Source organism: Accipiter gentilis, chromosome 33 (genome assembly GCF_929443795.1).
Source record: "Accipiter gentilis chromosome 33, bAccGen1.1, whole genome shotgun sequence".
Classification (NCBI taxonomy): domain Eukaryota; kingdom Metazoa; phylum Chordata; class Aves; order Accipitriformes; family Accipitridae; genus Astur; species Astur gentilis.
The window spans coordinates 17,598,870-17,834,519 of record NC_064912.1 but is presented as its reverse complement, the minus strand read 5'-3'; the positions used below and the strand labels follow the sequence as shown (position 1 = coordinate 17,834,519).

At 54.9% G+C, this 235,650-nt stretch overlaps 17 protein-coding genes across 28 annotated transcripts; 6 read left to right on the top strand and 11 right to left on the bottom strand.

The window, feature by feature from the left end:
* The first annotated feature begins 1,568 nt into the window (after positions 1-1,568).
* LOC126034120 (GRB2-related adapter protein-like) lies at positions 1,569-8,571 on the top strand. The gene is made up of 5 exons (XM_049791418.1): positions 1,569-2,426; positions 3,588-3,685; positions 4,927-5,049; positions 6,343-6,511; positions 7,818-8,571. The coding sequence occupies exons 1-5, from the start codon at positions 2,052-2,054 to the stop codon at positions 8,001-8,003; spliced, it is 951 nt and encodes a 316-aa protein (XP_049647375.1). The 5' UTR covers positions 1,569-2,051; the 3' UTR covers positions 8,004-8,571.
* A 442-nt stretch (positions 8,572-9,013) lies between these two features.
* On the bottom strand, positions 9,014-50,317 carry SLC5A10 (solute carrier family 5 member 10). Of its 4 annotated transcripts, XM_049791414.1 has the most exons (16): positions 50,204-50,314; positions 49,431-49,502; positions 48,467-48,571; positions 47,768-47,827; positions 47,464-47,568; positions 41,135-41,240; positions 39,406-39,486; positions 35,473-35,678; positions 33,011-33,146; positions 19,752-19,765; positions 13,230-13,371; positions 12,666-12,816; positions 10,203-10,371; positions 9,620-9,835; positions 9,361-9,442; positions 9,014-9,099 (listed from the first exon to the last, which is right to left on the bottom strand). In XM_049791414.1, exons 1-16 carry the CDS (start codon positions 50,312-50,314, stop codon positions 9,014-9,016), a joined length of 1,842 nt encoding a protein of 613 aa, XP_049647371.1. The 4 variants fall into 4 exon arrangements, with proteins under 4 accessions (XP_049647371.1, XP_049647372.1, XP_049647374.1 ...); XM_049791415.1 differs by lacking the exon at positions 19,752-19,765 and having other exon boundaries at positions 13,230-13,337; positions 50,204-50,317; XM_049791417.1 differs by lacking the exons at positions 13,230-13,371; positions 19,752-19,765.
* On the top strand, positions 17,628-35,446 carry FAM83G (family with sequence similarity 83 member G). The gene is made up of 5 exons (XM_049791413.1): positions 17,628-18,247; positions 24,997-25,164; positions 28,886-29,010; positions 29,831-31,277; positions 34,948-35,446. Exons 1-5 carry the CDS (start codon positions 17,753-17,755, stop codon positions 35,365-35,367), a joined length of 2,655 nt encoding a protein of 884 aa, XP_049647370.1. The 5' UTR covers positions 17,628-17,752; the 3' UTR covers positions 35,368-35,446.
* A 2,689-nt stretch (positions 50,318-53,006) lies between the features above and the next one.
* On the bottom strand, positions 53,007-74,619 carry PRPSAP2 (phosphoribosyl pyrophosphate synthetase associated protein 2). Of its 5 annotated transcripts, XM_049791003.1 has the most exons (14): positions 73,451-74,619; positions 72,284-72,399; positions 70,251-70,301; positions 66,483-66,602; positions 65,734-65,884; positions 64,517-64,569; positions 64,326-64,392; positions 63,146-63,318; positions 62,058-62,173; positions 58,466-58,521; positions 55,938-56,086; positions 55,098-55,168; positions 54,220-54,366; positions 53,007-53,708 (listed from the first exon to the last, which is right to left on the bottom strand). In XM_049791003.1, exons 5-14 carry the CDS (start codon positions 65,850-65,852, stop codon positions 53,550-53,552), a joined length of 1,110 nt encoding a protein of 369 aa, XP_049646960.1. In that variant the 5' UTR covers positions 65,853-65,884; positions 66,483-66,602; positions 70,251-70,301; positions 72,284-72,399; positions 73,451-74,619; the 3' UTR covers positions 53,007-53,549. The 5 variants fall into 5 exon arrangements, with proteins under 5 accessions (XP_049646960.1, XP_049646958.1, XP_049646959.1 ...); XM_049791001.1 differs by lacking the exon at positions 72,284-72,399; XM_049791002.1 differs by lacking the exons at positions 70,251-70,301; positions 72,284-72,399; positions 73,451-74,619 and adding an exon at positions 69,074-69,205.
* Positions 74,620-77,376: 2,757 nt separating this feature from the next.
* LOC126033917 (chemerin-like receptor 1) lies at positions 77,377-80,061 on the bottom strand. The gene is made up of 2 exons (XM_049790997.1): positions 79,820-80,061; positions 77,377-79,231 (listed from the first exon to the last, which is right to left on the bottom strand). Exon 2 carries the CDS (start codon positions 79,211-79,213, stop codon positions 78,128-78,130), a length of 1,086 nt encoding a protein of 361 aa, XP_049646954.1. The 5' UTR covers positions 79,214-79,231; positions 79,820-80,061; the 3' UTR covers positions 77,377-78,127.
* A 546-nt stretch (positions 80,062-80,607) lies between these two features.
* On the top strand, positions 80,608-87,594 carry SHMT1 (serine hydroxymethyltransferase 1; the record flags this gene model as incomplete). Its single annotated transcript, XM_049791688.1, is given in 12 exon segments — positions 80,608-80,962; positions 82,371-82,495; positions 83,050-83,195; positions 83,508-83,623; positions 83,713-83,873; positions 84,041-84,122; positions 84,382-84,594; positions 84,868-84,984; positions 85,338-85,460; positions 85,753-85,869; positions 86,054-86,164; positions 86,645-87,594. Coding segments are annotated over 12 exon segments (1,836 nt in total), but the record flags the coding sequence as incomplete, so codon positions are not given.
* On the bottom strand, positions 87,442-97,358 carry SMCR8 (SMCR8-C9orf72 complex subunit). Its single transcript, XM_049790996.1, has 2 exons — positions 94,757-97,358; positions 87,442-92,506 (listed from the first exon to the last, which is right to left on the bottom strand). Exons 1-2 carry the CDS (start codon positions 97,108-97,110, stop codon positions 92,053-92,055), a joined length of 2,808 nt encoding a protein of 935 aa, XP_049646953.1. The 5' UTR covers positions 97,111-97,358; the 3' UTR covers positions 87,442-92,052.
* A 271-nt stretch (positions 97,359-97,629) lies between these two features.
* On the top strand, positions 97,630-109,124 carry TOP3A (DNA topoisomerase III alpha). Its single transcript, XM_049791223.1, has 20 exons — positions 97,630-97,679; positions 97,938-98,173; positions 99,352-99,411; positions 99,829-99,902; positions 100,520-100,595; positions 101,109-101,217; positions 101,531-101,674; positions 102,221-102,391; positions 102,620-102,720; positions 102,857-102,931; positions 103,049-103,131; positions 103,251-103,458; positions 103,631-103,816; positions 104,249-104,378; positions 104,816-104,929; positions 105,010-105,175; positions 105,598-105,741; positions 106,028-106,150; positions 106,412-107,142; positions 108,206-109,124. Exons 2-20 carry the CDS (start codon positions 98,006-98,008, stop codon positions 108,382-108,384), a joined length of 3,042 nt encoding a protein of 1,013 aa, XP_049647180.1. The 5' UTR covers positions 97,630-97,679; positions 97,938-98,005; the 3' UTR covers positions 108,385-109,124.
* A 904-nt stretch (positions 109,125-110,028) lies between these two features.
* On the bottom strand, positions 110,029-114,946 carry MIEF2 (mitochondrial elongation factor 2). Its single transcript, XM_049791224.1, has 3 exons — positions 114,434-114,946; positions 113,725-113,902; positions 110,029-112,855 (listed from the first exon to the last, which is right to left on the bottom strand). Exons 1-3 carry the CDS (start codon positions 114,578-114,580, stop codon positions 111,801-111,803), a joined length of 1,380 nt encoding a protein of 459 aa, XP_049647181.1. The 5' UTR covers positions 114,581-114,946; the 3' UTR covers positions 110,029-111,800.
* A 305-nt stretch (positions 114,947-115,251) lies between these two features.
* FLII (FLII actin remodeling protein) lies at positions 115,252-126,101 on the top strand. The gene is made up of 30 exons (XM_049791326.1): positions 115,252-115,398; positions 116,618-116,728; positions 117,903-117,974; positions 118,149-118,229; positions 118,712-118,797; positions 118,944-119,105; positions 119,211-119,314; positions 119,408-119,583; positions 119,670-119,827; positions 119,966-120,050; positions 120,350-120,497; positions 120,643-120,776; positions 120,892-121,104; positions 121,186-121,365; positions 121,439-121,521; positions 121,603-121,677; positions 121,927-122,010; positions 122,077-122,248; positions 122,332-122,436; positions 122,657-122,848; positions 122,997-123,185; positions 123,287-123,426; positions 123,543-123,768; positions 123,974-124,128; positions 124,257-124,317; positions 124,407-124,535; positions 124,640-124,746; positions 125,016-125,121; positions 125,233-125,298; positions 125,487-126,101. The coding sequence occupies exons 1-30, from the start codon at positions 115,336-115,338 to the stop codon at positions 125,619-125,621; spliced, it is 3,798 nt and encodes a 1,265-aa protein (XP_049647283.1). The 5' UTR covers positions 115,252-115,335; the 3' UTR covers positions 125,622-126,101.
* Positions 126,102-126,375: 274 nt separating this feature from the next.
* On the bottom strand, positions 126,376-139,602 carry LLGL1 (LLGL scribble cell polarity complex component 1). 3 transcript variants are annotated; one of them, XM_049791338.1, is made up of 23 exons: positions 139,281-139,602; positions 136,287-136,384; positions 133,870-133,951; positions 133,649-133,779; positions 133,059-133,217; positions 132,807-132,969; positions 132,567-132,702; positions 132,425-132,479; positions 132,119-132,276; positions 131,811-132,028; positions 131,614-131,681; positions 131,135-131,288; positions 130,614-130,718; positions 130,127-130,419; positions 129,875-130,028; positions 129,642-129,795; positions 129,248-129,531; positions 128,697-128,961; positions 128,465-128,579; positions 128,255-128,349; positions 128,005-128,128; positions 127,802-127,881; positions 126,376-127,540 (listed from the first exon to the last, which is right to left on the bottom strand). In XM_049791338.1, the coding sequence occupies exons 1-22, from the start codon at positions 139,359-139,361 to the stop codon at positions 127,803-127,805; spliced, it is 3,171 nt and encodes a 1,056-aa protein (XP_049647295.1). In that variant the 5' UTR covers positions 139,362-139,602; the 3' UTR covers positions 126,376-127,540; position 127,802. The 3 variants fall into 3 exon arrangements, with proteins under 3 accessions (XP_049647295.1, XP_049647296.1, XP_049647297.1); XM_049791339.1 differs by having other exon boundaries at positions 133,664-133,779; XM_049791340.1 differs by lacking the exons at positions 136,287-136,384; positions 139,281-139,602 and adding an exon at positions 134,371-134,389 and having other exon boundaries at positions 126,377-127,540.
* Positions 139,603-140,988: 1,386 nt separating this feature from the next.
* ALKBH5 (alkB homolog 5, RNA demethylase) lies at positions 140,989-160,122 on the bottom strand. Of its 3 annotated transcripts, none has more exons than XM_049791077.1 (5): positions 160,086-160,122; positions 158,686-159,522; positions 151,960-152,040; positions 147,422-147,577; positions 140,989-145,689 (listed from the first exon to the last, which is right to left on the bottom strand). In XM_049791077.1, the coding sequence occupies exons 2-5, from the start codon at positions 159,408-159,410 to the stop codon at positions 145,506-145,508; spliced, it is 1,146 nt and encodes a 381-aa protein (XP_049647034.1). In that variant the 5' UTR covers positions 159,411-159,522; positions 160,086-160,122; the 3' UTR covers positions 140,989-145,505. The 3 variants fall into 3 exon arrangements, with proteins under 3 accessions (XP_049647034.1, XP_049647033.1, XP_049647035.1); XM_049791076.1 differs by lacking the exon at positions 160,086-160,122 and adding an exon at positions 159,796-159,986; XM_049791078.1 differs by lacking the exon at positions 160,086-160,122 and adding an exon at positions 159,796-159,986 and having other exon boundaries at positions 158,686-159,519.
* An 802-nt stretch (positions 160,123-160,924) lies between these two features.
* Positions 160,925-184,308, bottom strand: MYO15A (myosin XVA). The gene is made up of 65 exons (XM_049790998.1): positions 183,610-184,308; positions 181,120-183,447; positions 180,062-180,144; positions 179,840-179,903; positions 179,623-179,732; positions 179,318-179,392; positions 178,990-179,080; positions 178,861-178,866; positions 178,417-178,520; positions 177,778-177,841; positions 177,573-177,686; positions 177,207-177,368; positions 176,993-177,106; positions 176,828-176,886; positions 176,429-176,552; positions 176,245-176,340; positions 176,023-176,154; positions 175,450-175,575; positions 175,231-175,308; positions 174,702-174,856; positions 174,520-174,565; positions 174,266-174,390; positions 173,898-174,015; positions 173,631-173,806; positions 173,476-173,560; positions 173,133-173,186; positions 172,865-172,946; positions 172,645-172,775; positions 171,785-171,880; positions 171,460-171,695; positions 171,025-171,203; positions 170,829-170,901; positions 170,447-170,639; positions 170,205-170,319; positions 169,993-170,081; positions 169,771-169,897; positions 169,557-169,618; positions 169,363-169,426; positions 169,109-169,247; positions 168,844-168,934; positions 168,663-168,759; positions 168,293-168,414; positions 168,090-168,149; positions 167,774-167,849; positions 167,254-167,369; positions 167,050-167,168; positions 166,825-166,966; positions 166,438-166,549; positions 166,210-166,284; positions 165,590-165,795; positions 165,385-165,518; positions 165,246-165,300; positions 165,018-165,090; positions 164,714-164,787; positions 164,529-164,611; positions 164,193-164,323; positions 163,956-164,050; positions 163,454-163,531; positions 163,090-163,186; positions 162,844-163,004; positions 162,595-162,728; positions 162,359-162,492; positions 161,572-161,705; positions 161,207-161,347; positions 160,925-161,055 (listed from the first exon to the last, which is right to left on the bottom strand). The coding sequence occupies exons 1-65, from the start codon at positions 184,291-184,293 to the stop codon at positions 160,954-160,956; spliced, it is 9,801 nt and encodes a 3,266-aa protein (XP_049646955.1). The 5' UTR covers positions 184,294-184,308; the 3' UTR covers positions 160,925-160,953.
* A 6,245-nt stretch (positions 184,309-190,553) lies between these two features.
* Positions 190,554-200,179, bottom strand: DRG2 (developmentally regulated GTP binding protein 2). The gene is made up of 13 exons (XM_049791170.1): positions 199,894-200,179; positions 198,566-198,726; positions 198,037-198,126; positions 196,817-196,877; positions 195,778-195,868; positions 195,298-195,370; positions 195,043-195,133; positions 194,750-194,847; positions 194,058-194,134; positions 193,517-193,605; positions 192,516-192,574; positions 192,040-192,093; positions 190,554-191,955 (listed from the first exon to the last, which is right to left on the bottom strand). The coding sequence occupies exons 1-13, from the start codon at positions 199,955-199,957 to the stop codon at positions 191,869-191,871; spliced, it is 1,095 nt and encodes a 364-aa protein (XP_049647127.1). The 5' UTR covers positions 199,958-200,179; the 3' UTR covers positions 190,554-191,868.
* Positions 200,180-201,999: 1,820 nt separating this feature from the next.
* Positions 202,000-210,616, bottom strand: GID4 (GID complex subunit 4 homolog). The gene is made up of 6 exons (XM_049791171.1): positions 210,309-210,616; positions 207,681-207,740; positions 206,586-206,693; positions 205,739-205,840; positions 204,532-204,662; positions 202,000-203,291 (listed from the first exon to the last, which is right to left on the bottom strand). The coding sequence occupies exons 1-6, from the start codon at positions 210,519-210,521 to the stop codon at positions 203,228-203,230; spliced, it is 678 nt and encodes a 225-aa protein (XP_049647128.1). The 5' UTR covers positions 210,522-210,616; the 3' UTR covers positions 202,000-203,227.
* A 190-nt stretch (positions 210,617-210,806) lies between these two features.
* Positions 210,807-218,354, top strand: ATPAF2 (ATP synthase mitochondrial F1 complex assembly factor 2). Its single transcript, XM_049791648.1, has 8 exons — positions 210,807-211,064; positions 212,762-212,806; positions 213,131-213,276; positions 214,097-214,194; positions 215,175-215,255; positions 215,389-215,501; positions 216,988-217,103; positions 217,735-218,354. The coding sequence occupies exons 1-8, from the start codon at positions 210,935-210,937 to the stop codon at positions 217,870-217,872; spliced, it is 867 nt and encodes a 288-aa protein (XP_049647605.1). The 5' UTR covers positions 210,807-210,934; the 3' UTR covers positions 217,873-218,354.
* A 1,026-nt stretch (positions 218,355-219,380) lies between these two features.
* DRC3 (dynein regulatory complex subunit 3) lies at positions 219,381-234,056 on the bottom strand. The gene is made up of 12 exons (XM_049791057.1): positions 233,887-234,056; positions 232,381-232,497; positions 230,688-230,854; positions 229,958-230,104; positions 228,652-228,771; positions 227,616-227,741; positions 226,168-226,329; positions 223,640-223,771; positions 222,281-222,351; positions 221,363-221,486; positions 219,753-219,884; positions 219,381-219,587 (listed from the first exon to the last, which is right to left on the bottom strand). The coding sequence occupies exons 1-12, from the start codon at positions 234,041-234,043 to the stop codon at positions 219,474-219,476; spliced, it is 1,569 nt and encodes a 522-aa protein (XP_049647014.1). The 5' UTR covers positions 234,044-234,056; the 3' UTR covers positions 219,381-219,473.
* Positions 234,057-235,650: the final 1,594 nt, after the last annotated feature.

Genomic DNA, 235,650 nt, shown 5'->3' with positions numbered 1-235,650 from the left:
TCTGCAGTGACCACGGGTGTGCAGCCAGGGACAGCGAGCCACGAGCGGGCCGTGAGCGAGCCATGAGCAAGCCTTGAGCGAACCACAAGCAAGCAGAAGGGACCCAGCCCCTGGGCAGGGACTGTGGCCAGGGCAGCAGAAAGGGAGCAAGGCAAAGGGGAGACGAGGAGAGGGACGTGGTACAGGAGGTGGCTGGGCACCAAATGCCAAAGGAACTGCTGTCTTGGTTAGAGCATGACTGCAGGGGCATGTGGCACTGTCCCCAGTGTCCCCAGTGTCCCTCTGGATACTGCTGCCATCTGCTGGCAGGACCCAATCCTGCTCCGGTCCTGAGTTTGGCCGCTGTGCCAAGGCCTGGGGACCCCACTGTGATCCCACTGTCCTGTGCCCCGCTCCCAGGCACACAGGGCAGTGTGGCACCATGCATGGCTCTGGGCTGGACACCCCACGGTGCCCCTTAAGCCTCCCTGCTGCGAGCCCAAGGAAGCCGGGCTCCAAAACTGCTCACCGTATCCGTACGAGATATGGCAGGTTGTAACCCCGTGCTAACCTGCTCCCTGGGCTGCAGATTTCTCCCACACTGACACTCTCCCGGGACTCAGACACCTCCGTGCCCGGCTTACCCACCACCACTGCCTTACAATATGCATAGGCATACAATATGCCCTTTGCAAGCAAGCCCTCTGCACATGGGCTTAGCATCACCCGATTTGTGCTGGTGGACACAGGGACAGGATCGGGCCCTTGGCCGGCAGCCGGGTGTTAGAGCAGCAGCTCTGCTGTGGCTTGTTTCTCCAGGAAGATTCCAGCTCTGCTTCTCTCCAGGGCTGCCGAGCGGCAGAGGAAGCTTGCACCGAGATAGCCATCTTCCCGCTCCAGTCCTGTCCCCTGGGTCTTGCCGGGCTGCGGAGATCCGCCGAGTCCTGTCCTCCTCATGACAGGCGTGCACATACCAAGCCTCTTCCCACGGCCCCCCCCTGCCCTCCCTGGTCTTCCCAGTGTCTCTGCTTCCCCTGGGACCAGCAGGTCCCAGTGCTGTGCTGGGGATAACCATTGGGGACTGGGGCCTCCAACCAGGTGCAGGGACAACCAGGGCCACCCTACACATCTCTCTCCACTTCCCATGGGGACCGAGATCCTGAAAACGGCCTCGGTGGGGTGTTACATGGCATTTGCTTTTCAGATGCACTTGGGAAGCGGCATTAAGGTTTGGAGGAGGTGAATTGCTGAGCCCATGTCCCTGCAGAGGCCCTGCAAGCACCACGTCTCATCCCTTCCCCGGGCAGATGGCAGCGACGTCCTGCTCCTCACTGGAATATGCCCAAGTCCATGGGCAGGGATTGAGCCGCAGCTGTCCCCGGTTTAATTCTTCACAGCAAAGCAAAACCAGCGTCCGGCAGATTTTCTGTGTGCTTCATGCCCTGGCCCACGCACAGGACGGAAAGCTGCACGGCATCGGGGACCTTCCCATTGGGAACGATGCCCTGCATGCAAGCCCTGCAGACTCAGTGCCAGCCGCCCACAAGTCGCAGGAAGTTGTTTTAGTCTAAAAGGGATTTTTTTTTTTTTCCCTAACCCTGCAAAAACGAGCTGGAAAATATCAACCCCCAAAGGGCCACAACCCAGAAAGCCAGTAACAACTGTGCTGAAACCCCGCTGTTCAGAGCTGGGACCTGGCGCGTTGTTTTCGGTCTGATTCCCAAAGAAACCAGGTGTGTGCCTCCATCCTGCCTCCCTGCATCTCTTCCCATCCTCCTCTCCGTGATTATTTTTTTGTTGCCAAAATAACCATTCCCACCAAGCCACCTTTCAAAGGCCATACCGGCAGCTCAGCCCTTACAAGCCATCAGAGACTTCCCCATTAACACTACTGGCCTGCTAAACCATGCTCTCCAGGCATCCTTCACCCACATTCTCAACCTGTGCATCCAGCCCATCGCCATCCTGTTTCCTTCCAAAACCCCACGTCCGCCTGACACCGCTGCCCATAGCCCACCACCGAGGTGATACCGAATCGTGCCCCCAACCGACATGCCCAGGTCCTTTTGCAGATGGAGCCCCTGGCATCCAAGCCGGCAGGCACAGCTCCCCCCTTTCTCCCAGCACATCTGGGCAGCTGTGCCTGCCGGCAGCCTCCCGCGTGGTGCTCACCGTTTCGCTTCAGCAGCGCGCTGACATCAGTGCGGCTTCCTGCCCGCCGGCACTGCCACGCCGCACGCTCGCCCCGTACCCCCACAAACCCCACGCCGTGGGGCGGCGAGCCCCGGGCAGCCCTGTGCTCCTGGCACAGTGACACCCCCCCACCCCACCCCGGGATCCCTCACCACCACCCGGTGACGGCCAGCGCCATGGAGTCGGTGGCTTTGTACAACTTCCAGGCGACGGAGAAGGACGAGCTGCCTTTTCAGAAAGGGGATACCCTGAAGGTACGGGGAGCGGGGAGGTCACCTGCCATGGTGTGGGGGGGGTTGGATGAAGCTGCTCTGGGGGACAGAGTGGGCACACGGCATGGGGTAACACCAGTGCTTTCATTGCACCTGGCTTTGTTGCCTCTTTGGGGCTTTCTGTGGGGTATGAGGAGCCATCCTTGAGGTTTTCGGAGTGCAGAGCAGCATCCCCAGCAGCAGTGGGTCCCGCTTGTCTGTGCCACCAGCCCCATCTCCAGAAAGGTCCCAGCTGGGATGAGGCACGTGGCCTCCCTGGCCATCGGTGCCACCAGCAGCAGAGGGCATGTGCCCAAATCCCTCCCCGCCAGGTGCTGACATCAGGACAAGTTCTCGGATGCCACCCTGGCATCCCAAAAAGCTTCGGGGGGGGGGGGGTGGGGGTTCAAAACATCCCCAGGGGACTGTGTCCCTGCAATGGGGGTGAGGGCACCAGCACCCTACCCCGCTGCCTGGCCACTCGCGCATCTCTTCAGGGCTGATGCTGAGATGCTGCCAGCATCTCCCGGACCCCCGGCACCCAGGAGCCCCCCCACGGTTACAGCCAGCCCTGGGGAGGGCAAGGGCATGGCCTGGCTGTAACCCCGGGCCCCAAACCTGCCGTCCCTGTCCCTGCCTCCCCGGCGTGTTTTCCCCGCGGCCCCGGCGCCATGCCCCGGGGTTTCGGATCCTGTTTGCACAGCTGTGCCGGCCCCCAGGTCCCTGCGTGGGAGGCTGGAAAATGGTGTCGCGCGGAAGCGGGTGTCAGCACCCCTGCTCGAACCGGAGCGTTTCCTCCCACGGAGCACCTGGCTGCCACCACCCCAGGGGGGACGTGGGGGTCTGGCTGCCACCCCAGCTCCTCCAGGGATGGATTTTAACCTCATCTGTGGCCGGGGTTTTGGGGCAATGTCGGACAACCCCCAGCTGCCAGCGCCCATGGTGAGCCAGACTGATCATAAGCTGAGGAGGGATGGGGGGAGCATCCAGCTCTGTACGGGTGCCCCCAAACACCCCAAACCATGTCACCTTTGTCAAACTCCCCTTTTCCCCAAGTTTCAGTGGGGGACGTGGGGTCTGGGGCAGCAGTGGGGGTCCCACTCAGCCCCTCTCCCTGTGGGACGGTGGCCGGGCTAATGCCTCCCTGCTCCTCTCCCACCTTAGATCCTCAACATGGAAGATGACCAGAACTGGTACAAGGCTGAGCTGTACGGCTGCGAGGGCTTCGTCCCCAAAAACTACATCAAGGTCAAGCCGCATCCGTAAGTACCATCCCACCGTTTGGGGAAGGGAGGCTCGAAGCCCCGCTCTGGTAGCACCCACCAGCACCAGGACATCCTCTCCCACCACCAAGGCAGCGATCCCAACAGTGCATCCCAATGCCCAAAGGTTTGCCACAAGCCGGGGTAGTCCCACACATGGGGAAACTGAGTCACAGAGCTATAGGGCAGTGATGGGGTCTGCCTGCCGAGTCAGTCTGCCATTGCCACCACAGCCAGAGGGGACAGGAGGCAGCAGCATGCCCACGTACCCCTGACACACAGAAATTCAACCCTTGCACCAGGCAGCCCGCTAAATAAATGATAATTGGGGAACAACAAAGCGTTATGGGATTATGACTGCATTAGACATAATCCTATTACCGTGTTATTAAAGCCCAGCATAATCCATCCCTGTTTTAACCTGTGTTTTATGTATCATTATCCCCCTAGTAAATCACATTTAAATGCCATAGCAAAACTTGCTCGGGGCTGTGGCTGGGGAGCAGGAACGCGTGGGCTCGGGGCAGCCCAGGGCAGATCCCGTTGCCTCTCCAGCTTCGGTTAACAAGCCGGGATGGGTGAGACACAGCCTCTTCTGTGCAGCACCTGGAGGGCTGGCACTGGGAGATGCTCTGTGCTAAAGTCCGTGGCTGATCGTTCACAAGGCAATTTTAACAGGTAGCAGAGGGTCTCCATGTCCTGGGGCTCCCAAATACATGGATGCAGCCTTGGCAGGGATGGGAGCCAGGGACTTTGCTCCTCCACCTCGTTTTGGTAGCTGCCGGCGATGCAGGCAGGAAGGGTTTCATCCTAGCATGGAGGGTTTTCTGCTCTGCAAACCCCCCCGTAGCACCTGGCAGGACTGTTCCCATGAGGGGCCGTGGGACACAAGAGGGAGTGGGAGAACAGGCAGCAAAATGGGGGACGAGGCACGTGATGTGGCAAGCCAGGCGACAGGATGCGGTCGCGGCTGTCGGCGATGCTGCACTAACCCTGCATGGACGAGGCAGCGTACAGGAACACGTCTGCACCCACAGCACCCTGCAGTCCCCCCCGCCATGCAAGTGCTGTGATAAACTGGGGTTGGGGAGGAGAAAATGCTGTGGGGAGGCCCCAGCCCTGTGGGGAGCCCAACGGGGACCCCGCTCCCGCCAGCACCAGGGCTTTTGGTGCCTCCATCCTGCGGGGTGTCCCCGGGTGTCGAGGGGTGCCCATGAGACTGAGCCCACTGCCCCTGGCAGGTGGTACGCGGGCAGGATCTCCCGGCACCTGGCAGAGGAGCAGCTCCTCAAGCGCAAGCACCTGGGAGCCTTCCTGATCCGCGACAGCGAAAGCACCCCGGGGGAGTTCTCCATCTCCGTCAAGTAAGTAGCCATGCGATGCAGATGGACGTGTGGCAGGATGGGCAGGGGTCCCCCACAGCCCCCGCTTTGGGGACCGAGGGCATCAGGCCACCCTCGTGCATGTCCCTGCCACGGTTCTGGGGAAGGGGTGAGCACCCTGCCCTGCCCAGGACACCTCGAAGGGGCTGGGGGCTGCGGAGTTGTAGCCCTGCTGCATCCATGCCTGCATCGCTGCCTTGCCTGGTGTCCCTCGCTGGGGTGCCCTTAAATACAGCCATGTGGGTAACATCGGGGCTGGGGCCAAACTGCCAGCACATCCCAGGGGACGTGACCTGGAGGAACAAGTTGCCCAGAGCATCCCCAGGGACAAAAGTATGCAGCATCCCAATGCCGCAAGCCGATGATTTTGGCATCGGCAGCCAGGGCTGTACGAAGGCACCGTGCCAATGGGCAGAGCCTTCCCCCGAGCCTCTCACCCCATCGCTGCCCCTTTCCAGCCCAGGGCCAGGGTAGCAGGAGCCAGCCCCAGGCCAGCCAGGCACTTTCTCACGCTGCTAATCTCTAATTAAGTGTTTAAGGAGGTTCTTGCCCATAATGAAAGGGAGCCGTGTTCTGCCATGCGTCACCAGCGTGGCCGGGTCCCTGCCCCTGCCCGGGGCTCTGGCAGCGGTGGGACCCTGCAGCGGCCCCGTGCCAACCCTGCGGTGTGGGCACCCCAACCTGCCACCCCCAGGTACACACCGAGGGGGTGCCAGCATGCGGGGCCGGTGAAGGAAAACCCATCCTGCCCCATCCTCCTGCTGCTCAGGGGTCCCCAGGGGCACAGGGAATTTGGGAGCCCGAGCCCAGCCTTTGCAGTCTCCTCCCGGTATGCGCTGAGCTGAGACCTCCAGCTCTCACTACGCTTTCCTCAAATGTGGCCCCTGTTTGCTCCCTGGACAAAGCCCCCTGCCCTACACGTGGCCGACACGCTGCCAGCCCTGAGCCCACGGGCATCCCGCTGTGCCAGGGCTGGGCATCGAGCTTCAGCTGTGCATGTGATGAGCTGTGGCAGGTCTCAGCTGCTGGTCCCTGTTGCCACCATGCTGGGGACCCTCTCCCGCTGCCTCGCCAGCAGGGCCAGGAGTGATGTCAGTGCCACCGTCACCCCCCAGACATGGCAGGATGGGTGTAGCGGGACCCGTGGGCACATCTGCACCCCACACAGCCAGACCACCCTAGCCAGCAGCCCCTGGGCTTTGCCTGCGATGCCTGAAGGGGGTCTGGGTGCTGCCAGCGTCCCAAGCCTCGGTAACGTCCGTCCTCTTTCCTCAGCTATGGGCAGCACGTCCAGCACTTCAAGGTGCTCAGGGAGAGGAACGGCAAATATTTCCTCTGGGAGGAAAAGTTCAACTCCCTCAACGAGCTGGTGGATTTCTACAGGACGACCACCATCGCCAAAAAGCAGCAGATCTTCCTCCGGGATGAGGACCAGACCCAGGAGGTACCGTCAGGGGATGGGACCATGGGGACGCGCAGAGCTGGAGCGTGGGGTGATGGCATGGCCGGCCGCGGGGCTGGGCTGGGAATCCATATCCAATCCCCTTTGGGATTCCCCCATCGCTTCCCTGGTACCAGGGCTGCCACCACCCCGCTATGGGTCCATGGGGAAACCGAGACACGGAACGGGCCCGTGGGTCTCGCTTTGCCCCGGACTGTGCTCGCAGGGAGGCGTCACGGGGCCGCATTTCCCAGGGGATGGGGATTTCCTCCTGCCTGAACTTTTCCTGCTCCTCCCTGCCGGCCACAGGACGCTGGCAATGGCTAAGAAACAGCAGAGAGGGACAAAATGGAGGAAAGCAAACAGCCCAGCTCTGAGTAGAGACCAGTCCCAGACCCACCCTGGGCGCAGGCTCCTCCACCGCCTTCAGGCAAAGCATCCTGGGGGTCCAGTCCCAAACTCCTGCGTGAGCCCCCTCGAGGCTCAGCTCCCCCCGAGGCTGCAGTGTGACCGCAGAGGGGGACAGGGACCTCCTGGGTGTCCAGCTAGCACTTGGCCCTGTGCTCAGGCTCGACTCGAGGCGATGTCGAGCCGGAGAGGATGCAACAGCCCAAGACAGGCAGCACTGCGGGGAAACTGGCAGGGTGGAGAAAAGCCACCAGCGCAGCTCAGCAGGACACGGCAGCTCGTCCTTGGGGCCGGTGGTGTTGCCCGAGGCAGGTGGTAGAGCCCAACCAGCTCGGGATGGGGCGCAACCAGCTTCAAGCGAGCTCCAGCAAAGCTGAGCCCCAGGGCAGCGGTTGTGGAGGTGGCAAAACTGGGTCCTGGGAGCTGGGCTGGGGGCAGCTCTGGCACCCAGAGGGACTGGGGAAGGAGAGGGGTGCCAGCTGCCTCCGAGGGGTAGGGGTCCCCTGGGCACTCAGCTCTCCCAGGCATCAGGAACAGGATGCCCTATGCCCTGGGGTGCTCCCCTTCACCCCAGGCTCTCTCCTCCACTCTAGGGTGCTTCCCTGCACCCCAGGCTCTCCTGTGCTCCCCAGGCTCTGCCATGCATCCAGGGCTGTCCCCAGCACTCCGGCTCTTCGCATGGCAGGTTTTCCTTAGCTCCCGTCTGTGGTCCTCAAAGCAGTTACCCCGGGTACCCCCACACCCTCTATGCTCTGGTCGCCCCAGGTTGGTCCTTGCCATGCGGTGGCACGGCATCCCCATCACGCTGGGGACTCAGGCAGTGCAGCCCGGTACAGAGGGGCTGGCTGGCAGAGATGGGCACCTCTCCCCCCACCAACCCCTGCCCTCGACTTTCCTCCAGGTGAGAAGACCCAAATTCGTGCAAGCCCAGTTCGACTTCTCGGCCCACGATGGCTCCCAGCTGCCCTTCCTCCGTGGGGACATCATCGAGGTCCTGGACTGCCCAGACCCCAACTGGTGGCAGGGGAAGATCTACGGGCGCGTCGGCCTCTTTCCCCGCAACTACGTCCACCCCATCCGCAAGTGAGCTGCCGCTGGCGCTGCGGGCGAGCGGGGAGGACCGCGGCCCCCGCTGCCCCCCACTCACCGGAGCTGCTTTGTGCCTGCACACAGACTGCATGTCCCTTCATCCCCACGGATGGTGCCCGTCCCCACGCCAGGATGCCAACGCACGCGGTCCTGCTGGCGTGTCGGCTGTGCTGGAGGTAGAGGCCAAGCTGGTGATGATCCCCATCCAGGGGCTGCCCGGCTCTGCCACCCGAAAATGTCAACCACGGCTGTCCCTGCTCCCCTGGTCCAGGAGACCTCCACCACCCCCAGCCCAGGCATCACCTCTCACTGCGGGCTGGCAGCAGTTCTCCCCGGGGAGGGAGCACAGAGCATTGAACCAGGGCCATAAAAACTTTTCCAGAGCCACAGCCCGGCAGGGTGGCAGCAACGGAGAGGAAAAGCACGTGTGCCCAAAACCTTCGCTCCTCTTCAGACCCTGTAAGCAAAGACCCTGCTCCAAGGAGGGCTGCAGCCGGCCAGGATATGGCCGGGCTTGGTAACTCCACAGAGGGATGCCAGGGCTCAGGGCGCAGGGGAAGGCTGGTCTGGGGGGATTCAGTCCTGCGGGTGCTGTTCATAGCTGCAAATTGTGGCTTTTTTTTAATATTATTCTTTATTTAGAGCTAATAAAATGTGTTTGGGTGACACCCTTGAGTGTGGCTGCTCCTTTTCTACTACCACCACGGTGGTCCCGTGGCCGCATGCCTGCTGTTTCACTGTGGTTTTGCTTCCCTTGCAGCCCCCATTTGCCCACGCCGATACCTCTCCTCAGACCCCTCCTGGGGACTCGCTGCCCCCAGAAATGCCCCCCACCCCTCACAGACCCCTGGGATGCACTCAGGTTCCACGATGCTGAGAACACCCAGCTCACTCCACCAGTGGATTTAAACATCCCATGTCCCAAACATGACAAATAAAAACTATCACCCAAATCCCCATTTTTCCCTCCCTCCCAGCACCCTTCTCTCCCCAGGGACCGGCAAGCCGCTAGGCAAAATAGGCATAGCAGAAAATGTTGACGCACATCAGGACAACGGCATTGATGCCACAGATGCGGGCCCAGAAGGGGGGCTCTGTGGTGTCCTTGAGGGCCACGGCCTGGGGTCCCTTGGCCTTTGATGGCTGATGTCTGCTCAGGGTGGCTGAGCAGGAACCTGGTGCAGAACGACGGTGGGTATTGGGAACAGAGAGCCATGGGGACCAGCCACCTTGTGGCAGGTGGCACAGCCCCGCGGAAACTGAGGCACGGAGCATCCATGCCGTCCTGCTGCCCGTTACAGGTGGGGGGCACTGAATATGCCTCCCCTGCCAGACACCCCTGAAGACACACTCACCATCAGGGGGTCCCTGGGATGTGCCGTCCACGGAGGGCTGGGGGGGCTCCTGCGAGATGGTCCACCAGGTGAGATCCTTTAGCTAGAAACCGGGGCGAGACTTGCTGAGAAAACACCCCCAGGACAGACCCCACTATGGGGACTCCCCCGGCCGAGCTCGGGGTGCACCTGGGTGACACCGACGTCTCCGGCCGAGGAGGTCGGGTGGGTGGACGCAGCCGTGGGGACCAGGGTGAGGGGTGCCGGGTGCCCTGCTCACCCAGGCTGAAGGCAGCGGGGGGGTCAGCAGGCTGCCCCCCACCACGACGGCGCCCGTGATGGCGCACAGCAGCACGGCGAAGTGCAGGTAGTGGATGTCAGCGAGCAGCCAGGGCCGCCGGTCGGGGACCCCGCAGCGGGGCACGGGGTATGCCAGCTCCAGCCCCATCCTGGCCAGTCCCAGCACCAGCCCTGCCATCAGGCCCCAGAAAGCTCCCTGCAAAGCAAAGGTCCGGGGAGGGTGGCCGGAGTGGGGACCGTCACCCCACTGTGGGGACAAACCCCCCACCGTGTCCCAAACCTGCACCCCCTCCGCAGGGGATGTCCCCTGCCAGCCCCACTGGCTGTGCCACGCTTGGTGGCCATGCATGGCAGCACCTGCCTCCTCCTCCTCCTCCTCCTCATCTTTGCACCAGCCACCCACCAGCTCCCTGGGGAAACACCAGCCAGGCTCGGTTCCTCTCCCCATCAGCATCATCTCCCCTTTTCATCCCTCCAACCCCCCGAGCCCCCGCTGGGTCCGTGGGAGCGGGGTGGGCAGGGAGGCGTTGGCACCAGTCCCCAGGGCCACCCCACGTGTGTACCTGCTCGTTAGCTCGGGGCCAGAAGACGGCCAGGACGAAGACGGCGGTGACGGGAGGAGCCAGGTAGCTGGTGACAGCCTGGATGTAGACGTAGAGCTGGCCACCGCTGGAGCTCTGCAGGATGGGGATCCAGACCACGCTGAGGGCCACCAGCACCACCGTGACCACCCTGCGAGCGGCAGCCATGCGGTGCGGGGTGATGTTTCTGTCCTACCCGCAACTCCTTGCACCCACATGGCATCACCGTGGCGGTGGGGGGGTCCCCGGGATCAGGGGTTGGGTCCCAGTGCCGGCACGGAAATGCTGGCGGGGGGATGCAGGCAGGTCAGCGGGAGGATGCTCGCTGCCGGGTGACATCCCCAGGGCCACGGAGGATGCTAATTATTCCAGTGCTAATTATGCCATCCCAGGCAGACGAGCACTCCTCAGGTCCCTGCCCAGCCCCAGGGGCTGCTAAGTTGGACCCCCTCCATGGGAAAACACCGGGCAATGGGCGCTTTTCTATGAAAAGCCCCCAAGCCACAGAGGCTAGTTGCTTCTGCCAGATTTGGGTGATGCTCTCAGCACCCCCACATCTGGCCAAAGCACCCAGCTGAGAAGCGAGGATGTGGGCTGAGCTGCCCAGTGCTCAGCTCCCCCCACCCAGGCTGTGACGGAGGGATGCGTTTGTCCCCCAGTACCACCCTGTCCCCATCCTCACCCAAAGCCCAGCCGCACCCCACAGCTTCACCCTCCTCCAAAGCAAAAGGCGCTGGCCAGACCCCAGCTTTTTGGGCCCAGGCTGAGCAGGCAGGCTGAGCAGGATGCATCCTGAAAGCCACTGTATTTATAGCTCAGGACAGCTTGTTTACAGCTTCGTAGAATTACCTACATCTCCATCTGCTCATCTCGAAAAGCAGAAGTAGGAAAAAATAAAATAAATTAAAAAAAAAGCGATGAAAGCATCTTTAGACGGAGCCCCCACTGCCTGCCTGGTGCTTTGGAAAGAGGAAGCAGCCTGAGCATAAAATACACACCCTGACCCAAGGGGTAGGAGAAAACCCCCTGTGTTTGGTACATCGTTAAGCCGCAGAGGATGCTAAAAGTTCATAGGAAAAATGCAGGAAAATCTGAGCATGGTGGTGAGCTGGGGGTGCCAGCCGGCTGTGCCCCCCCTGCCTGCGGTCTGAGGTGGGGATCTGGGCAGGGATGGAGGGCAGAGCCTGGCAGAGCTTGCCGTGGGGGCCTTGGGGGGGGATTTGGGAAGGATTGGGTGTTCTCGCCACTGTGCCATCGCCTTGGTACAGAGCACGCATTGAACACCAGTGGGGATTTCCAGCCAGGTGGCATGGCCGTGGCGGGACCTCAAACCCCCAGATCCAGAAACCACGAGCTCTCTCCGGTCCCACGAGCAAATCCCTTCCCTCTCCGTGCTGAGACAGATGGGGCATCCCCACCCTGACCGGTCCCGGGGGCAACTGGGACCCCCCAGACAGCTACTCAAAACTAACCCCAAACCACCTGTCCCCGTGCTGGCAGGTAGGAAAACCTCAAACTTACAGCTTAAACAGGTTTTTTTTTTTTCCTCTCCAAAACATCTATTGTTTGCTATATTCCTGCGGGGCCATACTGTGGCGGGTGATTTGCAGCGCCCTGGCTTGCACAAATCGCCCAGGATCAACTGCAGCAGTGACTCCAGCCCGGGGCGGGCAAAGCCCTTCGCAAACACTCATTAATCGTCCTCGGGAAAGCTCTCCGGCGTTACTACACCCCTCGTCACCGGCACCGAAGCCAGTGTCAGGGAGGGGCGAGGCAGGCCCTGACACAAGCACCCCAGTTCCCATAGGGGAATGGTGCGGGACCGCGGTTCCCCAGGATCGCTGCCCATCCCCTTTCCCACCCTCAGGAGATGGAGGATGCCGAGAAACGGCTGCTTCCAGAGCCGCTGGACCAGCCGACCTTCCCCGCAGCCCCAACGCAGCCCAGCCAAAACCCTGACCCAGATTCCCTCCTTGTTATTGTCTGCCTTGCGCCGAAGACACTCCCCGTGCACCCCGGCACCCCGGCACCGCGCCGGGGCATTCCCCAGCGTTGACTTTGCCGCCCCGAGCTCGGCACTGCGGGCAGGTTCCCGGGCTCCCTGTCGGCACCCGCTGTCCCCCCGGGAACAGCCGGGACATGTTCGGGCAGCCGCTGCCCTTTGCCACCCGGCGAAGGTCCACCATGTTCTTTGCTTCCCCTGGGGGGAACCGGCTGGAGGCTGCGAGGGCACAGCCCTGCTCCTCCAAACACCCCGAAAGCCCCGGCTGCTTTTCCAGCGCTTTCATACATAAAATAATCCAAGGACTTGTTTTCCTTTCATAAGCCAGGCTGAGCGCAGGCATTTTGCAGGCTCCCGGGCACCAAAGGCAGATCAAAGAGGGCCGGACCGGCCCCACCAGTCTCCCCGAAACCCACGGTCTCCCCGAAACCCCTGGTACCTACCTGCCCACCAAGAGCAGCTCTCGCTCGCCAGCCCCCGGCCTCAGCTTCCTCCAGATGTCCATGGTGAAGAGGGTGCTGCTGCTGTTGAATATGGAGGTCAGGGATGACATGAGCGCGGCCATCATCACCGCGATCATCAGACCCCGCAGCCCTGGGGAAGAGAGGGACCGTCAGGGAGTGGCTGAACCGGAGGCGATGGGATGGGGTGGGGTGGGATGGGACGGGACAGCCTCAATGCTTCGCCCAGGGGTAATGCCTCCCCCTCCGCAGGCACACGCTGGGATATCCCCTGGGGCAAGGATGGGGTTTGGGGACACCCGGCTGCACCCCGGGATGCTGGGACCCTGCTGCCCCAGGGTCACCCACATCCCCCGGCCTCGCTTCCAGCGTCACCCTTGGAGGGGCTGCAGGGGCTGTCCTATGCACAAACCCACCCAGACCATCCATGGGTTCCCCCCCGCCCCGACATCCAAGCCGTGACGGGCTGCACGGACAGCCCCGGGGTGCAGCAAAGCCCGGTGGAGATGGAGGCAACCCCCCCCTCCCACCCACCCACCCACCTACCACTGGGCATCAGCTCGACCACCAGCTTGGGGTAGGCGATGTTGGAGCAGCCCACGGCAGCCCCACACACACGGGCGCACTCCTCGGGGTCCACGCAGGCCACGGTGTCTGGGGAACAGAGGCAGGTGATGTGCCGGGACCCCTCATAGAGTGGGGGCCAACCCAGCACCCCCTCCCTCCCCTGGCACCCCCTTCCACCCGGGCAGATATTGACCCTTCGCTACGGCCAGACTGTGGCAGGGGACCGGGTGGAGAAGAAGGGAGCACATCCCACCTGGAGATCCACATCTGCCTCCCCCCCAACCTCATTCCCCCTCAGCACCCTCAACACAGGCAGGATCCAGCCCGACAGCATCATCCTCACCTCCCACTGCATCGCATCCAGCCCAGCTCCGGTTGGATCTACCCCTACCGAGCCCTCCCCACATTAAAGCCAGCAAGAGCAGCTCCGGGGGGGGAACCTTCAGAGCCAGGATGGGTCCCGCCGGGACCCAGGGCTATAGCCTGAGGTCCAGAGCCCCACGGGCAGGCGCTGCCCGTCCCTGCACACGGGGCCAGGCGGGTTCATGCACCGTTGCGGCAATTACCTCCGCCTGGGCAGCACCCAGCAGGTCTCTGGGACGCGCGTGGCAGGTCGCCAGGACTGTCAACGCCCAATTACTTCTATGTCTCAACGAGCGCTGAACCCTTTTTTTTTATTGTTATGCTCATAAAATATTGAAATGGATGGAAATTAATGTCAGGCATAAATATGGATGGGCTGCCTGGCTCTCCAGTTTGCATCCTCCCACCGAGGAGCGTGGGGAGTAGCATGGGTGATTCCTGCACACAACTGGGAGCATCGTCCCGGTCGGTGACCTCCGCCAAAACGGGGTGCAGTCCTCACCGCCCCCCCCCCAGCAGCAGCGGCTAGGGAAGGCAAACATCAGCTGGTAACACCTCAGGGCTTTCAGTAGAGGAGCGTGGGGTGCGACGGGCTGCAATGGGGGCGCAACACAGGCAGCAGACCACAGGCAACGCTCGGCACATCCCAAGGACGCTAAAAAAGCCCAGCCAGGTCCGCCTTTCCCCAGGGTTAGAGTCAGCACTAGGGCTCTGGTGACTCCTCCAGCAGCTGTGAGTAAAGCTGCCATCACCGCTCTGTGCCTCAGTTTCCCCCTCTCTAAAACACCACGTTGTGCACGGCTCCATGCAAATGGCTGGCGGCTGGCGGGTGGAAGATGTTCCAGAGGGCAAAGCAGTGTCTGGGTGTCATAGCCCAGCCGAAACGCCTGCCCCAGGGCTCAGCTCTGCCACCGAACCCCTCGGTGGGACCCGGGAGCGTGCGGGAAGCGGGAGCCAAGCCCGGCGGGACGGCCGGAGCCCCTGAGCCGGGAGCAGAGCTCAGCGTTGTACCCCGCTGCCTCGCTTTGTCATTAGGCCCTCTGCTAGAGATGGGAAATTAATTAGGAGCTTGTAATTAATGCTTCCATCTGCAGCTGGGAGGAGCCGGTGCCGGCTGCAGGAGCGGGGCCATGTCTGCGCCGGGTCCTGCCTGTCCGGCTGGGTCAGCCCGGGGCGGCCGAGCAGGGACACCTGCGACAGAAGGGACCGACCTCCTCGGCCACGGCGACCCACGGCAGACAGGCAGGGGATTACAAAAGAGCTGCCGGTTCTTTCCCTGCACCGGCGCTGCATGCAATTTGGGTGCTGAATTCACCGCGTGGGGTGAAGAGACCTGGGTCACCCATTCCCAGGGGAGTGGGGATGGGGGACCCAGGTGTCTTGGCCCCACGCGAGAGTCGGGCGATGCTCCAGGCATGGGGCTTTGTGGTCCCAATTCCACGCCCACCAGCGCAGCTGTAGGAGCCAGCACATCGCACGACGGATGGGATGCCGCATTTACGCCACCGTGTAATAAATCATAAGTACACACACCTCACTAAAGAGACCATAAATCTTGCACAACAAAAACAGAGCCAGGGCAGCTGGCGGCGGCTGAGGTGGGTACAACCGCAGCACGCTCCAGCCACGCCATGCACACCCACGCTTGATGCACCGGCCCTGATCCAGAGCATCTCCCAAGCTACCAGGGCTGGGCCACCCAAATGGGGGCCAATGACTGCGGACGAGGTCCCAGAGCTCCCCTGTGGGTGCTGGCTGGGTGCTCGGCTCTGTCACGTTTGCTGTCCCAGGTGCAATTCCATTAGCAAAGGGGCCACCACCGCTTGCTCAGCAGGGCTGGGATTTCACCTAAAATATCTAGTTTTGCCTCCAGCACCCTCAGTCTCCACTGCACCCCTTAGTTGCCTGTGCCATGGCATGAAGGTGACGTCCCACCACTGGGAAATCCCCACGAGGTTGGCACAGCCTTTCCATAAAGTCATCAGCTCCATCTGAAACCCCTCCTGAGCTGATATTCAGTGGGAGCCAAACACTTCGAAGGTTCCTCCCCGTGTTCTGATCCCAACACACGGCAGTGACATCCCCGCATCCCTGTGTCCCCCCGCTGCCACCTCCTGCCCAGGACAGACCAGGGCTGGGCACAACCTGGCACACGATTTCATACTGGGAGGCGGGCAGGAGGGTTGATTTTGCCAGCCTTTACCGTGCGCTTGCATAAACCCTTTTACTCCAATGCAAGGGGAGAAAAGCCACCGGTTCCCCTAAGTAGCCCATTACTGCAACTTAAAGCTGAGCGGGTGTCAGCTCAGCCTGCCACAGCCTGGCTTTGAGAAAGCTCCGCTGCAGTTTCTCCCCTTTCTGCACATTTCTGCCTCGTCTTTCCTTCCAAATCCTCCCTGGGTTTGGCGCTTCGCAACACCACGAGCCCTGGCCGGGGGACGGGGCAGCCGGGACACGGCATGGCCACCACCGTGTTTGCAGAAAGAAGCGCTTTGATGGCCGAGCACCCGGGCAGACGGGTGGCTTCGCCTCGGGAGCCTGACTCAAGCGGGGCTCTCATTTACACGGCTGCAAATCCAGATGAGCTGCACCAACGTGAGGGAGCGAGACACAGCCCCTGGCACTTTCCTTTTTTGCATCGGTGCAAGAATCTGACCCCGATTCTTGAAATTCGTCTTTATCTGAATTTCCAAGCAAAAAGCTCCAAGTTTCTGGCTTGTGAGCACCATCTGATGAATCCAGGGTAGGTTTTTTGCCCATCTGCCATAGCAAGTTCTAGTGCCATGACCATGTCTATTCTGCAAACCTCACGCCAAAGCAGAGAAGAGTTGAATAGAATGGAATGGAATAGAACAGAGTAGAATAGAATAGAATATTTCAGTTTGAAGGGACTTACAATGATCATCTAGTCCAACTGCCTGACCAGTTCAGGCATATTATTAAGGGCATTGTCCAAATGCCTCTTAAACAGGCTTGGAGCATCGAGCACGTCTCTAGGAAGCCTGTTCCAGTGTTTGACCACCCTCGCAGTAAAGAAATGCTTCCTAAAGTCCAGTCTAAACCTCCCCTGGTGGAGCTTTGGAACTTTATGGCAGCTCCGACCCAGCGCTGCTCCCCGGACCCACCTGGGCTTTGAGCTCCCACACCAGCACAGAGATCCTTGCGGTCGGCACAGGAGGAGTTAACCGTGAAGCAGAGCTGCTTTCCTGGAAAATATTGGCTTACCAGCTGGCACACTGGGAGAGGGGGAGATTTCAGGGGAGAACCGGTTTAGTTTTGGTTTTGTTGGTTTTTTTAAGACAAACACCCAAACCCCTCCCCGGCCGCCCACCCACCTCCTGCACCCACATGGTCCCGGGGGACTCTCAGTCCAGGACGGAGGTGTGAGGACGGCATCAGCCGAAAGAGTTAATGTGCGGGCAGGGCCGGGAATGTGTGAAGGCAGCATGTGACTGCAGGTGGGGCAGGGCGGAGTGATGAATCACTCTTTTGCTTTTCCTCTTTTCACTTCTTGCTGTTACCTGTCTGGCCCCAGCACTGTGCGCTGGCAGGAGCCCGAAATAATCGATCTGCCAGCCAGGGCGATGCACAAGAGGCTGACGGAGACGTTCGCTGCCGTGAAACCCACCGGCTGACCCAGTTCTCCAGGAGCGATAACGACGGACGGCATCTGGGCTGAGAAATCCTGCTTTTCTCCGTCCTTTATTAAGCCGATTTTTTGTTCATTTGTTTTCCACTTCTTATTTTATCCGGTATTATCGTTGTCGTGAAAGAGCGGAGGATGAGAACAGCGTGGAGCCGGAGGTAGAGGACCTTCCCGGTGGTGCACAGCCCCGTCGCACAGCCCCGGCCGTGGGAAGCTCCAGGTTTTCCTCGCCTGGAGCCCTCTCGCTGCACGGAGCCAGGAGCAAGCGAGAAACTCAATCCTCTTCCCCGGTGCAGAAGAGCTCCAGCGTGGCAGGAGCCGGCGGAGAAGGGAGCGGCAAGTTTCCCCATCTGTGCATTGAGCCGGGAAGGACGAAGCAAAGTGAATTGTGTAAAGACTGGGGAATAATTAATTCCTTATTTATTGTTGATATCTGGTGCTCACTGGGGGTACAGAGCTCCCTTCGGAGAGCGTACCGGCGCGTGTGGTCACCATGGCTTTCTCCCAGGTGCAGTGCCTGGACGACAGCCATGTAAACTGGAGGTCCAGCGAGTCCAAGCCCGAGTTCTTCTACAGCGAGGAGCAACGCCTGGCCCTGGAGGCACTGGCCTCCCGTGGTCCCGACGCCTTCTATGAAGTCCTGAAGAAGGAGAACATCAGGGACTTCCTCTCCGAGCTGGAGCTAAAGAAGATCCTGGACACGCTGGAGACGTACGACCCCGGCTCCGAGTACATCCCGCGCCACGGCAGCAGCACGGGGGAGAGCGAAGGCGATCGCAACAGCCAAGGGGACGAGCAAGACGTGGCTCCCTCCCTGGAGTACTGGCCCCAGAGGTCGGACCGCTCCATCCCCCAGCTGGACCTCGGCTGGCCCGAGACCATCGCCTACCGCGGGGTCACGCGTGCCACCGTCTACATGCAGCCACCCATCGAAGGGCAAGCGCACATCAAGGAGGTGGTGCGGAAGATGATCTGCCAGGCTCAGAAGGTGAGGTGCGCCGCGGGGACGGGGCAGGATTTGCCCCAGGCTGTTCCGCCGAGGACAGATCCGAAAGTCCTGCTCAGCCAGGCAATTCCTGTCCCGCGGGGAGGTCTGCCCAAGCAAAGGCATCGGGGTCAAGTGTTTGGGGTTTTTCCACGTTCAGTCAGTGTAATCAATATTTGGGGATCAGATTTCGCTGATCAGAAGATGCTCTTAGCCTGGTCCAGCACTCCTTGGGAGCAATGCGACCCTTCCCATCATCCGTCCGACAGCATCATTAATCCCAGGGTCCCTACAGGGCTGCAGGAAAAACCACCAGGGAGAAAAATGGGTTGAGCTGCTTCCCAGCTGCGAGCCTATGGTCCCAGGCACCCGCGATCATTATTCCCAGAGCCCTGTGTGACTGCATGTGGCAACACGCAGGAACCAGAGGAGCCAAACTCAGCCCTGCGGCAAAGCAGCCAAAGCCGCCAGTCTGGCACTGACGTATATGAGGGTCAAGTTTGGCCCGAGATTGCTGCGGTGCTCCCAGCTGGCCTTATCCTGGCTTTAAGAGGAAAACAATGAGCTGGTGTGCAGGACAAGGCTGGGGAGATGCCGAGGGGATTTGGGTTGAAGCTTGTCCTCCCTGTGGCATCAAACCAAGGAGCAGAGAGTTGGGGTGCATGAGCGATGGAGTCAGGATGGTGTCACGGGCAGGAGGACCAGGGAAGGAGGGAGGCGATGGCATGTGTTGAAGGCCAGCGGTGGTGGGCAGAGGTTGCTGGTATTTCCCAGTGACCAAGTCCCCGCTGGGAAGTGCGGAAGAGGCCAGTACCTGCTAGTTTTGCAACGCTTTGAAGCCATTTGAGCTCTGTGCATCTGCTCCCTTGAGAAATCCAGCTCCGAGGGAGGAACATCCCGACCCTGGGGATGCTCCAGCAGGAAAATGGGGAGACCCTGCCAGGGTGGCTATGGAGCAGGGGGAGACAGGCTAGGATGTGTCGGGTCCACCCGGCTCCAGAGACCCCCGTGTTGAGGCCAGGGACAGCGCTGGGGTTCGCAGATCCTGGCAGGAGAGAGGGAAGCCTGGTGGCACGCAGCCGTCAGAGCTTCTCCAGGACCAGAGGGCCGGGGGTCTGAGCACGAAGAGCCCCAGCTCAGGCAGGAAAACTGATCTCCCGCTGCGTCCGAGGCAGCCGGTTCACAGGGACAGCTGATGCAGGGGATCAGGGATGCTCCGCTGTGGACAGGAGCCATCTCTGGCCATTGTCACCTTGGGGTGCTGGGACGGGACTTGCCCCAGCAGCAAAAGTCGAGGTGACCTGTCCTTACCTGTGACATTTTCCCCACCGAAGGACTTTGCAGTGAGGGCAAAGGGAAGGAAGGGTTGAAGTCCCATGGGATGGAGGATGGGAGAACTCCCCCGCTACGAGTAATGCCTCATCTTCGGGTCTTTCCAGCTGTGTCTGACCCGGGCTTGCAGCTCCTGCCTGGCTTAGCTTACTCACCGCTTCCCGCCTGCCCCCACATAAACGGCATCTCCTGAGTCATCCTACCACCCTCCTCTGGCTCAGCAGAGCCAGGCGGTTGAGTCAGGCAGCTGCCAGGCCCTCCTGCCTGCACCATCCCCACCTCTCCTTGGAGCCTCTCCAAGCCGCAGGGACGCGGCCACGGTCGACGCTGCCGTGCTTGTCACCGGTACCTTGATGCCCCCCCATGAGCGGGGCTGGGCTCTGCCTCTTTGTCCAGGTGGTCCCCACCGGTGGGCTGAGATGTGGTGACACCACTGGTGACATGCAGGAGCCTGCTCGGAGCTTATGGCACCCCAGGAAACGTAGAGATGGGTGCGTGTTTCAAACCTGCAGTCTGCAGGGTCTGGGGGTGGCAGGAGTTACGGGGTCTGACAAGTGGGGTTCTTCCAGAGGTCTCCCCCCCTGTATACGAGAACTGCAGTTACTGCAGCTGTACCCAGATGACCGCTGGCGTGGGTGCTCCTAAGCGTGGGGACGCTGGGCTTAGACCACCCTCCTCTGCACCCGGAGATTTCAGCCAAGGCTTAAGGTCTTCACAGCAGCTCAGAGGTGAAAGGGTTCGGCTGAGAAAGCCGAGAGCGGACAGAGGGATGGTCCGGCTGCCACCCCATCAGATGTCACGCAGGCTGGCCACGTGCCCTGTCCTTCCTGCGGTGTCCCTTGGGCCACCCTGTGGAGATCCCTGCCAAATTGTCCCAGCCCACCGGGCAGCGGCAGCGCTCTTCATCCGCCTGTGAAGGAGCACAGGTTTGGAAGAGCTTCAGTACTGCATCCCAGAAGATGACCCTTGCTCCCGCCACTGTCAGAGACACTCGGTCCGAAACGCTCTCAGATGCCGAACACCAAACACCTCCACGCAGGTCGCTGTCTCGTGGCCAGAAGACCAAAGTTCACCCGACAGACAGCCTGGCTGAGGAAAGTTCAGAGCCCACGTGAGCGTTGCTGACACCGAGTAGGCTCACGGCGGCTTAGAGCTGAGGCGAGGAAGCCAAGAGCTGAGATGTGAGGCCCCTTTGATGGTGCAGATGAACCTATTTGCTTGCAGGAACGAGGCCAAACGCTGCTGAGTTCAGAGCCTCTGCTTTGCTCTGCAGAGAGGCAAATGCAGGCGAGCCGGAGCAGGGGATGCAAATGATCCCCTCCTCTTTCTGGGAATAAATAGGAGAGAAGAGAGGAAGGATCCTGTTGCCACGTCCCTGCTCTCCCAGCAAATCCCCATCTTTGTGGCAACAAATGGAGGCGGTCAGGGACATGGTGCACCACTGGACTTCACCCTGGAGACCTTCACCAGGTCCAGCTGTGGCACGGCCATCTCTCCCTCGATGTGGATCCCCACGGGCTGCAAAGCTCACGGGATGGGTACGGAGGAAGATCTCCCTCCTCTCTTCTTCCCTAGATTTTAGCTCTATCTGACCAGAAACTACAGCGGGCTGAAAACAGTGGCCTTGGCCAAAAGCCACCGGAGACAGCAGTAAGTCTGAGCTCCTCTCTGCACTTGAGGTTCCAGGTTGGGGTTGTGGTGATATAATTACCCTGAGCAACTTCCAGCAAAGGTTGGGAGGCCCTATTAATTACTGTTTACAAAACCTTCTGCCATTCCTGGATGAAAGGGTCGACAGGGGAGAGCAATTATTAATGTTACTTGTCCCACCTCTCCCTCATCCCAACACGCTTCCTCTAATTGTGCCTTGGTGCCTGCCTAATTTATTAAATGCCCACGTGGTATGCCCCAAAAGTCATTATCTGATGATTCAGAGTGAGCTAATAAAGAGCTGTAATTTCCTCTATAAAACATGATCCTGCAGTTTGTGCGCTCATCAAAGCTGTTCAGAAGAATTCCAACACCATTTGCCCAGTGTCCAAGGGGATGCCGTGCTCACCGCTCCTCGGGGTGTTGGGACCCAGCACCTGTACATCTGCTGCATCCAACGGATCTTGGCAGCTCCTGGGACACTGGGAAGAAAACCGTCACCCGCTTGGGCGCTGGGAGCATCTGGCTGTAGATTTGGGGCTGCTCTTCTCCGCACCCTCCAGATGAATGGCAAAGGGGTGGCAAAGCTTCCTGGGATGACGCAGCAGCAAAGGGGCTTTGGGAAGAAGTGCAGCTCTCCTGCTGCCAGGGACCTTCCCAGCACGGAGCACGCAGGGCACTGAGCGCTGCCCTGGTAGAGGTGATGGGGACAAGGGTGCCAAGCTCGCTCCCCGTGGCAGGATGGCACGGTTTACTCCAGACACTCCCATTCCTTGGGCTGGGAAGCAAATACCGCACAGGATTTCACTTCTCTGGAGCAGACAGACCTCCATTCTTTGCAGATTAAACCCTGTACCTGGGTTTGGCATAGATCTAACCGGTCCCAGCCGAGGTTTGACTGTGGGCAGCCCAGCAGCAGACTTTGTCCCTGCGGTCCCTGGACAGTCACCACATTGGGAGCACTGCCAGCACCATTCTCACTCTCCTGGCCCATTTTGTGCCAGGGCAGCATGTTGGTACGCTGGCATGAGATACCGGTGACAAACCGAGGCCAAGCCTGTCCTGCAGGCAAGACGCGGCAGGGAGGGAAGCAGAAGCGCTGAGCAGCGACAGGATGCACCAGCCAAGCAGGAGGAATCGGGTTGAAAATGTGGGCAAGTGGGTGAGACCTGGGCTGCCTCACTACTACCTGAGCCAGCCACCCTGGGCGACTGCCTGCAGCGCACTGCCTGCTCGCCATCCCCACGCAAGCGGTGCTTGGGATGGGGGACATCACCGTGCCCTGCCCGCGTCTCTGCAAAGCACCTTCCCATCTTCAGAGTCATAGCAGCGAGCCAAGCCCTTGGGAATGCCAGGACCGCAGTGGGAAAATACCCCTTTCCTCCAAAAATGAAGGCCAATACTATTCTCATCCCCAGTTTATAAGCCCTCAACTTCCCCCGGAGAAAATGCAGCGCACAGGCAAAGTGACATGACCACGGCTGCAGGGAGCATCGGTGTCAGAGATGGGAGAAAAGCGTCTGCCACCAAACCCACCTCCTCGACCCGGGGAGACGCCATCCCAGCTCCGGTGCCCCTCACCCAGGACTCGCAGCAGACAGCACAGCTCCTCCCCGATTACTTGCTGTAAATGGAAAAGCCAAGCCCTAAGCTTTAAGAGTAGCTTTGAACCTGTTCCACTTTACATCATTGGCAAGACAAGCGCAGCCCTCACTGGGCAACCTATGCAAAGCGGTCACCTGGCTTTCTGCCTCAGTTTCCCCACCAGGACAAGGAGGACATGCAAAACACACGAGCGGATGCACAAGGGAGTGAGGAGTTATCCTTTCATGGCAAAACCTGTTGAGAGGCTGCGGGGTGAGGATAAAAGGGAATTCAGTTAAAATCGAGTGGCAGAGCTGTAAAGTCGCCTCTCGCTCGGCTTACTGGCACCTCCCGAAATGCTTGTGTGTGGCTGGGCTTAGGGAGGACGGGCCAGCATCAGAGACTGTGCGGGCTGGGGCTCCCCACGCAGCTTCGCTCCTCACCCCATCGCCTGCAGAAAAGGAAGGGAAGAGCCAGCAGTGTCATAATGCACGATCCTCTTCCTAATTAGACCTCTCCACCTCCTGTGACACAAAACTAATTAAAAGGCAGCTTGGTACTTTGAGAGCCCCGGACTGGACGTGCCTGAGTGTGCAAGCTCCCAGCACCACCCTGATCCCTTCCCTCCCGAGGGAGGAGGATCCCAGGGTCTCCCTGTGTCACCCCACAGCACATTCCCATGCTGGTGTCCCCCCCAGCTCGGCCACACGCCGTGTCCAGCGGAGCCCTTCTGGAAGGGTGCAGGGCTGAGAGCACCCATCTCCCCCTGACCCAGGGCACCTTCCAGGAACGGCCCCAGAGATGGGGGCACCGACGGATTTGCAAGCACGGGATGATGACAATACCGGTGCCCAGATGACAAGCCGCTTTCCTGCAAGGCTGTTGCCACCCTGTGCGGGATGAGGGGAGGCAGACACGGCTGTGGGACTGCCCTGCCCGTTTGCTACCTCAGGGATTGCATCAAGAGGCTCAGCTGGGCTGTAGGAACCGCTGCTGTATCATCGGCGATGCAATCTCCAGGAAAGCAAAATCCACAGGCACGGAGTGAACTTTGGCGCTTAGGCAGCCATCCTAGCAAAAATCCCAGCGCGGCTGGATGCGGCTCAGATACGTATTCCTATCACACGTGGGACTTGCCCCAGCAGCAAACACTCTGGGTAAAAAAGGCAGCTCTAGTTTGCAAAGAACGGTGACGTTGCCATGTGCCAAACCTTACTGTCACCAAACCTTACTGCCACTGCACAGAGTGCTGGCACCATTGTCCCGGCTCCGCTCTGCTTTCGTACAGCCTGGGAGAAAGGAGAGATGCTGCGCAGCAGGAGCAACACCCCGAGCACCCAGCAGGCTCCCAGCCACGCAAGGGCTGGGCAGCGAGACCAAAAGGGACGTCAGCAGCCCTGATAACAGAACAACCGCCTGCCCCTGGTGCTCTGCTCTGGCCTCACAGTAGAGAGCTAACCTTGAACCCAACCCCATCGCTGCCAGCAGCAGCCTGGGCTTGGAACGGCAGCCGGTTGCAGGCATTGGGATCTGCAAACTCCTGCCTGCTTTAAAGCAACCTCATCAGCTTGCACCCAGGCCTGTTTTTTAAAAGGTATTAAAAGTTATTTCAGCCCCTGAATACACCTCAGGAGTATCCAGATACTTTCTACCAAGCTTAGAGTCACTTTTAGCTATTTTTCATATGGTTTCTGTCAGCACAGGCATGCGTGAAAACCCCAGAGACGGCAACCACCCCATGCAACGTGCCCTCGGACAGAGAGACACGTTATTGCTTCGCAGGTTTCTGGTGCTCCCCGCAATGGGGCCACAGGCAATGCCGATAGCAAAGGAACACCAAACTCCTCAACCCGAAACTGGACTCTGAAACTTGTGGAGCTTGTGAAAGGCAATAAAGTTAGATACACCCTCAAAAATCAATTTTTCACAAGTGTATTATGCTACAGGCCACCACCAGAAACCAAACCTCCCATAGTGACCACAGAGGAATGGGACTGGGGACTTCTCCTTTCCACCCTCAGGCTGGCTGGAGCCAAAGGGGGGAGCCTGGGCTCCCCCCACACCAAATCTCAACCTCCTAGAGATAGAGCACGTTGCTTTGGCTCTCACAAAACAATCGCCAGCTATATCTTCGGGCTGTCACACAGCCATGCTACCCAGACTCATCTCTCTTCTCCCCTCTCCAGGTCATCGCAGTGGTCATGGACATGTTCACCGATGTAGACATCTTCAAGGACCTCCTGGATGCGGGCTTCAAGAGGAAAGTGGGAGTCTACATCATTTTGGATGAGACCAACGTGAAGCACTTTCTTCAGATGTGCGAGCGAGCGCAGATGCACGCCGGACACTTGAAGGTAAGGATGGCCCGAAAAGGCTGGGGCTGGGTAACCTCCTCCGATGCAGGGAGATAATCAGAGTTATCAGCCCTGCTCCCTCCTGTCTTGGGGGGGATCATAACCCCCAAACTTTGGGCTGTGCTAGCTGAGTTTAGTCCATGTGTCCTGTAGCCAAATCTGAAGGTGATGCCCAAATCCAGGAGCAGCAGGATGGAGGGGAATGGATGAGAGATGGGGATGTGGATTTCCACCCAGCAAAGCTGGATGCAGAAAGCCCGGGGGGCTGCTGGTACCCAGCCGGAGCTGGCTTTGGGGCAGTGGGGTGTTTGGGGAGCTGCAGCCCCACAGGGGTGGGCACGACTCGAGCAGGGCACCGCAAAGCCCAGGGCAAACTGACGTGCTCAGTTCGTCCAGGTGAACAAGCCGGCAAAAGAGAAGGCGCGAGAGGCAGATGCTCTGCCGGGGCCGGATCCGCGCTGTCACCAGCCCCATGCCTGCTCCTGCCCCAGGGGCAGGACCGGCAGGAGCAGCCGCCGGCCGGTTCTCTTTGCTTTCGGGCTTTCCCTCAAGTCAAAGGCTGGAATTAAAAAACTCGATTTTCCCCTTTTCTGGAGCCTCCGCCCGAGCACGGAGCCGGGAGCGAAGCAGGGAGGCACCCACGCTGCCCGCGGCGGCCCTGGCAGCTGCCAAGGATGCCCTCACCGCTCTCACCCGCACCGGGCAGCACACCAGCGGCACCGATTTGCCCGCACACGCCGTGTTCAGCCGGCCCCGGAGGTGCTGGCGGCTGCACATGACATCGCTCCTATGCACGAATCCTGTTTGAAAAAAAAGGGAAGATAAAGCAGCACGGGCGATGCCTGGCAACACGGGGATTCGGTCCCCAGCCCAAAGTGCCCCAAACCCTTTACACATCCCTGTGCATGCAGGGGGTACAGAGAAAATCACCTGGCACAGTGTTTGTGCAAAAAGCAGAGGAAGACGAAGGGGCAGAGGAGAGGGCAGGGAGTTGTAGCAGCCTCAGCAGCAGCAGGAGCGAGGACCCTCGCTCCAGCCACAGGACAGAGTCCCGGGCTCTTGGCTGGGCCCAACGTTTCCCATCGCCAACATCAGATGCAAACGCGCCGGAGCAGCCCAGCGGTTTCACTTCGGGGCTTGCAGACACCCCTCTCCTGGCTGTTCTTCACCCGCCGGCTGCAAGCGGCTCGGCCTCGCCTGTTGCTTGGCAGAAAAGCGATTTTTCTGCGCCTGACGTCACCCGGCCCCGCGCGCTGGCTGCCAAATGGCTGGCGGGAAGGCCCATGCCTGGGCAAGCTCGCCAAATTTGCTTACGGTGAGGGCGAACCCCCTCCCCAGCTGAGCAGGATCACGTAGGAGCCACGACACCTTCATGCCAGGCTGGAGCGGGGACCGGGATACGGGGAGTGGGGGGAACTCGGGGACCCCCAGCCCGGGAAGCCAAAAGCACTAGCCGGCCGAGCCTCACGCCTCCCCCAGCCGCCGAGCCCGCCGGCCCTGCTTAATTGCTGCTCACAACAATTAAAGCAGACTCAGCTGAGCTTTACCCGCATCCAAACTCCCTGGAGAGTCTGGTATCCTGCAGATTGCTGCTGCTCCGAGACCAGAAAAGCCAGAGCTGACGCACGCTGGTGTTTTAATGCATTAGCAGCCCGGTGGCAGGACTGGAAAAGCAGGAGAACATCTGCAGAGCTCGGCAAATGTCTAGAAGTTGGGATTTGCCACATATTACAGCCAATTTGCTGGCATGGGATGCAGCAGGGCAGGAGGCTGTGAGGAAACTAGGGCAGTGTCTGGGAGCTGCTTCGTAAGCCAGGAGATGCTAACAAAACATACGTCGTTATCTGGGTGCCTTCTGCGCTTCACAATTAGCAAGCTGGCTTGGGCAAGGCGGTCGCTTCGTTGAGCAACGGCGAGTGCTTGGGGAGTGATTCACCCCGTCCCGGGCTCGGCAGCCGGCCATCGCGCTGGGCGCTCGCTCGCTGCGCGCTCGTCTTGGGAGAGATTAAATAAACAGATCTTACTTAACAGCAGCGATACGCCGGGAGCGAGGAGGAAGGGAAAGGTAAACTGGCACCTTGCTTCTGGGGAGCTTTGTTCCCCTGGGTGTTACCTGAGAAAAACCCACGGCTGCTTTGTGCCTTTGTGCAAAAGTTTGGCTCTGAGCGGGAGAGATTGATGCCCTGGGAGAGCTGCGAGCCCGGGATGCCCAGGCTGGTGATGGGCAGAGGGCTCAGCCTTGGGTGCAAGTGTTACCCAGCAGCCAGCTACTGTGCAATCCAGGCACTACTGCTCTCTCAGCAGCCCCATGTGTAGGGATAACATAGGACAAGGATGGGAATTGCCACCCCAACCTGCTTGCCAGCCAGCCCCCAGCACCCCCAGTGCTGCCCGCTGCCGGACACTGGAGTGCTCAGCATTGGTTTCACCCCAGCCACACCAGAGAAAAAGGTGAACGCTAGAAAAAAAAAAATCAAATGCATCAAAAAAACCCCCCCAAACTTCTCCACTCAGTGTATAAAACTTCCCTGGACACCCAGTCAGGAAAGTCTTTACTTTCACATCATGCTAAAACCAGAGTTGAATCACTGCCCCTCCTGCCAGGTACACGGGAGCAGACCAGGGGTACCCAAGCTCAGCTTGCACCCAGGCTTAGGGCTGTGCCAGGTCATGGTCTACAGGGAGAGAGCAGAGCCCAGGGAAGCAGATGAGGAAGGCTGGAGGTGGGGAAGACAAAGACTTTTGGTGCTTTTTTAAAAAAAAATGAAAAAAATCAATCAAACAAAAAAAAAAAACCACACCACAAAAAACAACCATGGAGGGCATGACCTAGTGACGACACAGTGCCTTTAGCAATGGCATTACCAACATCCCAGCAGGAACAAGAATGCAGGTGCTTTCATAAGAAAATATTTTCTCCCCACCCAAGGGAGACCATTTACAGCAAAAGATGCTATCTGCTCAGCTGCAAAAATATGCTGGTGCTCTCCACAGAGATGCACGGAGACACGAACCAGACTGAAGTGAAAAACCATTTTCTCAGAGCCAGGGTTGCCCCTCTGTGCCCAGGCTCCCTGCGGGGAGGACACCCCGCTCCCCAGCCACCTCCACAAGGACCTGTGTGTCCTTTTTGGCCCACGTCTCCAAGTTTCGTTTCCTGGGGGTGAAAAGATGTTGCCCCACCGTCTTTTCTTTTCCTCACCCACCCCTAAAAACAGGGCTAGATGCTCAGATTTAGGAGCATAGCAAGAGGGAGCCTGGTGGAGGACAAGCCCACTGCCATCGGGTCCGCGTGCGGTGTTCTAGGGTCACCACCTCTCCCTAAAACCCCTCACACATCTCCCACCGCGGTGGAGGTGAAAAATCACCTCTCCCCTGGTGGCATTTGCATAGATCGCAGGAGATGGAAAGCATTTGGCAGCACTGTCCCACGCTGCTCACCCACAGACACAGGCAGCATTGAGTTCAAGAGGTAGAAAACACTGTCCAACACACGGGCAAAGCAGGAAATTCTTGAGTCTGTTGTTTGCTGCGTGGCCTCGGGCAAGTTATTTTATCTTCCCATCGCTGTGGTCACCTCTAAGCTGGCCATGAAGAGTGTTTCCCAGTCCTCAGAGGGGCCGTGGAGCATCCACGGGGGCATCGATGGAGGGGTGAACGATGCTCTGAAGACCAGCCCTTTGTTTCTGCTCCCGCTCATGCCTCTGCTTTTGCTTTGCAGAACCTGCGAGTCCGGAGCACGGGGGGGACAGAGTTTTTCACGCGCTCGGCCACCAAGTTCAAAGGGGCTTTGGCCCAGAAGTTCATGTTTGTGGATGGGGACCGGGCCATGTGTGGATCCTACAGGTAATGAGCAGCGTCTCCTCTTGCCCACTCCATGGAGGTGTTGGTCAAAGGACCGATGTGGACCCACGTGGTCCAAGTCCTGGTCCCTGGCCCAGCATGGCCCCAGGACCCCGTCCCAGACTTGCTCCCCTCCTCCTAAACTGGGAGGTGAATTTGCAAGGCCAGCCTGAGATTTGGAGCGGGACCCAAGGGGTCCTCACCACCCCACAGCCAGGTCTAGGACACCCCTCCTTCCCGGAGGTGGTGGGACACAAGTGCTTCTGCCAATGGATGTGACGAGCACAAGGAAGGACAAAAGCACCAAACCGCAGCCAGCCCTAGCTCTCACGTTGACCTCAGCTTTTCCAGTTAAACATTTCCTACCCAAAGTATTTTCCAATTTGTCCAAGTGAAAACTTAGTTTGGTACAGATAGATCAGTCTCAGTAAGCTTTTCAGCTCTAAAAGACAAGTTTCATAAGCATGGAACTGAAACCTTTCCTACTTTCTGGCCACAACAAAAACCACATTCATTTATGAGTCGCTTTTCTTAACTAACCCAAACTGAGAAAGGCAAAGTAGCCAACACTGAAGGGAAAAAACTAACTGGCCCACAGCAAATGTCTTTTATTTTTACTTCAAGTTCCAGTGTGCTCAAGACTTCAATCCTTCATTCTAATTTGGGATGAGAGCTATTTCTTCCATCTCATTATTATTAATGTTTACAGTGAGATCATGTCCCTGCTAGCACCATCAATCCCCCAGGGAAAGCCAAGGGTTTGGGAGAGGCGTGTTACTTACCAGCGAGTGCTCAGAGAGTTTCCAATGTGTTTCTGTTCCAGCTTCACCTGGTCTGCTGCGAGGACAGACCGAAACGTCATCACGGTCCTCTCGGGCCAAGTGGTGGAGGCGTTCGACAAGCAGTTCCAGGAGCTCTACCTCATGTCCAAGGGCGTGAGCCTCAAGTCCATCTCCATGGGTGAAGAGCCTGAACCCGAGCCCGTAACACTGCCCTCCGTCGTGCCGGTGACCCCCGCCAACGCCGTGGTGAAGAAGCTGATAAACCCTAAATACGCCCTGGTGAAGGCCAAGAGCGCTGACCAGATCAGCAAGACTTCATCCGAGAACCAGGACAAAAACCAGAAGACAGACAACAAAGGCAAAGCCCTGCCCGAGGGCCAGGCAGGTGACAGGCACGGCGATGTGGCGGACCTCTCCCTGCTCATCCACCCCGGCCTCCTGAATCTGGAGAAAGCCAACATGTTTGACTATCTGCCCACTTGGGTCGAGCCTGACCCCGAGCCTGGGAGCGAAGTCTTGGGCTACATCAACATTATTGACCCCAAGATAAAGAACGTGAAGCTCTCGCAGATGAACCGCATCAAAGTCTGCGACGTCTCCCAGGCCAGCGCCCAGCACCGGCAGATGCTGAAGAACAGGGAGATGGAGGCTAAGAAAAATTCAGACAGAGAGCCACTTCTGGTGTCCCCTTGCCAAAGACAGACTCCACAGACCCCCATGGAAGCTCCTGCAGCCCCTGCTACCAGCCCCATAGAAGGCACCAGCTGGACAACGAAGCAAGCAGGAACGTTTATTGCTTCACCGTTGGGCCACCGCTTGAAGCCACCGGAGGAGACACTGGAGGACATCAAGCCCCCAGTTCCAAAGCCAAGGACCATCCCTGTTGGCGTCCTCATGACCAAAGTCATTACGTCCTGCGACAGTGGCACTGCCCCGGAGGGTGACACACAGCCACTGCTGGCCGACCACGTGGGTGTAAAGCAGGAACCAGAGGAGAGACCCAACAGAGCTTCAATGGAGACCTGCCATCTCCAGCCAGACCGGCTAGTGGCAGGACCACAGGAGGACAAAGGGCCTCCCTGCGCCCACAATGGGCTGGGAGAAGAGGAGGAGGAGGAGGAAGAGGAGTACATCACTCTCAGTGACCAGGAGAGCTACTCCAGCAGCTCTGCTGACCACAGCTACCGCCGCTCCAACGCCTCCTCCATCTCAGACGAGTACTTGGAGGTGAGGGATCGCTACGGGCCACTCCGGCGAACCAACTCGGACGTCACCCACAACGGGGAGATCCTTCCCATGCAGAGGAAGCTCAGTGACCCTCACATCAGCCGGGGGACCTTCCTCAGCCCCCTGGGGAGCCTCCCATCCCTCAAGCATGTCCGTGTGGAGGACATGATGAAGAGAAGGAGCAATGCCGTGGAGATTAGATGCGTGCTGCCCCGCACCATCCTGGATGGCAACAGCTCCTACCCCAGCAGCGCCACGCAGGTAGGACTTTTTGCTATAACCTTCCCTATTTTTCTCCACCCTACAAAGGTTGCAAACCTGGAGGTGACCCAGCCAGCTCAGCCAAGGCGTGGTGTCATCCCTAGCTTTGGTGTCGCGTCCTAGATGCTGAGATCAGACTTCCCATAGGGAAGAATAACGCCCTACACGCGGCGATGGTAGGAGTCACCCAAGAGGTGCTCTTGGTCAGGAAGGTGGTGGCCATGCCACAGCTCTTGGTGTCTGAGAGTGCAATGGGAACGGCTCGTAAAGGGGAGGTTTTCAGGAATTAAAGGTTATCCCATGGCATCAGGCTGTGGGACAGAGCCCAGCAGCTCCAGGCACAGCCGTACGGAGCTGTACGGGCTCCATCTCACAGCCCATCAGCAGTGGCATCGTGCCCAGCCAGGGGCAGACTGTGCGTGCAGGCGTGTCCTTCTCAGGCTTGTTTTCTAGCTCCTTGCAAAGGTGATTAGCATCAAAGTAAAAGCATTCGGACACATAATTAGGCAGAGCAAGACAGCAGAGAAACAGGGACAGCAACCTCTGTGGGCGAGCATTGCAGTCAGCAGCTTCGTGGCTGATCCACGAGTGATGCCAGACCTTGTCACCGCACCAGGACGCATGACAGCACCCTGCTGCAAGACCACAGGGTGCACACCAGCATCCCCGCTGCTGGAGCACGGGGTGCACGCCAGCATCCCCCCCACGGCAGGAGCATCACCCCATCCGGGCAGGGGGATCCCAGGGTCAATCTCCTATTTCCAGCCGGGCGCTGCAGCCTCTTCCACCACTACCAAACGTTTTGGTTCCTCAAGGCTCCCAACCCCCTGTTTTTGAGGCATTCAAACCCCCAGGGCTAAATCAGCAGCTAAAATCACTGAAGCCACCTGAGGTTATCCCAGCCGAGCATCTAATCTGTATGTACAGGGAATTAAATTTACTAGCCCAGAGTCCACTTGCTTCTCCCTTCCCAGCCAGTGGCACAGAGCTCAGAGCAGGGTTTTAATCCTCGCACATCAACTATCCCCTTGCACCCTGCAGAGCCAAGCAGGGCAAGGAGCACCAAGCCCTTTGATGCTCTGTGACCCAGGTCCCGGGTGCCACCTTGCTCAGAGTGGCCGGGTACGTTGGTGTTCCTGCAATAACTTGTTCCGGCCCTTTGATGAAAGGCAGATAATTAACACACCATCAAGGTTAGGAAAGCCAGCGCTTAGCTGATGGAAATGTGCAGAGAATAATTTCTCCCGTGCGTAAAAATAATAAACCAAAGCAGTCCTCAATTAACTCCCCAGAAACCTCAAATCCAACAAGAATTGCCATCAACACCCACCAAATATTTTTTATTCTGGGTCCACATTTCTTATGTGCTGGCCCATAGCCGAGTGTAGCCCAGAACGCAGGCAGAGGCTCACTCGGGGCAAACATCATGTTTTCCATCACACTGAGAACACAGCGGCCGAGTTATCCCTGGAGCATTGCCTTGCCTAAATTCATGCAACCCTGTTCACACCCGGCTGCACGGTTAATAGAGTACGGTAGCGTTGGCTGATGCACGCCAGGTACAAGGAGAGCACTGGGCACACTCAGGTCCATTCCTGTCCCTCTCACTCCTGCAGAGCCCCCAGGTCTGTGCAGAGCAGAGGTTTCCAGACAAGCCCCTCTCCCATTCATCGCTTAGTGACAGGCAAAATACCCACCCTGCCAGCTCTGCACCCGCATGGCGAGGCCCTTACCTGGGTACAGGACCCTGCTGATCATCCCCGGCATGATGATAACGAATAAGGGTAGCATCTTCAGGTAGCTGGCCAAGATGGAGCCGGCCTTGGCGTGACTCAGGCTCTTAGCAGAGAGCGACCGCTGGACGATGACCTGTGGGAGAGCCGGGCAGGACGGCTGAGCAGCCACCAATGCCTCCTATTCCACATCAGCCTCCTCCTTGCCAAACTGCATCCCAAGCATCTCCAAACGCTGGAGCCACTGGGCATTGGGCCCAAACGCAGCTCCCAAACGCAGCGAAGACGTGTACCCAACCCACGGGCTGGGTTTCTCTCCAGACCAGCAACGGGTCGGTGTTACGCCATAGCACCACAAAAGCCCAGTGCGACCACAGCAGCACATCCTCCTGCCAGTATTAACCATTCCCCACCACCATCCTCTTCCCTCTCGCTCCTTCTTTTCCACCTCCTCCCCAAAAAGTGCCCACAATGAAATGGACGCTGAGTCCAGCCTCTTCCTACCACAACTCCACCACCCACACTGCTCAAGCCATCACACCTCAAAACTCTGGCCAAGCCGTGTCCATCCACGATACAGCCAGCCCTTGGGCTTTGAGGCAAGCTCTCTTAAACAGCCAACTCCATGGGAAATGCTGACTTTAAAAGAGCTCAGACTCTCCCAAAAGGCTTACGGAGAAGTGCCCGGTACCCACCAGGATTTGGCCACTCCTGAGCAAGCACTGGCTCATGTTACTGGTCCCAGTTCCTGGGGTGGGATGCTCGGGGAAGCCGTGGTTTAACTTCTGCCCGAGAGCCAGAGCATGTCAGGACCCTCAGGACCCACCACCCAGCTCAGGCACCATGTGCACCACATCAGGCACGTGATGACCTTGCAGGGAGAGGAGCTAAATCACCCTTAGTCCTTCTCACCCAAAGACATCTCAGACCCTAGCACTGATTTTAAGCAACCTAGTTAAATCAATCTATCATTACCTAAGCTAAACTGCTTTAACGCAGCCCTCCTGGTCAAAGCGGGAGGTGTCTACTCAAGGACCAGAGAGACCATCGGGACATTGGGACTAAATGACTGAACACCGAGCTGATGCCAACAGCCTGGTGGAGATGGCGGTGCTGGCGGCACGGCGGGGGTCACGGCAGAGGCAGGGCAGTTCGGTACAGCCAGCTCTGCAGCCTCCCAGCCCCGGCTCGTCCTGCCATCAGCACCTGCGCTCCCTAGATCCAATCTCACCCGGGTAACGTCTGCACAGGGTGCAATCACACCTCCAGATTGCTGCGCAGACACGCCCGGAGAGGAAGATAAATATCTGGTGACCACAGCCATGCATTAAGGCCTTACTCAGTCCAGAATTAAGATTAATGGTGCTCAGACCAGATCCAAACGTGTCTCTCAACCCAGCTAATCAGAGCCACCCCCGCAGTGGTGTTGCAGCTCACTGCTGTCTCCTGATCCCACCTCCTCTCCCAACCCTCCATCCTTTCATCTAATCTCGGTAGCCACCTAATCCCACAGGTTGGGTCTGGATGACTGAATGCTCTCTGGGCCTGAAACGAGAGCTTAGATGATTAAGATGGGTGTTCAGGCTGCTGCTGGAGAGAAGGTGTTGAGATGCCGCTGGCGTCCTTGGTCCCGGATCTCCAGGCAGCGGTGATTTGGCTCAGGACAGCCTCCGGGCTGCTGAGCTGCTGCGATGTGCAGGACAGTGTGTTGCCAGAGCAAGAAATCAGAGGAGCAGCAATAGTTAAGACTTGAGGCAGTTTTGAGCTGCCACCGGTCTCAGAAGGATTTGGGCAAGGGAGTACACCAAGTGGCAGAGGGATTTGTCCGTGAGGACCAAGTCCATGGCACAAGCATGGGAAGGTGTGTCCTTGCAGGGGAACAACATCATCCTTAAAACAGCAGCAGCTCATCTCTTTCTCTGCTTTTTAACAAACAGGGGACTCACATCTACCGCTACCGACCCAGGAACCCCACAGGCAGAGAACAAGACAAGGAGGTCTCCTGCTCCCCGACACAAGAGAAACCCTCTGGGGCCACCAAATTCAGAGGGGATGGAGCCGAACCCAAAAAGACCATTGCAGGCAGCCAGCCCTACTGGCAGAGCAAAGCCTTCGGCCCCAGCAAGCCCACGCAGCCTGGCCACCTCTCACCAAGCAACACCAGAGCATCAAGCAAACGCTTAACCTCCTTGCCAGAAAGCCAGAAGACAACCGAGGAGATGAGGACACCCCTTGGCATCCCGCTCTCCAAACTGTCCCAGTCCAAGCACCTCAAGAACAGGGTTACGGGAGCCCCGGGTGCTTCTATTGACTCCAAAAAGAAGCCCCCCGAGACCACCAGCCAGAAGGACCACTAGGTGCTGATGCAGGTGGACTTCCAGGGCGAGAGCAGTAGTAGAGCGTGCCTGGACTTCAGGCAACGCCGTGTTACATGGGGCAGGGGGATTCTTGTTTACATTTACCTGGTCGGTGCACCAGTACCACGTGGCCATGATAGACAGCCCGAAAGTCATCCCGGTCCAGGGCAGATCTCCAGAGACTGGGTCTCGGAAGAGGTGCATTGCATCGGCTCTGGGCAGGTGGCAGGTAGTGTTGGGAACAATCCTGGATGGCACGGCTTTTAAATAGGCCTCTTCCAGGTTGGGGTAACCTCCGATCTCATTAAAAGCTGGAAAGCATCATTGGAGGAGGCTGGTTAGTCGAGCAAAACCCAGTGGCCCATGAGATCAGCTGGCAAAACGCTCGCCAACTCATTAACTCAGAAGCGCTGCCCAGAGAGGAAGGGCTCGTTTGTGATCGATCGTGTTTTCTTCTAGTTATTTAAGAGACTTCTATCAGCATTTTGCACAGCAGGTCCCATTACAGTCCGCCCTCCCTTCGGAAGGTGACCTGTGTCCTGGGACAAAGGCTCCTCAAGGGACCCATCTCTTTTGACCTTGTACTGTAAAAGCAACCTGTTTATTAAAGCTCGCCAGTCCCAGAGCAGGGGAAACTCACCTAGGACTATTAAAATGAAAGATTAGGTAGCCTTTGACTTGATATACTACAGTTCAAGGTGCCTTGGCATGAGTGTCCAGCCAAAAGTTTTCTACCCCTCTGAGCATTTCCCTTGTAGCCCCCATGCGGCTCCCACCCCCAAACCTCCAGCAACCAGTAAAAAACAAAAACCCCAAACAAACAAAAACCCCAAACAAACAAAAACCCCAAACAAACAAAACCCCAAACAAACAAAAACCCAAACAAACAAACAAAAAAGACCTTCACTGCATTTTTCCTAGGAAATGGGATCCAAGGTCTGGGTCTTAGCCTGAGCCCTGCTGAGGAGCAGATGCCATGAACAAGCCCTAGCAAGCGAGCCTCCGAACCCTTGGCAGCTGCCTCGGTGCTCGTCCTGCCCGTACCGCAGCCGCCAGCCCCCAGCAGCAGCTTCCAACCAGCCCGGGGCTCTGCCCTGGCCCCCCACTGCTTCCCTGCTCCTGGGGGGGCACAGGCTGAACGCTCCTTGCAGCTCCCCTCGTACCTCCAGCAAGAAAATTTTGGAGCCAGAGGCATTGTTTTTCAGAGGAGGGAGGGATGGGAGGCACCCGCCCCGCTCCCCCCATGAGCCGCGGCCACCCACGCAGCGGCCGTGGAGGAGATAAGCAGGGAGGTGCGTTGGCACCTCCATACCCACGGCAGCTGCTGATGCTCGGGAGAAGAGAGGAGGCTCCAGGACCTCTGTGGGTCTCATGGAGGGGAGACTCAACGCGAGAATTCCAAGCATCCCTGGGTGGCTTTCCCCCAGTGTGGTCTAGCATCCTGCATCCCTTCTGCCCCCGTCCATGAGCTGCGGTCCGGACCCTCAGCTTGGCCCCCTCCATCACAGCAGCGTGGGGTGAGAACGTGCTCCTGAGAAGCTGCCATCCTGCAGGACAGTGTCCACTAGTGCTGCTGTCTTTAGACCAAGAGCAAAACCCTCAGGCGTTGGGTGCTGGATCCTGGGATTGCCATCAAGTGCCAGCTTAAGCAAATCCCAATTTCCAAAACACCCATCCTGCTCTGTTCCCTCCTGCCCGAGGACAGCCCTCTCCCTGCACCCCTGCCATTTCCATCACCGACCTGCAGCCCTGTCCTCATCCCAGGGCATCCCCCTGACCTGAGGCTTTTGGGGAGTTTGCAAAGGGGCATCATCCACCTTGCCCCCCCTGCCATTTGCAAACCGGCCCCCGTATTTCACGGAGAGTCAGCATTTGTAAGCTTCTCCTGCCCTTGTGCAAGCAGCCCTGGCCCCCCTCCAGCGCTTGGTTTATCCAGGCACCGGCTACTCCCAAGCTTTTCATGGGTGTTGGGCACCAACAAAGGCTCTCCAGAGGCCGAGGGCGAGTGCTGAAAGCAGAGATTCGCGCCCGGGGGTGTGGGCCTGCTCCCTTCCCAAAGGTGTTCACTGGCAAGTCACGACACCTACGCCTGCTGAGACAGAAGAGCGGAGCAAAAACCTCAGGGCAGCCGGAGCTCAACCTGCAGATGCCAGGCTGCAGCCTGTGGGCTCCGGCAGGATTAACGTCCCTGCGGTGAATGCCAAGTAGGGTGCAGGATGGCAAAGTCTTTGTTATCCACGATGCCGGAGACTAGCAGAGCCCCCACCGGCACCACCACTCACTGAAACAGCCACCGAGCTCTCTGTAAAGCGAAGTGATTTGTCTACAACCCCTCGGTCTTGCACCCACTTGTTACGTGACTCTGCCCAGCATCACACCCAAGAAGATTTGCACAACCCTCCTGCTCTCCCTCGGGAGATGCAACCTTGGAGCCAAGCAATATGTTTTTTCGTCCCTTCGGCAGCAGCAGGGGAGACAATGGTCCAGGTAGAGCGGACCCGGAGTGATCACAGCTTAGCAGACGAGCATTAGCATCACTGCTGCAGCTGTCATGGTCTGAAGATACCAACAAGGTCAAACATGGAGAGTATCCTTTATTAGATGAGCTTGACAAGAGCTGGAGAAAACCCAGCACACTCGAGGCATACCAGCCTCCAGGTCCTGAGGTCTCCCAAGACCTGAGAAAAAAAGAATTGTGTGACCAGCAGCTTGTCTTTTGGCTCCCCTGGATCAGTCCCTCTCCCAAGCACCCTCACCTCCCTGCACACACCATGCCACGCTTGCAGGTTGGCAAAGCCAAAAAAAGCTGGGCTCTGCAGTCTCCGGAGGGGATTTTCCAGACCTTGCCTACCTGCCCTCCTACTCTGGCTCTGAGTTGCTGCACCCAGCCAAGCTTACCAGACACAAGCCTCAGAGAGCCCCATGGCCAACTACAGCTTCAGACAACGATCAGCAACGTCCAAGCACCTCGTCTAACGCAAAGGCTGCGGCCACCGCTCAGATCTGCTTGGAAAGGCAACGTGCTCCTCTGCCCGGCGCAGCTCCTTGCTTCTGCTGGGTTAGTTAGTATTATTGTCACTTCTCCAGGAAGTATCTGTCCTTTCATTTGGTTTTTGTAAATATATCTTGCTGCGTACAGGGCTGGCCCAGGAGCAAGCTCTGCTTTTGCACAGGGGAGCAGCCGCGGGACCGGGCTGCCTGCAGGTTTGGAGCTGCTCCCACCTCCACAGCAGAGCTCCTGTGCGACACTGGGTCAAAGCCTTTCCTACCTGCCCACCTAAGCAGACTTCTCCAGGAGATGGTGGAAATCACCTCAGGAGTGCCTCTGGAAATCGTCCTCTGTAGTTAAACGCCTGCCTTTGAAGCTGGGACCTGACTTTTTGCCTCCTATTCCTCAGGGCCAAGAGCCCCGATGGCAGAACAAGGCTGATGAAAGCTCCCAGCCTTGCAAGGGTACTCTGCGGTTAAATGTACGGAGACACAACAGCGCTGAGTGTTCAGAAAGGACTGGTGATAAACCCTGCTCACTCCAACCAGGAGGAAGGCACGGCACCATGCTCTGCATCCCCAGGCAAACCCCTGCAGCGGTGCATCGTACCGGCACCACCTTCTGCCACGCACGTCCCCTTCTTCTGTCTGAAGACCCCACCGCAATGCATCTGCAAGTTTCCCGGAGCAAAACTGGAAACGCTGCTTTGCCGTCAAATGCTTGATCAGTCTCTCGGAGTTACATGGACTAGAGGCAAACATGCAGAGCAGCGATGACCACGGGAGGGTCACCAGTGCTGGGGACAGCCCCACGTGGGAGACCAGGGGGATGCTTCATGGCATCTTCACCCAGAGGAAAGGCATGTAGGGGAAGCAGAGGGGACACAGGGGGACCGCAGACTTTCTTTAGGCGATTGCTATGGGCCAAAGTCCTGCTGGGCGTCTTGGCCACCGAATTGCTCAGACTGTCTTCTTATTTATTTCCAAGACCGCCCGAGTGGGGAGAGAAGGTCCCCCTGAAAGGAGGATCTGTGCTATCCCAGCTCTTACCTTTCACCGCCAGCACGATGGCTCCGAGGACCATGATGAGCGTCTGCAGCGCATCGGTGTAGATGACGGCCGCCAACCCCCCTGCACGAGAGCGATGCACAGCGTCGGGAGCGCTGCCAGCTTCGGGCTCAGCTCGGTCACGGAGTCCCAATAAAGCTGCCCGCGCTCGCGGGGACGTGCCTGTCACCTGCCTTGTCCTGCCGACGCTGCCGTGATGGGGGGCTGCAAGTGGGAGCGTAAAGGGGGAACAGCTCCTCGGTGGGTCTGGCGTTGAGGGGCGAGAGCACCCCACGCGGATGGGGTGGGGGGGAGCAGCCGATAGCCGCGGGGGGCTGCAATCTCACCTGGGGCATGGAAGGGGAGCCGAGGGATGGCAGGAAGGAAGGGATGCAGCCCCACATCCCCATGGAGTTGGGAGGATGCCGGCCAGCCCCAGCCCTGGCTCTTCAGATGCTCTAGCAAGCTGATGGCATTCAGGATGTTGATCTCATCATTCATCCCACCTCTCCCTAACATCATACCGGCTCTCCCCTTCGTACATCCCTCAGCTCTCCTCCCAGCCCTACGGTTTTATTTTTCCAGCACCTGATGCTTAGCAGGGTCCCCCTTGGCCATCCAGCCAGCGGCATTTCTCCCTTTCTATCCCAAGCTCTCCCTCCGGACCTGTTGCAAACCCAGGACCTGCTTACCTAGCCAGAAAACAATTACTCAGCACACACACAAAAGTATTAAAAAGTAGCGGAGCTAGAGAAAATGGGTTGAAAATTGAACCAATTTCAAACCCAGTCACCTAGTCACATCCTGGGAATTCAGGGCTGCACCCTCCCCAGCCATGACTGGGATTCGGAGAGATGTTCTCAGGATCAGGGTGATGCAATGATCACACCCTCTGCCTGAGCTCACGCTGAAATGCCTTACTTCACAACAAGCCTTGTGGGCAGGAAAAAAACTGAGATGGGATTTGCTTGAAACCAAAGCCTTGCAAAATCCACCATGTTTCGGATATACTTAAACTGTTTCCCGTTTTGATGGCTGGGATGAGATAGTGAGGGAGAATTTACTGCCGGGCGTCTCCACTGGCACTACCAGGGAAGGGAACATCCCAGCCAAAATAATAACCGAAAGGGCTGGCAGGGATACGCGGTCCTGAGGTCTGAGAGAGGGACTGCAAGCCAGGAACCCACAATTTCCAACTCCAGCTCCAAACCCTCATCTCCTCTGGGTCACAGAAGAACCGTATGGGTTGACCGTCCACAAAAATAGCTGGTCCCACAACAGGGCAGCACGGGCAAGAAATATTCCTGAAAGCTTTGCAGAGGGCGGGCAGCAAGTTGCATTGCAGGCTGGGCAAGTGGGAAGGAAATTAGTTGGGTAAAAGACTCTCAGATTGTAGATTCCATAGTAATAGTCCTGTAATAGGAGAAGCCCTGATTATTGCTGTTACAAATAGGTACACACACAAGAAATCATTTAACTACACGATGGAGGAGGAGTTATTACAAATGAAAAGCCGAAATGACAAAGGAGGGGTCATGCATTGAGTCATTGCCTGAGCTGATGCTCAGATAGTGGCTGGATAGGGCAGGAAATACGAACCCCATTAGTATAAATCCCCAAAGACCTTCCAGGAACAAAAACAAAAACAAAAAAAAGAATAAAAGCAGGAGTGTCAGTGGTGTGGTTCAACCAAAGAAGAAAGATTGAGGCCAGCAGATGCTGAGCAACCTACCCGCAATGGTGTAGAGCCCCGTGACCACCAGCATCAGGACGGTGGAGAGGTAAAGGTCCCAGCCCAGGCAGACTTGCACGAAGAGGGCCCCCGAGTACAGGTCCGTCTGTGCGTGGAAGAAGAAACACAGGGGCTGGGACGGGTGACGTTCACTTGGCTAGACGGCACCCGAGGGCTGTTCCAAGAGCAGCACGGCAGGGAAACGGTCAACACTGCGGGTACAGCAAGGACATTGTACTGCACGTGCCAGGAGGACACATCCTGAAGCCAGTGCTGAAGCCCGGGGTCCCACGTGGGTGGCCGTGTCACCTCTGCAAGATGGGTGTCACAGGCCACCTTCCCCCAAAAAGCGGAGCAAACAGCTCCAGCAGTCATTTGCAACTGGGCTCAGCTGGATGCAGACACTGGGATGTAAGGGTCAGAAATGGGATGCCTTGGGGCATCAGTGCTGCTGCAGCCTTTGAGAGCAAAGCGGGCAGTTAGAGATACTCAGCCCGTTACAGGATCACACCCTGACCTGAGCTACCTCCTCGCTGCCCCAAGTACCTCCAGTTCCTTCCACCGCTGGCAGTGCCCTGCTCTCCAGGTGGCATCTCACCGTGCTTTCTGCAGAGCCCTGGAGACGGGGCACCTGGTACCAACCGAGGGGCTGTGCTCCCCCAGAACACCAGCACCCTTGGGTGCTCCCTGGAGGCAGCCCAAGCCACCCCCCCCCCCCCCAGCCCAGCACACCCGTGCTGTTTCTGCACCCCAACAGCCCCTGCGGGGCCGATGCACGGGGGCGGCTGTAGCTGGTATTTCACGTTCTGCTTGGCAGGATTCGCCCTCCTGGCACCCGTGCTGCTGACAAGGAGGCTGCCAAGGACCAGCTCCCCCCTCCCCAGCTGCAGCAAAACGGTCCGGGCCGTCAGACCGGTCAGGAGGGCGGCAGCAAGCCTGAAAATGCTGCTGGGGGCAAGAGGGGATCTCCTCCCAGGTGCAGGGAATTTTGAAGGTGCTTGCTGGTACCTGCAATGCCTTTAGTGATGGATGGGGCAGCTCTGCGCCACGTCGCTTGAGCCATTTAGCGGTGCTCAGGTGGGTGCTAGTGGGGCAGAGCAAGGTGCTGCCCTGCTCCCTGGGGGCTGCAGGAGCATTTCAACCTTTGCAGCCACTCCACAGTGAGGAACACACGTGGGCAAGCCCCAGGATTGCCATTCTTGAGCCTTGCCCCAGCAACAAACCACCTCTTGCTGAGCATCTCTGGGGAAAAATATCTCCTCCTGGTTTTGCACAGATGGGGAAACCAAGGCACGGGCAAGTGGCAGAAGTTGCTTTTGGCCCTGACGGAGAAGCAGCAGCCCAGGGGTCCTGTACCCCAGCACAGACCAGCACAAATGAATGCTCCAACACATTCCCTGACCTTTGCGGCCCCCCGGCAAAGCCCCTGGAAGAGGTTTGGGGTTTCTGCTTGGCCACAGAAAGACAGACCGACTCCACATCCAACACGCTGCCTCCACCAGCCCCAGCATCTCCCGCACCCACGTCACGTCCCACAGGGATGCCAGGAGTGTGCCTCTGCCCGGAGGAGCGTGCGCAGGCCTGCAGCTCACTCAGCTGCCAAACTCCCTCGAGATGATTGACATCCCAAAAGTGACCACTGTTTCCCACCTGTGGGAGAACTGGACCCACACAAGGAGGTCTGGTCACGGTCTCGTGGGAATGAGATGTACAGCAGAGACTCAGAGGGAGCTGGGGGACCTCCTCCAACACAAGCACTGATGCCATGGGAGCAAAGGACCAGGCGCAGCAGGCAGTGCCCGTGCTACCACCACGTCTCCACCCACAGCTGAGATCCAGCCATCCCCAGTGCTCAGCTGGGGTATCTTCACAAAGACCTTGTTTGGAGAAGGAAACGAGGCCAGAAGAGGCAGGAAAGGGCAAGAGGAGCCGACTCCACGCCCTCGCCCGGAGCCATGACGGCTTCCCACAGCCAAGACATCAGCTCTGATTTGACATCTTTCTTCACACACCTCCCAGAAACCATCCCCCAAACAGCAGGGCTTTCTTGCCCGGTCATGCGGCAGCAGTAGCTTGAGATTAGTAACGTGGAGGACCGGTGCCATTTCCCATATCGCACCTCCTTCCCCTGACTCTGCCCTCCCTCCTCCCAGCGCTGCTCCAGCAAGCTCGCAACGCAGGAGCTGAGGACCGTCATCAGGTGATGGAGAGCAGGATCACGCAATGGGAGAACCAAGGTTTGTGCCACTTAGCAGGGCTCCGTCAGCCAGAAAACCCAGTAGGTGAGCACACACCCAGCTTCAGCACAACATGAAAGCCCGTTCCCTGGCAGATGAGCCCACACCGTTAGGCATAATGTGGATTAAATCACAAATCAAACCGACCAGAAGAGCACTCACACCATGATCTTGAGGATCCTAATTCAGGGACTGTTCCACAACATCTGGACCAGGCTTTAGACCACAGTCATGTCCGGCATTCCCAAGGGAGGTACCATGTGTCCTCAGCTGCACTTGGGCTTGGTCATGTCTCTGGGACAGCCCTTGCCAGCACCGAGAGGTAATTCAGCCCTGGAATGTCCAGCTGAAGAGGAACCAACTCGTGGGCAACCATGGCAAAACCTCTGCCAGTGGCTCCTCTGATGGCCTTCCACCACAAATGCAATCCAAGCACAGCTTGATACCACAGAGACCACCGAGCAGCCCTACAAGAGGACAAGTAAGCCGTTCCTGCAGTGCAAGCTTCAGCTGCAAGGCAGAAAAGCCCCAACCAAGAGCTCTCAGCCGTCTCCTCCCAACGCAACCTGAAGTGGGAACGCAAAATATTTTGAGCCGCCCTAGCACAGTGCCAGCCAAGCATTCCTGACATTTTCCGGAGCTCCTAGTGTCCCTTGGAGGGATCCATCACTTGTCATCTCAGCACCAGCCAGAAAGTCATGCCCCACTGTGACTGCCTCCTTCTCCAGCAACCCTTCCCCAGAGCCCAGCCGTGAAGACTCAGCCCTGGACAAGATATTTCATAACTGCTTCTCCTGACTTTCTCAATGCTTAATCATTTTTGCAGTCGTCTGCAAATGAGTCTAAGCCTTTGCTATGAGGAAGCAGAGGTATCTCCACCTCCCTTCCTGGTAATTCTGCTAGGGTGGGAAAAAATAAAAGTGCATGTGACTGAGTCGTTAATAAGACATCCCAAATACAAAAACAAGCTAATTAAAACCAGGCATGACCTATTCATAAAATAAGTCCTTTCAACTGTAAAAGGAGAGGAGAAGCCTTTGAAGTCAGGTCTCATAATCCAGTGAGAACCCTGCCTCCACCGGTGACCTCACTTGGAAACTCGTTCTTACCCAACATCGTTACTGCCTTCCCAATGAAAGCTGGCTTTAGAAACAGCTTGGATTTAACAATTGGTGAAGCCGAAGTCGCAGTAGAACAAGTTACCCAGGGTACAGAGGAGTCTCCAGGGGCTCTTTACCAAGGCTAGGATGCCTGCGCAACTCCTCACGTGTTCCTAGTCGGGGGGACACAATCTCTCAGCAGGACTCTGGGCTTCCCCGCTGCACCCAGCCATGAAACACAGAAGGCTGGGGTCCACCAAAGGGTAAATTCCAGGAGAGGAGAGACTGACATCCCTTCTGCCCCAAAAGAAGAGCCAAGGAAGGAGCGTGGGCACCATGTCTCAGCTCGGGAGAACGTGGAGCGGAGATCCATCCATAAACGCAACGTCTGCAGGGAGAGGAGGCAGGAAAAGCCCAGCTAGTCCCAGGCTTCGAGGCAGCCCCCAGTAAGGACCAAAGGAAACCCCCGTCGAGAGACAGCACTGCCTAATTTCTCCGAGTTTCGCCCTCTGGTCCCACGGTCCCCGCTGCAGCCACCACCGGGGACGGGACACTGGGCCAGTTTGCCAAAGCCCCGTGTGTCTGCAGACATTCATCCCAACCCACTGCTGGAAACAACCATTGTTTGTGAGATTTACCATGAATGGAGCCAGATGCCAAGATAATCCCCTTATTAGGCTGATTCCTTCTCTGTTGCATCCTGCGTGACTCAGAGATCAGAGAAAATTCAGCAGACCAAAGCAACTATAGCACTGGCTGAGAAAAGGCACAGGAAGAGACATTTGGGAGCGTCTACCAGGCTCCAAACACAAGGCTGGGCTGAGAAGGGCCAAGAGAACCGCAGAAGTTCCCATCGGTGGAGGCACTGAGCAGAGGTCATCTACAGGTTCATCTGGTGTTAGGCAAGGGGTGACACCACAACGGTCTCCCAAGCTAAGAATGAACTTGTAGGACATCCATCCCTTCTGGGCAAAGCCATGGAGACACTGGAAACCAAAGGGACCGAGCACATGCCCATGGCATGGTAGGGAACCGTTTTGTAAGAGAAGAGGGGGCATCTGTGATAGTCTGGAAAGAGACTCAAAGGCAACCAGCCCTCAAACTACTGGTAATTTCTTTCTTCAAATTCAGACCAGCAAGAACCACCAGAAATCCTATCCCAGCTTCCAACCTTTCCTTTTAAATGCCAGCAGGGATTCACACAGATCCCAGGGACCAACACCACAGACACAGATACTCCAGCATCTCCCTCAAGCTCCTGCTGGGTCTTCGTCAGGAGCAGGGGAGAGATGTCTCCTGAGCAGCACACAGGAGGGGAGTAAGTAACAAGAATTTACTGGACATTAGGAAAATCGGGGAATAATCAAAGCGTCACTCCCCGAACCTGCAAACTGAACTGGTGCTCCTGGAGCCACCAGGCTGATTTCAGGAGAAATGCCATATAACTTTGAACTCCATAAATGATAACGGTATAAAGAATATCAGTTTTATGGGAAGAATGCCCTCCAGCATGACAGGACATGGTTTTGTGGGGGGAGATACAGGTGGCAGCTGCACCAACGGAATCACCATCATCACCTCTGCCACGCTGAAAGCCCTTCATCGGCAGGAACACGGGCAGGGCTGCCATCTCCCCTGCAACCTGCCTTTTAAATCCAAAGCGTAGTGCCTTGCCCAAGGTCAAAGAGCAGCTCACGGGAAGGAGACGGGAGTCTCCTGAACCTGAGGACGTCACATCACGCAGCACGGGGGGCTGTCCGACACGGGTTCAGCCTCTCCCTTTGCATTACGCGCTGATGGATGTGCATGGCCAGCACCGTTTGCAGTCTGCTCCATCCTCTGCATCCCTCGGAGGGGAACGCAGAGGATCCCCCTCACACAGCTCAGCCCAGGGCCTGGGGCTGCAAAGCCACCAGGGAGAAGGCAGAAATGCCGCCCAGGGAGCGATGGCTGCATCCAGCCAAGCTGGTGTTTGCGAAGCACGGAGCTGGGCGAACGCAGCGGCAGGCGCTGAGCGCCTCGCCGTGGGGAAACACGCTCCGGCACCGGCCTTCCTGCCCTGCAGACAGCTGCTTCTGCAGCCAGCCACATGCAAAAACATATTTCTTGCAGCCAGTCACCTGCAAAAGCATATTTCTTTTAGGCAGTGAAACGCAGAAGCCCTAGCAGACCCCGGGTCAGATCCGCCCGCTCCGACAGAGGCGGTGGTGCAGGATTGCTCCCTCCGGCAGGTTTTCTCCTCCAGATCGTTTCTGAGCTGTTTGCTCTTGATCTCTGTCTCGCTGTCTCCAGCCCCCCCAGGGCTGTCTGTGCCCGGCTCTCTCCTGCTTGCCCTAGGCCTGGTGTCACAGGCTTTTTAGCTGTTTTACCTCAGATAAACTCTTCTCACGGTTACCAAGAGGGCAGCAGGAACAGAGGCTGCACACAGGGAACCGTGAATAAGGCCAAAATGTGGGGGAAACATCCCTGTGGCAGAGTCCCTGAAAATCAGGCACTTTCTCTGTACAGGCTTGGGCATCTTATAGCTGCAGCAAGGCTTCCTTTCCTCAGAAAACCTGCACGCCTTAAAGCAACGAATGCATTCCCACTGCTGTCCCCAGCTCTGCCGGGTCCCTCGGGGACGCCAGAAAGCATCACTGCTGGAGCATGGAGAAAAACCCAGATGACACAACCCAGCCTCCAAGCACGTTTCGCCCACAACCTCTGCTACGAGGCGAGTGCACCATGAGTTTGGGAGTCCTGACACACAGCCACGTATCTGTCAGGGCCACCCAGACATGAGCATCGCTGCTGGATCTACCTACAAACGCACGAGGTGTCGCAGACAGCATCTGCCCACGAATTCCCACTTCTTGTCCTGCTCCCTCTTGGAGCATCCTGCAGCAGCTGCTCTCCCCCGCCTTGGCTACACAAGGTTTGAGCCCCAAAATAGCATTTTGCTTGCTGGAAATCAGTCGTGGGTTTGTCACAGAGTTGAGCGGGAGCTACTCACAGAGATTTTGGTGAAGATGGAGAGCAGGAGCGACAGGCCGGAGAGGTACATCCTGATCCTCTCCCCTCCAAACCTTCGCTGGAGATACTCCGGCATCGTGACAATCTGCCAGGGGGAAAAGAGAGTGATCATTGCCCTGTCCAGGCCCCCTCCTCTGGGGATGGTCCCAGGGAAGGCAAGGGGACAGCTGCATTCCCAGAACAGGGCTTAGGAGTCTCAAAGGACAGTGGTGACAGCCCTCGGGGAGCAGGGGACCTGGCCGGGGCCGTGTTCCCCCCGGCAGGCTCAGGGCAGCTGTACGTACCCCAGATGAGATGTAAACCGGCACGAACACCCAGGCTAGCGCCAGAAGAGCATAAGTCGCCTGTTGGGAAGGAGGAACACGGCACAGCCAGAAAAAACACTGATCCTGCTGCAGCTCAACGTTGACTGCAGTGCTAGACCCTGTCCACCACTCCTGAGCCAGCCCTGGCTCACCCTCAAGTGCACGTTTACATCCCTAAATGCTTTCACATGGCAGGCAGGGGGGGACGAGGTCATGGTGGAGAACCCCCCCCCCGGCACCCCCGTCTGCAGAAGCCCGCTCCCCTCAGCCCTTCAGCTCCTGACCAGATGTTTCCCACTAATTCCTCGAGCACCAAGCAAGCCCAATGCCATATTTTTGCTGCAGAACCCAAGGACTTTGGATACAACGTGCAGGGAAGCAGGGAATGGGTGACCTATTCAGCCATCTCCCTGTCGGGGTCATGGAGGGGCTGGACTGGGAAGCTCTGCTCTGAAATGTCCTTTTCCCTGAGCATGTGGACCCGAGTTGACTCCAAACTCACTGTACGTGCACTAGACATGAGCTGGAGAAGCTGAGTTAGCAGGGTTGTATTAATTACCCCCTGCACAACTCCTCCCAAGCCTTTCGAGACATTATGCGAAGCTGCTGTGAAATGGGCCATCTGCTGCGATGCGGCTCGAGAAACTCATTTTCTTAATAACGCGACACGTTTCTTACATTCCACTCGAAGCCAGTGACAGCGATTCCCCCGGCAGCACCGGTCCCGGCCAGCCCGATGAAGAGCCCCGAGCCTTCGCTGCTGGCGAAGAGAGAGGCACCGATCTGCAGAGGAGCAGGGGAGGTTCTGTGGGTGCTCACAGGCGGGGTGCCCGGCCGCCGGCTCCCCACGGCTTGGCACGGCGGTCCCGCCAGCTGGACCAGCTTTGGTGCTTCCCCAGCAGCGCAGCCCCGAGGGGATAACTCGATAAGAGGAGGCGGCAAAAATAATGTCTGAACGGGAGCAGCAGAGCGCAGACCTCCCCCATCGCTTCTAAAAGCAAAGTGTGGCCAAAGATACACCGTGTGTGATGAGGAACGTCTATGTATTTGCAAAAAAAACCCTTAACAGACTCCAGTCCAGGTAGGCGTGAGCCCCAGCAACAAGTGCGCGAGCACGTTCAGCTCATCTGGGCATCCCCGGTGGGTTTTGGATGGACTTTCTTGTCTTCAGGAGGATGAGGAGGAGCCACACGTTGCTGCATTTGCCACGGTGGCCACGCACCCTGCCCGGAGGTGGCCCTGCGCAAGCAGCCAGTGCCAGACATGGGAAAGACCTACAACCAGTTTGTCAAGATCATACTGAAATAAGAGGAGGGAGAAAAGAAACTTGGAACACCCACGTCTTGTTGGAGCCACCAGGAGCACACAGGGCTGGTGGAGATCGATGTTTGACTCCAACGACCCCTGCCGAAGTTCAGAGCAGCCTACGAGGAGACCCAACAAGCTGGGTGGGCTCCAGCACCCTTCACGCAATGAGAAGGGAAACGCAGCTCAAAAGACACGAATCCTGGCAGAAGGAGGTATACAGGGTGGCGGAAAGTGTGGGGCAGGCAGTGGAGAAAGCAGGGGCGCAGAAGAGGGAATTTGGTGGGATGTCCCTGCTGCCCAGGGTGTCACAAGAGGGACAGAGATGTCTACTTACTGGCCACCATGCCATGTCTCTGCCAGCAAGGAAATAGCCACTGACGGTGTTCCTGTTCACCCTGCAGGAAGACTGGGAGGAGAAAAGATCAGCACAGAGCACCCTTTCCCTACAAACCCAGACAAGGCACCAAGAAAGCAAGAAACCAAGTCTCCCAGACAAGAAGCCAAGAGACGGGAGACTCGGGATAATTAATGGGAGCTCTGCACCTCAAGCTTAATTACACGAAACGGTGGCTGCACCCCGAGTACCTGGAGCCATGAATAGCAAAGGAGGCACCCCGAGAGGGGGAAGCACGGAGGATGCGCCCATCCTACCGCCATTCCGAGCAGACAGGTTGGCTAATAGGGCCCAGCTTTGGCTACGATTTTTCTGCAAGGCAGAATAAATGGCTTTGGAGAACCTTTGTCTGAAACTGCGGGTAGCCGAGGGCTTTTTCTGTTAAGCAGGGCATTTGTCTCAACACCCTTTAATAGACAAGCGGCAGATCTGCTTACGCCCAGCAGACCGGAGGCTGGGCGAGAGGTTTGTGCCGTGGTTAATTCCACCTTGTTCTCAGGCTATAGGAGTCTTTCTGTAGGGAGTAAAAAGGTTGGAGGGTTTGTACAACAGAACAGAGCAAATACAGGACAACACACAAAATACATAACAAGTGCAAACTACAACAAGAAAATAATAGAGATTTTCAAAAGCTTGCATGCAGAAAAGCCAGCCCTGAAAAAAAACCAAACTTACTCAGAAAGCAGAAAGGGAACAAGAGAAAATATTCTTACCCATATTCCCACTGCAACGTTTAAGGAAAAATAAACCACTACGACAACAAGGTCAGCAATGCTGAACTGCTGCAAGGGGGTAAAGGATCCAGCAGTGGAATTGCCCTCCATCATTCTTCTGCCTCCTTCCTCATCCTCAGCCTCACACAATCACTGAATCAGTAACTCGTTAGCAGCTTGAGGGCATTTATCATTAAACAAGCCAGCAGTAAGAGCTTCACTTCCAAAGGCGCTTGGGTGGGCAGCCTGGCTGTCCGCTGCCTCCCTCCCCTTTCAGTTTCCCATCGCCCTTCCAGCTGGCACCCAAGGGACCCCCAGTCCAGGCAAGCACCTCTTGATTTCAGCGTCTCACAAACGAGCAGCCACTTAATCCCCATTTCCTTGGGGTTTTCTGCTTCTTCTGCACTGATCTCGAAGAAACTGCAGGCTCCAGTCCAAGCTGCCCCTGCAATTAATGCATTTCTGCAGTGCAGACTCTCAGGATAAGGGCTCCCAGCAGCCTCTTGCAGAGGTGCCTTAAATCTAGATATTGCTGGACGAGAAACGGCAAAGGCTTTTGTCTTCTATGAACTGTAAACTGAACCCCAATATTTTTCTTGCAGATAGTAAGTCTGGAAAGAATTTGCATGATCTTCTGCCTAGTTAACTACTGTAGAAATTGCTGAATAAAGGCAGGGTTTTTAAGGTGTTTTTTACATTTGAAGGATCCCAGAGAAATACCACTAAGAATAGCTGGCATTTGTGGTGATCCGATATTTTTGCTTCTGGGAAAAGCACACAGAGATTAGGCAGCTCTGCAGTTATGTGCTGTAATGAAAGGGGTATGAAAAATATCCGAGGGAAGACGCGTGCACTTTGCTCACTTTCAACCACTCCAATGCTATGAAAAGCCAAAGGACCGGCAATCCAGTCTCACGATCGCAACTTGCTCCCAAATTCTTGAGTCCTAATCAATACAATACTTGCACTGCACAGAACTAGGCTAAGTTGGGGGTTTTCTACGTGCTAAAAGCAATGATCAAACACAGGAGTGACATGAACATCCAAGGTGAAGCCTCAGCACGCCAGCGAGGGCCGACCAGCAGAAACATTCACAGAAGAGATGAAGCCTTTCCTCCAAAGGCCAACATGAAACAAGCAGCAGGAAACAACCTTTGAATTTTAATATTTCTGCACATTTAGTAATCACGCCGTTTGCTGCGCTGGATGCTTGGCTGGCTCATTTCCAAATGGCAGCACGCTTTCCAACCATATATCACAAGGTCCCTGCAACTAATACACCCATCACTGAGACGGGTCAGCGTATTTCTCCTCTCTGAAACAGCCGCTGCGGCACCCAGGAGCAAGTCTGCACACTTGCGAGAGGAACTGAAGTTCCCCCTCACTGCTCAACTGGAATTTAACCTGCATTAACACATTCAAAGTACATGCAAGTGTTAATACAGCCTGGTGTACCTATTAACATCGCTGAAGTGTTTAATAACCTACTGTCATTGAAGTACAACCAGGTACAGCCTTGCATTTGCTCATTTCATAAAGAACATACCTCTCTGGACAGGACCACAAAAATCAAACAGAACAATCTTATGAAAAATAAGCTCACAGAATGAAGAACAGCATTATCTGAACAGAAACATGAAGTTGCTTAAAATAAAATCACCATCTCACTTGCTGAATGTACCAACAAGACCAAGTACTGTAAATCTTTTTGCAATATCTAGGTCTTCTAGTCACAGGCCTCCATTGTACCCAGTGCTGTAGCAACACAGACAAGGGAAGGAAAAAAAAAACCAACTGTTTTTATCCTTAAAAGCCAATGAACCTTCCAAAGCCCTTGGAAGTTTGTCTCAAGCAGAGAGAAATGGTGTCAACAAAGGTTAATTTCACTTCTGGTTTTGAACATGCCTAAAGTTTTATACTCATTTGTAGGACATTCTGATGGTGAGAGATTACACCAAACAACCCCTAAATGCTGATTAATTCCACCACCATTTTGTCTGCAACAGGTCAGGAACTTCCAAGTCTCTGAGACTGGAAGCTCAGCATGGCAGCTAGCTGGCCATTCCACCCACATGTACCCAAGTACAGCTGGGAAAACAAACCTGAACAAGTTAGGCTCTGCACTACGGCCATATTTTTTAGTACATCCATGCATTCCGGCCAGGATAGAAACCTCTGAAAAAAACAGTTTGCTGTTTAGTCTAGAAAAGAGGCGGCTGAGGGGAGACCTTATCACTCTCTACAACTACCTGAAAGAGGGTTGTAGTGAGGTGGGTGTTGGTCTCTTCTGTCAGGTGGCTGGAGATAGGACAAGAGGAAATGGCCTCAAGTTGCGGCAAGGGAGATTTAGGTTAGATATTAGGAAAAATATTTTACTGAGAGGGTTGTCAAACATTGGAATGGGCTGCCCAGGGAAGTGGTTGAATCACCATCCCTGGAGATATTAAAAAAGCGAGTGGACAGGGTACTTCAGGACATGGTTTAGTGGGCATGGTTAATGGTTGGACTCGATGATCTTGAAGGTCTTTTCCAACCTAAATGATTCTATAAGACAGGTTGAAAAATGACAACAAGTATCAGCATTAGGGAAAAGCAGCCTCTCCTCCTCGTTTGCAGGTGTTTGGCTACAACAAGCAAAACGCACATTACTCCCCTTACTGCCAAGAAGCCTGAATCCTGTTCATATTGCAAAGTAACACGTTGGCATAAAGAATCAATTCACTTCTTGATTTCTTTCACTAACATAATACCTACAAATCATTTTTAAGTGGACACACTTTAGAAGACAAGTTACTAGTACATGAACATTTTTAGAAAGCTCACACAAAACAAGTCTTTATTCTTTGTTGCAGAAAATAAATACAGGTGCATATTTCATATGCTTTTCTATAAAAGCACTCCTACAAAATCACTTAACTGCATACAACAGTACAACCTTTTTGGCTTTTAAAATGCAAATATTATACAGTCACTTCATTTTATTATCTTTTAAAGCACTTGTAGCAAGCAGCTTTGGAAAAGGAATGCTTAATTTAGAAGCCAAATTCTTGCCTCAAGTGTTTTCTGGGGTTTTTTCCATCATGTATATAGTGCAACTAACCTAAAAGCAACTAGAACAGGTTTTTTTAAAATGTTTATTTCCCACCCACCCCCAAAAAAACCAACCCTGCAAAGGAAAAGAAAAGAAAAAAAAAAAAAGCTCTTAAAAACTGTTCTACCTTGATACTTAAACCAAGAGAAAACAAAAAGTGGCTCAATAGAAATATTAAGGTAAGCATGATGCTTCACAGCTCATTATCTGTTCGCTTCCAGTTTGGCCCAGGGTGTTTCTTTAAAATAAGAAGCATTAATCATCCAGTCCTATATTTCTGAAAAGGTATGACATTGACTCCCCATTATGGATCCTGCGAATGGCTTCTGAGAGGATCATGCTGATATCCACAGTCTTGATTTTAGGGCACTGGAGTTTTTGTATTTCATGTGGAATTGTGTTTGTAACAACCACCTATAGAAAGAAAAAAATCATCAGAAAGACTTTAACTCCATTACATTTTCCACCTCCCATATTAGAACTGCGAAAGGGAATGTCCACCCACCAGACCCTTGCTGATGAAAACAAGATTTTTCATTATTATCAGGGTCAAAATCTTAGGAAGAGCCATGCATTGCTACAGGATTGCATGTATCCATGGATACTAAAGGGACTGTCCTTCCTTCCTTTCATTCTGCCATGCAGGTCTAAAGTAAGGTACGAAAATATCCCCCGCACTGAAGGGAAAAGTCTGCTAATACTGCCAGTCCATCATCTCACTACTTCCCTAGTTTCCCACTGCTATAGTTTAAGGAGGCTTAGATGCTAATATTCTAGCACACAACTCCATGGTAAGAAACCCTGAACCCAGAAACCTCCCAACTAAATTCTTAATGCCAGTATATTTTAAGAATCAAATCAGAAGAAAATTGCTTGCTTAAAAAACCCAAAATCATTTGATCAGAAATTCAGAATCCATGCTTACTTCATCGATTGCAGATTCCTCTATCAGCCTGGGAGCGTCTGAAGATAACAGGCCATGTGTGGCCATTACAAAGATCTTGTAAGCCCCCCTTTCCTTTAGGGTCTCGGCTGCAGCAAGAAAGCTGTCAACATCATCTATGATGTCATCCTGTCAAAATAAGATCGAGTCAGTGAAGATTCACCATGTCCTCAGACAGATCAACACAGCACACTCAGATTGACATTACATCTTCTTCAAGTGTAACAGTTTACGGCCAACACAAAATGGCCATTTTTATTGATGCTGTTCTTTAGACACCTGAGCTAGATGGTGAGGGCCAAAGAACAGAAAAGCAGAGTGTCCAAAACTACTGCAACATCAAGGGGCAGAGGGATTGCTCCATGAGGGGAAGAGAGAAAAGCCCAGACAACTGACATTCATTCAAAAACCAAACTAACAGGAAATTGGCTTTTCCCATGACAAGCCCAGAGATTACATTCTGCTTCAGAGACGGCATAAGACGTCTGCTTCATAAGACGGCATCATCTCTACTTCACTGGCATTTCTAAACTCACAGAACAGAAACATGGTGATTTTCCCCTAATCTGATGTATAAGCACCACCTGAAACTCCTCACCTTCAGGCAAGCACTTGAACAGAAATTTATCTGGCCTGTCCATAGAAACAAGGTCCAAATGCTGCTTTTCAGCATGGATCTCTTCATAGTTCACATGGTCACCTTCAGTAAGTGTGCAAAATACTGCCTCATGGTATAAGTGAAGTATCAGAAGTCCACCATCAACCAAAGTTTAGTTGCTGATACAGCAGAATATCTACTTGATTTCTGCAACTTTAACATGTTTAATATAATTTATCAGAAGTGATGGCATCCTACTTACCACGATAATAGCTATTCTTCCTCCTACGTCTCCAACAACTGTGATGGGTGGTTTTTCCTTGGGAATCAGCACTAATTAATGGCAATTTTTTTTAGATGGGTAGAAAGGAGAAAGAAAGAGAAAAGCTTATACAATTTACTTCAAGTGTGGAAATGTCTGCTTTGCATGGGTCACCACTGTTATAGAGAGAAAGGCAGCAACAACTATTTCAACCATCACACCATTACTGGGGAAAAAACAGCAGGATTTTAATACATAGATGATTTTTTTAAGCTTAGCCAAAGCATTAACTACATTCATTTACACCCAAATTCTTAACCGATTCAATTAATTCTTAATTTTAGTACAGAGAATAGAGTGGCTTGCAGACACAACCAGTTCAATCACCCTAACTGAGATCCAAGGTAGGTTTAAGCAATGAAGTCTTGCTCGCGCAGCTATAGATCACATCCACATTCAGCAAGGTTACTTGTCAAGGCCCGTGACATTACACAGCTATGCACAAAACCAGTGTCAGCTCAGCTTATTAGCTCTGTGTCCCAGAAAAACTCCAACATGAAAAATAAATGGCAAAAAAGCCAGGCCTCTGCCAGCGGCTCTTCTGACTACCCGTAATGACACAGCCCTTCCCCTACACAGGGCACAGACCTCACATACAGCCTCGCACTAAAACCATGGAGAAAGAGCATCAAAAAGGAATCTTTTTTTCTCCCTACTAAGAAAGAAGTAATCTTCTTTCCCCCTAAAGAACCACTCCTCTTTGATGGTCCATCACTGCCAGCCCCATTCCCCAAACCCACAAAAAACGATGTGAACACTTTTACACACAAACTTACTTACTGGGTATCTCCAAACTGGGATGAATAGCAGCTACATTTTTGGCTGTAGGTGGTGAGTGTCGACCATCCACCATATCAGACTCAGCATCTTGAGCTTCCCCATGAATCACAGCAATTCCCAACCGTAAGCGCTCAGCAAATGACTGTGCCCTGCAGGGAAAGGGTTAAAAAAACCAGAAATACATTAAATTTAAAATTATTTACATACATACAATCCTAATCTATTTCCATTTTATTTCTAACGTTTCAGAGGAAAAATGGAATGATCTTAAAATTTTAGGAAAACACATAGAAGAAAGCCCTTGCCCCTTAGTATCTTGTTTTCACCAGGCTTGTGAGAGTCAGAATAACCTTGCAAGTACCGATACTGGCCTTGAAGCAACAGGATAAATGCTGCAAGTCACATAATTCTGATTACTCCCTTCTGTTTTGCCCAACAGTCAAAAAAAACATTTCCTTGCCTTCAGCGTTCTTGAGATCCCATGCTTTAGCAGGTCTCATCTAACCAACCAAGAATAGCCTAGATGTCTGGATTGTCTACATTTAATAGGCAATAAATATTCACATGAAAACAGAAAACAAGTGTTCACCTATTTATTTTTAGCAAGATTTGCACTAAAGATAATAATCCTGACCTTCTAACACATAATCCTACAGAAAAGAGAATCCAGATGATCATTTTGCCTGACAAACCACACCTCGAAAGTTAAACAGCCCAGATTTTTACAAGCTTACAAAAAGCTCCTTCACCATGCAGTATTTTTTCAACTAAAATTAGAAATTTATGTAAAGAAGTATAAGGTTAGCTGGGGGAGTGGGGAAAGCAGAGAGTCAGGAAAATAGGAATTTCACAGACAGTGCTTGTATCCCAGATACTGGAAGCAGCAAGTGAAAATTAGCAGATTCATCCTACATCACCTTGCATACCCAAGAGTTTGGTATCTAGCCTAAACCCATGATCTAGTATCCTTCTGGTGAAAGCGAGCCTGGCAAGTTGAGAGTGAGTCACTTTGTTGTAACATTAGCATCTAAGACCCGTGGCCTGAATCATCTCCCTTACGCTTAAGCCTTGTTTCACTATCCAAACAACTCAAAGTCCAGAGAATAATTTGCCCATCGTGATGCTCAGTTAATTAAAAACAAAGAATCTTCTGCCCTGTGGTTATCATACAGTGAGGATATTTTTTCAAGTGGTTAACTACAGATAAATTATGATTTCAAACATATTTATCTTAAGAGTTATGACTTAGAAGGCGTAATCCTATCAACAAAATCATAGTAATTACTCTAAAATGCAACATTAAACTGAATAAAGTTCAAAGTAACAGTAAAAGGAGTTATTCATTTTCCAGTGAGCTCAGAAACCACAGAAACATTCTCAACTTCATCCAGTGAAGGTTCTCTTTCACAGTATGCATTCATCTGAAAAGTGTTTTCCTTGATTAGGCTGACACATTCAATCACCCTTTTCCAAATACACTGTACCTCCCCAAATACTGCTCTTAAATGCTCACATGTACATATGAAGAAGCTAAACAATACAGCTCCGGGGTCCTCTCCTACACAGATCGGTTACCTGTGCAACTTATCTGTCTGATCAGTTAAAGGTATGTGTAGACTACTTGCTGGCATGCACAATTACTTGACGAGCATGAAAACAAATGCCTGCCTACACCCAAGAGGGAATACTGACACCAAGTAAAAGAAACAAAGACAAGCAAATGTAAAATAACTGGCCAAAACTGAAGAAATCACATAAAAATTACTCCTAGAAAACAAAGATGATGAAAGATGAAAGTTGTTCCCCTCACTACACTTCTACAAACTAAAGTATTTCTGATTTGCTGTATAAAATAACAAAAACCTTTCCTCCAAAGAGTATCATGACTCCTTGGCATGAAAGGCTAGAAAACTTTTCAACAAACTATTGGCTTGTCACCACAGCAAATACAGTATCTCTTAAACCATTGTCCAACTCTTACACCACCTGCTGAGAGCAGTGTAATTCCAAAGAGTTTAGGAACAGTCAACCAAAAATCTTCATGGGTTAAGAACAGTTGTTCAGCCAACAAGGACTTCACAATCAAAATCATCTCAAATATCAAATCGTGTTTCACCATACTAGATAGTAAGTCATCTGTGTTTAGGATCTGATCAACCATGTTCTAAGTTATGACCATGTTAAGCAATTACTCTGGATTAATAGCGTTATACTTCCAGCAATTTTAATTAATTTACAGCAGGAAATTTATAATGAAAATGCACACAAATATAATACAATTAAATACCTTCTTTATCCTAAGCACTGTACTGACCTACCTCATCCTTTTGTTTGTTTGGTTTTTACTCTCCTTAGATTTATTATGATTATAGCAATGATGTAAAAACTACACATCTGACAAAGTAGAATTGGGAGATATTTGAAGGCTGCATCTTCTAATTATTGGATATCTGTCCTTCACTTGATCCTAAGAACAAAATCACAATAGAGATTTCCTGCTCTAACACAAGAGAGCAGATCTTACCCACCTCTTTGCAGATGCAGGTGATTTGGCCACAATTACAGCATTCCTGTAGTCTGGTATCTGTAGTAAATAACAGATAGCAATGTCTACTTCATATCTTCAGACAAATTTTAACTCAGTAAGAATCAGAGAACTTGATTTTGCCAGAAGAATTTTAAGCATCGAACATTTTACCTAACATAAGAAAGCAACCTCAAGAATCCATGGTACATGATCAAAGTTCACAGCTCAGTAAAAACAGGTATTTAGAAAATTCAGATATTAACTTAAAACTGTACCTTTCATAAACACCATGTTACATTACAGATTACACAAAAGTAACTGCTTTAGAAGAACACCAGGGCTACATGGACAAGTGTTAAAAAGAAACAGGAAACCATGAAAATTGAAGTTTCCTGTTCAACTTAATTTGTCTTGTGCATGCACACAGCAGCCTTTAATCACTTGAAAACATAGCATTTTATCTAATTCCTATTGTTTTTCAGTGTACACCAAAAAAAGTAACACCTCTCTGTCTCTCCATCACATCATACTGACTCTTTATATGGATGATCAAAAGGGATAAACATTCCGCATTCACTGCACTGATCCTGGAGTCACAGTCTAATATTGCTGCAAACTGTCTTCTACGCAGATCAGCACTAGAGGATGCAAATGCCAACAGCAGCAAAGTGTATGTCCAAGAAGTCTGGGCTTCATTTCAAGGTCTGATGGGTACTTCAGTCAGTCTTCACAAGCACAGTCTACTCCAAAGTTTGCTGCCACTGCCCTGCCCCACTCTCATACTGGCCTTTCACTCCCGACTCCTCCTCTTCATTTAGCCAGCATTTTAGTCCACATCTCTCCAAAGTTTCTTATCCTTGTCTCCATTTTCCCTACAAACAGCAACTCCACATTAGACTTGTCTTTCCCTGTCCAGAACTTCTTAAGCATTCCACCATTCGCACTCCCAGCCCTCCTTTCCGACAGCAATCTATACTCCCTCTAATATCTGATCTTACCCCCTTCCTTGCAAACTCAGCATTTTCCTTCACTGTGCTGCCCTGGGACGATCTGTCTGCCACAGAGAGCAGCATACAGAGAACCTGTCCTTCCATCAGTTGCTGTAACAATAGTCCACAGCCACTCTCAGCTGCAACAGCTAGCAAAGTCGTACAGAGCAGATTCAATCCTCGAATCCCAGTGTTCAGGGACAGAAGACACTTTACTAAATACATGTAAATTGCTCTGTTACAGTTGTAATTTCACAAATTCGGAGGGGATGATACTCTGACATCCAGTTCATTGCCTTGCTGCCAGATGTCAAATACCAGTTCCAGAGCATGGAAATACTGGGGTTTTTTTCCAAACACAAGGAAGGTAAGTTCTTCTATAATCTTATCCTCAAACATACAAACCACACTGGCTGAATATTTCCAAAAGCACTCTAGCTGGGAAAGGCATGGGAAAGAAAAAATTAAGTTCTGAATTTGGGCATGGGCCTAACCAACTGAAAACAAGAGCTTTCCTGAGGACTTGTCAGGCAACATTAATAATCCACAATGCTACTAACTCCACCTATAATACTGGGAATTCAGCATGTTCTGTCCTTTATAAACACTTAGTTATACAACAGGCTACACAGATTAACATGATGGAAAGTATGGACAAGGCAGGGCCTGCCACTTGACATAATAAAGGCTTTGATCTTGTTCAGACATCACTGCCTCATTTTTCCCCTGCCAAATTATCAAATTTGTTCTCAGCTCTTTAAAAATGAAGTCAGAAAGCCAGAAATGTTATCCAAAACATAGTAAGTCATCAACAACTCCTCGTAACAAAGAGCTACGTCACTCTAACATGCACGCATAGGAAAGAGAAGACACTGAGTATTGAACATTTGCTAAGCATACAAAGGAAAATCACCAAATTATTTCTATACCACATTAATTTCACTGATTGGACTGTCTTCATCCCAGAACACCAAGTAATTCTCTCCACACCTATGCATAAATTCCCAACAGGGAACAACTACAAGCCCTCATCCTCTTAACTTTCAGTTAAATGCTTTTTAAGTGACCTCCGTTCTTATCAAGATTGGCTCTATTTCATGCTACTCCATACACGCCATCACAACTCCCATTTGAAACATTTTTCATGCTTTGGCATTCACAATGCAGGATATCTGGCAAGCTGCTGCCACCATGAACTTGAGATGAATACTAAATTCTTCCTGAGCAGCGCTGGATGAAACTTTTAAGAAAAGATACTATAAATGACCTGGCTGGTGAAGGTACTTGCCAATATAGATCCCATGTGATCAGACATATTCAGTCAACTCCAGTTTTAGCAAGTCATCTTATGGACAAGCAGAGGAATGAAGAAATGAAAAACTGAAATTATCTTTTAAAACCTCTCTACACATACTTCAGCAGATCTCAACAAACATTTGTTAGACTGCACAGCAGTGCCAGACTCAAAGCTGCAACAATTCTCTGTAAACCGTCAAGAGTTCATGTACCAAAATGTGCTTCAAGACTAAACCAGGAACATGATGTTATCAACCATAATCCATACATTCAAGCAACATATAAAGGCATAACTTGTCTTGTGCCTGCATATTTGGTTTTCCACTTTTTTTTTAACTTAGGAAGTGCTTACAATGTGCAATGCTTCTTCCCTGGTATACAAGATGAAGGACCGTGGCAAAGCCAGAGCCTGGAATTTTGTTCTAACATCCTCTTTGACTCTAGTACCAAATCAACTGATCACGACAGATTCAAATGGTAACTGATTCCCCAAACAGATTTTAACACTGTCATAACAAAATCATGTCAGTTTGGGTTTTCTTTTGTTGTTGTTTGTTTTTTTTTAAATTGAGGCATTCATATCTCTATAAAAAGAAATAGCTTGGATTTAAAAGTAAGAGTGAGCTAAACCTTTTCTCTCACCAGGAAGAAAGCATTTGCTTTATTCCAAATTATAATTAGTCAGAGGCATACTATGCATCTTATACCTACAATTATCTTTTGTACAATTTGTACGTATGAATCTACCAGGAGCACTTCTCAAAGCACTTATAAGATGGAGAAATGGACGCAAAGAACATCAGAAGTTAAGCCCCTCAAGTCAAGGCATGCTGAACAAACAGCAGGTGAAGATTTCCACACAAGAAGTCATCTGTTCTTACTTTCAGAGTAGAATCAATAGGCTCTCTCACTTAACCTCCAAAGTGTTTTCATAACGCGATATAAATTACACCTACACAAGCAGTCCATCCTATAAATGTCAAGGAAACTAGAAATAGGAAAGGAAGAGTGGATATCAAGCACAAAAAGATCCTCTTTTTTTTAAATACTAGTTAGTGGAATATATCTAAGACAGAACAGTATCTCTGCATGGATAAAAAACCACCAGCTCTTCATGAAAGCAAAACTTAAGCCTGTGGGGAAGAAAAGAACCAACTGCCTCAACACCGTTCCTTGCCCCAGCATGACCTTTCCCCCTTTAAAATTCTGTTTGAAGATTTAGTCTTTTCAGAGGAATTTGCTTCAGAAGCCTTGAGACACGACAAAAAATAATTTAAAAAAGCAATGGTAATGGCAGGCATTCCTCACCTCTTCTTGGATGTACTGTAGTAAAAATGGAGACGCTCTCAAGTTATCAACTGGAATATTGAAGAAGCCCTGTATTTCCTTCTGATGTAAATCCATGGTAATAAGATGAGTTAGTCCTTTTAAAAAATAAATAAATAAATAAAAAGACATACAGAGAAGCACATCAAGAAAAGTATGAGAGAACAACAGACACACTCTTTATTTCTCTAGTAAGTTTCACTGAAGTTTGTCCAGAAAACAATCTCTAAGCTGCATTAGAACAAGAATACTATACTCAGTGAAAGTACATAGCATATTAACTATGTCCCTCTTAAGTACACCAGCATTATCATGTTTTGAGATTTCCACAGTGTCCTTTTAAAAGAACCTCAGAACACTCTACATAATTGACTCAGTAGTGCCACACTGAGGCAGGTAAGATTTTTCTCAACAGATGACAAAATGGAAGCACTAATAAGACAAATTGTCCTATGCCCCATAGCAAGACCCCAGCACAGCTAATGTTAGAGTACTGAACTCCTGAAAAATGGGCCCAAATTCTAATCATCAAAACATTTATCTCAAAATAAGAAACCAGATCACACTGTGTTCATTGTAACTGCCCATTTTTCCCAGGGACAGGAGCAAAACAAAAGGAGCAGAAAAGGCTCTTATTTAAGGCTGTGAAAATGAATAATCTCATTATCCCACATCATCTCAAATGTAAAGGACAGACACAAAGTGTATTCATCCAACAGGTAAAAAACAGGCTAGAAATGACAAAGCACAACTGTTCAAGAGTGTTAGAAAGGCAAAGAACAGTATTATGAGAGATATATCATGGCCCAAAGCAGCAGAGTCCAGCAGACTCATTTTGCCAGCTCAATAGGACACAATGTAAAATGGCTGTTACAGGCTTGGGTTTTTTATGAACTCATCATTTGGAAACATTTCTAACTACATTCTCCCTCCTACATGGGTTTTAAATTCACCAAAAAAAAAGGCAGTTATTTTTAAAGAGTCCCAACTTGTGCACAGACCTCTAAACCTGAAACCTGACAGCAGAAGCCCCCATTGCCCTGATTATTTCATACAACCTGAATTCTTACCAGCTTTGCACATCATTGAAGCCAGTAGTTTAGAGACAATGGAGCCCCTTTTCCTCATCTTGCACTGTTTGCTGTACGGGAAGTAAGGAATCACTCCAATAATGCTTTTGGCACAGGAGGTTTTACAAGCATACACCATGATCAGGAGTTCCATGATCGTAGTATTCACATCCCTGGAACGAGAAGCATCTAGTTCTGTATCTCATGCATAAAAATCCCATATTCAACACAATATTTATACCCACTCCAGGGATTTCACTCCAATGCAGTAGAAAGTATGGTGACTGAGCAATCTTCACTAAGAATCCAGCTGTGCACCTCAGAACGGCAAGTGCCCTGGACCCAACATTTTGATTCTTCACTAGAATTACACTTCATTTTTTTATTCACTTGGCTATTTTGGGCAATTCAGAAGTTTTTGTTATACCATTTTCAGGCTTTTAGTAATACAGCATGTTGCTGTACCAAAGCAGTCCATAATTTATCTCCAACATCTCCTATTCTGCACAAACCAAAATATATGTATATTTTTTGATATAGATAAGCTTTTTTTTAAAAAGAAGTTTCAGGCTTTACGACATATTCCTCTATGCTAAATATTTAACAATTACCATCTATTTTCTCCCCTAAATGAAAACATTGAGAGGCTATCTTTTTAGATGAGAAATGGTCATCAACTAAGAGACCTACTATTTCTGTTGTCATTAAAAAAAAAGGTCTCAGCGTTTGTAAAGTTCTTTTCACATTAAAAAAAAAAGAAGTTGTTTTCTGAATCACGGGACACATTGCCTAGGAAATGTTCCTCCTACATTTAGAACTTTGTAATGGTGCTGCAGACAGGGTAGCTGAAAAGGGAAGAATTTAAAGATAATGACATAAGCAAAAGAACGCACTTAGCAAAAGAATGCAGAGACCCAGGGAAAAGTTTCATTGACATATTCACTGAAAATTAAAATAACAAGAGGTTAGCTTATACTGAAGTCTTCTTTATGCACATATCAAGAAAACCCCCAAACAGTAACAACAAAAAAAAAACCACAAAGAGAAGCCTCTATCTAGTTAATCTAAGCTTATTATAGTGTATCATACACATAAAATGCAAAAAAAAATTAAAACAGAAGCATTCCTATGGACAATTCATGTCAAAACGCTAGCACAGTGTCTTTAAACAGTTACTCACTTTGAAACTGTTTGGATGATAAATACATCCTTTCCTCTCACAGACTCCTGAATCTGCACTCTTGTTTCTGCCAAGAAGAGAAATATGTAATATTTGCAATAGCAAAACTCAGCAGAGTCTACGAAAAGGGTAGCCAATATATGCACATCATAGTTAGGTTAAGTTTCCAGTTTTGCCAGTTAAATGCTCACCTCTGTTTGGCTCTTGATAAACCTGAACCTTCCCCATCTCAACGCCTAAGCGCCTGCAGGAGCAGAAAAAAGAGAAGGAGTCGTCAATATGGGGAAAAGAAGGGCAAAACAAATGCAAAACCATACAATGCAATAGTTACTGAAAAGGCTATATTTCACAGGAGAAAACCAAGAAAAGAAAATCCCAAACCATAAAACCAGTAATTATAGTGGAAATCTCTTAAGGAAGCATCTACAATTTCCAGAAGCTGCACTGCAGGCTAAGCTAAACTAATTTTCAAGTCAAGCTCAGACAAACAAGCAGTGGAAAGAAAATAATGCTTGATTACTAAATCACGTAACAATTTCTCATTTTTCATATATATTTCTATATACATTCTATTTATGTTGCCATATATATATATGTATATACACACAGCAACATACATATACACAATGCTTAAAAGATGACTTTAAAATCATTCTCTATGGAAAAAATGTCAATGTAGAGTAAATAGGAAATACTAGTGAGCACTACTCGATGAATAATGGAAGACTAATGTCTGCTATATTTAATCTACTTCAGTATTACCAGACCCTCATCACTAGAAAAAGGAGACAACCAAGTATGCTACGTGCTTATGGCCGAGTCCTTGCCATGCATAACTTGAGTTCCTTTGCACTCTCCTTTCTCCTCCTATCTGTACCTAACTTTGGGTACGTAAGCCTCAGGAAGAAATCCATCATGTGCAATACTCCTGGTAATGTTGTGTATCCCAGTACCATTATAGTAGCATGGTAAAAATTTACTTAAGTCATAAAAGTTCTGCTGAAGCCATTTGTGCATTTAAAGCTAAAGAAACGTTGCCATCTAAAATATACAGCGAGTGGGACAGATGCAGCTTTGCTGTCTAAGAAAACTCCACTACAAGGAGAGTAAGAAAATTATAGAAACTTCTGCTATGATTATTTAACACTATCCAAACATTAATTTTCCCGTGTGTTCTCTGTAATCTACTGCAGCCAATCACAACCTGCCACTGAAAAATTTAAACACAAGTTATTTTGTTATTGATCTGTTGAAATACACTGTGTAATACAGTGCACTAGATGTTCTTGCAAACCGTGGCAGTTTTCCAACATAACTTTCCCTAAACAGAGAAATCAGTCTTTACTAAAATAAGTCCCATCATAATAACACCAAGATCCTAAGCTGCCCTGAAGGAAATTTTACTTACTCAGCAATCCTCTTCGACAGTTCCATGCATGATGAATTGGAATTAGCTGAAAACAGCACCAGTCCACCCTTGGTTATATTCATGATGGCCCCAATTTCAGTTGATGGCACACAAAACATCAAACCTAAGTTGTTTTTCCACTTCTAAAAGACTGCAAGAGATCAAAGGTCTGTTAAGGCCACAACATTAAAAACAAAAAAGAAACAAATTTTTTCTGTTTAGAAAGTGAGAGTTTCCCATAAGCCTGTATTTTCTAGCATTCTTAGTTTGTTATCACCACTTCAACAGTACCAGGAATATACCCTTACAGAATGTTGTGACCCACAAGCCATAACATTTACTGACCTAGCTCAGCATACCTAACTAGAAGGCACAAAGAAGGGGAGTTCAGTCTGCCTTGCCTTCCTTCTCCTGCCCCCAAGCTTTACGTACCCTCCAGCAGAATGCTTCCTTGGAGGCCTCCAAAGATACTCCCAGACAACTTCCTAACTTCAACAGGTTTTTTCTTGGGTTGTTTTTTTTCTTTTTTTAAATGTTTTCCTCAGGCTATCATCTAGTAACACAGATTTCTCTTTTCTATCAGCTTGTCGTGAGCAACGTTTATTGATTTTTTCAAGATCACAAAGCCAGTGGGAGGTAGAACTGAGCTAAGCAGAGCTCTTGGGTTCTGGCTCTGCTAAATTAGCTAGAAGAGTCTATTTCCATAGGTGCATATCTTTCCATCACTTGGCAAAAAATCATAAACTTACAAATAAGGATGAAAGGTAAGGAAGAGCTCAATAAAGCTGGTAGCTGTAAATAATGACCTCTTGCACAATGCATCCAATTGGTGAAGCAGTTGTTACCATTCTTTGATACTAATATTTCTCCTGTGAAAACAGGAGAAAAATATCAAGAGGAAATCAATACAATTTTTTTTTTCCAAACAAAGGCACAAACCACTAATCCCAAAGAGGATTTGATGGGATTCCATCTCGACACTTTTTATTCTTCTTTGTAACATGACATTTTCATGACTTCTTCTACTATAACATTTTGTTCAAATAAAAGAAAATAAATCACACTGACCAGCAGCCACTGATAGACCAAAGCAGCATTCAACTCAAAAAGTCCTAGGCTACTGTACTTCACTTCTGCTGTATAAATAGTCCAATCCTTCATCATCCATTTCAGCATTATGTAGGGGACTAAAAATATCAAATACAAGTGGCATAATTCAAAACAAAACAAAAGTAAATAGAAGTTAGGATAAATTAATAACTTCTTTCCTGGCAAACATCTCCCTGCTGAGAAACATAATTATCTAAGAGCCACACATAAGCTGTTCCAAAAAGCTGATGGTGTATCAACTATTAAGTACTCCAAAACAGCACCTAGAGGAAAAAGAACAGTTTTCATCTTACAGGAACAGCTGGCTAACTCTATAAAGAAACTCATTCAGCCCACCTTTACAACTAGACATACTCCTGCTCAGTTTGACCTCATCACAGAAACTGTACCTGATTTATTCTCAGTTAAAAGCCAAAGTCAAGTCAGGAACTTCCTAACAACAAATTTTTTCATGAAGCATCTATGCTACGCCCAATTGCTGTGAATGAAAACCTGCCTGTCATCAAACCTTTCAAACTGTGCAGAAAGAGAGCACAAACAGCGACAACTTCAGCAACAGAATTTGAACACCTAGATGTTCTGACTCCACTAGAACCTGGTGCTCCCCCATATACCAGCAAAGCAAGACCCCACCCCTTTCAGCCTTTGCTTTCAGACGAGAAGGTAAAAAAAAAAAAAATCATCATAGAAGGCAGTATGGTTACAGACATGCAGTCTCAAGCTCAACTATATCCCTATAACCCTCCCCAACTAAGTACCCAACAATTTAAGGGGAAACCTATTTCTTAGCTAGTGTTTCTTCCTTTGTTCTGCTGTACACTTAATCTCTGTAACTCCCAGCTGTCAACTAAGGGCCATCATCCATCAAATATTCATAATGGTGTTAAAGATACATCTTAAATCCAACAAAGTGAGCATGTACTAGAAATGCTTTTAGGTCTCAAACATCACCTGAAAGCACCCTGCTTGTGTGATTAGATGGGAACAACATAGAGACAACTTTCAATGCTACTAAATACATTCACATGGTTTTTTGAAGACACAGTTTTTTCCAATTGTGTTACCTTCTTTGATCCATGGATTAGGGAAATGAGGAGTTAAGAGATCTGCTGAAAGACAAGAGTTGTTGGTTCCCAATTATTGTTCAGGGTGCATTTTACACCACAGTGAAATATTGACATATTCACAAGCAACACTGAACATATCTCTTCACATAACAACAGGTCAAGGACTTTCTTGGGGATGTACTTCAACAGCAACAAGTGGCCTACAGTGTGCATGTGGGGGGGAGGAAGTTGCATTTGTAGAGTAATATTGATGTATCGACCTTGAAACAGGTGTTGGGATGACAGAAAGCTCACAAAACTTTATTAGGTGTGTAAAGACGTGACTGCACAAGGATACATGGGACTATAACTCTCTGGCTTGAGGTGGACAAATCTTCCAAGCCTGCATTAAATTTGGGAGAACACACGCACCACAGAGTAGGCTGCAGCCCACAAACTCCTACCCTTTCTTTTGGGCTGCACACAATTACACAGAGACGCCATGATGAACACAACAATTACTGGACTGGGTACACATGACACCCTACTCCGACTGGCTTTACACCTCCAAGAACTGAGCATGTCCACACAGAAAGCAAGAGAGGCAGGAATAACTGTATGGAATAACCGTGGTGGTAAAGAATTGATCCTCACAGGCTGCAGGGCAACTGAACCCTCTCACCCATCTCCCCATGGGGAATTTCCCCAGCCCAGAAGAGCCCTCCACACTAACCTATCCCCCTGGGCTAGACAGCAGAGGGTAGACCCTTCCACCCCACACCTCCCTACAAGTCCTTCAGCTGCTCCAGGTGGGTTACACACGCCCTGGGAGGGGAAGCCCGCCCAGGCACCCCAGGGTACCTGAGGATCCCTTCCCTCCTCCCAGGGGAGAGGCCTGGGCACGCCGCCGCCCCCAGCGTGGGAGCGAGCACACCGCTCCCCTTCACCTGTGGAGCTGGCGGACAGCGAGGAGCTCCCGGCAGCCCAGGAAAGGGGCCGCCCAGGAGAGCCCCCCCCCCTCCCACAGGGCCCCTGAGGGGAGGGCGACGAAGCCCCTTCCTCAGGCGGCGGAACCCCGTGTGGGGAAGGGGAGAGAGCGCTGGGGAAGGGGGGATGTCCTGCCCTCACACAGCCGGCTGAAGTGGGCTGAGCGGGCGGGCGTGCCCCTTTCCTGAAGGCCTTACCTGCCGGCTCCGGCCCCCCGGCCCCGGGAGAAGGCAGCCCGGCCGGAGGGGAGGGGGAGAGGCAGAGGCAGCGGCGGAGCTCAGCCCCTCCGGTTGTCCGCTTGCAAGATGGCGGCGCCGCGCGAGGGAGGGAGGCGGGGGGGGGGGGGGTAGGGCGCGCGAGGGGCGGGCACGAGGCGACGCCCTCCCCGCCCCCCCCCCGGAGCCTTCCCGCCACGGCCGCGCGGCTGAGGGGAGTCGCCGCCGGCGCCATCTTACCCCCTCAGCCTCGCGATGAGGAATGGGATGCTGTAGGGAGCCCAGTACCAAGGCCGGATTTCAGCTCTCCCTCCCCCCCCCAATAAAGAAAGAGTACGATGGGTGGGTAACATTCCCCCCCAGGGTGGTGAGAGCCCCGATGAAAAGTCCATACAACATAAAACAGCAGATCTCCGCAAGGTGCCGGGTTTCAGAGCTCCCATGCCTGCATCCCTGTCAGAGGGATGGCCGACCGCCATGCTGCTCTGGGTACCACCACCACAGCTGTGGGTCCTTGCCATCGCCGCTGGGCACTGTGGTACTGGCTGGCCTTTGCTATCAGACCCAGCGGTGTTTCTAGAGGAGGAATGTTTTCTGGAAAATAGATTTAAGAAACAAATCAGTGGTCTCTCAGTTCCCTTATACTGTCTAGAGCATACACAATTTGTCCAGAGTCTCTAACAGTGTGCTCCTTGCAACATACGTAGGTTAAACTGGGTGAAGATGCATTTGATATCAGCAACAAGACGCTGATTTTAGTCACCCTGTTTAAAAGCCCAGCTTTATTGCTAGACAGCACCCATGACAGAAGTTCTGTCCATTCACTGCTTTGACTAAGTTACAGTCAGCCTGCAGAGACACAGGAGGATAAAGCTCTTGCCAGGGCTTCCCTCTCTAAATAAAAAAAAAAAAAAGCACCATGTTTTCCCACTAGCTGGGTAGCTAAAAGCTGTTTTAAATTACTCTTTTCAGTATGCCCAAGATGAATAGCATTTTATGGATCAGAATTTTACTATTTAGTGTAAAGGTACAAATCAGATCCTTTCTGCTGCAGCTTTTCCTCACAAAAGGCAATTAAACTTAATTATTCCTGGACTGCAGGATGCATTAGAGCAAGGCCTTGAGCACCCCAGCAAATAACCGCTGGTACTGGCCTTACCATGAAAGAGGAAGAAAAGCCACAGCTGCCAGGACTGCTCACCAAATGTGCCTGTAAAAGGACAACATGTAGATTTATATTTTCAAACTGCAGTTTCTGCCATTACAAGATGCATTTTCCATTTTAAATATTCACGGGCCAGTGTTTCCCTGTATTTCACAACATTTGCTTATTGCTTCACACATTCCAAGGCTTCATCAATTGTCTGCTTTTTTGCTTTTTCAACAGACTCGGAGCTAGGGAAGGAGAGCAATTTAACCTGGAGCCACCGAGCAGCTGCCAGATGTAGAGCACTCCACTTGCAGCACTCGCACAAAGCGAAGGCATCTGTTTGAAATATGTGAGCAGAGAGGCCATAAGCCTCTTTGAACCCTTAGAGATGCAGCAGTGATCCTCTGCCTTTCCTAGAATCTCTTCTTAAGAATTACACTTAAGTGTAAGACAATAGACCTCTCCTAACATCTTGCCACCCCCACTGTTCTCAGTCTGTATTTTTCTGCCTACAGGCTGGTGCTTCCACAGTTGATTCAGGGTCGTTGACCCTGGTAGGGTCTTTTTTTGTTTTGTTTTGGAGCTTTTAGGACAAAGGGGAAGGGGGTTTTGAGCATTTTGTTAGCCTTTTCACAGAGCAGCAGAGATTTCTCTCTTAGCATCACTCTTCATCACAGGACTTCACCACATGCTGGCATGGCAGAGCAGTTTAAGGCAGGACAGCTAGAAACAACACATGGTGAAGCACTGACCCATAATGCAATTAGCAGCCTTCCCCAGAAGCATTTTTCAATACCCTAGGGCACCCAGAATTTGCTGACTATTTGATTTATGCTGCCCCAAATTCCTGACATTGCTTAAGCAAACCACAGGACCAGGAACTAAAATATTCTGTCTTCTGATCCTTTTTATAAGGCTGCTGCCTTTGTTTTCTCAGAGCAAATCAATTTCTTTCCCACCTCTGTTTTTCTTGTCAAAGGAATGTGAATTTAAATCTCAGCTCCCAAGGGAGAGGGATTTGTTAATTTTACAATATGTTATCCCAATGCTAGGACTTTAACAAATAGTTGCTCCAAGATGAGCACCTGGATTTTATTTCATTTATAATGATTCAATTAGCAGTCATCTAAGGAATTCTGAAAATCTCCTGGGTGTGAATATACTGGCTCACAGAGATTTGTTCTTCTTAATCCAGATGGAACTCTGGCAAGCAGAGATGTGCAAAAAAACCCCACACCTAGTCCAGCCAGGGTGAAGGGCACTGCTCATCCAGTGCTTGGCTGGACAACAGCCTGCATCCATCACCTGAGAGAAGACAAATGCTACTGTCATCCAATCTCCTGAGCTCCATCCATCACTGCTCAGCCAGGTTGGCTTTTTTGTTTTGTTTTAGGGTTTTTGTTTGTTTGTTTTTTAAAAAAAGGTAGATGTTAAAACTCACCTACCAAACCACCTGAAAATTATCAGACATGGTAAACCAAAGAAACCTTTTGATTTGATTCTAATGGAGCCCTGTGAATAGGTTTGGTCTCCCCTAACAAGAGAGAGAGAGATCCTACAAGGCATCCTGAAAACATCCTTTACCCTACTCAGCCCCTCTGAGCCTGCTGGGAGGTTCTGTAGCACACAAGCACTTCCACACTCAAGGCCACCACCTCCCTCCTCCCCTGCCTTCAGCTTTACTGCCTTGGGAGAGACTGTGTCTGATTTCCAGAAGATGCTGGCTTGGATATTACCCAGCTAGGGAGGCAGAACTCAAAGCAGCTATAAATGTATTTCTGAATCAAGGGAGGGAGGAGTAATTTTATAATTTCTTGGGAGTGATATGGAAAATAGCATTCCCCACATCTGGGAACCCAAAGTGCCTTAAAAAAGGCCCCAGAACAGAAAATACATCGATGTGAAAGGCTAGGTGGGTAGATAGCACTCTCTTATTGTTTTATCAAATATTAGTGCCTGGCTATCTGCAGGAAATAGGCACCGACTTATTGTATTACAGTCCTGTTCCTCCTGAGTCACAAAGCTTTGACTGAAAGACTCACCAAGTTCAGTTTGTTTTCCTGTTTCTAACAGTGCTCTCAGTTCCGTGTCAGTCTGCAATGACTAACAGATCTGCTGCATCAGCTTCAGCACAGGCACAGGGTTATCTCCAACCAGCCTTCAAACAAAGAGGCGAGAGGCTTGTTGGAATACCCAGCGTTTAACAGGTCACTGCACAGACAAATGTCTCAAGCTGGATGAGAGGGTGAGGGTTGGAACAAACACTGCCCTGAAACAAGAACCGGCAGTAGCGCCTTTTGCTTTGTTCGCAGATTCTCTTTGCTTTGCGGTGTTTGTGTGCAGTTCTGACCTGCAAAGTCTGCATAACATCCAGTTAACATCTATCACCTTCTGTTTACAGATGTGGTTTGCCCTTTGATTTGCCTTTAGACAAAAGCAGTTGAACTGGACAGTGAAATCATGTCATTTTAGGGACCATGAACAGCTACAAAGTTAGTGCCAAACACTAGTTAGTGCCCTGTTCCTCTCTGTCGTACCTACTGGGTCCTAGTGTGACTTGCCATTTACGGAACTAAGCTACAGCTCCTCTACAGAGAGTGCACGTGCATCGTGCCCTGTACAGGCATTTAGTGAACATATAGGAAGGGCTTGAGTTAGTCACTGGTCACTACAGAGCAAGCTTGCAAATTAAAGCAGAATTCAGTACAGGAGAAAAGATCCTGTGCCTTGCATACGCAGCTGCACAGAGATATGCTGGGGGGGTATAAAGAAAGATTTGGTACCAACCCTGCCCCGTATAGCTAAGCACAAGCTGGGAAAAGTGCAAGGAAGGAGCAAAGTGCAACCAGCAAAGAGCACCCTGTTCCCTTCCCAGTTTGGTGCTGGGCCTGACCCTGGATCGGCAATAGCAGGTTAACTCCCATGCTGGGTGGGACCCTCACCCAGCTGCTACACCAAGAAAGGCTGAGGAGACCTGGGTAGTAAAGCTTGGCCTGCACCACTTACTAACACTATGACCAGTTTCTCTCCTTCACAGAGAAGCTTTTACCAATACCAGTCCTGTAACTTGCCATATTGTTTCCTGCCTGACTTCAGCAAGCTCTGGAAGAGGTTCTGCTGTCAGACCTCCGTGCATGTCTTTTGCTTTACCTTATCTAACAAATTGATTCCCCAAGCTTAAGAGTGGGACGCTTAAAAATTTTACTCACCAGGAAAGTTTCACCAGAGGAAAGGCATAGGGACTTCTAGGTTTCACAGAGGCTTTTATTACCTCCTTAAGTTCTCCTTAATGAGAACTTCCTCACCTGCTGCAGTCTCCCTCTCATTCATTTGCACCCACCATCATGCTGATGGTACTTTCAAGGCTGTCTTAGCTCCCACCCCTTCCTCCCTCTTTCCTCTTAACTATTCTGAGCCCAGTTTCTATTTCCATGCTCTCATCCAGGTCCCAAGGAGAAAATACCTTCTCCTCTTGAGCTACTGCTTGCCACATCCTCCTTGGCTGGTTTCCTCCCTTATATGTCTGCATCTTCTCCCAGCTCCAGAGTCACCTGCTGTACTCCTCCAAAGCAAGGCAGCGAGAGCTCTTGTTGAGATCCCTGACTTACGTGCTTGCTAAAACAGTGTACAACTGCCAGGCATAGCAATCATCCACAGCTGTTGAGGATCTACTCTGTGCTGCAATGCACCCCAGGCTTTAACTCCTTGAGATTCTTGATGCATCCTCATCGAATATCCTGTCTTCATTACAGAATCAGCTGTGTCACAAGACCCAGTTACACCATGGTTGTCCCTCAGCATGCGTAAACCACCACAGTTATTTTCTCTTGCACTAAAGATATAAGAACATCTTACCATCCTGCTAGACCCTAGTCTGACCAAAACTGTAACACTGATGCAGTACCACTTAGGCCTGTGATTGAATCAAGATAGGACACAAGCAGGCTGTAATTTGGATTCTGTCAGTTCTCTTTTCAGCATACAGAGGTCTGTCATCCCTCACCCAATAAGGCCTGATGACATAATTCTTCCCATCTACACCAGCTAGTGAAGTATCACCGTCCCTTGCTACCTTCCTTGGAGGGCAGCTCTGGACCACAGCTTCCGCCAGTGCAGTTTCTGCACTCAGAAGGCACAGCCTGTGACAAATCCTCTAGCCAAAAATCACCTGCCAAGTCTTTCTGAGCTCTTCACCAAGATGTTTTGGTGATTCTGTATTTACCTTGCCCAACACCAAATTATTAGTGACCTCATCAGACTGCTCACCCTGGTCTGCTAATTCATACCAAACTCTCTGACTATCAAAATTTGCTTATTCTCTCAGCTAAGGCTCCCCCATGCACAGCCTGAACCCCGCATGCCCCAATGGCTCACTCTGCCCGTCCCAGCCCACTGTTTGTATGAGTGGGGCTGTTGGATCGGCCCCTCCGTGGGACCAATGAAAGCCTCACACCAGCAGGGCAGCGGGTTCAGCATCTTTCTCAATGACTGCAAATACTGGGGGGTTCAGGCTGTTCCACCCATCCGATCGCATCTGAAAGAGCCTTGAGAGCAAAGCTGCGTCAGAGGGGGGCACAGCTGCCAAAAGAGTCATTCAACTTCTTTGGATTGTTTACACGTCTTTGGAAAGAAATTTCCCCCTTTTTTTTTTTCATTCAAGCTTTTCTAGATAAGCACATGACAAACAAGTATCAGAGAGAATGAACAGTCTGATTTCCAGTTAGGAATGAGGGACTATCACAATTATCACTGCGATGATGAGATAGTCTGAACATGAGGGAACTCGATACAATGGGAGATTTATCTTGGAACCAGTCCCTTGACAGCCTGACCCCATACTGGTGTCAGCATGGTTTCTTATTGCACAAAGGCTAGAGATCAAACCTGGGATGACAGACCCATCTCTATCTCAAGTGCATCCTGTAACACAGCAATGGCCATTACCATCGATCAAACATTCGCTTCTCTCTTATTTCTCCCAGCAATATTTTGGCAAGTGTTCTCAGGAATGGCTGTCTGAAAGCTTTCTCAGTCCGTTCCCCATCATGCAGGGAGATGTTCAGCTTTGTAAAGACACACTATTTTGCTTAAGCATAATAATGTGCCACTTAAGAGTGGAGGTAACTTCTGGGAGGGATATTGCAAGAGGGAGAGAGAGCAGCTTGGTCTCAGCTCTGGGTTCGGACGGGGTTAGCCAGTGAAACAGAGCTGCTGTGTGAGAGGAATGCTAGGCTAGGCTGGGATGCCAGGAAGGAGATGGTGCTCTGTAGGTTAGTTACCTACCGGTATTCCAGTGGTAATTCCTTAGATCACCCAGACAGTCTGCTTCATTTAAATCATGTTGTCCCATGGGAACCCTGTACCCACCTTGAATGTCCAAATGACCCAGAAAATTGCTTTCTTTCCTACCACAAACCAGGTAAATACTTCAAGTCTGGAGCTTCAAGGGTGCGGGGATGAGGAGAGAGGCATGACAGGAATCTGAGGCCTTGGTCCAACACTCTCAGAGACTCTTGTCACAGGGAATTACATGGGCTCTGCAAACAGATAAGGAAAACCAGAAACAGCAAATGCTGGTCTGCACAACCTTGACACTGCAATCGATGCTGTAGTTTATCACCAGGAGCAAGTAAATAGCCCCCGAGTTGCATGCTGCATAGCAAACATTACAGTTTTATCTGGATGACAGGCAGCAATTTGTGGCAAAGGGTAAATCTCTGTTCACTCATGCTTGACATATGGATGGTCCTGTTACATTCCCTGTTCTCAGCAGGTTTATGCATGATTTTAAGGTTAAGTACATGCATGCCTGTAGGATCACAACCTTCATATATTGTTGCCTGGCCCAGCAGACCCATAATTAATCCCTAACATGTTCAAGTGACAGCTCTCACTTGGTAACGTCATCCATGCAGAATAGTGAGGTACACGTAAATTCGTTAGTTCAGGCTGGGAGTCAGAGACTTTCCAGCCATCAGAGCAGTGACGCTCCAAGGCAGGCTTCTGGCAGGATGAAGGGGACAAATGGTAGCTTGGGCCATTTTACAGGCAGATTGGGCAGGCCAGGAGAGGGAGGTGTGATACAGTCACCTAATCGTTCAGCTGCCTAGGATGGGCTGGGAATGACAGCACCTCAACGTTACCGTTCCCTTTTACGTGACCAACATTTTCTACTATGAAGATTAAAGCAGTTTAGAGGCTGATCAAGCCTAGGAAGAAAATGCCCACCATCTTCATCCTGAGCAGTTTGCAAATGTGAAACTGGAGTAGACCCAGCTCAGCCACACTTGGTCTTATTTCTTCTCCAAACCACTGGTTCTCAAATGTGCCAAAAGGTCTGAAACCCAACGATAAGCCAGAGCTGCAGGCTGGCATTCAGATCCACATGGACAGAGTGCCCCAGGCAAGTCCTCACACCCAAGTTGAGTCCTGTCTGCTTCAGTCGTGAGAGTTGCTGCTAATGCCAGTGGTTTCCGAATTCTGAGTATTTAATCTTTTTATCTAGTTGTTCTGTTACCAAAGAAGAGCATGCTCGGTCAGGTTGCATCAACAAGTGTTTTATCACACAGGCAACACAACAGGCTGGGTATGTTTTACATAAGTTTAATGGGGTTTAATATTCATTCACCAACAGTATAAAATGTCAGATCTTCACTGTTTAAGGGCCAGAAACATGTCAAATGCACACACACACAGACAAGCATTGCTCAGCAATAGTTATGCTGTACATCAAACCTGAGGAACTGGAGCACAACCAATAATTTGTCCTGCCACACATCTGGGGAGAGAAAAGATGAGTGTCTTACTAGCTATTCCAGACCCTAGAAAAATACTTATAGCCATTTCATTTAACCCTTTTTCTTTAAAAGCTGCATGTGTAGGAGTGCCTCTGGATGGATCCCAATGCACGTTCAAGCTGCTTTTTTTTTTTTTAAATTATTTTGTCCTTAAGCTTTAGCAGCGCATGCACCAGACTGGAATGATACATGGGAAAGGATTTTTGTATTTTGTTAACTAATTTAATTACAAGGGACTTATGGAATAGCTCTCCCCTCCCTCTTCTTCTCCTCTGGACAGCCAAAATGCTGACACAGCCGTACACCTCAGCACAGCCATACACCTCCAGCGCAGCCGTACACCTCCGGCACAGCTGTACTCTGCCAGTGCAGCTGCACCTGATTTTGCTCTGTGGTGGAACCCCAGCAAAGCTGAGCTGCCAGGAAAGTCTGGTAAGGGCAGGGAAGAAAATCTCCCCTTGGGTCGCCACGTGTAAATGCACTGCAGGCAGGTGAACCCAACAGAGATGCAAACAGGATTTGTCCCCACATGCCTCCCCGGACGCGTACAAGGTGACCCTGGGCTGGGCGGCGTGGAGAGCACCTGAGAGCTCCCTCCTTGAGAGCTCCAGGAGGAAAGGAAAGTAAAGGGAGCTCTGCCAGCAGAGTCACAAAACCAGCGAATTTTATAAAGGGTCCCCTGTTAAAAACTGGAAGCTGTAAGAGATCAGCAGTGATGAGGCAACCAAGCCTGACAACTGGCAGCCACTACCCAGGCTGTGATTGCCCCCTCAGCGTGGCCAGCCAGGGAGATATTTTGCCGGGTATGATGAACCAGAGGGGGATGGAAGAGATAGAGGGACACAAGGCAGCCAAGGAAGTGACTCAAGGAGCAAAATGTACTTTGACTTTCCCACCCTGTTGCAGCCCCAGATGGTTGTTTAATTTCTGTAATATATTAAGTCATATTAGGTTTGAGATACCTCCAAAACGTGAAATCACACTTCGTTAGCATGCACAGCCCTTCGCAGCCCCCAGTCCTATGACTATAGCTCTGAAATGAAGGGAAATCACAGAGAAAAGAACTGCCCCCTCCACACCAGTGCCTGCTCAGACCCTCGGGACCTCCGCTTCCGAAGCAGACCTGGACTTCCGCCGGCTGGTCAGACTGCCCAGGACTGACTCCTCGCTGAAGGCCCCTTCGAAGGTTGACAGGATGGACTGGCGAAACTTCTCCTTGAAATCCGGCCCCACAAATACGTACAGGATGGGGTTGATGCAGCTGTTGAAGAAAGCAAGGCTGGAAACCAAGGGGATCCCTATGTAAAGGGCCATTTTCATCTCGTGACTGGAAGAGTTTTTGGATATTTCCAGCAAGGAGAAGACATGATAGGGGAAATAACAGAGAAAAAACGAGACTGTGACAGCAATGATAATTCTGTATGGCTTCGCAGAGTTGGCTAACTGCCGCCTTTTCAGCTTGACAGCAACGATGCTGTAGCAGATGAGAATCACTGTGAAAGGGATGAGGAACCCACATAAGAATCGCGTTACGATCATCGCTTTATGCCGCATCCTCCACAGCTTCCGCGTTGCCTCGGACGTGTAGTCATCGGAAAGTGCAAAATTATTATAGCAGCTGGTGATGTTCCTGGAACTGACCACTGTGTCCCGAAAGACGAGGTACGGGGAGCTAAGAAGGAGAGCCAGGATCCACGTCCCCAGTGCAATCCTGGCTGCCAGCTCCGGACTCCTGCGGTTGTGAGACCAGACAGGAAAGGCCACAGAAATGCAGCGGTCCATGCTGATGACCGTCAGGAGGAAGACGCTGGCGAACATGTTGAGGAACGCGATGGTACTGTTCAGCTTGCACAGGAGCTTCCCAAACGGCCAGTGAAAGCCCAGGGCAGTGTAGGCGATGCTGAGGGGCAGGAAAAAGGTGAAGATGAAGTCAGCAATGGCCAGGTTGAGGAACCAGACAGAGTTCACCGTCTTCTTCATCTTGAAGCCTGCAATCCAGATGACGAGGCCGTTCCCTGTCACCCCCAGCAAACAGGCGATGCTGTACACCACCATGGAGAGGATGTGCATGCTCTTCTGCAGGCCGGAGTAGTAGTCATGGGCAGTGGCGTTCTCAGACTGCACTGTAGGGGAACTGGCAGAGAAGGGTGAAGGGGAAGAAGAGATGCTCTCCATCACCGGCAAGCCGGAGTCCTGAAATTGTAACAGCACACAGTGCTATTATCTGCAGCTCCTACGGCTCAGGGGAGGAGAACATCTTTGCTAGTGACTGTACACAAAATGTATATGCAAAGCCAGATTATATAACTTAATATATAATTAATATAAAGTCCTTCTCGATAGCATCTGCATCTGCACATCACAGAAACTACCGCAACCAGAGAAACTGACCCAGGTTTTGCTGCTGGCGTTGGCGCTGCTGGAATACCACCTCCATAAACAGCCTACAACAGCAACCGAACACGGGCCAGCGACAGAACCGTGGAAACCCAAATCCCTCAGCTGTGATGGGTCCTCTTTGGATGACCAATGACAAATTAAGATAGCAAAAACCATCTAGACTGATAAAGATTAGGTTAAAATACTGTTCCTTCAACAAATACCTTCCAGGGCGGTGCACTCCAGTAGGCAGAACAGTACCCGAGGTGTATTCTGGTGTAACCGTCAGCCCTTCACCCACAAACCTTCCTCCTGGCGAGCCCACCGTTCTCCTCACCCTTTGGCACCCTGCCTCGGCCCACCACCTCGCTGGGTCCAGGTCCGGGTCCTGGCAGGACTCACCGTGGCACCGCACTCCTTGGCCACCCTGCCCACGGCAGCTGGTCTTACCTCCTGGCTGACTCCCCTTCTCTCTGCTTCTCTCTGGAGTGACTCACGGTGCCTCGTCCCGTTTTGCCATGGCTTGGGATCACGAGGAATTTAGTCGGATCGCTTATTCCCTAATCTTGTTCCTCAATTTGTGGTACGTTGATTTAACTCCTGAAGCCCTGGTGGCCACAGGCTCCCTCGGGCCGTTTGGCCAACCCCATCGGCAAAGCACCAGGAAAACACAGCCCCTCTCCTGCCTGTGACACTCACACCCCCCATCCCAGGCACTGTCCTTCCTCCCGAGTGCCCACACATCCCACCAGGCACCAGGGCTGCCCTGCGACCGTGAAGGGGGGAAGAGGGGGACCCACGGAGCAGGCTTTGCACCCCACAGCAGCACCATACCTGTGCTGCCAACCCATGCAGCAGCCTGGCAGGCCTGCTCGCCTTGAGACGTGGTTTCGGCCCGCACCCCGACCTTGGGGGTGGCTGGAAGCGCTCCCTGCCCGGTGTGGGGTGGGGGGTGTCCCGTCCTCCAGCTCATGGGGGGAACCGAGAGGTACCCCCGGATTGCTGGGAACACCCCTGGCAGGGCTGGGGGAGAGGGTCATCCCGCCGCCCCGGGGCATAGGGCAGGCGGGGCCGGACCTGCCGGGTGACTGCAGGGGGGGGGTGACGGCAGAGGGGGGGTGACGGCAGAGGGGGAATGACGGCAGAGGGGGGGTGACGGCAGAGGGGGAATGACGGCAGAGGGGGAATGACGGCAGAGTGGTGACGGCAGAAGAGCTCCCGCCTGCCCGGGCCAAGGACACCCGCGCCCCCACCGCCACGTGCTGGCTGTACCGCCAGACCCGCCTCGGAGGGGACCAATAGGACGCGGGGAGGAGGAAGAGCTCGGCTCTGATTGGCCCATACAGTTCTGGAGCTTTTTTCCCCGCCATCGGCCTACCGGTGGGAAACGAGGCGCTGATTGGCCGAGGCGTGGAGAGGCGTGCCTGAGTGGTCTAGGCTAGGCGCGCGGGTTCCCGCGCGGTGGCGGAGCGGGACCGGGACCGGGATCGGGATCGGGACCGGGATCGGGATCGGGATCGGGCTTCGGTGCGGCGCTGCGGGCGGGTAGGGACCGGGACCAGGACCAGGACCGGGCGTGCGGGGCAGGGAGGGCAGGGCAGGAGCAGGGCAGACCGCTGCGGGGTGAGATCCGGGCAGGCAGCGCCGTCCCCCCCACCGCCGGTGTCTAGGGCAGGGGGATCGCGTCACCAGGAGCCTGTCAAGGATGTGGGAGACCGGGATACGGGGGCGGGCGGAGGGGGGTGTGCAGGGCCAGGCGGGGATGGAGCCTCAGGGTCGGGGTTTGCCCCTGCAGCAGATGAACTGCTACGAGGGTGGAAATGGAGGTCTCATCCTGGGTGGGGAACAGGGAGCTTTGTCCCCCCAGAGCCTTCTGCAGGTTTGCTAAAACTGCTGGGTGCAAGTACTGCCACGACCTGCCCTGGGGACACACACTGGACCCAGCTGTCCCCTTCAAAGCCAGAGCGCTACACCCTGCCCTTTCCCTTGCAGCCCTTTTCCTATCCCAATCCAGCTTTTCTGACAGTGAGGATTCCCTCCCTACCAGGCTCCTGGCTAGGGAGGAGGCCCACACTGAATGGACTTCAGCAGCTTGGCACAAGCAAACTAAGCAATTGCTTAATAACCTGCTCACGGCCCTTTGCTGGCCTTGCAAGGTTAATGGGTAAAAAGATGCATTGTTTTCAGCCGAGGCAGAAGCTGGACTGTCATGCCTGCCCCGGAGCTTGTGCTCTGCATTATAATGTTAGCAGCCGTGGAACCCAGTGGGGCTGGAGGGCTGCTGCCAGGGCTGGGCATCCCACATGCCATGGAGTCAAGCTGAGGCAGAGCTGCTGCCTCTCAGGTCCCAGCTCCACAAGCCATGCTTGCTTCAGTTAGCATTTGGGGCAGGACTCCAACCTGCTGGGGGTTTGCCCTCACAGCTATGCACAAGGGAAAGCAGCCAAGAGGTTTAAGCATGCTGGGGAATGCAACGCACATTAAAATCGAGGTCTGTGCGTATGAGCATTTCACTGCCCTTGAAATTAAACAGCAGTTTTAATAAGACACCCTTCTGTCCATGAGGGCATTTGCTAGCATTTCCTAGAAGTCCTGAGGATCACGGATATACAGGAGCGAGAGGGAAAGGCATTGCTTGTGTTGCTGATAAGGTTTGGTCCACATGCAGGTTCATCATATCTCCAGGTGTCTGACAAGGCACTGCAGAGCTGGGTGGGGGGACCCCCAGGCAGGGCGGTGATGGCAGAGTATCAGAAATTATCAAAGCACTGTAATGAATGAACTGATCTTAAATCAGTGGGGAAACCTGACAGTTGTCTGTGTTTTCCTTAGCCAGTGGGCTGCAGCCCATGGCTGGTCCTTCTGTATTTCTGGTGGGATGGGAGCAGGCAGGACACAGTGCCAAAGTACCCAGCCCCGCTGCCATCTCACAAACTCACCTCTCTGCTGGCAGGTGACCTTGGACTGAGCAGGAGGATGGCAAACTCAACGCAGGGAGACAGGGGCCTCCCCAGCACGGAGCTCTGGGCCTCCCATAACAGGATGGTAATGGAGCCACTCGACACCAATGACCCGGAGGTGAGAGCCCCTTCCTGGCCCCAACCCAGCAGCCGCTTTGTTCATCTCCCGGACAGCCATGGGGATGCTGACCTCCTCAAGCCCATCTGGCGGGGAGACAATCCAAGGCTGAGATAGTGGGACCCATCCATCCTCTGTGCCCGCTCTGCCTGCAGTGAGAGGAGAGGGAGGGCATCCTCCAAGCATCTACAGATAACATGGCCGTAACTTCACATCTATTGCTCATACCCCTCTGCTCGAAGCTCTAATGTCCACACCAGAGCAGCTGGCCCACCAGGCCATGTGGCAGTTGCCCTTGACTCAATAGCCTAAATGACAGCTGAATTATCTGGCAGCTTCCTGACAAGTAGAAACCCAAAACATGGCCTGTGACCAGACACATGAACTGTTTGGGATCAGCTGAACCAAGAAGGGATCTTATCTCCCTTCTCCAGCACCTTTCCAGGCTCCTCTCCATTGTCCTGTCCCCTCCAAGGGTGCATCCCCTATGGTGAAGCCTCCACGTCCCCACGCAGAGCTGGCATGGGTGAAGCTGTTTCTCTCCCCTCCCAAAGGTGCACAGCATCATCAAGAAGGAGAAGCAGCGGCAAAGGCTGGGGCTGGAGTTAATTGCATCGGAGAACTTTGCAAGCCGAGCGGTCCTGGAGGCCCTGGGATCCTGCCTGAACAACAAATACTCTGAGGGTTACCCAGGACAGAGGTAGGGGCTCGGGCTCTGTCCCGCCCAACCCAAAACCTCACAGGGAGGGAGAGGAACCACGCTGCCAGACCTCACCTCTGGGAAAGAAGCAATGTCCTTGTGCTGGCAGCCAAGCTCCTCCAGGGCAGAATCTGACCCTCTCGGCTTCTGTCCATCGCCATGGATGGGACAATCTCAGCAGTGTCACAACTGCTGCAGCTGCTGTCCCAGTGGCTGCCGAAAATTCGGCATCACCCTGATTTCTCCCCAGCTTGGTCACAGGTTCTAAGTAATGAGTTTGGTTTTAACCCCTGCCCCGTCCTTTACCGGCAGGTACTATGGTGGGACAGAGTTTGTAGACGAGCTGGAAAGGCTGTGCCAGAAGCGAGCCCTGCAGGCGTACCAGCTCGACCCCCAGAAGTGGGGTGTCAATGTCCAGCCCTACTCAGGTAACGGGGTGCTCAGGAGAGCCAGGCCGGCTGCACCAGCCTCCACGTGTCCCAGCACCCGTAACAGGCCCCGTGTGCTCTTGCTGCAGGGTCACCTGCAAACTTTGCGGTGTACACGGCCCTGGTGGAGCCCCACGGCAGGATCATGGGGCTGGACCTGCCTGACGGGGGCCACCTCACCCATGGGTTCATGACGGACAAGAAGAAGATCTCTGCCACCTCTGTCTTCTTCGAGTCCATGCCCTACAAGGTAAAGAAAGAGAGCTGCTCCAGCTGGAGCCAGGATGCGGTTGTCATAAGTGTTAGTGCCTCTTAACAGTATGGGCATCAGGCTCCCAGCACCCCCTCCTGCAGGATGACCCTGCAGCTGATCTTCACCCACACCAAGGTGGCTGAACCCTCCTCTTCCTCTCCCAGGTCAACCCCAAGACTGGTTACATCGACTACGACCGACTGGAGGAGAATGCCCGCCTCTTCCACCCCAAGCTGATCGTAGCAGGTAAGGATCAAACTCTTACCGACCTCCCTGGTGACACACCCTGGGTGGAGGTAGCTCCCCGAAGCGAGTAGTGCCCTGGTAGGCCTGCGGGCATCCACAGATGCTGCAATGCCAGGAGGAGACCTCAAATACATCCACACTGGCAAAAGCTTGTGTGCTGTCCCCAGCTGGGCTGTCCCCATCGTAGGGCTGGACCTCGGTCTGTCCCAAGGTCCTTGCACATCTGCTCCTGTCCCCAACACGTCCTATCTCCCTGCAGGTGTCAGCTGCTACTCGCGTAACCTGGACTATGCCCGCATGCGAAAGATTGCTGATGCCAACGGTGCTTATCTCATGGCCGACATGGCCCACATCAGCGGGCTGGTGGCTGCCGGCGTGGTGCCCTCCCCCTTCGACCACTGTGATGTCGTCTCCACCACCACCCACAAGACCTTGCGGGGCTGCAGGGCCGGCATGATCTTCTACCGCAAAGGTGCCTGACCTGGCTGGGGAGCCAGGAGAAATGCTCCCCCAGGCCAGGGGGCTGCAAGTTAAAGTTCCTTCCTGCTCTAGCTGGGAAGGAGGGAGGGCAGGAAGGTCCGGGGACTCCCGGGAGCGTCTGGGGAGTTTCCCAGGGCCAACTGCGGCCCAGATTTGAAAAAGAACAACAACCATCCCTGCTCTGAGTGGCCACGGGGTGAAAGCAGCTCATGGGAGAAGGGTGGCCATGGTGCCTTGTGAGTAACCCTGCCCTCCCCTCCCACAGGCACCCGCAGCGTGGACCCCAAGACGGGCAAGGAAACACTCTACAACCTGGAGAGCCTCATCAACCAGGCAGTCTTCCCTGGGCTGCAGGGAGGCCCGCACAACCACGCCATTGCAGGTACGCACCCAGGCTGGCCACCAGCTCCAGGAAGGCAAAGGGAGCCAGCAGAGATGTCCTGGCTGGGCTCTGATCCCCAGCAGCAGGGTGGGGGGCTCCAGGCAAGGGGCTCGCAGCCTGGAGATACTGCAGCAAGGAGCAGCTCGCTTAATCCAGCATTGCCCAAGAAGCAACCAGGCTTTTCCCATCCTGCCTTTTGGCTCATAGCGATGCCGCCAGCCTGGCTACGGGAAGGGACTGTCTGTCAGTTTGCTCAGCTCCCAGGGTGACTTCTGCCGGCGGTGCCATGCATCCCCGCCAGCTCTCCCAGTGGGAGCCCCCAAAAACTCACCATGGTCTGCCTTCCTCCGCAGGGATCGCCGTGGCGCTGCGACAGGCCGCGACGCCCGAGTTCAAGGCCTACCAGCAGCAGGTGGTCGCGAACTGCAAGGCGCTCTCAGCAGCGCTGATGGAGCTGGGCTACGACATCGTCACAGGTGAGGACAGGTCTCGGCCATGGGATGGGGCTGACCCCTCTCCATAGCCCGGGGCCCAAGCCAGGCCACGAGGGCGGCGCAGATGTGATGGGCAGGGCTCTGCCGTCACAATTCCTCAGGACATCAGCAAAACTATTTTGAAGCAGCACCCCCCCTCCCAAGGGCAGGTCCCCTTCTGCCCCCAAAACCAGGGACAGGCCCCACTGCAGTCCAAAACCTTTTTTTGCTGAAGTATCACGAGAGCGGTGTTTACCCTGATCCCATGTCCCCCAACAAATCCCTCTCTTTGCAGGGGGCTCTGACAACCACTTGATTCTCCTGGACCTGCGCAGCAAAGGCACGGACGGCGGCCGGGCCGAGCGGGTGCTGGAGATCTGCTCCATCGCCTGCAACAAGAACACGTGCCCCGGTGAGGGATCCCACAAGCTCTGCCATGTCCTGCCCCACATGCTGCGGATCTCCCATAGCCTGTGCAGAGCTTCCTGCAGGGTTCCCAGCTCCCGGCCCACCCCAGGCACTGGGAACCAAGCCAAGTTGCCATGCACAGCAGTTTCGGTACCCGATTTGGTCATGCGTGACTTGTTCTGGTGCAGGTGATGTCAGCGCCCTGCGTCCCAGCGGCCTGCGGTTCGGCACGCCGGCTCTCACCTCCCGTGGCTTCCGGCAGGACGATTTCCGCATGGTGGCTCAGTACATCCACAGAGGTGAGGCTGGGGCGGGCATGTGCGGGGCCGAGTCTCAGCTCCGGCAGCAGCCCGGGGCCAGGGCAGCTCCTCCAGGGCAGGAGGCACAAGCCAGGCAGCTTTCCCAGCAGCTGGCGAGGGAGCGCACACGCAAGCGAGGAGTAACTCTCCCACTTGCACATCTGGATGTGGGAGAGGACATCTGGCCACAGCTGGGACCGGCCGAACCCTCCCCACTGCACTAGCAGCGGGCTGAAAGCCTGCGCTTTTCCCAGTCCAGTTCCAGTTGTTGTCAGGGATCTTACACTGGTTTCCTGGGTCAGCAAGTCCCTCCCACGTCTTGGGGAGCAGCCCCAGCGCTGCTGTGGGGTGGTGCAGGGCTAAGCCAGCAGCCCAGCCTCACAGGCTCCCTGCAGCAGGGCTGGGAGAGCCGTGGGGTGCGGGCGCAGGCTGAGGTGTTGCAGCTGTGAGGACTGACTGAGGCATCTGCCATCCTGGCAGGGATCGAGCTGACACTGCGTGTGCAGAAAGACATGAACCCAAAAGCCACGCTGAAGGAATTCAAGGAGAAACTAGAGGAGGAGAAATACCGGAGGGAGCTGAAAGCACTGAAGGAAGAGGTGGAGGCCTTTGCAGCGGCCTTCCCACTCCCGGGGCTGCCCGTCCTGTAAGGGAAGCACCCGTGCCCACTCCCGGAGCTGCGGAGGTACCCGGGATCGTGGCACGCTCGCACCCCTAGCCCAAGACCAACGCCCCAGTACCTTCTCCCAGCACCTCCCTGCTGGCACTGGCTGCAGTGCAGCATCAGTTTCTCGTTCAGCTTTTGCTCACCTCTCCCCTCCCGTTTGGGGCACAGGACCCCCCTGAGCACAGCCCCCCCTGTGGGGAAACCAGCCCTTTCACCGAGCACCAGGTAACAACCCTCAGCCTCGTTCGATCCCGCTCTCGCTGGCTGTGGGAGCAGCAGACGAGGTTTAGGCAGGCCTGCCCGCGTTCACCTGGATACCCCTGCCCACAGCATCGGGAGGGACGTGGAGAGGGGTCCACCTCAGCAGGAGCCACCCCCTGCCGCAGCCAGGCACGCTGTGCTTGGCTGCACAAGAGGCTTCACAGCACTAAAAGCCTCCCTGGTTTCAGCCTTGAGGATTTCCCTTTGTGTGCACAAGCCCCGCTTTGCGTGCCTTCTAGCCTCCGCAGGCTTTGACAAGGCCAAGTCTTGTCCTCAACAGCCCTCCCGGGATCACCGTCCCATCCTAGCCAGCGTCTCTGGTATTTTCTCAGACCTCTGAGCACAAAGCTTAGGTAGAACCATTTTTTAATAAGCACGGTAAAATTAAGAATTTAACCACAATGTATGACAAGAATTATAAGCTTTAAAAAATACAACCAATTTTTTTTTTTTGTATTTCAAAAATATCTGAACCCAAATAAATAATTTTTTTTTTTTTAAAAGTACATTTCTCAGACTAGTCATTTGGTGTTAACATCTGTTAAACTCTTGTGCAGTAACACTTACAGCACGACACTAAGACATGCTTCTTGGATTTCTCCCGGTCACACTCGCTCTAACTACCGATGCAAGCATTCGGCACGCACAGGCACACACACGTAACTCAACATGCAGTAATAGGATACAGTGCTTTAAAATAAGATGAGAATTCATCACAGCCTCCTCACAGCCCTCAGAGGCAGCTCTTAGCCCAGCCCCATCCCCGTGCCGGCAGCAAGGCAGCCAGCGGGACCGGGTACCCTGTGTTTCTGCCTTCCAGTTAAAATGCGTCTCAGGGACCAGCGTGTGGTGGGTTTGTGACCCCTCCAATATCGGGGTACAGTCTGTTGCTCTGACATTGTGCTAGTGGAGCACCGTGCGGAGCAGGCACTCTGCTTCAGCCTTGGCAGCTCGCTAAGTTTCCCATCGCACCTTATTACAGGAGCCTTTTCAAAGCGCTGCGACAAGCCCCAGGTCCTGCCCAGCTCCCCGAGACGCTGAATCCACAGTGTGGGCTGTCACCCACCACCAGACTGGGGGCTCAGGCTCCCCCCCCCCCCCCCTCAATAAAAAGTTCTCACCCCTCAAGTCCCTCTCCCACCCCTTACAAAATGGTGAATATTGCTAGAGTATAGGCAGTACTTCCCTAGTCAAGGCAAGACAGCTTTGGAGCTGCTTAGAAGTGATTGCTACTGGATGAAAGTAAATCCGAGCACTATTTTCTGAGAAATGAAACCTGTGTAGGGTTAATATCGCCTACTCCTATGGCTGACCCTCCTCGGGGTGGGATCTGAAAGCAGCGGGCTAGTGTAGAGTAGAGCAGGGGCTGGCAGGCAGAGTCTCTCAAGGCAGGGAAGCGGAGTAAGAAAAGGGAGCTTTGTCCTCCCAGCCAGGCAGCAGACGGCCAGGGGAGGCTTTTGCTCTGATGAATTCTCCGTCAGGCTTTAAAGCCTCCTCTCCCTGACAGCCAGCAGAGAGAGGAGGGAGCCAGAGCTGGCCGTGCGGGAGGTGGGGGCATGCTGGCAGCACTCACGGAAGCAGGCGACGGCCATGCACGGCACCGCTGGTTCTGGCGGCTGGGGGTTTGGTGCGGGAGGGCTGGTGAGTATTGCACTGCGGCTGCGAGGAACCTGCCCTGCTCGTGGTGGAAGGATGGCTGGACGGCAGCACGCGGCACTCGGGCGGTGTGGTGTAAGCCGACAAACACACATGCCAAGATTCATTGCGGGAGCTGTTAGTGCGAAGATCGTAACTTGTTATAAGTCTGCTAATATCAGAAACCAGTGAGGTAACACAGTGAAGATGAGGAAAAAGTCTTAAAGTGCCGATATAGGGATCTTTACTGTACAGGAGTAGAAGGTCAGACAGAGAAATTACCGAGCAAAGAGGAATTCAGCTCCTGAACCACCAGCTGCACTCAGACTCCCCCCGTTTCTGCCACCATTGTGGGCACCACAAGCAGCGAGGGCAGGCTGGGCTCCAGCTGCACCGAGGTGCCAGAGCCCAAGGTAATTCCCTCTTTCCTGGAGTCCAAGCTCAGAGGTTACCCCGCTGCAAGCCAGCTTTAGGAGGACAAGCACTCCAAGGTGTGTTTCCCAACAGCTCCTACTTAAAGAGCTGTTATGGATAGCACAGAGCTCCCGTTTTGAAATGGGAGACATCCCAGCAAAGCCCCCAGGACATCGTCCCAAATCAGAGCTGCTTTGTGGCGGAGAGATGAAGCAGGTCAGACAGGTGGTAGTGCAAGTATTGCTCAACACAGCCTTGAATATCAGATACTACAGGTTTGATAGAAGGAGCAAGGAGAAGCGAGTTATTTATCAATTTATGAGTGCAGCTGAACACAGGTCGAGACCACTGTGACTAAGAGATCAGCCAACACTAATCATCGATCCCGCTCCGCTGCTCTGCGCTGTCAGCCTGGAGGAAGACGTGAGTGAGTCAGCAGGAAAAAAGTTTGTCCCTCCCTCCTCAAACCCGAACAGCATCAGGTCATTTTCCAACAGGAAACAAGCTCCCATGCTGAGCGCTTCTCCAGAGCTGCGGGTCAGGCAGGACACAGGGAGCTTTTCATCTGCCCATCACCTGCATTACTCACTGAGATGCCTTTTCCCTCAGGGAATCTCTCCTCAGCTTTAGTGTGGAAGCCGTTCGGGTGCACTCCAATCGACAAGGGGACACCTGAAGTCACTTCAGAAAGCAGGCATTTTCCATGGACATGGAAGTCTTTCACCAGCAGACCCAGTTCACGTGCGACAGGAGGGCACAGTTAGGAAAGGAAAAGGCCTTTAAATATGCTTTAAAGGCGTGCAGCCCCACACACAGGCATACTGCTCAACTTCAGCGAATGTGACGCCACACTGCTTCCCAAATGCAACCTAAAAACACCATCACAAGCAACCCCTGACCTTGGAAATCCCTCTGGAGACTTACCACAAGCTCAGCTTGCCTGGCTGAGCTGTCCTCACTGTAAGCCACCAGAAACAACACTAACATTTAAAATAGCCTTCCTGCCCGGCTGGTTTATATCTCCCACACTACCCCAGAGAGACCTTTCCAGAGGAGAGAAAGAGGCGGCAGCAGTACCGAAGCGCAGGTGCTGGTGCCAGACAACAGCGTCCCCAAGGAGCCTCCTTGCCTTCAGGACACAGGTTTCAGAGCAGTGCGGTTCTCGCAGCAAGTTTCAGTGGGGTCTAAGCCACGCTGACGAACCCCAGACCATACACAGAAACTTCCCCAGGCACAAAAGGAACATCACATTCATCTCCAGCACTGCCTCACATCATCACAATAAACAGAGGTTTAAAAAACAAAACAAAACCCAAACCAAACAACACATCAGCTCATTTTGTACAATCTCAGCTGTTCTCACCCCACAATCAGAAGAATGCTAAAAAGAAATAAAACCAAGGATATTTCCTAACAAGGCTTTTCTTGCTTAGAAGTACCATGGGGGCTGCTACCACCACATGGCGCTGGGCAGAGCAGACCACAGCCCAGGACCGGTGGCCAAGGAGCAGCATCTCCTATGGGACTCCAGAGGGAAGTGCTGTGCTCGGGCACAAAGCTTTCCACACTGTCAGGAACAATCTGGGAGTGTCACCACGCCAGTGGCACAACCTTTACGGCACAGGCAGCGGTGTAGAAGCTTTGAAAGGCAAGTCCCCAGCATCCAGGCTCAGAGAGCAGCAGTTCTGCCCCGTCCAGAGCTACCCAGAAGCGCCCTGGGAGAGGTAGTCGAGACACAACAAAGGCTCAGCCAGAAGCAGCATGCAGTGACGCTGACCCTGCTTTACCATAAAGGACAAAAGTCAGCTCCCCAACAAAAAAAAAAACAAAACCAAACAAACCCAAGACTTTTATGGATACAACGTCGAATCCAGTACATTCATCCCCAATCTCTCCTGAGCACTAGTATCTCACCAGCCAGGCAGCCTGCTCTAACAGCCTGCTGTCTCACAGCGTAGCTTCAGCTGAATTGCACTGTTCGTTTCCCCATCACAAAAAGCACCTAAAAATGAGCCCCCACCCCTCAGTTCCCCTCTCTCCTTAGAAGGCCACCCTCGATGTCACACGCTTTGAGGATTCCCGGTGTCCCTCCCACCCTTCTCGGAGGTCGCCCAGCAAACAGGACGTGACAAATTAAAAAGGCACAGTGCTCTACATTCACAGCAGTGGGCGCCTTGGTGCTCGGTAGCGTTAAGGAGTCCTTCCACATTCCAGATTTTAACAAAGCTGAGGGAAACTGGCAAACTCTTTCTGGAGAGAAGCACATGTGCCTCCACTGCGCTCCCATCCACCCAGGGACAACATGACCTGGGAAGCGCCAGGAAACTCAGAAAAATGCAGGAAGGGACACACCATCCGCTACCGCTGCACACAGATGGATAACTGTGAACTGCCACCCTGCCACAGAGCTTCTGAGCTACACTCACGTGAGACACCGGTGGATTAAAAAACTTCACATGGCCTTTACATCTCCCCTCTGGTCTCTGCCCTGGCTCCACAGAAGGGACCAACAGCATTTGGGGCTCCGGCAGAAGTGTACGGAGCACTGCATTGTTTTGGGGGCTGCACTCTAGTAAGTATTGATCCCCAAGAGAGCCCACCTCTCTCTCCCTGCCATAATCCCCCGGGATGCTGCCATGATACGCTTTAAAAGTTAATAGTGCCCCTTCTAACATTTAAAAACAGAGTGCCCGGTGTTTTATGTGATGGAACATCTACGTTCTTGGCTACAGGGAACCACACAGAAACCCGGTCCCTTGGACACCGATTTCTGTGGAGCAGAGACGCTTGCAAATGCATCGTCTTCTTCGCCCCTTCCCGACGTTATGAGAGCTACTGCAGACAGCGTCAATGTCAAGCACGGATGAGCTTTGTCAGACTCTGAGTACGCAGGCAGACAGCCCGCGCAAGGCTAGATTTTGTACAAAAAGCTGGGAACATAGTCAAATCTGAGCAGAGGGTTCACCCCCTGGCCGGGTTCCTGAATGTACTGCAGCTTCAGCAGCTCAGCTAAATACTGTACAATTTTGATATCTTCATTGGCAAGGCCGAGTTGAAGCTTCAGGAAGTTCATCCTGCGATTCACGACGGATTCCTCCGGTTCCCTTTCACTGATGGGAAGGTGCAAATGGTGGCAGAAGGTGAAGAGGAAGGCTTTTGAACACAGCTGGGTGAGGATACTTTGGACGTGCATATAGTAGGTGCTTCCTCGCTTGATCTGCGTGCGGTGGTCTGCCAGCCGGGACACCAAGGTGCCTTTGTAAAGCGGGCAGCGGAGAGTCTTACTGTCGGCGTCCAGAATGCTGACATACCGGCTGTATCGGCTCAGGGCATGCAGCACGTTCACCCCAGCAGGCGACACCATCCTGAAACAGCAAGGAGAGAGGTCACGGCTGGAGGGGACCAGACAGTTAAGCTGCAGACTCTGTCCATGCCCCTGTATCGCACATACTTTCCCTGTAGTTCACGAGCTGGTACAAGAGCCTCTGTGGGCAAATGAAGTCTGGCACAGAAGAGAATGGCCAAATAGTCTCTCCAGCCTGCCAGATCCCAAAGAAACCTCAATCTCCTGGATCCCCACATGCACTGATCCACACTGTGTGTGTGCTACTTCATATATCACCGTGCTCCAGGGCAGCTTTCTCCCTTGGCGATACAGCGAGGGAGTGATAAGACATCTCTGGTGAACAGAAACAAATCTTGCAGCAGCTGGTAGCTTCTGGATGTGACAACAAGGACCCAGAAACCCAGATCAGACCCCCTTGCCAAGAGCTCCACCTTCCCCCCATACGGCTGTTTTGGGAAGGAGCTGCTCTGAGGTGGTTAAAGCCCTGAGTGGAGCAAAACCTTTTGCCCTTCCTTTAAAAAAGGAACCATCCTTAAACCAGAATATTCCCTGGCTGAGCCTGGGCATTTTTCACTCAGGTGCAAACCCACAGCATGTTCACAACATAACAATTATCCAACAAGCCTAAATTAATGTTATTTAAATGCAAATTACAAGCCTACGCAAACTCTACCTTCTGCTCCTCAATTCTGCGTGGTTAAAGTCGCTCAGTTGAGATACAGCTCCCAGCCTCAAACCAGGAGCCCCAGCTGCTGGGGAAAGGGCTGCCCCTGTGCCCAGGCAGCATCTGGCCTTAGGAGACGCAGCACCCTTACCAGAATAATTGATTTAGCCTCTAAATTCCTTCCCAAAGCCCTTGCACAAATAGTTTGCTGAAAGCACCCACATTAAACTCAACACTTAATTAACATTCCACGGAGCAGAGTTTAAATGACTGACACATGTTACAAGCAGTTCTTAAAAAAAAAAAAAAAATAAAGACACTTTTGTTTATAAAAATTGCATCTAACCACAAACGGTGAGTAACAAGTAAACACTCAGGGCTTTTAAAAACCTCACCGACAGACAGGGAAGTTTGGGAGCAGCCGTGGGCAGAGCTGTCATCCTGCCTCGCAAGCACAGAAATGAGGGTAACTCACAGCTTAGGATAATTTCATCACCCACAACCCTCAGCGATGCAATACTCAGCAGTCCAAAAAGCAAATTTCTGTATTTTGATTTTTTATGCTGCTCAGAAACACTCTTTCAGGAGCTATTCCAGCCCTGCTCTGAGCAATGGGCTGCCACTCCGACTCACGTTTTCAACGTTGGTGACAGCAATGGCCATTCCCTGTCATACCTACACCCAAAGTGCCAGAACTCCTCCTGGTAAACACAAAGAAAATCCTTTTCATAACAGCAACAAAGGCAGGGCCGAAATCTTGAGAGCTGAGCAATCGCTATTTACTAATGTAAACTATGAAGCCACACTTCAGAATTGAGGGTTGGGGAAGGGGTGCTTGCTTTCACGATGGTCCTCACCCTGAGCAGGAGCTTCCTTAGCAGCTGAACTGCAATCCCAACACCACAGCCCACTGAGCACCGTGGACCTTTTTTCCTTGACTAAGGCTTATTATAAATAAGTCTCTGTTCATCTGCACCCTCTCGAGGAGAGCCCAGCAGCTCCACATCTCTGGCTTTTCCACAACTCCCAGTCGGCACACCCTCGCCAACACAGCCCCAGGTGCTGGCACTCCAATTTCTGACCTACCGACCTCATCAACAGTGGCATCATCTCTTCATTAGGGTCCACAAGGAAAAAACCTCCCCATGTCAAAGCATCCATTTCAAAAACAAAATTCTGGCTAGAAACATCAGAAGAGTTTTGGCAGAGGACACGGGAAAGCAGAGCATACAAGGGGACCCCAGAAGCACTCTGTTATCAGACCAACCAGGAAACCAGCAGGACTCGTGTCTTTGCTTTGTGCTTTGCCAGGCGAAGACCTAAACCAGAGGGAAACCTCCTGGCCAAATAACTAGCATGAACAAGGCAGCAAGTGTCCAACAGATGTTTTAAATATTTAACTCCCAAGTGAGGCTGGATATAAAGAAACAGACAAATCTATCCCCCCTTCCACAGATACATCCCCTAAGCAGAAATTCATGGCAGCTGCGTAGGTAATCAGAGACCTCCCCCTGCACACCCATTCCCCTCTGAAATTCTCACTTAGGAGAAGTAGTATTTATCATATACCTCAACACTGATAAAACAAACAGACCCTCGATTTACCTCTGGAGCCCAATCAGCTTCCACTTCTGGAAATCCACAACGTGCAAAGGGGAGGTGACCCAGTGCTTCACGGGCTTGGCATAAACGCCGCAGTTTGGCACGAAGATGGAGAGCGCCGTCACAAGCTTCTTGACTATCGCTTCCTCTTCCCCCAGCACGATCAGGGTTCTCCCGCTAAGCAGGGAGTAGATGGCAGGGTGAGCGAAGGGGTACTGCCTGATGAACCGCAGTGCATTCTGGCCGGCCTTTTTTTTGTGCCTTTCACTCGCCTGACAAGCAGGGTGAGCGGGAGAAGGGGTCCTGTCAGAGCATGTGGAGGCAGCACTGCTGATATAGCTCATGGAGTCCGAGCACTCGTCCAGGCTGCTTTTACTGACCTCCCTGTTGCCCGTCAGGTAGCGTGAGTCGAGCTCGTAGGGAAGGAGCCCCCCTGAGATGCCGTCATGGGAGGGGAAGCCCCCAAAGCTCCCGTGCAGCCCCTGCTCGGCCTGCCGGTATGGCTGTGGGGGGATCCTGACCACCCCGTCCTCATCACAGGGCTTCTGTCCCAGGTCAGGCAGAGGCTCGAGGAAGTTGGGACTCTCCTTCCCGATACAACAGGCAGAATCAACCTGCACTAAGTTTTCCTGTTTTGAAATGTCTTCCCGCTCGTCAGCATTGTCCAGGTTTAGTTTGGGGATGAAACGAAGGCCTCCCTCTTCATCGTCCACGTAAGGTTCCTCGTTAATGGCACTTGGGTAGCTCGCTTTGAAATCTTCCGGGATGAGCGACTCAGAGGGACATGTGCTAAGAACCTCGATGCTGTCCTCGCTGACAGTCCGCCGGCTGCCCACCTTGCTCCTGCCCACCTGGGGACTGGGGCTGACAGGCAAGCTGGCCTGGCTCTCCGATTTTGTCAAGCCGGATGCAGACTTCTCCGTTCCAAGAACCTCGATGCTCTCACCGCTACTGATGCTGCCTTTAATATCTGCATCGAGATAGTCCAGGTTCTCCTGGTGTTCAAACGTGACGGAGTCAGTCATTTTGGGTTCTTGGGAGTCCTCGATTTCCTGCTCCATCTTGATGGGCACGCACTCCACACTGGACTTGTAGGATCCCAGGCTGATGACCACTTTAGGAGCAGGGGACTCTTCCAAACACTTTCTGTCAACAGCATCTTGACTGAGCCCCTGGCAGCCTCTGTACTGTTTTTCAGGTGGTTTTTCATCCAGAAAAGTTACATCCTCAAAGAGGAAGTTAGTTACGCTTTGTTGCTTTAAGAGTGCCCTGCTGATCTGGTCTGTCAGGAGGTAGCACACGTCACCTCTGAAAGTCCTCTCGATCTGGTGCAACTGGTCAAGAGTTTGGGTGAAAAAATAAATATCACAGAGTTCCTCCAGCGTCTTCAGCTTCTTGTCAAAGCATTTGGCAGACTTTGCTTTGATGAGCTTGGGGGTATAGGAGGGCACGTGGGCATAAAGGTGCGTTTCGCCAGGCTCGGCAAGGTCGGAGGTAGTCAGGTCCTGATCGCAGCCTGCGTTGGCCTGGTCCAGCGCACACTCCGGCTCGTAGGGGTGGAAGTCGGACTCCTTCAGCTTCCTGTAGGGATACGACCTGATTTGTTTCAGCAGATCTTGGTGCTCGATGATAGACTTTTCCACACTGGCCAGCTCGTTGGCCTTCTCGATGGCTTGGGTCGTGTAATACCCTTTGTCGTTGGCTTTCTTCTGTATCTCGGTTTCGTTGTGCAGGACAGTCCTGGTGTAGTCGAGATCTTTCAGTTTCTTTTCCAGTTCATTAGCAAAAGCTTTCCTGTTCCCCGTCTTTAAGCATTCGGAGGCTTTGGAGAACTCCGCAGAGAGTTCCTGAAACTGCTGCATGATTTTGTGCTCGTCAGCAGAAATATAGGCCATGCAGAAGGGTCTCACGAAACCCCTGGCTTCGAGGTCGTAGAGAGTCAAGTGGTGCACGTACGCAAAGGCCCCTTCCTTCGAGTCCCCCAGCACCACTTTGGAATCCTCCACAAAGTTCAGCTTCGGGTAGGCAGAGCCGGGAGGGTGCCCCACGAAAGAAGCTTGGTAATCCACAGACATGATCCGAAGGGAAAAATAATTGAGATCGAAAGTGCCCGACACTTTGGCGTCATCGGGGATGGTCAGGAGGGGCTGGGGCCCCACTTGCTCCGAGAACTCGGAGATGAGGATGAAGTCCCGGGTGAACTTGGAGCCGGCGACCTTGGCCCAGGGGTTGGCGCCGTGGCTGGCGAAGGGGAAGAGCGGCACCGAGTACTCCTCGGGCAGGGGCGGCTCGCTGCACAGCTCATCCTCCAGCTCCTCTTCTCTGGTGAAGGCCACCACGTCAGGGGCGCTGATCATATTTCCCGCAGGAGGGGACCGACATGGAGCAGCGAGGGCCCCCCCCGGTCGTCTCCCTCCCCCGCCACCGCCGGGCCCTGCGGGAGGCCCCGCCGCAGCCTCCTTCTCCCACCGCCGCCGCCGCTGCCTCACGCCTCCGCCATGGCCGGGAACCGCCGGTCCCGCTGCCTCACCGGGCCCCGCTCAGCCTCCGCTCTCCCTCACGGGCGCCGCAGCCCCGCAGCCATCTTGGAGTCACATGACGCCGCGACCTCTCACCCCCCTCCACACACACCCACACCCGGAAGCGAAGCCACCGCCCCTCCCTCCCGCTCTACGGTTGTCGGGATATTTTTTTTTTAAACCGACCGTCCCTTAGCGTTACTTAACCCGGGATGGACCCGGCCGCCGGAGGAAACGGCGAACCGAGGCGGGACGAAAAAACGACGGGGTTGAGGTGCGCCGCGGGGCATCTTGGGAGTTGTAGTTCTCTCCCGCCGCCGTTGCGGCGCTTTACGGCAAGGCGTAACGGAGAAGGAAAAGCGCGCCGCGTCCCGCCGCTTTTTTTGCGACAGAGTGAGGGCGGTGAGGTGAGGAGAGCTCGGCCGGGGGGAAACCGGGGAAGGGAGAGGAGAGGAGAGGAGGGGAGGGGAGGGGAGGGGGCTGCCCCGGGGGAGGGAGAGCCCGGCCGGGGTCGGGGGGTGGGAGGGGAGCCGTGGAGGGGGTCTGCCCTGCCCTGGTGGACGGGGACCATCCCCGGCCTGAGGGAAGGCCTTGGGAGGGCTGAGGGGGCCGGGGGGGGGGGCCCCGCCTGGGGGTATTCAGCGATCGTTCTCCATCCTCGGCAGGATCCGGCCCCAGGACAAGGCCGCAGCAGCATGCCTTGGCTCCGCCGGAGCTGTCGCCGTCTCCTGTGATGAATTTTCAAGCGAGGATCAGGATGCTGCCGCAGCCCTGGCGTTTCTTCTCTCGGGCTGCAGAGGATCCGGCACTGCAGAGGATCCGGAAGGTTCTGTGTGTGGCTGAGAAGAACGATGCTGCCCGGGGAATTGCAGATCTGCTCTCCAACAGCAGAATGCGACGGGTAGGAATACACCGCATCTCCTTACCGCTTGCTGAGAGGCATACAGGTGGTCTGGCTTAGCTGGCTGGAGAGGGTCAGCTCAGCAGGACCAGCGTGCAGCACAGTCCTGGTCTCGGGTGTCATCTGTGTCTTGTGTGTTAGCCCCAGCGTGCTTGGCAGAGCTTGGCACAGGCAGTTCACATCAGCATGTGCGGCATCTTGCACTGTTTTTGCCTCTGGCCGCGCGAGGTTACAAGAACAGCTTTCTTTTGTGGACAAACACCGCTTGGCCAAATGTATTTGGGACTCTCGGACCCCTTTTCCTTGTGACATAAGTCCTGTTAGAATTCAGATCCCCAGCTGCGCTCCCTCTGCCCAGACTGCCTTCTCTGGGCAGTGAGCTCCGCGGTGAGGGCTCCCTGTGTTGTTCCTAAGCATACGCGAAAGGCTTCAGGAACTGAAACCATCTGTTGGCGTGTATTTCCCAGTGAAAAAGCACCACTTCTGCAGCATCAGCAACTGTTGGGTTTACCGAAGTTCACATAATAAAGCAAAGATGGTCTGTCATTTGGAGAAGAGCGAGTTCAAAGATCTCTCCTCTCTGCTGCTTTGTTTTGTGACCTTTAACAGTTTGCATAATTACTTGGTATTTCCAAGGTAAGGAACTAGAAGGTGCTTCTAGACCAGAATTATATTTGGATGAAAGGTGTGACAGAACCTGAGCGCTGACAGTCCCAGTCAAGGAAGGTATTGTCCTGCTTCTGTAGAAAAAGCAGCAAATACCCAATCTAGAAACTTCCACAAGTCTCAGTTAGGCAGAAGGTGGTCTTGGGGACCTGGAGCTGGCACACTAATTGTCATTTGGAGCAGGACAGTTGAATGTCAGGAATATAACTGGCCAGCCCCATTAAACAAATTTGTTCTTCACTGTTGTCACTATCCATGGGGAGATAACCCTGGCATCCCCTTCAGACATGGTTTAAAATATTCTTACAGCAGAAAGCACCATTTCAGTGTCTCCATAAATGATACAGGCAATTTCCACTCACGCTGCTGCAATTCCCGTTAGCTACAGTACCTGCTTTTCACTTGCTCCGTGCTTCTCTGTGCTCAGCCATAACAGCATGTATGAAGTGAGGTGGAACGCGTTTGGTTTCTGTTAGAAGCCAGAAACTCAGCAACTTTCCTTTTCCTTCTAGCGAGAAGGATTTTCCAAGTTCAACAAGATCTACGAATATGACTACCAGATGTTTGGCCAGGTAGAGTTTTCTTTCATTCTACTGCTAGATTAGAGAAGTGCAAAATGCTAATCATTAAAAGACATTTGTCAGAAGTTACGAAACACATACCTAGTGACGGGGAGGTTTTGTCCAAAGATGAAGAAAAGTCAGATGTTCTTTTCTTGGCTCAACCCCTGACCTGTTCTGTTGCTTTAAGTCTTTCAACTTTCTGGGTTTATATCAGCCAAAAATATGTTGCTATTTAGCATTGGGAACTTCCTACAGAAACTGAGGATAAGGCCATAGATTTAGCTGTCAGTAGAGAGAAGAACTTTTTATGTTAGCAGGAGGGAGGTGTCACTGACCGTGTAAATTGAAAACTGCATGAAGATCTTGGGGCTGTGGGTAGTTTTTAGGAAACGATGGGCACTAATTACCTTGCTCTGTCTCTTGCAGAACGTTACTATGGTGATGACATCTGTGTCGGGACACTTACTGGCTCATGATTTTAAGCTGCCGTTTCGCAAATGGTTAGTGCTTAGTACCCCCTCACAGGAAGAGGAGCTGTCATCTTCTGTTTTCAACCCTGAGCTGAGCAGGGCACTGCTAGTTTGAAGACTAGGGAGCAGGGAGGGACACTGACACCGTGTGCTTCAAGGAGCCACACAGAGCAGAGTGACAAGTACCAAATTTTATGTAGAGTAGCTAAAATATTGTTTCAAATTACTCTCCTCAGGGCACTGAAAAACCTCAAAGTCATAATACTGGTTAAAATACATTAAGGAAGACCCAAGGAATTAAACTGATTCCACCACTTGATTGATGTTTTTGTGTTCTTTCTTCAACTAGGAGTTGTCCTGGGAAGCAAGGCGCTTTCTCTAGCTTCCCTCCCCTTTGTTCTCTGTGCTTGAAATAAGTTGCTTGTTTAGAGCTGCCTTCCAGATTCGCTGTTTTCTCTGGTTGCTTTTTGGTTCTATTGCTTTTAAGTGTAACTCAGCATTTCATGGGACCTCCCAAGTTGTTTAAGACAAGGCCCAGAACTAATTCCAGTACTTGAAGAGCACTCCCTCACAATACAGCACCAGTTAGTATCTCACAACGTATGTTTTAGTTTTTGTTACACACACTCTTATCCTCTGTTTACCAGGCATAGCTGCAACCCTCTAGCTCTTTTTGATGCTGAAATTGAGAAGTATTGCCCTGAAAATTACGTTGATATCAAGGTATGTTGTTTTTAAGGGTTTCCCTGTAACTCTGAGTTCAGAGGTTATTCTACAAACACTGTCTCAGACAGAAGGACTGTACCTTTGTCCTTAGCGTCTAAGTTCTAGAGTTTAGCAAATTCCTCCTGTGTTTCCTGAGACTATATATGTTGTTCATTTGTGACTTTCAAAGTCTCCTGCTCATGTACAATTAGTGCAGTAAAGGAACAACTACTTTGCTAAAAGTAGAAATGTTTTTTCCAACAAGGTGGAATTGGTAATTGCATCTCAATTTCACCAAAAAATGGCATTTTCAGAAAAAAAATCTGATCCAAGAGTTAGATGTAGATAAATTACTCAATTCTTTTGAAAGCTGCCTAATCTCATGAGACACACAATTACAGAATGTTATTGCAACAATCTATCTCTATGGATACACGTTGCATTTCATGTTCAGTTAGTGAGTCATTCTAAAATTAAATGACAAAGCAAATGGCTTGGTATGTCTCACTCGGTGTTGTTTTCTCATCTCAGAGAACCCTTGAACGAGAAGTCCAGCAGTGCCAAGCTCTGGTGATCTGGACTGACTGCGATCGAGAAGGAGAGAACATTGGCTTTGAGATAATTCACGTTTGCAAAGCTGGTGCGTAGAGCATCTTCTGCATCAATCTGAGTTCCATTAAAGTGCCGATTTAACAGGTATTGCTGCTCACAGATCTTGCAACAGGCGTATTCTCAATCTTACTGTGTCCAGGTTAAATACGTTGGCTGTAGTTCTGATAAATATGTGGCTCTGATAGACCAGAAATATATTCAGCTATTGGAAAGCTATAGATAAGGTTGACACCATACTCTTTCGAAGATAGTTTTTCATTAGTTGCTCCTTTCCGTTCATGTTTGACTTGCTCTTTGATTATTTTTAAAATTTTTTTCCTTTTTTTTTTTCTGTCTGACAGTAAAGCCAAACCTCCAGGTTTTCCGAGCCCGTTTTTCAGAGATTACACTTCATGCTGTCAGAACAGCTTGTGAGAACCTCACCCAGCCAGATCAAAAAACAAGCGATGCTGTTGACGTCAGGCAGGAGCTGGACCTCAGGATAGGTATGGAAAGACATGCTGGAGATAAGAGCAGGCTGCCAGGCCTGAGCTGCTGCATGCACCTCCTCTAAAGGGAAGTGAACAAGAGTGTGGTAGGTAGGCAGGGGGCAGCTTTGTTATCAGTGTATAGCTTATTATCTATAAATACTTGAACTCCCTTAGACTGGTGAACAAACAAGATAGCCATCCATCAGGCTCTTCCTCACTTCTCGTCTAACCACATTGAATGCGCATTGTTAAAGCCCAGCAAGGGGTGTTTAGAAATCATCTGTTACTCTATCCTCAACACAAGACAGAAATGCCACCTATAGTGTCGTAAATCTGCTTTTTAGATCAGATGCAACTAAATCACATCTCATGTTTTACTGGAAACGTGCTCTTTGAAGCAAATGTTAGGTTTATAGCTCATGCAGCGCTGACAGGCTTCTGCAACTTGGTGTGTTAGAGTAAAATTAATACTCAGAGTATTAAAAAGGACCATCTGAATTGTTGTGATTCTCCTCCAATGTTGTCTTACTCAGTTCTGGTGTCTGGTTTTTTTTTTTTCAGGTGCTGCCTTCACCAGATTTCAGACACTGAGGCTCCGGAAGATCTTCCCTGATATTTTAGCAGATCAGCTGATCAGCTATGGTAGCTGCCAGTTCCCAACACTGGGGTTTGTAGTGGAACGCTTTAAAGCCATCCAGGCCTTTGTTCCTGAAGCCTTCTATAAAATAAAAGGTATGCTTGGGAAAAGCGAGTCCTGGACTCCATCTTAAAGGGCTTGACGTGTTTAGAAAGGAAAAACCATCAGAGCAACAAACAAACAATGCTGCAGAGGTGATTTCCTCTTCCTTTGCCATGACCACTAAGCAGAACTGAAAGGTTTCCCAATAGTGTGGCCTCACTGCCTCTGCTGTATTTCCATTGTATTACTCCTATATCACTCAGATCTGTTGTTCAACACAGTGACACATGATCATGAAGATGGCAGTGTGGTCTTCAACTGGAAGAGGAACCGGCTCTTTAATCACACAGCATGCCTGGTCCTTTACCACATGTGTATGGAGGTAGGAAAGCTTGTAAATAGTTGTATAATCCAGTATCAGCCAAATATTTCCTGCACTCGTCTTGCTCAAGACATTTAAAGAACAGTTTATGTCAACTCTTAAAGGAGAGTTTGCGTTTTGCTTACTCTGTCTTTAGGATCCGGCAGCAACTGTTGTCGAGGTTGTGAGCAAGCCGAAGAGCAAATGGAGGCCCCTGCCCCTGGACACTGTGGTATGTCTGAACTATGCTGAAAGGACTTATCTGAAAGAAGCTTTGAACAGATATTTTACTCACTGCTATGAATTATGCACAAATACTTCTTTTTTTTTCTGGCTCCTCCCAACGCAGGAACTTGAGAAGTTGGCTTCCCGCAAACTGAAAATAAACGCAAAGGAGACCATGAGAATAGCAGAAAAACTGTATACTCAAGGGTAAGAAAGCAAGATATGACTTGGTACACTTAACTCTTTCAAAAGTAAATGGCCTTTAGTCCAAAATGGGAAGCATCTTGCAGCACCTCTTAAAGTGCTCTTCTGTCTTTCTTCTTAAGGTTCATTAGCTACCCCCGAACTGAGACCAACATTTTCCCCAAGGAGCTGAACCTCTCTGCCTTAGTACAACAGCAAACACAGGACCCAAACTGGGGAGCATTTGCACAGAGGATTTTGGATCAGGGTGGGCCAACCCCTCGGAGTGGAACCAAATCAGATCAGGCTCACCCTCCCATTCACCCCACAAAATACACTGCTAACCTGCAGGTGAGTTTAACAAAGGCAGATTATTGGATGGTTTGTATTGCTTGATAAATAAAGATAAAATTCTTAATAATATGGTCATTAGCACAGTATTGTCACCTGAGATGTCACTAATATTTCTTGACACCTCATTTACACAGGAGGACACTGACTCTTTTTTTCTGTTTGATATTAGGGCAATGAGCAGAGACTATATGAATTTATCGTGCGCCATTTTTTGGCTTGCTGCTCTCAAGATGCCAAGGGACAGGAAACAATTGTGGAGATCGATATTGCTAATGAGCGATTCATTGCTCAGGGACTAATGATCCTGGCCCGAAATTATCTGGAAGTCTATCCTTATGAGAAGTGGAGTGATAAGGTAATACCCTTGAATAACATACGTGGGAGAGGCTAAAGTACCTGGAGCTTAAAATAGCACTTCACTGCCAACTTCAGACCCCTCTACAGAATTTGATAATTTCTGGCCCACTGGCTGTTTCACTCAGAGCCATCTCTGCTGAAAACCTCTGCAGCTTTATTGTGCCAGCTTTGGATAAATTCTTCCCCTTCTGACCCACAGCAGAGACCATACAGGGCAGTAGTGTTGACTTTACTCACCAAGAGGAGCTGCAGTTGCTGTTCCGTGGTGTCTCTGGCAGCTCATTACTGGCTAATCCTGAGGACCCTGAGGCTGGATCTTCTCCAGAACAGGGTGCTGCTCTATTACTGCACTGGCTTGCTGTTAGTGTGACATTTTGTCTTCATCGAAGGGACCAGAAGGCAGTTTCAAAGAGATTCTCCTTCCCTTCAGGTTATCCCACTGTATCAGAAAGGGTCTCGCTTTCAGCCCACTACAGTGGAGATGGTGGATGGGGAAACCAGCCCTCCATTGCTCCTCACAGAAGCGGATCTCATTGCTCTCATGGAGAAACATGGCATTGGTCAGTATTGGCAGCGTGGCCTCTCGCTCTTGGGAGAGCTTTGTTCATAAGCTTCTTCTCAACTTCTCTAACATGAGTTCTGTCCCATTCTCAGAGTAGGAAATTCTCTAAATGTCACTCTAGATAAGAAACCACTTAAATGTATAGAACAAAGGGATAGTGGAGACCTGTGGGCAAAGTCCAAAGATCCTGAGGAGTCTACGGAGTGCCTCCAATATCTAGGGAGATACGCAGTTTAGGGTCCAGGGTGTGCCTGCCAGCACTTGTTGGCCTCAGCGTCAGTGGGACATGAGGGCAACCTGGGACGTGTGGGACATGAGGAGCTGCCTCTGACCACAAGTTGTCTCCTTGTCCCTTTAGCACCTTGCACTCTGCACTAGGCACAGGGGAAATCACTTCTTGGCACCCAGTTCAACTGACAACCTGTCTCCTTTCAGGGACTGATGCCACTCACGCTGAGCACATTGAGACAATCAAGACACGGATGTACGTGGGCCTTACAGCAGATCAGCGGTTCCTCCCAGGCCACCTGGGCATGGGGCTGGTTGAAGGTAAGGGCAGTGCCTGTTAGGAAGATGGCAGGTTCCTTACTTGCTCCTTCCTTTCACTTACCATGTGGTATATTCCTTAGGCTATGATTCCATGGGCTATGAGATGTCCAAGCCTGACCTTCGAGCTGAGCTGGAGGCTGATCTGAAACTGATCTGTGAGGGGAAGAAAGACAAATCTGCAGTGTTGCAGCAGCAGGTCCAAAAGTACAAGCAAGTCTTCATCGAAGCTGTGGCCAGAGCCAATAAGTGAGTCCTGTCTTTGCCCTCTTCTGTTTGCTTTGTTGTTCTGGGAGGTGCTGGCTTCTTACCTGGGGCACAGCCTGGAGTGGGATCCTGTTAAACTGTTTCCCTGGAGCACTGCCCAGTGTGTGTAGGCATTTGCATGGGAAGGGATGACTTGCAGCCTGGCACACCATCATGAGTTAGTGCCAACTAACTGCTCATCTTAGTTTAAACCCTTAAGATTAAATTCAGAGCTGGCTGAAGGAGATGGCAATGTGCACTGACCTCTTTTGTGTTGTACCCACACCTAGCCTGTTCCAGAGTGGTGGTGCTCCACATAATCGTGGAGAAGCTCAGAGGGGCTGCATGGAGGGCGGCAGGTGCTAATTCACTGCAGTGCTCTTTGCAGAGGAGACACACAGGATGCTCTGCTTGTTTCTTTATAGATTGGATGAGGCCCTGGCTCATTATTTTGGAGAAGCCACAGAAGTTGCAGAGCAAGAGGAGGTCTACCCAGCAATGCCCGTTTCCGTTCGGAAGTGTCCACACTGCAACAATGACATGGTCTTGAAGACCAAGAAGAATGGCGGGTTGGTGATCTTCCCTGTTGTACAAAGTAGCCTTCTGTGTTGGTTTGTGTTTTTTCTAGACGCTGTTTGTTTACCTCCACTCTACAGCAAGCATGAGAACTTGGGCTGCAGCTAGCTAACTCCACCAGCTACGTAAGCTGTGTGGACTCAGCTGAACCTCTCTCAAGGACATATTTGCCCTTAAAAATTGTTTTGACAATTTCTGACGGCTGAGAAGATGGGAGAACAGATCACTGACTGTCTTGACTTTGCCTTTTCCTCATCTGGTGCCTTTGTCCCACGGCAGGTTCTATCTCAGCTGCATGGGCTATCCAGCTTGTAAAACTGCAGTCTGGTTTCCTGATTTCGTGCTGGACGTGACCAGGGACGAGAGCGTCTGTGCTGTGTGTAAACCACATCCAGTTCACAGGTAGGTCGTACCAGTTATCCCTTGGGGAAACGCAACCCCTCAGACATTATGTGTTAACCATCAGGGCCAGAGACTTCCACGGGCTAGGCTGGGCAACCATTTCCCATTCCAGTCTTGGAAAGCTGGAGCAGCACCCTCGTGGCTTGGACATAGAAAGAAGAGGGGTTGGGGAAACTGGTGTAAGCATAGCAGAATTAAAAAAAAAAAAGAAAAAATCCAGTCCAAATTGAGGGGAGACTTTCATTCTTCCTTTCCTTTTAGACTGAAGTTTAAATTCAAGAGAGGCAGCGTTCCACCCGTGATGCCCCTGGAGTTTGTTGGTTGCATTGGAGGCTGTGATGACATGCTAAAAGAGCTCTTGGACCTGAAGTATTTACACAGGTCATCCCAGCCCGCATCGTCAGCCAGCCAGCAAGCTAATCACTCACAGGTCAACAACTCCTTTAACAGAGCTAGTGGTGAAAACAGACATGTGAGGGGGACCACAAACCTGGCATCGGGACATCTACTCTCCTTGAGCTCAGCGAGAACAGCCAGGCCTGCTCCTTCAGCTGCTCCAGATGACAGGAACAATGCAGTGGTGTGCAACTGCGGGAACGAAGCCCTGCTGCTAACTGTGCGCAAAGAAGGGCCCAATCGAGGCAGGCAGTTTTACAAATGCAGCACCGGTACCTGCAATTTTTTTCTCTGGGCCGATCAGCCCTCAGAGGACAGAAGCAACACAGCTCCGCGAGGCTCTGCTCTGCCCCAGCCCTTTGCAGGAAGGGACCCAGCAGGATTTCAGTGCCCAGGAGGAGGGAGAGGTCCAGAGCTCTTTGGAAACAACAGCTCCAATTCAGGAGGCAGCACAGTCTGCAAGTGTGACCAGCCAGCCGTCACACGTACTGTACAAAAGGACGGGCCCAACAAAGGGCGGCAGTTCCACACCTGCTCTAAACCCCGAGAGCAGCAGTGTGGCTTCTTCCAGTGGGCAGATGAAAACATGGCACCAGGTAAGGCTGGGCTTGGGGCAAGACGCAAGGGTTAGAGGCTGTTGAAGCTAAACTGAACGCACTTCTCACACGTGCGTAACGCTAACACAGCATGACAGCTCTTGTAGCAACTCATACATTTAACAGAGTTCAGGCTTGTCTTTAGAACATCTGTCAGCAGCATTATAGCACTTCAAATGTTGCTTGTAACAGCTGAGTCTGGCTTACCTTTCCAAGTTCTAGCAGGATATGTCGTAGCACACATCTGCTGCCCTCCGAGCAGGATGCTTTGCTTCTACGTGCAGTAAGCTTGAGCATCTCTCTGTCCGTGACTCATTAGATAAAGCCCAGCACTCTTTCCAACAGTCTGTTTGGGAATTTGTCTTCCCAAATTACAGTGCTCAGCTTTGTGAGAGCTGTTACTGACTTGGTATAGAGTTGAAGTGATGGCACCGCTTTTGGAGATCTTAAACCCCATTCTGTCATACCAGGGAAACTGTGCTACTCCCTCTGCCCTAGTTTAGAAATGCAGTGAAAGACCAAGTCTTTCTGAAGCTTTGATCAGAGCTGAGAAACTGAGTGTGGCTGCTGTGGAAAGATGCTGAAAACAAGTACCCATAAAAAAAACCACAAAAAACAAAACACAGAATAAGGATGCAAAAGAAAGAGCACTGAGACAAAGGGACAGCAAGCAAAGTATAGAGGTGGAGATGTGGTCTGAGAGAGATCTTCAACACTGGCCTCCTCTTTAGACATTTGGGCCTAAAGGGGTAGAATCAAGTTTTCAAAACTACTTGAAAAGCAAGTTTTCCTCTGGCATGTTTTGTTGTTTCCACTTCAGCTGTAGACCAGAGCAGGCAACCAGGCAGAGCAGTTTCCCCTGTTCTGTTCCCACATTTCTCTAATGCTGCAAGACAAATAGATAACATTTAACTGTTTAGACAAATCTGAACCAAGTGTAGATTCAGGAATAATCTGAGTGGCTGGAGTAGTGAAATCCTTGACATGCCATTTTCAACTTGTCTTCTGTTCTTCACCTACTTAGATTTTCAAAGGTACTTAAATGCAAGTTGTTTCTCTCTAGGGCCTTCTGGAGATGTCTCTTTGAACCACTTTGGCAGCAGTGAATACTCAAGAGGGTTGGGAAGTAAAGCCAAGAGACCAAGCAGTCTCTCCTCGGGAGCAACTGCCAAGAAACCACGGACCTGTAGCATTTGCCATCAGCCTGGCCACACTAGGAAAACCTGCCCTCAAAACCACTGAGCCCAGATGGACATCTCTTGAGAGCCTGAAAGGTCCAGGGTTGTGAGCTGCTACAGGAGCAACTACGGCTGAAAGGAACTGGAATCTAGAAACAAGTCTGTTAAGTGCTTTCTGGAAGGGCTGGTTGCAGGCTGCTCCTGCCAAGGGATACCATCCTCATGCACGCGTTACATACCTGGGCAGCAAGGGCTCAACCAGCTTTGAAAGGTGACCTCTCTACTGGTGTCAGCCTTTGTTTTCAGCTGCTCTTCTGCTGAGCAGATTAGGATAGTCTAAACATTTCAAGGAAGCATTGGGAAACAGAATCTGCAGAGAAAGTGGCACTGGTTCTAGTCCACCTGTAGTTTCTGTCATGGCGGTGGTTGTATGCAGCCTTTCTACCCAGGAGCGAGCTGGACTGTAGCCACTAAAACGGACACCAGGGCTGCTTAGCTCTTCTGAGTCCCTGGCTTTCCACAGTGTGGAATTAAATTAAATTCCCTTCTAAGTTGTTACCTGAACAACATTCCCCCTCTCTTTTTTTTTTTTGTCACAGCACCACACCCCTTACCTTGGTTGTCCCTGCCAATGAAGGAGGGCCAGGTGCAGAGAAGCTGGATCTAGTGCTTGCCCTGAAAGGGAAGCTCAGCTGCAGTGCTCAGGAAAAGCCTTCATTTTAGATGGTTCCTGAATTTGAAACTGAGTTCTTCCTCAAACCTTGAGATGTGCCTCTGTGATCCTGCTAGCTAATGGAAGTTATTATTGTCAAACTAACAAGTTTCCTATTAAAAGATTATTTAATTTTTAAATTTGATAGTGACATCTTAATTCTGCCTTATTATTTCTTCCTACATAGTCCAGCTGTTACCGTAAAAGCATCCACCCAAATCTTGCTCTTTCCACTTACTCATCGGAACAATAGAGAAGCTTTCTTGGCAGAAACTCCCCACAGTTATTTAGAAGTGAGCTGCAGAGGGGCAGGGCAAGTGGTTTTATCTCACCAGCTGTAGTATTGCTGCCCAGGGACAGACAGACAGCTGGCTGAACTGAAGGGAGGTTCTGCTTTCCTGCACTTAGTTAAATCAAACTCCCTGGGAAGCCGGACTACCTCCTCCCTCTCTGTTGGGGCTTCCTCTATACATCAAAGAAAACAGAGCCACAAGATTCCTGTGTCCTCTTCTGCTAGAGGACAGCATTCAGTTTTTCCCCAGGGCCTCCGACGCTGCTCAGGACCCTACTCCTGGACGCAGAGCAGTTCCGCAAGGTCAGTACTGAGGTGACATGCAGCACACGGAGCAGCCAGCGTGGGCAGGAGGCTGAAGCGCTTTCTGTAGAGGGTAGCTCGAAGCAGAGGAGACCACAGCAGCACAGGTTCACTTTAAGGTCTGCATGAGAGAGGAGAGAGCCTTTAACTCTGCAGCAGTCCATCACTGTTGGGCCTAAATCTATGGACTAAGGGCAGGAGAACTCGGGTTGCATTTCCCTGTACCCCTCGCTCCCACAATTAACAGCCGTGGCCTAAAAATACAGACCTGCCGGCTAAAATAACAGGATTACGAGGCTTTGCAATGCAATCACTGAGCCGGTGAAAGCCCAGCAGAAGCCCAGCTTCTGAATGGCAACAGCAGCAGAAAGCATTTGTGTAGCACACAGGCAAAAGGTTAAGCGTTGCCAGTGGCATCGGCCATTACCAGCTTTCCTAGTCTGACCCTGGTCAGAGTTCAGGCAGCTGAGCAGTTAGAGCCACTGGGTAAATGGCACGAGCTCAGTGTCCGGATGGCTCCTGTACTGCAGCCAGGTGCTCTGCAGGCATAGAGCTTTGGAAAAGGAGAAAGGCCTTGCAGGGTGGGGTCTGACCACCACCAAGTTCTCCACACAGGAAAGGATGCCCTGGGTGGTGCTGGGTGGTTCTCAGGCATGCCACCACAGCTGGAAGATAGCTTCAGCCCTTATCACGGGAAAGGAGACAAAACAGAGCTGACACAAGAGAACCAGTACACACAGGGAAGGTTTATTCTCATTGCTAACACCTGGGAAGTGGTTTAGAGGAATAAACTGAGTAATCTTCAGAGTGGGAGGAAAAGCAGGTTTTTTTCTTCCCATAAACAAGATGATCACTGTAAAGAAAACTAAACCACAACAGCTGCTCACATTGAAGTCCACAGGATTTCTCCATCTCCACCAGTGTGCAAAACCAGCTCTTCCCATTAAATGTAAAAATATATTATTTGCCCTGGGACTACATCCAGAAACAAAGCCTACTAGCAGCCACTCAAAGGGAAAAAAACAAAACAAAATACCCAAACAAAACATACCTTCTTAATAAAAAGCATAAACCACTTCAGTTCTTGCAAGCACTTTGCTCAGAGCATCATTCCTGTCCTGCCCCATACCATGGGGCTCCAGGGGAACAAGACCTCAAGACAGCAGCAGTACATATGTGAAAAGGTCACTGGACAAACTGGAAGGCAACGCTGTGGTTCATCACAGAGCAGCGAGTACCCGCAGACGGAGGCTGGCAGCAACCCACCCGCCATGGAGGGGACACACAGCCCTGCTGCAGCCTCCGCCAAGGGACCGATACCAGGAACCTCTCAGGAGTCAGCAGCTCTCTTCCTGCCACTGCCTTTTTTGGGACATCTTCCAGCAAAACGCCGCATGGGACAAGGGCCACAAAGCCCCCGCGCCGTGCTGGAAGCACACCGCTTCCTCGGGGCAGAGCCAACACTGGCAGAATGAAGAGGTAGGGCTGAGCTCGCCCCTTTTGGCAACTGAAAGGGTTTCCAAAGAATAAACCTGCAGCCCCTTTTGCTATGGCTGTATCTTCAAGCCCCCAGACAACCACCCAGGTCATCACTGGGACCTTATTTCAGATTGGCAATATCCTACAGACGGATGAAGCTCCCACCATGTCCCAAAAAGCCAGCTTGAGGGCATGACACAGTAAGATCAAGTTGGCTGCTGGTGAAAGGACCCACCCAGCACCCAGGACGCAGCACCTGCAGGGTCTGCGGGACACAGCAGCAGCAAGGAACTGCTGCCTTCCAGCTCCAGCTGGTCTCAGAGCATGAGGGGAGCCTGACAGTTGTGACAGCAGGCTGGGACAGGCAGAGGACACTGGGAACCAGAGACCAAATGTGCTTCACATCAGCTCCCAACACCCAGGGGACGGGACTCACCTGTAGGTACTTGAGGTGTGGGCTGCACTTGCCCCGGGTTCGGCAGAGCCTCCCAGCCAAAGGCTCCTTATGCCAACACCCACCTCTGCTCAGGCACGTTTTATTCAGACAGGAAATACTTGGGTTTTTTTTTTTTCTCATAAAGTGCAAGAACTTCGCCTCTTACTGACTAGTCAACTAGAAGCATCCCAACCTTCACAGCAGGGAGCAGCAGACGGGCGAGGAACACCCTAAGTTCGGGAGCTGCCGACACACCAGTCATTTCTCCTTCAGCAGGAGCTCCGGCTCAGATACCGCCCTGTAGAGCATGAAGCCCATTTCATCAATTTCCTCTTCCAACAGCTCGCAAAAGAGGTTGATTTTGTGGTTGAAATAGGAAGGCAGGACCCCTTTTTCCAGGTAGCCTACCAGCTCCTCAAGCACCTGCTGGAACCTGTCAGCAAGGCTTTCTTCTGCCCAGTCCGAACTGGTGGCACTGAGATGAAGGATGACGTGGGTCAAGGGGCTGCCGCTCAGTTTGTGCAGGGCGGGATGGCTCTTGCAGATGCCGTTCAGGATGCGGAGGCAGCGCTGCCGAGCCCCGGTGTCACCGGCATCCAGCTCCTTCAGCTTTGAAACCTCTGCCCTGTAAAAGCTCTCAAGCCAGAGGTTTTCCACCAGTCCTTCAGGAGGAGCAGCCAGAAGAACCTTGTCCTCCATTTCCACCACTGGGAAGAGGGTGATGCTCAGCTCAACCTGGTCGTGTTTGACTTCCAGTTTCAGCTCCTGGGAAGCCACGACCGGGTGGATGACACTCCCCAGCAGGCTGCCTATGGCAGGCCAGTTGATGGAGGCAACCAGCATCTTGTGAAGGGTCTCATTGAGCGCGTTGGAGGAGAGGTACCGGCCCACGATGAACCTGTCCCAGGGGCTACGCCCACGAGGGAAATACTCCAGATCAGTCCTCTTGATCATCCAGTACTGGGGGTTCCTCACCACGGTGTCCTCTCCTGGGATGAGGCTCCAGAGCGTGGCGTCAAGGACCACTGGCAGCATGAGGTGGACGTGGTCGGCTGCCAGAGCTCCGAGGCCATCGAGCAGGGGACCGCTGAGGAAGAGGCTGCCGAAGGGCAGCTCCGGGCACTTGATTTGCAGGAAGTTCTGCAGTTGGACGCAGATGCTCCTGGCCAGCTGCGGGGCGAGGGATGCTTGCGCCTCGGGCACGGCCAGCCGGCTGCTGTAGTGGGAGAGGAGCTTTTCCTGCAGCGTGAGGCAACGTGGAGGGCTGAACTCAACCTGAGGAGTCTCCGGAGGGGCAGAGCAGGCCCTGGGCTCTGTGAGAAGGAGATGGGGCAGAGGGAAGGGAAAAGTCACAGCTCTGAGTAGATCATCTACAACCAACAGCAGCAGCTTCTCCCGCCGCAGCCGAGGGAGAGGCGCAAGCCGGGTGCCCAGCTCTCAGCCCACCTCTCTGGACACAAGGCTGACCTTGCCAAGAGGGCCACCACCAAGTCCTCTGATGTTAACAGCGCTCCACAGCCAAGGCAGAGCCCAAACTAACCTCAAAACCCCACTGCGCCCAGCCTCACCTCCCCCAGCTAGGGATGGGTAAACCAGGCTAAGCACCAGCAGCCGGGCAAGGGACTCACTACCAGGGTCCCTACGAGTCTCAGCCCCACTGAGACTGCTCAGGCAGATCCAGCCTGCTCCAACATCTGTCTGATCACTCAAGTCCTGCAAACAATCCTGCTCCGGGTCTGGTATCTCAGGACCTGTCCTGCACCGAGCTGGGCTGCTTTCCCACTTGGAAAAACGCTGTCTTTGTAGGCAGCCGAACAAGGCAGCCTGTGTCTGCGGCAGTTCCCGAGCGCACCTTCCTCTAGGCAGAGCTGACCCAGAAAACGAGCACAGCAAGACATCGCTCCAGAGGAAACAAAGCCCCGACAACCTCCACCACGCCGCGGTGGCCAAGACGCCCAGGACGTTATCGGAGGTGCTGTTACTGCAGGCATTGCCTAAAAAGGGACCGTGGCTTGGGAGCCTCCCAGGAGGGCAGGCTCAATCGGGTCGGCTTTCCAGTCACCGAGCTAAAAATAACGCAATGCTTCCAGGCTGTGGGGAGCAGTGGCACAGATGGCCCCGGAGCACATCAAGGTGATCTTCCCAACCGCGGCGGGAGCCGGCACGCAACCACGAGCCTCACCTGGCGCCGGCGGCCGAGCTGGAGAGAGCAGAGGCTCACTGAGGTCTTCCCTTCTCTGCTTCTTGGGGAGTTTTGGCGTTGCCTTGATCAAGGCCAAGTCCTGCCAGCTCTCCTCCAGGGTCTTCTGCTCAGCTTTGGGATCGCCTTCGTCGCGAGGGCTGGTGGCTCGGTCTATCAGCTGGAGGGAAGAAAAAGCCACGTAGATGAGTTATTATCTTGGTACCATTTCCCCACGGTCACGCCCTGAGCTAAAGGGGGCAACAGCCCCTCTGGTGCACGTGTGGGGAGACACAGCCCCGCGCAGGGCTTCCGCTAGCAAAAATAGACAGTTTAGGGGGGCCAAAAAGGTGCACATTTTCTTCCTGCAGATTTTAAGTAGAAAACAGTCAGGTGTCCAAAGGTGAATTTATCCCAAAGTGCCTTTCTGGATGGGATACTGTATCCCCAATGAGTGCTGTTCCAGACAAACAGGGCGTGGGACTGTGTGTGCCCCCGCAGGGTGGAAGTGGGCAGCTCCACACCCACGGCACTGCCACTGTCACCGGCAGCATTTCTACCGGACTCAAGGGACCGGCTCCGCAGCTCGGGAACAGCCAGCGAGGTCTGTGGCACATCTTCTCCCATCGCTGGGGACCAAAACGGTTTTCCTCAACGGTCCGTCCGGTCGTTCCCATCCTCCGAACCCTGACGGTGGTCGCGCCAGCCTTACCCGCTTAACGGCCAACGTGGCGATGGCGAGCACGGCCGCGCCGCTGACGCCCAGCACCAGCCTGGCGTTGGCCAACAGCAGGTCGAGGACGCTGCCCAGCCCGCCGTCCTCCTGCCGCTTGCCCCGCTGGCTAGTGAATTCGGCCATGGTCGCCCTGCGGAGGGGGAGAGGAGCAGCGGGCTGTCACCTTGGACGGAGGACCTGCCTCCCCAGGGGGATGCAGAGCCCCCAAGGTGGGAGATTTTTTTTTTTTTTTTCGATTTTTAAAGAACGGGGCTTTTCTGCGGTGCCCGCCCCACCGCCACCGGGATACCTGGGTACGGCAGAAGAGCAAGGGTCACCCCAAAGAAATATCACCCGCTTCTCGCCCGGCCCCTGCCGCAACCGGGAACGGGCGAGCGCTGGGGGCGGAGGGGTGGGGTAGTACCGCGACCCGTGCCCGCAGGGAGGGAACGGGATGGAGACACCCCCCCACCCGGCTCCGCGCTACCGAGGGGAAGCGGCCGAGGCCGCGGGCACAGCCCGGGGCCGCCTCCGAGCCCCGACCTGCTCAAGGGCAGGACAGGACCGGACCAGACCGGACCGGACCCCCCCCCCTCCTCCTCCGCCGCCGCCGCCGCCCCCCGCCCGCACTCACTCACTCACCCCCCCACCGGTGCCCGCACGTGCCGGCGCGCCCCGCAGCCCCCGGCGCTGCTTCAGCCAATAGGGGCGCGGCGCGGCGCGACCCCGCCCACCCACGCTCGGAAGCAGAACCCCGACTTTAAACCCCTCCCTCCGTTGAACGTCAGCGCCGGGGAGGAGCTGGGTGGGGAAGGGGGTGTGGCCTGAGCAGGGCAGGGCAGGGCGGGGCGGGGTGTGAGGCCGCTGGGTCCTCCCGCCCTTCCTCCGCCAGCGCAGCCATGGCGGCTACCGGGGTCCTGCCCTTCGTCCGCGGCGTCGACCTCAGCGGCAACGACTTCAAGGTGACTGGGGGGGGGAAAGGGAGGGCACCGGGAGCTGGGGAGGAACGACACAGCCCAGCCTCAGGCCCCGAGCCCGGGCCCGGACCCCGCAGGGCCCTGTCGGGCCTGGCCCGGCCCCGCAGGCTCAGCTCGGCCCCCCCCGGTCCCGGTCCCGGTCCCGGTCCCCTGGGGCTGGGTGATGTCGTCCCGCTCCTGGCCCCACACCGGGGGTCCTCGTCTAGGGGCAGACCTGGCCCCTGACCCCGTAGGCACTCTAGGGCCTGGCGATCCCTGACCCCCCAGCCCCTACAGCTGGGCAACCTCTGCCCCCCCCCAGCCCCTGGGGCCCCAGAGAGACAAGTGATGTTGCCCCCCCAGCTCCCAATCCCATAGGACTGGGCGATCCTAGCCCCCCGGTTCCCAATCCTGTAGGACTAGGAGATCCCATTCCCCCAGCTCCCAATGCCATAGGACTGGGAGATCCCAGCCCCCCAGTTCTCAATCCCATAGGACTGGGCGATCCCAGCTCCCAATCCCATAGGACTGGGCGATCCTAGCCCCCCGGTTCCCAATCCTGTAGGACTGGGAGATCCCAGCCCCCAGCTCCCAGTCCTGTAAGACTGGGCGATCCCAGCCCCCCAGCTCCCAATCCCGTAGGACTGGGCAGTCCCAGCCCCCCAGCTCCCAGTCCCGCAGGACTGGGCGATCCCAGCCCCCCAGCTCCCAGTCCCGTAAGACTGGGCGATCCCAGCCCCCCCAGCTCCCAATGCCATAGGACTGGGCGATCCCAGCCCCCCAGCTCCCAATCCCGTAAGACTGGGCGATCCCAGCCCCCCAGCTCCCAGTCCCGTAAGACTGGGCGATCCCAGCCCCCCCAGCTCCCAATGCCATAGGACTGGGAGATCCCAGCCCCCCAGCTCCCAGTCCCGTAAGACTGGGTGATCCCAGCCCCCCAGCTCCCAATCCCATAGGACTGGGCAATCCCAGCCCCAAAGTTCCCAATCCCATAGGACTGAGCAATCCCAGCCCCCCAGCTCCAAGTCCCGCAGAACCGGGCGATCCCAGCCCCCCAGCTCCCAGTCCCGCAGAACCGGGCGATCCCAGCCCCCCAGCTCCCGATCCCATAGGACTGGGTGATCCCAGGCCTCTCCCCGACCTCACAGGGCTGGTCAGACTGAGGTCCCCAGATCCTCACCCCATGGGGCAGGTGGTTTTCTCACCATCCTCCTCTTCCTCTCAGGGCGGCTACTTCCCAGAGCATGTAAAGGCGATGACCAGCCTGCGCTGGCTGAAGCTGAACCGCACGGGGCTCTGCTACCTGCCCGAGGAGCTCGCTGCCCTCCAGAAGCTGGTAAACCGCACATTTTGGGCAGGGGATGAGGCTCGACGGCTCCCACTGGGGCCGCAGGGTCAGACAGGGCCCTGCGTGGTGGTGCTGAGAGCCTGGTGCCTGCCAGCCTCATGGCTCATCAGCAGATGCTCTGGTGTCTAATAATAGGGCTGAGCTACAACGTGTGGTTGAAATTGGATGCAGGAGCTGTTAGGAGTGGGGTTGAGACAGACTAGTACTCGGTTTCACCTTGTTTTCCTAGAAAACCAGACTAAAAACCTCACTTAGATCCTCTGCCCTTTAATAGAAGGGAAGGGTGAAGGTTTAGTGTGGGGAGCATTAAGGTTTGGAGGCTTTTTTTTCCCTCTTCCTTTGCTAAAAGATATAAAGAGCAGTAGCTGGCAGCTGCCTGGCTTTTTTTTTTGGGCAGCTTGAGTTTTGTGCACCACCAGGCCTTTGGCAGAATCCGTGGCTAAGCTTTGCTTTGGCGGTGTCCTGCAGCACGTTATGGACATCGTTACATCGGTGTCAGTCAAACACAACACTTTAAACGCTGCCAAAAGTCCTCGTCACCGTGCCGGGTGTGCCCTGCTCAGCGGCAGCAAGTGGGGAGGCCCTCCGTGCTGCTCAGAGCTGCGCTCCCGCCAGTCCTGACAGATGCTCGGGGGCCATGGCTAGACTTAAAACCTGGCATCTTGCCCACAGTCTGCCAATTCCTCATTTTCCCAAGCAAGTAACAGCTGGGCAGGTGATGCCCAGAGGAAAACAAAATTTCCCCTGGGCCCTCCTCCAGCCTTGCCAGTCCCCACATGTCTGCCCATTTCCAGATCACCCAGCGAGAAGCGTTTCCAAGAACTGGGGTCTGTTTGCTCGGGGACTCTGTGGGACTGCCCCAAGCCAGCTGGGTAGCAGCCCAGAGCACCCCGAACCCTGCAGCAGGGCTGGGATGTCTCAGCCAGATCTGTCCCAAGGAATGAGGGGTCCAGAGGCAGCATGGGCCTGCTGGGGCCAGCCAACCAGTTTGAGACTGGGAGCATCCCAGCAGCCTCATGTGGGTTGGAGCTGAGCTCACCCCATGCCTCTGCGAGCCCCCAGCTCTCCTGGGATTGAGGAGCTCCCCCATCGATGCAGGGGCCCAACGGCTGCCCCGGCTTCTCTCTCTGCTCACTGGGGCTTGTCTGCATTTTCCCTGCAGGAACACCTCTCCGTGAGTCACAACAACCTCACCACACTCCACGGTGAGCTCTCTGGCCTGCCCTGCCTCCGAGTAAGTGTCCCCCCATCATGCATCCCACCTGCATCAGAGCTGGTGTCCTCAGGCACCTCTTGGCCAGCCTCTGGCTCTGGGGGCACACGAGGATCATCCCTGGCCACCCTGGGGGGCTCAGCAGGCGTAGAGCCGGTGGGTGGCTGCAGTCGTGCCTCTCTCTCCCCTTTCAAGGCTATCGTGGCTCGTGCAAATAGCCTGAAGAACTCGGGAGTCCCTGATGATATCTTCCAGTTGGATGACCTCTCGGTGCTGGTAGGTGCAGAGTTTCCTCGGCTAATGTGAGAGCCAGCTCCCAGGTCCTGCTCCTGCACCTTGGTGGCTCCTAGTGCTCCTTGGGGAGCATGGTGGGGCTGAGGAGCATCCAGGGAAAAGGTGCAGGGAATAAATCAGGGCTCAGTGCTGCCTGGCTCCCTTTGACTTTCAGGTGCCCAGGCCATTACTAGCTTCCCTGCGGCAAGAGCTCCTGTGCCCTTTCAGCACCAGTCCTGACCCTGTGCCTGAGCGCCGGGGAAGCTGTGTGCGGACAGGATAACCCTATGGCAATGCCTCCTTTAAAGGCTGATGCCGTGGCTGGGTTCCTCGTGTGCTTGTCCAGCTTCTGCTGCCGGGCACTGATCCGCAGGACTGTAGGCAGGCCATGCCCCTGAAGATGCTCCTCAGTCCTCAGGTTTGGGTGGTGGTTGCTGGATGCGGGGTAGAGGATGATGCCTGCTTTGTTCTCCCATTTGCCCCAGGACCTGAGCTACAACCAGCTCACGGAGTGTCCCCGGGAACTGGAGAATGCCAAGAACATGCTGGTCCTCAACCTCGGCCACAACAGGTGGGTCCAAGCCATCTCCCTCTAGCCATGGCCACCTCCATCCGTCACCCCCTTTCTCTCTGGGTCCTGCTCTGTGCCCCTCTTCGAGGGAGACCCAGGGCTGGTGCAGGTCCCAGGCAGCCCTGAAGATCCCCGTATCCCCGCAGCATCGAGACCATCCCCAACCAGCTCTTCATCAACCTGACGGACTTGCTCTACCTCGACCTGAGCAACAACAAGCTGGAGAGCCTCCCACCACAGATGAGACGCCTGGTCCACCTCCAAACTCTTATCCTCAACAACAACCCCCTCCTTCATGCACAGCTCCGGTAAGGTGCCATTTTCCAGGCTGGATCCCACAATGCCGGGGCTAGGCCGGGTGCTTGCTCCGGCCCTAACTCTCTCTCTGCCCTGTGGTTCTCCGTGGTCCGCAGGCAGCTCCCAGCGATGACGGCCCTGCAGACCCTCCACCTCAGGAACACCCAGCGCACACAGAACAATCTGCCCACCAGCCTCGAGGGCCTGGTGAACCTGGCAGGTAGGGCTGGGGAGCCAAGCCCCACAGTGCACAGGGCTCTCTCGGCCCTGGCGTGGGTTTGGCCGGCGGCTTCACCCCGTTATCTTCCCACAGACGTGGACCTGTCCTGCAATGACCTCAGTCGTGTCCCCGAGTGCCTCTACACCTTGGGCAGCCTGCGGCGTCTCAACCTCAGCAGCAACCAGATTACAGAGCTGTCCCTCTGCATCGACCAGTGGACCCAGCTGGAGACCCTCAACCTGTCCCGCAACCAGCTCACCTCCTTGCCTGTATGTCCCTGCCTGTACATGGCGTCCCTGTCCGTGCCTCCGTGCCACTGGGTTCTCCCTTACTCTGCCATGTCCTCCTTCCCCAGTCAGCCATCTGCAAGCTGACCAAGCTGAAGAAGATGTACCTGAACTCCAACAAGCTTGACTTTGATGGGATCCCCTCAGGCATCGGCAAGCTCGCTAACCTTGAGGAGTTCATGGCGGCCAACAACAACCTGGAGCTCATCCCCGAGAGCCTTTGCAGGTTGAGGACAGCCCCTAGCCGGATCTGCTCTGTCCCCAAGAGAGGACACAGAGGCTGTGTGGTGATATGGGGTCTCTGAGTGTCCCTGAAGGAGATGCCCCTGGCCTGGCCCTTTACCAGCATCTCTGTGTCCCACAGGTGCTCCAAGCTGAGGAAACTGGTGCTGAACAAGAACCGCCTGGTGACACTGCCAGAGGCCATACACTTCCTGACGGACATGGAGGTGAGAGCCCCACGCCCCCTCTGCCTCAGGGGGGGTCCACCACAGCCCCAGCGTGTCCCTGGGATCTCAGGGCTGTAGGTGGGATGGAGTGAGGTGAGGACAGGGTGTCTTGGGGCCAATACATCCACTCTGGCACGTGGTTCAGCCCAGGCAGGTGGTGGATTCAGGGCTCCCTCCACGTCCCCTCACCTCACCAAAGCCCAGGGTGCTCCAGAGGTCTCCCATTCCAGCCCACATCCTCAGCGTCCCCATGAGACCATGCTTCAGAGCAGTGAGGTCTTCCATCCCCTCCTTGGCAGATCCTGGATGTGCGCGAGAACCCCAACCTGGTGATGCCCCCGAAGCCGGTGGATCGGACATCGGAGTGGTACAACATTGACTTCTCCCTGCAGAACCAGCTCCGTCTGGCCGGAGCTTCCCCGGCCACTGTCGCAGCTGCCGCAGCAGGTAAGCATGCAGGGACGTGGGGGATGATAGCCTCTGCCTTGGGCAGCACCCTGGGAGAAGCTGGAAAATGAACCGTGCCCCACAGCATGCTCCACGCAAGGCATGGGTGTCCCGGCTGCCTCTCACCTTGTCCCCGTGTCCCCAGGGAGCGGCACCAAGGACCCGCTCGCCCGCAAGATGCGGCTCCGGCGGCGCAAGGACTCTGCCCAGGATGACCAGGCCAAGCAGGTGCTGAAGGGCATGTCGGACGTGGCCCAGGAGAAGAACAAGAAGATAGAGGTAGGGTCTGTGGTGGGAGAGGGGCCCCAAGCAGCACCGCATGCCCCTGGCCCAACCCAGGTGCCGGCAGGAACCCAGTTGTCACCAGCTTGGTGACGTGTCCCCGTCCCCACAGGAGAGTGGGGAGGCGAAAGCACCGGACCTGAAGACACGCCGCTGGGACCAGGGTCTGGAGAAGCCGCAGCTGGACTACTCGGAGTTCTTCAGCGAGGACGTGGGGCAGCTGCCCGGCCTCTGCGTCTGGCAGATTGAGAACTTCGTGCCTACGCTGGTGGACGAGGCTTTCCATGGCAAGTTCTACGAGGCCGACTGCTACATCGTGCTCAAGGTACCCGGGGAGGACCAAGGGTCGCCCATGTCCCCAACTTGGGGCCGCGGCCATCCCATCTCACAGCCCATCCCTCCTCAGACCTTCCTGGATGAGAACGGCTCCCTGAACTGGGAGATCTACTACTGGATCGGGCAGGAGGCCACGCTGGACAAGAAGGCCTGCTCCGCCATCCACGCCGTCAACCTCCGCAACTACCTGGGAGCCGAGTGCCGCAGCATCCGTGAGGAGATGGGGGACGAGAGCGATGAGTTCCTCCAGGTGAGGCTGACTCCCAGCCCCCCCATAGCCCCCAGCCTTGCCTCTCCCACCCTCACCCCCTCCCTGCCCCCAGGTCTTTGACAACGACATCTCCTACATCGAGGGTGGCACGGCCAGCGGCTTCTTCACCGTTGAGGACACACAATATGTCACCAGGTACCGCTGGGGCCAGGGGCTGGGGGGGGATGCGTGGGGCAGGTCGTGCCCCATGTCCCACCGTGGTTGTCTCTCCCGCAGGCTGTACCGTGTCTATGGGAAGAAGAACGTCAAGCTGGAGCCGGTAGCACTGAAAGGGACATCGCTGGATCCCCGGTGAGGAGGGGGGACACAGGGTCCCTGCGGAGGGACAGAGTGCTGGCAAGGTCCACCCAAGGCATCATAGCTGCAGCTCTGGGGTGAAAATCAGCCGTGTCAGCACCTTTCTACAAGGATGTGGGTCCAAACCCCACTTGGCAGCCCCAGCAGCTGCAGTGTCCTGCTCCACAAGGGCCCCTGGGGTGGGGAGGACACTCGGTGCACCCCGCTTTCTCCTGACTGTCCTCTCGCCTCTGTATCCACCAGCTTTGTTTTCCTCCTGGACCACGGCCTCAACCTCTTCGTGTGGCGTGGGAGCCAGGCCACGCTGAGCAGCACTACCAAGGCCAGGTAGGGCTGGTTGGGGGGCTGGGGGTGCAGGGAGCCCACCTCCCATCTCACCCACTCCCGCCACAGGCTCTTCGCCGAGAAGATCAACAAGAACGAGAGGAAGGGCAAAGCAGAGATCACGCTCCTCACCCAGGGCCAGGAGACACCTGACTTCTGGGAGGTTCTTGGGGGTCAGCCCGAGGAGATCCGGCCCTGCGTCCCCGATGACTTCCAGCCCCACAAGCCCAAGCTGTACAAGGTGGGGAGCCATCGTCCGCAGGGCTGTCAGCGCTGCTGGGGACCTGCAGCCCCCCCTCACCCATGTCTCCATCCCCTCCGCAGGTCGGCCTGGGGCTGGGGTACCTGGAGCTGCCCCAGATCAACTACAAGCTCTCGGTGGAACACAAGAAGAGGCTGAAGGCTGATCTGATGCCAGAGATGCGCCTGGTTAGTAGGATGGGGCGGGAGGTTCTCCCAGTCTGACCAGTGAGACTGGTTTCATGCCCCTTCTGCCTCCAGCTGTGCCCTGGGAGAGGCACGTTCGGCCCACGGGGCCCGGGTGGAGGATGCTCTGCTCTTTCTGGCTGTCTTTTGGGAGCCGGCAGGGCGTTTTCCAGCCAGGAAAGCCCGCTGGTGCCTGACCTCCTTTTCGCTGCGGTACCTTCAGCTGCAGAGCCTGCTGGACACCAAAAGTGTGTACATCCTGGACTGCTGGTCCGACGTCTTCATCTGGATCGGGAGGAAGTCGCCGCGGCTGGTGCGGGCGGCAGCGCTGAAGCTGAGCCAGGAGCTGTGCAGCATGCTGCACCGGCCCAAGCACGCCATGGTCTCCAGGAACCTGGAGGGCACAGAGTGCCAGGTAGGGCAGCCCACGTGCCTGCGAACGGTCACAGACCCCCGGGCAGCAGTACTGAGGAGGGAGACGGGGACACAGACCCCTTGGATGGGGTGCTGGGTGCCAGAGAGGGTGCTGTGGCCCAGAATGAGTTACCTGCTCCCCAATTTAGGTGTTCAAGTCTAAGTTCAAGAACTGGGATGACGTCCTGCGCGTAGATTACACCCGCAACGCCGAGACGGTGCTGCAGGAGGGGGGCCTTGCCGGCAAGGTCCGTAAGGATGCCGAGAAGAAGGACCAGATGAAGGCCGACCTCACGGCGCTCTTCCTACCCCGCCAGCCCCCCATGCCCCTGAGCGAGGTAGGACTGGGGACCATCCTGTGCGTCCCCGTGTGGCGTTGGGTCGGGTGCTGATGGAGGGGCTGGGTGGCCGCTGGCTGACAGAGCACACGGGGCCGCAGGCGGAGCAGCTGATGGAGGAGTGGAACGAGGACCTGGACGGCATGGAGGGCTTCGTGCTGGAGGGCAAGAAATTCGCTCGCCTGCCCGAGGAGGAGTTTGGTCACTTCCACACCCACGACTGCTACGTCTTCCTCTGCAGGTGAAACCTGGCTCGTCCCCAGTCCGGGGCTGCTGGACCCCCTTGTCTCCCCCATCTCCCTGCCCAGACCCCCAACCTGCCCCATCCCTGACATCACCCCCTGTTCCTGCCCTCAGGTACTGGGTGCCAGTGGAGTATGAGGAGGAAGAAGAGAAGAAGAAGAAGGGTGAAGGCAAAGGGGAGGAGGACGGTGAGGAAGAGGAGGAGGAGAAGCAGCCTGAGGAAGACTTCCAGTGCATTGTCTACTTCTGGCAGGGCCGGGAGGCCTCCAACATGGGCTGGCTTACCTTCACCTTCAGCCTCCAGAAGAAGTTCGAGAGTCTCTTCCCTGGCAAACTGGAGGTGACCCTGCTGCATGCTCCTGGGGGGTGACACAGGGGTCCCCCAGCTTTGCCTCACTTCTCTCCCCTCCCATTTCTGCCCCCCAGGATAAGGGCAGGGAATAGCAGCAGAGATGGGGGCTGGCAGGGGGGTGCAGCTGGGGCTTGGGATTGTGTTTTGGGGAAGGGGGTAGCCCATGGCCCTACTGACACCCACCTCTGGCCAGGTCGTGCGCATGACCCAGCAGCAGGAGAACCCCAAGTTCCTCTCGCACTTCAAGAGGAGGTTTGTCATCCACCGGGGCAAGCGGAAGGACAGGGCCAGCCCACCCCAGCCCAGCCTCTACCACATCCGCACCAACGGCGGGGCCCTCTGCACCAGGTTAGTCCTCCTGGGGGCTGCTCCGAGCCAGGGAGCACCCATGGGTGCTGGGCTCCTGGCGGGGTATGTGCCAGTGGGAACAACTGCCCAATCTTTTGCTGACTGTGCCTTGTGGGCTTCTTTTCTAGGTGCATCCAGATCAACACAGATGCTGGTCTGCTCAACTCAGAGTTCTGCTTCATCCTCAAGGTATTGCTCATGCCTGAGCATCCTCAAGGATGCTCGGCCACTTGCCCTGCTCCCTGCCTGGGCAGCTCTGACTCTCTGCACTCCCCCAGGTGCCCTTTGAGAGCACAGACAACCAGGGCATCGTCTACACCTGGGTGGGCCGGGCGGCCGACCCCGATGAGGCCAAGCTGGCTGAGGACATCATGAACCACATGTTTGACGACTCCTACAGCAAGCAGGTGAGCGGGTGGGAGCACAGCGGGTCTTGATGCCCCCTTACCTGGGTGGCAGTGACCACCAGAGTAGGGGACAGCTGTGCTCAGCTCTGTCCCTGCCCTCACAGGTGATCAATGAAGGAGAGGAGCCTGAAAACTTCTTCTGGGTAGGCATCGGGAGCCAGAAACCCTATGATGAAGACGCCGACTATATGAAGCACTCCCGGCTCTTCAGGTGGGTCTTGGTCCAGGAGGGGCTGCTCCAGTCTGTGCTGGTCCCCTTCCTCCCATAGTGCCCAGGCCATACTGGCCTTCACCAGGGGCTCGGTCCTCCCAAGCTAGCCAGGGCACGGCTCCCCATGACAGGCAAAGCCCCTCTCCCAACTCTGTCCATCCCTGGGCATCAATTAGCAGGAAACAGCTGCTCCATCACGTCGCTTCCTTGTGCACAAGCTGCGTCCTAACAAACTCTTTGATGCGGTCCCCTTCTGACTCTCCCCGCAGGTGCTCCAACGAGAAGGGCTATTTCTCCGTGTCAGAGAAGTGCTCCGATTTCTGCCAGGATGACTTGGCTGATGACGACATCATGCTGCTGGACAACGGGCGGGAGGTGAGCCAGGGCCGTGAGGTTTTCCTGTGTCTGGGTCCAGGGGCAGCGCGGCAGGGCCTGGATCTGCCAGTGGCTCCATCGGCTGAGCCCGGCTGCACGTCCTTCCCACAGGTCTACATGTGGGTGGGCACCCAGACCAGCCAGGTGGAGATCAAGCTGAGCCTCAAGGCATGCCAGGTAGGGCCTCCCTCCTGCTTTGCTGCTTGGGGGGGTGGGCAAGGATTTGGGGCTTCATCTCCCCTTGGGGCCCTGATCCTGCCCCATGTATGGTGCTGCAGAGCTCCCAGCAGACCCCCAGGCTGGGGAGCACCACCCCCCAAAGGTAGGCAAGGGTTGGGGACCCCCACGGCTCTGCTCTACCCCAGGTCTACATCCAGCACATGCGCTCCAAGGACCCCACGCGTCCCCGCAAACTCCGGCTGGTGCGGAAAGGCAACGAGCCCTGGCCCTTCACCCGCTGCTTCCATGCCTGGAGCGTCTTCCGCAAGCCACCCGCCTAAGGGTTGGGGGCACCCAGCGCTCCGGCCATGGCCCCCACGGCAGGGCCGGACCCCCCTGGCACCCTGCGCTGCCACACATGCCTGCTCCCAGCCAAGCTCGACTTGGAGCCGCTTCTCTCTGAGCTGGGGCCAGCGGGGAGCTCTGGGGCTGACCCTCTGTCCCCCCCCTTCTCCCAGCATGGGGCCAAGCTCAGCCCCTTCCCTTCCTGGGGGGGCATACGGGACAGCATGGGCCCCTGTCACACCCTGCTTGGGGATGCTGCTGCCCCAAACCAGTGCCGAGCTCCCCCTGCAACTGGGGGACAGGAGAGTTTCCCAGTTTGGGTGGGAGGATGCTTTGCTAAAGAGCACTGAGGGTGGGGGAAGCAAGGGGCTCTCAGCCCTGGGCCTTACAGCCAGCCCCGCTGTCTTGGGGGATGGACCCCCGGGGGGGGCAACCCACTGGTATCATATCAATAAAGGCTGCACTTCTTACCCTGAGGCCGTGCCAGGCTCTGACTGCACCCGTCTTGCTCCCAAGCAGGGTCGTCGTCCCCCCCCACCCCAATGCTGCCCCTCCACGGCTCAGGGGGCCCCAGCACCCACTTACCTCCAAGCCCACCGCCAAGGCTCCCCAAACACCTCCAGCCTAGCCAGTTGATATTAAATGCTTTATTTTCAATATTAAAAACCAGTATTTTTAATAACTAAACAATGCTAAATTCATCTTACCAAAAAAAAAAAAAAAAAAAAAAAAAAAAAAAGGATGAGGTGGGGGGGGGGTTTCTACCAGGGACACTACAGCCCCGGCCTCGGCAGGCAGCGACAGAGCCCAGGGCAGCGCTGCCTCGCCTGGACCCCCCCCAGCCACACACGTACCGCAAGAGAGCCCGGAGTGGGGGGGGGAAGTCTGAAACCACCCCAGATCCCCAAAATGAGAGGGGCAGGTGCCAGGCTGAGCCCTGACGGAGGGATAGAGCCGGCGTCACCGCAGCCCCCTGCGAGGACGAGGACGGGCTGGGGAGCCCGGCAGGGATTTGGCACAGTGAGAACCCCCCCCCTCCCTGGATGGGGCAGGAGGGGAACTGGGGCAGCCCATGCCCCATCTGCCCCCAGCACCAGCACAGACCAGGGCCGGGGAGCCAGTGTCCATCCCGTCCCCCCCACCGCAGCATGATCCCATCCCAAACCCACCCGTGGCAGGAATTAGTGTTCAGAAAGGAGCAGCAGGCATAGAGCCCAACCTGGAGAATAGCCCTTGGAGAAGCCACTAAGAGAAAAAGAAGGCCACCTGTGCCCCCCCCCCCTCCTGTGCCCACCCCTGGGCTGCTCAAGCCCTCCGGTGCCCATCTGGGAGCCAGGGGGGCCACGCTGGGCTCCCCCCCCACCCCAAGAAGGGGACAGTCCCTGTGTGGCAGCCGGAGCCTCCCGGCAGGCAGGGGATGGGGCTGTAAACTGCAGGGAGCCGGGCATGTAAACACAGACCAGGGTTTAGGGGGGGCCATGCCCAGGGGCTCCCGGCCCCCCCAACTCCCCGAGGGACCAAAACCAGGGGATGAGGTGGGGGTCCACAAGCCCCAGCCCTCCCCCCTGGAGCCGAGGAAGCAGCAGCATCCCCCCGGGAAGGGGGTTCTGGAGCAGGGGATAGTGACACTCAACCGTGTATAAAAAAGAAAATTATCTTCCCCGGGAAGAGTTTGTGCACCACGGCCCCCGGCTCAGGGCTGGTGGGGAGGAACGGGGGGGGATCCGGGGCTGGCAGCCGGGCAGGGAGGCGTGGGGGGAAGCGTGCCGGAGCCGGGGCGCGCCAGCAACCAGCACAGATGTTAGAGAAGAGGCAAGTCTACGTTATGTGGGGAGGGGGCGCAGGGTGGGGGTCCAGTCGAGTCACGCGTCCCGGGAATCCGAGCACTGAGATGGGCTGGAGAGGCTGGCGATGCCTGTGGGTGATGCAGACCCTGAGAAGGGGACCTGGGGGGGGCTGGGACACGCTGCCCTCCCTGCCTCTACAAGCCCCAGGGACCCCAGCCCCATCCTCCCTGTGATGGATGGGGATACCAGGACATTGCATTGGGGTCCCAGCTCCAAACCCCATGGTACCCCAGGGGTTGCAGCCGGAGCCACGTCCGCACCGTGCCACAGGGGGCCACCTGCCCCCCACCCCCCGTGCCCACCCTGGGGACCACCGGCCCCTCACGCACCTCACTTGATGAGGATCCCCGCGGGCCGGGCTTCGTCCTCGCTGGCGTTCCTCAGGTTCCTCTCCGCTTCTTCCGAGGACCTGGGGCAGAACTGGGTGAGAGGCAGCCGGGGCAGGGCAGGGGGCCATCGTCGCGGCCCCTCGGTGCTGGCGGCAGTGGCTGTGGGCGCCGGTTACACCATTTTTCCCCCCCCCTCCACTCACGCCAGAAAATCCTTCACTTCCTCCACGGTGATGTCGCCGGTGGTGTCCAGCGGGTTCTCCATGCTGCTGTTGGGGGAGTCGATGGGGCCGGGCGAGAAGGCGGCCGGGTGTTCCTCGGGGGACCCTGGGGAGCCATGGGGACGGGAGGGCTGGGAGGGGGGCAGCCAGGACACGAGGCCAGCCCCGGTGTAGGGCCCAGGGGCGGGGGGGGGAATGCGGTGTGAACGGCGGGGATGGGGTGATCACTCACGGTCGCTGTTGGTGGGGGAGCGTCGGCCCTCGGGGCTGCGCGGGACGTGGGTGCCGTTCGCCTGCGGCAGCTTCGGCGTCGCCGTCGAGCTGTTGCTGGAAGGAAACGGGGTGGTGGGGGGGAGAAGTTACTGCCAGAGCCGGTGCCATGGGGTGGGGGTAAAGGGGTGTTGCTGTAGCAAAGCCACCGTGTCCCCGGCGCCCGTCCCACCTGAGGCAGGAGGTGTCCTGGAGCCGGGAGACTTCTAGCCGGCACAACGGCTCCGTCACGTTCCTGGCGCTCAGCGAGAAGCGCTCGAACTCGGACGGCGAAATTAGGTAGAAACCTAGAGGTGGGGGGGGAACAACAAAGAGCCTCAGGGACCCCCGTCGCGGGGCTGCAGCCAGAGACAACGTCCCATCTATGAGGGACATCACCCCCAGCGCAGGACTGGTGCCCTCACCCTGGCCATGCTTGGTAAAGACGCAGGAGGCGATGCCGCTGATGTCCTCTTTGCGGATGCAGCCATAGTGGACCTGGGGCCGCAGGCCAGGCACGGTGAAGATGTGGATGTCACCCAGGTTGGTGAGACAAGCCAGGCAGTTCTCCAGCCGCTCCTCGGAGCCGGCGCTGGCCAGGCTCACCAGGGCCACCTTTCGCACCCGGCAACCCTCATGCGCCGTCAGCTTGAATTTGGTCTTGGCGCTCACTTTAGGCAGCGTGAAGACCTGGGGGGATGAGAGGAGCCGGGTACAAGGGAGGAACAGGAACCTGCGGGGTTTCAGGGGTCACCCGAGCAGCCTCCCACCATGGAAGCCCTTGGCAAAAGGCAGCCTTGCCCTTGGAGCCACCACCCCCGGGACAGGTATAGGAGTGCCCCAGGAACCTGGCCGGTCACCTCCAGCCCCTGTCCCTGCGCCTGGGGTGATGGGGACACCCAGAGAAGACATGGGACACGTTGTGGGTGGTGGGTCCCACCCCCGCTGCAGTGGGGACACCGAGCCCCACGCTCACCTTGAACTGCTCCTCGGAGGAGATGAGCATGGAGTGGCTGCCCTGCATGTCGGGGGCCTTGGCCAGGTCCCGTGAGACCTCGTAGGGCTCGGGCAGGGGGTTCCCTCGCCCGTCCAGCACCGCGATGGACACCACCGGTGCCCGGTGCATCAGCTGGATTTCCTTCCCCAGCACCGCCTCCACCGCCCGCTCCGAAAACTTCTCCTGCGATGGCACTTCCAGGGCATAGGCGAACACCGAGCCAGAGTTGGTCCCTGCCCACATCGTGGGGCCGTGGTGGGCAGCTGCAGGGATGGGAGCAGCATCAGAGCCCCCTTCCCTACAGCGTGGCACCAGCCAGACGCAGCTCAGGGGGCTTTTCCCAGGGAGGCGGGGAGGCAGGGGGGGGTCTCACCATCTCGGAGGAAGGTGTCGGCGAAGTAAAGGCAACGCACCACCCCCGAAAGCGAGTCGTCAGCCGAGCGAGGCTCAATCCGCCGCTGCACGGGCGTCATCTCCACCTCGGGGGGTCCTGCTTGCTCCGCCAGCTGCGCGTTGGCTTCCTGCACCTGAGAAGGGGGACACGGGGGTCAGCCCCTGCCCGGTGGGGACGAGGAGCAGTCATGGCAGCCCCCACTCCCTGCCCACCTTGCTGGAGGGGCTGCTGGCGTTGAGCCTCTTCTTGCCCGACACCCGGCTCTTGCGGATGCGACGGAAGGACTGCCGCAGGGACTTCTTGAGGGACTTCACCCGGGACAGGGGCCCCTCCATGGCCAGTGAGTCATTGGGGTGCAGCGTACACCTGCGGGTACCGATGTCACTCAGCACCCAGACCCCTGCCGCATCGCTCTGGGTGGGTGGGGGGGCGATCCCAGCATCAAAATCCACCCCTACCCGTACCTGGCCAGCACGGGGTTACGCCGGTAATAGTCGAAGAGTCCAAAGCCATGGCTGGTGCCGAAGGCCACGAGGTTCCACTCGGAGTGGAGGGTGACAGCGGTGACGGCGGCGGGGGGCACGCACTGCACAAGCACGCTGGGCTGGAAGCCGGGGGCGAAGGGCAGAGGCCCGTTCCTGGGGGCCAACCGGTCATGGCCCTTCCAGGTGAAGCCCTCGCGATCCTGCAGCAGGTCCACAGTGGCCACACTGACGGCGTGCTCCGACTTCTCATCGCTCAGCTCCATCACCAGCACCTGCGGGGGACAAGCGTTGATGGTGGGGGAACATGTGCCAGCCCCACACTAGGACAGCCCACCCTGCTGCAAGCCGGGGGCAGAAGCCCTTCACGGACAGGCACAGGGGTCTGAAGCCCTGAAGCCCCCCCTCCATGCCATGTCTCCCCAAGAGAGGAGCCAAGAGGTGCCCGGCAGCACCCCCTCTGTCCTACCTGCCCTGCCGTGCCGGCCACCACCATCTTGGCCGTGTACTTGCAGAGAGCGATCTTCTGCACGCCCAGGCGTGGGTCATCGCTGTAGGGATCAAAGCAGCCCACCTGCAGGCGAGGAGGGGGGAGCTGGGTACCTTCATACAGCTGCAGGGCAGCCCCCCCCTTTGGTGCACCCCCACGTCAGCCCACCAGCTGGCGGGTTACCGGCTGCGGCGCACGGGCTGCTCCGGGCATCACGCCCGGGAAAAGTCTGTCCCCACGCATCCCCCGGCTCTCCCCCCGCGCCGGGGCAGACCCACGAGATGGGACACACGGAACAAGCGTCTCTTGTGTCCCCACGGGGCGTCACACGGCAGCTGTGCTGAGCTGGGGGACACGTCCCCGGGGCACAACTGGGACGGCTCTGATGGGTGCATCCTCCATGCCCGCCTCTGGGTTTGACCCTCCAGTGCTGATGGAGGTAGGGGGGTGCTGGGGGGGTCCTCAGCGACGTCCCCCCACCCCGGTTCCGGGGACCTCACCTTGCGGAAAGGCGGCCACTCCTCCTCGCCCGCCTGGTTGAGGCTGTCGTTGTGCTCGCAGTCCGTCTGGAAGATGTTGGCGGTGCCCAGCTTGTAGAGGGGCTTTAGTGAGACCCCCGAGGCGTCCCAGAACCGCACCGTGCCATCCTCGTGCCTGACGGGGGACAGGGAGGCCCTGTTAGCACGGAGCCCTGACATCTGCCCGGCTAACAAGAGCTGCCTGTGTGCTGGCAGCCACGGTGCCAGAAGGGGGGGAACAAGGGGGGACAACGCAGCAGCGGGTGACACACTCCTGCCCGGCCATCAAGCTGAATGAGACGGGAGCAGCCCACCCAACAAGTGGCTGGAACCCACTGCCACCCCATCCCACTCCTCCACCGCTGGAAGAGGCTGAGGATGTGTGCATGTGTGTGTGCACATGTGTCCCAGCACATTTTGGGTTTCCCAGGACCCCCCTCCCCACTTGCCAGGCCACTTACCCAGTGAGGAGAAGCCCCCTCTGCGTGGGCTCCTGGGCCAGGTTCTTCCCCCCATCGATGGGCCAAGCCTGGAGGGAAGGATGGAGGGAGGGATAGAGGGAGCCCACCCGTGGGGAGCAAGCATCATCCCTCCGCCAGCCCATCTTGGGGGGCTCGGAGGGATCCCCCCCTCCGCCACTGCTATCCCCGTCACTCACTGCAGAGGAGAGCCTGGGGCTCTGCTGTTCGCCAGCGCTGACGATCCTCTCCCAGAGCTTGAGGGGCACGTTGGAGACGTGGCAGGAGCAGGTGATGGCGGAGGAATGGAGCGGTGCCAGGTACGGGGCAGGGATGGTGGGCCAGCCCGGAGTCTGGAGATCGATGGCCACCAGTTCTTCTTCCACCAGCACAACAAGGGCACGGGGGTTCTCAAAGCCTGGGGAGGGGGGAGATGGCTGCTGCTAGCGGAGACCCCCCCCCCCCACCACCACCACCCGCTCCGTCGGGCCGCCCCAGCAGAACGTACCTCCCTCAGCTGCCTCGGCGCTCTGCACGGTGAAGAAGTCGATGACACGGGAGGTGAAGTCGAGCGTGGCCAGAGTCTGGCCCTGCAGCACGCTGACGCAGTGTCGGTCGCCATAGCTTGCCCGCGGCATCCCCCCGTTGAAGATGATGAAGGGGTTCCTGGGTGGGATGAAGCAGCCTGTATCAGATCCCAGACCCCGCAGAGCATCTTCCCCGGCAGCCTAGGTCCCCCCCCATCACGCCCATCACCACCACCCCCATCATGCCCACCACATCAGAGCAGCCCCCCCATGCCGCGGGGACGTACCCCGACTCGCAGGTCCGCCAGAGAATTTTGCTGATGGCTTTGCAAGGGAATGGACCTGAAACAAAAACATCAACCCCGCGGTTGCATCACCGGCATCGGGATGGGGCAATCAGCCCCCCAACCCCAACAACCCTCCCCGTACCGTAGGGGATGGTGGACATGACGGGCTGCTGGGTCTTCTGGCCGGTACCGCTCACCGCCCACACCATGTACCCACCATCGCTGTGGGAGCTGACGATGCTCTTCCCGCTTTGCTCCCAGGCCAAGCTCTCCAGCTGCTGCAGGAGCACACAGCGGGGGGCTTGACACCCAGGATGGGGTTGGGGGGGGGGGGATACACACGAGGCCGTGGCCCCGCCAGCCCCCCTACCATCCCCGGTACCTGGTTCCCTAGGAAAAGATGCTGGACGGTGCGCGTGCTCTGCTCCCAGAGGACCACCAGCCCCCGGCTGTACCCGATGAGGAGCCGGCTGCCATCGCGCGGGTGTTCCTGGATGGACTCCACCGGCCCCAGAGCCTTCCCGCAGCGGTAGTCATCAGGGACGCTGCGTTAGGGGGGCGAGGACAACACACAGAGGGGGTGTCAGGGGGCCTGGGGGCGGTGGGGAGAGGGCACATGGTCTGCAGGGCTCACCTCTGCAGGATCTCATCCGGGAAGAGGGTTTTGTCCTCCAGCAGCACCAGGGCAGGCAGGGCGAGGAAGTACACCGCGCCGCCCTCGGTGCCCAGGCAGGCCACCGCGCAGGCAGACGTCGGCAGGACCACCGTCACCCGTGTGATGCCAGGAGAGCAGCTGGAAGAGGGGGAGCGGGGGCCTGCATCAGCCCCATGCTGGGTCTGGCGGAGCAGCGGAGAGACCCCAAACCTCCCATGCCCCGACGCTGCATCCCCAGCCCCGCTGGCCCAGAAGGACTGGGACAGGGATGGCCCCAGCACTAACAGCGATAAGAGCCACTTATCACCCCTGGGCCCTGCCAGCACCTAAAAAAAGCTCAGGGCCGTGTTTCACACCCCCCCGCAGCATCCCAGTCGGGATCGGAGGAGCATCCCAGCAGCGAAACCACCGCCACCGAGGGGACCTTGGCTGCCATCCCGCCCGGAGCGGGGACAGCTGCTCCCACGCACCGTTCCCAGCCGGCAGTGGTATCACTCCCAGCCGCAGCCCCACCAGGGTGGGGAGACGGCTGGGGAGGACACCCCCCTCCCCCCCCCCCAGGCAAGTACTTAGCGCTGTCGGACCCTGGGCGTCCCGGGAGGCCGAAGCTGCGGGTCTCTTCCAGGTGAGAGCAGCCGTCCTTCTGGCAGACCTCCCAGAGGTGCAGCGTGTTGTCGTCCAGCAAGGAGAGGAGCCAGCCCTGGAAGGGGGGGACAAACAATAGTGGGGTGGGTGGGGGGCAAGGGGGACTGCTGCCAGCCCCCCCCCCACCCCGGGGACACCCACCTACCTGGCCGGGGAGGAAATGCAGCTGGGTGACGGTGGCCGTCTCCTTGTGCAAGCCCGTCAGCTCCACGCCTGGCGCGCCGTATCTGGGGGGGGCCGTCAAAGAAACAACGAGGGTAGAGCCCCCCCCACCCCAGCCTCCCACCAAATCCCTGGACCGTCCCCAAATTCCACCCAGGTCACAGTTCTGCCAGCAAGCACCAGCTTAGCCCCGTGCCCCTGGGGAGAGCATCCCTGGCAGCACCCCATGGCAGAGCCGGCCTCGGTACCACCGTTCCTGGTTGGGATCCACCAAGCACCTCCAACCGGGATGCCCCAGGCCAGGATGCGGCCAACGCGTGGCTGGGGTGGATGTGCGAGGGCCAGGCCGGCTCCTGCCCTTTGCCACCCCCTTCTTTCTCAGCCGCGGGGCCACGGCCGTGCAGAGGCGCCGGCAGCCCCAACCAGCCCGGCACGAACCGGCAGCAGGGTGGGGTTCGGCATGCGCCGGCACAGCCTCACTCACCCAACTGGTCCCGGCTCCTCCGCCGGCGACGCCGCTCAGCAGGAACCGGGGCAGGACCCGTGCGGCAGCTCCGGCACCACACGGTGCACCCGGACCCAGCACCTCCCCGACATCCCCAGACCCGGCAAGCCGCTTCCCCCCAGTCCGGCATCACCGGTGCATTGCGCAGCTATGTCTTGGCACGCCACGTGCCAAGGGTTTTTGCCAGCCAGCCCCTGCGGTCCTCGTCCCCGGCCACCACCCCGGTGCCCTCGGCGCAGGGAACAAGCCCAGCGGCTCTGCCCAGACCGACAGGCGGGAGCTGTCTGGCAGCGCCGGGCACAGCCGAGCTGGCAGAGCCAGGCCAGAACCACGGAGGCTTTGGTGAGGCCGGACAACAGGGCACGCGAGCGGGAGCAAGCAGGGGACTCTGGGCATTAAGAGGACGGTGGATGCCACCCATCCTCACTCATCCTGAGGTCTTTCCCCACCCAAAATGGTGCCACTGGCCAAAAGGCAGGTAGCCCTCGGGGCAAGCGGCCAGGGAACACCGGTGGCACTGGCTCACCGCTATGGGGGTTCCAAGCCCAGGGACCCCCAGCTACCCCAGGAGATCCCACAAGCGGTGGCAGCCCCTCGATGCCGGGTTCTCTGCAGCCAGATCCACCCAGCCTGGCTGGGGACAACCCATGGGTGCCCCCACTAACCAGTAGCACCAGTCAGGCCAGCTCTGGCTGCCGCCTCGCCCGGCCCCGGCTTCCCCGGCACCATGAACCTCCAGAAGCATCTTCTGGGTGGCAGCCGGAGCAGGGCCCGGTGGGCACAGGCTGCAGTGCCACGGGCAGGACTGTGCAACCCCACTGCCAGCCCCGAGCCGGGCACCACCCAAAAACATCCCCGCAGAGGATGCACAGGGCACCGCAGCCCCCCAAAACAGCAGCTCCGCGGCCCTCGGAGGGGGTTTAACCCGGGGGTGGCTGGAGCCAGCACCCCACGGCGAGGCGGCCAAGCGGAGCGACCGGCGACATCGCGGCCGGGCTGGCACCCAGGCGGCCTCGGCAGAAGAGAAAAAAAAAAACAAAAAAAAAAAAAACACAAACCCACAAAAAAAAAACGCCATCTTTGTGTTCGGGAGGCAGCGAGCCACCGGCCTGGGGGAGGGGGAGCGTGGAACACCCCCCCACCACCACCACCCCCTTCCTTTACCCCGACCCCGATCCGGGCGCAGCCGCCCCCACGTTCCCCCCGCATTCCTGCGGCGCGGGGGCCCCCCGAACGCGGGCCGCATCCAGCCCTGGCCGCCCGCCAGCAGCCCTCTGAAGTCTCCCTGCACGCCGCCGGCAACAAAGCCTGGCCGGGCCCCGCGTCGTCGTCTTCTTCCCCCCCCCACCCCCCACACCACCACCACCCTCCTCGGCCCCCCACTCAGGACTGGGCTCAGCGCCCACCACAGCCCCCCCGCCCCGGCGCCAAGCCGGCCGGAGGTCCCGCTGTGTCCTGTCCCCCCCCCCCCCCCCCAAAAAAAAAGGTTGCACGGATGAGGCCAGGATGGACAGAAGCCCCCCCCCTGCCCCGGGATAAAGGGGAGGGTGACACCGGGAAGCACCCCTCGGCCTGGGATGCCACCCGGGATGGCCGAACCCCTTTGCTCCCCCCATCGTTTCACGCGAGGCGGGGGCTTCCTCCGGCCACCGTGTCCGTCCCCCCCCCACCTCCACCCAGCCCAGCTGCAGCCCAGCTGGACGGAGGGACAGACGGACAGACGCCAGCAGAGCTGGGGGACGGGGCGCTGCCGGGTGGGTCAGCAGCGGCACGGCCACGTCTCTTGGTGTCCCCCAGGATGGGGGCAGCCGGAGGGGGGGTGTGTGTGGGGGTGTGTGTTGCGGGGGGGGGGGGGGGGGGTCCTTACCTCCTGCCCTCAGCGGGGAAAAGGATACAGCTTCACGGCTCCTGCTTTGGTGCCGATGGCCATCACGCGCAGGGCAGGGTCATAGGCCAGGGCGCTGGGCTGGCTGGGGAAGCCGTGCTCCACCGTCTGCCGTGGGGAAAGGCAGGTCAGAGCCAGGACCCCCAATCCCTGAGCCCTCCCAAACCGCCCCCCCCCCCCCCCCCAGCCTTCTCTCGACCCCACGGCTCCAATCCTGCACCAGCCTGAGCTTCACCCCAGCGATGGAGGACCGTGAGGATGCTGCCTTGTCCCCCCTCCCACTGCCACCAAGGGGGTCCCTGGGGAGGGAGGACATCACTCCTTCCCCAATTTCCACCTGACACCCCAAACCAGACCAAATCCAACTGCCACACCGAGGTCCAGCGTAGGTCTGAGCTTGCACAAGCCACCCCGCCACTTCGGGGAAGGGACCCCCCCTCCCACTCTAAACCCCCCTACCCAAGGCGCGGATGCCCCAGGAAGGGTGCGGGGCTCCAGCTCACCCCCACAGGCAGGCAGGACCCCCACCGCGACGTCCCCAGGGGTCCACGGTGCCGGGTGGCGGAACCAGGCAAGCGGGACCCACCAGCGCCAGGGACGTCCCTGCCGGAGCCGCGTGCCGCCCGCGGGCACCTTCCCAAGGAAGTCGCGGCCGGGCGACGGCGTGCCCGGACTCGCCGGCTGGGGAGGGGTTGCCCGCTTGGCAGCGAGGGGGAGATGGGGGACACCCACCGCCCCGGCCCACGGTGAGAGGACCGCAGGGCTCCCGGGGCGGGGGAAAGCGGCCCTCGGGGTAGCTCGGCTGAGCGGCGACGGCGCGATCAGGCGATACGGAGGCCGCCGGAGCCAGACTGGCCGGATCCTGACCCGCTCCCTTTGTCTGGGGCGACCGAGAGGCGCAGCAGGGCGGCTTTTCACACCCGCCGGCGCAGCCACCGTCACCCCCCGACTCCCGCTCCCCTCCGAAGGGTCACCTTCGGGAGCGTGCCAACGGCCCCAGCCCATCCAGGGGGTCCCAGCCTGGCTGCCCTGGGGTGGGGGGGGGTAAGTTAGTGGATGCTTGTGGGTCCCGGTCCTCGTGGCAGCCCCACGCGGGGTCACCCCGAATCCCTCCCCGGGGACGCACATTGCACTGGAGGATGGCGGCGGGAGCTGGGACAGCAGCAGCGTGGGGACGCCGCGGTGATGCTTTAGGTCAGGGACCAGCGCGACGACGCTGGCAAAGACCCCCTCAGCGCTCCCCTGCACCCCAAAGCCCCGGAGAGGGGACCCAGCTGGCAGCCCCCCACGCTCAGCCCTTCCTCCCACCCGGCAGCGGGGCTGCATCCGGCAGGCTGTGCCGGCCCGGCCAAGGCGCGCTCCCGGCCAAATTACAGCAAATCCCAGGCAGATCTGGAACTCGGGAGGAAAAACAACCGTTAATGGGAGGCAGGTGGGCAGCCGACAGCCCCAGCACCGGGCCGGCCAAAGCAAGGCTGCTCCCCGGCCCCCCCAGGACGCCCCGCTGGGTACAGACCCCCCAGTGTGCCTGTTCGGCCAGGATCCGGCCGTGGGACCATCATTCCCAAAACTGGGGGGGGGTTGTCCAGCTGGGCTGAACCTCACACCCCAGCTAGACCCTCGCCCAGAGCCTGGGGGGGACAGGGCTGTGCCGGGGCGGTGGGTGCTGGCTCTGACCCCCCCCGCTCCCCACCACGGCACACCCCAACACCTCCCAGTCCGACCCCGCTGCGGGGGGATCTGGGGGTCCCTCCGGTGCACGCCACCGTGAGTTTGGGCAAGCGCCCGACACCGGTGCCAAGATGCTGCCGAAGGACAGACGGACGGACGGACAGACAGGGTTTTGGCTCAGGCAGAGGCCGCTGCCGGTGTTCTCCTGTCCCCGGGGCCAGGGCAGGAGGATGGTCTCAACATCGCGGGACTACCGGGACGGGGTGCACCGAGCCTCAGGCTGGCACCCACCGGCGTAGACCGTCCTGCCAATGTGCCGAGGGACGGGTCCGGCACCCGAGGGCTCGCCGGGTCCCTCCCCGGTCATTTGGCGAGACCCGGGGGGGGGTATCCCCACCCTGCATGATGGGGCCAAGCAGGGAACCCCCCCCCAGTGCCAGTGGCGGGGGGGGGCTGAGCTCTGGGCCTCTGATGCCCCCGGTCCCCCAGAGACACATCTTTGGGGTGCAAGGGAACCCCCAGGAGTCATCGCCACAGGGCCCTGTGGACCCAGGGGGTCCAGTCCCCCCCATATCCAACCCCTGGGGGGGTAGGGCAAGGGGCTGAGCCCCCCCCATGGGGCATAAGGGTTGCAGTTGGGGATGCTCCGGGGCCTGACAGGGTGGGGGGCCACGGGGCACCCCAAACTGCGGTTGCGGGTGAGCGAGGCCTGGGGGAAGCCACGGGACAGGGGCAGTGCGGGAACCGGGGTGCTCGGGGGAGCCCCCCACCCCGGTGGGGCTGGGGAAGGGGGTGTCGTGCCCGTGAGGGGGTCGCATCCTGCCCCAGGGTGTCCCCCGGGTGTGGGTGCTCCCTAAGGTGGGGGCGTCCGCTGCACCCCAGGGGAGAAGGGCAGCCCCCCAACCTGCCCCCCCACACTCCCGGGGGGGGGGGACGGACAAATCCTGCAACTAGGGGGGGGTCCCGGGACCCACCGCCGGGGTGTGCATCCCCCCTGGGGTGTCCCCACAGCCTGCACCCGGGGGTCCCCCGCACCCGGGGACCCTGCCCACCCACGGGTGCCCCGTTCCCGGGACCAGACCTACTCCCTGGGGAGCGGGGCGGGGGGGGGGGGGGTCTCGGTGCGTGGCACCGGTCCCCGGGAGGGGGGGGGCGGTGCCCCGTGCGCTGCTCCCCTCCCCGGGGGCGGCATCGAGCCCGGGGGGTGCCTGAGCCTGCGCACCGGGGGGGGGGGGGTTGCCCGCATCCCGGTCCCGGAGCCCTGCCCGATACCCCCGGTGGCTCCCGGTGGTCCCCACCACCCCCCCGGGGTCTGCCACCGCCCCGGACGCACCTTGCTGAAGGCGAAGAGGTCGTGGCGGAGGCGATCGCGGTGCGGATCGGCACCCTGCCGCCGGAACCGAAACTTCATCATGGTGGGGCCGGTGACGGCACGGTACCGGGAGGAGCGGGCGGGGCCGGCGATCCCGGGGCCGGTACCGGGAGGGGCTGGGGCGGAAGGTCCCGGTGGCCCACTCCCGGGGCGGGAGGTGCCGGTCCCGGCTGGGGACGGTGCCGGTGCCGGTGGCGGGTCCCGGTCCCGGTCCCGGTACGGGTCCCGGTGCGCGCGCGCCGAGCGCCGAGCGCCGCGCGCCGAGCCCGGGCAGGCACCGCCGCGGCGGGGCGGGGCACGGCCCTGACGGATAACCCTTACAACCAATCAGAGCGCGACCGCGCGCGGCGCGCAGTGCGGCCCCCGCCCAGCCGCGCCGCGCATGCGCCGCCGCTAGGGGTCGATGGGATTTGTAGTCCCCCCGCAGCTCAGGCGCCCTCTGTGGGCGCTTTATTTCTTTTTTTTTTTTTTTTTTAAAACCTCTTTCGTTGTTTTTTTTTCTTTCCGGGGATGGTGGTGGGAGCGACAGCGAGGGCAGCCCTAGTCCGCTCATCCTGCTCACAGGGCTCCCCACAATCATGGGGTGTCTTGGATTCAGGGCCTCATCCTGGCCTATGGGCCCCACAGCCATGGGGTGCCCCCAGATACAGGGCCCTGCCGGCTCCAGCCATTAATATTCAGGCTCCATCCCCAGTTGGTAACCGATTGCTCCCACCATGGCACTGGGCATAGCTGTGTCCCGCTCCCCCAGGGATATGGGGAGCACCCTGTCCTGCACCCAGGTTTGGAGTGAGTCAACCCGGGCAGGGCAAGGCTTCCCCTCCCTGCTGACTAACTCTGGCCCCGGGGAGATGTCACATTGGGGTGACGTAGCCTTTTGGGGTGGAAAACACCCTGGGGGTGAATGCCCCGATGCCCCAGCGATGGGCTCCCAGGTGGATGGAGGGAAGGGGTCTGAGCCCATGTACAGCCCCAGGGCTCGAGGGTGGGTGATGGAGATGACATTGCCAGGTCGGGCAGGAGCTCATTGAGGAGGAAGAGGAGGAAGAGGAGGAAGAGGAGGAAGAGGAGGAAGAGGAGGAAGAGGAGGAAGAGGAGGAAGAGGAGGAAGAGGAGGAAGAGGAGGAAGAAGGCCACCACACGAGGCCAACAGAGGAAAAGGAGGAGGAAGAAGCAGCCCACTGTGTGAGGCTAGCAGACCCCATCCAGCCACGCCATCCCCTCTCTGGCACTGCATACCCGTCCACCACCATTCTCTCTCTGCAGGAGGAAGGCACAGGGCAGGGCGGGTGAGGGGCTCCACAAGAGGCCAAAGCACAATGTGCAGCCCCCTCTGGGGTGCTGGGGCCATTTGGGGACCAGGCACTGGCTGTGGCAGGCCTGGGCGGTGGGGCAGGGTGGGAGCTGCAGGGGGACAGCATCCACATTTGCTCCCCAGTCCCTGGGGAGGGAGAGCAGGAGGAGGAGGAGGAGGAGGGCAGCGAGCCCTGTCGCTGCTTTCTAGGGCAGCACAGGAGGGACAGACACTGCGTTTGGCTGCCCTGTCCCCAAGGAGCCAAATACTCCCTTAATTTAGAAGCGGTTCCCTGTTCCTCACAACCTCATTTCTGCTGGCTGGGAAGCGAGGCACACATCCCAGCCGCCGGCACCACCACACAGGCAGGCAGAGTGATGCTTTCTGCTTTTATTCAATTAATGCAGCAATCTATACAAGAAAAAAAATAATAATAATGAAACCATGAAATTTCAAACCCTGACAGTGAAGAACCAAATTCTTCCTAAGAATCAACCAGAATTAAAAGATTCCCCCCGCGTCAGACTGTACATAAAATAATCTCTGCCCCATTTACAGCGTTTCACACAGTACTTCTCGTATCTCAAACTTCAGAACTGTACAACTTTGTTACAAACCACGCTTTTTCCTAGGAAAAGCTTACGGAAAAAAATATTGCCACTTCTTCTTTATTTTTTTATTTTTATTTGTAACAAAAAAAAAAAATTAGAATCTTTAAAAAACAAAATTAAAGTCAGCCAGAACTTGTAAGTGTGGGCAGGGGCGCGGGAAGGAGCAGAGACACGCTTCTTGGCCAAACATTTCTCCTCTCGACCGGGAAAGGGAACACTTTTGGCAGATAAAAGACTATTTGCCGCTGGCGGGGGTCCAGACCCCTGCCCCCCAGCCCTCCTCAAAGCATGGCAACTGTTTCGACCCATGGGGCTCAGACCACGCAGCGGCGAATGCTAGGTACTAACAGCACCGAGCGCCAAAGGCCTGAGCTCTCACCCCGGCAGAAATCGGCTTCCCCCGTGCCCCAGTGACCCCCGGGATGAGCCAAGCCTCGGTACTGGGATCACAGCTCCCAGGCATCAGAGCTCTCGCCTAACAGCTGGATGAGAGTTCAACAGGTATGGAGCCAGATGTGGCAACCAGGGCTCCCCGGCTGCAGGCAGCCTGCCTGCCAAGCCCATCCGGGCAGGGACCTGCCGGCAGACTTGACAGCCCCTCCCTAGGCCAGCTCACCTCTTATCGCCAGCAAACAGCATTTCCTTCTCTTCCTACGGACATATCGAGCCCACATGACCAATGCAAGAGCTTTAGTTCAACCACCGAGTCTTCTCGAGGCACAGGTAATGGTAACAAACCCCAATTCCTCCTGCTCTTTGCAGAAAAGTGGGGACAAACCCCACCTTCCTCCCCCTTCCTTAGGAAAGACAGTTCTCATGGTCTGGGCTGTGGGTCTGGGTGCATGGGATCATCACATTGGATGTAGCCTTATTCCCAAGTTTTGGGCTGAGCAGGTTACATGAATGACACGCTGTGGGTGGATGGAGAGAAGGTTGGACCGCACGACCAGACCAGACAGACACGACAAAGCCGACAGGGTCAGGTCTGTGCATGAGCCCATGCCACGGAGCAGACGGGGAGAAGTTTTGCCTCCCAACTGAAGCTCACCACCCTCCGTCCTCTGCACCAGACCCATGCCACCAGCCTGACCTGAAGCCTGCAGGCAACCCGACACAGCCAGCGACAGAGAACAGGTACAGGCATCACCAGTATTTCTGAGCCACTTTTACCAGACAGGTTATAGTAAGGGATCTAGACATCTGGATCCACATGAAAAATGCATCTTCTGGTTTGGAATCAAGGTTTCTCTCCGATGTTGTTCAGTGCAAAAGAGTTAAAAAACCATGTTATCTACACATATACATTTGTATGTATAGAAAATGTCTGTACAAGTGGGGAAGATGGCCTGCCTACATGCTGGGGACTCCTCGCCCAAGAGATGCTACGGGTCAGGCTGGTTGCATCCCACTCTCTTTCTCTCTCTCCAAGGTGTCAAGCCCCAACCAGTCAGGTTGAAAACCAAGCGCACACGAGAACAGACAGCAGCTGGAGAGCGGCTCTGGCAAGGAGCTCCTCCTGTCCCTCCAGCCACAACTGCCAGCTCAGACCCATCACAGATGTGGGGCAGTGGGGGAAGGAAGGAGGGGAGAGCTCCCGACCATGGCATGCAGGAATACTGAAACAAACTGGGAAAGGAAGGATACCTGCACGTGTACAAACTGCACAAGGACTGGGATGAGGTGATGGTTGGTACTAGGCTAGAGGTAAGACCTCAGGATGCCTTTTCAGCAGATACAGCCAATGCCTCATCCCACAGGAGCCCTGCTCTGGGAAGCAGCCCCAGAAAGGCAGGTTGCCTCCAGCTTCATTTTGAGTTGAGACACCAGGATACAGTATCCATATTACAGAGGTAGGAGTAAAACTGGGAGCTGGGGGCGGCGGGGGGGAGAGGGGGAGAGCAGGTTGTGCAGAGCCAAGACCTCTGGTAGCAACCACTGCCACCGTCAGCAGCACTGGCAGCAGAGCCTGACACCGAGAAGGGCACGGGGCACATCCAGGATGAATTCAGAAAGACAACTAGAAACAGCCATTGCTAGGCATCCTGCTAGCAGGTCTCTAGCTTGTTGGAGAAGTTTGCACCAGCCATAAGGAAGAGAAAGGATCACTGCTCCCAGCATGCGGTTTTGCTATCAGGGGAATGCCAAGCTTTCCAAAACAAGGTGTTTGTAGCCAAGAGCTGGCCCGGATTCTCTGCAGAAAGCTGGGAGGGTGAGGAACACCGCTTCAAACACTAAGCATGGTCTGAAAAATGTTTTTTTTAAAGGTTTCAGAAGCAGCAGAAGCATGAACTTTTAGATCTCTGGGCAGACAAGACAGGTTCCTTCGAAGGCTGGCCATGAGGCTGTGCCCATACCTCCACACCAAGCCGAATGGGGCTCTCGCCAGGAAAGCAATCGGATAAAGAGAATCAAGAGACAGGCACTGGGGACCTCGCAGATCAGTGGCGCTGAAGGTGATGGTAATTTCCTTTGCACTAATGTGACCGCTAGATCCAGCCTGAGCAGAAATCCCAACAACAGGCGAGTGGCAGGAGCTGCAGAAGTCAGCGAGGAAGGAAAAGGACACTGAAACCCAGATGTCAGCAAATGTGCTCAATCGCCAAGGAACAGCACTCTGGGGAACGATGCCTGGGGTTTGTTTTTTTTTGTTTGTTTGTTTTGACTGGGAGCCCCTCAAGACAGCAGCAAACGGGTTTCAAAATATATTACATCTTTTTATTGCCAAGCGTGCAGACCGTGAAGTGTGTGGGGGACACGACACTAAGAAAAACTACAATTTGAGGGAGGGCAAAGCAGTAAAAATTTAAAAATAAGACTACTCCTTACAACTGCCAACACTTGGGTTCAAAGAATCAATTGGAGGAAGTTTCTTAAAAGTACGGTTCTAAATATGGTGTTGGGCCCCAAACTTTGAAAACGCTGAGGCTTTGGTCTGGGCTAACACAAACCGGGTGGGAGAAGAGGAAGAAGGCGGCAGACTTTCTAACACTAACTCCGCGAGGCTGAATGCCTGATTTTTCTCAGCATTTTCTGTAGCAACCAGAAAACTACCTACCCCAGGAACACAGGCAGGAATAAGCCAGGAGGAGGAGGGCAACCGCTGCAGCACTAGCTGCTAAATGCACTGAACTGGGGCCAAACTACACCCTTGCAGCGTCCTTGCTCCCAGAGCCAGCCTCGGAGGGGACAGACCGCAGCAGAGCTGCCCAGCTCCCCCATGGCCGTGGCAGCGCCTGTTCCTGCTCTGACAGAACGCAGCCGATCCCTCGGGATGGGATGCTGCGCCATCTCAACTCTCTCCACCTAAAAGGGGCAGTGGAGAACAGGTCTTCTCAGAGGATCCCAAAGCAAGTGTCCTCACAAGCACAGTGTCTCTCCTACTCCTCTTTGCTATCTCCAGCTCTGGGAAGCAGCATGTACTCAATGCGATCACTCACTCAGCAGCCCCAGGGTTCCAATATGGACCTCGGGTCAATGCCGGGCCAGCCTCAAATGAAGCCAGCCACATCTCCTTCCTCCTCAACCAAAATACACCCCTGGTCAGACCAGCACTGAGAAACCAGAGCTCAAGTACATTCTTCTTGGAGAGGGCAGTGCAGGGACACAAGGCTGTGAGCCCACACTGACTTGTGAAAAGGGACTGGAAAGGAAACCTACAGCATTTAAAACTGGTACTAAAGTGCAACAAAAATGTCCTAAACTCTTTGAAATCAATTGCAGTAAGAGGGGTCTGCAAAGCTTCAAACTTCCAGTTACTGCAGGGCACCCTTAAAACACAACCCAACAACAACTAGGTAAGAGCAGACCAAGGAGCCCTTTGGTGAAGCAAGGAATACGAGGCCACCACAGAGAGTTTCAGCTCCTGGGGTCAAACATCATATTTAGAACACATGAAAAGGAACAAAGTTAAAGCAAAAAAAAAAAAACCAACCAAAAATACAACTCTTGAAATCTTGCGCAATGAAACAGTTAAACTTTTTGGTGTTTTCAAAAGAAATCCCAACAGACAGCCTGGCATAACTTTATCTGCTTCCTAAGGGAGAGGTGCCCATTTGACCCATGACTCAGGACACCATGTGCACTGGACATGTTCCATCCTTACGTATGTCTCAGCATTCCTCCATTCATAAAAACAAATCGCCTAGATCCTTCCTGTTTACTCTTCAGCCTGAAAGGAAAAACCAAAACTGAAGCTAGATGGAAGATAGCCAGAGGGAGGAGAAAGTTTTCACAGACTGGAGGCCAATCTCATCAGCTCCACAAGCCTGGAAAGTGCAATCCTCAGTGTCGCCTCATTTTAACTTTCCTGGCTGGGCTGCCGTCCTCCTCTTCCTCATCACAGTCCTCTGTGTACTCGTAAGACCTTCGCCAATAGTTCTCAGAGCTGAAGTTGCTCCGTCTCCTATGTTTTGGTAAGAGGACTGAGCGCCTGTTCTCCTCTTTATCCATTTCTAGAATCCGTGGCCTATGGAGAGAGAGAAAGAGGGAGTGAGAGCACATCCACGAGAGGATTCAGGCATTCCTTGTGCAGACACTATCTGCGGTTTTGCATACTTTGAGCGATATGACTGACTGTTTCCACATTGCTTTCCCAGTGCTGGGCACTCAGCAGAGCAGGAACAGATGACCAAGTTGCACTACCCATGGGGAGGCTGCAAACTTTGCTTTCGATGGTGCAAGTCCTTCCCCTTCCCAGGGCAAGTTTTGGTCTTTACCTCCACCAGGAACACTTCCAAACAGCCCAGTCACCTCTTTCTAAGTGCAGCTTGTGGCCCCAAGAAACATCCCTTGGGCAGAGGGGTCTGCCTCTCATCCAGCAGAACTCACAGCAGAGAGCTGAGCTCCTTTCCAAGCTGCTAAGGTGCTTGTTGTGCAGGATCAACACCACAGCTCTGAACTCCTTTGTCCTCTCACTAGTTCTCACAAACATTAGCACAGTGCAGTTGTTATTTCTGCAAAGCTGCCTCTGCTCTCACCTGTGATCACTTTGTAGTAGGACTGGGCTGGTGGCTGCAGAGACCACTTGTTTTATCTTAGGTGGCAACTGCCAAGTTCCTCCAAGAGATACCACTATCTGATATCCACGATATTTACCTATGTTATACCGGAGCCTTTGAGGCCAAAGGAAGAAAAACACGTGTTTTTCAAACCCATCTGCTGCAGGAGTCCATGGAAGTCCCTCCACCCCAATAAGGTCACAACAGGCTAAAAACCAGCCCTCATGGATCTGCAGATTTGTCCTGCATGATTGCTCCTCTAATCATACACCAGCCCACTGCATGCTCAGAGGTAAGCCTTCATTTGCAGGCTAGCTTCTCTTCTTGATTTATCTTCCCAGTCAGCCTGAGTCCAGGTGAATGAACACCGCTCATAAACAAGTCATCCCCACCCTCCTCCCTCCAGGACAGGTTGAAACACGAGCTGGGACCACACAGCAGCCAAGCCCCGGGACCGAACCGACTTTTGGTTTTTACACGATCTGCAGAGAATGCTGTCTCGATCCTCCGGAAGCTTTGGAATTGGAGAATACCAGAAATATTGCATGACAGCTGGCAGACTGGCTATCACTCACGGCTATCAGTACATTCACGCAGAGCAAGGTGGTGTTTAAGTGAAGCCTTGCCGCAGAGCTCAAGCTGCCTGAAACCTCAGCAAGCAGCATCCCTGAAGGTCAGGCTTCTGCTTTCACACAGTCTGGTTACACACACAAAAATATACACATGCAGCTCTGGAACCAAAACAGGTCCAAGAAGCTTCCCAAGGTGGCCTTCACCTTTCCCAGATAGCAAAACCTCAAATTCTCTCCCAAGACTGCTTTCATAATATAGTTTAATGCAGCTGCACAGGTTGCTTGGCAATAGAGGTCAAAAATAATTAGCTGCAGGGAAACTATTGTTCTGAATGACTGCATTATCAACAGCCAGCCAAATCTATTGCTTCTTCATTATGCCACTCACAGGATAAACAATGTAAGCTGCTTACAGCCAGAGCTTAGCCTCTGCAAGCCTAGGAGGAACGTAAAAAGAACCTCATTCTGATAAAACAGATCTGTACACCACAGAAAGCACCCAGGAGGTGCAAACTAGGATGCTTTTAAGTGTGCTGTGCAGCCTCTCTTGTCAGAGGCCAGGAACCTTAGACATGCACTGACCTAGAGATACCATCCAAAACATTGGTCTTAGCAGAGATCATCCTACCTGTGAGCAGCATCAGGATCTGCTTTGCGATGGGACCGCTTTGGTTTCAGGATCTGGTCCCGGTTGCTTCCCGATAGACGGTCAGAGTTATAACCTGGTGGCAACACAGAGCTACTCAGGGATTTTGTTTCCAATCGAGGTGCATCTAGTCTTGTTCTGCAAATATTTAAAGAGAAGAGAATTTGCAAGGAGTTTCTACAGAACCGCTAGCGTGCTGCAGCAGACGCCTGTCCTAGATGCTAAAGCAGAACCCTCAATCGCAGCCACACAGCTCAGGAGGAAGGTCAGGACTATTACGCTCAACAGCGGAACGAGCTGCAGCTTTCTGCTACTTGCAGCTTCAGCTTTAACCTTTGCTGCCTTGGTTAGAGGAAGGCTTAGGAACATGTGTAGTCATGAGGTGAATGCAAATGGTGCTGGGCTCACTGCAATCCCAGTTATGGGATACAGAGTAGAGGCGTTGGAGCACCTGTAAAATCCTGTGAAATCACAGTGACTCGTCAATAACTCGCAGCTCCAGTTAAGCCACCTGGGAGATGCCCTGCGAAATTCATCATCACCTACAACCGTAATAACTGCTTCTATCTGGAAACTCCCTACTGTCTCAAGATCTCGTGGGGTCAGGCCTTTCTCAGCTTGACTAAGAGGTTTAAAGAGTTGAAGCACGAGTCAGGAGAAGGTCTAGCAAACAGAAGCTGCACCACATCCCTTCCAGCAGCACAGCACACGCTCAAGCTACAGCGAAGAGCAAGCACAGCTCATCCCAGAGCAGAACTGTCACTGGCCCAGGCACGACTGTAGCCATGCACATGTGGACGGGAAGCAGCAGGCTAAGCAGCAGGAATAAAAACTCCATGGCGCAGCATCTTATCATGGCGTTATCACCATCTCCCAAGCACAGCACAGCTACCAGTCTCAACTTACAAGCTCTGCTAAAGTCTATTTCAAAACTCGGACTGAAGCCTAAGAATGGGCAAAACACTCTAAAAGGTGGTGCCGGTGCTCCAGAGCTGCCTATTTCAGGAGGATGGAAGCCACTTCCCAGAAGGAAAGGCACCCTGATATTGTTGCTGCAGCCTGTCTCCCTCCTTGGGATTAGGGGTGAATATGGAAGGCGTCTGGGTGAAAGAAAGCGAAGAACCACTACTTGCTCTCCAGTGCTGAACTTTAGCTCCTGAGGGAGGTTTCCACAGGAGAATCCCAACCTAAACTCCCACTAGGAAGCACATCCAGTTGCCAAGCTTCCTGTCCGCCATCAGAGAGAGCCTCTTCAAGTTAACCAGGGCAATGCCAGGCTGGCACACATGAAACCGGGCACGGCAGCCCAAGTCTGCCCAGCATGCCAGAAACAAGGAACACTTCCGCAGGCAGCTGCCAGGCTGGAGCCGGCGCTAGTCCACAATGCCATCGTCCTGAGCTGTTCTCAGCTCCAGGACTGGACCCAGTCCAGCTTGAACACCAAAGGCATTGCAGATCCCGCCCCGGACAAGTTAGGTCATTTAAATACCTCTCAAATACAACAGCAACTACAGGCCTGCAATTAAAACAAACAAACCACCAAATATACTGCAAGGGCAAGGGAACACCAGCCACGCTCTCTCTGTCCACAGAGCAATGCAGAAGCAGGTACGAGGAGAGGCTACACTACAACGGAGAGCAAATTACCTACTGAAGTTCAAGTTAAATAGAATAACTCCCCAATGCAACGGCTTGCAAAGAAGTGCTTACAAACGGCAGCATAAGCCCTCCAAAATGACTTTCAAGACCCGCTTCAATAGGTCTCATTTCTATCCCCACCTCCCACGTTACCTCTTTCAGCATCTCATGAAATTGAGCGCACCGTTCCTTCCCCCCCCAGACTCTTGCTCAAAGCGCTTCCAAACCTGGCTGGCTCCCTGCAGTCCTGCACTCCGGTACGCAGGAAACACTGTAAATATCATCACACTACAGCACTGAAGTGTTTATGACCTACTTGGTAACCACGCCGCTCTCAAGCATCCTGCAAAACCCAGCCACTTCTCTAGCTCGTGCAGCTTTGTTCTCCTGCCGCTGCCAGCAAAAACCGTCTCTAGAACCACACGCTCGGAATAGCGGCAAGAGCAGATCCAGACTCAAACGTCTGGGGCCCAGCAGGCTCTGGCAGCCTATTCAGAGCCAAATATCCCAGTTCCAAGCTGCAGCAAAGTTTATGCTGCTCTGTGACCCAACTGATCTGATCCCGCTGGAAAGCTCAGGGCTGATTCTTACCATGAAGATGAGGAAGGGGAGTTTTATGAGGCCGCTGGCTGCTCCCAAGCCTTTCATGCTAGCAGGCTACCAGCGGAAGTATCTGTTTTCCTGGTTGCATAACACGCTATTTCAGACTGCACAAAGTCGCATGATCCGGGACTAGGGAATGGCATTCGCTGCAGCAATACATGCCGCGGGGATGCGAGCGCAGACAAAGGTCACCGCAGCCCTGCTGTGCATGCATGCATGCACATGGGACTCAGCAAGGAGACGGCCGCCGTCACAAGGGATAAGCAGCAATTAATAAGCTCTATTTGGCAGCAGAGTGCACCCTTTGGCAAACAGGCAATTGCCATGTATTCACCAGGGCTGCTAAGCTCTACGGAGATTACACAAAAATAATTACCAGGGGGTTTCCACTTTGCTCAAGAGAAAAATCCTGTTGTGGTTTCATTCAGCCTGCCAGTCAAGTCAGCCCATCGCTGTCTGCATATGACTGGGCAGAGACACACTTCTGCTCTAGCACTAAGCAAATCAGGCCCCTAAAATCAGGGGAAGACAGAAGGACGCACTGCTACGGAAGGATAGCTAAGCAAACATACGCAACAGGGCTCTGCGAGGAGCTAATGGGCCTTGTCTGTTCAGCAGCGATGCACCAGGTCAGCCGGGTACATCTCAGCCAGCTAGGTGCTTGCCCAGTTGCACTTTTGAGGACAGTCAGGCTAGACGGAAATAACTCAACACCCTTAGCTTACAGAAGCTGGCAAAAGCAAGAGGTAAAGCCAGTTTAAACAAGTATCTTCGATATCTGCACCAGTTTGGGCACTTTAGTTTATTTAGCTGACTGCCTTTTCTAGGGAACTGCTCTACAGCCTAGGACAGGCAGCTTCTCTATCCCAAAGCCCAACTAAAGCAGCTACAGGATTTGGAGATGCCTTCCACTGGTGTTCGTCAGCACTCGCACTGCTTTTTATTGGCTGCAGTAACCAACAACATGAACACAACAGTCTTTTAGTTTTTATCGCAACCCTCTCACCTTAAACCTCACGTGGCAATAACCAGCTATTGGGTAGTTTGGTTCTAATCTGTCTTTCTTTCATCCCACTCTATCACCTGCCACATCTCATCCCGCCTCCCTGGGTCTGTGCTGATTTAGCCTGGCTAACGCCTCAGGGCTGCTGTTTTTCCTGCCTTCATTTCATGGGTCTCTCTAACCAGATGTCCAACTCCAGTCCACTGGCTTTGTGCCATATCTTCACAACGTTGCCAGACTTGTTTTGAAACCAACTAAGCTGTCCAAAAGCTCAGCAAGTCTGAATCTAGACCACTTGCCTGCTAGCCTTATGCCAGTCCGGGCCACAACTGCAGCCCTGCCACCAATGCCCACACTTTTGGCTCGGTTCACAGGACTCAAGTCATGTGTTTTTACTTGCAAAAAGATTTCTTGACAGCAGAATTACTGCTAACGCCTTCTAAGGCACAATCAATATGGGTCAATGTGTGGCAGTCACATTTTTTGGTCTCCTAGTAGAAGAAACTGATGAGAGAGGACATTTCTGGGCACAAAAAAGGTTATACTGAGGGAGTTTGGGGTGGGATTGGTTTATTTTTTCTCCATTTTCTTAAGAGCTTTAGGAACAAGCACTGGTTGATGAAATGCCATCAAGACAGCATATCTTCTTAAACGGGAAGCGTGCTTCTAAAACAGCTTACAGAGCTTGGCTTCCCAACACTGACTTGAAGGACAAGTTCTGTAAAGTGAGCACTAAATTCACTGCATCTGTTTCCCTTCAAAGCCAGCATCTTCCTCTCACTCTCCCCAGGAAATGAAAGCCATGTTACCAAGAAAACTTTATCTGCTTTACTGGAGATTCTCCATCATAAGCATTAGCTCCAAAGGACTGTCCAGGTAACTCACTCATGTGGGTATCATATGGTCAGACACCTGAATACATAGCCCAAAACAAGAGAGTTTGAAATCCTAGCTGTTTGGAGTTAGGCAGCCAATAAAAGCCAGGTGTTTGGACACGAACAAGGCTTGCAAACCCAGACATTACAATGAAGTACTGCCGCACTGAGCCAAGAAGTGATTAACTCTGCAGTAACAAGTTCCATCTACTTCCACCAGCCAAGCGATGGGTACAGCAAGACACAAGTAAGCATGAGAGTGACATCTAAGCAAGATGTAAGATCAAGCCAGCAAATTAACAAGCAAGGCAGTTTTAAAGTGTTTCTTTAAAAGCACCTTAGGAAACATCACAACACCACATCCAAGTTTATCTTACTGTCCGGAGGGCTTCAACACTTACTTTCGAAGGATGATGACAGCTCTTCTTTCCTTAATGTCCTGTGGTCGAATACAGTGTGTAATTTCATCGGCTGCATATCCACTGACAACAAAAACAAAAAGCCACTGTGAGAAAGATGACAGGCAGAAGCAGAAAGTGGTTGCCAGCCTCAACAACTCAGTTTGGCCAGTCATTTCCTAACTTCCACCAGGAATTCCTCCTCCAAACACCATTCCCCAGGCACACAGGAGCTAGACTTATAGGAAGGAAGAAACTCCAGGAAAGAATGAGAACAGTCAAGGCTTTTTTTTTTTTTTTTAACTCAGGTTTTTTAGCATATACCAGAGGAAACTACCACCTGCCACAACATTGTGAAATAAGACATGTAGAAAATGAGTTTATGGAGTGTAAATTCAGCCAATTCATTTATCAAGAAATTAGAGAGCAACAGCAGGAAAAAAAATCATCATATTGCTCCAAAGCATCTTCTGACATATGTCCCTGAGAAAAAGCCATCTCTCGTGGCTGAGATGCACAGCATACCCAGACAGTTATGCATACCAGAGTCAATGAGAAGATTCATTAGTTGAGGAGGGGGTGCAGTGGTGGTAAGAGTCAAGTGTCTCACCCCCCTCACCTGGGCACAGACGCTGCCAACTCAGCACCCTCACCCTCCCCGCTACCCCACCATGTGGCACATCCTCAGCCACAGTACAAACATCACCCCCCAGCACAGCCCAACCCCAACACAACGCACAGGGGGTAACCTTCAATTTCAGACCTGCACTCCTAAAACCTCCCTGCCACAGGGCTCACAAGGTGAGACAGCTACCTGGGCCGAGGAAAATTACAGCAAGCTCAAGCAGCTACGTCACCACGCAGTAGCCGTTCTTGGCAGGAGTGTTTCGCTCTATGAGATGACTTCACCTACTCCACGTTTCTAGCAGGCAGGAGGAAAGCCATGGCCAACGAGGGCCCCAGCTACCCACAACATGGAGAAGCATTTTTCTTGTGGCTGCTTCTGTTGTTCAGCACAACTCCCGGGGTCCAGCGCAGCATGTGAGATCACGGCGGGTCTGTGGAAAGCGGCCATCATGCTTGCTCGGACACACAAACCACCCCGCCAGGAGCACATCTCGTCACTCGCTTGAGTGCTAACGAGCAGGTCCGAGAGGTGGGCCTGCCCTCTACCTGCTGTTTGGAGAGCATCTGTTCACAAAAGAGCCTTCTAGAGTCCAGTATGGGGAAAAAAAGAGAAGTTAAAACACCTTCAGAGCCTCCTGAAATAGCTGACAAGGACAGAAATGCCTTTGAAGGGACTTGGACGGAGGCTGCTGAAGCCATACAAAGCTAGCACACCCCCACGCTGGTTTAACCTGAAGCAGAAATCAATGAGCCCACTCTCCCCACGAGGCTTTACGGTGAAGCTGCTGTCAGCCAGCCCTCCAGGAGCACAGCCAGGGTCATTGGCTTGCAGGTTATTCAGAATGCTCAGAGCAGAGAACAGATCACGCACACTCAGGTCTTCTCTGGGGATGGGACCGGGTTTCCTTTATCTGGTTAGATAACCCACCCACTCAGAGGAACACACACCTCTCAAAGATGGATTTACTGCTTTGAGAAGAGAGTTAAGAGTCTAAAACCTGATCAGTTAAAACAGGGGTTGATGTCCATCCCCCCCATCCTCTGGGGCACTGCAGAGCAAGACAGTGTTATGCGAAGGGGCTTATAATGATGCTCTATTATGTTCCAGGAATCTCTGCGTCAAGCTCCAGCAAATTCATTAATATCACCCACGTTAACATTCAACTCGGCACATCCTCAGCGGCACTCTGAACATCAGGAAAAGGTCTGCTTCCAGACCTGCGCTCTCCATCATGAGATGTCAGCCTGGCCGCTCGTTCTCACTCCCCAGGCAGCGACCTGCTTTCCAGCTCACTTTCAGAGTGACGCCAGGCACAGCTCGTGGTCCCAGATGCACATGGGCAGCACCAAAGCAACAGCCCCACTAGCCCCGTCCAAGGCCCTAATGGGGACCCACCAGTCTGTCCCAGTGCCACACTGGTGTGGGAAAACCCAATTCGCACTACATCAGACACAGTGATAGCATCTCTCTGCATGGCCCTCCAGCAAAGGGGTTTGCACAGGCACCAGGAAGAGAAATGGAAGATTATTTGGTTGTGTCACACTTATTTCTGCTTTGTGCCAGTATGAACTTCTCACCCGCTGCCTGGCCTCGCTGCATCCTGATGAGGGGTTATGGGGCAGAAGCTGGAACAAAACACCTATAATGATATCGAGGGTCTACCCAGAGATTTCTTGCCCAGAGAACAAACCCAAAGCACGAGGTAAGAGACAACTTGGTAAGGAAAACCCAGAACTGCTGCCCACGAGAACACACGAGCATCATGTCTCCAGCCTAGAGCATTTTCCAGAAGAACATGGGGAGGCGCAGATGCTATCCACACACTCCCCCAACTAACACCCCAACTCCTAACCAACCTGTCGGATCTTACACCCCCAACTCCTCCTCAAGTCCCTTTTCCAGTCCACAAGAGTTGCTGCCGAGCCACAACGTAACTGATTCACATGGAGATGAAAGCAGATTTTTTTGTACAAACATCACCAGAAAGGAGGCCCTGAAGTTCTGCAGAACATCTAACAAGAAATATTTCTAGGGGTTGACAACAGCCAGGCCAGCTCAGAGGCAGAGGAACCTCGCACACTAGCCCATCACAGAGTTTGTGCAGCTCAATGCTTTACTTGTGGTTCAGGAAAGCTGCTGCCACAAACCACAGCTGTGACACCGACCAGTTCAAGCAAAGCTTGAACAAATCTATTTGCCTCATCACCACTAGCACATGCAGAACTTCCTCTGCCCCAACGGCCTGTTCTGAGGCATCAGACTCTTCTGGAAAAGCATCTAATCCAGGCAGTTGCGGAGAGATTCCTCCAGCTGGGAAGAAAGCAGATTCATCCTCCAGAAACTCCAACCAGCTCCAATTATGTTACCATCAGGCATGCCTTGAGACAACAGGAGAGACAAACATTACGATGTTTCCACTGCTATTACACACAGCGGGGAGACAACCTGGAGCACTCACCAGCTGCAGAAGGGAAGCCCGTATGGCATACAAGCTCTCAGAACTTGGGAAATGTTACTTTTGGTCATTTATTCCCCTGGCTAAATGCAACTGCACTATTTTCAACCCCAGTTCTGAGATGCAACACCTGACAGTTAAACAAAAGCTGGCCGGAGACTCAGATTTGCTACCTATGACAGCATCTGTGGGACACGGTGTGGTGCAGGGGTCTGGCTGGAACCACCCACCCCGGCTGGCTCTGCATAACGCCCCCGACAGCTCCATCCCTTTTTTCCAGCCTAAGCATTTGTCAAACCACGTGTTCCCCAGATGAATGGGCAAATTCCTCCATCTCCTCCCCACTGCTTCTATCGATGGATGCTTATCAAATTCTTTTTTTAAAAAAAAAAAAAAAAAAAAAAAACAAAAAAAAAACAGAACACCCACAAACGTGGTCCAGCAAGCAGCCCCCAACAGGCAGCTGATAGTCGAACAGGACTGAAATCCAACTTCACTCTGACTGCCTGAAAAGAGCAGCACAGACCGAGGCACCGCTGTCGCTTTCCCTTGGCCTGGCTGGCAGCAGGACAAACCTGCAGGAGCACCGGCCTTCCTGGGGCTGTGGGAAAAGAGGGGACTGGAGGAGGTGGTCTTCTAGATGTCACAACTTACAAGGGCAAGTCTTCACCGCAGATGGGAAAGGAGAGGAAAAAAAGTGCCTTGCTAGAAGAGCAAAGGGCTACTTAGCAGGTCGCAAGGTGGCTTAGCCTTTGTCGTGCTGGCAGAGGTGCGCAGCCCAGCCAGGAGAATCTCCATTCCACCTTTTAAACACTAACCTGTCGTTTGAGGTCCGAATACTTTCCAGTGAGTTTGAGGCAGGTTCAGTGTTTGCAAACACCACAGCCTGCTTCACAGTAGGCAAATAAAGTCAAGGGAGGGGTATGGGGAAAGCCTCTCTGCAAACTCCCTGCCAGGTAGGTGGCTACAAAATCGGGAGGACAATTTGGAATAGGCTGCTGAGAGCAGGAACATGACAGGTGAGACCTGGGTAGAGCCCGAGAACGATGTGGGGGCAAAGGGAGAGATCCAACAGCTTTCTTTAGATCCTCATGATTTCCACACGGTAACCAAACGCATGCGGCTACCCTGGCTTCCCCAGAAAGGCGGCACGCCAGCAGCAGCCACTGACCCAGCAATATTTGAATCACAGACATTACAAGCATGCCATTTCTATCTGCGCCGTTTCCCTATCTCCAGGGCAACTGCCTTCAGCAACTGTTTACTAAGAGCAGAAAAAGCCAAGTTTGGGGAATTGACTTAAACATCACCAAGGGCTGGATTTTGGAGATACACCCCTCAGAGCGGACCGGATGGTCTGCAGCTCTCCCTGCTCCTCCCAAATTGCTGGGGTTAGAGGGGAGACAAGGAGATCTGCAGGAGTCGAGGAACCTGCATCCAGCCAGGATCATATCATCACAGAACAATCACTTTGGCAGAATCTCTCTTAAGTGAGTGCTAAGTATCTGCTAACTGCTGTACCAAAACTGAAATAATCCCCTTTTTTTCCAAGTCTATTATTTGCTGGAAAATGGAACATCTAACTCCAGAGTTGGGTTGGTCAGAAATCAACCCTTCTAATCAAGAGTTAAAAGATATCTTTGTTTGTTTTGTAACTCTGGTTGATTGCTTCAACCATCAGTTAATAAACTGATTACAGCACCCAGGTGACGCTGGCCACCAACCCAAATGCACCGGCCTGGGAGACACCCTGCTCCAATTCTGGGAGCCCTGAGCCAGCTTCCCCTTCCCAGCAGTTTTGGGGGAAGAGCAAAGGTCTGGGACAAGAAAACATCATTCTCTGGTCCAGGAGCAGAGAAAAGCACCTCTTCCTCCTCCCGCCATCCTCCACTGCAAAGTCCCAATCCTGCTTCAGACATAAGGCCATGAGTTTTCCTAGTGGCTTTGACTACAGGACTTCAGACTGACCCTGCATTAACAGCACTGCCAGCATGCTTCTAAACAAGAAAAAACTCACTGTCTTTAAAAAAAAAGGCCTCTGGCTTTAAAAGAAAGGACAACTATTTACTCCAGGCCTGCCAGGGAAAGGCGGCACAGGGGTTCACATCACCAGCAAGAAAATTAGGGTAGAAAGTTTCCCTCCTGGTGTCTAAGAGAAGTTAGGGAGCGGAGCGGCTGCCTCACAGCCAGCAGTCTCCATCCCCAGGGATGGAGCTTGCTCTGCGGTAAAAGGACACTCGGCAGGACGGGTGCTCCCGAGTCCCGTTTCACGAAATCACCGTGACCTCTGCCCCCTCTCCGTCCTCCGGCCACTCCAGCAGAGAACGAGAAAACATCCTCGGCGCCGTTCCCGCTTCCCTCTGCAGCCTCCCTCATCCCTCGCTAATCCACAGAAGTTACCTAACGCTGGGGGTACGGCAAGGATTAGTTAACGTTTGTGCAGCTTTTCCGAGATAAAAGCTACGCGAGATCTCAGCATTTATTATTGATGCACTAGTCAACGGTGCAAGGCTGTGCGTATGCAGGGGGGAAAAAATTCCTTCCCGAACCCTGCGGCGATCACTTTACAAGCCAAAGCAGGGGATTGTGTTACAGCCCGGGAGCCCTGAAAACCGGCCTGGACCTTTACCAGTCCAAAAAATAAAACCCCAAACGAGGATACTGTTGGTAGCTCAGAGCACTGCTGGCATAGTCCCGGCGATCCCTGCTCCTGGCAGGGAGCACTCTGACCTTCAGGGACACGAGGGACTGGTGCTTCCCGAGTCGGGCAGCCCCGGCGCTGGGCTTCGAGCCGCCCTCCCTAAGACCTGGACGCCAGCGGGTCGGTACGCACCAGCCTGCACGCACTCTGTCTGTCCCCTTACCTGCCTGCTCTGCCCGCCCAGCGCGTACCGGGAGTCAGCGCGGATTAGGAAGCAGGCGTTTCCCAGTGCCAATCCCAGCTTTACTACCGACCGGCTGCGTGACCTTGGGCAGGTCATTTCACCTCCACAGCTCTTCCCCCGTTCGCCAGAACGCACGTGAAGTCCTTCCTTGTGCCTGTGACCCGCCACTGCTTCCAAGCGACAGTCCCATGGGGCTCTGCACTCCGGTCTCCCCAACGGCGTCCGGCAGGGGAGGGTTTAGCATTCCCAGTTTACAGACTGGGAAGACGAGGCCGTTCACACCTCCTCTCCACGCTTAAGGTCAGGTCAGGGAGGCACTGGCCAAGCTAAGAATAGACCCAGGAGCCCCATCCCAGCCAGCTGCTCTGCTCTGACCGCTCTTGGGCAGAGGATCCATTTTGTATCTCGATGTGTTATTTTTACCGTTTACGGGAACTATGGCAAAGCTCGGCTCCGCAAGTGGCCGTGCTCCCACCAGGACTCGCCTCGAGGCCTGCAGAGAAGGCACTACCCCCACCCCCACCCCCCCCCCCCCGCCCCGCCAAATCAATCACTCACCCAAATCCCCACTCACCACGGCGGCAGAACCGCCCCAGATCCTTCTTTCACCCCTTCCGTCGCAGCGAGACCCTGCACGCCTACAGGCGGGCAAGATCAAGCCCGAGCCGCCGTCGGTGCGTGCATCTGCGTGCCTCGTGATTAGCGTTACACAACCGAACCCCGGCACGTTAGCGGAGGCCTCGGCAATGCGGGCGGTTTACCTGAGCACCGTGACGCTTCCCCTCTTCACGGGCAGGAAGAGAACGGGCTCCGAGACCCTGATGGGTTTGAACTGGAATTTACACCCAAAGCAGAGCGCCGAGTCGCTGAAGAAGGAGACGGAGACGATGGGCCTCTCGAAGATATGGATGGGGTCCACGTGGGAGACAATGCAGCCCCCCGGCTGGTAGTCGTTGATGACGGCACTGTTCACAAAGCCCTCGGGAATCACCCGGTGCTCCACCAGCTTCCTGATCACCAGGTCGTGCACCCACTCGGGAATGGCGTCCACCTCCCCCCGCGGGTACAGGCGCTCCTGGCCGGGGCCTCGTCTCTGCAGCTGAGACCCGTAGGTATAGCCCTCCCCGAAAAAATACTTGTTCCGCAGCGGCGCCCGATCCACCGTGTGCTCCTTGTAGAGCCCCTTCTCCGCCCGGGACACCACGTCCTCGATCCGAGCTTCGATCTTGGCGCACTCCTCGGAGCTGAAGAGGCGAAGCTGGCGGATGCCGCTTTTGACTTTCCGAGCTTCTTCCTCCTCCTTCTGCTCCTCGTAGTCGCTGGGCTCCGAGCCGGAATCCTCCTGGTGCCGGCGTTTGCGATCGTAGGGGGGTTCGGGGGGTTCCCGTGGGAGGCTGCCGCCGCCGCCGCCGCCTTTGTGGCCGTCCCGGTAGGGCATCATGGACTTGAGCTTCTCCCGCAGGTCCGTGTAACCGCTGCCGGCCATAGTGCGTCCCCGCAGCCCCCGCCTCTATCGATCCCGGTGCTGCAGGCGGCGGCGGGTGGCGGCGGCGGCGGCGGGGGACGCGCAGCTGCTATTCATGGCACCCTCCGCCCTGCTGGAAGAGCCCCGGAGGAACGGGGAGGTGAGGACGGGACCCCCCCCCACCCCCCCGGCTCTCTCTCCCCCAACCCCCGCCACCGCGACCGGCCGGGCCGGGCCGGGCCCACCGGAGCCCCCCCCCCCCCCCCCAGCCCCGGGAGACGGACCCCGACCCCCACCCCCCCACCTCCCGTTGAGGCAACACGGCTGGCTCCTCTCCCGCCCACCCCCTCCCGCCGTGACGCCCCTCCCGGAGAAAAGGGTTCGGCCCAACGGACGCCACACTCACGGCTTCGCCCGGGAGCGGACGGCGGACAATACTGCCGGTATCGCCGGCGGCGGCGCTCACGCGGCGGTCGGGCCTGGCACATGCCCAGCGGCGGCCCCGGCGCGGTAAGGCGCCCTGCCCGCTCCCGCCGCCGCGCCGCTGCCCATGGCGGGGAGAAGGAAGGGAAGACACGGAAGGAGACAACCGGACCGGGGAGGGGGGGGGGGGGGGGGGGGGGTGGCGGCGGCGACCGGAGGGGGGAGGGGGGGGGGGGGGTCTCGCGCGGCCCTTCCCGCGGCGCGCTACGTCACCAGGAGCCAGCCCGACATCCCGGATCGCCGCCCCGCCCCGCCCGCGCACGCGCCGCCGCCACAGCCCCGCCCCCCTCGTACGGCACGTCAAGGCGACGCGAGCGGCCCCGCCCCACCCCGGCCCGGCCACCACCTCCCGCCCTCGCCTCGCGCCCGTAACGGGTACCGGCAGCGCCGTTACGCCAACGCTCCGCCTCCCGGCTCGGCGTTGATTGGTTGGAGGTGGGTGGGCGGGCGCGAGGTGCTCGAGTCGGCGACTGATTGGGCGGCTCGGTGTTGGGGGGGGGGGGGGGGGGAGGACGGGACCTTAGCGGAAAGGGGTTGGGGTGACCGTTGAGGTGCCTGCGGGAGCGCGGCGGCGGGGAACGACCGCCCCCTGGCGGCTGGGAGGAGCGGGACAACAAGGCCGGGGCCGGGGACCGTTTTGGGGGGGGGGGGGGGGGATGACCCGGGGAAGTCGCGTTCCCGGTACCCCCAAACCACACCCCCCCCCGGGGCTGCCGAAGGGGAGACGGTGGGGGACGGGAAAGCGAGGCACAGGGCTGGGGGAAGGTGATGCATGGGGACACGGGGAAACTGAGGCACGGGGGTGGGGGGAAACTGAGGCACTGAACACCCCCCCACCACCACCACCACCACCACCGCGGCAGCGAGCGCAGCACAAAACCATCGACTCCGAATCGGGCTCACGGGCCTATATAAAACCCAAAAAAACCCAAGAGTGAGGTGTGAACACCACAGAAGGGATGGGGACAGGGGGTACGGCAGCCAGGCCGGGGGACACCCCAGGATCCATCGATGTGTCCTCTGCGTGTGTCTGTCCGTCCCCCCCCCCCCCCACCACCCGTGATGGGGGTCCACGGTGGGCTCAGAGCAGGGTGATCTCGCTGGGCGGCAGCGTCAACCTCTTCTCCCGGGCACCCAGCAGCTTCTCCATGTGCGCGGCCACCACGCGGCACAGCTCCAGGCCCTGCCGAGGCGGGGGACGACGACACGCTGGTGGGGTGGCCGTGGTCACCGCCGTGGGACCCCCAGTAGTAGGGTTGTCCCCCCCCCCACCCACCACCACCCACCACCACCCACCAGCCTGGACCATCCCAGTCCCCCCAGTGTCCCCCCACCTGCTCCAGCTGCAGCTGGGTGATGCCCTGGGCCAGGAGGTCGCCCAGCGTGATCTCCACGTAGGGATAACTGGATCCGGCCGTCGGCCGCTGCGTCCGCGTCGACTGGATCTCCTTCAACGAGAACTTGGCCACCGGTTCCTGGAAGGAAGGGGTGGATGGACGGACGGACAAGGTGGGTGGCCCGCATGCCCCAGGAACCCCACCAAGGGGACCGAGGACCGGAGCGGGACGGAGGGTGCCAGTGATGTCCTGCTGGGGCCAAATTGGGGGACCCTGCCCACTGCAGAGAGGGACCGTCACATCTCACGGTGCTGCCTGGCTCTGTCCAGGACCCCGTGCCCCCCAAACAGCCCCCCACCTACGTGGGTCTCCTTGCTGAGGAAGTTGAGGCCGTTCTGGTTGACGGCCAGGATGCAGGGCGAGACGATGGCGTTGTTGCTGCAGCTCTGGATGTAGAAGAAGGACGAGCCGAACATGGGGTAGGCGCTCAGCAGCCCTGCGGGGTGGAGAACTGGGTCTCAGCGCCCGCTCCCACCCCCTCCTGCCCATGCCCCGGGGTGGCTCGCACCCACAGGGGGCTCTGCCAAGGGTCCCAGCCAGCCCCACGCCTGACAGGAGCTGGGTCAGCTCCCAGAGCCTTGCACTGCTTCAGGCTCTGGACCAGGAACAGGATTGGACCCAGGAGCAGCCTACAGGACCCATTGCAGCCTGCTGGGAAAGCGGGTGGCCAAGTGTGGGACCTGGGAGCAGCCCCCCATGTGCAGCACCCTGCTGGCTCCACAGCACCCCAGGCTCCACGCAGGGCCAAGGTCTGCCTGTCCCAGGCTCCACGCAGAGGAGCCACCCAGCAGCATCGCATTCCAAGCAGCATCTCATCTTCGTTAGCATCGCATCCCCAGCAGCATTGCATCCCCAGCAGCATCATATTCCCAGCAGCATTGCATCCTCATTAGCATTGTGTCCTTGTTAGGAGGACACAGTCAGCATCACATCCCCAGCAGCATCGCATTCCCGGCAGCTTTGCACCCCCAGCAGCTTTGCATCCCCAGCAGCTTTGCATCCTCATTAGCATTGCAGCCTTGTTAGCACTGTGTCCTCATTAGCTTTGCATCCCTGGCAGCATTGCATCCCCGTCCCGTGCCTGCTCACCCAGGAACTGTGCCCTGGCCTGGTGGGCGCTGAGCGCCTGGGCTTGCTGCATGTGCTGGGTCACCATGTGGAGCCAGGATTGGGCCTTCAGCAGGCGGAAAAGCTGCGGGGGGATGTAGTCCTGCACCTCCCGCCTGCGGGGAGCCAGAGGTCAGGGCCAGCACTGGCCAGCGGGACCCACACCCCATGCAATGTGTCCGTGTGTGTCCCCCCGGACCCCTCGCCCCCGGCCGTACGTGGTGGGGAGGTGATGGCGGTCCTTGGCTCGGTGCTGGAGGGCGGCCAGCTTGGCCACGTGTGGGAAGTGCTGCTCTCCCGGCCTCGCGGGCGGCAGGACGGTGAACAGCCCCTTGAGGTAGTCGGGGAGCACCTGTGGGGGGGACAGAATGCAGGGACACGGCTTGCGGATGGGGCACGCTGCCTGGGGCGGGGGACGGGGAACGACAGGGAGGTGATCCCAGGGGATTCTGGAGGGGCGGCCCGACCTGGTTGTAGTGGACGGTGACGTAGAGCTCATTGTCGAATTTGAGGGGCTGGCTCCAGACCACGCGGCGGCACCAGAAAGTGTAGCTGGCATCCCGGCGCTCCGTCTCGGCGGCCACATCCAGGACATATTCCCGGCGGGTCAGTGGCCGCACGCTCTGCCCTGTGCCACCGTGGGAGCCTGAGCACGGCCGCCACGCGTGGCACCCGCCGGCGGCACGGCCGTGCCATCCCCGCCAGCCCCTCACCTCTGTCGGTCACCACGAAGAGGATGTACTCGTCAAAAGCCTCTGGGTGCTGCAGCCCCATCTCACAGCACAGCTCCTCGATCACATCCAGGGCCACCTAGGCATGGGGACAGGCGGCTGGGATGCTGCCACGTCCCCCCACCACGCTCGGGGTCACCAGTGGGTCCTCCATTGGGGCTCATCCCATGCGGCTCCCAGGGAAGGGATCTCCCTTTCCCGGAGAACAAAGTCCCCTAGCTTGGGAACAACCAAGGGGTGCAACTCTCCCCCCTCCCCAGCATCTGCACCCACAGGGTGGCCACAATAGGGGGGTCACCGCAAGCCTGGGGTGCGCTGAGCAAGCCTCTTGCCCCCTTTGACTCACCGAGCACGTCTTAATCTTGAGGTGCTTCTCGATGCCGCCGGGCAGGAGGAAGAGCTGGCGCTTGGCGCTGCGTCCAGCCTGCGTGGGGAGGACACGTCGGGGTGCGGGGGGGGGGGGCCCTTTGCACAGCAAGACCCCAAAGGAGACCCCGAATCCCCAAGCTATCCCATGGGGACCATCCCGTGGGGATCATCCTGTATCTTGCCCATCCTGCCCGGATAAGCCATCGTGCCCCCCAACCCCATGTGCACAGAGCTGCATTCCCCACTGGGGACCCCTGAAAGCTCACAGCACCCCCAAAGCAGTGCCTGTGGAGAGCAGACCCCCCAAAAAAAGACCGTGCTCCCCGTGCCAGCAAGGGGCCAGCAGCTCAGCTCCAGGGCAGTGTCTGGGGGGGATCCCAAGCCCACGGGGGGATCCAGAACCTGCGGGGGGGGGGAATCTCAAGCTGGCATCAGCCCTGCCCCACACCCCACAGGCACCCATGAGCACCCAGCCTCACCACCATGGCCCTGAGCTCCATGCTGCTGGGGAAGAGGCTGCGACCGCCGAACTGCAGGGTTTTCCGCAGGTTTTGCTCGCAGGCTTTGGCGATGCCTGCCGGGGACGGGGAACGGGGTGAAGGATGGGGCTGAGCCATAATGTCGGCTTTGCTAAAGCACCTCTGGAGCCCTGTGACACCCCCTGGGTGTCCTTCCCCGCCGTGCACCCAGCACCCTGGGGTGTGCACAGCTCTTACCTTGGAAAGGCAGCTCCGGGTGCCTGCTAGCATCCTGCAGGAATGCCAGGAGGAAGGGCCTGAGCACCTCAGAGCACTTGTAGTAGGCGGCGAGGATGTAGAGCAGCCTCCAGCCCTTCTGGCAGCTGTCCCTGCCAGGAAAAGCCAGGGCTGAGCCGCTGGGAAGGGCAAGGGTAGCTGCAGCGGCTGCAATGGGCACCCGCCGCCCCGGCGAGGATGGGGTCCCCGGGTGTCCCACCACTTTGGGACAGCTCAGCCCCGCTGGGGACACAAGTGTCCTCCGTGCCAGCCTCTGCTGTCCCAGCCAGGGTGGACGGTACTGGTGCAGGGACTCACGGCTTGGAGCTGGTGTTGTTGGTGACCTGCTTGATGATCTGGCAGTATACCTCGTCCCGCAGGACCTCGTGCTCTGCGCACAGCTGGAGGACAGGTATGGCTCGCTCTGTGGCTGGGGATGTCCCCAGCTGCCACCCTCCTTCCCAGGCCACCCCCAGGACTCACCGCTCCGGCGGGGGATTTACCTTGAGGATGGTGCAGACGGCATCCAGCTCCGTCTGCCCCCGCAGAGGGTGGTCACCCATGAACTTCATCACGGCTGGGGATGACAAAGCCACATGGTGACACAGCTCACCCCACCCCTTCCCTGGGGACACGCTTCCCTGGGTGTCAGCAACATCCCAGGTATGCGGAGCAGTGGGACGAGAAGAGCCGAAGCCCCCCACGGCCACCCAACCTGCCCACCCTATTCCTGCCCCCCCTCCTCCAAGGATGGGGCTGGGGATAGTAGTGGGGCAGGGGGACGGGGTGTTTTGCCCCACCGCCTACCTTGGAAAGCCTCGGCAGCCAGTTTGCTGATGCCACCATCCACAAATTCAATGAGCGACTCCTGGATAGGGGTCTGGAGGGGAAGAGGGTCAGCTCCCAGGAGCAGCCAGAGGGATGGGATGGGGGCTGGGGTGGCATTCGGAGAGCTCTGGAGCATTCCAGGACCTCAGGGGAACCCACAGGTGACGACAGGGCAGGGGCACCCCGAGGCACCTCGCTTCCCCATACCTTGGTGAACGTCAGCATCTCCAGCACATTCTTGGCCTTCGTCCCGCAGGAATCCCTGGGAGAGGGACAAGGGAACGGGTGGGCACGGGTGTCCCCGCCACGGGGTGTCCTTATCCCTATCCCACCGCCGGATACTCACGTGGTCCCGTGCCGTGCGGCACGGAAATACCGCCGGGCAAAGGCCAAAATGGGACAGGTCCCGGCACCGGCCGTGAGTTGCTCGCTGCCGTCTCCTTCTGGACCCTCCGCAAAGGCAGTGCTGGCAGGGGACGCCTGCGGAACGGGGCGGTGGGCGACGGGCACGGCCAGCACCGTGCTGGCAATAGCCCTGGGCCAGCACCCACCTCAGTTTTCCGGTCCAGCTCCTGGGCCACGGCGGTGGAAGCCACGGCTACGGCCACAGCCGCTGAAGCCGCCACCTTGCCTTGCTTGTCTCTGGGCTCCTCTTTCTTCTCCGCCGGCAAATGGACGAAGTCGGGGGCCGCGACAGGCTGGACATACTCGGCAGGGAAGAGCCCCGACCTGCCGTGGATGGCCCCGAACTTCCACCCTGTGCCAGGCAGACGGTGGGGATGGCCCTGGGCTGGCAGCCCTGGGGGTCACCTCCCAAAAAGCCTCTGCCCGTTCCCTCCTTCGCCCTGTACCCCAAGCCCTTTCCAGGGGGTCTGGCTTTGGGTTTTGGCTGGAAATAGCTGTGGTTTGGCATTGCTTAAGGTAAAGGCACAGACCAAAAGCCACAAAACCCATCATATGCAGGGACATGGGGCAGCACCCAGTGCCACCCAGGGTGGGAATTGCAGGGGAGCATCCCCCTGCGTCAGGTCAGTGCCAAAAAGATCCCAAACCATCCCACTGAGGTGTGACAGAGGCCTGATCCTGCCCCGTGCCCCAGCCCCAGGAGGGGACACAGCCCAGGGCAGTGTATGCACACCAGGGACGCACCGGGGGACAGTATGGCACCCACCAAAATCCTGGGTGCCCGTCTTCAGCTCCTCCAGGTACATCACCTTCTTGCGGACCACGCAGCCGTAGTAGTGGTCTGCGGGGACATCACGGGGACATGGGGTGTCACAGGATGCAAGGCCAGGGCACGGCCACCTCTGGGGCTGGTGAAGCCATCAGTCCTGCTGCCACCGTGCCCCTCATCAAGGGCTTTTTGGCATGGAGGGCTGGGGCGGGGGGGGCCGCTCACCTCTCTCAGGGCACTCCAGCAGCTGCAGGTGGATGATGTCCCCTTTGTGGAAGCTGAGCTGGTCTCCGTCCTCTGGGCTGTAGTTCCTCACGGCCACCACGTACTGGGAGTCCTGGGCACAAAGGGATCTGGCACAGCCCGTGCACGCAGGTATACACGTGCACACCCACATCCCACCCAGCACAAGGACTTCAAGCACCCACAGCCACAGGACCACCCCAAGGTGCCCACTCCCACAACTCCCCATCACCCCGGGCACCGTCCCATTCACAGGGTGCCCTCCGCTGCCCACCCTGATCCCCCAAACGCTGGCATACGGGCAGGATCTGACCCCCAGGACATGCCCTCAGCCACCCCCCTGACCCAGGGGCACCCCTGCCCTCCCACCTTCCTGAGCTCCGTGATGAAGTGGTCCACCATGGCCTTGACCTGGGGGGCTTTGGGGGAGAAAAGGATGAGCTTCTCGCTGCACAGGTTGAACTCCAGCATGTTTCTGGACGGGGTGGTCACGAACAGCACGTCGGCGTAGCTGGGGTAGGGCGAGAGGAGGCTGAAACGCCTGTCACCCACAGCACCCATCCCACCCCGACCACCCGGGGTCCTTGCCCCTACCTATACGCCCGCAGCACCCTCAGCTGCTCCCCGGGGACGTTGGTGCCTTTCACCAGCCGCAGCAGCTTGATGCCGGCGTGGGACACGGCCAGGATCTGCACGCCCGTCCCCACGCTGCCCTGAGGACCGGGATGCTGCCTCAGCCGGGGGCACGGCACTGCGGTGCCCCCCCAACGCCGACCTGTCCCACGGCCGGACCCTCACCGTGGCGGGGAAGAGGCGTGAGAAATACACCTCGCAACTGTCCCGGGCCGCAGCAATGATCTCCCTCTTGACGCTTTCAGTGGCCACAGGGCTGAAGGAGTCCAGCTTGTTTGCCGCTGCGGGGAGAAATAACCCCTGGTGAGTGTCCCCCCCTCCCCAAGGAGGATGTGGACGCAGGGTTCACAGTGAGAGCAGGGATGCTCATCCCCTTCCCAACCCTGGCAGGACCATGATGGAGAGACAGGTGTCCCCCCCCCAGGCACCCCCTAATGCAGCAAGCCTGGCTGAGACCCGACACAACTCGTGACTTTCTGGAGTACTAAAGCACAGGGGGCTCATTGCATTTGGAGGCAAAACTACCCCGGCTATAAGCAGATCCGCTTGTGGCTTGGATATGCCCAGGAGATGAGGATGGGGTACCAGAGTGGCTGGGTGTAAGACCCCAAGGTTTGGGTCCCCCGGAGGTGAGCCCCCCCCCAGCTGGGGAGCAGCAGGATGTGGGGGTGCAAGCGCGGGTTACCAAAGAGGGATTTCAAGTGGAGCCGCTCCTCCTGGCTGATCCGGATGCAAGTGTCGGAAAGCGCGTCGTTGAAGATCTGGGGAAGAGGATGAGGAGCAGCGGAGCCGTGCGGGGGGGGGAGCGGTGTGACCCCCAGCCCCTCTGCCCTTCCCACCCCCAGACCCCCGACAAGGAAAAACCCCTGCTCTTCCACGGCAGCTCAGCAGGGGAAGACGGGACTGCCGTGGTGGGATGAGTAAACCATCACCCCAGCGTGGGGATACCCCAACTCCCAGGGGACCCCCGGGGGGGCTTCGGGGCCAGCTCGGTGCCTCACCTGCCTGAAGACGAGGTCGAGCAGCAGTGGGTTGTTGATGCTGTCCTTGGGGTAGAAAACCTGCCAGGAGGGAGACCAGCCCGGCTCGCCGGCATCACCAGCATCACCCACCCTGCAGGGCCTCGGCGAAAAGCCCCCTTTATCCCCGTAGCACTTTGACACCAGTCTGTCCCCATGTTGTCCCCCCCCCCCCCCCACCGCACCTCCTTGCGGATGTATATCTTCCAGGGCACGTTGTGGTAGGTGTAGAAGTCCTCGCTGCAGCTCCGGTGCAGCTGGGTCTGGACCTGCTGCCCCTCGGACGGGAGCTCCCGTGAGACAGAGACTGTGAAGGGATGGAAAGCCCTGCACATCCCTGGGGGGGGGGACCCACAGACAGACCCTCTCCACCTGGGGAAACTGAGGCACGGGGACCAGCGAGGGTTTTGCCAGACACAGTGCTGATCCTATGAGGATGCTGCAGAGTGGGACCCATGCCTGGCCACATCAGGCATCACCCGGTGTCACCGGGGAGGATGAGGTGCCCCGCTCTGCCCTGACCCCCCCCAGTGCCACGGATCTGCCCTGCGATACCTGGGGGCCGAGTGGCCGCCGGACGCCCCATCGGCGTTTGCAGCTGGTACTTGCCGCTGGTGACCGGCTTCACCGCAGCCACCGTCTCCTTGGGCCCCTGCGAGGCAGAGAGCAAGCTGCGGTCGGGACTGACGGCTCCCCCGACCCAGCGTGGGGGACACGGGGGCAAACGCATCCCTACCACAGCTGCCGGCACCCGGGCTGCCGAGAGCTGCTCCTTCAGGATCTGCATGGCTTCCTCGTGGGGGTCCAGCTTCTTCCCAAAGAGCTTGCTGCAAGACACAGCACCCCACATTGCCTGCACCTTGGCATCACCTGCACCCTGGCATCACCCGCACCCCCGGCATCACCCGCACCCCCGGCATCGCCTGCAGCCCCGGCATCAGGGCTGGCACACACAACCGCAGGCAGAAGCCTGCAGCTCGGCTGTGGGATGAGGTGGGTACCTGGGGGGCTGGGAGCCGCGCGGAGCTGGCTGGCACTGCCGGATGATATTGCGGATGTCGTGCGTGGGCCGTGGGAATTGCTCTGAATTGAGCCGGGAATGCCGTACCACCTCGCCCGGCCACCGCCGACCCACGGGTGCTGCGAGGCCAAGCACGTGGCTCGGGGGGGGGGGTCCAGGCATCGCCTTCACACCTGGGGCACAGCTCGGTGCCACAATCCCCCATTGCCATCCCGCTGCGCTGAGACCCCTTACCAGCTTTCTGCACGTAGGGCCGGGGCTGGGGGGCACGGGCTGGCGTCCCCTCCGCTGCTTTGCCCTGCAAGGGACACCACGGCGTGAGAATCCGGCACCCCCCAGCTACCCCCATCCCCAGGGAAATGCCCTGCAGCAGTGGGGCAGGGTTCGACCCCTCCTGGCCCCCCCACCCCGGCTCTGCCCCCACTGACCGAGGGCCCAGGCGGCTGGTTGGCATCTGCCCGGCACTGCGGGGATGGAGCTGGCTCCACGCCTGCGATGGCAAAGGGAGAGAGCTCAGTATCCTGCAGCCCCGTACCGGAGCTGTGGGGTGCTGGATGCAGGGATGTCCCCCACACTGGGGATCAGGTGGGGAAACTGAGGCAGGGAGCTGGGTCGGGATGCAGGAGTGCTCGGGGCGCTCACCCCTCGGCTGACGTGTCTCTGCAGGCACGGGGGGTCCGCTCCGCTCGGCATCACCGCCGCCGTCCCCCCCTCCCACACCACCTCCTCCCTTCATCCTCTGTGAGATGGCGGCCGGCTTCTCCAGCTCCTGGGGGGCAGGCATCAGGGGACGGAGGCTGTGCCATCTTCACCCCCAAAATACTGAATTCCCTCTGCCTCGGGCAGGGGGACCCCCCCTCTCACCCCATTGCCGTAGGAGAGCACGGGGTCGAAGAGGCTGTCCAGGTAGCGGTCCAGACCCTTCTGGCTGCGCGGCTCCCCAAATTCCCCGTCTGCTGGGGGATGAGGAGGGATGAGCCGCCGCAGCAGGGCTTCACCGGCATGGTGGAACTTCACTGGCAGGGCCCCGCCAGCAGCGCCGGGGGGCTGGGGGGGGGGGGGGGGTGATGCCCTACCGTGGGGGTGGTACACCTCTGTGGATGGCAGCGTGGGGGCTTTCACTGCTGGGGGAGGAGGCACTTCATCCAAATCCAAGCCGTGTCCCAGCACCCTGCAGAGAGGGAGGATGCACTCATCGCGCATCCACCGGGTGCCGGGACCCCGACCCACACGTCTGCCGGCACCCATCCAGCCTGGTGCTGGTGTTTCCCCCACCAGCCCAACAGCGGGGGACCCATCCCTGCCCGGGTACCTACACCCGGCTGTCCCTGTTGTGGCTCTCAGCCCCCTCCCATGCGACGAGGAAGCAGGACTTCTGTTTGGGAAAGCCCTGGAGCAGCTCGAGGTCGGAGACGAGGTCCAGGACATAGTCATGGCCGGCCAGCTCGGCCCACTGGGCACCTGCCTTCATGGCCACGGACCAGCCACGCCAGCCCTCTGCCAGTCCCCTGCTGACAGCGGGACGCTGGGGACCGGCATGGGCTGCCAGCAGTACCCCGGCTCCGTGGGGACACCCTGCCCACAAGCTGGGCATCCTGGCTCCCAGGTCCTGGGGTCACCCAAAATGGCCCCGGGGTGATACTGTGCCCTGTGCTCACCCCACTTGGAGGGGGGGGGGGTGTTGCTGGTTTGGCAGGTACCTGTATTTCAGGACATCCCCCGCCAGGTCTTCACCCGTGCTCCAGGAGTGGATGGGGCAGGAGAACTGGTCACCTGGGGAGTGAGCGGCGGTGAGCGGGTCCCACCAGTCCCCTCCTGCCCGCGATGGTGGCACGGTGGTCGAACTGGGACCAACCCTCACCGCCGCCGGGCCCCCAGCCCTGTGCCACCCCGCACCGTTGAAGCAGTGGAGGTCGAGAGCCATGCTGGCTTGCTGCCGGTTCGCCGTCCACTCCAGCAGCGAGGGTGGGTAGGCGCGGGCGGCCGCGGCGCCCAGCCGCGACCGCGCCATGGCGTGCATCAGCTTGCGCTGGCACACCGGCTTGTAGCCGGCAAAGGCGTAGTCAGAGACAAACCTGTGGGGAAGAGAGGATGCTGCGGAAGGGACCTGGGCAGCATCTCCAAGCACGTGTGCCAGGCTGGTCCCGGGGACCATGGAGGGACCTCAGAGCATCCCCAGCAGGACCTGGGTAGCATCCCTGGGCACATGTGCCAGGCTGGTCCGGAGAGCCCCCGGAGGGACCCGGCAGCGTCCCCAGGCACAAGTGCCAGGCTATCCCCGAGGGTCCCAGCCATCCCCGGTCCCCAGCCCTGTCCCCAGCCCCGGCTCACTTGAGCAGGTACTTGTCGAAGGCGGCGGAGGGGGGGAAAGCGCTGAGGCAGGCGGCCAGCAGCAGCCAGCCCCGCTCCTCGTTGTTGACGTTGGTGTTACGCCAGACCTGGTTGGCGGCTTGCGCCAGGAGCTCGTCCCGCAGCCCTGGCGCCGACAGCCCCTTCTGCACGATGTAGTTGCCGAAGAGGGTCTCCTGTGGGCCGCCCAGCCCCGGGTCCCCCATGAACCGCAGGATCTGCCATGGGGACAGCGAGGTCCTCCCTCCGGCCCCAGGCAGGAGCACGCAGGGGACCGCGGTGCCGGATCCCGTGCCGTCCCACCTACCAGCTGGAAGAGGCTGAGCGCCTCGTGGCACAGCTCCTCATCCAGCCGGGTGAGGGGGGCTGCCAGCGGGGCCGTCAGCATCCCGAACGCCGGTTCCTGCGGTGACACCCGCACCCGTGGCTACTCGGGCCCCGGGGACAGCCTCAGGCCACGAGGGGCCAGCCCCACGGCGCTGAGCGTGGCGTTGGTGCTGGATGGGGACTATGGGGCCGCAAAAGGGCTGGGGTGCAGGATGGGGCCGGCAGCCTCCCGGCAGCGGGGCAGGGATGGGCTCAGGCTGTGCTGGCAGCACCGGAGATGCCAGCACCTCGGTGAGGCTGAGAGCAGGATCCGGCCCCGGCGCTGTCGTTCAGGATGCCGGGGACTGGGAAACACACGGCAAAAATAGGGGACAAAGAGGAGGAGGAAGGGGGCAAAGCAACCAGGGATGGGGCTGGGGTCCCGGGAGTGAAGCGACCTGGTCTCCCGCCCCAGCGTTTCCGGATCTGCCCCGCGTCGGGCGTCCAGGAGGGCTCGGCGGGTCTCTCTCCGATAACATCAGCGGGGTCCCCCTGGCCTCTGGAGACGACAGGAACCCACGGGGAGGGAGGGAGATGGTGGCCAGCTCCCTGCAGCACCACAGCCGCCCCGGATCCGTCCCCTCTCGCAGCCCGTGGCGTCCCCGGAGCCAAAGCCACGGCATCCCTGGGGCCGAAGCCGGGCCAGAGCCCGGTGGGATGGTGCGGGGAGCCACCGGGCAGACCCGCTGCGGGGACCCTGAACCTAACCGCTCAGCCACGACCAGGGCGCCGAGAACTCCCCGAAAGCCGGCTGCCCATCGGGGCAGGCTCCCCGCCGCCGGGCCGCGGCGCCCACCTTACCTGGAAATGGCCCCGCACGTACTTGGCCATGGGGTAGTCATTGATGTCGAGCGGGAGGGTGAGCTGAGAGTCGGGCTGCAGTGCCGGCGGTGGCACCAGGACCACACAGCCGGCGTTCACCTCCCGGGCGGCTACGGCACAGCGGGCAGCTATGGCATAGCCACGGGGATAGGGACAAGGGGCTGGGAGCGGGGCTAGCAATGGTGCAAGACCCGCTCACCTGCGGCAGCCTCCAGCAGCCCCATCAGCTCGGCCGGGATCTCCAGGTGGGTGACGTCCACCACCTCCCTCCTCGTCAGCTCCTGCCGGCGTAGCACAGCGATGCACCCGCTTGCCACGCTGCTCCCTGCCCCAGCACCCACGGGTGCCTCAGCTGGCAGCGTAGGGACGGGCAAGCACGTGGCAGGGACGAGAGCACAGCAGCACGGGTTGCACGTGCATCACACCTGCGTGCTCCCCCCCGGTGCCGCATGCCTGCACCCCGTTACCTGCTTCATCCTCTCCTTCTCCTCTGCCGCCCGCCGGCGGGCGTCCTCCTTCCTCTGGAAGCAGAGCAGCTGTGCTGAGCCCCCAGCTGGGGGGGGAAGGAGACCCGGAGGCAGCAGGACCCCCCTCCCTGGGGTGCCATTGCCCCCCCGGCATCACCAGACTTTCATCCCAAAGAGGCGCTGCCCATGCCCCATGGGACATGGAGGAGGTGGTGGGGATGGGGTCTGGGGGGGGTTAGGGTCTGGGGGTGCCGCCGTGTCCTCTCCAGACCCACCACCGAGCATGCAGCAGGGTGGGAGTGGGTGCCCAGGACCCCCCGGGATGTGCCAGCCCCTGCCTCACCTTGAGGTACCGCCGGCGGTTCACATAGATGTGCACCAGCGACCTGAACTTGATGAGCGTGTGCCGCATGCGCCGGTACCGCTGCCTGCGGGAAGGCACCCGTCACCCTCTGCCACTCACCAGTGCCCACCCACCACCACCCCCGGGACCCCCACCTGGCCAGGTAACCCCGCGCCCGGCTCTGCAGAAGGACGATCTTTCGGCGGAGGGAGCGAAAGCGCCTCTTGATGAAGAAGGTGCGAGCATAGCGCTGGAGAGTGAGCGCAGCCAGGTGATGGGCACGGGCTCGCTTGCTCTCCAGCGCCTGGTACAGCTGCTCCTTCAGGAAGAGCTGGGAGGGGGGACAATGCCATGAGCCCCCCCACCTTGGCCGCCCTCCCCCAGGGCATCGCCAGAGCCAAGCCCCCTGCCCAGGACGGTACCTTGCTGACGCCAACGTAGTACATGCTGGGGCTGACGGGGCAGAGGTTCCTCAGCATCTCCACGCAGTTGGTCCCATTGGGAATGACGTTGGACCACATGTCGACGAGGCAGCGGTACCTGGGTGAGCCCGTGACACCGTCACCATCACCGTGCAGAACCTCACCGGGATGCCGGCATGGACCCTCCCTGCAGTGATGAGCACCGTGCCCGGGAAAGCAGCTTCTCCTGGTGCTGTGCACCAAAGTGGGGGGCTCCCAGCTCCTGCTGGGGGGGAATCCCGGGCCAAACGCTGCCCCCCAAAACACCCACGAGCTCTGTAGTCTGCCCTCGCCAGGACGGTGGTACCCAACCCGCAGCCCCCAGGCACCTGTCGATGAAGACAAGGAAGGGGATGCGGATGGGGAAGCCCTCCTTGCGGATGCGGATGGTCTCCAGGATCCCCGAGTACCGCAGCTGACTGCTGACCACGTCGGCCTCGAAGAGCCCCGGCTCCTGGGGAGGAGATGGGGAGAAGCCTCGGCGGCCGCACGGGCAGACCCCTGCCCACCACACTCTCCGTGCCGGCGAGGGCAGGCAGCACTGGCATCGCCATGGGCAGGAAAGCCCCAGGCCAGCTCTCACCTTTTTGTTGTTGGGTTTGAGACAGCGCACAAAGAAGGGGTTGCACCTGCGATGGAGAGAACCCGTCGGTCACAGGGGACAGGGGACAAAGCCAGCCTGGCCACCTCGGGCTCAGATCTGGCTGTCACCCTGCTCCTGCCAGCCTGGTGCATGGTCTGGCTGCCCACCCTGCCCACCCTGACCTCTCCATCTTTTCCACCAGGTCCAGGAGCGACTGCTGGAACCGGGCAGCCACGGTGGGAGCCTTGTACCGCCGCGTCCTGGTGCTGCTCCTCTTAACCAGGCTCCTCTGCCGTGCCATCACCTGGGCATGGCCGAAGAAGAGGTTGGCCACCACCTTGGGAAGATGGGAAAGGTTAGGGAGGAGGAAGGTGGCCGGGATGGTGCAGCTCTCCTGGCTCCTCTTCCCAGCCTGGCTGCTGCCTTTTTGCATCCCCTATTTGCAGTGGGATTCCCTGGATGGGGATGGGGAAGTGCAAGAGCAGCCCGTGTGCCCATTTGTGCCAATGCTTCAGGGATCAAAGCCCAGAGGACCCTGTGGGAAGAGGGCACAGGGTGGAACTGGAGGCATCCTCTGCTCCTGGTCCCCCTGGGCTTCACCACCCACGGGGGCACACGCTTGGGGACATGAAAAGTGGTGTGTATGGAAGTGGGCTATCCATACCCGGTGTCCCCCCAGCACCACAGAGCCAGGGCTGGGCAGAGCCCTACCTTGGTCCTGCTACTGATGAACAGGTCCAGCACATCCTGACGGACCTGGTCGTAGTTTTTATCCAAAAACTTGTGAACCTGGCAAAGAGCAAAACCTCACGGTGAGGAGCCTGGTGGCACGGTGGTGGAAGGCAAGGAGCTCCAGGTGCAGGATCAACCCCGTAAACCTCCTATTTAACCCTCCTTAAAACCTCAGCTGGGCATCCCGCTGCTGCAGACCTGGTAGGTCACCTTCCCCGCATAGTGCTTGATGGTGAACTCGGGCAGTGGCATCTTCGGCTTGGTGTACAGCGGGTTTGTCCCATGGTGGTAGTGACACTTCTGGAGGAACGTGTGGTCAGTGGCCTGGGGATGGACGCAGGGGTGAGACATGGCTCGAGTGCTTCGGCAGCCCCGGGAATGCAGGCACCGGGACAGGGATGCCTGGACAATTGGCCAGACCCTGCTCTCAGCTCTGCCACCGAGCAGCTGCACAGTCACGGGCATCTGCTGCTCCTGTGCCTCAGTTTCCCCATTGGCAGAGAGGGTGCAACCACCCTTCTCTCTTATATAGGGCAGCTTGGTGGGAATTTTCAGTAATTCCTACAAAAGCGAGTCCTCTGGGGGAAGTTGCTCCAGTGACACTGGCCTAGGACCTCCCAGGGTTTGTCCAGCCCGAAGAAACCTGGAGGGTCTCCCAAGTTGTCCCGGACAGCCCAGAAGCAGAGCAGCCCTGGGCCACAGCGTCACCCCAGGCACGGTGACCACCCGGTGCTGCCATCCTCGTCGCCTCGGCACTGGGCAGCCCCTCACCTGGGGGAAGCAGCTCTGGTCATCGAGAATGCGGAGGATGCCGTAGGGTTTCTGGGAGATGAGGTCAATGCAGGGCTGGTTGTCGCTGAAGGGGATCTCCTTCCACTCGATCTGCTCCCGGAGGTACTCCTCCTGTGGGGTCAGCACTTGGTCAGCCCCACGTCCCCAGCCCCACGGCAATGCTCGGCATGGGACAGAGCCTGGCATTGCTCGCCAGCCCACCTGCTCCTCCTGGAAGACGATCTTGTTGAAGAAGAACTGCAGGTACTCATTGGCATAGTTGATGCATAGTTGCTCAAAGCTATTGAAGTTAAGGTCCTGCAAGAAGAAGGGGCCAAAGAGCCTGAGACTTCGCAGCCCCGGGGCTGGCGGATGGAGGGACGGAGCCAGGATGGATCCCGCTCACCTCGAAGCCATAGATGTCCAGGATGGCGATGGAGAGGGCCTCCTGCCGTGGGTACACCAGCTTGTTGATGCGGTCCGTTAGCCAGCCAAAGAGCAGGGAGTAGAGGGTCTTGGCAATGGCATCCCTGGGAAGTGGCGAGACGAGCAGAGTGCTGGAGCTCTGGCATGGTACGGCACAGCACCGTGTACACCCCCACCACTGCGACCAGCACCCATCACAGCCCCACATTGTGCATGGGACACCCCGTAGGGCTGGAGTTTTAATCACCAGAGAGCCAAATCCACACTAGGGGACCTGACTGTCCCCTTTCCCAGACTGGCATCTCATCTCCCACCCCATCCCCGGGGGCCAGACACCCCCCAGAGCCCCCACGCATCACAGTCCCCCCCTTCCCTCTACCTGGCATCCACAGCGCTTTCGACAGTCAGAGGGGTAAAAATCTTCTCCCGCAGCGTTTCCTGGATGGAGCGCACAAAACCAACAGCGTGATGGAGTTTTAGCAACACCAGCCGTGGTCTCCAGGGACCCTCCTCCCTGCCTGTGCCCCCCGCCCCATCCACTTACCGTCACCTTGAAGGTGATGGCTTTCTGCAGGCCCTCGGGGGAGACCTGCAGCAGCTCAGCCACTGTCCGGATCTCCGTGGCGCTCACCACCGTGGCGACCTCCTGGCAGTCGGTCTGTGGGACACGGTGAGGTGGTGGGATGCGGTGACACCCCCCCCCCCCCCCCCATCAAATCCCGAATCCAGCCCAAGGATCTTAGCTGCCTTTGGGGTACCTCATATTTTTCAAAGTAGACGTTGCCCAGGTGGAGGACAGAGGAGAGGATGCGGAAGATGCTGTTCTGCTCCTCCACGCTGAAGCTCAGCACCTCCATGGTGTTGAGCAGCCGACGGAAATCCTCCGCGTCATCCTTGCCGGGGATTTCGCAGTTCCCACCCTGGCATGACCCCCTCGGTGCCATCAGTGGATCCCAGGGAGGCAGCACCCAGGGGTAGGAGGGAGGACACCCTGTCCTGACCACCCTCCCCATCCGCATGCTGAATCCAGGAGGATTCAGGAAACCACCGGCACCCTGAGCTTGGCCAGCTCCCCAAAAAGCAGGCAGCATTGGGGGGGAGGGGGGGGGCAGGGGGCATGCTACCTGGTTCAAGTAGTAGTAGGTCTCGGCGCCCTGCAAGCAGTACCGCTGCCGCTGCTGGGCGGGCAGCCCTGCCAGCATCTCGTAGAAGATGTGATAGTTGCGCTCGCTCTTGGCCTGGGGAGCAGAGGACCGAGCTGGAGCGTGGGTGGCATGGGGGGCAGCATTGGGGGGGGATGACAAAGCCCGGAACCCCCTTGTGACCCACCTGGAAGACGACACGGGACTTCTCCAGCAGGTACTGCGAGGTTATGGCACCGCAGATCAAGCCGCTGCAGGGGCGAGAGCGGGCACCCGGCTGGCAACCTCAGTGTGGGCAGGGGTTGCGCCCCCACCACCACCATGGTGCCCGCCTCTGCCCCGATGCTGCCCCCAGCACATGGGGGGTCGGTGCCTGGTCCCCAGATGTCGCCCCCAGTGGGATCTGCGGGCAGGGAGAGGTACCCACGCCCAGGTCCCGAGTGAGGGCTGGAGCTGCTGCACCCCAGGGTGATATCGGGCACCCCATCCCCGTTGGGATCAGTGGGGATGAGCGAGGGTGGGACCGGCCGTGGGGACAGGGACGGGGACCGGCAGTGGTCAGGGTGCCAGCCCAGGGCACAGCATCCCTGTCCCTACCCCAGAGGCAGCAAACGCTGCCTGTTTTCAGGTGATATTGCCTTTCCCCCACCAAGGTTTGTGCCCAAAAGCATCCCCATGCGCATCCCAGCCCAGAGCCGAGGGGCAGGGATAGCCTGGCAGCGGGGCTGGGGGGTGGGTTGGGGACCCCCAGGGCAGGGACACACACACACACACACACAGGGGGGTGGGGGCCGGCCGCACGCGGGCATTGCTCAGTGTTACTTACTCCTCCAGAAAGATTTCCACAAATTTCCCAAACCTGCTGGAATTGTCGTTCCTCACGGTTTTGGCGTTGCCGAAGGATTCCAGCAAGGGGGTCGCCTCCAGGATCTACAGCGGCGATGGGGAGAGCCAGGAGGGTCAGCCTGGGCACCCCGCTACACCACAGGGTGTCCCCACGGCAGGGGGACCCCTCTTGCCACCCTCCCTTCCACCTCCTGCCCCGTGCAGACACCCATGGGTGCCAAAATTCAAGGTGTGCATCGCGGTCGGGTTGCATGAGGATGCGGGAGAGCGCAAGGACCCCATGCACATGCATGCCCTGAGCTCCTGCTGTCCATCCCCAATGTCCCCCCACAGCTGGGGTGATGTGGCAGAGATGCCACCACGATGCTCTGTCCCCTTGAACCGTCCCAGCCCACCTATGTGTCGTGTGTCCCCCCCCAGGTACCTCTATCTGCCGTGGTCCAGGTGGAAGCGTGAGGACAAGGAGAGAGCAGCGGAGCTGTGAGCAGGGGGTGGAGGAGAGCACAGGGTGGTGGGACAAGGGGACAGGGATGTCCCCAGGGCAGCACCCTACCTGCGGGGCAGTGCTGCGTTTCTGGCTAACGGCTGCCAGGTAGCGCAGGATCAACTTGGTGGCTTCGGTCTTCCCCGAGCCGCTCTCCCCACTGAAACGCAGAGCAGGGGGGGGACACGGCCGGGGCCGTCATCAGCCAAGCAAGGGGCCACAGGGGTGTTCCCACCCAAAACCCATCCCAGCACCCCATCCCCAGAAGCACCCATCGGCCCCAGGGCCGGGCCAGGCTGGCGGCAGCATCCTGCAACCAGCAATTAGGGCAGCGCTGATTAGGGGCCATCCCGGGGTGGGGGGGGGGGGACCATGCGTGGGGACGGCCGTGTCCCACCTGATGACGATACACTGGTTGTGTTTGGCATCCATCACTTTGGAGTAGGCGACGTTCGCGATGGCAAAGAGGTGCCTGGGGCAGGGGGGGAGCAGAGGTTGGGGGGGGGGGGGTGCGGTGCCACATCGCCCTGGCACAGGGACCCCCGCTACACCCTGAGCATCCCCACGCATGGACACAGTTGCTCCAGCACCCTGCGACCGAGGGTCCTCGGGGGCCTAGGACCCCCAGGATGCAGGGGTGGGTGATGGTGGGTAGGAATGTCCCTGTCCCCACTGGGCATTCGGGGACACCCCGATACTCACGGTGGGTTCTCGCCCAGGGCTCTGCCTTCGTACTGCAGCACCTGCTCCGTCCCGTAGATGTTGTAGAGCCGGTACGGGTTCACCGACACCAGGATGCTGCCGATGTAGGTCTGCGGGAGAGCGAGGTTTGGGGCTGCGAGCGCTCGGAGGGTGATGATCCCCCCAAAAACCCCACGGCCACGGTCTTTGGGGGGATGCTGTGCGTCCCTAAGCTTACGTAGATGAGCTGGCGCTCGAACCGCGTCCGGATGTTGCTCAGCACCGCGGCCTCCTGGAGGTCCCTGGCACGGAGCAGAGGCTGCATTAGGGGGTGGCAGGGGGACAGGAGGTGTCTGCTGTCCCCAAGCGAGTCCGCAGCATCCCCAGTCCCAGGAGGCTGGAGCGGGCCCCTTGTCGGGGATGGGATGGGGTGGGTGGTGAAGGGGATGGGGACACTCACTCCAGCTGGGTCATGTCCTCCAGCCCGTCCTCCTCCTGCGGCTCCTGGTACCGCACAATGGGCAGGCTGCACAGCGACTGCATCTGCACGGAGCAACCCAGCCCAGCTCCGTCACAGCAGGGCTGCGCCAACCTCCTCCGGCATCCCACCCGGTCACCACCACCCCCCCCAAAACCACCGTCCGTAACCCCAAACCGGGGAGCCCACAGCCAGCGATGGCAGGGACCCCAAGCAAACATCCCACGGCCCCAAAACGGGTCCCCCAGCAAGAGCATCACGTCAGGGGAGAGCAGCAGCGCTGGAAATAGGGACTTGGGGCCACCAAGGCGCCCTTGGGGACCATCCCAGGAAAGGCTGGTTGCGGAAACTCCCCGGTCCCGATCACCATGGGCAGGTGGGAACAGGTAGAGATGGCCGTACCACCCCCACTGCAACACCCCGCAGTTCACCCATACCCCCACGGGGGCTGCAAGGGGTGGGTGATGGAAGCCCACCATCAGGGTGGCACGTCCAGGGGAGACGATGGCAGGGGGTTGAGGTGGGGGCTGAGCTGTAGGGCTGGGTGCTGCTCCCCGTGGCCGTACCCCCACAGCCACACATAGAGGTGACCCGGGGCGGGTGGCACGCAGGAGCTCGCGCTGGCGGCCGGCCAGGCGGTGGGCAGGAAAGCGGACACCCGCCGGGTCAGGATGGCACCCGCGCCCGCCCCAGCCACAGATCGGGTCTCAGCATTTCCATACGCGAGAGTCAAGTGTCCCCGAGGGGGGCTGTGCATGGGGACACACACACACACACACACGCAACAGGCGATGACTGCCCCCCCCCAGCCTCCTCCCCATGTCAGGACCCCCACCCGCACCCACTGCACCCATAGCCACTAACCCCCCCCCCCCCACCCTGGATGCTGCAAATCCCCCAAGCCCTGGGTGGTTTCGTGCCCCCAGCGAGCCGTCAGCCATCTCAACACACCACCCCATCCCAGGTCCCTTCGGCTGCCGGTTCCCTCCCCGGCTCCATCCCACCGCCGGCACCCGCAGCGGGCTCCCCGCCGGCGTTACCTTGCTGCGCCAGGGCTGCTTGGTGCCCAGGTACCCGTCCGCCCAGGGGTGCCTGTCCCGCCAGCCGCCCGCCGGCGAACGCCGGCTGAGATATCTGGCGATGTCAGCTCCCCGTTGACTCGCCCACCGCCGGCCGCGTTGGGTGGGCTGCCGGGGAAGACCCTGCTCGGCCGTCCAGGCGTCGGGCATCTCCCGCACCCGCACGACGTGTTGCGTTGACCAGTGCTGCTTGTACATGCGGGACGCCCGTCGGAAGGAACCCAACCTCTGCACCTGCGGCGTCACCACCGCGTAGCGTCCTGCGCCCTCCTCCCCGGCCCCCCCATCGCCCTCGACGGTCTCTGCCGGCCCTGGGGCACGAGCGTCGTGGCAGGGGGCTACCGGTGAACCGGGGCTTCGACCGCGGTGGGGTGCCGGGAAAGCGGCACGACGCTGCGGTGAGGGGCTCCGGTTGTCGCGTGGGTTGGAGGGGAGTTTGGGGCGCCCGGCGTCGGTCCAACCCCGGCGCCCTGCCGGTGGGCTCGGCGATCTGCGGGTGCTCCCGTCGCGCCGGGATGGGGGCCGGGGAGAGGAGGGCGAGCGGGAGGAGGGACGGCGGGTGGGAGGTGGGGATGGGGGGGTTTGGGAGGGGGTCATGCTCCCCACGAGCAGCGATGCCAACGACTGACCCACGGAGCGCCCTGGGGAGGGGCTGCGGCCCCCCGCTTCAGCCGGAGACGGCCTCGCCGGGGGGGAACGGGGGGCCATCCCGGCAAGGGGTTGCCCGATGCGCTGGATGAAGGTTTTGGGGGTGCCGGGAGCGGAGCTGGGCGGGGGGGGCACCCCAGCAAGACCCCGCACGGCACCCTGCCAGGGGGGCAGCTCCTCATCCCAGGAGGGACCGGGGGGGCCAAGACGGCGGCTGCCAGGGCGGGGGGTCGGTGCCAGGAAGGGGGTCCTCTGCAGTGGCTTCACAGCCTTGGTGGGGGGCTCGGGAAGCCGGGGCCAAGCCTGGGGGAGCGGTAGCCCGGGGGGGCTGCTCCGCCGCGACGGTCGGGGGGACAAGGGTCTCCCCGACCCCACCGTGGGCACCCCCAAACGCCTCCCCACTGGTCCCGGTGAGTGGGGGGCAGCCGACGGAGGGGCAGGGGGCTCAGGGCCGAATCGCCTGAGGCTGGCCCCGAGGGAAGGGGATCGTCGTGGCCCCTCGCCCCGCACGCTGCCGGGACGCTGCCAGGCTGGCGGCGGCGATGGGGAGCGCCCAGGGTTGGCAAAGGGGTTACGGAGCGACGGCCACCGCGCAGCCCCCAGATCTCGGGAAGGGGTCTTCCCCCACGGCCCCCCCGGTGGGGAAGGGTCCCTGGCTGGAGATGCTCGCACTGGAGGGTCCCGGCCCCCCAAGCTGGTGGTCTCCATCCCTGCCAGCCTACGGCCGGAGCGTCTGTATGAAGGCTGGGGGGTGCAGGGGTCCCGAAATCCCCCCGCGCCCCGTGGCGGGCGGCTGGGGGGCTGCGAGAGGGACCGCTGGAGGAACTGCCCCAAAGGGCTCCCGCAGGCCCGCGCTGCCGAAACCCGGTGTCCTGGGGATGCTGCGGGGCCGGGGGCTGCCGGCGGTGGCTCGTACTCGTCGTAGTCGTCCTCGTCACGGGCAGCGGGCAGGTGGGGGGACGGCAAGAGGGGGACGTCCAGGCGGTCCCTGCCAAAAAGCTTGACCTGGGGCCGGGGGAAGAGCCTAAATTTCCTATTGAGGGAGAGCTTGGAGGAGAGCGTCTCCCGCATGCCCCGGAGCGAGGAGGCGCTGAGGATGGAGAAGGGGTACTCCTTGTCCTCTTCCTCCTCTTCCTCCCACTCCTCGGGCTCCTCGGCCTCGGCAATCTCCTCCAGGGCCAGGGCGTAGGGGTTGCAGGAGGACTGGGCATGCGGTGCCCACCCCCCCTCGCTGTACTGGATGCGATGCTCAGGGTATTCGCCCCCCAGGTACCTCTCGGCGAGGGGGTCCCCTAAGTCCTCGTAGGGGTCCCCGCTGTAGCCAAAGGGCCCCGATGCCTCCTCGCCGTACTCGGGGTCGCTGCCGTAAGGGTCGTAGAGGGCGAGGGGGGACCCGCTGGCGAGCGGCCCCTCATCCTCGAGCTCTGCGTAGCCGTAGGGGTGCCCCGGCGGGTCACCCTCCTCCCAAAACCCCCCATAGAAGCCATACTCTTCCTCCGTCTCATAGCCAGGGTAGTCAGCATAGGGGGTCAGCACTGCGTCCTCGAAGCCGTATCCCGCTGGGTAGACTGGAGTTTGGATGTAGCCTTCCTCCTCCTCAGCGTAGCCATGCCGGGGGCCGTAGGCTCCATCCTCCTCCTCGGTGTAGCGACACCAGGGGCCGTAAGCTTCATCCTCCTCAGCGTAGCCATGTGGGGGGCTGTAGGCTCCATCTTCCTCCTTGGTGTAGCCACGGCGGGGGCCATAGGCTCCATCCTCCTTCTTGGCGTAGCCGCGGCGGGAGCCAAAAGCTCCATCCTCCTTCTTGGCGTAGCCGCGGCGGGAGCCAAAAGCTCCATCCTCCTTCTTGGTGTAGCCACGGCGGGAGCCAAAAGCTCCATCCTCCTCCTTAGCATAGCCACGGCGGGAGCCGTAGGTTCCATCCTCCTTCTTGGCGTAGCTGCGGCGGGAGCCATAGGCTCCATCCTCCTCCTTGCCGTAGCCACGCCGGCGGCTGTAGGCTCCATCCTCCTCCTCGGCCCACCCGTAGCGTGGCACCGGCGGCTCCACGGGTGCGTGCTGCGAGCCCCGCCGGGACAGACGCCGCACCATGCTGCCGTGCTGCCCGGCGCTGCGGGCCGACAGCCCGCTGCTGCTGGGGATCCGCTTCATGTTGGCCCGGTGCCTGAGGATCTCGTCTTCCGCGGGGAACGGCAGCTTCCTGGCACCGATACGGGAGAGCCAGGCCGCGTCGGCCGCCCGGCTGCCCCCCGCCAACCGCCCACGCCGGGAGAGGACCTTCCTGGCCAGCCAGCCCGTGGCGGAGGCCGCCTTGCTCAGCACCTGCGCCCGCGGCTTGAATTTCCTTTCCGGGCGCCGGCGGAAGAGGGACGCGCCGTCCTCGGCCGCCTGCCCGCCCCGCCGCAGCAGCAGGAAGGATGGCTTCGCCGGCGGGGAGCTACTGGCCGCCTCCTTCCTCTTCTTGCCCACACGCTTGAAGCGAACCATTAGGTTGGAGGTGGACTTGAGCACCGCCTTGTTCTTCTTCTTCTTCCTCTTCTTGGTGCTGCTCTTCTGCAGCCCCCAGAAGAAGCGGGACGTGTTCTTGAACTGCCCCTTCTTGGGCCGATGCAACCCCAGCTTCTTGAAGCCCAGGAAGAGCTTCGAGGTGCTGCGGAGGCTCCGCTTCACCCGGGCCTTCGGCACCACCGCCTCCTCCTCCTCGGCCAGGCCGGGCTCCGCAGATTCTTTGGGCTGGCCCTTGGCCTCCACGGCCTTGGCCCCTTTCTTCTTCTTGGCGTTGTCGGCCGCCAGCCCCATCACCAGCTTGGAGGTGCCCTTCAGGTTCTTCTTGGCCGGCGCGGCATCGCTCTCGCCCTCCTCCTCCTCTGGCTCCAGCTGCACCTTCTTCCCTCGGCCCGGCTTTTTCGCCACTACCCCTTTGAGCACCCCCTTCTTCTCCTTCCCCTTCCCCTTCTTGGGCTCCTCCGCAGCTGCCTCCTCCTCGTCCTTCTCCTCCTCCACCGCCTCCATCTCCTCGCTCTCCTCCGCCTTCAGCAGCTCCGCATCCGAGGTCTCCTCCGACTCGCCGGGTGCCTCCTTCTTGCCCTTCTTGCCATCCTTCCCTTTCCCTTTGCCCCCCTTCCCCTTGGCCTCTGCATCCTTTTTGGGCTCCCCCTTCTTGCCAACCATCCCGGCGGTGGCGGGCGCTCATGCTCCGGCCCCGGCGGGGCCCTGCGAGACGATGCCCCGTGCCGACACAAGGCAGGTCCCGGCACGCCGGCTGGCTCCCAACCCCACAGCCTGCCCCGGGAGGGTATTTACCTGCACCCAGTTTCGGCAAGACACGTGCCCACGGGTGGCTCCCTCGGCCGCCGGCGTCCCCCCGCTTGGCATGGCGCTGGGGCAGCGGGCCGGCAGCCCCGGGACAGCCCGGCGGGAGCTGCCTCCTGCCTCCCACGGCACCCCACGAGTTAGGCAGCGCGGTGCTGGCAGATGGGCTCCGTCTGTAACCCAACCGCCGGGGCTCGCGGTGGCATGAATAATGTAAGGGATGCGCCGCCTCAACCGGAGACTTTTCCAAAGGAGCAGGAAAGGGCACCCGTGGCAGGGAGCATCCCCCTGGGGGGGGGGGGGAACACGACGCTGCAGGGGACGGCACAGAGCGCCGTCACCACCCCAAAACCAGACCCTACTGCCTCTCCGTGCCTTGGGGCTCGCTGTGCTCTCTGCTGGGGAATCAGCCTCTTCCTCCAGCCAGCTTGGAGGAGGACAAAGCCCAGGGAACCGTTTGAGCCCGCAAAGCCAAACCGTGGCACCAAGGGAGAGGAGACAATTTTGCAGAGCCCAAGGCATGTGCCGCCCCGGCACCGGAGCACGGCCAAGGGGAACGCCGCAGAAGAGGAACCCAACACCAGACCAAATCCCACAGCCCTGCTGGGAAGCAGAGAGAAGCCAGGAACCCACCTGGGTACCCCCCACGCCACGCCACGCCACACCACGCACATCGCACGTGCATGCAGGGTGCCATGCGTGCCCACACACAGCTGGCGAGGGGGTTTGCCTGTGCCACACGTGTGCCCCACGACGGTGCTGGCAGCGTGTTTGCACACACACGTGCCCAGGCGCAGGGTGACCGCATCAAATGTTAATGCCAGGGCTGGACTCCTGTGGCTGCAGGTTCATGAAAGTTTAAGCAGCGGTGGTGGGAACTTGCTGCCCCGCACGGATCACCTGCGGGCAGCGGCAGGACCCGTGCGGGCAGGGGCAGCACCCGCTCCACCCCCTCACAGTGGGTATTTGGGGAGACCCAAGGGAGGAGCAGCAGCAGCATCCAGCTGTGCAGCAGCTGGGGGAACCCAAGAACCAGCAGCACTTTCTGGACCGAACCCATTAGCCTCCTCCAGGACCAGGAGAGCCCCAAGGCTGGCACCCCATGGCCAGGGAAAGCCACCTCATTCCAGGGACACGGCTCAGGGCAGCCCCTGTCCCACCACCGCAGCCTGGGGCTGTGCCACAGCTGGGTGCAGAAAGGGGAGGGAGATTTTGGCTACCGGGATTCCGCTTTGCCCGCCCTAGCCCGGCACGATGCATGGCTGCCCGGGACTGTACCTTTGGAACACCGGCATCAGTAGGGCAGAGCTCCCGGGTCGGCAGCTCCGCCGTCCTCAGGCAGGTCTGCGGTCACCAGCCGACCCCGGGTCCGCTTACAGCCTGTTTCCAGTTACAGCTGGAACAAACAGGGCTCCACGCCACCGGACCGTGCCATGCCGGCCCCACTGCCACCGTGCCTTGCGGGAGAACCGCGGCTCAGCCCCATGGAGCCAGTCCAGCTGGCTGGGCACCTCCTGGCTGCGGCATCTCTCATCGCATCCCCTTCCCCGTCATCAGTTCTGTATCATTGGACATCCACCTTCAAACGCCCGTGTGCAGGTGGGGCAGCCTTCCCACAGCTCTCGCAGCTCCAGCCGTGAGCCACAGGGATGCCGGGAGCATGGGGACAGGCTGGACCCTTCCAGCAACAGGCAATCTGACAGCAGCACAGCCCTCCAAGCCCCCGAGGGGTGTCTCCTTGCCCACCCACCCTGAGCACCCATCACACCCCTGAACTGGCTAATTTCAACCCTCTCCAGTTCCTCCCTCCAAACTGAGGACAGGGACCCAGCATCTCGTGAGCGACGCGCACCACGTCCCTGCCTGCCGGCTGCTGCCTGACACCGAAAGCTGCCTGCGAAGGAGGCATTATGGGGAGGAGACAGGCCAGAGCAGACACTGGAAGCAGAGACCAGCTGGGCATGATGTGTCCTGGGCTGAGCCCTGGTGGGCACCCAGGAACGCTGGCTGGTGGCCTCAGGGCCAGGTCACAGCCCCGTGCCATCGCCTCGGCCCCAGAGCCGAGCCCAGGGGCCCCGCAGAGCTTGGCTGTGGGGCCAGGCAGCTTTCCTGGGGTAAAACAGCCCCGAAGTAAAAGGAATTCGGGGAAGGTAAAAGGAATTTGGGGAAGGGGTGGTAGGAGACATGGGGCAGATGCTCCTGGCGAAGGAGGAAGAGTTCAGGGGAGAAAGCTCTGCTCTGGAGAGCAGCAGGCATGCTGGGACTGTAGCAAAGGTGCGAGTCGGTAGGTGAGATAAGGGGTCTAAAGGCAGCGAGCAGACAGGCAGGGACAACCAGAGACAAGAGGACACCGAACGCCCTGACCCAGAGGAGCTGAGCCCCACGCCACAGCGTTTGCATAAGGACCAACATCGCACACAAAATTCCCTCCCTGGTCCTCCCCGTGCCCAAGGGACGTGCCACCCAGCTGGGGGACTCACAGCCACTCACCTGGGGTAGCCTAGCTTGCCCGCATGGCACCGGGCCAGCTCGGTGCTGCCCAAAGTCCCCGGCTCTGCTGGCGTCGTGCTCTTGGCCTCGGTCTCCGCCGGGGACCGTCACTCCCCCGGCAGTGGCAGGACCATATTTGCTGCACAGCAGCTGCAGGCTGCTGCTTTCCAATGCATATTTGATGACTGCTATTATTCTCATCTCCACTCACGAGCGGAGGGACAAGAGCTAATCTTCCCTCTGCAGAGCTGGGGACCGTCAGGGAGGGAGCTGCCACCTCTGGTCCCCATCCCTTCCTCCCCTGGTGACACAGCTGGACAGTCCCCACAGCCCCTTCCCTCCCGGGACGTAGATCTGCGCCACCTCTGTGTCACCAATCCCAGATGTGAACAGCTGGTGAATGGCCCTGACCCATTCCTGCCCCCAAACCAATGCAAGTTTAGGAGAAATCACAGGGACATGGGGGTGGACACACTCACACCCCTCTCCAAAGCTGGGCTGGGACCAACCGGCTCCCGAGGCCGGGCACAGGGAAGGGATCTAGACACCCATCATCCCGAAAATACCAGACAGCCCTCTCCTCCTTGGGACGAGCAGGACATCTCCGCCTGCCTTCACAAAGCATCCGAGAGCCTCAAAGCTTCATCCTCCCCTCCTCCAGCCCTGGGTTCCTGCATCCCACCAAACCGGGGACCGTTTTCCAGCAGCGACGGAGCCTGCGGCTCGCCCAAACCCAGGAGCAACAAGAGCATCCTGCTGCAGGCACTGCACCGCCCGAGTCGGGAAAACCTCCGCTGCCTTCTCCTCCACGCAGACACGTCCCTGCTGTAATGCGGTGGGTATTTATTATGCTGATTCCTCAGAAAGCGAGGGCTTAACTGCAAATTACAATCAATAGCCCCAACACCCAAGGGGCAGGTTCATCATTTAGCAGGCGCAACCAGAGGAATTCAAAACTATTTGCCAGCCATAAATCCTCCCCGCCGCAGCCTCCCGAGCCAGCCCCGCACAATGCACGATGGCTGGTTGGGGTGACCCTTGTCAGCATTTGAAACAATTAAGCTGTCACTGCGGATCGTGACTCTTATATACAGCCCTGAGCAGCACTTTAAGATGTCAGCGTGATGGGGTGAGGGAAGCTGGCTGAGGCGAGCCCGCCACAGTAACTGTCTCTCATTGAATTAAATGAATGTATTTGGAGTCAGAGTCTCTTTTTATTACCTTGCAAACGGTTCCTGACTAAATTAAATTATAAAAGGAGTGTTCAGCCAATCAAACCTGCTTGATTGCCTGGAACAGGCATTTTAAACAGAGCACGCCTCGGGCCGTCGCTGTTTCCAGGACTAGATGGAGGGTGGCTGATGGACTGTATCGAAGCTGATCCACCCCGCTTCACACCTGGAGCGCTGCTCAGCAGCAATGCACGGCTGCACTTTGCGAGCAGAGCGGGCCCAGGGACAGGGCAGGATCAGTGCAGCCCTCTGGGAGCAGGGTCCGGCACTAATGAAACCGGAGTCGGCTGAAAGAGCAGAGGAATGGCGGGGGGCTGCAGCGCAGAAGAGCAGACCGCCAGCCAAGCTGCTGAGGGCAGCTTTCTCCGAGCATCATCCAGCCAAGCCTTCCCTCGTACAGTGGAGAAAACGCACCGTGCTGCTCTTCAGGGTGGCAAACCCACAGCTCCTGCTTGCAACTGCTCCCCATCCTCCTGGACAGAAGAAAGCCTTTCTCCAAACACGCTCAGCAAGGATGAGCGTCTCCAAACACGCTGAGCACATCTCCCTTCACTAGCTCCCCCACAGAGCTAACGAGGGGTCTGGCCAATTCCATAAACCTCAGAAGGCTCCGGTACAATCCTAAAGCTGCAGTAGATTTCCCCCCTGCCCTTAGGATCTTGCTTTCTCAGGAATTGGAGAGATCTTCAGGCAAACCTGGTCCTGCACCGAACTGCAGTGTTTGCAGCTTTTAACATTATTGCAGAACAATTAGGGAAGCCGTCTGGAAGAATGAACACTGCAATTAAATGCATGTGTTTTCAAATGCAGCTATAACCTTGCTTGCAAGAAAAGCTACTCCCACTAAAAAAAAAGTTAGCTTCTTCTGGCTTTACTATTTTTACTTTATCCCCATTCCAAATTTAATCATGTATTGGTTCATTTTGAACAGGATAAAATGCCCAATTTCCTAAATGAGAAGTAAGGCTAATTAGACAGAGGGGTTTTTAACGATGGCACGCTAGACTAGTCAATTTGAAACCCGAACACACTGAGAGGTGGGCACTAACTAACCAAGGACATGTTTTAGCAGGTAACACTGCATTTAAGTCTCACGCAAGCATCAACCGTTTCCCCAACTCCACACTGTACCTGGCCTAAGGACGAAGCCCAGTCAGCAGTTCTGGCTGCCCGTTCACGTGCCAGGGCTTGGCAGGCTCCTGGGTTTGGAGTGAAAAGTCAGAAACTCAGGGACAAAAACGAAACCAAAGGAATTCTTTGTGCGGGCAGCTCTGCCTGTGCAACCTTCACAGAAAATTTAAAGGGCAAGTTAATGTGCTGGAACGGCATCCCACCCAATTCACACAGAGAAGTGCTTGCTTTCTCCAGCCAGCTCAGGCATAATGCGGCTAATTTGGAGCTCATTCTCTGCTAGCTGCCACCACGGTCGGGATTTGCTCAGCACTCCAGCTGTGAACAAAGCCAGGGACGGGGAAGGAAACTTACAGAGTTCAAAGTCACCTTCTTAGCTTGGGTATTGCGTATAATATCACTTTATCTCCCATCACACCTCAAGTCCCCTCCAGCCTCAGAGCCCTCTTGCAGCCGCTTCACAATCTATTCCCCCCTATAACCTCCTGCAACAGCATCCAGGATTCCTCAGGTGGCCGAAGGTAACAAAGAGAGTTAGAAAACACACCAAACCGTCCACCCAGTGCAGGCAGACACCTACAGTTCACATGAAATAGCAACTTTTATTTTCTCAAATAAAATAATCCTTCCATTTCTGCTCGATCAGTTTGTGAGGGGTGGGGAGGAGCACAAAGGAGAGGGAAGGAGCCCTGCTCAGACAAATCTGCTATCAGACCTGTCCTCACAGTTAAGAATCCACATCAGACCGAACCCTTTTTCAATGAAAGAAAATAAAAGCTATTGGCAACTCTTGATCCCAGAAGGAAAGAGCTGTTCTCTATCAGGCACTCTGAATTGTTTAGCATCAGTATTCAATGAAAAAGCATGATTAGAAAAATCCCAGATTTCTGATGAAAAATATCCAGAAAAGCAACGATGTTTAACAGGGCTAGGGTAAAACCCATGGCATGGGATGGTACCTTGAGCTTGAAGAGCCGTGACTGGAATTTAGGAGCACGACTGAGAAAGAATGAGATCCCCAGCAATACTCCTGGGGACTAATGGGCAGGACAAGAACAAAGGAGGAAACTCCCAAGACAGCTCCTTGACGAGTGATATGCCAGAAGTGAATTCTCACTGCAGCCTATGGCTCTTTGATCATACCCTGCTGCAGTTTGGCCAGGTTAATCATTCATTAACAAGGTTTCATTTCTCATCTCTCTCAGTACCAGTTGGACCAGGATGTCCTACAAACTCTACTGCAGAGCTAAGGAGAGGCACAGAGTGCCACATTTTAATGTTAATTGAGGTGGGACCATTACAAATTCACCAGGGGTTGTCTCAGATGCAGAGACTGAAGTCTCCCAACAGTGAAAGCTGCAGAGACAATGCATCCAATAAGCAGGGGAGGGAGAACTTTGTTTCCGTTTCAGATCAATACTTAAATTAAGTGAATGGATAGGCAGCAAAGCATCAGCAATGGTCTCTTAGCCCTGGCTTCCCTGTCCCAAAGCACAGGGCCAGATTTGTTCACACAAACCCATAAACTTCCCACTGGTTAAGCAAGCCACTGGTAGGTTAACACACAGACCCATCTGCAAACCCTGCTAGGGGCAGGGCAATGCTGGCTGTGGGAACCGTGTCCTAGAAGAACTGGCTCCTGTTTTAAGAAACATTACTTCACCTGAAATGCTGCAAGATGGAAACCCATCTTCCCCATCCCCACTTGCAAGTACAGTAGCCTCATTTTCTGCCTTTCTCCAAGAGAAGGAGCTTCACAGAAGCTTTCTTGGCTGTGGAACACATCTCCCTTTTTCTTTTTCTTTTTTTTTTTCTTTTTTTTTTGTTTTGTTTTGCTTTTATGTGGTCAGTTCCAATTCTAGTGATTAAAGACAAGGCCAGGCACCAGCGAAGAGAGTTACTTCTTTACGATCTGAATGACATCTTCATGCTCCATCATATGGGTTAAGCCCACTCTTTGAGGGCTGTATTTTGTGCTTGTCCCCTTTAAAGCAAGAGGGGGAGAAGAGTTAGAAGAACAGTCAGAGACACCCGAGGACAGGGATTTCATTTGCTGTTAAACACTTACCCACACCAAGGCATATTTGAACTGGCTGGCTAACGATCTGTGAATTCGATGGCACTGCAAGACAGACAGACAGCATGTGAGACAGTTCAATGACACTACTTTGCAACCAACTAGCTCAATATCCAGGAACTAGAAGCAACTCAGGCCTATGTCAGAAATTACAAGTGACTTTTGAGGCCAGTTAACAGCACTTGAAAGAATACAGAACAAACACACAGGAATCACCAGTCCACATAAAGCCCCATTCCACTGCTTCCATGTGCTTTTTCACTGGACTGCATTAAGTAAATTTTTTTTAACCTTTCATAGCAGCTAGGAAAGCAACCTGAGGCAGACAGAATCAGTAAAGGTAATAAAAGGAGAAGCCCAGCTAAACACTGACACGTCCCAAGCTTTACAAAGCACAAATCATAGCAGGCTCCAAGAGGAACCTGCCTTCTACAGACAAGGAAACATAAAAGATGCAGAGAAATTACCACATGCTCCACAGAGGCCCCTTTCCGTAGAATAATAGCGTCTGTAAAGTCTGGTCTCTCTGTGGAGAAGCAGAAGGGGGTGGGGGGGGAAAGCATTGGATTTCCATCAAGTGTGTTCTAATATGCTGACACCATCTCACATTGCTTTGTGCTTACTACTCCCAAATTCCTCCTCCCATTACACTTGCCAGATCCCAGGCAGAACAGGTATCCAGGTACTTGGAAGCATCAAATCAGTTCTGTAGACACTCCAGTACCCACAAGTACAGTTACCCATGCCACACAGTCAACAGCTTCCTCACAATCCACCTCCTCCAACTCCATTCCAAACACTTGACTTAGGACAAACACACCCAATTCAAAACACACCTGCTCAAGCAAAACCAAAACACTCTGCAGTTTCCTGTAAAATCCCCAAGATCTCATAGCTTAACAAGCTCATAGAAAGTTCCTTCATCTCCTCACATCCACCCCAGTTCAGAGTCACAGCTGTTCACAACCAAACAGGAACAAGTTATAGATGTGCCTTCATCACTGGGAGAAGCTGCAAGTGAATTATAAAGCAAAAGGAGGATCAAAGGCATTCCTGAGCCTCAGGAGCCTGGCATGGGAATCACCAAACCTCTCACAGTAGAAGGAGACCTCTTCTGGGTAGTGATGGGCTGAACAGTTCATCACAGTGTGCATAATAAGGAAGAAAGCTGCAAACTTGGACACTTTATTTCCTTATATCATCATGCAAAGTCTTATGAAAATTCAGCTCTTCTAGTGCAGAGAGAATAGGAGGGCCATGGTGGAATACACACATGGCTGGATCAGATGGAACAGAAAGCATTTCCCAAGAGCCGAAAGCTGGTTAGGGAGAGTGTAATTGCAGCATTTCCAAGACACAAGAGATCACTGACAGCCAGGCATCCAAGCCCTGCTGGCAGCCTGTCTGTCTTTGATGAGCAGCAGTCCTTACGCCTTTCAAACCTTCTGTTTGGCTAATGGCCACTTACGTCCTCGTTTCTTGGTGTAGATGCAGGTAAGTGCCAGGTATTCCCAGAGCTTCTCCAGCAAGTAGTCCAGGTTCAGTTTCATGCCACAGCTGCAAAACACCAGGAACATCTCCGTGTTTACTGCTGTTGTGATTTAGACATCCAGAAGAACAAGGTGAAACGTCTTATTAAAGTGCTAGGGAACAAGGGGAAAAGTCTTTAATGAGGCCAGTAAATGAAAAACACAAGGTGAAATAAATAGGGCTTTCAGAAGGGCAAGCAGCTTTGAAGCAGCAAAGCCCCAGTCAGATATATCAGCACTCCTAAGCAAACAAGCTAGACTGGCTTACTCTGGCCTGCAGACAGCTTGGAGAAGCCAAGCAGCCTGCCTCTCCAGGTGAAGGAAGCCTGGAAAAAGCTGCACAGCAGCTCTGCTTCTCCCCCCAGCAGCTGCAGACAGCCCTGGCAGAAGCCCTTTCTTGGGAGAAGCTGGAGAAAGGGGTATGAAATGAACCACCACGCCATCCAGGCCAGCACATCAGGCAGCGTGACAGGCTCCTACCTGATTACAACACTGTGGGGTCTCCGAGCAAGACGATCCACTTCCTCCATAGATATCTGGTCAATCTTGTTATAAACCTGTCAAAGGAAAAACAACACACCCTTTAGGAAGTCAATTCAGCAACACTGCAAGGAAGTAAGACATGTACACATCAGTGTAACAAGGTAGTTCCAGCATCTGAAACAGAAACTCAGATCCTGTCAGCCAGAGGACAAGCCAAGGCTCTTAGTAAAACAAACTGTTAAAATTCAGAAGCCTAAATGTAAGTTTGGGCCTCTTGAAGTTCTCCCTTTGGGCTGACTTGCCTCAAGTTCTCCAGTATCTTTTGATTCCACTAGAGACCCAGTCGCTACCAAACAGAGCCGTTAAATGGCCTCTAGCACAAGGGACCAGTAGTGAAAACCCAAGCGCAGAGGAATCGAAGGCTCTGCACAATGGGAGCAAAGCCCATGCCACCAGGACACGGAGCTCATGCTGCTCCACGGCAGCCAGCCACAAGAGGGCACAGGGAACACACACAGAATACAGCTGCACATGTAAAGCTTATAAAAAGCTCCCTGTTGAGCTGCGCTTTCCACCTCTTAAACCCCAAATCGTTCTCGCTTTAGGAACCAGGAAGATCCAGTGTTTCCTTCAGAAAAGAATGGAGCTGCTCGGTGCGGCAGAAGGCAGGCTGTTTCCGAGATACTCACGTAGAGGCACGGCATGTAGACCCTGTTGCCTACAATCACGTCAATGAACTCATCAGGGGAACAATCCTCTCTGAAGAGGACCTCAGCATTGAAGATTTCTGAGGTGAACATTGTCAAGGCCCAAATCCCAACACATCTACACACCGCAGTGAGCTAATGGGCTGAGCTTGCTTGCGAAAGCCTGTTGTCAACCCAGCAAGCACCAAAGACACAGCAAGGCTGTCCCACAACAGGTACCGCTTGACTCATAAGCTGTTGACAGCTTAAGGGTCTCCCATTTTAGGAAAGGATACTATATTCATGAAGGATGAGCTGCACCAACTTCTCGGAGCACTGAGTCAACGTGACAGTTGAGTTGAAGGAGATACCTCCACCCTTCTTCGGCTGCAGGGAGGCAATAAAGCATCTTAAAAAGTCTGCAAAATCCACACGACCCCTACAACCCCCCTCCTTCAGTCTGTCCAACACAAGGGGCAGCACAGAGTGACCTCAGCTTTGAGTAGGCAGCCAGACACCAGCTGTGCTTGCAGCAGCCCAGGAAACTTCACCTTGAAGTAGATATTTGGTTTGCTTTTGTTCAGCCGGATTCCTACAGATTCCAGTTCTTTCTCCAGCAAGGCCCTGCAGGGACACTGCACATTAGTACAAGAGAGACTGAGCGCAGTCAGATGACACCCATACCTTTCTTTTTGACTAACATGTTGACACAGCCTTGCCACAAGCTTTCACTACAGCCTAAAAACACAGCTAATGCAGGACAGAGTCTGGTGGAAAATCTAGGCTGACATCCCTGCCTCTGAACAGCCATCCTGTGGGAATGATCCTTCAGCTGAGAAACCCAAGCCAGTTAGCTAGCACGCTTCTAATGGAGTACAACCTCCATCTCATTCTCTATAGCTTAACTATTGGTTTCCCAACACGCACGGGACACAACACTTCAGAAAGCTACCATGTTTTCTGGTCGTGTGGGAACCCCTGAACCTGGCCCCCCACCCCACAGCTCCATGTGCCCAGAAGCCCACATTCACCTCTGTACTTCACCCTTTGTGGCATCCAGCATCATAATAACGACGTCTGCTGTCCGCGCCACAGCTATCACCTGCCGACCTCTGCCCTTCCCTGAGAAGAGAGGAGATGGCCATACATCAGCAAGAGAAACCAGCTACGAGTTCTGCAACAGACAGGGACTCCTGCCCTGCACAGCTGCTTGGAAGCAAGGAAAAAGATCCTGCAGCGCTGTACTGGCTGTAGTCAGCTGCTGGGGGGGCCCTGAGCAAGCGTATCTGGTCAATCCACACTGTCTTATGTCCAGCACAAGCCCTAACAAATACTCTGCTGCTGCTCCTCCACCACTGGTTACATGAACTGGTGTGTGTAAAGCTATCCGAGTACAGCTGCATGGGTGGAAACGACATCTCTGCCAGCCGGACAGACATCTCCAGGCATGTATAGAGGTAGCAGCTCCAGGCAGCAGAGACAGCTGACCCAGAACAGTGACGTGGGCCTAGGGCCCCTGTGCAGAGGGATTACATATACTTTCTGGTCAAAACCAGGCCATGCTCCTCCAAGAAGAGACTATTAGGAGATTTTCCAAAGTTTCCTAAGGCATCTTCTGACATGACCAGCCAATCAGGACAATGACGAAGCAGAGGAACAAAGCCAACACCTCTTCCCCGAATCAGGAGTCATGGGAGGACTGGCAGGAACTCAGGAAATTAGTCAAAAGAGGTTACTGTTTAGCTGTAATTTCCCCCTCCGCCTCTCTAGCATCTTTCTTTAGATTTCCTCTGTACCAGAAAACAGATGAGCAAGATAACACTCACGCAAGAAGGTGAGAAGTGACTGGCTTGCTTTGGCTCCCACCTCCAGAAAAGCATCTTTCTGCTACATATAGAACCTTATGTGGGCTCAGGGATAAGAATCGTGCCTCACTTAAGATCAAGGACTCTAAAATTTGGAAAGCCAATGTGGGAACTATTGGCCCAGGAAACCTGCTAACATTTGAGACACCCGGATACACTATTGAGGGCAAATTCCTACTTTACATGAACATAGAGATCAGCCAACCTTGTGCTGCTCCTTCGATGATTCCAGGCAGATCCAGCAGCTGAATATTGGCTCCTTTGTACTGAAAAGGAAACAGAAGGATGCAAAGTTGAAAGCCTTATGCAGGGACCTGAGCTGCCTCGAAAGCCCCAAGCATGTGCTGGGGTCCAAAGCCTGCAGAGAGTGGAACTGAATGAACCTGACAGAGCAGGACAGCTTTGCACAAAGCTGATGGCTCTGTTTTGTCAAGGTAACCTCCAGAGTGTTTCCTATGAAGCTGCGTTCAACACCACATACTGTGGTACGTTAGGTCCTGACCTCCTAAAGCATCACATGATTGCAGTTTGACAAAGCACCAGGAAAACAGGACAACAGTCACATTATCCTGAGCTGGTGAAATAGAATGAAAAAAACCCCACCTTACTTTCTTGATCTAATGAGAAAGCACAGTAGCAAGCAAGTGCCACCATCTCTTACTGAGACAGATCAGAACTACTCAGATGTGTTGCAGGTCTTACAGCACCAGGAAATAACAGGACACTTTCATTCATCAGATCTGCGGTGGCATTAGCTTTCACGCTATTGTTGCCATGAAGTCCTCAGTAATGGCTTTAGCAATGGCTGCATTTGGATGCGTTACAATATTTGTGTTCTTTTTAACACGAATATGGTTACTTTCATTATTTAACTCCATTTTCAATTCTGACCCAGAGCCTGTCATTACTCTTGGACACTTTTCAGTTTGATGCCCTTTATCATTTGCTTTGCTGATGGGTGCTTAGGCCACCACTAATAAAACTCCTCAAGGATGGGACTAGTTGTATTTTCTTTCCAAATTGATCACAGTACAGATTGCCTCTTTTAAAGCTTCATTAAAAACAAATCTGTCAAGGTTTCCAGCCATCTGGTCAATGGCGCCAATAGCGGTTATAAAAAATTCAGTGGAGAATTGTCGTATTGCTCTGGTCAGTTGAATGGCAGCAGATGAAACCCCGATCAGGCAGTCAATCCTGAAGAGTTATGTAGCCTCGGGAAGTGCTAAATCAGCACTGCAGGTTGCAGAAGACCTGATACCGCAAACACTCAAGACCTCCTGAAGTTTATAGCAGAAGTCAGCAGAGACCTTTGGATATCACCACTTCTTAGTGGTAGCAAAAGTGTAACTGGTGTAAACCAACACATTTACTTGTCTGGGTTTCTTACTGCCACTACTGTGCTGAAGGGAGGAAAATCCTACTTACTTCTATAACTCCTGGGATACACGTCAAGGTTGTGAACTCATAAGACGCAGCTTCACTGGCAGTTGAGGTCATCAAACTCAAAAACGTGGACTGAAATGCAAGAGATCAGCATCACTAGAGATACGCAAATCAAAGCACCGGTAAACATTCAGCAATAGAAACAACACCAAAGTGTTCCTCAGCTTTTGGAAGTCGTGTTGTGGCTGTTCAAGGCACAGAGACTGAAGCGGTGATGGGACAGCCAGCGCTTTCACTGAACAAAGGTAAATCCTGGACTCTCACCTATTTTCTCCACAGTGCTGTGGCTGGGCAAAACCCAAGGTTCAGGCTGTTACCACAGGGCACGGCACACAACATGAAGGAGTGTTTGCCCTAGCTCCAACTTTCAGCTCTTGGCGTACAATAACCTTCTGTTAACTCATGGCAAGAATGTGAAAGATGAAGAGAAGACGGATATCTGCTTTATAGCCGCTGCTAACCACGAACTGGAAACACACATGCCACGTGGTTAACGTAAACGCTCACTGACCTTACCCACAGAAGGAAAACCGATCAGTGCCACCCGGGCATCTCCAGATTTCATCACATCGAAGCCTTCTCCTTTAGCAGCTGAGGATTTGGAGGGTTCTAGCAACTGAGCTCTGTATTTTGCAAGCTTTGCCTTCAGCAGGCCAAGATGGTACTCAGTGGCTGGAATAACACAAATGCAACAACTGGTTGACAGAAAGTTGCTGATAATTCACTTCTAGAAATAGGAACCTTCTTAAAAAGGAACACTAAGGGTCTCTGTCAACATCTGAACCACCGCCACACACACAAGCTAACCCCTAGGCATTCTGTAACCTTTTGAAATACTAGCCATTGAGAGCAAACCTTCTGGTATCCTGCACAGGAAGTCAGACTTGAGGGAAATAAGGAGCCAAAAAATTCCTGGGTGAAAGGAGCAAGCCAGAGGGAGAGCAGGTGTGGGAACAAACAGGTGAAGGGAGCCAGTCAAGGAGAGAAAGATCACAGGGGGAACAGCCGCTCCTGGGCAAAGGCCCTTCCTTACACCCGGTCACATTCAACGCTCCAAAAACGCAGGATTTTTCCCCCCCTGCTCCTGACAAGTTTTAAAGACATGTTCAACTTGGAGCTCACGTGCGTGAAAGTACTTCATTGACTTATTTTTAGCAAAACACTTGAATTTACACCCGATATAGAAAAAAAGAAGGCAGTTGTTTCTCTTTGTAACTGGGAAGGGCACAAAACCCAAGGGATTACACGTTTTACTATTTTTCCTTTCCATTATTTACCACAGCCTAAAGTCTCCAGAAGCAGCAAGGTGCTGGGCACCCACCCCAGCTGAAGCCGAGGGGAGCTCTGCTCCCCAGTCCCCTCTCTTTTAAGTCAAAGCATTTCAACATCAGCTCGGGGACCCCACTGCTGACAGCCCTGCTCCCCCTTCGCCAGCAGCACTTGGGGTCCTCGGCCCAGCCCCTCCGCAGGGCCAGAGGCTCCTCACCCGCACGGGCCAGGGCTGCAACGGCGGGGAAAGAAGGGGGGGCTGCGGCCCTCCACAGCCTCCCGGGGTACTTTCCCCCTCCATACACCCCACCTCAGCCTCAGGGCTCACCCTGCTCCCTCACCTGCCCCAGCCCCCAGTCCCCCAAGACTTTCAACCCCCCCACACCCCACACTCCGCCTCCCCCGTGGCCCAGACCGTTCCCTCTTCCCCCAAACCCCCTCCCCAGCCCCCCCGCATAACCCAGCAGCCCCTCACACCCCCAGTCACCCACCTTCCCCCCTCCACCCAGGGCTCTGCCCCGCCCGGTCTCCCCCAGGTACCTCAGCCCCCCCGACCACCCCACCCCGAACCTTTGTTTTTCTGCGTGCGGGCGATCTCCTTCTCGATCTCGGAGATCTTTTCCAGGATGCCCATGGCGGGGGCCGGCCCGGCCCGGCCCGCTCGCCAGGCCCCACACGCCTCACGCCGGAAGCGCCGCCGGTCCGTCCGTCCGTCTCCCTCAAACGTCCGGGCCGAGGTTCGGCGCCTTAAGGTGCTTGTGCACCCGCCGAGCCGCTCCGGCCACCTCCCGTACCCCGCGTTCAAGGGTTCCGCACACCGTCGCTCTTTGGGACACGGGTGGGCGCCCACGGGTGGGTGGGCGACACGGTCTGACCGGGGAGGCGGCTGGCAGTGAGAGGTGCCCGGGAAATGAGGCTAAGAAGGGGGGCTAAGGGGAGCTGCTTGTAGGGAAAGGGGTAAGGAGTCGGGCAGGTTTCACAGGGAGACCCCCTCCACCAAGGCTTGCCCCCTGACTGCTCCCCTAATTAAGGCCGGATCCTGCATTTAAGGCAATCAGCAGTTTATTCGATTGCCGGAGAAACCCTCCAGGGAGGAGATGAAGCACAGCTCCCCCCCTGGAACCGAGAAGCGCTTTGGTAGACAAACACACACGGACACAGGCCCCTTAAATACATTTCATGTTTAATTTGGACATTGATCGCTCCGCAAAACACCTCCTCAGCCCCGGCTCCGTCTACCCACAAGTGCACCCCTTCTGCAGCCAGCACGGTTAAAAAGAGACATTGCAACCTCTTGTAAGACCAAATACCCCATTTCTTACCCCAAATCCTCCCCCCAGTCAGTTCTCTCTCGCCACACTGCGACATACGTAACATCTCTCCTTAGCTCATCAAACAAGTCAAAGAAAAAGAAAATCAAAACAAAGGCTTTAGAGGAAGGAAGCTCTAAACACCAACAGCCCCGGTAAACCTCTCGGCTCCACAACCTGCTCTGCACCCACCACACGCGTCCCATGGGGCGGCATCACCCCCAAAGTTTTGGATTTCAGCCGAAATTGGCTCCAGGACAGTGGGAAGGAGACAGGCAGAGAGCAGGATGCTCCTTCCCCACCCTTCTCGCCACTTATCAAGTCTCAAAGAAAAACTTCTGAGGTTTTGGGGTAGTTATACATATTAAACAACCCCAGGACCCTTTCTAACCCAGCTTCTGCTAACGAACCCAGCATTAACTAAACCACGTCAGAAACCCAAGTGTCACGCTGGCACCGGCAGCCCCGGGGAGCGCAAGGAGACCGGCATCGTCACCAATATTGCACACAGACAGCTCCGGAGGGCTGGAAAGAGCCCTCGGAGCTGGGTCCCTGCGCCCACACAGCACCTGGGAGGGGGCTTCACCCCCACGCTTGGTTACAGCCAGTCAGCACCGCCAGTTTTCGCCTCTAAAACCAGGACATCTCCCAGCACCGTGAGAAAACCCCTCTCCCCGAAGGGGACGAGTTTCTCCGAGAGGAGCAGAATAAAATGGGAATCCGCTTCCCAACTGCTCTGCTCGCAGCTGCTCTCCCTTCGCACCTCGAATCACTCTCCCGCTTGCCTTCGCACTACTCTACAAATCTACCTGCAACAGCCAAGACAACGACACGCGCTTCCTTCATCGCAGGGGGGGGCTCCTGCCCCACAGAAGGGCCAGGGCTCCCCCCTTTCTCCCCTGAGCAGGTCTCTCTCCATTTGTGCTGGGGAAAAGGATTCATCTGCAGTAAACAGCTCGCACGAGGCGGGCGATTTCCACATCATCTCCCAAGACCAGCCCAGCCACTTCTCCGATCATGCAAGATCCTGACTTGGAAATGAGGGAAATGGGCTCACCGAGACCTGAATATTTTCTCGTTAAGGCTTAAACTAGCAATTCAGCTGCTGCAATAAACCAGACAGACATGCTACCGAAAGGAAGAAAGTTAGTTAAAAAGAAGAAAACCCAAACCACCTTGGTGCTAGGCATGCGGAGGCTTTGCTTTCCTCTCCCAGGCGGCAGACCCGTCCTCAACACCCACCCGGTTAGCGCGCGACACAAGCCTGCTTTAAGGGGGTTGTTTTTAAAACAGCCAGAAAAACGCAAACTAAACTCTCACAAAAGCCCCGCAGGTGGGACTGTCACATTAAATATACAACCAAGGCCAATTTTTAAAATGTCTTTTAAAAAAAAAACAACAAACCACACGCGCATACACACACACTTTGGCACACAAGCCTTAAGTTATATCACTTGAAACATTTCAAAGTCAGAGGAGAGCTACTGGGGGGGTTTTTGTTGGTTTTTGTTTTGTTGGTTTTTTTTCTTTCTTGTTTTTTGCCTTGTAAAAAGGTATCAAGCAGTGGTGTTGGTGAAGCATGAAGAGCAAGTACAAATGCTGAACAGTCCCAGAGCTATCCCTGTGATGCTGCTTAACACTTGTACTCCCGTTACTTTCCCAAAGTGGCTAGCATACACGTATATAAAAACTAACGCAGACATTCCCGGTTTTCAATGTGAAAACAGTAAAATGTAATTGAGTACTTGTGCATTTGCCATAGGGTCCTTTGGAAAAGGAACCATAAAAATATATAATTTTTTTATTAAAAGTCTTTTTTTTTCTTTTTTTTTTTTTCTTTTTTACCCTTAACTTAAGTAAAGAGCAAATATACACCTATAAGCAGAGTTCAGATCCACTTTACTGAGAGCCTGGAAGTCCATACATCAAATTAATTCCCAGTGGCGTATCCACACACCGGAACAGCTCCCAGCTCCAAAGGGCTGGCGTTCCTGAAAGATCTGCAGCTCCAGCTAACCTCGTTAGCCAGCACGAAGCAAAGACTTGTTCAAGCCTTATCTGTCTCAGCCAACACTCCCCCCACAGACTCTGCAGCTGAGCAGTTCTCTGCCAAGCAGAGCCTCACACACGGGACCCAGCTCTGGGAGCATCAGAGCTGGCAATCTGGGCAACAAACCTGAGTCCTGGCGGTTTCAACCCATATCAGGCTGTAACAATGAAAACATAAGCATTGAGCTTATATTTTCTTATTACTCAGAGGACAGACCACTGATTCCAGCTACTGAGAAACAGCTTCCAGAGGAGAGCCAGGAGGAACTTCAGTGATAGAGAAACTAGCTGTGCAATAAGAAAGTGCATTTAAAGGTAGCTTAAAACCAGATTAAAGATCAAATCGCCACTCGACAGGAGGGAGAATCAAGCTCCAGCAGCCACGCTCCTTGGGCTGGGTGGGTTAACATTCAGGCTCTCTCTCACGAGTCCGAGGGGCAGGAGAGAAGCGTGCATTCCCGTGCTCCGACAGGGACACAGTTCTCCTGGCAGGCCATGCTCTCCTGCCCGGTTTGCTTCTGTGCGGTATCAGTTCTGGACAGCTGTCATCGGAATTCGTAGATAGGAGCACTGTGCTCAGGAACATGAGTTAAATTCAATGACTGATACCTGGGAAAAAAGGAAAAGACAGACAAAATGATTACACAGAGCAACAGAACTCCCCTAGCACTAATGGCTCCTGCTTGGCAGGCCACAGAGCAGACATCCTGGTGGCCAGCTCTTCTCTTCCCCTTTACAGTCTCAGAGGCGTTCAGGCACCCAACACCCACTTATCCATGGTGCCAAAACCTTGTGAGGGCTCGGCATCATTCCTCATTTCCATTCCCGTGCCTTTGAGCTACCTGCAGCCAGGCTGCATTCGAGGTGGGCTGACTGTGGTTTTTGGACACCTTTTGAAGTTCAACAACTTTCATGTTCAAACGGTGTTTGCTACAACTGCAAATTACACTCAGGTCTTTCAAAGCTTAGCTTGACGGGATTTGTCTGAAAGCCTCCTAGGTACCTTCCCTCCCCCTGAGAGCTTCCAGCCACCCTACAGATTTACTTGCTGCGTGTGACAAATATTGAAGGCTGTCAGAGGGAAAAGAGCCCTCCACAGCTACTTATCAGATGGCTGGCTCTAACAAGAAACCAACCAATTAACTTTTGACTGTTCGCTGCGTCTTACAGCAACACCCTAAGGACCTTGGACTACAAAGCACTGGCCTAACAAGATTCCCGCCTGAAAGGAGCAACAGCCAAGCTGTGACATGCGAGAAAGCACAGAGCTCCCTCTCGAAGGCCCCTCCGACATCCTCTGAAGGGCCAAGGCATGGAGAAGCTCAAAGCCTGAATCACTGAGCAAAGTGCAAACTGAGGGAGCACAACCCTGCACACAAGATCAGGCTGCCTTACACTTGCCTGTCCTCACAGGAGGGCAGAAGCAAGCAAGCGCTGCGAGTGTTTGGACTGGAGACAAGGCTTCTGGAGGGATGATTTTAGTGAACCACAGCTGGTGTCTGCCTCCTAACGTACCTCACTGACGCAGCAGGCCATTGCTTTACTGGGCCACAGCACATCTCCAGACCTTGTACTTCCCCTGCTCCACCTTGCCAGCCCAATTATCCCCTGCCATGCAAAAAGGGCAGCACTTTATACCACACGGATCGGCTGCGCTAGCCTGCTCTGGCCAAGCACGGCACACACGCCCTCCCTTCTGCCCTGAGGTCCAGCCACCAGACTGAACCTCTTTCCCAGCCCAGAGAAACACCACCTGGACATTCCCAACACTGCAGACAAGCAGAAGAGGAGTCACTGCTTGGTTTGAGGAGCCACCCTTCCGTCCACAGGAGGAAGGAAGCTTCCTTACCATTCTGAACTCCTATGGTAGTAATAGCCCTCTATAGATGCTGCTGACTTCTGGAAGCAGATGTAATAGAAACCAGCAAAGGAAGCACCGCTGATGTCTTTGATAGTGTGATCTGGGACTAGGAATTGTTCCTGCACACAAAACACAGACTGCATTTTAAAATGTCGGTCAAATACTACCCACCCTCCCCCCCCCGCCAAATCTGCCCTCCCAAACTGAATATTGGCACCCATTAACACAAAGGCATTCCTGGCTGAGCATTCCCTGCACTCACGGCAGCCCAGAACACAGAGACTAGCGTGTTCTTTCACCACCTGCCACTGCAGGCATCTTACAGGGAAGTAGACAACTGAGAACAGAACCAGTCTGAAGAGTGCAAGAGACCAGTTTCAGTTCAACACCTGCCCCCTGCAAACCAAGCCAACTGCAAAATCAGCAATCGGAGCCACGTGATGATGAAGAGAAGGCTCTGGGGAGACCTTATTGCAGCCTTTCAATACTTATAGGGGACTTATGAGAAGGATGGAGAGAGACTTTTTACCAGGGCCTGTAGTGATAGGACAGAGGGTAACAGTTTTAAACTAAAAGCAGGTAGATTTATATTAGATATAAGGAAGAAATTCTTTACTGTGAGGGTGGTGAGACACTGGAACAGGTTGCCCAGAGAGGTGGTAGATGCCTCATCCCCGGAAACATTCAAGGTCAGGTTGGACAGGGCTCGGAGCAACCCAGTCTAGTGAAAGATGTCCTTGCCCATGGGCGGGGGGCATGTACTATATGATCTTTAGAAGTCTCTTCTGACACAAACCATTCTATGATCCTATGATTTCCTCCCCCTGTAGCTGCACAAGGCTCATGTAAAGAGGGAAGAATCAATCCAGCTGAAGAACAGAGAGGCGTGGACCAGCCAGTCTGCATCAAACACACATGTCCCACACAGGGACTGGAGACACCAATTCTCTTGTCCTCTGGAGCATCACCAAGCAAGATTTTCCTGTTGTGTTTTTAGCCATGACTGCAGCCTCTAAGGATGCAATTAGCTGGCTAGACAGGAGTCACACTGGAATTTGCAAGTATGGTGGGTTACGAGGTTGGTAAGGTGAGATCTTTCATTAAACCATCATAGCTGAAAAAGCTTTCAGGCACCACAAGCCTCTGTCAGTCGCTTGTAAGCAGCTCATCAAAGGAGACGACATGCAGAGTTTACCTTCCATCTCATGAAGACATAGTCCCCATTTTTCAGATCCTCATAATCAAAGTCATCAGAGTTAAATGTTTTTGCATACTGGTAAAAAGCCTGGAACTTCCCCTGCAACAAAAAAAGAAAAGAAAAAAATAAAACAGGATGCTTACTCCAGGAGTAGAGCTCACTAGTGCCAGCTGCTATTTAGGAGGGAAAAACTGCTACAGAACAGGACCTCCTCACCAAAGGGGCTGCTCTTCCCTTGGAGCAGTGCTAAATGCACACCCCAGGACTAGCACAGGGGAACACAGAGGATTGCCAGACACCCACAGCCACATCCAGCCCAGCTGGAGAAGCTCCTACACTTCCAGAGGAAGGTATTTTGACTGAAACATAATAAACATCAAAGTCTGGCAAACAAAATCTGGCCCTGATCCAGAGTGCAGCGGCAGACACACCCTATCACAAGCAGAGGGCTGAGGTGGCTGAGACACAGGTACCAACTGCCCTGCTTGTGCTAGAGGGGCACCTCTCCCCTTCTCCACTCCATTTTGCGATAAGCCTTCAAAATAAGGAGTGTGGTCTCCTAGGGGGTCAAGAGATGGGGATTGCTCCTGGTCCCTTCCAACCCCAGGGCGAGCAAGTGGAAAACAAGATGCCCCCTCCCTTCCCATAAATCACAGCCAAGAGCCTGCTGAAGGGACCTCTAGTTGCAAAGGTATCAGTGAGGAAAGGTGGGAGACACCCAAAAAGGACAGGTTTCCAGGCCCTTCTGACAGCTCTTGCCTGGGCACACACTGCACCTCACCTCCAAACCAGCTGCTCAGCCAGGACTGCATCAGACCCACATCTGCTCCCCAGATTTATTTACCCAGTGTTTACGATCCACATCTTCATCAGCATCCCACTTGCGTGTTAAGAAAGGGTGCTTTTTACTGATTATTTCGCCTTCAAAGAAAGTGGTGAGGGTTGGGTACTCCTAAGAGAGAATGGAGACGAACGAGAGGTCAGAAGATTGGTCACCTAGAGACAGAAACTCAAACACAGATAGAGGTGCACGTGCTCAGCAAAAAGCAGCATCGTGCAGCAAGAGCTCTGGGCAATCCGAAGCTGGTGCTCCCATCGTCCCTCCAAGCAGGACGCTGACTCATCCTGCCCCACACCTCTTAAAGCCTGACTCGTATGCACACACAGTCTCCACCCTCTTATTCCAGCCTCTCTCTGCCTCTCCATTCACTTCATGAAACCAGAAGGAGCAGTGTCAGAGCTGGACTGCGGGGAAGCTCCCAACTAGCTGATCACAAGTGACCGTTTACGGCCAGCACCGCTCCCCAGCAGACACCAGGCAGTTGCTGCGTGACTGCTACAGAGCCCAAGGGCTGGATTAAGCCACCCCACCAAGGGAGAAGGTGCTCCTCTTCAGCTTTGCATTGGCACTGAATTAGAACACAGGCAGGGAATAGCAGACTCATCTGGGGTGAGCGAACTTCTCCAAACGCTCCCACGTAACGACAGACACACAGTGCACTGCAGCCAATAGAAGCATCACCCCTGGGAGACAGTTCTCACTGACAGTCCAACACCAGGAGCAATCTTAGAGGATGGATGGGAAAGGAAGTATGTAAAGATCTGACTGCTCGGGTCCCAGTTTACTTTCTTTCAGCAACACACCATCACGGGTAGAGTGCCTAAAGCTGACCGCAGGGTCAGATTTGGTTATGCTCAGACCTTAAGGGCTGCCAGATAAGCCTTCCTCATTCAGGACTCGCACTGACGCCCATCATACTTGCTTGACACACCAAGAACAACAGACTGAAGTTATTAAAACTATATAGTGGTCAAATCTACTCTATGCTCAATCCCTCCACTTTCTATTTCTGGTGGGTGGTAGCTTCTCCCACCCCACCAGGGAAAAGAAAAGCCTTTACACGGCACCTTTTCTTGTTGTTTTGCAGTTAACACTCACCTCTGTAAGGCCTTTAATCTTCAAGTATCCACAGAGATAGGAGTTTTCCATATCCACATGCTAGAAGAAAGTGCAAAGTCCAACCATAAGCATAAGCATGAAGGCACCCAATTGATCCAAAGAAGTTTCTAACGCCTCCAAGGCTAATTTCAGCTTCAGCCAGTACAGCCTGTCCAGCTTACTGCTCATGCTGGCAGCCCTTCCCCATGACTGGGAACCACCTGGAAAGATCTTTTACAGCGGCCCAGCTCACCTCTGACAGCCTCCACATCCCAGGCCAGACAACACCCACCCCACTTCCATCTCCATCACACTGAGGCAGCACCCTCTGCCCAGAGGTCTCCTATGGAAAGCAAATGCCTCCCTCTCCACCCAGAAGGAAGGAGACTCGCAGTTTTCTCCAAGTGAAAGCACCACTGGCAGAATCACCCACATCCCCAGCCCCCACATTTCCCAGTCAACCGCTACCAGCAAACTGGCATTCAGGGGAGAGAAGAGTAAAAAGCATGTATTTACTGGAGATAATTCAGGCTAGAGGAAGAAAGCACAGCCCTGAGCTTTGCTGTCTGCTTATTTAACAGGCCTGACCTAAGCCTCTCTAACATGCTACCTGTACTCTGTGCCTAGTACCCAGCATGGTGCATGCCAAAGCCTGCTCAGAAGACAAACGATCTCTCGTGCGCTTTGAAAGAGGCCTTTCTCCCAGATCTAATGCCTTTATGCCACCCTTCTTTTGAGTTACAGGGCTGCAGCTCACTGCTTCTGCTGTGCAGAAGCTAGGCAGGGGGCTGCGTCTGTTCCAAGCACCTTTAAAACCAGGGGATTTTCTAAGCTTTTCCCTGACATCTCCAGATCTGTTTTCAAAGCAAGAAGTGAGTTATTTGGGGAAGTGCAAACATCAACTGTGTGAAGATGGATCTTTCCCACCTGTGATCAAAGAAAAGAAACGTTTCTCTGCGCTCAGCACAGGGAGAGCAGGCAGCCACCTCTTCTCAGCTGACACGCGCAAAACAGCAGCATTTTTAGCACAAAGCCACAGCCAGCCCCTGCGAGAAGGCAGCGTGCAGTGAAGCTAATCAGCCATAGGATGTCCCCACGACAGCAAACCGTACCAGGTACGCTTGTGCTGTGGAGGACCGTACGTGAAAACAGACGGTCCAGTTCAAACACTACCCCATCTGCTGACCCTGGGGCTCTGATACTACTCCACAACGCCAGCACACATGGCAAGCTTTATCGCTGCACGCTCAACCACAGTTCCTCAGATCCCGTGCCACCAAACTGGGAACAAAGCTGTGACTCGCAGGGTGCTCTATAGGAAAGCATGTATCAGATGTCTGGCTTGCCCGCATACTAATGACTCCACACCTCACCAGCTCTGCCCAAAGCAATCATGCCAATCCCTAGGACTAAAAATAAAGCATGCAGGGCGACAATGACTGCAGGGAGCCAGCGTCCTGATTCCCCAGCGTCCTGATTCCCCAGCACAGCTGGGCACTACAGCTGTCTGGCTGCATTCCTGCCACAGACAAACCACCACACTTCATCCCAGGCTCTCTGCTCAGCCTGGTGGAGCCTCTGACAGCCCAGGGACAAGGAACCCTGAGTCCCAGGTCCAGCCAAGCCATGCTCTGCCAACCTAAGACTGGGACCTGGATCTCTGCTGATTTCCAGCCCGGCCTGAAATACAGGCTGTCCCACTGGTAGGGACTTCCCAGAAAACCACCTGCTCTAAGCTGGTCTCTTACTCTTCTGCCCTGTGGCATGGAGGTACACAGCCACCCAAGAGCCTGAAGGGAATGGGGGAGGGATCCTGGGTTATGAACTTTGCCAGGACCAAAGGGAATGGGGCAAAGAGGTGGAGGAGAAAGGTTTGAGTGCAGTGGGCCCTCCTCAGGGTTTGAGGGGAAGGGATCAAGTAGGTGGCTCTGGGACCTCACTGGGCCTGAGGGAAAGGAGTCTATACCAGGGCCTGAGAGGAATAGGACAGGATCTTTTCCCCTGATCCTGAAAGGAAGGGAAAGCGCATGGTGGGGGCAGGATAGAAATCTCTCCAGAGCCTGAGGACTCTCAGCCATTACCGGGCTTGATGGAACCAGGGGAATCACAGGGAGGCACTGCCAGGTCAGAGGGGAAGCGGGGCAGAGAGGACCACAGGCCTTTCTAGGCCTGAGGGGAAGGGTCCCCCTGAGATCTCCGCCGCCCTGCTCTCACCTCACCAGGGCCAAGGGGAACGGGGACCCTGGGACTAAGGGAAGGGGGTCTCCCCTGCCTCAGCCACAGGCCTCACTGGGGCTCAGGGGATGGGACACACAACAAGGTCCGGGCTCTGAGGGAACTGGGGAAGAACAGACACCGACCCCAGCCGGGGGGTGAAGAGAACGAGGGCAGGGAGGACGGCGGTGACCGGGGAGTGAGAAATTCAAGCGACGGGGCCTGAGGGGACAGGAGACTGGACGACCGCGGCTTTAGAGTCCGAAAAGGAATAAAACGGGGCGACCGCGGCCTGAGGGGACCGGAGGGGCGGGAACGACGACCGCGGCCTGAGGAGATCGGGGCCCCGCCGCGCCGGGCCCGGGGCTGAAGGACGGGGTGGGGGGGGAAGGAGGCGGCCGGCGGGCCCCTCACCTGCATGACGACCTCCACCTCGTAGGCATTGCCCTTGCTGCGCTGCTGCCCGCGAAACTTGGCACCGCTATAAAGCAGCGAAGTGGCCACCCCGGGCTGCGCCGTGTTGATGGGAGGCGGCGGTACCAGACTACTAGCGGCCGCCCCCGAGGGAGGTGAGGAGGCCGAACCCGCCGCACCGCCCGCACGGCACCGTTCGCTCCGCACCGGCATCTCGGGAGGGTCCCCGGGCGCCAGCGTGGCCGGGGCCGAGCCGCGGCCGAGCGGCACCGCCCGCTCCCGCTCCCGTTCCCCACACGCCGAGGCCGCCGCCGCCGCCGCCCGCCAGGCTCAGGGCCTCCCGGCAGCGCCTCCGCGCCCTCCCATTGGCCCTCGCGGGTGTTGCGGGAAGGGCGGTACCGGGCGACGATTGGCCGCCGCCGCCTGGGCACGCGCTTCCTCCCGGCAGGCGCGGCCGCGGGCGGTGATGGGAAATGTAGTCTTTGAACGGGACGGGGAGACCGAAGGGACAAAACGCGTTCGGCGGAGCGGATTGGTTGTCGTTACGGCAACATGGCGGCGCCCGCGGTGCCGCGCTGAGCCCGGCAGGACGGTGGCGGTCGGCGGTTGCTTCTTCTCTCGCCGCGATGTTGAGCGGTTGCCGCCGGTTGTTGTGGGGCCGCTTCCCGACCGCCCGGTTCCCCCGACCGCCTGCTGCCGCTGCCGGGAGCGGCCCGGTGGGGCCGGGCGGGGGTCGGGCTTACGCCCCACCAGCAGGTGAGGGGGGCGCCGGACCCACCGGGGCCTCCCCAGCTCCCTTCGGGGAGGAGGAGGAGGAGGGGGCTTCCCTGGCTCGGCGGAGCTGGTCCTGCTGGGGGGGGACATCCCCCCTGGTGGGACCCCCTCAAGGTCACCCCGGGCCAGGGGAGGAAGGCTGGGCTCGGGGCGAGTGAAAAAATGGGTGTTTGGGGCGGGGGAAGGGGGTCCAAGTCCTCCATCTGTCAGTTTGCGTTTGTGTTTTGGTGGGGTTTAGGGATTTGGAGGGGGTGGGACCCACCCGAGGTGGTTCAGGCACGTTTTGGGTCATGTATCATCTCAAATTTTGCTGGAAACACGTAGGTTTGAGGACAGTAAAACTCGTCTCGTTCTGTCTGAGGTGAGGCTGCAGAGTCGCAGTGACTCATCGCGGGGTGTCAGGAACCCACTGATGTGACTCAGGACCCCTCTGGGGTACGAGCACATTAATCTTTTCAGAGCTGTGCCTTCACAGCGTGGCGTTTTCTGAGGCCCCGAAGCTTGCAGGTCACTAAGCCTAAGCAAATCCTCTTCCATTTCCCCAGCGGGAATGTACTTTTTATAGCCTAGAATAACAGACCTGCAGCCTGGCCTGCTCGCTTCACCCTTCAGGAGGTAGATTTTTGGGTTTGGGATTTACAATCTGGTCGCTGTCGTCAGGGGAAAGGCTTGCAGATTCTTCCTGCCTTGTGTGAGAGATACAAACTTTGGCAACACGTGTAATCCAGCTCTCGGGTGTTGGGAGTGCGTGAAACAGTGCTGGTAGGAAAAGAAGCTGCTCTCAAAACAGAGACCTGCAGTTCCTTCAGGCTCACCTTGCCGGTGGAGCAGGCGTCCTCCAGAGCTGGAGCTGGGTGTGTGGGCTGGAGGCAGCTGCGGGAGGTGGTTCTTCCCCTGGTGACTCAGTGGCATGCTGCAGTGTGTGCAACAAGTCCCCAGTACCATTCAGCTGTTACTGCATGTGCCTGCAATAAACCTGCTCCCGTGGGCGGTTGTGGTGGAGGGAACAGCATCCTGCCCCTGCACGCTCCGAGCCTGCCGGCAGCTGTGGTTCTTCCAGAGGGTGCGTCGGCTGCAGGTCAAAGCAGAGAATGAGCTAGAGGCACTGAGGGAGATCGCGTGGGTTGGCACTGGGTGGGTTTGTTGTCATCGGGGATGGAAAGAGAGGTTGCCATGCCCTGCCCTGCCTCTAACCCAGCTCTGCTGGGTTTCTTGTCACTCTGAGACAGAACAAGCAGGGAGAGAGCGTTAGCCAGAGCAGTTCAGGGATTAATTTGTCAAACGTGATTGCAGGTGGGAGAATCTGAAAAGATTGACCCCAAAGCAAAACTCCAGGAGTGCTGGGACAGGTCTGCTTTGGAAACCACCCCTGCCAGACTCTGTAGAAATTCGGTGCAGGCCGGTTCGAAGGGAGCTGAGACCGCAGCCTGGAAGAAGTGAAGCTGGTCCCGTTCACTTGCCAGTTATGCACAGCAACCCTGGGGTTTTCACCAGCTTCGTGGCGCTTCCCCAGTTGAGTGGAGCTCACTGAAACGGTGTAGTGCTTGGAAACTGTGGATGAATGGGCCAGATTTTTGTGGTTAGGCCACCTCAGCAGCACTGAGGGCTGTGATGGGGAGCAGGGGAAGGGACCAAACCTCCTCTAACTGCCCTCTGAATGGCTCTGTTTTTGTCCCCAGAGAGGAAGCGGTTTTACCAGAACGTGAGCATCTCAGAAGGAGAAGGTGAGTATGGCCACTGGGACAGGACGGGGGGGCTCATTCCCAGGAAGTGTTATCAGTCCACACTTCTTCAGCAAGAGCGTGGCACACCTGCAACCCAGCCTATGCCCTTTCCTCATCTATAGCGAAGCTATGTGGTGGGAAATGGCTTCCAAGACTGGGGGAAAAGTGTGTCAAAATGATGGTGATGGTGGGGAAACTTGAGTATCCCTGGTCCCGTGCTCCCGTCAGCTCCGGCTCTGAATCTGCTCCTACTGTAGGGTTGTCTGTTGTTCCTTAGTGCCTGCTCCTCTTTGATTCCCCAGGATTTCTACTCTGATTCCCCAGGAGGCTTTGAAATAAACCTGGACCACCGAAAGCTGAAAACACCCCAGGGCAAGCTCTTCACTGTCCCCAGTGAAGTCCTGGCCATTGCAGTGGCAACAGAGTGGGACTCCCAGAAAGACACCATCAAGTTCTACACTATGCACCTGGTGAGCACAGCAGGTTGGGATGCTGAGACCTCGGCAGGGCAGAACACAGCATGCTGGGAGAAGTCGGGTCAAGGAAGTCAGGATTAAAGACAGGGAATCAAAATGCCAGGGGCTAAAGGTGGGTTTGCCAGGCCACTGCCCTGTGGTGAGGGCTGTGCCAGCTGGCAGAATGGATTCCAGAGCAAGGGTTAAGAACCGCTTTGGGGTGTAAGCCTTGCGCCGGCTGCTTGAGATGGGGGCATCTTCTGAGAATGCTTCCTTCTGCATCCTGCCTCCTCCAGCTCTCCTGAGTACCTGCAGTAGAATTGGCATGGCTTGGTCTAAAATGGGGGTGACCATGTAGACATGAGAATGGTCTCCAAACGCAGAACATGGAGAGAGCAGGTTGTCCTAAAACTGATGGAAACAGGGACAAGAGGTTGGGACTTCCACTGGCCACTGGGGAGAACCTTGCAGTCGTGAAGGTGGTTAGATACTGGCTGGATGACTGTCTAGGGGGAATCTTTGTCACTGTGGGGATTTTAGAAGGGCCTGGACGGTGTTATTTGGGATAGCAAGGGGCAGGAGGAAACGATGAGCTCTGGAACAGTCTGTGAGCTCTCTTCCCTGGTGCTTGATGGGCTTGCTCCCGAGGCTTCTGAAATCAGTGAGAAGATTCCTACTACACGAGCCATGTTCTGGCCCTGCACCCTCCTTTAGCTGTGCCCCTCAGTTCTCTGTCTGCCACAATTTCCTCTGCTGCTTCTTGGCTTTGCACAATGGAAGCTGCTGCTTCCCCAAGCCTTGAATAACAGCGGTTTAAACTGCCTTTATCCCCCAGACCACACTGTGCAACACGGCGCTGGACAATCCCACGCAGCGAAACAAAATGCAGCTGATCCGTGCGGCTGTGAAGTTCCTGGAGACTGACACTGTCTGGTATGAGATGGGGGCCCGGCTGGAGCAGAAGCGAGGTTGTCTTGTCGCAGTGTGCTTTTTTGGAAAGTTGGTTGGGGCAACTGAGAGAAAACGTCTACTGTAATCCAGTCGTGGCAGGGCTATGATCTGGCCTGGTTTTGGCCCGAGGGTTTGCATTAGTTTAGGCCAGTCCTACGTCTGCAAACCTAGTGGAAGTCCATGTACCTGAACGGTGTAGGTATGAGGGAGAATGAGGATCTGGTTCTCTGTTGAACTCTGTTTTGGACACCTCCATGCTGGGCAAGGGTGGGAGCAGCAGGAAATGAAGATCTCTGGGGAAAAGCAACTATCTTTGAACAGCCTGGGGGAATCTGTCAGCCCAGTCACTGGTACTCCTGTGCCAGTACAAGCAGCTCAGACTACTCTTACCAGTAGCAAAATGCCCTTCGTTCCTTAAAGTCCCTGTGGGCTGCAGGCTCAAGCCTGTTCATGCCCAAGCTCCCAGCCTCTGAGGTGTCCACTGGCAGCTGCTCAGCTCCTGTGGGGAGAGAGGAACAGGACTTCCCCCATCTGCCTCTGTGGCTTTGCTTAGGCTGGCAGTGGGGAGTGCCAAGCTGAGCCACTGGGCAAGGTGGGGCAGGAGGAGTGGCCCCATATAAAGAATTCTAGTGGGATATGTCCCCTGCTCTAACCGCTAAACCTTGCAGCATCCCATGGCTGGTGTGGGGCTACCTGCAGTTTTCTGTGGTGGTTTGCTGCTATGATTTGCAGTGAGATAGCATTGTCCTTACTAGAAAAACAAAAAGCTCTGAATTCAGGGGAGAGTGGGGGGATTGTTCCCAGTCACTGCTGCCGCTGGGTGGACAGTAGACCCTTGCTCCCCTTGCTGTGGTCTGGGGAGGGGGTAGCTTCCTTCCCAGAGGTGTGTCCTAGTCTGGCAGGGAGCAGCCTGGCAGCCTGGGAGTGAACATCCAGTGTGGTTTTGTTCTGCAATGTCCCAGCTATCGTGTGGAGGAGCCAGCCGCCTTGGCAGAGCTGCAGAGGAATGAATGGGATCCTGTTGTCGCCTGGGCTGAGAAAAGGTAAGAGGTCAAAGATGTTTCTGTCTGCCTATGCCTTGTCCTGCTGAGGCCAGGAGCTCTAGTGCTTGTGACTGTCAGAGCTGCAAGGTCCATGAGCCCTGTGTTTTTCTAAGGGGCTGGGTGATCGTTCCAGGTACAACGTGGCAATTGGCTCCTCGACCAGCATCCTGGGGCCAAACATTCCAGCCAGCACCAAGGAGACCTTCGTCAGCCATCTGGCGTCCTACAACATGTGGGCCCTGCAAGGTGAGAGGGGCTGGGCTGGGGAGCCCTCTGCTCAGGCTGTGCCAGTGGAGGAGGCGGTTCCTCTCCACAGGGGAGAAGAGTAACTGTAACATTTTTCTTCTACAGCTGAGATAATCAAGAGTGTTGAGGTTTATGTTTTAAAACTGCAGGCCAGTCCCTTAGCTGTATTTTTTAAGGGTAGGGACTCTCCCCTTAGTGCCACTAGTGTCCAGGGTCTGACTGTGCTGGCCTGCAAGCTGTTTGGTCTCTACCCTAGCACAAATAACTTCTTTAATGCTAAACCTTCTAGTGACTTAGTCCCCAGCTTTGTTACCAGGAAAAGAAATAGGGTTTAGTATTCCAAGTGCCCATGGTTCTGCGTACTGTCCTCGCTCTTTCACCCTTACCGCCCACTTGATCGTACCTGATACTGCTGAATGACACCTAAAGGTAGAAAAGAAGTAATGTTTGCTTTGCTCAAGTCCTCAAATGCAAGACTTGAATGAGCAGCAGACAGTGAAACCCACAAAAGACACTAGCTTTGCAGCTAAGGGAAGTTAACAGTGTTGATTCCTGGGACAGGGCTTGCAAAGCTTTTCCATTACCCCTGTAAAGATACTTTTTGATGGATCATTTCCTTTCCTCATAGTTTGTAATATGGGTAGGCAGGGTGGAAGGGAAAGGCACGTGCCTCCCCTGGGGAAGGGGAGCCTCTGGGCAGCTAGTTGACTTTAGACCTGAAATTCAAGGTCTGGCCTAAACTGGTAGCGCAGGACGAGTCTCACTTCAGTTCCTTCCTTAGACCCTGTCCGTGTGCAGGCACCTCCATTTCCTGTCAGGTTGAGCTGAACCGTGAGTGCTCAGAAGCTCAGAGTTTTGAGCCCTTCTTGCCTCCTCTTCCTGGCTCAGGGATTTGCTCAGGTCCCTCAGCCATCAGGCATGCTTTCTCCTCCCCTGAAGAGGGGTGTCTTGCAAGCCAGTAGCTGGTGGTGTGGCAGGAAACAGCTCTGCTGTTTTATCAGCTGAGCCCAGCAGCTGTGTCCTTTGCCGACAGAGTTCTCCCAGGGCACGGCACACCACACACATTTGCACACTGTTTTTCTAGGAGTGGTTATAGATGTGTACAGCTCTTTTATCACCAAACAGTATACAAGGCCCTCTCACCCTAGACTTTCAGCTGAGCTCCAGAATACTCGGGCCTGGATGGGTACCTCTTCCCTTTGCACAGGGAAGATTTGTGGTGGAATAAAAGGAGGCAGTTTCCAAGGCGTAGCCTTTGTCACTGCAGTGACAGTGGCCAGAACAGCGCTTTGTGTCTGCTGTTAACTGCAGATCTGATGCTTAAGATGCTTAAGTGCCCAGATGCAAGTGGGAGGATCACTGGCCCTGTGATCCCCCCCGAGGAGGCACCACACCCTGACTGTCTGTTCAGAGCATGTGAAGATGCTGCTGTAATGCTGCAGAAAACAACCATGAATCTTGTTTGTTTTGGGTTATTCCCTTCCAGGTATAGAATATGTAATCACCCAGCTGAAATCTCTGATTCTGTCCATGGGTCTGATTGACAGGCACATTACAGTAGAGAAAGCCGTGCTTCTGTCTCGCCTGGAGGAAGAATACCAGGTAAATTATGTTACAAAACAGCCCTATAATTCAAATAGCAATAATCTCAGCATGACAAATACACCTCCCACCACAAATAACTGGCAAGGGAAGTGCCTGCTATTGCAGGAGAGGTTCCACTCTGCCAGTCTCCCCATTTGAGAGAGTTTGGAGTGTGCTGCTGTAGAGCAACACCATGGGGGCAACAGCCCAGAGTGCTCCTGGGACTGCCAGTTTCTTTTTGCAGAACCCAGGTGGCTGCTTTTCTCCCTCTGTAATCTGAAGTGCAAAGTTGTGGCTGGCTTCTCTTGCTGTGGGTTATCCAGCCTGGAGGCCTTGGTAGACACCAAGCTAATAACTTGCTTGCTGGAAACTGGCCTGGCGTGAAGCTCTCCCTGACCCAAAAGTGGATGAAGTTGATGGGAATCTTTTCATCCTGCCTTTAAGGGCCTTGCCTCAGACCCCAGTACAAATGAAGCATGTCCTTCCACTGAACTCATCTGGAGATCTGTCTGCCCCAGTAGGCAGTGATCAGCACAGCTCCTGGGGGGTTACCCGTGTTTCACAAACATGAAAAGGGAGGTTGGGAGTTGCTGAGCAGCTCTACATATAATCCATTTCTGAACTGACTTGCGTTCCTCCTCTCCTTCAGATTCAGCGGTGGGGCAGTGTGGAGTGGGCCCATGACTATGATCTGTGCGAGCTGCGTGCTCGCACGGCCGCTGGGACTCTCTTTGTTCACCTCTGTTCAGAGAGCTCAACTGTAAAACACAAGCTGTTGCAGGACTGAGGCTGCTGGGCTGGGCGCAGGAGGAGAATGCCCAGCTGTGAATTGCTGGCATGACCCAGTGAGGGCAACCACCCTCCTGCCACCACGTCTTTCCTGGGATCAGCCTTGTGCTGAGGAGCTGCGACTTTGTGGGCAACTCCTTGCTTGGACTGCCTGCCGCAGTGCAGCGCCAGCAGTTTTGAGCCCACAAGGAGGAAAGGTCAAGGTGAGCTTCCTCTGCATCCCCAGGACAGCAGCTCTGTCCATTACCGGTGTCTGTAACTCATCAAAGGAGCTCTCACGAAAGAAACAGCTTCCTGGGCAGGGCGCGGTACAGACATACCCAGCATATGCCACATGTCTTCATAGCTGCCAGCTCCTGACACACACTTGTTATGGAAATCTGAAAACAGACTCCATTGCATCTGTTCTTCATCCCTCAGTGTGCCTGTATGTAACACCAGGGTCTCTCTGTTTGATTAAAGGCACGCCCCTGCTAGATACTGAAAGCCAATGCTGCTGAGTATTTCTTTGTTTTAATCACCAAACTGCGGTGTAGGTCCTGAGCTGCCAGGCTCCAGGCAGGTGCTGGGATGGCTGCAGGCAGAAAAAAACATGGAGCAGAGCTGAGCAGACACTAACTACCAAACAGATCTGCTTCCTTCACATCTCTGTGTGAGCCTTTCCATGCTAGGTACCCTGTCCTTGCAGCCAAGGAGTAGCAGGGAGCCAACTGTGCAGTCCTGGAGCAAGAGGGGGGGAACCTGGGCTCCTGCCATCTTCAAAAGCACATGGTACTACAAGGTAAATCTGCGTACAACAGGCAGTACCAGCCACGGGGCTTTCAGAGAGACCTGGTCTCCCCCCGGAGTGCGTATGCAGCCACCCTCTCGTTTAACCTTCCCACCTTTCTCCTTGCTGTTTGCCTCGAGCAGTACCGCCCCAGCCAGCATCATTCCTCAGAAGCTGCCCACAAGTGAGCGTAGCAGCTGCTGTCACTGAGCAAGGAGGGGAATTAATGACTCCTCGCTTGGCTGTTGCGAGCGGCGGTGTGTGAGCTCCTGTGGAACCATTGATTTCCCTTCCTGCTAGCTGGGGGCTGCTCTGTTCATGCTGCAGAAAGCTGCTTTTGCAAGAGGCGGTGAGAAGACGAGGCTCCCAGGCACGCAGAGCCCCCGCCAGCCTTGTGCTTGCTGAGCTGGAAACCTGCTGTTATCTTGGGGGTGGTTTGATGGAGAGCACTCATCTCCCAGGCTGCTGCCATGTGCCTGTGGCTCGCAGGTTTCTGCCACTGTGCTTGCAGGTACCAAAGCTTTCAGGCATGATGTGCTACGATGATTTGGTTCAATCAGCTCACAGCTGATCCATAACCCCTTGTGACCAGGTCTGAGCTCTCGGGCTTCATGCCAACATGATGGAAGAGGCAGAGCTTCATATGCTTTTCCAGACTCAAGAAGTATCTTTTATTTGCAGTTTGTGGTGGGATGGAAGAAGCATGCCTCTGGCCTGAAATGTCCCAGGCAGCTCAGGCATAGAGAGGCAGCCGTCTCTGCCAGGTGTGCTGCCGCTGGGGGCTGTCCTGTGTGCCCCCAGCTAAGGTAGCTGCCCAGCCTGTGGCAGACCTACTCCGTTGGCTCCAGGATTTCTATGTTATCCAGCTCCTCCTGGAGATTGTCGATGTACTGAACGATCTCTCTGACACGGTCACGGTTTCTGTCAATCTCGTTTTGGAAAGCCTGAACAGATTGAAACCAAGCAGTGAATCCGCAGGCTTGTCAGGGTCCCTTGCTGTAGCACAGAGGGCTCCAGCAAAGGTTAGGGAGCATCTTTTCTAGCAGTGTCCCCACCACTTGGGCCAGACCTGTCTGTGCCCCATCCCCCTGAGCATGAGGGTCTCTTACCTGCTCTGTCACGGAGGCCTGCCAGCGGTAAGTGTTGCTGAGGATGTCGCTCTCTCGCTTAGCAATCTTCAGCAGACGGATGCCATGGGACGCGTTGACTGCGTTGACAATGGTGTTTTTGTCCACAAGAAGCTAGGAGGTAACGTGACCGGATGAGGGGAGGGGAGTGGGCTTGCAGCAAAAGCAGCAGAGCTCGGAACTAGGAGCACAGTAACTGCAATGCTCGGGGGGAAGAAAATCGGCCCTCTGTTTCAGACGGACAAAGCCCTAGTCATCAGGAGGAATCCAGCGCTTTACCCCTTCGCGAGGATGCGCCTGGAGCTCACTACGGCGTAATGGAGTATTATCCCTAGTACGGGTGGGGAAACTGAGGCAGCACTCTCAGGCTCACCTGCTGGAGCAGGGAGCAAATGCCTGCTGCCGAGTGCTCTGTTGCAGGCAGGGCTGCCTCGCAGCACATGGCAGGCCCCTGCGGGCAGCTGGTGTTGAAGCAAGGCTGCATATGCTCCAGCACGCCTGGCCCAGCAGGTGCGGGAAGTGGAAAATCGCACTTGGAAGGGTCTCTTGCACTGGTGGCACTGGCTGTAAATCTTCATTTTTGAAGAGTCCCAGATTCTAATCGAAGCAGTGACTTCCCCCGTGGCTCTAAATAGAGGGTGGCTTCACTAAACCATAATGACTCTCCTCCTGCAGCCAAGTGCAGCTGTTGAACAAATGAAGATTGCTTCTCCGTGGAAATGGATGGCAGCGAGGCAAAATGGGTGCACAGCAACGGTGCGTAACTGCAGCCATCTGCACAGGCCATAAAGCAGGGAGCTCCCCCGGGGGGGCTGAGGGGTCTGTTTTGTGTCTGTTAGCTCTTGATTACCTGGAGTAATGGGGGGGCTGGGATAATCTGGACAGAGCAAAACCACAGCAAATGCAAAACTCGAGTCATTTAGCCACTGAATGAAGGAATAACGGAGGCAAAAAGGTCAGCAGCGTTGCTGACTGGAGCACTGCAACGATCTTTGTGCTTTCTGAAAGGCTCCTGGGATCTTTGCTATCACAGCAAGACTGAGGGCTCAGTGGAAGGCTCCATTTGAAATGTCATGTCCTGCCTCCAGATCAGCTTGTGGGCTGGGGAGCTCTAGGAAGGGCTTTTGAAATCACTGAGGCAAACAGAGCCCCGGTGCAAGAAAGTCAGAGCAGTGTTCAGACTCTCCTGGGGGAGCAGGGAGAATCTGAACAAAACCAGCTGCGAGTGCAGCAAAGATGCTGCCTAAGTGCCTGCTGGGTTGGGGCTGTCTGAAAATCACCCAGAGAAGCGAGTTGTGCTGGAGGCAGGAGAGACACTTGCTCAGCACCTCTCCTGGGCTGCTGCCACCAGCTCTGGCAGCGCCCAGGGAAACCTGCAGTGCAGTTATGCTCTGTCCTAGTCAGCAGAGATGTCTAGTGGCACTGCAGTTCAGCCAAGTGGCTGGGGCCTCTTGGGAGGAGGTTATGCTCTGGTTTAGACATGGCTTAAGCTCTATTGAGCCTCCTGGAAACCCTGTCCCTTCTGAGAAGAGGCTGTGGCCTCCTGTTCTTGCCAACTCCTTAGAAGAGATGAATTTTTTTGGTGCCCTCACCATTCGAACATCAGCTGGCAAATCCTCGTCAAGCTGATTCTTGACTGATTTCTCCAGTGTGGTGATGGAGATTTCTAGCAGCTTTTCGTGGTAACGGTTTTCCAGGTCCCGGCACTGGGTCATCGTACAGAAGATCGTTAAGGAAAAAACTGACTACACCATTCACTTGTAGAGATTAATTGACCTCCTGTAACTAGAGACTGAGTGTCTGCACAGTGGGCCTCTACAGGAAAGAGCCTGGCTGCTGCCAGAAGCTGGTGCAGTGTCAGGATATACACTTTCTGTTCTTAATCACACATTGGGTCTCATCCTCACTGCCATGTATTACGCAGAACTAAGAGTGGGCCTAGGCTTGCAAGGGGAGTTGGAGGAGGCCTCCCAGGATATAAGCTAAGTTCTGAATATAGTGCAATTATTTGCACGAGGCCAACAAAATTCTATATTTAAAGTAGTGTAATCTGTCACTGAAGCACTTTGGTATTCTCATCTCACTTTGTTCCAGAAGACATCAATGACACAAAAATGAAGGCCATTAAAAGAAATTTCAAAGAGAATTGTAGGTATTTCATTGGCTGTTACAGCAAGAATGTACATAAAAAAACGTCTAACCAGATCTTCCCAGGGTTTTGTCATGGCTGTGTGGAGAAGGAAGGAAGATTCCCAAGGGGGAGAAAGCTACGTAAGTCTTACAGACTTTCAGCACAGGAGAACTGAGATCCTTTTGTGCCCTCCTGAGTCTCCACAGAAAGGAGCTGGGCACCTTAAATGACCATTCCTGCAAAGCTGGGAAAAGACTTTTTCTGTTGATTAAAAAAAAATAAAAATCTAATTCTATACTGATGGCTCATTTCTGGATTTAGAGGTGAGATACATGTATATCACTGGAAGGTCCAGGCCAACAGACTGTCAAAAGGATATATCCCTTTAATGTTTTCAATGAATGTTGATGCTATGACAGCAATGTTTCCTTTAAAATCCTTTATTAGTTCCTTAACAGAGGGGAAAAGAGGACATATTACAATGAAAACTTGCATAAACATAAAAAGGAGTCAAGGACTCCAGGAAGAATCTACAAGTTATTATAATTTGGACTCACTGCTGTTATTAGCACAGTCAGAAACTGAACTGCCTCAAGCATTTAAAGTGTTTTGAAAGTGCTGCAAGATTTTCTTTCCTCCTTCAGGGTTAGAAAATCAGTTTATTGGAGGGAAGTTGACTGAATGATACCTTTACCCACTGTCTGGAGCAAGCCAGCTGATCCTTTTTTACCCTCACCTAAGTAATGCCTGGAGAGTGCTGTATTCCCGTATACTGACGTGCTACAGTCTCCTTGTATGCATGAAGAGCCTCTTGTCAGAAGTACAACCAATGACCGGGCTTACTGCAGCTTTTGTTTTAGTCCTCAGAAATTAAAATTGCTGCTGCCTATTACCTCTGTCAGAAATGGCTGATGGAGAATCTGTGAAGTGTTGCACTTAAATGTCTTGATACAACAGTTCAAAGACAGCCACTCGAATCCTGCAAATCCAGAAAGGCATGCAGGGAGAAATGCTTTGGCTCATTCCATCAGTGACTGCAGATACGTGAGGACCAATTCAGAAAACACTAAAAGGCACAATCCTGATGCAGTGAGGAATCCATTTTGAGCTGCTGCTTTCTGTCATGCACATTCACAAAAGTAAACAGCTGCATCTGCTTGCACACAGGCCACAGCTCCTGCCTGCTAATTTTTAAACAGATTACTTTTTTTTTTTTTTAAATGAGGATGCACATTAGCAGCCCTGCCCTAGTTTTTGAGGAAAAGTCTGTGAAGAAAAAAGGCAGCTATTATGCAAGCAAATGCAGTAAGCTGAGCAGGAATGTATGTAATCTTATTCATAGCAAAGATCAGCTTCAAAGAATTACACATCTAGAATCCCAAAGGCATACCCCATGCTATGCAACGACTTCTGTACGCAGACCTATAAAATGACTGAATGACCTCAAATCCCTTTCTCTAAAGTCTAGGAAATCAGCTTGTATAGATGCGAAGGACATACTGCGCTCTGCTCTGAGAAACAGAAATCTGTTGCAATGGATCAATGCCCAGGGCCTGATCTCACCCAGATCAACTCTGAGCAGAGAAAGACTAAGATGGAGACAAAACATTAGCCTGACTGGAAGACCTATGTGCCCCTCTTTGTGCAATGGGCTACGAAGCAGAGGGGTGTAGCAATAGTAAAAATTATCCCCCTGCGTTCTGGATGTGAGCTCTCACTGTATGTGCTTGACCCTTACCTCCAGCTGGTCAGCTATGAGCATTTCCAAGGTCATGAGTGCTTCTGACAGCTGAAGTATGTCCTCCTTGTACTCAGCTCGTTTAGACTCAGCAATATCGTAACTACTGGCACTATGAATCTCATCCAGTCTCTAAACACAGAGATACATAAATTACTTACAGTTTGTGTTCAGCACTCCATTGCAATTTAATTAACTTGTTACATATGTGAGAAAAGTTCCTGCTGCTGATTAGCTGAAATGAAATGTGATGATTCAGGAAGTCTCCAGATTTACATACTGGGTAGTCAACAGTGCTGAGGTATGCTACTGCGCTAACGATCCAGGGGCAATGCAGTAGAATCAGTGAAAACGCTTCCTCATCCTCCAGTCAGCAGAAGACTTTGCCCCTTCTATGCTTCCAACTTTGGTTCCCCTTCTGACACATTTCAAGTAAAGAAAAATATTAGATTCTTGACGTTGCTAGCCATGAAGAAGAGATTAACAATTACTTCGTAGAAAGAAATGCAGGCCTAAATCCTGATCCCCTTCCTGTCAAGGAGAATCTTGATTGACTTCTGCAGGGTCAGGATTTACTATTCTGAATATGGAATACCTATCATTGCCTGCCTTCCTCTTACAGCAAGGATTTATTGCCCTTCAGAATTAAATATTGACGTCAGTTTTGTATCAGACAAGATTTATGATTTCTTGGATGAAAAAAAAAATCCTCTTGTGCTGAGCAATGTATTATTTTCAAGTCTGTTCAAAATAAGTTAACAATGAACTGTTAATAGGAGAAAAAAAAGAAAATGTTTTAAGATGTCTAATCCACTTGTCCTGAAAGGGAATGGAACATGCTAAAATAGCAAATTCTGATGAAAATCACTGCCAAGACTTGTGTCTGAAAATGGACTAGATTACCCAAACTTTGCAGTGTTAAAAGAGGGGAAGGGGAGAGCAAGGTATCTTTTTTTCTAATGTAAACAAGTTAGGAGGCTCCAAAAGCTCCACAGCCATTCAAGCTGCGCCTCTGGGAGCAATAACTTCAAAGTTCAAGGCCTTTAATGCTTCTTTGCTCCTTAACCAACTTCAGAGAGCAAAGTTATTCTACAGGTTACCTAATTTTACATGAAAGGATTACAGCGAGACAAACAGCCCCTAAGAATGGCTTGCAGATTTCAGACTGCCGGGACCTCTGCAACTTCTGAACTCCTCCAGCAATTTTAAATGAATGGGGAAATGCCGTTAAAATACAGTGTTCAGTTTTGACACCAACTCCTCCAGTATTTATATGAGAACTCAGGCTGACCACTGTGTCCTGTTCTTGCAGCTCAATCTGAAGCTGACCCTGCAGGTCATCAGATAAAGACAAAGGGCCAAAATCTGGCCTCAGCCATGTTTCTTTGGGTTTGATTTTGGGGTTTTTTTGTTGGGTTTTTGTTAGTTTGTTTGGGTTTTGTGGCTTTTTTTTTTTAATGGATGCTATATTGGGAATTCAAGTGCAAGTTAACTGAATATACATATCAATCTTTACATGTTGCCTTCTGGTAAGGCTGCAAACTCGTGTCCCGACTAGAGCTGATGAAATCAGTTTGCCAGCATGAGTCAGCAAGGTTCAAGGATCTGGGTGCAGAGTGACTCAGCAGGCTGCCAGCGTGTGACAAGGCACCTAAATAAAAGTGACCTGGTTTTCAAAGGCACCCAGTGCTCGTGACTGCCTGGTGTCAGTTGTCAGGGACTTGCTCTGCTCAGCTGACACTGTTACCAGGCTTTAGTCCCCCTTATTTTTTCTGTGGAAACAAAATAATGAACCATCTATTATACATGGTCAGAAAGGGATCCTGCTAGAAGCTACGCCCTGAGCAGCCACAATGGGTGGCTGCAGTTGAGCAGAATGAAAAAAGATAGTTTCTGCTTTAAAAACACTAGAAATACATTACAATTTTACCTAATTTTTCTGTTAAAGTTCTTTGAGCTGTTGTTGACAAAATGAACTGAAGTAGAAAATTACTTGAAAATGAAGTATCATGCCATCTCCTTCCTTTTCTTCCTCCTTTTTCAATAAAAGAAGAGCTATTGGAGGCCTCACAGAGAAGGGGAGTGGCATTAAATCTGATAAATCTATATATATATTTAAAATTAACTTTATCAGAAATATTTAAACTGAAAGAAAGGTTCAGCATTTCCATTTTCTTAAAGACTGGTAACTTTTCTGGATGGCAAATAAAAAGTAAAAAACCCCCATCGTGTTTAGCCACTTTTTTTCTGTAAAGCCTTGAAGGCCCTTTATGTTTGTGGACAATAAGATAACACTGTGCTATGTTAATTTTGTCCTACGCCAGATGCCCTCCAGACGTCCCTTCCAACCCTCAACCACTCTGTGATTCTGCCATTATGGATCAAGTACCAATTCCTACTGCAACAGTGTAAATCCGGAATTATTATCCTAATTTTAATGGAGTTACCCTTGCTCTCAGTGAAATTAAAAGCTGGCAGAGGATGTAGAGAAATCGTGTATCAAACAAACAAAAGTATAACAACATTACCCTTTTGTTCCGATTTTCAAAGTCTAGGATTATTTTCCTGCCTTCTTGCTGGTTGGCTGTTAATGCTTCATGAAGGCCTTCATAGAAATCAGAGACTTCAGCTTCTCGTTTTTCATACTCTTTCAGACCATAGTTAAATAGGTTCTCACAAACTGAGACAAACTCCGTCCTGTATGTGACACCAGAGTCAAGGTATTTTGTTTGTTATGCTATGTTCTTTCTACCTCTGCAAATGTGAGCAACAAGAGTTACAAGCTACTGTTATGTAAACTCCGTGGTTCTTGCTGGGAGCAGGCTGCCAAGTATTCTGTCTGTGGCAGGACTGGGTCACCCATTCACATTTAATGCATAGGATTTTGCTACCTTAAGGGTATGGAGAAAGCTGTGGCAACTTGAGGGGGAAAAAAGGCCTTGAGGAAGAAAAGGAAATACATACACTTCTCTGACTCTCTTCTGACACAGCAGCGGAATGAAGCACGCAACCCTATCTGTCTTCACAAGTGTGAACACAGTGTCTGCGTAGTTAATAAATACAGCTCTGGAGCCTACAGCCAGAGCACAGAATAAACTACTGACTTGGTAGCATCACAAAAATAATGTCAATTTTTCTTCTACTATTATCTTGGCAATGGAATTGTTTCTAGAGTCTACTGTAGTTAAGCCGTGATGCATTTTTTCCCAACAGTGTAATGCAGTTTTAAGGAAGGTCAAGTTACTGGCCTTGACAATACTCTATTAATCTGAATGAGAAAAGAAAAAAAGAAAAAAAAAGTGTCTGCTTTCTGATCCCCTGTGTAGTAGCAATGATCAGAAAAAAGTGCTGGCCTGAAAACTTCATGTTGCCAGCTCTGGCAGGTTGTGAGATATGCGACTCATATCATTCTGATTAGTCTGTTCCTATCTCCTGCCACTTCAATTTCAACATGATTTTAGCAACAGCGCTCTTACAATCTAGCTGACAGAGATTTATCTTATAGCTCATTTTAAACTTTAAGTGGATTCCAGACTTAAAGTAAGTATAAAGCCTTGATTCTTGAAGGGTCAGAAAAGAAGGCTACCACAATTGTGTTTGATTCAAGTGAAGGAAAAGGAATATGGTAATTACAATGGTGAGAATTTAAAACGCTGGAATCTCATGACCTGTTGGTGATAGAAATGAGTGGTTTTACAAACGGGATGTTTCAAGCTGGGTTGGCCAGCTTGCCAGTAACATAAACTATTTGTTTGTAGCCCTCATATTTCATGAGATACTAAGCCTTAAAGCTGTCAGTGGTCTCACAGTCTTGCAGTGGTTTTTTTGGTACCATTCCAAAATTGAACACAGACTGTCTCAGATCTTAGATCAATGTAGTTTTCAGCCCTGGACAAAAGCAATGGATGAAGAGTCCCTGTGGATGCACCTCCTTCTTAACTTAAGGCATTGCGTTTTAGCTGGAGGTATTCTAAACCCAGGAAGGATATGCCTGCAGCAGGTTACCCACTCCAGGGAGGTAAGCCAGTTTGGCAGCTTCTGTATCCTCTGCAAACATACTGTCGAACAGGAATGATCCATTCAGGTACTCAACAAAGGCTGTCTTTGAAGAGAATCAGAGCCATATAAGTAAAATAAAGAGTGCCAACCAGCTGCCAGTCCTCAGGATGTGTCACTCCTATAAGCACTTTACCAGCAGAGGAACTCTGGTGCAGACACAGTCATACCAACACAATAGGTATACCAACCAAGGCATAAAAGCACCCTGCAATTGGAGTGAAAACCATCCTGCTGGCTTTGCTGCTTGAACTCTCTAGCCTAAGGATAGAAAACACTGTTTAATCTTATACAAAACATTATCACATACAACCGCATACTGCAAGGCTATTAAGCCTCTTGGATAAGGAGTCAGCGGACTTTGGGAAGGGACAGAGGGAAGAGCTGCAGGTCTCCTCCCTGTCACTTAACTGCCTCTTGCTCTTCAGCCAGTCTGATCTTCTAGAGGTCTGGAATACAGAGCCAGACCATAACTGAAAGCACCATTCTGCCTGGTCTTGTTTTCAGTCTGTTCACAGGAATACAGTGATCTCTGAAAAGCCCTGAAGAGTTTAACCATAAAACTAATGAAAAGCATTGACTTAGTGTGAAGGAGAAAAAAAAGTCACTGCACCATGAAAATGCTAACAGTTCCCTCAGACCTGTAATTTTCTTAATCTCATGTCAGTCTGATAAGATCCTTAGGTATGATTTACTATTTAGCTTTGCAGGGTCTATATCTGTAGTTTCATTGTTCAGCCAAAAGAATTATGTTCCGCCACGTCATGTGTATTCTACAGCAGTTCCTGTTTTCATTCAAAAATGAGATTCAGAGATCACAGAGATTAATCCTAGCCTTAGTTTTAGCACAGTCAATGTTAACCTCTCATTAAATCTTCAAGCAGGTAAAAGAGAAGTCAATATCTGTTGTGCTTCTTTCTCCTGAGACAATATACAACCAGCCAAAGAAAACGTACCTTGTGGTACTCCAGCTCTTTCTGCTTTGCCTGGTTTTCCTCCAGCTGAGCCAGGGCCTGAGCCTCCTCACGTTCCAATGGCTCAGTAAGATCTTGATACTTTAAAACTGCAACTTCTCGCTGAGAAATGCAAACAAAGAAAATATCTTTATTAGAGTATCCAGCATTGCTCAACAAATCTGGGCATAAGCATTTGATCTTTCTAGAACATGAACCTGAGTGACATCTGCCTCTCCATTTCTCTGTGGGCTTTTTATTAAACTACTTATGAAGTTCCTAGTCCATTCCTCATCCCGTTTTTTGTTGGCATATTACTCTGACTCTGCATTCAGTGCATCTGAGCTGATTCAGTCCCAGGAAACTTCTCTCTCCCCATTTCATCATCTTTAGGGTTGTTTTTTCAGCAGGAGGCCCTGTTTTGACTTCTAGAATTTCAGCTCTGATTTGATCAGCTAGCAAGTTTAATACACTTACTAGGGAGGAGAAGGCTCTTCGGAGGAGTGGATGGCAAGGTAGTAGCAGGGGCAAGAACCTAATTAGCTTGAAACTGAATCTTGACAAATTTAAGTATGCAATTCTATGAGGTACTGTCTGTATGAACAGGGACTGGACTCAATGACCTGGAAAGCCCTTCCAGTCCTATGGTAAGAGTAATATATATTCCAAGTACAGCTCCTGCTCTGTGCCAAGCAAATTTACAATTAATCATGTTCTTTGGTTACTAAAAAAAAACCCCAACAAAAAACCCCATCTTTGTTCCTTTGAGCGCTGGGAACAAAAAGCAGTCCCACAGGTTACCGGTGCGGATGCACTGTCCTGTTCTCAGAAATCAAACTGGGAAATGCATTCTAAGGCACCTGCTTGCCTGGACAGTCTATCAGTCCACTACTGAAACAAATTGCTCACCGAGCAGCAGGACCACCAAGCCTCCTTTCCCCTGGATCCGTGTCTCAAGACTGATCTCCTCTGAGATTTTCTGATCTGTAGAAGGCTTGCACTCACACTGCAGCCTCTCTGTGGCAACATTAACCAGGCCCGTCTCCCACACACAGCTGCTGATTTTCACAAAATCTGTGAAGACATCATGCCTCTGACACCTCTACCTCTCTGTCAGATTTGATAGAATTTGGCCTACAGGTTCACAGCTGTTAGGTGGAGGCAGAATAAACACTGCGTGTTTCTGTAAGTCTAATTTCTGCAGGGAACCTGCCCTGAATGCTAGAATATTGCAGGCATACCAACAAAGCAAATTCTCTGTAGGATGCTGTTGCCCGATTTCACAAGCAGGGAATGCAGAAATGCTTACCGTGGTGTCACTCACGAGCTTGAAGTCCAAGTATACCAGGTCTGGAAGATGAGCAACAACAAACAGCGTATACTGCTCATCGTGGCAGAGAGGGTTCCCCGTGAGATTCAGTGTGCGTAAGTTTTTAAACCTCCTGAGATAGATCACCTATGCCGAGAGGAAAGAGATGCTGTACTTCCCATTGCTGGGGAAACACACAGCCTTGAAATTCGTTGCTCTTATTACAGTTATGTTGCAATACATATCCTGCTCTGCTGCCAAACACAGGTGACATCATTAAATTATGAATTTGTAATGCTTTCAGGAAAGGAAATACTTAGATTCACATTGTGAATATATAAACAATGGGTATAGAGAGAAGGTCTTTAGCTGGGGTGGTAAGCTGCCCTCAAAAGAACCCCAAATAAATCCTAGTCTCCACTCCCTCCTTTTCTCATATGTAGCTATTTAATCCTTTTCCAGCTTTCATGGGAACCAATAGGAATTTTGCCATGGCTGATAGCAGTAACAGAGCCGGGCCCCCATGAGTCAGTAATCTAGAAGAGAAATAGCTGTAGTAAGCACTTAACACTGGGACAGCTTACCAAAACCATAACTTAGACTACAGAGGCAGTGAAATCCTAAGGAGAATTTTCTCCTCTCAGGAGGGGCTCAGACACAGTGCCAAATGTCATTATTAGAGTATTTGATCCTTTGATAGGAAACATTTGCAAAGACAGGGAGCACTCACATCTTCCAGAGTTGTCAGGTTATTCTTCCCTATGGAGAAAATCTGCAGCTCTTGCAATGTGTCCATGTGCTCAATTTTAGATATTCTGTTATTGTAGAGACTTAGGTCCTGCAGTTTGACAAGGGTATCCAGGCCCTCAATTACTTCAATATTGTTGAAGGACAAGTCTGGGGAAGAGTTTAGAAATCAAAAAAGTTTTACAAGCAAAAGTTAAATTATCTGTAGCAGAACGCCCTGATTCAGACCTTGCATTTAGCCTGATTCTTGATTTAGGAGTTTATGTACAGTATTTTCCTCAGGGGTGTTCAGTGTCCCACTGGAAAGGCATCATCATTCGTTCACATCTTCTCCTTTCAACTGTCCATGCAACTTTTAAATGAGAAGAACAGTTGAAGGCTTTCCTTGTGGAGTCTACATACACAACCTGAAAGCGACTTCCAGCTTATGGGGAAAACCAAAATACAAGAAAAGAGGTGGGGAAATGCCCTAAAAGGGGGGGTATTTCTGTGACAAATTTGACACTCCTTGCCTTGTTTCTTGCAGACTCTTGCCTGCCACACCAGTGCCCACTGTCATGGTCATTCCCATAAGACCAACATACGCCAGTCCCATGCTCACAATCGCCCTGTTGTCAATGGAGGTATGCAAAGGCACGTACTCACTTTAGCTATTTCACTTATTGAAATTTCCTCTTTTCCTGCCAGAACATCTATCCTAACACCTACATTCATCATGATTAAGGGCAGTATTTGCCCTCAGGCCAGTATGGAGCAATTCAGGAGTCCAAAGATGGTTGATGAGGTTACCAGCTGTCTGCATCACCCCAGTCCCCGGATGGTTAAGACACTCATGCAGCAGCTCCTGAACCACTGCAGCCTTTGGGCAAACGAAACCCATGAGTGTGCTTCAAAACACTCTGCTTACATTGTGGTGATCAGCTCTTGATTCACAAGTGCATTAGTCATCTGTGCAGCAGAACAGTGCAGAGAACTGGGCAGAAGAACCCAATAGACATTTCAAGATGTGCTTATGAACTGAAGCCTTGCATGCTATTTTCAAAGACGGATGAGGATATATTTACACTTTCAGCCAGCAACATGTCTGCAGTTCCAGGAGAATGCTCTAAGCTATGCATCTGTAGCAGCAAGATCACTGATCTGCCCAGCATCAAAGCCTGCACCCCTGTGAGATGCTGCTCTCAGCATCCTGAGTTTTTAGTTGAAAGTAGTCACATAAGACTACAAGGATGGGTACTTTTTGGGACAACAATGACGACAAGCCCTTAAACATATAGGGGTAAAGACAGTGGGTTCTAGGCTCTGAAATGCCTGCATTAGCTCTGAAAACAGAATACAGGCTTCTAAATCACAGAGGTGTTTCCATAAATATTTCTGAAAGTCATCTCCAAATACAAGTACAAACCCTGGAAACAACCTTGAAACCTCAGCTTCCTGTTCCTGCCACAGCAAATGTATTAAAACCAGTTTTTAAAGGATTTGAAGGATTGTTTTGCAGTTCTGATATTCAGGCATTTTGACATTTGACAGTCAAATGAGGAAACACACAGACAGCTGACAGCCTTCCCTGGGAAAGCTCCTATCAGTCGTGTTTGAGAAGGAATGCGACATCCTAGCTTTATTGCAGATTGCTTTGCACCTGTGAGGGCATCCAACCTCATATGCTTGTATCTTACCAAGCCATACAAGGTGAACCAGACTCTCCAGAGCTTCTATCTTCTCAATGATGTTGTTGTCCAGCTGCAGTTTAGTCAGATTCTCAAACTGCCACAGATTATCAATCTGCAGGATATCTAAAGCCACAGGAAAAAAATAAAAGAAAATTGCTTTTCATGTGAGACAACTTTCAGTTTAGCAGACACACTATCTTGCACAAGGAAAACATGTCCAGTGTTACCTCCAAAATTATTTTCAGCAGATTACGATAGCATGTGATGACTGCCCTAGAGAGCTGAGAGGTCCATTGGCTGGATGAGATATCAATGAAACAGTCCAGTTAACCTCATTGTCCTGCACCAGCGCACACTGCTCATCAGTGATGCCAACGAGTCACTGAGGGGATGCTGACTATGGCCCTGCAGTCAAGAGTGGCTTTATGAATCCACTACTAGGAGGCCTTGACCTTCATTTTCCTTTCCAGCTCCAAGAGGGAGGTTTGGGATGAGATTCTGCTTTTCTCCGCATTTGCAGGCTAGCGGTGGCCAGCTACCACTTTTGTAAATTACTCTCCTGCTTCTGGGATTCTCATCATAAGAGAGCAAGTTGGGGTCTACTCTTTCTGTGAAGGCTGCAGTTTAGAACTAATCAATATCCCTGCATTTAGCTTTCTACAAAAACAGAATCACAAGGGCAGGTCGTTAGGCACTACAGCAAAACATTAGGACCAAGGTGACAGAAAATACAGAACATTCTCACTCCCAAGTCTCTTTGCCCCCGCAATGGCTTCCCAGAAGATTTCGTTAGCTGCTCTACTGCCATTGTTGTTTAGTGAGTGCAGAGTAAAGCAAGTAATTGCATGCACAAAATATTCACACAGTTCTATACTTTGTATTTGCAAACAAATACATGCAGGATCAGGTAACAGGAAGTCTGTTCTAAGGAACTCAACTAATACATGCATTATTTTACTGAAGCACGCAATGGTTTATCAAAAGCAGATTTTTGCCCATGAAATTACATATGCCCAAAGTACTCAAATATTGAGCCAAATTTTTGAATGTAAGTTTATGACTGGTTTGACAGTAAGAGGCAAGCTGCGATAATGTTATGGATGACCGGAGGAAGCCACCGAATTGGACTGTAATCACCATAATCTACCAAATAGCTCTCACATAATCGCCAGCGATGGCAGAGCCTGCCCAGGGTTTGATTGTCCACGTACAGAAGGGCCCAATAGGCCTGTGGCCTGTAGGTGTCACCACAATATAAATGTTAAATAAGAATAGCAGTGACAATAATAGCTTAAAGCTAAGCAGCTTTAACGTTACCCATCAGCAAAAGCATCCATCTCTCTCTAATGAAACTACTTCATACAGGTATGACTAAAATGTAACTCCAGATGTTACTTTTCACATAACAAATCCAAGCTAATCATGATTGTTTAATTGCCAGTTAGCCACTTCATGCTTAATTCTACTACCCTTTAAAAAAAGAAGAAAAAAAGTATATATTCTGATACTCACTTCTAAAACCAAGCTGTAGCTCCGTCACATCCTTAAGGTTAATACCTTCCCTTTTGGCAAGCTTTCCTATGTCCTCTGGACACTGCTCTTCAATGGCTTTCTGAACCATTTCATCATCAATAATGTTTGGCTCAATGCTATTGTATAACTGACTCATTTTTAGATGGCATCACTCTTAAAGGACAGAATAGAAAAATAAATAAAATTAATGCCTGGCTACTACTTCCAACATTCATTGAACAGGCATGACAATTCCAAGGAATTAAGAGCACAGCTGAGCATTAAGAAGATTGAATACCTCACAACTGATATAAAAGACAGACTTGACTTTTATCACAAAGTCACTGATTTGACTCTAAGCACAGCCTTACAGCCCCAGCACTATAAAATGGCCAGGCACGATCACATGCAAACTTCACACCATGTTTGAGTGTTTTCCATGAAGAATGACAGATATTTGGCCAGATAAATAGGCCAGGAAAGGAGGCCCCGTGCAGCACTTATCAACAGCAATGGTCCATCGCATGGCAATCACCTGCTGCTGAAACCCATCTTCATGAAGAGGGCATATTCAAGGCTCTGTGTGCCATTGAATCTAGTTTCAAAAGGTAAGTTTCTCATTATAGGCAAGTTTGATTTATAGAGTAAGAGACGTGTATTTATAGAATAGGAACATTAACAACAGCAGTTCACTAAATTTTAAACACCAACATAATAACAAAAGTGAAAACAAATTTGAGGAAGGAGGAAACTTTACAAACAATAACAACAATTTTCTGAAGAAGGCACTTAATGCAGATCCATAGTAAAGGCTGTCTAGTTCAATCAATACATAGTGCTGCACATAAACATCTTCGCTTTGGGGAACAGAAAAATCTGTCAGTCAAAACTTTCTGTCCTGGCTTTGTCACTTAAATATCCCTGATGTTGCCCAGGAGGCAATGAGACTACTTATATTTCTAGAACCACGCACAGTTAATGAATCAGTACGAAGGACTTATTTTGCTTGTGTAAGATATCTATAATTATGGAAGAAGTTCTGCCGATTTTTTGCATAGAAGGACAGGAAGGATAAATGTCTGGGTTTAGAGAGTTCTCTCCTCGTCATGGCTTTTAATTAACAAACCAAACCTCTTTACGGCTGTGCTCCCTACAGACCACGGAGTAGCAGGTTCTGGGTTCATTCATCCTTGACCTGCCAGACCTTCCGCTCGTCGCCCACCCAGACAAGAAGCTGCTGCTCACAGCCAGCCGGAGCCCAGGCCTGGGAAGCAGCACCACGTCCCCGACACCCCCCGCCCCTGCAGGGCCCGGGACGGGGACCCTGACTCTGCCTGTCAGGGCGGCTCTGACCCAGCTGGGCTGCCGCCTTCCCCCCCGAGACCCATCCACGCCCCGATCCCGGCCCCTCAGGCCTCTCAACCTCCCGGTCCCCAAGGCTCCAGGCCCGCTCCGTGCCCCCGGTGCTCGGCCCGGCCCCCACCTCCGCCTCGGCCCCGGGGCTCGGCGCCGGCTGCTAAGGAAGCCCAGGCGCGTTGCTAAGGTCGGCCACGTGACAGGCTCAGCCGCCAATGGAAAGGGAGAGGGTGGGAAGGCTGGCCGCTAATCAGAGCGCGAGAAATCCATGTCAGCCAATCAGCGCTGGCACCGTGCCCTCGGGGTGGGAGGAGGCGCTCATGATTGATGTTCCTCTTGCCCAGTAACATTAGAGAATGGTTTGGCCGTTGCCCAATGGAGAATGGCAGTAGCGGTGTCCCTGCTGTC

Bases quoted from the DNA above. Each gene is read 5' to 3' on its own strand.
- LOC126034120 (XM_049791418.1), top strand. From the start codon at position 2,052: ATGGAGCCCCTGGCATCCAAGCCGGCAGGCACAGCTCCCCCCTTTCTC. The intron at 2,427-3,587 runs GTACGGGGAGCG...CTCCCACCTTAG, and splicing joins AGAAAGGGGATACCCTGAAG to ATCCTCAACATGGAAGATGA. The intron at 5,050-6,342 runs GTAAGTAGCCAT...CTCTTTCCTCAG, and splicing joins GAGTTCTCCATCTCCGTCAA to CTATGGGCAGCACGTCCAGC.
- FAM83G (XM_049791413.1), top strand. From the start codon at position 17,753: ATGGCTTTCTCCCAGGTGCAGTGCCTGGACGACAGCCATGTAAACTGG. The intron at 29,011-29,830 runs GTAATGAGCAGC...TTTCTGTTCCAG, and splicing joins GCCATGTGTGGATCCTACAG to CTTCACCTGGTCTGCTGCGA. The intron at 31,278-34,947 runs GTAGGACTTTTT...TTTAACAAACAG, and splicing joins ACCCCAGCAGCGCCACGCAG to GGGACTCACATCTACCGCTA.
- SLC5A10 (XM_049791414.1), bottom strand. From the start codon at position 50,314: ATGGAGGGCAATTCCACTGCTGGATCCTTTACCCCCTTGCAGCAGTTC. The intron at 48,572-49,430 runs GTAAGTAGACAT...GCTCCTCTGCAG, and splicing joins GAGACATGGCATGGTGGCCA to ATCGGTGCCTCTCTCTTCGC. The intron at 35,679-39,405 runs GTAAGAGCTGGG...GATGCTTTCCAG, and splicing joins CATCGTGCTGGCGGTGAAAG to CTTTTAATGAGATCGGAGGT.
- PRPSAP2 (XM_049791003.1), bottom strand. From the start codon at position 65,852: ATGTTTTGTGTGCCATCAACTGAAATTGGGGCCATCATGAATATAACC. The intron at 64,570-65,733 runs GTAAGTAAAATT...CTGCTCCTGCAG, and splicing joins CTGTCGAAGAGGATTGCTGA to GCGCTTAGGCGTTGAGATGG. The intron at 63,319-64,325 runs GTGAGTAACTGT...TTCTCGTTCCAG, and splicing joins ATCATCCAAACAGTTTCAAA to GGATGTGAATACTACGATCA.
- LOC126033917 (XM_049790997.1), bottom strand. From the start codon at position 79,213: ATGGAGAGCATCTCTTCTTCCCCTTCACCCTTCTCTGCCAGTTCCCCT.
- SMCR8 (XM_049790996.1), bottom strand. From the start codon at position 97,110: ATGATCAGCGCCCCTGACGTGGTGGCCTTCACCAGAGAAGAGGAGCTG. The intron at 92,507-94,756 runs GTAAATCGAGGG...TTGCTGTTTCAG, and splicing joins AAGCTGATTGGGCTCCAGAG to GATGGTGTCGCCTGCTGGGG.
- TOP3A (XM_049791223.1), top strand. From the start codon at position 98,006: ATGAATTTTCAAGCGAGGATCAGGATGCTGCCGCAGCCCTGGCGTTTC. The intron at 103,132-103,250 runs GTAAGAAAGCAA...TTTCTTCTTAAG, and splicing joins GAAAAACTGTATACTCAAGG to GTTCATTAGCTACCCCCGAA. The intron at 105,176-105,597 runs GTGAGTCCTGTC...GTTTCTTTATAG, and splicing joins GCTGTGGCCAGAGCCAATAA to ATTGGATGAGGCCCTGGCTC.
- MIEF2 (XM_049791224.1), bottom strand. From the start codon at position 114,580: ATGGCCGAATTCACTAGCCAGCGGGGCAAGCGGCAGGAGGACGGCGGG. The intron at 113,903-114,433 runs GTAAGGCTGGCG...TCTTCCCTCCAG, and splicing joins CCACGTTGGCCGTTAAGCGG to CTGATAGACCGAGCCACCAG. The intron at 112,856-113,724 runs GTGAGGCTCGTG...TCCTTCTCACAG, and splicing joins AGCTCGGCCGCCGGCGCCAG to AGCCCAGGGCCTGCTCTGCC.
- FLII (XM_049791326.1), top strand. From the start codon at position 115,336: ATGGCGGCTACCGGGGTCCTGCCCTTCGTCCGCGGCGTCGACCTCAGC. The intron at 119,315-119,407 runs GTAGGGCTGGGG...ATCTTCCCACAG, and splicing joins GGGCCTGGTGAACCTGGCAG to ACGTGGACCTGTCCTGCAAT. The intron at 123,769-123,973 runs GTGACCCTGCTG...ACCTCTGGCCAG, and splicing joins TCTTCCCTGGCAAACTGGAG to GTCGTGCGCATGACCCAGCA.
- LLGL1 (XM_049791338.1), bottom strand. From the start codon at position 139,361: ATGATGAAGTTTCGGTTCCGGCGGCAGGGTGCCGATCCGCACCGCGAT. The intron at 132,029-132,118 runs GTACGTTCTGCT...CCCCCTCCCCAG, and splicing joins CGCCGAGGCAGCTGAGGGAG to GCTTTGAGAACCCCCGTGCC. The intron at 131,682-131,810 runs GTGAGTGACGGG...CCTTCCCTCCAG, and splicing joins GCCCCAGGCTCTCCTCTGCA to GCTTGGCCCATCGATGGGGG.
- ALKBH5 (XM_049791077.1), bottom strand. From the start codon at position 159,410: ATGGCCGGCAGCGGTTACACGGACCTGCGGGAGAAGCTCAAGTCCATG. The intron at 152,041-158,685 runs GTAAACCGCCCG...TTTTGTTGTCAG, and splicing joins GGAAGCGTCACGGTGCTCAG to TGGATATGCAGCCGATGAAA. The intron at 145,690-147,421 runs GTAGGATGATCT...CTCTCTCCATAG, and splicing joins GATCCTGATGCTGCTCACAG to GCCACGGATTCTAGAAATGG.
- MYO15A (XM_049790998.1), bottom strand. From the start codon at position 184,293: ATGGTTCGCTTCAAGCGTGTGGGCAAGAAGAGGAAGGAGGCGGCCAGT. The intron at 174,566-174,701 runs GTCAGGGTGGGC...TCTCCATCGCAG, and splicing joins CTGGTGGAAAAGATGGAGAG to GTGCAACCCCTTCTTTGTGC. The intron at 166,285-166,437 runs GTGAGCGGCCCC...ATGTCCCCGCAG, and splicing joins GCTGGAGTGCCCTGAGAGAG to ACCACTACTACGGCTGCGTG.
- DRG2 (XM_049791170.1), bottom strand. From the start codon at position 199,957: ATGGGCATCCTGGAAAAGATCTCCGAGATCGAGAAGGAGATCGCCCGC. The intron at 198,727-199,893 runs GTTCGGGGTGGG...GTGTTATTCCAG, and splicing joins CCGCACGCAGAAAAACAAAG to CCACTGAGTACCATCTTGGC. The intron at 196,878-198,036 runs GTAAGTAGGATT...TTTCCTTTTCAG, and splicing joins GTATCCCAGGAGTTATAGAA to TACAAAGGAGCCAATATTCA.
- GID4 (XM_049791171.1), bottom strand. From the start codon at position 210,521: ATGCCGGTGCGGAGCGAACGGTGCCGTGCGGGCGGTGCGGCGGGTTCG. The intron at 205,841-206,585 runs GTAAATAAATCT...TTTTTGTTGCAG, and splicing joins ATGTGGATCGTAAACACTGG to GGGAAGTTCCAGGCTTTTTA. The intron at 204,663-205,738 runs GTAAACTCTGCA...TTTTGTGTGCAG, and splicing joins ATGTCTTCATGAGATGGAAG to GAACAATTCCTAGTCCCAGA.
- ATPAF2 (XM_049791648.1), top strand. From the start codon at position 210,935: ATGTTGAGCGGTTGCCGCCGGTTGTTGTGGGGCCGCTTCCCGACCGCC. The intron at 213,277-214,096 runs GTGAGCACAGCA...TTTATCCCCCAG, and splicing joins AGTTCTACACTATGCACCTG to ACCACACTGTGCAACACGGC. The intron at 217,104-217,734 runs GTAAATTATGTT...CCTCTCCTTCAG, and splicing joins GCCTGGAGGAAGAATACCAG to ATTCAGCGGTGGGGCAGTGT.
- DRC3 (XM_049791057.1), bottom strand. From the start codon at position 234,043: ATGAGTCAGTTATACAATAGCATTGAGCCAAACATTATTGATGATGAA. The intron at 227,742-228,651 runs GTACGTTTTCTT...TTCTCTTCAAAG, and splicing joins AAGAGCTGGAGTACCACAAG to ACAGCCTTTGTTGAGTACCT. The intron at 221,487-222,280 runs ATATCCTTTTGA...GATCTTCTGTAC, and splicing joins ATTGAAAACATTAAAGGGAT to GATGACCCAGTGCCGGGACC.